This window comes from Parambassis ranga, chromosome 9 (genome assembly GCF_900634625.1).
Source record: "Parambassis ranga chromosome 9, fParRan2.1, whole genome shotgun sequence".
NCBI lineage: Eukaryota > Metazoa > Chordata > Actinopteri > Ambassidae > Parambassis > Parambassis ranga.
The window spans coordinates 18,070,590-18,283,413 of NC_041030.1; the positions used below are offsets into that span (position 1 = coordinate 18,070,590).

The 212,824-nt window shown below is 42.3% G+C and overlaps 19 protein-coding genes across 31 annotated transcripts; 9 read left to right on the forward strand and 10 right to left on the reverse strand.

The window, feature by feature from the left end:
• Positions 1-17,666: 17,666 nt before the first annotated feature.
• psat1 (phosphoserine aminotransferase 1) lies at positions 17,667-21,824 on the reverse strand. Its single transcript, XM_028414630.1, has 9 exons — positions 21,478-21,824; positions 20,862-20,922; positions 20,595-20,664; positions 19,900-20,105; positions 19,328-19,500; positions 19,078-19,247; positions 18,681-18,809; positions 18,163-18,300; positions 17,667-18,044 (listed from the first exon to the last, which is right to left on the reverse strand). The coding sequence occupies exons 1-9, from the start codon at positions 21,532-21,534 to the stop codon at positions 17,942-17,944; spliced, it is 1,107 nt and encodes a 368-aa protein (XP_028270431.1). The 5' UTR covers positions 21,535-21,824; the 3' UTR covers positions 17,667-17,941.
• Positions 21,825-22,758: 934 nt separating this feature from the next.
• On the reverse strand, positions 22,759-24,561 carry kiss1rb (KISS1 receptor b). Its single transcript, XM_028414071.1, has 6 exons — positions 24,342-24,561; positions 23,858-23,982; positions 23,610-23,745; positions 23,290-23,528; positions 23,070-23,222; positions 22,759-22,995 (listed from the first exon to the last, which is right to left on the reverse strand). The coding sequence occupies exons 1-6, from the start codon at positions 24,559-24,561 to the stop codon at positions 22,759-22,761; spliced, it is 1,110 nt and encodes a 369-aa protein (XP_028269872.1).
• A 2,403-nt stretch (positions 24,562-26,964) lies between these two features.
• On the reverse strand, positions 26,965-30,710 carry isca1 (iron-sulfur cluster assembly 1). Its single transcript, XM_028414496.1, has 4 exons — positions 30,603-30,710; positions 28,601-28,654; positions 28,152-28,257; positions 26,965-27,938 (listed from the first exon to the last, which is right to left on the reverse strand). Exons 1-4 carry the CDS (start codon positions 30,681-30,683, stop codon positions 27,790-27,792), a joined length of 390 nt encoding a protein of 129 aa, XP_028270297.1. The 5' UTR covers positions 30,684-30,710; the 3' UTR covers positions 26,965-27,789.
• A 305-nt stretch (positions 30,711-31,015) lies between these two features.
• Positions 31,016-41,270, reverse strand: tut7 (terminal uridylyl transferase 7). The gene is made up of 29 exons (XM_028414394.1): positions 41,178-41,270; positions 39,885-40,329; positions 39,552-39,706; positions 39,338-39,454; positions 39,028-39,205; positions 38,819-38,907; positions 38,573-38,624; positions 38,418-38,487; positions 38,110-38,236; positions 37,882-38,001; positions 37,617-37,751; positions 37,221-37,398; positions 36,327-37,039; positions 36,075-36,225; positions 35,493-35,579; positions 35,314-35,414; positions 35,063-35,120; positions 34,863-34,966; positions 34,690-34,779; positions 34,446-34,559; positions 34,287-34,364; positions 34,025-34,202; positions 33,865-33,912; positions 33,687-33,778; positions 33,493-33,608; positions 33,212-33,399; positions 33,053-33,126; positions 32,896-32,962; positions 31,016-32,400 (listed from the first exon to the last, which is right to left on the reverse strand). Exons 2-29 carry the CDS (start codon positions 40,309-40,311, stop codon positions 32,342-32,344), a joined length of 3,966 nt encoding a protein of 1,321 aa, XP_028270195.1. The 5' UTR covers positions 40,312-40,329; positions 41,178-41,270; the 3' UTR covers positions 31,016-32,341.
• Positions 41,271-41,815: 545 nt separating this feature from the next.
• Positions 41,816-43,997, forward strand: ccno (cyclin O). The gene is made up of 3 exons (XM_028413996.1): positions 41,816-42,190; positions 43,170-43,355; positions 43,440-43,997. Exons 1-3 carry the CDS (start codon positions 41,816-41,818, stop codon positions 43,995-43,997), a joined length of 1,119 nt encoding a protein of 372 aa, XP_028269797.1.
• Positions 43,998-45,290: 1,293 nt separating this feature from the next.
• Positions 45,291-47,615, forward strand: mcidas (multiciliate differentiation and DNA synthesis associated cell cycle protein). The gene is made up of 8 exons (XM_028413997.1): positions 45,291-45,303; positions 45,561-45,655; positions 45,733-45,805; positions 45,880-45,962; positions 46,359-46,419; positions 46,507-46,733; positions 46,988-47,098; positions 47,193-47,615. The coding sequence occupies exons 1-8, from the start codon at positions 45,291-45,293 to the stop codon at positions 47,613-47,615; spliced, it is 1,086 nt and encodes a 361-aa protein (XP_028269798.1).
• A 4,065-nt stretch (positions 47,616-51,680) lies between these two features.
• On the reverse strand, positions 51,681-53,574 carry gpx8 (glutathione peroxidase 8 (putative)). Its single transcript, XM_028414477.1, has 3 exons — positions 53,286-53,574; positions 52,870-53,131; positions 51,681-52,109 (listed from the first exon to the last, which is right to left on the reverse strand). The coding sequence occupies exons 1-3, from the start codon at positions 53,490-53,492 to the stop codon at positions 51,946-51,948; spliced, it is 633 nt and encodes a 210-aa protein (XP_028270278.1). The 5' UTR covers positions 53,493-53,574; the 3' UTR covers positions 51,681-51,945.
• A 446-nt stretch (positions 53,575-54,020) lies between these two features.
• Positions 54,021-58,346, forward strand: LOC114441196 (cell division cycle protein 20 homolog B-like; the record flags this gene model as incomplete). Its single annotated transcript, XM_028413998.1, has 8 exons — positions 54,021-54,252; positions 55,954-56,058; positions 56,167-56,378; positions 56,498-56,592; positions 56,714-56,942; positions 57,236-57,361; positions 57,433-57,556; positions 58,053-58,346. Coding segments are annotated over 8 exons (1,221 nt in total), but the record flags the coding sequence as incomplete, so codon positions are not given.
• A 1,843-nt stretch (positions 58,347-60,189) lies between these two features.
• LOC114442003 (uncharacterized) lies at positions 60,190-62,418 on the forward strand. The gene is made up of 5 exons (XM_028415235.1): positions 60,190-60,372; positions 61,064-61,432; positions 61,638-61,946; positions 62,040-62,144; positions 62,238-62,418. Exons 1-5 carry the CDS (start codon positions 60,327-60,329, stop codon positions 62,279-62,281), a joined length of 873 nt encoding a protein of 290 aa, XP_028271036.1. The 5' UTR covers positions 60,190-60,326; the 3' UTR covers positions 62,282-62,418.
• Positions 62,419-65,352: 2,934 nt separating this feature from the next.
• LOC114442004 (granzyme A-like) lies at positions 65,353-67,481 on the forward strand. Its single transcript, XM_028415236.1, has 5 exons — positions 65,353-65,485; positions 65,574-65,715; positions 66,299-66,437; positions 66,570-66,836; positions 66,911-67,481. The coding sequence occupies exons 1-5, from the start codon at positions 65,422-65,424 to the stop codon at positions 67,067-67,069; spliced, it is 771 nt and encodes a 256-aa protein (XP_028271037.1). The 5' UTR covers positions 65,353-65,421; the 3' UTR covers positions 67,070-67,481.
• A 3,291-nt stretch (positions 67,482-70,772) lies between these two features.
• areg (amphiregulin) lies at positions 70,773-74,398 on the reverse strand. The gene is made up of 6 exons (XM_028414536.1): positions 74,267-74,398; positions 73,582-73,749; positions 73,239-73,467; positions 72,974-73,144; positions 72,143-72,241; positions 70,773-71,090 (listed from the first exon to the last, which is right to left on the reverse strand). Exons 1-5 carry the CDS (start codon positions 74,301-74,303, stop codon positions 72,148-72,150), a joined length of 699 nt encoding a protein of 232 aa, XP_028270337.1. The 5' UTR covers positions 74,304-74,398; the 3' UTR covers positions 70,773-71,090; positions 72,143-72,147.
• Positions 74,399-79,403: 5,005 nt separating this feature from the next.
• On the reverse strand, positions 79,404-83,860 carry LOC114442094 (proepiregulin-like). The gene is made up of 5 exons (XM_028415379.1): positions 83,655-83,860; positions 81,202-81,279; positions 80,628-80,754; positions 80,373-80,519; positions 79,404-79,662 (listed from the first exon to the last, which is right to left on the reverse strand). Exons 1-5 carry the CDS (start codon positions 83,692-83,694, stop codon positions 79,596-79,598), a joined length of 459 nt encoding a protein of 152 aa, XP_028271180.1. The 5' UTR covers positions 83,695-83,860; the 3' UTR covers positions 79,404-79,595.
• Positions 83,861-84,755: 895 nt separating this feature from the next.
• On the reverse strand, positions 84,756-86,250 carry epgn (epithelial mitogen homolog (mouse)). The gene is made up of 5 exons (XM_028414476.1): positions 86,009-86,250; positions 85,673-85,780; positions 85,364-85,484; positions 85,085-85,237; positions 84,756-84,993 (listed from the first exon to the last, which is right to left on the reverse strand). Exons 1-5 carry the CDS (start codon positions 86,040-86,042, stop codon positions 84,939-84,941), a joined length of 471 nt encoding a protein of 156 aa, XP_028270277.1. The 5' UTR covers positions 86,043-86,250; the 3' UTR covers positions 84,756-84,938.
• Positions 86,251-86,953: 703 nt separating this feature from the next.
• mthfd2l (methylenetetrahydrofolate dehydrogenase (NADP+ dependent) 2 like) lies at positions 86,954-97,522 on the reverse strand. Of its 3 annotated transcripts, none has more exons than XM_028414358.1 (8): positions 97,365-97,522; positions 96,009-96,193; positions 95,712-95,834; positions 95,423-95,575; positions 94,125-94,232; positions 92,150-92,242; positions 87,550-87,675; positions 86,954-87,411 (listed from the first exon to the last, which is right to left on the reverse strand). In XM_028414358.1, exons 1-8 carry the CDS (start codon positions 97,505-97,507, stop codon positions 87,296-87,298), a joined length of 1,047 nt encoding a protein of 348 aa, XP_028270159.1. In that variant the 5' UTR covers positions 97,508-97,522; the 3' UTR covers positions 86,954-87,295. The 3 variants fall into 3 exon arrangements, with proteins under 3 accessions (XP_028270159.1, XP_028270158.1, XP_028270157.1); XM_028414357.1 differs by having other exon boundaries at positions 97,355-97,493; XM_028414356.1 differs by having other exon boundaries at positions 97,185-97,423.
• A 3,637-nt stretch (positions 97,523-101,159) lies between these two features.
• On the forward strand, positions 101,160-136,398 carry slc20a2 (solute carrier family 20 member 2). 9 transcript variants are annotated; one of them, XM_028415081.1, is made up of 12 exons: positions 101,160-101,297; positions 101,514-101,859; positions 122,182-122,743; positions 124,378-124,518; positions 124,932-125,017; positions 125,509-125,605; positions 125,805-125,924; positions 126,675-126,908; positions 127,001-127,637; positions 127,721-127,906; positions 130,520-130,604; positions 133,866-136,398. In XM_028415081.1, the coding sequence occupies exons 3-12, from the start codon at positions 122,455-122,457 to the stop codon at positions 134,028-134,030; spliced, it is 2,040 nt and encodes a 679-aa protein (XP_028270882.1). In that variant the 5' UTR covers positions 101,160-101,297; positions 101,514-101,859; positions 122,182-122,454; the 3' UTR covers positions 134,031-136,398. The 9 variants fall into 9 exon arrangements, with proteins under 9 accessions (XP_028270882.1, XP_028270886.1, XP_028270884.1 ...); XM_028415085.1 differs by lacking the exon at positions 101,160-101,297 and adding an exon at positions 104,005-104,084 and having other exon boundaries at positions 101,447-101,859; XM_028415083.1 differs by lacking the exon at positions 101,160-101,297 and adding an exon at positions 115,434-115,499 and having other exon boundaries at positions 101,447-101,859.
• Positions 136,399-140,763: 4,365 nt separating this feature from the next.
• Positions 140,764-148,973, reverse strand: LOC114441808 (E3 ubiquitin-protein ligase KCMF1-like). The gene is made up of 7 exons (XM_028414904.1): positions 148,818-148,973; positions 147,116-147,283; positions 145,625-145,764; positions 144,778-144,879; positions 143,600-143,780; positions 142,643-142,961; positions 140,764-142,495 (listed from the first exon to the last, which is right to left on the reverse strand). Exons 1-7 carry the CDS (start codon positions 148,831-148,833, stop codon positions 142,168-142,170), a joined length of 1,254 nt encoding a protein of 417 aa, XP_028270705.1. The 5' UTR covers positions 148,834-148,973; the 3' UTR covers positions 140,764-142,167.
• A 2,243-nt stretch (positions 148,974-151,216) lies between these two features.
• On the forward strand, positions 151,217-156,566 carry lipg (lipase, endothelial). The gene is made up of 10 exons (XM_028414074.1): positions 151,217-152,158; positions 153,071-153,261; positions 153,358-153,537; positions 154,269-154,380; positions 154,464-154,682; positions 154,760-155,002; positions 155,163-155,283; positions 155,464-155,691; positions 155,769-155,873; positions 155,961-156,566. The coding sequence occupies exons 1-10, from the start codon at positions 152,080-152,082 to the stop codon at positions 155,971-155,973; spliced, it is 1,491 nt and encodes a 496-aa protein (XP_028269875.1). The 5' UTR covers positions 151,217-152,079; the 3' UTR covers positions 155,974-156,566.
• Positions 156,567-185,178: 28,612 nt separating this feature from the next.
• Positions 185,179-188,367, forward strand: LOC114441519 (probable isoprenylcysteine alpha-carbonyl methylesterase ICME). 3 transcript variants are annotated; one of them, XM_028414488.1, is made up of 10 exons: positions 185,184-185,233; positions 185,703-185,738; positions 185,835-185,862; positions 185,947-186,096; positions 186,191-186,311; positions 186,392-186,607; positions 186,693-186,776; positions 186,909-187,050; positions 187,194-187,356; positions 187,431-188,367. In XM_028414488.1, the coding sequence occupies exons 3-10, from the start codon at positions 185,849-185,851 to the stop codon at positions 187,663-187,665; spliced, it is 1,125 nt and encodes a 374-aa protein (XP_028270289.1). In that variant the 5' UTR covers positions 185,184-185,233; positions 185,703-185,738; positions 185,835-185,848; the 3' UTR covers positions 187,666-188,367. The 3 variants fall into 3 exon arrangements, with proteins under 3 accessions (XP_028270288.1, XP_028270289.1, XP_028270290.1); XM_028414487.1 differs by lacking the exon at positions 185,703-185,738 and having other exon boundaries at positions 185,179-185,233; XM_028414489.1 differs by lacking the exon at positions 185,703-185,738 and having other exon boundaries at positions 185,229-185,320.
• A 719-nt stretch (positions 188,368-189,086) lies between these two features.
• Positions 189,087-210,465, forward strand: cspg4ba (chondroitin sulfate proteoglycan 4ba). Its single transcript, XM_028414785.1, has 10 exons — positions 189,087-189,350; positions 192,491-192,654; positions 194,408-197,977; positions 198,338-198,811; positions 199,196-199,372; positions 203,277-203,475; positions 204,464-204,595; positions 206,257-206,429; positions 206,798-206,981; positions 207,222-210,465. Exons 1-10 carry the CDS (start codon positions 189,278-189,280, stop codon positions 209,270-209,272), a joined length of 7,197 nt encoding a protein of 2,398 aa, XP_028270586.1. The 5' UTR covers positions 189,087-189,277; the 3' UTR covers positions 209,273-210,465.
• The last annotated feature ends 2,359 nt before the right edge of the window (positions 210,466-212,824 follow it).

Genomic DNA, 212,824 nt, shown 5'->3' on the forward strand with positions numbered 1-212,824 from the left:
TTACAGACTTATATTAACTGCGAGACAAGCTCGCTGTCCTCTCGCCATCTCATCATCCTATGGATATATACAATATTAATAATAATCTGCCTGTCACTGGTGCATGGAGGGCAAAGGGGGGTTCAGTGTCTAACTAATCATACTTCAATGAGCACTAACCACTGGTCCGTGTACTTAAATCTCCTGTCCTTACAGCAAGCTGTGTCTAAATCCCCTATGGTTGCCCCTTTAACACGTCATTAATCCCCGGCGGCCGCCCCTTTGAACAGGGATCTTGTGTGAAGGGATAACCAGGATTCCTCAGACACAGAGACAGAGAGGCGGAGGCAGCGAGGTGCTGGATTTACTCCACTACCAGCAGGTTAATCCTGCCTCCACACTGAGTGAACGAGCTGAGGCAGTGTGTGTGTGTGTCTGTGTGTGTGTGTGTGTGTCTTTATTGGAGACAGTTAAGGATCGGCTCCATCTCAGTAACGACTCTGGGGGAACATCAGCATCTGGTGCTCAAAGTCATCCAGTCCCCCTCCCGAAAGGAACATACAGATTGCTGCCATTTCTTTATTAGATTACAAATGGATGGATGCAAGTGTTTGTGCTGATAAAAACCGAAATAGCACACAGCGAACAGATGACAAACAGACCGAGACGCAGGAAGAAAAAAAAAAAGACAGACCTAGAAGAAGAACAATTAATTACCAGGGAAGCGGTGACATCGAGAACATCTGAAAACACAAATCCTGAGGGCCCAAACATTGCAAAGAGCCAATCAGAGCTACAGTCTAGCAAAACGTACATGACACACGTTTGTGGCAGATGCTGCAGAAGTCAGTTTTACGGGTAAATTTACTCCTATTAAGCATTTTACTAAATGTGTGCGCCATACTATTTCAAGGAGCCGTAATTTCCGCATATACATCATAAATATTTCAGCCTCCTACATCTTGATGGCTATAGAGGGACAAATACACATATAATATTCAAAAAACTGTCACATCCATCAAGTTTATATACTGCATTAATGTCTCAGCTCATCAACAAATGCCAAATTCCTAAACAGACATTTTTGTGTGTGTATCATTTTCATAAGGCGACAGGGCGGCTGCTAACTTTTCTTTTTAATATAAAAAGTCCTTGCCTTTGTCTGCTCTGCAGAAGGGTCTCAGATAGGCAGTCGGACTTTTAACATTCTGTCTCCTCTTCAGTCTAAAAGACTAATCAGCCACTCGGCAGGGCTCTGGCTGCTAACCAGGACTAATTCTGCCTCCTGCTGGCTGGTGACACACACTGGGACAGCCATGATTGGCTGTTTAGCACCAGGGGGTACACCTCTGATTGTCTGCTTAGCATATTTTCTACCCTCATTCTGATGGCACACACTCGCTCTTATCCTCATTGCACAGTGCTATGCAGAAGGAAACTAGGGGAAGCTATAGACGGCGGTGAGCATCTGCTTGTGTGTGTGTGCGCACCACAAGGGTGCGTTTGTGAAAAACAAAAAGGCAAAAAAAATTCCACCTCCCTCCCTTCTATTCCTGCCCCCCCACCCCCATCCCTCCACTTCCCTTTTTACCGCAGCACAGATCAGATAGAATGTCACCTCTACAAACTGCCGCGAGCTAATTAGCTGTTAGCCATGTTTGTGTTCTTGACTGATGACAGGATCATTTACTCTGGTCTCCAGCTGGCTCTGTTTGTCGGAGCCATCTCATTAGCATGGCAAATTAGTCCCACTCAGTCAGGGTTCTGCCTCGCCCAATGAGAAGTGATTGGAATGCAAATCAATCAAGAGGGCGGGGAAATGGAAATCACTAAAAATCGTGGTGGAGAGGAGGCGATGAGAATACTGTGTAAACTTTTATTTTGGAGGAGATCAAAAATTGAAGTCTGTTTGAGTTCGAGCTTTTATGGACAGTATCTGTTAGCTTCCTGTGAGAGGAGAGAAAACACTGAAGGGTGATGTGTTGCTGTGTTACTGTGATTCATTAGTCTGAGGAAAATCACCCTGAATTTGTGAGTTTAATTCCCCTAAAAGCTTAGCTTCATCCCAGATTTAATAAACAGCAACCGTTCATCAAATCAGTGCCTGGACAACATCTCTGAGTTCAATGGTTCAAAAGAAAAAAATATTATCAATAAATAAACAAGAGCCAACATAATAAAAAGCAGCAATGCCTGGCAAAGGAACCTTGTTTGTCATCATTGCTTGGTAATTCTGCTAAGTGAGCTGTTAATACATTCCCAGCGTAAAACAATCTCTTTAATTTAATATTCTGTCATCAGGTTTTTCTCCTCATCAGCAGGAAGTTATTGATCATGCTCTGGGCGGCTTTCACAACAAGACAGCTGCAGTTTTTTTTCTTCGTGTCACTCATATCAGCAGGTGTATATAGACATCACCGCACTTGTATGATTTGATTGTGAAAATGTGCGATATAAGAATGCTCCTTCTTCTTGTCCAGCACAGAACAATAGATGACCTAACCACCGGGGCTTTCATGGAACATTTATGTTGTTAGGGGTGCAGGAGGTCTCTGCCTCGCTCTGTCTGTTCTGTGTGTGTGTGTTTTACTCCTTCAAGTCAATCTCTGTGAAGCTGCCGCTGTCTCCTGTTTCATTTGTCGACAGGCCTGGCAGCATGGAGGGAGGGAGGGAGGGAGGAGAGGACGGAGGTGGAGAGGAGGAGGGGGAGCAGTAATGTAAGAAAATTGGAGGATTAGACGGCGAGCCCTCTTCCTGTCTGCTGCAACTCCCCCACTACCACCACCACCACCTCCTCCTCCTCCTCCTCCACTCTTCCTCCTTCTCATGCCTCCATCCAGCCCTCAGACTATAATAACACAGTCTGACATACTGCCAAGCAGCTCCCCTCCTTTATCCCTAACAGATCTGTCATACCTCTTCATTCTACTGAGCTTCATTTTCCTTTGGCACGTATTTCCTCTTACTTAATCGTTTTCAGTTAAAAGCAACACATTCTATTCCATTTGTGTCTCCTCCAAATTACAGAGTTAAAAGCATCTCTAGTCTTTGTGAAGGCCTGTGTTTGAGTCACTTTCTTATTGCATGTGAGTATGAGATCTGGTGCTGACACCAGAGGTAGAAGCAGTAGTGGTGGAGGAGGAGGAGGAGGACGGGGGGGTTGAGCTACGAGCAAGAGTTCCAGAGTGTACGTGGAGGGGTCTGAAAGGGCCTAAATGGATCTGCGATTGGACTCTCTGAGGTCGTCATCAGCCCAGATTGGAGGCCATTAGGGCCTGTTTAAAAGAATTACTTCCAGGATGCAATCAAAAACCCTGATAGGTAATCAATGGCAACTAGATCAGGGCACAAAGGCAGTCCATGTGTCTCAATCAGCCACCATTCAGCAGGACAGGGAGATCAGTCCAGGCCACATACTGCATTCAGCTCTAGAACATGCGTGCACGCACGAACTGCACAATCACGAATACCTGAGACACACACACACACACAAAAACAAGTGTACAGTCTCTGGGACAATGGCATGAATTTACCAGAATATCCACATGCACACAGTTGATCTGCAGATGGCCATGTTACTCCGCTCTGTTCGCAGACAGTGATTTATCAGGAAGCACATAATGCCTCCAACACCACCCTCTGAGCTTTAAAAAAAGAATTACAGGACATGAAGGAGAGAGCGAGGGAGGTGGAGAGAAAGAGAAAGGGCAAAAAGATGGAGAGAAAGGGAGGAGTAATGGAAGAATAGGTAAGAGAGGAGAAGGAGAAGGGCAGGAGAGGGAGGAGGAAGAGGAGGCTGTGGACAGACAGGTTGATTTATTAGACCTTCTAGTTAACAGGGTGCTCTACACGGACACACACACACACCTGCAGCATTCAGCGAGAGTGATGAGTCGGGAGAGGTTGGTAATGCTGCTCAATGATGCGTGTGCCGTTTAGTTCAGACTGAGCGCGCCCATCTCTCCAACCACGCAGGCTCACAATATGCCCCGACAGGCGGACAAAAGAAAGAGAGGGAGAGAGGAAGAGAGAGAGAGAAGGAGGGAGGGAAAGGGGGAGAGAAAGAGAAGGAGGGAGGGAGAGAGGGAGAGAGAGACGGAGGGAGAGAGAGAGAGAGAGAGAGAGAGAAGGAGGGAGGGAAAGGGGGAGAGAAAGAGAAGGAGGGAGGCAGAGAGGAAGAGGGAGAGAGAAAAGGAGAGAGGGAGAGGAAGAGAGGGATCGAGGGAGAGAGAGAAAGGGAGGGAGAGAGAGAGGAAGAAGGAGAGAGAGGGAGAGAGCGAGCACCAAGGCCACAAATTGGGTCAATATGCCTGGTTCATAAACAGAGCAGAACCCTCAGAGCAGCCCTGAGCATGCTGAGGGGCGAAATTAGCACCCACACTGGAGTGGGAAGGGACTTCAGGGTGCACGCAAACATGCACACATACATATGCAAACAGAGATGGATGCTGAAGAATGTGCAATAACTTGATTTATTAGGTTATATACACCAGCGCATATAAATGGAGAGACACATATACCAATAGGAACAATAATAGTCCTGACATGATAAAACACCATCAAGAAGGGGATATGAAAGACGCCTCGCTCCCTGCAATAAGATTACAGCCTATCAGACCTCAGTAGATTTGCCAGCGGGAGTCCCCAGTATAATAAAATCAGATTAAAGGACAATCATATTTATTTCTAGTATATACAATATATCAAGGTTGCTCAGTATCTCTTATTGTGATAGGCTGTGAAAAGGCGAGCCTCTGTGTACTCTCCTTCTTCTAAGTTGACATTAGGCTGTGTTTAATGAGCTTCAGGTGTCAAGGAGTCGCGATTGTAACAGGATGTGTTGGCAAGGCTTATTGATTTATTGTTTTTCAAAGAAGTTTTTGTACTTTTGTTATTGCCTGGCTGTCACCAGTAATGTCATTTCAGAAGCATTCCAGGTGAATAAAACTTGAGTGAGTGTGAGCCCGAAAAAAAATATTAGAAAGTTAGATGACGGAGGGTTAATATGGCTCCTGACTCATAAATAACAACACATGCAAAGATTCTAATTTACAGCATAGGAGTGTAAAGACGGGAAAGAAGGGGGAATTTTGACTAAATATGTTTCACCAGCTCTATTATATGCAAACAAATTATACCATATCAAAATAAAATAAAAATAATGAAACAAGTTGTCACATCTGTCACAAATAAGCTGATTTAGGAGCCCACACTTTTATACTGCATATAAATGGATTTTTGGCCCAGATGCTCTTCAGTAGGTGGTCAAACAGTCCACGCAGGTGTCCTTCCTTCCTCATTAATTAAACGCTCTGAAGGTTACCAAACCAAAGTAAGCAACACTGGCAGGAGATGCACACGAAGCAAAGGGATTGTTTACTTAAAGTTCATCTGCATGGACAAAGCTATGGATAATAAGCTGTGCAGCTCCCTCTTATTATTAGCTGCTGGCTAACTCCAACTTCACCGCTATAGTGTGATACACAGAGTGTTACATGAAGCTGGTTCTTATGTCCAGGCTGTATAAGCTGTAGAAGACAGAAAGAGCTCCACTAGGCCTCTGCACTTCCAATCCTCAGTCAGACATACACAAAAATCAGCAACTAGCTCATGAGCATATGAAACGATAGCTTCAACGGTAGGGTAGGAGATTTCATTCTGATGCACTTTTTGTTAAATTAGTGTAACTTCTCTTTACAAACCGATAGTAACCAATTAGTTTCGCTTTAAAACGAAGAATATGAATCATCTGTGGAAGCTATAAAACGCTAAAAACATCAGCCAATCCTCCGGGTGGACCCTGCGCAGAGTATTGGCTGGTTTATGCAATTTCCCCATTGTGGGACCAATAAAGGTTTCTTAATCCTAATCTTAATCTTAGTCACTCTCTTCCTGCTCTGCGTGCACCAGAGAGGTACGTGCATGATGGCCGAAGTCACAGACCGCAGCTCGTCTTCAGGTAATGCGCGTCCATGTGATTGGGAGGCGTGGCTTCGGGGTGAGCTCCGAGAGAAAGGGGCGTGTGTTTACTTTCGAAATCTGGCTGACTCTCACTGAGTTTTCAAAATCTCCAACCCTATATTTAATAGACATGCATTTCCCCAAAGGAGGCTAAATCGAAGAAGAGTTAGAGTCTAATATGTAAAATTGTTCCATATATTCAGGATGTGTACGTAAGAAGCCAAATTTACATGAAGGAAACAACATTTAAATCAGTTTTGTTAAGTTTTGCAGCCATTTTGTATGTAAGTTTTTCAGTACTAACCTGATTTCTGCTGCGATCCACAGAAATTGAACACATTTTATATTAATGCATGTTAACACCTGCTCCAGCTAGCACACAGTCAAAACTAGCATAAACGCAAATGTGCATTTGTGTCATGGTTGGCTTCATGTCGGAACTTTCTGGTGAAGCAGAACAGGAACATTTTAGGGGAACCTTCCCTTAGAAGCCTCACATGTCAGGGTCAGGTTCTTACTGATGCCCCCAAGTGGCCTAAAATCTGTTAATGCACCGTTAAAGGTTCAATTTTCCCATCTTAAGTTAAGTGAGAGCTTTTCCCTCCATGCTCTTCATTTGCCTCCACTGAATAAAAGAGGCTTGATGCATCTGCTCCCAGCCTGCTTTATGCAACCAGCTGTTTGTCTGCTTTGCTCGTCCTGCCCAGGGAAAGCAACTGTTTAAACAGCACCTGTATCACTGGATGGGACCGCCTATTATCAGAGCCTGAAACTACAAAGAGTGTTTTAATAAATAACGAGATGTGGCTCACATTTTTTTTTGACTCATCTCTTTAAGATATTTTCAAGAACAAACCGTATTGATCTCTAAAAAGCTTCATTCATGTTTGCATTAACATTTATAATGCACATTTTCCAGCTCAGGAAATGTGAAACTGTGCTTAATCATTCTCAAATAGCAGCCTCATTTGCGACAAACAAAGCGGGCGCCTCAGATTTTTCAGTGGCCCAGTCGCCCACACACGACTGCATGTCCCCATCCTCCGCCTAAATGCCACACAATTATGAGTGGCTCCAGGTTTGGCAGGCCAAGATAGGTTGTTGAGGAGCGAGATTGCATGTGCGAGTGCATAAGCGTTTGTGTGTGTTTGTGCGTGTGTACATTGTGTGAACAGAGAAGTCATCTTATTTACCCACCTTGGTGTTAGGGGTGGCCATCGCCCGCCCAGCTAAATGCCATGCAAATGCTGCTGCTGCCGTCAAGCTGCCAATCACGCCGGTGTTGGCATTCACGGCATGCCGCCGGAGCATTTACAGCGTCTGTGATCTTTACTAAATGAGAAATAACCCTAGACCGTCCAAGCTGGCCACGACGTTTAAACAGCGCTATCCCCGAACTCCCACTGGAAAATGCTTTGAAGCGAAGACATCGTCTCGTGTCAGAGGAATGATAAAGAAAACAAAAAGGGGGGAGAGGTGGGTGGATGTGTGGGTGGTAAGGGAGGTGTCTTACTCCCATAGAACAGCCTCATTATGATGATGTGATTTGCTGGAATGGCAGCGGTGGCTCTCGTCACTAATACCAGCTCCCCTGAGCCACGAAACAGCGCTTTATTAAACTTTATGAAAGGCTTAGCTGCCCAATTTATGAGCCAGCCTGCTGAGGACATCAGTGTGCAGAGACAGAGGAAACACTGCAGCACTACATCAGATGAGATTACACGGAACAAAAAGTTTTACCCCTGACAGTACTTTTTCTCTTCGCTTTATTCAGAAACGCAAACACAGCACACCGTGTGGAACTGTTCACACAAGAAGCAGAGGAACTGTATCAAAAATAAAATCACTTCACATATATATATCACAGCCAGATGATGCAAGCTCGTGCTTAGATGTCAATCGATTCTCGAGCTCTTGCAAAATAAAACAGTGACCTTTGACTACGTAATCAGTTCATGCTGGAGTCTAAGCAAAAAAAACCTCAAGGTGTTCCTACCATATTTCATGTTTTATAACGTTTGCAGGCATTGAAACAAGAAATACCTTTATGATCGATATGGAAGAGACCTCTCCAAAATTTGGAGAAAGAACACCGAGAATCAATTTGCAGATAAGAAAAATGGTAAAAACATAACTTTGAATTTGACTTGAGATTTTTCACACACACAGTGTGTTACTGCACATACAATCGTTCCCATTTAGGAGCAAAATGTAGATAAAAAAGTTTTGTGTGTGTGTGTGACAGGAACTTAAGGTTGTCAAAAATGACGAGCACAGACGCAAATGGTTTCCAATTTATAACCATTTCCAAGTTTTTAATGCCTAACCATAACCAGTAGTTTTTAAAGCTATATCCAACTAGATTATAAACGAAACCTAACAGTGGGTAAAAACAAAACAGCTCTCATTGTCAGGGGGACCTGAACCTTAGACCCCTGAGTGAAAGGCCACCTAACCACCTCCAGCCTATCTCCTAACACTTTTTATGGCTGTATCTGTCCTATGTCAGGCAATACAGAACACAGTAAATGTAACACAGTGATATATGTCGGGCAATACGTCCATATGTTCTGTAAGAATAAAAACAACCATGTGTCCTATCTGGGGGAGGTACTATGAACCAAATGTGGCTTTGCTTTATGAAGATGTCTTCGTACTGCTATATAGTAGACAGAACATGCCCGAAGCTTTGTGTTCAATACAAAAACATTGTGTACATACACATATACACACTAAAGGTAGGGTAGGAGATTTTGAAAACTCAGTGAGAGTCTGCCAGATTTCAAAAGTAAACACACACCCCTTCCTCTCGGCGCTCACCCCGAAGCCACGCCTCCCAATCACATGGACATGCATTACCTGAAGACGAGCTGCGGTCTGTGACTTCGGCCATAATGCACGTACCTCTCTGGTGCGCGCAGAGCAGGAAGAGAGTGACAACCAGCCAATACTCTGCGCAGGGTCCACCCGGAGGATTGGCTGATGTTTTTAGCGTTTTATAGCTTCCACAGATGATTCATATTCTTCGTAGAGAAGATTGAAGCAAGGCGTCTGGACTTGTAGAGTTTTCTAGAAGACGTTTCGCTGCTCATCCAAGCAGCTTCATCAGTTCTAACTGTTTGGTGGGGAAACATGGTTTATATGTGGTTACAGACCTATGTGGGTGGGTCTGGGTAAAACTTTAAAAAAAAACTTACAAACAATAGCACTAAATGTTTCCATACTTACCTGTGATGTTCTGGCTGACTGGGCCAGGTGTGTCTAACGACTGGCTAACGACTATGAAACTGCCGGAGGGGGACTGATTGACAGCCCTTTGTTCTTAAGTTCTAGAAAACTCTACAAGTCCAGACGCCTTGCTTCAATCTTCTCTACGTATGATGACCTGGATGACTGAGAATCTTCATCAACATTATTATTCTTCGTTTTAATGCGAAACTGCCGAACTAATTGGTTGCGACTGTAAAGAGAAGTTAAACTAATTTAACATAAGGTGCATCAGAATGAAATCTCCTACCCTACCTTTAATAAATAACAGACACTAGAAGGTGAATATGATCCTCATCTTTCTGGTCTGCTTGAATGGTCAGCATGGTTGCCAGATTCACATGATTTCTAATGTTTTTGTGATGTTTATGTGGAAGTTAGTAATAATTCTTATAACCTGGGTCACTCTGGCTACTGTGCCCAACATAGAAGCAAACCATATAACCTGTTAGGCAGCCTGATATACAGCCTGTTATTTATAACTATGGCAAAGACACTTACTATTCTTACACCTTTCAATTACAGCTGTAATGTTTTGTTTTGTTTTGTTTTGAATCCAGGGTGTGTTGGGATTGCACAATCATCCAACATGATCATCATTGTTATTTTTGGCGAGTGGACTGATGGTTTATCACACTGATGATGAATTTGAGTTAGTATTCTAACACCCCATGCTACGCCTGAACAGACAGGAACAGTGTTCACAGAGCTGTGTGCTCCTGAGTCAATCCACTCCTCATGGCAAAAAAAGGCCTCATTAACTCCTCTGTCTTTGCTGACATTTTGTTATCACACACTGACAGGCACACACAGATAAACACGTGCATTAAATATTCACTAAACTGTTTATATTGGCACAGAGACAGCCAGAAACACACACACACACACACACACACAGATCCCCAGGCAGCAATTAGCTGTGCCCCATAAGAGTTCCCTCCCTCATCTCACTTAGCTGTAGGTGCAAATTAAATTTGTCTTAATGCACTGTCACTGGTCTCTCATCATACGAGAACATGTCAGGGTCACACAGAGACAAAGACAGGTGCTCTCATTCATGCTCAACACACACGCCAGCACACACACACACAGACAGATTTTATTTCCTGCTGTGAGAGGCTGAATCTCACAAAGAGTGGTGCAGAATTTTAATTCACTTCCAACAACGAAACTGTTTTTTCAGAGTTTAAATAATGGGTCAGGAGATATTCCGCAGCAACACACATATATTTTACTTGAAAAGATCTATAGACATTTAGAATTTGCATCATCGTGTGATCTTTTAATCACACACGAATCCAGCTGCTTTGCAAGGTAAATAATACGGCCGACTGTCTCCAGAAATAAGACCCGAGGGTAAATTCTGTGCTACTGAACCCCTCTCTCACACGGGCTAATGTTAATGTTCAAGAATCCACCATGGCAAAGCAGAAAGTCACTGCTCTACAACAAGAACGTCTGCAGTTTGCTAAACATCATGTGGACAAGCCAGAGGGCTGCTGGGAAGATAGAGATAGATATAAACTTTATTGATCCGGATGGAGAGGTAAAGGAAAAGCTGCACTCCACCATATGAACCTTATTCTATCTGAGGAGCACGGTGGTGGTAGTATCATGGTTTGGGCTTGTTTTTGCTGCGTTTGAGCCTGGAATGTTTGTCATCACCTGTGGAGCAATGAATTCTCCATGAAAGCGAAAATGTCAGGACATCACGCAGCAAGAAAACAAGCACACGAGCCCTTCAACAAAGGTTTCAGAAGGGCCGAGTCATCGTTCTGATCTTATTCTAATTACAATGTGGAAGCCGGTCCATCCTATGTGTGTGTGTCCTGTCCCTGTTACAGACGATGTCTCTTTTTTATTGTACATTTTGTGCTTTATGATGGGTTAAAGTGTGTAAAGATAGCAATTGAATACAGAAATCTGCCTGTTTTCTGATGCCTTGTTAATAATGTGAAAAAAACAACACAACTATCGCACACTATAAAAACAGCATCTGACTAATGGACAGTAATCTAGGCTTATGTTAGGGTTGTTTTAGCCTTTCACTTCTTTTGCATATTTGGGAAATGGCGAGCGGTTTTATCACACGTTAGCTACTGAGGTCATTAAGGGTTAATCCCATTTCTTCATCTCATTTATTTTTCCTCTGTTTAGCGACAAGGTGTCAGCTGCGTATTTCACACTTTTAGCTTGTAACTTTAAATGATGATCTGCAGACGGAATAACGGCTGGAACAAAAATAATGAGACGACCAAACATATATGAAAAAAAAAACGGTGGTTGTTAGTTCAGAATGTATAATATCACAATGAGTCCATGCTACGACTTCCTCACATCAAGCAGCACACTTAAACCACAATGATGCTGAATGAATGAATGGCAAAATGACAACGTAACACTCAAATGAATGGCACTCGGCTGCTAATGAATGACAAGGCTAATTGCGGGAACGGCTTGTTGCTCTTTGGATTAGATAAATACTCCGACAAGTGAAGTGCTTTAATTATCCCAAGTGTGTTTGTGCCTGAGCGCCGTCGCCACCGCTTCACTGGAGATGCCTGCAGAATGAGACAAGCTAATTAAGAGTGATTTCCCCGCTCCCCACTCATTAATAACACAACGGCAATTAAGAGGAGCTGGCGGAACATGGTGCATTTGGTGCTAACAAGATTAGCCTCATGGAGCAATGAGTTTACGAGAGAGAGAGAGCAAGAGAGACAGGCAGAAAGAGGAAGCTTGGGTGGAGCTTCACTTGAGAGAAAAATGTATTAGAAGGTGTTAGAAGGAAGGAGAGAGATTGTGTGGATATAAGGAAGTGAAGAGTGAAGGGAAATAAGACAAGAGGGGGAAAAAATGTGCAAAAGCAACTGAGGAAGAGGAGAGTGCACCGAATGAGGAAGAACTGAAAAATAAAGAGCTAATTTGAGCATATTCTCTGTTTTTTTTTCTTCTTTTCATCACCAGAGTGGCCTTTAAATGAACTGTGGCATAAAGGACATTCTGTTTCATGAGCCTACTGAATAATAACAGGGGAGCAGGGAGGGGGGCGGTGCAGCCCTGATCATAACTCTTCTATTACCAACAGTACTTCAGTCTGCATAGGCGAGGTCATAAATAAAAGGCAGAGAGTAGACGAGGGAAGTGTATAAGTTATGTTTACACTCAGTCTCCAGTTTGCTGCATGCAGGTAGAGCGATCAATACACAGAATTAAATCACTCAGAGTCACATGGCTCAGGCTGACGGGCTGTAAGGGATTCCTTTCCTGCTAAACTGAGTAATGGAATAAGCTCAAATTAGAGACCCGAGTGACTGAAGTGATGTTTGAGAGTTTTATGAGAAGCCTGCTGCCACATGACAGTGTTTACCTGAAGTGATGCTTACCACGTTCCCAGCTTCGCATGGGAAGGATTTCTCATTTATTGTGCAGGGAGGCCATGGAGTCCAATTTAACCTAAAGATCCCAGTGCAAGACTAATAAATCTCATTTATTTAAACTCATTAATCATCATACCTACGCTCCTCTCCAGGTTTTCCTTTCTATCTGTGGCGTCCATTTCAATCAGTGTCACACCAGTCATCTGCTGCCTTAGGCTTTCCATGTAACCCAATTAAAGGACATGTAGACGTGCATTCCTCGCCTTATGGTTGTTTTCACGATTCCCATCCTTTGTCTATGTGAAACATCATGCAATGCATTCTGGGAGCATTCCAATTTGAAAGACAGGATGTTAAACAGGATTGGCTACTAACTATTTGCAAATGAGAAGCGACTCAACTGAACGCAACTCAATTTACTTAATTTCCCCACAGGGATTAATTAAGTAAATCTTAATCTTAATCTTAACTGCACATGGCCAAAAGGTTACAAACTGATGTTTTGCTGAACAAAAAAGAATAAAAGAATGTTTCAAAACAAGCCATCGTGTTGCTAGCCTCCCCTTCACAGCCAGTTCCACATTATAACATTATAACCATTTATCTAAAAGGGGGCGGGTTTTATGTGTTGACTTGTTGTTGACCTCATTCAGTCTGGTTGTCACTCTGCCTACGTTACATGCTTTGTTTCTCTGATTGGTTGCATGTCTATCCAAATCCATCCAGAGGGAGTTTATTCTATCGTTACCGCACCTCAAAATCCAACTCTAATCCACAGAGACCAGACTAATAGCAACAGAAGAAGGATGGCTGGCCAGGCTAACATCTTGCAGCTTCCTGTGTAAGCAAACTGAAGAACAGCAAAGCACTAAAATAAATAATATCTCTGCTATATACCATGGCAAAAAAGGATGGTTAGTTATAATAATATACAGAGAGAATTTGTAAAAACCTTGAAAGGCACCCCCTGGTGTCACATTTCTGTCACTGCTGATCAGAGCTGGATCTGAAGCTTAATGTTAGTGGATGTTAGAGGTATCCAGTGTTAAAAGGACATGCTCAACATGTGTCTGTTTGATGTGTCAATCATACACTAAATAATAAATCCTAAACATATTTGATATTGATCATGTTAATCAGAACAAACTTGAGTTTTGATTGGTGCTTAGGAGAAACCCATCTTTATACATTCATATATTCAGAGTCCAGTGTGCCTTGAAGTATATACAGTATGTATAGAAAACAGATTCTGAGGCAATGCAAACTGTGTGTGCGTAACTTTTTTTATGCTGCAAGCATGGAGCTCTTGACATGAGACTCAATCAGCAGCACCAAAGCCTGCCTCTGCCTCCTCCGCCTCCCCTGCCTCCGCCACCCTACTTTTTGTGTCGACTAATCTCCACTGTAGGATGTAGAGGAGCCATTTGATATTGTCTTCCCCGGTGTTTTTCATTATCACCGTCTTACTGCAGCCTGCCGGTGGCATTACCTCGACATTAGTGGGCTTCACAGGATGAGAATCACTACACAATCCTGTCACAACCTCCCATCTCTGCTGTAACCCTACTCGCATTTCAAAGCCCCCCCCCCCCCCCCCCCTTCTCTGCTTATCTTTCGCTTGCTTTTTTTTCTTGCTTTGAGGTGGATCTGCAGCGGGGTCATGGACAATATTTTTGGGGAAAATTACTGAGAGGTTAGGCGTTTTGTCATGCTCTAACTGGCACTGAGGCAGACGGTAAAAAGTCACTGTAGATAGGACAGAGATCAGGAAGATTAAAAAATAGATTGGATAAAATTAACCATTTTTCCTCAAACAGCCACAACTGCAATCAACACAATTAGCCTCTTTGCTATATGCTTTAGCTACATACTGTGCTTTCTCCCCCTTTCAACCCTTCTTCTACACATCTCCTGATTTGTTCCAGTTCTTTCTCATGTTTTAGTTTCAAGTTGAGCTTTTCCTTCCTGAAACATAAGTCATTATCTCACACTGATCCCTTTGCATCATTTAACACACCTCGCCCGCCTCAGGCAACAGTCGATCTTGTGCTCCAACCTGAACTGGAGGTTCCCACCCAACCACATGGACTTCACTGGAGGATTGCATAAGAGTTCAGATTTCCAGATTTTATTTTCACTGCTAAATAAGTGCTTGAACTTTATTTACTTGCAACCTCCTATTCTGCTGTTACATATATTATCACTCTTGTACAGTGGTGGAGAGGGTACTGAAGCTTGGTACTTAAGTAAAAGTACAAATACCCAGCAAAATATATACTCAAGTAAAGGTAGAAGTGCTACATCTGTGTGTCATGAGGCAGGCTGTGGGCATCAAGTGAATTGAGAGGCTGCTGATAAAAAACAGGCATTCAGCATTTTTACTGTGTCAGTATTCCTGCTGTAGATTCATGTTATGATTCATGTTAATCAGACATTAATGGATGGACCTGTGTTAGCAGACAGCAGCTAACTAGTTAGCTAACTGAGCACCGGCATCATGACTTAGGCTCATTATAGAAACACAGCTGGCAGCGTGACACCGCCTCCATGCAGAGTCTGAGCTCACATCAGTCCAGCACTGTGTTCATCAAATGTAACAACTACAAACATTGTAGAAATGTAGTGGAGTAGAAAGTACAGATAACAGCTGCACAATGTAATGGAGTACAAGTATAAAGTATGCACTATTATTTTTACTTAAGTACAGTACAATGAAGTACAAATACTTAGTTACTTTCCACCACTGGTCTCGTGAGAGCATTTTTAGCCACCTGCATGATGGATGCAATGATGGTTCAACCATGCTGCTTTTGACTGAAGCATGCCACAAGAAAAACAGACAGTTAATCACATCATACCTCACAAATGTATAGATTATTTAATATCGTTCTATGTTTGATTGATCACATGTCAAAAGTGATAATTATAATAATCATGATGCTAAATGTTAGCACGTTAGCACTGGTATTGGTATTTACAACACTGTGGCAAAGTGCTTCACTGAGCCTGAGATGGAGCTTCTCGTCAGTTTCCAGGTCAACAATAAAAAGCAATTTTGAGTCTTGGCGCACTAAATACTGTCCGAGCCAACAATTCAAACTACACAAAGATAAAAGAATCTCAGATGTTAAGGATGCTACAAAAGCCAAAAGAGACAAATTAACTGAAAGACTGAACACAAGCATGAGCGCTTTAAAAGCTTCAATGTTAATGCAAAGAAAATGTAATTATAAGACTGTTCTGGCTTTAAAGCAATACCTTACTGAGGTAGAACATTTTCCTTTTTTCTTTTTTTTTTCTTTTTTATACCAGCACACAAACACAACACACCTCTGAAGCAGGTCCAACATCTGCGACCCTGGAGAGCCACAGTCAACAGCGGTTATACAGACTTTCTCCCCTGCTTTTGGTATTGATATTTGCTAACAGCCAAAATTACTTTTTGGAAAGAATCATCTGGGATGTTATATAAAATAATAACTCCTGGATCAACTTTGCCTTGTGTTTCATTACATTTCAAAATGAAAGTAAGAAAATGGAAAGTTGCTTTTTTTGTTGTTTTTTCCTGTGGTCACCAGCTGGACTCGGACTGCACAGGCGGCACCTTTCAAGTGTGGTTTTAGTGAGAAAGCCTTCATAATAACGTCCTATATAGCTTTAATGTATAAATCAGGTTTTTACTATGTGAAGAAAACAGAAAAAAATTAATAAATATGTGAAATTGCACTGTATTCAGCCTCCCAGGCGTTGAAACAGCAGGAGAAACATGCTGCACAACTCACATCCTACATCTGGACATCTATTGAAAGGCTACCTGTCTAACTGCCATTTATTCCACCCATACAACCATTCATGTACTAACAGAGGAGCAGCATGAATAATAACATTATGCCTTCACCTCGCACTAATAACCATTTTTACACAGGTCTACATGTCAGATGACACTCAGCTGGAGAGGCATCCTCCTGCTTTTCACCTAAAGTGTCCATCTTCAGCCATTTTTCTAACATACTACGAACTAAGCAGAGGATTGTATTTCTTTCCTCGGTAGAGAACTCTCTGCCTGAGGTGTTGCGTTGACCTTATCAGAGGAAACCACACCGATCTGTGTGCAAGTGTGTGTGAAAAATGAATATGTGTGTGAGCAGGCATGAGAGGCAAGAATAATACAAGCCTCCTCTCCTTTTCTGAAGTGTGTAATTAGCAATAATTACCAGTCATTCTGTGTCATTTTATTATATATTATTTACTCTGCAGTGTCACCGCTTTTCACAATGTGATTTCATCAAAATATAATGTCAGGAAAGGCTGATTAAATGGGATGGGCAGCACCCGACATCACCGTGAAAGGAGACATACTCGTTTGTTCCTGCTGAAGGTTTGACAAAAGCAGGTTTCTTGATGAACACCTCCACCTAGTGGTCATGTGGCAGAAGTAGCACCGTGCTAAAGGCTCTACATATCTGGGAAAACTAGTGATTGACAAACTGGAGCTGAGGGGGAGCTGTTGACAACTAGGAAGACAGGAAAACACAACAAACCCACAGCACACACTCACATGCTGTATAAAAAGCTGTGCTTCAGCAGGGTATGCTGCGGCCACGTCACTAATCACTGTAATAAAACTCATTTTCCCACCTCCTGCCTCGGTTGCGTCTCCTCAGAGGAGGTCAAAGGTCAAACCCACTGCAGTGCTGATGAACAGCCTCGGGGGGGGAGGCGCATGCAGCAGTGAACTGGGGAACTGCCTGGTGGACATCCAGATGGAGGGCAGTCTCTCCCACCATGAGGCCATCCTGCCGCCCCGCTGATGTTATGCAGCCTTGCACACTCCTACATACTGAGCTGTTTCTGCTGTCAGCGGGCAGTGGGAGGTGACTGCTTAACCTCACAGACAGAAAAAAAAAGTTTTACCGCTGATTGTGAGTTGCATGTTAATAATAAACAGGCTGAAAATATATTGTTATAAGTGAGCTCTGCAGATTAAAGTTGTAGGTCTGTTGCATCAGATGCAGGCTTGCAGCCAGGTGAGACCCTCACAGCCAGTTCATTGTACAGCAAAAATGACACTGCAAAAGGTGAGTATTGCCAAGTTAGATTTACTGGAATGTCAATATGATTTCAACAAGAAACACCTAAAATAGTTTATGTACATCACAGCACTGTTAGTCAACATATCTACGAAAGGCGCGTCATTAAGGCATTAAAGGCAACGGCAGTGGTTTAACAGGAACAGCAGGAGGATTAATAACAAAACCGGAGCCTCGAGAGGCACCTTCCACATCTGACAGCTCATCTACAGGCAAACCAGAAGTTTTAAAAACAGTACTAAAGGCCGCTGTGCGACTCTACATTTATTGGTGCTCTTTGAGGAACTCTTTCATGTAGGTTGCCAGGGCCTGAGTGTCCTCCAGCGTCACAGCGTTGTACAGAGATGCACGGATTCCTCCGACTGACCTGCAGGGGGAGGTAAACAGTCATTAGCTTTAGGTGTACAAATTCCACTAACAAAAGGGCGCCTCTGTGCTCTTTACCAACCATGACATTCATCAGTGATGGATTGATGCAAACTAACCTGTGCCCCTTCAATGATATCATCCCGCGTTTGGCTGCACCATCCAGAAACTCCTTTTCCAGGGCTTCATCTCCTTCTTTCTTCCCCACACGAAATGGTACGTTCATGCGGCTTCGACAAGCCGTGTCTACGGGACACCTGAAAGCCGGTTCCAAGTCATACAATAAAATAAAATAATAGGAGGAAGTTCTGTGAATGCTGGCGATTTGGTATAAATCACCTTTAGTGTGATCAAGTAGCATTTGTCATTAATTGTGCATTAAATGTGAATAATAATAATACACACTTATTGACAAATGCTAAATTTTAGTTGTTTGTCTTTTGCTACTTTTATATTGATTAAAGCGACCATTTCAGAGTCGTTTACACTTTGGATGTTGAAGGGTTTTCTTATTAAATATATAAAAAGCATCATTTATCAACCTGAATCATCATCAGGATCTTACAGATTTCACGGTGACACGGCGGAGACTTTATTTTTTTTTTTTTTTTTTTAAGCAAATAAAAGAACTACTTACACGTAGAAACCATTGGAGGCACTGATGATGTCATAAATCATGGAGGACTTCTGCTTGTTGAGCGTCTCCATGGCAGCGCTGCCGCCATTATTTTTAATCCACTCCAGAACCAGACCCATGACGTAGATGCTGATGATGAAACGGGATTAACAACCATCACACACAGCCGAAAAAGGTTACAGTGAAACTCAAGACACACAAACACATGTTTTACAGTGTATAATTTACTGTAAACTTGATGTGTAAGAGTGCAGAACAAATAATGCTAAGCTAATCAGCTACTGCCTCATCCAAGCCAATATGTTGAACTGTTCCTTTAAAACTTGCCTGGTGACATGTAGGCAGACAGAAATCAGTACAAAGTTTGTTGTGTTGTTTCACACAGGTCAGTGCGTACCTGAAACATGGTGGCGTGTTGTAGAGCGAGTTCATCTCAGCCTGCACCTTGTAGTCCAGGACGATGGGACACTCTTTCAGAGCGTGGCCCAACAAGTCCTCTCGCACAATAACCACCGTCACCCCGGCACAGCCCACGTTCTTCTGAGCGCCGGCGAATATGAGACCAAACTACACAATCCAAGACGGCACAGTTAAGCAAAGTGATCTTAGCGTGCTAATAAGCTAGTAAGCTTGTCTTCGCTCCTTACCTTAGACACATCCACAGGCCGGGACAGGAAGTTAGAGGACATGTCGCTGACGAGAACCACCCCGTTTGTTTCGGGTGTGAAGTTGTATTCCACACCGTGGACCGTCTCGTTGCAGCAGTAGTACACATAGGAGGCGGAGGGGTTCAGGGTCCAGCTGCTGGGGTCGGGGATTTCTGGAGAGGACAGAACCCAAGTGTTGGAAAACAGTAATCAGATACAACAATGATGCTGAAACAGCAGTGTTTCCTGTATGATTTGCCTTTGATGATTTGCAGGTTTGTAAAAACTTGTCAAAACTAAGGATATAGGCGTTACAAGAAAAAAAATGGCCGAAAGATATCAGGATAAAGAAAAGCCGTACTGAAAACATTCAGACACAACCATGTGGAAAACACTGCCTGCATACCAGAGTCCTACACCGGTCATCGGTTCTATTGTCTGTTTACGTAACAGCCTGGACACAGTGCCAGATTCTGCGAGGGGGGGGGGTATGGCTATCCAAACGCAGCATGAATGACAACGACCGACTAAAGACAAAGCAAAGAATTATCCATCGGTCATCACACACTCACTCGTGTAGCTGTCCAGCTTTGGATGGACAATGTTGACTTTGCCGTATTTTTCTGCTTCTTTCGCAGCCTTCGCCGACCACGTGCCGGTCACCAGGTAATCGGCACACCTGTCCTCTTTCAGGCCAATCAGGTTGAGGGGAACCCCGCTGAACTGTCCGGATCCGCCGCCCTGCAGAAACATCACCTTATAGTTGTCTGGGATGTTTCTGTGGAGACAAACATCACGTGTGTGTTAATATCACTAAGCACCACCATCTCTACAGGAGCCCATAAGGGACAAACTAAACCCCACAAAGTGGAAAAACAGTCTTCTCTATAGCTAATGGCACCTGAACACCAATTTAAGTTCTCTACTAGTCTTAGAGGAGTGTTTATTGGGTTTGTTGCAATTTAAACCTTCGCCACTAGGTGGCTCTGTATCTTTAACTCAGAGAAAGAGCGAGGGAGAGAGAGGGAGGGTGAATAAGAGAGAGAGAGAGAGAAAACACAACCACTCGTTGTAGCAGTTGGCATCAACACCACCACAACACAGAGTGTGACAAAGAGTGTAGACACAAATTAGGTTATTTAACACACTTTGGAAACATTTATAAAGACACACCAGTTTGTGTATTTTTACCACATTAATACAACAGTTTGTGATTTTAGCATTAACCCCTAAAACGTGGTGCAGCAGTGATGGTAAAAACACTTACAGCAACTCTCGCAGGAGACTCTCTGTCTTGTTGAGGATCTTAGAGAAGTCTGATGATCGGTGACTCATCTCTAAAGACACAAACATCAGAATTTAGCCTCACTTTTACTCAGTGAATTATTGTATACTATGAATCTGTTCTTTCAGCAACTTTCTTAATCATGCTCTAGATCAATCAAACATTATAAATGTACATTATTTTATGACAAAAACACCCACAACTGTGTCCACACCAGAAGACGAGACAAATATCTGTAGGTCTACTTACCGAGAACACTGATACCGAGCCCGCTGTAGTTAAGGAGCTCCTTCTGTGCTTGAAGCAGCACCTGCAATACGTCACATAAAAAAAAACAGTTTAAAATGACTAAAATGCTACAAATCTCAGAGTACTAGGTACTAGCTGGATTGCACCATCCTGCAATACCACTTTCTACCAAAAGAGGGGACAGTGAGTCAACAAAGCATGTAGTTAGCCTGTATTTCAAGAAGGAAGAAGAAAAAGTAGCACTTGACAGTTTGGAGTTAGTGGGAACATTTAGTGATGTTAGAGCAGTGATTTATTCTTCAAGCTGTTTTTTTCTGCCACCTAGAGGCTTTATCTGCTGCTGCTGCTGCTGCTTCCACTGCTTCCACATGAATGAATGAGGCTGACGCAACACAACTGTGTGTTTTCAGCCGCAGATAAATGACAAACCGACAACTGGAACTGCTGGTCCATTTCAACTTATGAAAGGAAGTCCGCTGTGAGTGTGGGACTGCTGACATTTGAGTATTGATCGTGACTTTCAAGAAAACAGAAACGCGACCGAAAACCTGGCGCGCATCTACACAAACAGTGCCAAAAAACAAATACACGTAAAAAAATGGAGATCCACACTTACAGATTGTGGGAGTTTTGCAGGTCCGGCGCCGAAGTTGATGGTTTGTTTCTGCTCCATGATGTAAGATGACTTGTTTCTGGGTGTTGTGTGGCTGATTGTCTCTCTCTGCCTCGGCTGAGCTCCTGCTCTCCTCCTGCACTCGTCGGCGTGGATGCCAATTATCAGTGTCTGATTTGATGCGTTCGATGTTCCTCGTAAACCGGAAACTTCTACTTACAAAATCAGCTCGAAGTCGTTTTTCAGTGGTAAACTAAATACTTTATGGACTGACTACAGATACATTCACCGTTATTCAGTCTTAAATTATTCTTTTATTCAGTCTTAAATTAAAATTTCAAACATACAAACAGCTACAGTGTGCACTCCGTGGAACATTTCACAAAAAACACAGCACCAGCACACAACGCTCTCAGCCAACCACCCCATTGTCCAGTGTCACGTGTCTGCTGAGTAAACAGCTCTGATTGGTTAATATCGACTAGACAGACTCGTCTCAAAAAGAAAAATAATAAAAGAACTTTGACTTTTGTATTTTGTAACGTCATGATTAATAATTAATCAGCATTTCTTGGATGGATGATTTCTAAACTATTGATTTAAATAAATCTACAGTCAAATTGATCAAATGGTAATCAATCACCTATAAATCAGTGCTGCTGGAATAGGCTATGCATGAAATGAAAACTTGTTTGTTTTCATCTAACTCTTAATTTGTGCAGATGTAACACCGCCTCCTATTGCACACACAGCATCAAATACATGTCAGAAAAACATGATGAAGCATTTTTGAAGCATCTCTCCCTCATGCATAGGATATATGCAGGTAAGCAGAAACTAGATTAGAATATCTTAATCTACCACACTGCAGAGGGATTACACAAAAGAAATAAGTGTGGAAAATCACTGTAAATAATTATATTCAATGATGCTGCTGTTTATAGAAGGTCCGCATTTGCAGTTGATGTCCTTTACCAGCCAGGAGACTTAAACGGTCCAATTAATGGCAACAGTCCTCCCAGAAAAATGTAACAAGATAATTGTATTTCTGGAGCACGTGAAGGTCACAAGAGGCACCTGACTGGTTTGTCCTTGTTAGGAGATCGCAGCAGGAGTTGCCCCTCTGTGTGTGTGTTGTGTGTGTGTATATTGTGCCAGGGTGATCTATCTTCAGACCATTTTTGTGTGTTCGATTTTATAACACAGTGAGCGGGCTGCTCTCATCTCCAGGACAAGCTATAAATAAAGAATGAGTACACAGTGTCAGAGTGCCCAGCGTGCCCTTTAGGAGCCAGTTGATAGAAAGTGCATCTCTGCATCTCCTTTGGGTCCCTGGCGATCCATCATTCCGCCCTCCTCTGTGTCGATGTTTCCCACCCTGACTCTGCCTCTGGTGCGCCACAGAAAACCGGCGGGGAAGGCGTGCTTGAAGGCCTTTCTGAAGTTGTTCCCCATGAAAGCGTAAACGAGCGGGTTGACAGAAGAGTTGGAGTAAGACATGCAGTGACCCCAGATCTTCAGCTGTGGATGCAAAATGACAGTTAGATGACTTACAAGCTCATTTCATCAGCTATATATCACTGAGACTGAGTCACCTTGTACAAAATGTAACCACGAAGGCCAAAAGCTTGCAGCAAGATGCAGATCTGGATGGGCCCCCAGCAGATGAGGAACAGGGCCACCATCACCACCACCATGCGAGAGACTCGTGCCCGCACTGCTGACGCTCGCTCAGCCTGAGCCTGGATCTGGAGAGACGATCAGATCAGTACTCAGTGGATTCAAAACGTGCACTTTGCACAGTGAATTTCTCACCTGGTAGCTGCTGTCGATGGGATTGACGCTGGGCTGGCCCATGCGTTTGAGCATGAAGGCGTAGCAGGCAGTGATGGTGAACAGGGGCAGCAGGTAGACAGCCAGGAAGCTGTAGATGATGAAGGCTCTCTGGAGGTGGGGAGAAGGGAAAACCTCGCTGCAGTACGTCTGAGGGCCAAACCAGTATCCTGCCTCCAGACGCTGGTACATGGCCACAGGGATGGAGAGAAGCAAGGAGCCTGGAGGGGACCGAGGGGAGGTGTGAGGCTCCTACAGCTGACGGCTGCATGCAGAGTGACTGGATGTGAGTGTGTGTTTACCGATCCAGATGGACACAGAGATGGCCAGAGCCAAGCGAGGCGTGCGGTGTCGCAGTGACTGCAGGGGATAGACGGTCACGTAGCAGCGGTCCACGCTCATAGCTGACAGAGTGATGCATGTTGCCTGTGCGGTCACCTGAAAGGCACACAAGATAGGTGTGTTTCTGAGTGCCACTTCATACTGTTAGGAGAGTATTGTGGTATTTACTAAATAAATGTATAAAGATGTCCATAATAAAATGCCTCACTTGCTGTAGGTAGTTCACCAGACGGCACATGAACTCTCCAAAGATCCAGCTGGGCAGTGGGTACAGTGTGGCGGTGAAGGGCACACAGCAGACCAGAAACAAGATGTCTGTTGTAGCCAGGTTCACTGAGAACACAACATTCATAGACACAGACATGTCAAACATGAGGGGCATTCAGTGACACAACCTGATCTAAAGACCTGTGGCTGCAGGTTGGATATTAAAAGAGGGAGTCATGTTGTTGTTGGGGGCAACAGTGGCTCAGTGATAAAGCAGGGTTGTCCAATAAATGGAAGGTTGGTGGTTCAATCCCAACTCCTCCCTAGTCATTGTTGTGTGTCCTTTGGCAAGGCACTTTACCCTCATTGTACGCTCACTGGTGTGTGGTGCCTTAAGCAATTTCCCTGATTATTAAAGTATTTTTTCAAAATCAAAAAAGCAAACCAAACATGAAAGAGACACACACAAAAACAACAGCTGTTACCGATGTAAAAGTTGGTGACGGTCTTCATCTGCTGGTGTTTAGTGACCACATGGATGACCAGCGAGTTCCCCACCAGACCGACCAGCATGATGAGGCCGAAGAAGGTGGGGACCAGCCAGGCGTCGATCAGCACCGGTGGCCCCTGGCCCTCCAGGGCTGCAGACTGGTTGCACAAAGATCCACAATCTTGACCCTGATTAGCTGCTGATTCATCCATCATCTTTTTTTAATTAAAGCAGGTGTGACACATACAGAACATATAAGTCCCTGTACATTTTAATATAATCTATTGATTAGACAAAGCTAAATGAGCTTTATTCTGTTATTCTCACCTGTCTCGTGCCTCTGTCCTCGCTGTAAAGTGTGGTTTTAGTCCTGTGTTTGGCAGCTGCTTGTTCAGCTCTCAGCAGGTCTGAGATGAAAGCACTGTTATAGACCAGGAGAAGTGGAGGGGTGGGGGTAGAGGAGCGTGTGTTGTGAGGTCAGAAACGTTTGGCTTTCTGTGTATGAGAGAGAGAGAGGCTGAAAGCTTTAAGAAAAATCTCTATCATTCCCTGTAATTACACAGGACTGCCTGTGTCTGTAAAACGGCTACAGCTGGATATAATAAAGTCGCCTTCGTCATGCTAATGTGAGGAAGTGGTTGTCAGAACGACACTCCAAATTTTTCTATCATCTGTTTGCGGTTCACAGTGGTGGATGTATTTTACGAGCACTTTGCAGTTACAGGTGATGCACTCGTTGGTCGGATCAAAACAAACATGAAGCCATTGTGGAGGCAGCTGTGGGTCATGGTGACAGTACACCCTGATCTCCTTCCTCCTGCACAAACACAGAGTTTATAAAGCTGTCATCACATCTTCTGCGACCTGGGCTGACAAAGAGCAAGTGATGAAGCCAGTTTTATGAAAACAGTGTTTGAGTGAACATATCATGTTTGTACAAATTTAAAATCTACACACAAAACAAAACAAAAGCAAACAGGATGTGAATAATATTTCTAAACATATTTCTGTAAAAGAAGAAGCTGCTGCACCTGCGACCTGAGCCCAGATAGGTGGAAGAAAATTGACGGGTGATGGGAGAAAAGGAACTTTCTTTATAAGCACATTTAAAAAACACAAACTACTCTTGCTGGCTTCAGTTGGATTTTGGATTCTGATTGGTGGTTTTGTGACATTTGACTCCAGATTTCTATGAAGCATCTAAGAACAGCTTCCTCTGGAGGTCTGCCCAGTCCTAGAAGAACACTAGTTGGACCTTAATCAGGTTTTAAGTCGGTGAAACACTCAATAAATCTAGAACAAAAGGAGCTACTTTAATGTCCCATTGACCAGTTTTAAGAAAACTGCCTCGGCAGCATCCGCCGTAGTTCACGTTGCTGTTTGGGTCAAGCATGCACACCCAGGATGTATGGATAACTCTCTCCATTTTTCAATAGAGCAGATTGAATCAGAGGGCAGCATCCTTTTCACCAGGTGTGCCAGGATGATGGTATCTGAGGGGCTGCCGGACAGGTGGACTATGTTTTCAGGGATGATGGCTCTGGATCTAAGGGAGCCAGGGGAGAAGGAAGGGCGTGTCTTCTTTAGGATGCGAAGGGCGGCAGTGACGTTTCTTGGGTCAGTGGGTATGGTGTCACAAGGCGGTGATTTCCACTCAGCCAAAGCATGCAATAAGTCTGAAACCTAAGAGCACAACCACAAGCAATAAAACAATAATACAGCTTTTATTAGATCATTTTAATAATAAAACAATTAAACAGTAATATATGTGGTCTTTTAGTGACAAGAAACTGCCATTAAGAGTCATTTATAAGGAGCAGAAATTGCTGAGTTTGAAGGCAGAGCTGCAGCTTCTTATTACTGTTACATCTGCCTGTGCATTCTTACTGAAGCATCCTCCATCCCTGCGACTTCAGAACAGGAAACAGTAAAAAGCAATCTTGACCTTGACCTGAGCTGTGTAGGAAGGTTTAGCTGACACAGGAGTGGTGATGCAACATCATTACCTGCTGGCAAAAGTCAAGCTTCTGAAGGCTGCAAAGCAACATAAGGGGTTTAAAAATATGACTTTCCCACAGTGCTAAATGTAAAGCTGCCAACATCAGTCAGTATTTAATATGAGCAATGAATCAGTTCATCACCAGGCTCTGCAATCTCACTTAATTACAGTTTGATCTGTGGCTCAAAAATTGCCAATCAAAACTAAATAAAAGTGGTTTTGATGGGTGGTTTAGTTAGTAAAAATCACAATAAATACATTTCCAAACATGAATAGAAAAGATAATACTGCACATCTTTCCTGTCTGTCTGTTGGTCAGTCGTCTACACACCCACAACACTGACATAAATCCTGCTTCCTTTAGTCCAGAAGACTCTCTGCTGTCAGAGTGTTTCTTGTTTTGACTCTCCATGACCCCAGGAAACCTAAAACCACATAATCACATAAAATGCAGAAATGGTAAAATATTATTTTTTTCAGAATTCTCTCCAGAGGTGACAGTTACGCCTCTTCCTGTGGTAAACTGCACATCTTGAACTGACCAATGAGCCGTCTCCATGACAACTGAGATAAAGATACTAATGACTGGTCAAAATCTTAAAACACCAAACAGGCTACATCACTGGACTTATCTATTTTATTTATTACTTCATATGTACACAGACGTATTGCACAGGTTACAAATCTTAAAGAGCACACCATCTGTACAAACACAAAGTCCTGTCTTTGATCAAGCAGAAACAAACAGCAGAAACCTTGTGGACTCTCACGTGAGGGAGACATGTTTTGTGCGTTTTTTGGGATTTTGTTTTGTGCGTATATGTATTGTTGGAGGGATTTACATTCTTTATATTTACACACAGAGATAAATATATACGTTTCAAAAAAGACTTTACAAACTGATACAGTTTCAAGACACTCAAACTCTTCTCTATTTGCATACTGCTGGTACAGGACGCTGGATGATAGCACACTGATTTTGGCCTTTTGAGGACTGACATCACATCAGCTCACAGCTTCATTGAGCATTTTTTGGGGCCTCCTTGTACCATTTCCTCCTGCAGACAAGACACGGTGGGATTCCACTGACTTTCTTAAAATAATGTGCGTACATGTGTAATATGGCAACCAGTGGCTAGATGAAAAAAAAAACTTTGTTCTCTGTAACCCTTTAAGGTCCTAATATTTTTAATCGCAGAGCTGAGACTAAAAACAATATCAGAGACATCTGGATGAGTAATTGTTTTGTCTACACAAATTGTATTAAAATCTTCCTCTTCACGCGTAGTGTGTATGAGTGGTAAGCAGGAAGAAGCAGTGGTAGGAACTCAAGGGTGTCCACATCTCCTTATGTCCAACTTCCTCATCAAGCGTCTCTCAGTCTTTAAAGATGAGACAGGGTTTGGAGTAGAGAGGGTGCGGGAGAACGGAGATGCTGTGACGCTCACATGTTGAAGCTTTCTCCACAACCACATGTGCCCTTGATGTTGGGATTGTTGAACACAAATTCGCTGGACAACTTTGACTCCACAAAGTCCATCTCAGTTCCCAGGAGGGTCAGCTGAGCCTTCTTCTCTATAAACACCCTCACACCTGAAAAGGTATCAGAGCAGAAACATTACTAACCTAGTGACTATAAGCCTGATGTGCTACAAACACATAGTTTGAATCCTGTCAGGATGGATTTGTGATCATTCATTAGGTTGTTGACTTGTTTTAAAACCCAAAAGAAATTGCAAACACACCATCCTTTAGCACCTTCTAGTGGTGGAACAGTGTGTAAACAGCATACATGACACAGCTTACCATCCTGCAGCACTTCCTCATCAGATTTCTCTTTCTCCTTGGTGTAGTCCAGTGTGTAAGTCAGCCCATTACAGCCACGTGTTCTCACTCCAACCTTTAAACCAATCTGATGAGAAACAAAGAGCAGGTTAATATCCACTTAGTTCACTTTAACACAATAATGTAAGAAGAATCAGAATCAGAAATAGAATCATGTTTATTGCCATGTAAGTAAAGAGGTTTCACCTTACCAGGAATTTGCCTTAGTGATTGGTGCATATATAAAATGTATAATATTTAACATGAAAGGAATGCCTAACCTGCCTTAACACACAAATGACTGTTTTTACAATATTACTGTAGGATTATTAATACAGAAGACTAAAGAAAAGACAGTAGTACCATTACAAAAGAAGGAGAGAAGCTGTATTTTGATGTTTCAGTGAACGACGGTTGCATCAGTTACTCACATATTCTGGTTTGTCCTGCAACAACCACCTGATCTTGTTCACAGCTGCAGGAGTCTAAAGCAAAGACAACAGAGAGTGAAAAGTTAGAACTGATGTAAACAGTTAACAGAGAAAGACACTGTGCTCTGTTGGGCTGGTTTAAGTTTCTAGCCCTGTTTTCCCTCATATAATAAGTTTCAGAATTTAGCACACACCTGTAAAATAATGAAATAACTTGCCATTTCACAAGTTGTACTGGAATTGAGTGTATGAAAGTGAAACATGTATGATTCTCATGTGGAGGCATTCAGGAGATTGAGGTGAACCACGGTGGCCACACAGTGCTAATCTCTTAAACCCTTAAAAGTCTGTGTGTGCAGCAGATTCCAAATGTACAGTACATCCCCAACTGTGTCACAGCCTGGACTAGTTCCATAACTATACCAGCATTTATTCATCCTTGTTTATAAAGGCATTTCTAAACATGTATGTTTATTGTGGTTTCTGAAAGGTGACAAACAAACAACATCTTATGAAACACCATCTGCCACTGCTTCAGTGTCCGATTACATGACTGCCTTTATCAACACAAACCACCATACAAACACATTATCTTGCAGCAACACAGTTAGCAGACAGGATCAGCTGACACCCATAACAACTAGCTGCACTGACGGCTTGCTACACATTTGGGTGACTGTAAAATTGAGCGGTCAGAAAAAAATTACCTTGACATGATTCATACCCCTCAAAAGTTTAGTCACCTCAACAACACAGAACTAAATTAGGCTAAATGCAACAATATAAAACAAGTGACAGGCAACTTTCAGCAAAAACAAAACCGGCAAATAAAAGGATATATATGTAAAATATAAAAGTTTAAATATATCTTGTCATCCCATTTAAACATGTTAACTAAAAACTCTAAACAACTGACACGAGATACAATCTAGATACAATGTAAACAAACAAAAACTGCTATATTTAGCAACAGCTTGTTTAGTTTAAAGTCTACTGTCCAATAGCTGGAATGTCCTATGCAAGCAGAAGCGGAAAGAGAAACTCACGGGACTTGCACCAACTAAGTTTTTCAAACTTCAGGTACTTCTTGGTCCCTACTTCAGCCCCTCTCTTAATAAAGTTATAAATTAACCCATTATAGTGCATTCACATACTAGTTAGCATTCAGACTGTATGTATTGTCCTGGGTTTTTAATCTCTTGAGACCTGGTGTTTGCACTTGAATTTATGCATTTTTTTTTTATTTCTGACCCACGTATTAAATACTCCAATATTAAACACGTGGGTCAGTTCATTAGTCACGATCTGGACGGTTGCAGTATGTGTATCATGAGATTCATGTAGCATTCTGGTAATTAACGTACTAAAATTCAGTTTTTCTGCTGTCAGATTCTCTACTTTACAAAAACGGACACGTAATTTAAGTATTTATTTTGTAAATATAAACCATTTGACCAAACCAAACAGACCAAACATTGAAACCTTTAGCATATTCTAGAAGAAGCTAGCATGTATGGCTTGACAATAGCCTGTATATGCGTGTGTTGCATAACTGGCTGTATTCTTAATTATCCACCATTGTCTCAATGTAAATAATAAAACATGTTTTATAGGTATAAAGTAGTTGCTTCTTTTATTTCGCTGCTATTGCGCAGTTTAAAGAACACCAAAGTCGATGGTGGCATGTTACCAAACAGCCGCTTAGTTAGCTAGTAATGTTAACATTAGCTCAGCCTTACGTCACATTTGTAGAACATCCCTAATGTACACATCAGCTAAGATGCACTCCCTTAATGTGCTGTGTGGGTATATTACGACAAAACTCACCGGAAGTTTTACACAGGGATGTTCTTAGTGTAACTTTGAAGTCGCAGATAGCTAGCTTAGCCAACTTACACAACAACAAAACGGTCACACTTCCAAGCGTGACACTTTTAATTGTAACATACTGAACGGACAAAAACTTATCAGCGCCAGTTTAGAATTTAAATAAGTGACTTACCAGTGTCAGTGCGGCTCTTGTTGGTATTATTTTTCTTTTGCTGACCGCTCGGACGGTCGCTCGCACTATGGAGGCAGACATGTTGCTATAGTTAAAATCACAACACAGGAGTGCGCAAGCGCGTAAAGAAATGGCACACGCCCCCAAGGGCGCACTTCACGCGATGATTGGCTGTTAGCCTGACAGATCGACACTTCAGCCAATGGCGTTACGGATAAAGGTCTCACCTTCTGTTGCGTAACCTACTTGCGATACTATATTAAAAAAGTCTGCCTGTTCCATGTGAAAATGTTTTTAATGCGTTACTCTTAAGGTTTCTTTTGAGTTCATCTGTATTATTTACTTATTTACTTACTCTATGTCCCATGAAGAAACTCTGCACTGTTCTACAATGTTTAAAAAACAAACACATATTCCAGAGAGATCTATCTTTAGTTTAATCAATCTTTTGAGACACAAAATGGATCATAAGCCAACCTTTCCTGGCAGGATCAGGGTTCCTTAATACCAAAGTAACTCTTCCATTTTAGTCCATTAAAAGAAATACATTAAGGCTGGCGTTAAAACAAATCTAATTTAAAAACATAATTCTGATTACAACACCCACAACAAATAGTTTTTTTTTGTTATAAAATTCTGCAATGTTGAGATTACAATAAAGCAGTCTTATAATCAAATTTGAATGAAAAGCAGGTTGTCGAGACATAACTAGCAGCAACAAAATTTAAGGGTGCTCACCCTCACAGTGCAGCTACCATTCTGTGGCACCATTATGAAGGGAAGCCTTTGTGGCAAATAAAATACATTTATCTCTCCAATGAACCGATTGAGATTTCTTCTAGTTTGAGAAGTACATGAGTGCAATGTTAGCAGCTGCATATGCCATAAACTGGAGCAGGAACATTTTTACCCAGCTCTCACACACTTACTAATATGGGGGGGGGTCATAAAATACATGTGGACCTGCAGATCCTGAAAAAAAAAACACTACAGATATTTCTTTAAACAAAAACACATATCACAGACACAGTGCAGGTGATGAAGCTGCTTTCAGGGTTGAAGGGGAGAGATATATATTGATGTCAGTGCAGAAAACAGGGCAGAATTTAAGAAATACAATTAAAACATAGGATCCTGGCCATTGCAAAAAGTACACTGCCTTCAAAACTGTAATTTTTTTTCCTTAAATCTCAAGAAATATTTTTACAACCACTATTACTGGGAGTAGGTAGGAAGTATTAGTAAACCAGCTGACTTTAAAATGGTCTGGATTTTCTAACTAGCTTAAAGAAAGAGACAACATACCATCAGCGACTGTAGCAGCGTTCAGCCAACACCTAAATCTTACCTGACCGCAAAGACAGCCAAAACAGTCAATTTGAGTCAAGTAAAAGCCAAATACATAGTATGTTGTTATCAAATCTGCAAAGACGTTGCTTGAAATATGGGTTTGGAAAAACCTGGCAGCGTAGGTAAACAAAGACATGAGGTGCATGTATAATGGCTTGTCTTGTTAAAAAGAAACCTTTAAAAATCTCCTCTGAGGAGGAGAACATCAGGGGAAAAAACACACATAAAAAGGCCCTATTTGGCTTCAAGTCAAGGCGTCCTGGCTTTGGCTTTTAATGGGCTCTTATTTGCCCAACTGTACCATTCAAATTTAAGGGTTTCTGGACTTGGGTTTGCTTTCTGCCTGGACAACAGTAGAGTCTTATGGTCTGTGCATCCACAGCTGCGCCTTATTCCACTGGGCTCTTCCTGTGACCCGAACGACCCAGATTTCGACAGGCTAAGCTACCTGAAACACAACAAATATATAAACTGTCAGCATTTATTCCAAACTTGTTTTATACCTCAGTGGTTACTTTATTATGAGTCATTTCATACGCATGAATTAAAAAATTGTGTCATTCTGATAAACTGACATTTGTATTTGCTTTATTTGCAAAAAACACAAGTATGGTCATTCATGTAATGTGTTGTTTTACGTTATAAACAAAAAGATAAAAAAAGACCAAAACACTACACATTAGACAAAACAACAAACAGTGTGCACTCCAGGATCCAGGAAAAGATGGGAGAGTCTGAGCCCATTTCAAAAACAGCATGGTCTTATTACCACCCACCAGCCCTAAACAGACCCAGACCCAGAATACAAAAAAACATCATCATGGGCTAATCCTTCTATTCTGAGATGGCACAAGTCTACTGACTGATTCATTTCCGTAATTAATTAGCTCTAAACTGATCAATGCTTCAGTGTCCCTATAAAAAGTATAGTGCATTAAAATACCTGCTTGTGGACTTAGTATCACATTTTGTTGTTTTCGCTTCTTCTTCTCTTCCGGTATAGGTAAACCCTACAAAAAAAGAAAACAAAAATAATGTTAAATGGGGCAGAGGGGGTTTAAATAATATTTTAAAACACTATTTGCGGATGGAAAACAAACCTGCTTCTCCTTCTCTCTCAAATTTCTCAAGTGGACCGAAGAAGAATAAGAAAAGTTTTCCATCTTCACATTACCTGTCAAACAATTATGTTGTTTAATCACAGTGAAAATGTCATTTTACAAGTGCTTACTAATGGAAAAAACAAAGTGTGTGCAGACCTGCAGGGTTTCTGTAGAGCTGACAGTCCTTCTTGATGTGGGCACTAGATCCACACAGGAAGCAGCAGCGTGTCTCCAGTGCATCTCTTTTCCTCCAGTGTTCACTCTTGTATCTGAAGTGGTCCTTGGCATTATCCCCTGCGTCCATTTTGTCTTGCAGGTGCTCTGAATCCCTCCTGTGCCTGGACCTGAAAAAAAAAACACAATGTAAGTGATGCAGACAGATATTGAAGCAAACACATACAGTGAGAGATCAAGACATGTACTGTGGTTACACCTACCTGTTTCGCATGGGACAGTCTTTCATGAAGTGGCCAATCTTGCCACAGATGCGGCAGCAGCGATCATTAGGAGCCACTTCCCCCTCAGTGAGAACCCCAGGGTCAAAGAAATACTCCTGCAGGCCATGAAGACAAATCAAAGTCAGTGCTGTGACACCTGCAGCAGATGCAGTGTCTGAGGAGTGAATACTCACCATCTGACTGGGATACACAGAAGGGAAGACTTTGACTGGTGTGCCAAACAGTGTTCTGCCATTAATGAAAGCCTTCATGATGAAGTTTGTCACTGTTTTGAGGACAAGAAATGACATTTGAGAACAAAACAAACACATGTCAGGCCACAAATAAGAACATATAAGGAAATAATCATACTTTTCCTGGACAGCCCAGCGCCCAAATTATGATTCAGGTCAAATGGATCTGTAATATTATCAGGATAGAAAGAAGACAAGTTAATGACCAGATATTTCGAACAGCTAAGACACACAGAGAGGTTTTCTTGGGCCTTTTTGAAAACGTCACAGAAGCTGACCTTCAATGACGATGTATTTGGATGTCCACTGCTTGTTGAAGGTGGTGAGGCGAGCATGCTGTCGGACACAAACCACATGCTCCCTGAAGTCGAAATCTTCGGTGTAAAACCGGAGCAGGCCGAGCCACAGCTCCCCCACTGTCTCAGTGTTCTGTCCATACTGCTGCCAGCGGCTGGGCTGCAAGGGGAAGAGGATAACAGCGACGTCATTAGGAGACAGTGTGATGTGCATATTCACCATAATGTTTGACAAAATGCTCACCAGTGTTTTTAAGTCATCAAAGAAGTACACATTCCAGCCATCGACCAGCACTTCAGGCTTTTTCTTTCCATCATAGATCTACAAATAAGCCAAACGATAATGTTAGTTGCATACTTGCAAATGTAATACTGTCAGATTATTTAGACATGTACTTGGTACCTCTTGCAGCACAGGGATAACTGGTGGGTTTCTTTGCTGTAGGAAGAACAGCACCATGAGGGTATAAGCATAGGATGAAAGGCTGCCGCGAGACGCATCCCCAATGTCGCACATCTGTGATGGGATGGCAATAAACATGGTGGAGGTTATGGAGACGAAAACAAAAAAAAAACAAAAAAAACAACACAAGAGTATAAACACTTAACAAAGACGCCTTGGCTGGGAGTTTGTAAAGCAAGCCCACCTTGGCAAAAACCTTCATGACGTAACAGAGAATCTTCACTCTTCGGTCAATGGCAGCGTATGAGGCTAGTAGGTGGGTGTTGTGCAAGGCCTGAAAGGAAACAAGATTTGCCTGAGATATTTTACACTTGCACTGGATAAGATGACGATGAGGAAGAAAGAGCCCTTAGTTACCAGTGTGTTGTAGAGACTGATGTCTCCCTCCAGGCCGGTGCGAACATGGTAGAACTTCACTATGGGTACTTTTGCTGTAGTGATGGGGAGGATGTTCTTCAGTCCTGGTGTGGAAACAGTTTCATGACTTATGGTGTCACATTGATGGAAAATATACCTAAAATAACCACTGGTATCTTGTGCTCATTTGACCAGCTTACCTGGATGTTTCTTTAGCAACCTCGCCAGGCTTTCAATTATATTAATGCAGTCAACATCCTGTGGTGAAAAAAAAGACCAGATCAAAATACACCTCACAATTTAAACATTTAAATATTTATCCATTAATCACAATTTGTTTTCAACTTGTCAATCATGAACAACAACCTAAGAGAAGTACACCAAAACATATACACACACATGTACTAAGTGGTGCATTCAAGTAAACACTGAAATGAAATAAATAACTTACATCTATGGATTCCTGCCCCTCCAGCACCATGCAGATGTCCAGGTCACTCTGTCTAAAGCCAAAGCCATTTTTGGATGATCCGAATAGTTGTAGCCGAGCCCCTGTGTATCAAAAAAAGATTACAATTAGATTACAAAAGATGACAATTTAACGGATGCTACAAAGACGGTTTACCTTACCAGCAAACTGTCTTCTGACAAACGTCTCCAGGTCTTGAAGAATATGATCTCTCACACCCACTTCTAGTTCATCAGGGGCGAAATCACCTGACAAAACAAAACTCCTTTGATTGATGCAGATGCTCAACAGAATCACTTGATTCGATGGGCACATCAGATGAACATCATTGGTTTTAACAGTAAACTAACAGCCAGCAAATCAAGCGTAAATAAAGAACAGCTCTTGTAAACCAATTCCAAAACAACTGTATTATTAAACACTACACAGAAATTTGAGTGTGTCCTCCGTGCTAATGATTTAACTTCACACATCTAATCACGATCAGGTGACACTCATCAAGTTGAGCAAGCACAAGCACGAGTTGGGCACATTAGTTAAATCCGACTCCAAATTTAAGATGAACATATTCCTGCATTAGGAGCCACTGGTTAATCCTGAAAAAATATATATATATAGTAATCACAGGCCTGGAAATTGTCATCCATTTACTATCTTGTGATTTAACAAATCTCAAAATGTATAATGCCATAAAATAAAAAGAAGGTATGTAGGATGCCAAAGTATAATGCCAGAATACTCACTGTAGCACTGCTCACAGACTTTGTCAAGAACACCGAGAAACTCTGGTGTTACTGGAGGCAACGGATCCAGCTGAACTTTCTTGAAATCCTCTGGACAATCTTTCTTCAGATGACCATCACGCTTGCACAACACACACACGGCCATGTGGGACTGTGAAGTGGCATCAATAAGAGGTTAACTCCAAGTTAAGTGACCACAAAATCACTTAAATGTTGTAGGAAGAGTGAAATGAAATGTGGAGCTGGGTGTACCTTTCCTCTGGTAAAAGCTTTCCGGGTGAACTCGTATGACAATCTGCTCTGGTTCTGGACTTTATTTTCTGAGCTCTCATCTTTAAGTGTACTCTCTGAAGTTGGAGGTGAAAGCCTGACAGGTGCCATCTCCCCCTCTTCTTCCTCTTCCTCATCCATTGAGCCAGGTGTGTCCAAATCTGGCCCCTCCTCATCAGACAAGAGCTCCTCCCCCGAGATCTCGTCCACTTGGAAAATCTCTTCATCCTCTGTGGTGAAGCTGTCCAAATGTTGTCGGATATGTGCTTCAACATCAATATCTACATCCTCGTCTTGTTCTTCCTCGTCCTCCTCATCCTCCGAGAGACTACTTTTCCCCAAGTCGACTTTCTCTTTCTCTCTCTCTCTATCTTCATCTGAGTCACTGTACTCTTCAACTTCCTCCTCTTCCTCGATAATGCAATCAGAGTCTTCAGGACCGTTTTCTACATCTTTGGACTGTGACTGAACACGGAGTCGACTTAGATCTGACAAGCATGCATTCTCTTCACTCAAGTTCTTAGCATTCGCTCCTTGGACAGGACCCCGCTTTGCCTCTTTCTTGTGATTAGCAGCTTGCGTGCTGAGTGGCAGTGCAAAGTACTTGAAGGTAGTTTTGAGGCAGTGCAGGATGTACTCATACATCTGCTGGCTGTTCACGGTACGAGCCACATTTCTCTTCGCTGCAAAAGGGTCTGAAAACAGAGCCAAACAAGAGCACGGAAACTTTTTACTGAATGAGCTCAACAGGAAATGTTAATCATGGATTTTTCATCCACAGAATGTCAAGGCAGCAACATTTTTAAATCCATCAGAGCAAAAAAACAGCATTAACAGTTTTTTTAAATGACAAGAATTGATCGAGAAAGTTCTGACCCTCAACAGCAATGCGTTTTTTTGGCCAATCCTTCATCTCTCTGGAAAGGACAGCACTGGTCCGCACACTGATTACGTTGTCAGCCATATTGAATTCCAGTGAGTAGAAGCGAAGCATTTCAACCCAGAGTAGCCCTACTTCCACTGTGGGTTGAGGGCTCTGAAACACCAGTGGAACCTGCAAAAAAACAGACCACATCCAAATGCGTCACCGTCACTTACAACACATACATGTACCCTAATGTGAATACTAAGCACAAATATTCATGTTCACAGCAAGGTACAATATAGTTTTTCATGTTCAATGCAACGCTATAGTTTAATGTGATGCTGAAGTGCAAACTCACAGAAGCTAAGAATGAAGCCATTACACTATATTTATATTTTGATGCTTACCTTCCCCTTAACAGAGCCACCCTCCACCTGCTGCGATGCTTCTTTGGAGGAAGGAGTGTAGGCCCAGTGCATATATCCATCTTCCACATGTGTGAGATTGAAGTCTGTCAGCCTGCCCAGTGAGAACATCTTTACCTAAAGACCATCAGATACTAAGGTTAGTTTTCCATTTAAAACAACAAGCAAGAGCAGGATTACAACTTCAAATACCTTCTTACTTATATATTTCAAGTTTTAAATGACACAAAAACACACACACACACACCTCTTGGTTTAGGTAGGTCGGCAAGAGAAACTCTTTGCGCTTTTGTAAGAAAAAGATAACCATGAGGGCAAAGACGTACGGTGGCAGCCCACCTTCTTCTGCACGGTCGATCTCACAGATCTAAAAAAAGAAGAAAAAAAAGGAAAAACATTTCAAAACTGTTTGTACTACGGCCATGCTTACTAGTTGCCTGTTTTATGTGAGAAATTGGTCAAAGTGGAAACATACTTGGGCCCAGCGTCTGAAGCCCACCACTAGTGGGTGGAGGAGAGGCTCCCTACTGGCTAGAGCAGACAGATAGGACGTAGTCTGGAACGCATTTTCATTCCCCGCGCTCACTTTGCATATCAGGCCGCTGCGGAGGACAATGACAGTGTCAGATTTCAAAGTTCTTGATGCAATTTGATAACAGTAACTGTGTTTTTGCATGAAAGCAAATAAACCTTAGTTGCTTCATAGTCACCCTTACTGCCTCAACAGTTACAGCTACTCAAAATCCCAGCATCTGTTTCTGAACAACCAGTGTAGATACACACCTCTTCTTCTCTGTGCAGATGACCACAGGTACCCTGGCATGAAAATCTGCTTCCAGATCGACGAAGAGAGCTGAGAACAGGACAAGAGAGGTTTTTTTCTATATACATTTTGTAAAAAAAAAAACACTTAGTTAAATAAATAAAGTGTGACTCACGGCTCACTGAGAGGCTCTCTTTAACCAGCAACAAGACATCTGGCTGATGCATCTGTGAATACATTCCATTTCAAAGCCTTTACACAACATAAATACAATATAAAAAAGAACATGTGAATGTGAATGTGATGTGCAGCACGTGCAACATCCACAAATCAAACATTGTGTATGTAATGTGTCACTTTTTGCCCATGACACTGTAATAAAACAATATTCACATTATCAAACTTGCACTGAGCTACTCACATGAGGCGGATACTGAATATCAATGTTCACATCAGAACCCTTAAATCCAAATTTAGTGCAAGATGATCCATATAGCCTGAGCCTTATTTCTATAAAATCAAAAAAGGAGAGTTGTGTTATTTTGAAACATTAAAAAACAGAATAAAAACAACAATGTGCAGATACATTTAAATTCACCAAACAAATATTTCCTTTTTTATGTGTCTTACCAGGCAGGACGGACAAAAGGAGGTCTTGCATGAGAGAGACAACATTTTTTCGGCTCTCCACATCCTGGTCATTCAGTCCATGTTCCTCGACAACAGCCTTTAATGCTGCACCGACTTCACTGGCCTGCTCTGGTCCAGGTAGCAGAATCTCTGTTAACATTACCTGCTCCTGCCTTTCCTGTGAATACAAACAACAAGCCAAGAGGTTCAGGATTTCCATGCATTAAGAGTACCACTGGCCCTAATGATGATTGTCAGATGATGGTCAGAGTAATTACATAACCGGCGACTGACTAAGACCATTACTGACCTTGGCCCTTTTCTTGTGCCGCTTGTCTCTGATATGCCTGTAAGCATCAGACAAAGATTCCAGGAGAACATCACACAGAGTGCAGGAGTAAAGTGCATCTGGGTTGTTATGGGGCTTCTGAAACAGATGTTATCAAACAAAAATCATTTTATTTTTTAACTAAAACAAGTCAGTGTAAGAAATATGGAAACTATATGGTAACCAGAGTCTGTACCTTCTTCAGAGGGTAGATCCCCTCCTTGTTAAGCCGCCTTTCAGGCTGCCGTACACCTTGGAGCTCTTTGGCAGAGACTGCAGATTCTTCAATAACAAGACCTCTGGTCTCTTCAGCAAAAGGTTTCTTTTTGTTTCGATTTCTCCGTCTTCTCCCTTTAAAAATAACAAAAAAATAATAAGTGTCACAGATGATGCAGAACAGTAGGTACTTACAGTCAAAGTATCACTGCTTCACACAAGTTTACAGGAGCACAAAAGTGATGAAAAAATCACTTTCTGAAAAATGACTAGGATGACATCAACATACTTAATTAATATCCAGTATCCTCACCGGCTTTTTGACCACCATCATCCATGTTCTCTCTTCTCCCCTGCTCCCTGTCCTCCTTTGGACCTTCTCCCTGGGTAGTCCTCCTCCAGTGCTGCTGCTGCGGCTGTGAGCGCTCTCTCCAGTTATCATCTCGATTCCAGCTACTCTTCTCAGGACCGGGGAACCATCGGAGGTCATCCTTCTGAGAGGGGCTGTGGCCACCTCTGAATCCACCACCAGGGGAGTGGCTCAGTGGCCCCAGTCCCCCCTTCTTAGGGCTTGCCCAGTATTGCCCACCCTGGTTCTTTCTGCCCTGCTGACCTCCCTCTGGTCTTGAGTTTTGTCCCCGAACATGGTCATGCGTCCTCCAGGTTTCCGCCTTGTCTGCACCTGATGCTCCTTTCTCTCTGCTTTGCCTAGCCCGATAAGGCCTGCCCGAGTTTTCCATGTTTCACTTATGTTACAACTGCAAGATGGAATGTTTAGTTAGTGTAGAGGCAGACATTATATTACCAAAACCAAAAAGATTATCTGCCTGGCTGCTTTGTTTTGTTTGTAAAAGTAGCGTTTGCCATTTGGTTGTGACTGCAACAGCTCACACTTTTACTACTTGTCATGTAAACCAGACCAGACTGTGGTTGGACTTTGCAGCTGAGTGAATGAGTCATATTTAAACTCTGCGCCTGCTTTATTTTCTTGACCCAACATATATCTCCCTGAGAAATGAGTAATTTTTAGAACCATAACACAGTCTACAAACTCATATATACACAATATTAATCTGATCGCGTAGGAAACGGACGCTAACGCTGACGCTTTACATGTCATTAAACAATATCACTGTTCAGGTGACTGATGTAAATTTAACAAATGTAACATTAGCCGACGACTGAAGGTGCTCACATAACGGGAACAGCAGTCGTTTAACCCGACTACCTGAGTTCACAAGCTTGTTATGGCATGGTGTTAGCGAAGCTAGCTTATTAGCTTCTGCTTGCCACGGTTCTTCTTCCTCTTTCTGTGTGTATTATGGCGTCACGTTTGTAGTTAACAAGTCAACATATCAGTGCTAGCAGTAGCCACATTTACCATTAGCAATTGCTGCCTCGTTGTTACAGCGATGCTAATGTTAGCAACTCAATATTTTAGCTTGCTAGCTAAAACATCAAGCTACATAACAACCAACAGCTAGCGTTGCTGTTGTTTTACAGTTTTCTTTTATTAAGCTGTCCAACCTGCAACTGCGTTCAAGGCAGCCACCAGTTAGATGACAACCACGACTACCCACGAAGGAAATAAAAGTCATTTAAATACCTCTTGTGCGTGTGTAGAGGGCATGTTTGAAACCTTGTTCAGGTCTGACTTGGCATGATTCCTTGTCCTGAACTGGAGGAGTTTGAAAGGTGACGTACGTGCTGACAGGCTGCCGCTTAGTTCCGCCCCTTAAAAATAAAATAAAATAAAATAAAATAAAATAAAATAAAATAAAATAAAATAAAATAAATTAAATTAAATTGGCCGGCATTCGTGATTTGAAATACCGGGCAAAGCATCAACATATTATTATTTTAATTACTATGCTATTTTTAAGTAGTAGGGAACACACATAACATGTGCTAATAATAATAATAATCTGTTATTTTATAGTTAGTATTTTACATATATAGGCCTAATATAGCACATAAACCACAGAGAGCAGCAGAAGCAATAACATATGGTTAATTTGTGGGCTTATTAATTCCTGCATGGAATTAATGATTGTTTAGCCTCGGTTGCCCGGAGCTACAAGAGAAAGGTGAGGCAGTCAGGTGACGTCAGTTGCCCGGTGAAGACCCCGGGAAACTGACGTCGCCCCTGACGTCGCCGCCCCCCCCCCCCCCTCCAACTCAACATCCCTGCCGCTGCTACTGCTCAAGGACCTGATGTCAGTGATGCACAGCCCGTGTGGACTGATGGTCTACTGCGCTGAGATGGTGTCATATGCTGTGAACGGTGAACGTTCTCAAAGTGTTCACAAACGGAAACGCATGGACGGAGCCGCGTCCCCCTCGGTAGAAGCGCTGACACCGGCTCAACAAAGACAGGCAGCCCGGCACAGAAAACAGAAACTCATGTCCAAACTGAGTGACTCTGGTTTCGAGGAGGATTTGATGTCCTCGCCGATTCCATCCCCATTTCGGACAGACGTGCCTCCTCTCCATCCAGACCAACAGAAGCCAGGACAGCTGTCCTGCTGGTACCTGCAGTATGGGGACATCGGTTTCAAGATCCAGAGAGAGAAAGAGGCGCAGTTTCATCCCTGCAAAAGCCTAGTACGCCAACCACAAGTAAGACTTGTAGAGTAACTCACAGCACTTCTCAAAATATTCAGGTTGTCATTTAACATGTTTCAATTAAACAAATCTTTTTTGTAAATGTAAGATTTTAAAAATGTTCATATAAATGTAAACTACCCACAACATTCCGCTGAATAACACCACAGCAATATGAACAAAAAATGATTTATTTTGTGTTTGTGTGTATTTTATGCAGCAAAAATAACTTTGTTTTTTTTTCAAAGATCAAAGGTATACCTTTGATGACGTCATTGTTATTTATTTTTGTATCCTGAAGTGTTGCTGGATACATTTTGAGGGTTACAGGCTGGAATTATTAAATCTGATTCCAGAATAGGAAAATAAGCGTTTACTTCTGTATGTAAAATAGGTGTTTAACAACCTCCTAAAATCCACCAGAATGCAGGAAATGAAACATTTTCTGGGGGATCACCCCCAGACCCCCACCTCTCCTATATTAATAGTAATCATAATAATAATAATAACACTTAGATTGTATTTCAATTGAAAACTGAACACCACTGATGATTGTATACAATTCTATACAGCCAATGGGTTAATAATCACATGCAGAATAATCAGCTTTGTAAATGTTTAATTTGAATATGTAATATGAACATATCAAGTTATTGTTGCATTATTATGTGAGTCAGTGAAGAATATTTATTTTGTAACATTATAAATGTATCCTAAAGTCAATATTTTTAGAGACACTTAATGAGCATTATGCCATTGTGAGCATTTTAATTTGAAGACTATTAGATTTTTGCATGACTTGACTTGGGACTTGCTTGAGTCTCATCACATTGACATTGACATTGAAATTTGCTTGAGACTTGAAGGTTATGACTTGAGACTTGCTTGAGACTTGCACATGAGTGACTTACTCCCACCTCTGTGTGGAACTCATGGATCATATGTAAAATCTTTGTACCAGTGCTGTACTGATGGTTCAGTGTTTGTCCTGCAGCTGACAGAAGAAGCTCGGTGTACGCTGGTCAGCTGGCTCATCCAGGTCCACAGACACTTCCGTCTGTCCTTTGAATGCTGCTGCCTGGCGGTGAACATCACGGACCGCTTCCTGGCATCCACACCTGTCGCCGCTGACTGTTTCCAGCTCCTGGGTGTCAGTGCACTTCTCCTCGCCAGTAAGCAGGTGCGTCTTTGACTGTACTGTTGTAAGAGCAGATGTTGTGTTTCCTTCACCAACCATAACCAAAATCCTCCTGTTTTTCTGCAGGTGGAGATGTGCTCACCACAAATCAGCCATCTCTTGTCGCTGTGCTGTGATGCTTTCACAAAGGAGCAGCTCTGCAATCTGGAGTGTCTCATCCTGCGCCGTCTTAACTTCCGCCTCGACGCACCCACCCTGGCCTTTTTCCTGGACTATTACACCAACTGCATTGAGGCTGCCCAGCTTGTGCCTGAGAGCACATGTGGTGACAGGTTTCAAAGGCCCAGGCGGTGCAGCCACCTGGCACAAAAAGTGTGCGAGTTGACTTTGGCAGACTATGCTTTCAACAAATACCCACCATCTCTGACTGCTGGCTGTGCACTGAGAATAGCCAGCAAGTTACTGAAAACTGAACAAGGCCTTGCTGCTGTCCAGTCACAGGAAGACCAGTGGGACAGTTTTGTGAATGATCTATGCACAAAAGCTGCCCAACCTCCTGACAGCCCTTTGGCAATGAAGGATCACTCCTTTGCTGAAGATCAAGCAAATCTGGCCGCCGAATGCAAAGACAACCTGAGGCTGCTGGTGTCACTAAACCAGGAGGCACTGGCACAAATTGAGTGATAGAAAAACGCTAAACTGTAGATATTATTTAAGGTTTCCTGTTTAGGGTGGAGATGAAGGAGAATCTCATGTATACCTCATTTACAGTCAGTTGTTTGCAGCCAATGAATGTTTTAAAACTTAGTGTTATTGTTTTTATTTATCTTACTGTATCAATAAAGCATATAATAATATTTTTCATAATTTTAATACAGAGGCATTATTTTGTGTATATGACTGAAAGTGACACCTTTGCAACCAGTCAGAAAAAATTTGCTTTGACGTTTATTATAAAATAAAGTGTCTCCAATGAAATATGACATGATCATTTAATTTGGATTGACCTTTTATGGTCACATGCCCTTTGAAATAAATCTGTGAGGATCCCCTTTTCACATATAGAATATAGGCAGCTTCACTGGATACAGATCTGACAAATAGCACTAAATGATTGCTCTGAACTGCTGAAATGTGTCAACTACATCCATCTAATGAACCACTCCACATTAATGAATAGATAGATAGATAGATAGATAGATAGATAGATAGATAGATAGATAGATAGATAGATAGATAGATAGATAGATAGATAGATCTATCAACAAAAACAATAAATACAATAAACAAGCAAAAACTCTTTTAAACACATACACGCACATGGCAGCAACAAAAGAAGAAGAAAATGTACATACACACACATAAAGCAGATCAAAGAAGATAAGAAGCATAAAAACACAGTTAATGTAACTGAGCAGTTTGCAATGCACCTGTGATGATGCTTTAGTCCGAGCACAGCTCTGACAGCTCTGTGAGGCTATAACAGCAGAAATAAACTGTTTGCCTGAAGGTCAGTAACATTTGTTTTCACCTTTGGCTGCTTTATTTGAACCAGAACTGTGCCAACAGCAGTCTGGTCAATTGAGCGGGGGCTTTATCTGATAATCCATTACGCGTGGCAGCTCGACCTGCTGACACAGTGTCGACCACACAGCTGCATTCAGCGTTAAGAACCAAGTAGCCTTACTTTTGTTTGTTTACCAACGGAGGCATGTGTCACAAGTGTTTACTGAGCCTTCTGCTGTAATTGCCCCTTTTTCTTTTCCACTTCGTGTTAAATGGGGCAACAAGCCAACTTTAAGCAGCCCAAGGTTGGATATTTTACGCACAATGAACAGAAATTACGCACCGATGTGTCTTTATCTATTACACTCATCCTAATAAAACATTTTTTAATAATTAATAAACACATAAATGGGCTTTACATTTAGCCAGCCTACCTAACAACATTGAATAAATCGTGGAAAGGTTGGGAATATGTGGCCCCCAGGCAGGCAGGTCTGCAGCAGGGAGCACCTGCTGTAATGGCGCCGTTAATGCGCGCTCCCACTTTTTACACTTCAGACCAGAAAACCGTTAGCCTGCACCACTCTAATCTCCGAGGACGCTGCCACTCCCTGGAGACCGAATAAGTGCGATTTGATTGGGTTGAAGTATGAAACCGCGGCACAGAGAGTCACAGACCGGGAGAATGTCGACTATATCAGCTTCAAATCAAATCATGTCCCCTCAGTGCTTCAGACTGAGCTGAACTCATCATGGACATGCACAGAAAAGCTTTTGGTGCTTTTTGTCCAAATCAAATGGGCCAGCGGGGACGGAGGGCTGCAGTCAGCAATAAGGTATGACATGTTTCTCTTTGCTGTGATGCACAATAAACCTATTTGCACTTATGACTTAAACATGTTTTCACCTGTAGGATCATCTGCGTGTGCCAAGAAGCAGCAGTCCCGTCACAGTGTACGTCGAGCTTCCCTGCATCATTGAACAAGGTGTGCGCATCTCTGACCTAGAATTTGCCTGCTTACAAATCCAAAGTCTCATGCTGTTTATATCTGTGTTGCAGCTTTTTCAGCTATTGCATGGAATGATTTGGAAGACTGTGCGTCTGCTGCTGTGAGACGGGAACAAGACTCCTTTGGATCTCAGGTGAGAAAATTCTGTCCTATCTCTGTGCCACCTGAGTGTGCGTCACGCCTTTCTGGTGCAGTAGAACTGCAGCGCTACTTCACTCCCCTGCGCTGTTAATGTTTGACACGATGTGCTGGAATTCTCCACGAATGGCGTTGTAGTGCGCTTATGACACGCAGACTACAAATTGGTCAGATCACACAAGTTTTGTCCGCGCACTGCCTCTTTGGCACAGATCACTGTGCGCTCATTACGCGCTGGAAATGAGCACTAAGACATATTCGCCTGTAAAGACACATTTCCCCGATTGGTGCAGGTGGGATTTTCAGGTAGATCTGAATGATGGATTTATGGACAAATTATTGCATAAATGCATAAATAAATGTGCTAATGTTTAGTTTTACTTGTACACAGGTGAATGAATCTGATGCAGATGATCAAGACTTTGGAGATTATGCCCTGGATTTCATTGCAGGTGAGAGATGCTGCCACTGTTCATCATCCACTGAGTAGAACGTGAAGATTCCAACAATATCCCTGGTTGTTTTTCTCCCCCTGCCAGACTCTCCTGCCACATTGGAGAGTAGTCTGTCTTCAACTGAACTGGTACCTTTTCAGGGATATGTCATTCCTCCCCTCACCCCTCAGCGGGACTTCTGTCCAGAGGACAATCTGGTTAACTCATCCACAGAAATGGACAAGACTCCTGCCCAGGATGAAGCTTCCTGGCAGGGCATGGCTGAGTGTCAACGAAGGGCACTAGGATGTTCCGTAACAGTCAACAAACAGGTAAAGCCTTACTTCTTCTATAACCTAGCATTGATGACAGTGATCGACACCACACAATAAAAGGCCATGTTAACATGTAATAATGTTGTATTTGATTTGACCACATTCTGGTTTCAAAATTCAGTAAATTGTAAATTTTATTGGGGTTTAAACTACAAAAAACATCTTATTATTCCACTTATAGGTGTATACATACTGTATGAATTGGTTGTACAACTGCATGACTGAGCAGCCTTTGCTTTGTGTGTCTGCAGCTTCATGAGACTCTTCACAGACAACAGGACAAGATCGACTCCCTGCAGGAGAGAAACCTTCACCTGAGGCAGCTGGCCAGTCGGGCAAAGCACCTGGCATCTGTGCTTGAAGTAAGTGACATGAAGACACAGCTCTATCATGTGTGAAAAAATAAACCCTCTTGCAGCCATAAGTTATGTCTAATATTCACTTTACATATTTCAGAAATTGATGACAGTCAAAGACCCAAATATGAAAGAAGCAGTGATGCCTTGTGGAGGGAAACCCTCACTGAGTCCCTGTAAGCGGCAGCGGCTGGATGAAGGATATGAAACAGAGTCCTCGGACTCAGTGGAGGACATGCTGAGGGACGTCAGCACACGTTGCAACGCTGTGCTGCACACAACGAGACCGCAACAAGAACCAGAGACTATACGCATGCACGGTGCATTCTCAGGCCTGCAGACATCTGTATCCAAGGAGAGCAGCTTGACTGCTGATGCAGCTGCAGAGAGCATCACTTCTTTCAGAACCCCCATAAGAGAACACTGCACCATAAAGACTCAGGCACTTCCCCACGGTCATGCATTCACCTCAAGGACTCAGCAAGGTGGATACCGCTTTCGCTGGGTACCCAACCACAGCTGAGACGCATCCAAGGTGCCATAAATCTGTGCAAGACTGGGAGGAACTGTCAATGCTTAACTGATAGTGGTATCTGTAAATGATTGAATGATGTCTACCTCAGGTAGCTTGGAAGCTAATCAGACAGAGGTGGTGCTCAACAAAGACATAATACTGCCCAAAGTGTTGTTTACATTGTGTCAATGTATATATGTTCATTTTGGAAAATGTGAAAATTCTTACAAGACTGCAAATAAAAAAAATTTAATAGTGTCAAATGGTGTACAATGTTTTATATTGCTAACTTGAAGGGATAATTACATCTGAAGGTGACAGTTGTCAGTGTGAACATTGCTTATCTATCTATCTATCTATCTATCTATCTATCTATCTATCTATCTATCTATCTATCTATCTATCTATCTATCTATCTATCTATCTATCTATCTATCTATCTATCTATCTATCTATCTATGTTACCAAAAGTATATGGACACCATGTGCAACTTGAATACATGGGTGTGCTTTTACTTCAAAAGATGGGAGTCATACGTCTCCTAGTGTTTGCTTTATTGATTGATTGTCCATAATTGATTAGTCAGTTTTGTGGACTAACCAGTGGAAGATGTCCTGTAAATTTCCAAGAGTTTAAATCGAGGCAACTGGACTTATAGATCTTGGAAATGACTATGACCTGGATGAATGAGAGCATCCACAGATATATATATATCCTGAAAATGTTCTTGTTTCCAGACTAAATGTTCCAGACATGGTGGAGCATATGGGGTTTTTAACATTGTGGAACTTTGTGTTTGAATATGGCACAAACAATGTCAAAGAAATGATCTTCTTGTCTCAATGTACAATGTCAAAAATACCCAAATTTCCCTGAGGGACCTTCCCAAAGGGATTAATAAAGTATATTCAATTCAATTCAATTCAATTCTATTCTATTCTATTCTATTCTATTCTATTCTATTCTATTCTATTCTATTCTATTCTATTCTATTCTATGTCTGACCTCATCTCAACACATGCTAAATGGGCTAAAGGCCAGCATCAAGTACATTGGCTGGCTGTCCACATACTTTTGTTCATGTGTTTCCTCAATGACCTGATCACCGTTAACCATTAAAATTCCTGCTGCCAACGTCAATCAAACACTCCTCTTCACCTTCTGTAACAACACAAACCTTCACGTCAGCTTAGCTCGACATCCAGGAGTCTGCTTGAGCCACTTTTACTGCAAATGCACGTCATGACCTCATGCAGCAGCAGCAGCAGCAGCAGTGCTGGAGGAGGGGGAGGGAGGGGGAGGGAGGGGGTAGCTTTGTTTAAGCTGGTAGTGACACATTTGACCGGTTAAGCTGCCGCGAAACTGCAGGGGGAATAAAACTGGAGGGGAAAGGAAAATACAGACACACAATGAGTTTCTAAGGTGACTGAAGCCAAACCAGGAGGGAGGCTGCAAAGCAGACGGAGTGCAGCGGGAAAGAAAATACATGCATTTACTTTTTCATGTTGAATGGTGGAGGTTTAAAGCATTCTGCAGTTAATGAGGAAATTATATACTATATATCTGATGCAAGACGTTTTAATAAAGGAATAAAAATCATTAATTGAGGCCTGATTAAGCAACATTATGGTTTAACGAACCAATAGTGTTGTTTTGTGGAGTAAATTGGCCTAAATTAGGATTCTATAATTAAGAATGTGTTTGTTTATGTGTGGCTAAATTAAATGGATAAATTCAACAATAACAACAATTAACCCTCACTGCTCTGTGTCATTGAGAGCACGCACCTGTCGCACAGTTCCAGGCTCGAGCTCGGGCTGTGAGCGCATATGGAAGTGGCAGGTGGCGAGAACGTGCGCCTGCTCGCGCCGTTCAGCCCACTTAGCGCCATGGAGCTCGTGATTAAATGGTGTGGCCCGCGGAATGCACGCACTTTACCCGCAAATACACCGCGGTTACTGTAACCTGGCCATCCACAGTGTTTATTAACACAAACTGATATTCTTCTTCTTCTTCTTCTTCTTTTCTTTTATTATTATTATTATTGTTATTATTATTATTATTATTATTATTATTATTATTATTATTATTATTATTATTATTATTATTATTATTAATAATAATAATAATAATAAGAAGAAGAAGAAGAAGAAGAAGAAGAAAGTTTATTTTATTTTACTGCAAATACAAATAAAACATTTAATTTAATTAATTCAATGACAAATAGTGTCTTATTACGTTTATCTAGCCAGTTTTTATTTTAGAGTTAGAGCTATATAATTGCAAACACTAATGTTTATTATGTTTTTTTCTGCCTATTAACTTATTATTATTACTTATTAATTAAATAATAATAACATTTTTTTATCAACATTTTTGTTTCTTGTAAGTGATTTAACACATTTTAATTGCTTTAAATTGACAGGTTTTAAAGGTTAAATACCTGTCTTTGTAATTTACGTTTTTTCTCATTTTTTTAAATCGTATTTTCGTCAGTCAAACGTCATATAGGCTGAAAAATGGCCGGAAACGTGATAAACTGTGTAAACTGACACCATCCTAATTGAATAAAGTGAAGTTTGTCTGTGTTTAGGTCATTAAGTAATAAGACGCTTTTAAACATGAACGCGATGCATTTTTGTTTGTTTGTTTCAAGTGGAAACCAGGACGCGGAGGGAATCCCTAAGCAGTCATTGAACCGCCAATAGCAGAGCAGAGGACGGTGCTTCCCGCTCCGCTGTCCGCCCAGGGGAGAGTATTTAGGAGCGGAGCCCGAGCAGCACAGGACACGACAGGTGCAGCCGGCATGACCCGGCCAGTCCTGCAGCCTCAGGATGGGGTTTTTACTTGGGTAATGGGAGGTGAAGACGCAGCCGGAGCTGAGGAGAAAAGCCTGGCGCAACACTTTGGTGAGTGAATGATAAAATAATTATTATTGGCAGGTTGTGTTTCACTTTTTGACCTGTTGCTGTTGCAGCTGCTACCAAGCAACGACTCCAAACTCTAAACACAGGACTTCAGAACATGTAACCACGACACATTCACCTAAAATAACCTGTTTCTGTGTCTGTTCATGATCAGGAGGATGCAGAGGGATTGTATAGGAAAGAGGAGACACTGGCCCTTCAAGGTAAGACCAGAGAAAACTCTGTTAATCTGCATTAACACTCAAATACAGGGTTAAGTGGCAGCTCAACCCAAATTGATACAAATATTTCTATTATTATTGCACATATTAATTTTAATTCAACAAGTTCTTTAAGATAACAGCAGAACAAAATGCCTTAAGCAGAGAAAGAAAAAGTGCAGGACTAAAATAGTGCCTACATGAAGTTTGCTCAGGATTTTCTTGAAACAAATATATAATATATATATATATACATATATCTTAAATATCACAAGCTAAATGTCATTTTATTCCAGAATAGAGAAGAGAGAGCTGAGCATTTAGACAGCAGGTGTTTTTTGGGGGGAGGGGGTCCCTGTCCCTTTAATTGCTTGCAGCGCTGGTGGTGACAGTGTGGCAGTGTACTGCTGCTGGCTGTGCTCTCTGATTGACAGCTGTCAGCTGCACTCCTCACTGCTGCTAACCTCACACACATCCAAAAAAAACATCACACATGTGAAAGATGAAACAAAAATAAAAGAAAAAAAGGTAAAAATCCACATTTTGCATATAGTGATAAAGCCTCAGCTGCACATCAGTTTAACAGTTAAGTAGATTTGCATGCAAGCTGTGACTGGCTGGGAGGCAGTGTAATGTTAGCTGACGTTTGTGCTGCCAGCTCACGCTGCTCTGCTACCCTAACAGTTACGTTTAACACCGAGGCCAAAGATCAGGTCAGGCGTCAGTGACTGTGTTTTTTCCCATGTTTCTTTACCGTGGCTGGCTGGTAGGCAGTGTCTTGTTAGCTGGTTGGGTCTGAATGTGCCAGCTTACCTGCTGCTGCCCTCCTGCTGTCCATTTATGCAACATCAGCAGAATAAACGTGCAGAATATCAACAACCAACACACATTTCTATATCAATATTTGATGGGTTTGGTCAAATAAGTCAAAAAGGGGCTAACATGGTGTGCTTAATCTTATTTTAATGTAAACATGTAGATGGTACAATGGCTGCACGGTCCTTCAGCTGCAGCAGTGGTTATTCAGGGGAATGTTTTTACATTACACAATATCCACACACACACACACACAAATGCACTGACTGACACTCACCCTGTGCTGACACTCATCCCATACACACACTATGTTAGTTAACAGTTCAGTCCTTCCTGGCTGTCAAAGACACAGGAAGCTGTGACATAACGTCCAGTTACTGTATCAGTCGGCACCATCATAGCTCCACCCGCTTCTTCAGGATGATTTCTCGCACCAGCGACGTGGCCTCTTGTCGGATGCTCTCCGTGGACTCGTCCGTTCGCCAGAACTGGAGCACTTTACCCTCTGGACTCACTAGAAACTTCCAGAAGGTCCATTTGGGTATTTTCTGTACAGAATCTGTAAAAGATACACATAAACGTATGTTAAAGAAGCCAGGTGACACAGATATATATATATATATATACAGGCAACACAAGAAGATCCCTTAAAGCATCACAAACTAAATGAGCTAAAAGGCATGACCTAAACAACCCCAAACACAGGCAGTCAGTTCATTAGTATAACCTGCTGTTAACCACCGTGTTGAATATTCTGATCACATGTGCTGCTTTCAGATAACCAGACTGAAGCGAATCAATGTTTTTCTGGCCTTAATGGACAGAATCAAGACTCGAATCGCCTCAGGATGAGGTCCTAAATCAAATATATGTCTGATCCATGGCTATGCAACATGAATGAGAATACTCATGTTAAAATAAGCGTGGCTTTTAGCAGATACACTGACCTGCACCGACCTGTGAGGCAGTGTGATCTTACAAATATGATGGTTTTTGTTGATGGCGATACAAATGACATGTGTAAAAGTATCCCTGCTGTTACATATAGTGAACAAAACCAAAGCATGTCCATATCTCTACAGACCACTACAGACTTAAAGTAAGTAGGATGAAAGATTCTGTGCCAAAATCTCCCCAATCAGAAGTCAGAAGATCAGACCAAACAGGCATGTATGTAAAAGCACTGTAACAATTAATGTTTACAAACTGTTTATTCTTTAATGTGCATGTTTATGACGTGACAGAAAACCCTACAGTGACTGGGTTTATTCTGTAGAACAGAATCTTGGATGTGGATTACATGGTGTGTGTCTGTTCACCTGTGAGGAACTTGAAGGCAGGCTCAGACTCTGAGCCCATTATTTTGATCTTGCTGAAGAAGGGGAAGGTGACGCCATAGGTTGATTTGGCGTAGGCCTCGATCTCCCGGCTGTTCCCGGGCTCCGTGTCCCCAAACTGTCCGCAGGGAAAGGCCAGGACGTTGAAGTGAGAGGTGCCCAGCTCCCGGTGCAGCTCCTGCAGGAACCTGTAGTTCGCCTCCGTCTGCTCGCTGTAACTCGCCACGTTTACAACCAAAGACGCCTGTGAAGGAGGGAGAGCAGCAGGCTGTGAAGTTAGTGCTAGAATGCGTAAAAAGGATGAGAATCACACCCAACACTGACACAGGGTGACTTTTATAGAGTTTGCACAGATTTCCTGTCTCAGACTGAACCGATATGTGATGATGTGGACATACTTTTCCTCGGTACTTCTCCAGGGAAACCGTCCTCCCCTTCGCGTCTTTCACCTCGAAAGCGTAAAAATCCTTCGGTTTTCTGGGTTTCACCAGCTGCGTCTGCAGGAGGAACAAACAGCCCACACCGACTGTCATGCTCAGCAGCACCGTCAACTTTTTCGCTTTTGGGCTGGAGGACTTGGTAGGGTAGCCCCCTAAGGCCTCCATCTTGGAGGGGGAAGAACGAACCGTGGCTCAAAGTAGGGAGTCCTGCCAGACGTCCCGGGGCGGACCCGGACCGGAGCAGGGGAGCTGCTGCGTCAAGCCGGCAGAAGGAAGACGAGACCGGAAGCTCGGTGCTTTCAAAATAAAACAAAAGCTGCACATTTGATCTTGAGATTAATAATAAAAGTTGTTGGTATCTGAAGTGTAATTTGAGCCCAACGGAAGAAAGTGTGTACACAAAAGTAACCAGCAGCAACCAGTTATACTCAGCAACCACCGGACAAACACACAGGACCCAGTGAACTCCTTATAGTTTTCTTATTCCAGTATCTTTTTAACCATATCATCTACAAATATATCAACTGTAACATCTTAGCGACTAGTTTTAAAAATGTATATGAAAGAAAGAAATAATAATGTTGTATCTGCTTTTATTTTGAAATTCTACAACCGGAAGTCCAGCTCTTCATTTTTTTTTTTTAATTTAAACAAGTGTGTTTACATCTTTATCTATTTATTCATCAGGGACAATTCGACGCCCCTCAAGTGACCTATAAGCGCTTCAGGAGACGGATCATCCAGAGGAGCTGGATCACAGAGGGGCCTGCCGCTGCAAGCACGCCGCTGGCCGCTGGGTGTCAGTGTGGGTCAAACTTTGAGCTGGACTCTGTCTGTCAGAGGCTGGACCTCGATTCTCCACCGAGACGCAGTGAGGAAGCCCCAGCAGCAGCAGCACAGGGAGACCTGCAGGGAAACCCCCAATGTAAGAGACAAGATAGGAGTCACCACAGAGGCATGTGGAGCACTCATCACCTCATGTGAACTGTGATCCAGCAAATTTAAGATGACCCATATCACTGCCGTGGAGCACTTTGTGGAGGTTCTGACAAAGATAAATCTGCTAGCTTCTTGGCCCCTTTTTAAGAAACACTTATTTTTTCACTGGATTATAATAATCCCAACAAAATATGTCCAACACTTTTTCACATTCTTTACTGACACTACAACCTTGAGTAGCCATTACCATACAGTCTATAACATAACATATAACAACTGTAATAGTTTTCATTTGTCCAGATGAGCTACTTTCTATGACACAAATTACATGATCTCTGTTTTCCTCCTCCTTCCTTGAGCTTAAAATAACTCATGAGGACATGATGACGGCACCTATAACAACCAGTAACTGTATGTGTTTTGTTGTTTTTTTAACACACAGACGCGTTGTGTGATGATCCTTCATCGGAGGAGACATTGTTGGGAGGTGTGTCCACCTGTGAGGCTGTTACAATATCAATCACACCACCTGCTGTCACTGCCAGAGGACGGCCTCTCACAGGAAGTGCCCCACAACAGGTTTGTTTAAGCCACTTGTGTTGTGTGTGTGTGCAGAGAGATTACATTCACTTTGTCCGTTTTCCTTCCTAACATCTGTAGTTTAGGTAAATGAGCTAGAAGAGTATATCGTATCAATAAAAGCATTTTAGTCAAGTCAAGTTTGTTTATAAAGCACATTTAAAAACAACTTTCGTTGACCAAAGTGCTGTACACAGAAGTCGTCATGAGCCTGGTGCTGAGGACTGTCAGGAGGAGCTGGTCTGCTGATCTTAATCCTCTGGCAGGGGCATAAAGGTGCAGCATGTCTGGCCACAGTACAGCGAGTTGCAATAGTCCAGCCGTGCAGTTACAAAGGCATGGACTGCTCTCTCCAGTTCCCTCTTAGGGAGATAGGGCTTAATTTTTGCTAAAAGTCGTAGGTGATAAAAAACGCTTTTCACTACTGCACTGATCTACTTGTCAAATTTAAAACCAGAGTCAAGAAGCACTCCTAGGTTTTTGTCATGTGGGCGAGAGAAGGAAGCTAAAGGGCCGATGGCACTGTCCCAGCCCTCCAGACAGTTTGTTTGCCCAAAGACAACAACCTCTGTTTTTGTTTTGTTCAAGTTTAAAAAGTTTGAGTTCATCTAGGACACCACCTGTTTGAGTTTTAATTGCGGAATGATCATGGGTGCTCAATGGGAGGTAGACTTGAATGTCATCTGCAAAGCAATGAAATGCCACATTGTGCTTTTTACAAGCATTTCAGCATCATTGTGCTAATAAAAACATAAAACAGTGAGTAAAAATGATGTTAAATCTATAATCAGTAATTCATTTTTGCAGGGATGGGTTTGGAGAGAAACTGCTCAAGAACAAGGAAACCCACAACAGGCTGGTAAAGCAGGTTTCTGTTCTTATGATCATCCGATAGTTGTGTATGAAAATGCTGCATGATGTCATAACAGGAAACCAGAAATGTTGCCTCATCACTGTTCACAGATGTAAGAGACAGAATGCACTAGAAGGAGAGATGAGGGTGTAATACAGAAAGTCAGAGTAAATTTGATGGAGTCATGTTTACTCTTCAGAGTGGAGCCATGAGTGCATCCACAGAGACGGTGTTTTTGTGTTCATATGTTTGCAGCTGGTGATCATTTGCAGCCGTTTGCTGTTCTGAACGCAGCTTCTGTGGATCTGCAGGGAAAGTCAGTGATGACACTTGGAGCACCGTCACTGATGAATGACTACTGTAAGAGAAGAGAAGAGTCCAGTGTCATGTTTACACAATACATAAGTAATAACTCCCATTAAGAGAGCAGAAGAGATGAACTGGAGTCCATCTCTCTCTCTTTTTCAGACGCTAATCTCCTTGACTGCAGTTGTGATGGTGTGATCGCATTAGCACTGGGCTCTTCTGTCTACCTTTGGAATTCAGAAAGTCATGCTCTGCTGGGACATTTGGACCCGAGTCCACAGCCAGGACGACCGTGCAGTCAGTCCATCTCATCTCTGTGCTGGAGCCGAGACGGCAGAGCGCTCTGCATCGGCACCAGACGAGGGGACCTGCAGGTAAAAAAGCACAAAGAGGTTGGAAACTGATGTGGTGTGTGTGTGAGGGGAAGTGTAACACCTAGTTGAATCAGCAGGATGACAGTTTGTGGTGTCTGTGTCTCTCTCTGACTCTTCAGTTGTGGGATGTTGAGCATCGGCAGATAATGACATGTCTGCAATCACACCTGTCTGTGGTTGGAGCTCTTTCCTGGAAGCAGCAGTTACTCAGCAGGTACTGGTGTGTGTGTATGTGTGTGTGTGGGGTGTGTGTGGTGTCAGTATACCACATATGACAGGATGGAATCTGTTAATATGAAGTGTCCAGTGACGTGACAGTGTCCATGATCTAACAGCGGCTCTGTTCTCGGACATATCCACCACCATGACCCTCGGACTCCCACGCCTCTGGTGGGTGCAGCCTTCCAGGAAGAGGCGGTGTGCAGCCTGCAGTGGTCACCGGGAGAGGAGTGGCTGGCCAGCGGCTCCACAGGAGGCCTTCTCCATATCTGGGATAGTGACATCACAGGGGTCAAAAGGTCACGCCAGCCGGTCATGAAAATGAAACAGCCGAGCGCTGTTAAGGTTAGTTGGCCTGCATATTTAAAGCAGTCTATCTGTGACCAGAACAGTTTTAAAACACTTGGTTGTCAAACTTCTACCTAGCATGCTACTCACTTAGCTCAACTGCCCACTGACTACAAGCCAACCTGTTAGCATAGCAGCCATATACATACATACAACCTGCCATTAGTTCAGTTGAGTGACTCAGTGCTGACTAATCCTACCTGGTACAGACTTGACTAGCACGCTGCTGGTCTTTGGAGTTAATGGTTTAGCTGTTATCTTAAAGAGGTGACTGTGCTTTGTGCGTTTAGGCAATGGGCTGGTGTCCATGGCAGAGAAATGTCATTGCTACAGGAGGAGGATGGAAAGATGGAGAGCTGAGACTCTGGGACACACAATCAGGGTCTTGTTTGACCTCCATCGACACAAACTCACAGGTATTTATTAGCATTTCATCTTTATGGTGTATAAACGGTGGGTTTACTGCTAATAATGACTCTATGTGCAGATCTGCTCTCTGCGTTGGGCTGACAGGAAGAGATGTCTCATAACAGGACACGGCATTCCTCATCACCAGGTCACCTGCTGGTCCTGGGAATTCTGCCGCCTGAGCCGGATCCACCAGCTCACAGGTTAGAGATACAGAGTTCATTTACCATGACCTCAGAGCTCAACAATTTCTGTTTAACACATTGACAACACCCTCAGAGGAATACTGCAGTATCACACTCACCCTGAGTAATATTGATATTTCCCATTTGCTACCCTGACATATAATATTTTTCACTGATTCATTCAAGCCGTCCACTGAATGTGAAACTAGGAACACAAAGTTGGTGTGTTTGATATGAGATGTCACAGTTTCCCGTGAGTTATTAGAGGCTTACAAGTCAACCTGCTGCTGCCTTTTGCTTCATAACACATTTTGACTCAGATCATTGTTTTAACTGACAGTATGTGTGTTGTTCATTGTGGAACTGTGGGTTATTTTGTTCTATCCTCTTCTTCTGAGTGGCACATCCACCCCTCTCTGACAACTGTGGGTGCTATGAAAAGCTGAGAAGCTGTTTCTCTGAGATGATCCATTGTGTCCATACTCTTTATTTATTTATTTATTTTTGTTTTTAGGTCACGCTCATCGAGTCCTGCACTTGGCCATAAACCCTAACAACACTCAGGTCTTCTCTGCTGGAGCAGACCAACGCTTTCTGATCTGGGATTTGTAGACCACAGACTGTAAATACAGCGGTTCCATCTCGGCCAATTGTACAAAAGTAAGGCCAAAATATCTAGTTCTAGGTAAGTGCCATGTTGGAATAAAGAAACCATATTGGAACCAGAGTGGGCACTGTAGAAGTTGATGTTTTGCCTTAAGCTTATAGTTGCTGCATACAAATGGTTAGGACACATACTGCAGCCGGCCACCAGGGGGCATTTAAATCGTTTTTTGGCCTCACTTTGGGGTCCATCTTTAAACACAGTCTCTGGTATGAACTGTGTTTTGTATGTGTAAAAATGTCTTGGTAGTGTCTTTGTGGGATGGTCATTTCCTGGCCAGAACTCTGCCGTGACTACCGCCTTATCAAGACATGCCTTATTGTAACCAATATGTTTCTATGTGACAGAAATAGAAACAAGTGAAAGATTTCAGGCAACAGTGATACTGAAAACACCTCAAATATCCATATCCAAGTATGTTCCACTTTAATGTAAGTTACATTTTTTGCACAATAAAGAAAACTCTATGAAAAACATTTTTGTTTGGTGTGTCTTTTTTCTAATGAAATTAGCCTGGAGCTTTTAATCATGAGTTGTTTTGTAATTTGTGTTCAGAATAAGGTGCCCGTGACAAGGACCTGTGTGTTAAAAAGCTCTGAGTTGCAAATGTGGGACCAGACAGGACTGAAGAGAACATGTTGTGCACAGGCCCTGTGGTCATAACATCCTTTGAATTTACAAAAAAAAAAACCTCTTTCTAATGCAACAACTCTTATGGCTAACACGTTTACAGACATCAAAGTGCACAAGCATCGTTGAAGTGTGTGAGGTTTACCCCTGAAGACCTGCACAGATGGTGGTGCAACACTTCAGACTGTTGTGCAATTGTTTCAGCATCATAGAATAGAATAGAGTAGAATCACAAGACAGAAGAGAAAGTGTGCAAGTACACACTTTAATGCTTTGTGTGTCCTTGTGTGGTTCACAAACTTATCTTTAAGGATGTACCAACAAGACAAAGAGAGTATTCAGCTCAGATCAAGTTAAACTGGTAATTCTAGTGATTAGAGTTGACAGTGATATGTGATTAGATTAGAGATTGTGATACAGATGACAGCAGTAAGAAAAAAACTGGATCTTGTTTTGCAGTCTGACTCCTGAACTTTCGTTTGTCAGAGGGAAGATGAGGTGAAAGTGGAGTGTTCTCCTGTCAAATATGTCAAAAAAGAAACACAGCATGTTGGTGGCAGTTGTCCTACTCTGCAGCAAATGAAGCCACAAAAGTGCCACCAACCTGCAGAGTTAACCACACCAGAGAACGGAGCATTAGTTAAGCATTAGTTAAATTCCTTCATTCCTACCTGTGTGTAGGTACCAAACAATATCTAAGCGTTCTCAGCCAGTTATTCTGTAATCTGACAATACTCATGACCTCACTGACAATAAGTGAGGCCATGTTTTTCTAAAAGATAATCATCTATCAGTTTCAAATTTCAAGATTACAAAGTATGCTCAAACAAACTTTATTCACAGTTAGATCTAAAAATAGACTGGTGGGTGGAGCTATGGCTGTATTTTAAGCCAGTGTATAAAAGCTCAGCTGCTCTCTCTCAGTCTGGCGGTCACACAAACAAGTTTTTACTCTCGCACAATTTAAAAAGTTTACTGCTGTAAAGATAAAATGAGGTTCAAAGCTCAACAGTCAGTTATAACTCAAGTGATAAAATGAAGCTTCCACATTATTACATGACATATGACATATGCCTAGTTTCAGGTACACTTTTTTTTCTTTTGAAATACTTTAATAATCCCATCAGGGAAATTGCTTAAGGCTGCCCAGCAAGGAGCACCTTGACCAAGGACACATAACAATGACTAGGGAGGAGTTGGGATCGAACCACCAACCTTTCGGTTATTGGATAACCCTGCTCTACCACTGAGCCACTGCTGCAGAGAACAATCACCTCCAGACACTCCCACTTTTCTCCCTCTCCTGCATCACCCCATGTTGCAAGTATATATCTTCCCCTAAGCAGAGGACATTTGACAGGCACAGAGGATGGGTTGTGTATCACAAACTTCAGCACAGTGTGGACAATAGAATACAGCAAACGTTGAGCTATTTGTTGGAATGTGAAGGTAAAATCTGCACCAGATTCCAGGAAAACACTCGGATTCATCTGAATGGTTGCACCACAGACGCAGATTCTGCAGCGACTGGCTGTTCTGGGTAACTAAACTTTTTAAAGTCGTCATGTCGTCATGTTCGACCATTTAGACAAACAGAAATGTGACAGAATATGCAACAGCTCACAGGTGATGCAGTGTGGTGGACTTTAACACACCGCACTGAGGAGTCTGAGAGCTAATGTTAATGTTTACTAAACACAGAATCACATGTGTGCAGAGACAAAACACACACAAACTTTCTGATCATACTGCATCATTTTGTCATCATGTTATATACATATGTGTTTGTTTTCCTTTTTGTGAAATCCCTGTTCGTCTGGGTCTCTGTGTGGTGTTTGTGCATCTATTTTAGTTGGTTATTTGTATATTTTTGTGGTCCTTTTTTGTGCTTCTTTGAAATGTTTTGTGGTCTTTTCACATCTGTTTGGTTGTTTTATATCTCTTTGTGGTTGTTTTGTGTTGTTTTTAGGTGTTTTGCATTCTTTGGTTGTTTTGTGTGTCTTTGTGGTGGTTTTGTCTCTTTGCAGTTGTTTTGTGTCTCTTTGTGGTTGTTTTGTGTTGTTTTGAGGTGTTTTGCATTCGTTGGTTGTTTTGTGTCTCTACTTGTTCCCACATCTGTTGCCACGAGGTCTCTTGATAGCACTTTTGGTCTCTGTAGTAATTGTGTTCCTGTTTGTACTCAGTTTTGTGTCTCTGCTTTCATTTTCCTCTCTGTTTTTTTCCTTACTCAGTGGTGTGCCATGGCTTAGCAACAGGCCAAGTCTCCTCGCATTACGTTCTGGTCCAAAGACCTATGTCCTGGGTCAAAGCCCGGGAGTTCTGTCAGAGGCACTATGTGGACCTTGCTGTCCTGAGCTCAGAAGAGCAATACTTCAGTTTTCTCAATGACAATTCTGCGAGGACAACCAGCTTCTGGCTCGGTCTGCGGCGCAAGGACAGCTCCAGAGTCTGGAAATGGGTCGACGGAGAGGAGCTGAGCTATGAACACTGGTACAGGATTAACTACGAAGGCCGCTGTGCAAGTTTGGAGGCCATGTTGAAGAACGGCAAAAAGCTGCTGGCTCGCTACTGTGACGAACCTCACATGATTCTCTGTCAGGGTAAGGCTGAAAACCTGTCCTACCTGAGCTCCATGCATGTCACCGTGACACTGTTCCCTCATTCTCCAGCTGTTCTGTCAGGCTACACTATACTTTGTTTTGATCTGGTTTCTACCTGTCCGTCATTATGTATTCTGTCCTTTCACAAATATGACAATTAAAACTTATGCATAATAAAAGTGTTTCCCTCTTTAATCTCTTATAGGCCCCATTTCCCCACAGTCAGTGGCAGTGGACTCAGTGGGTGAACAACATGTCAGTCTTAGCTGGAACGTCTCCGCTTTTATGCAGATGACACCGCACAGTTACAATGTGACCGTGTGTTCCAGCACATGTCGGAGCCTCCTGTATACCTACACTGGTGACTCCGCCCTCATGCACATCAACATCTCCAACCTGACCTCAGCCACGGAGTACTTCATACAAGTTTCTACTTTTGTTGTTCGACCTGACGGTGTCTCTAGTGGAAAAAGGACCCTCCAAAGTAAACCGCTGATTTTAAAAGTCAAAACAGGTAAGAAGGACTTCAGTTTAATAAATACATGCATATTATTAGTAAACGTCTGATCGCCTGTGTGTGTTTTTTGTGTGTCTTTTCCCATCATAGTGGAGTCCTGGCAGCCATATATAGTTGCCATCATCAGTTTGAATTCACTTAAACTTGTGTTTCTGGCTCCTACACTGTGGATTATTTATCGCACTCTGAAAAAAGGCAAGCACTGTTTTTTGTTTGTTAGATAATGTATAATCTAAAATACCCTTAAAGTACTCCTATAACACGCATATGTTCTGCTTATGTCCACAGATGCAGACTCAGAGAAGGACAACTGCTTTAGACACCAGATTTAGACACCAAAACTACCTTGTTATATAAGTATTAAAATACTACAGATGTCTATAGATATAGGCATCTAAACTAGTTAGGGTTAGGCATTAAGACTACTTGGTTAGGTGTGCAAATATAACTTGTTATAACAGCAACAAATAATTTAAGCGTTCCAGAAGCCAAAGTAAAACAAGCTATAATACAAATCCTGAAATAAGATGTGAAAATAATGCAGTTTACTCTAAACTGTGAAATAGTTCTTAAGTCATCAGACTATGTTTTATGTCATATTTATTCATTTTTTGACCTAATGTTTTTTATTATTTTGTTATTTCTGACAAAGTGTCACACACGTCCCAGTCAGAATGTTAGTTGTTAGTTGTTCACATGGCTGGTTAGATTGTAGAAGGTTTACTTCAAGATCATTCAGCATATTATAATATTCAATTTCACAATGCAGCAGCTTAGCAACATCTTAACAAATGTAGCTTTAAATGTAGTATTATTGTTAACTGTGGGAGAATGAAATTGCCGTTGGTAAAAGAAGCATCCAGATTCTTCAGCCTAAAGTCTCACATGGTAAATTTATTAGCCTAAAATGTGGTTAAAGTATTAACACGCTGGTTTGAGCGCTTGTTTATATGTCATGTATAAAAATGATGGATGACAACCAAGCGGCAACCCTTCAGGGCTCAAAGTTGAAGCCCATGCGGAAGTGTCAAAACTAATAATTCATGCCGCAACAGCTGGGGGTTGGCTCCAAAAGCGTGTAATTTCCCATAGACTCCCATGTTAAAATGGGCGACTTCACAGCAGAAAAGAACATGTTTACAGCCTGGTACAAAAAAACCACTCTGGTCTTAGATGGTAGGTTCTCTTCTAGTGTCAATTGTACGGGGGGGTGAATTTTTTTACAACTCACTCGTTTCAATTGTATTCGGACTTAAATTTATGCATAATTATGGGCGTTGCCGCTTGAGTGACAGACAGTTGACGTATCACAGCGTAAGTTTCCTGCTTCCACGATCGCCCGCCCCCCTAAACCCCGCTCGTGCTCCCCCTCTTTGTCCATATTTGGAGTTTTGGTGGACTGCCAACATGGCAGTGGTCATCACGTCTCGGAACCTCCCACCGAGCCTCAAAACGGCTCTTTAGAAACAAACGGGTGATGTCACGGAAGCTCTGTCCATAGTTTTTACTGTCAATGATGACAACACAAGTCAAATTTAGTGACTTTAAACTTGTAGGTCCATGATTGATTATGATAAATTAAGTAAGAGACTGAATTAGCAGCAAGAAGAAGCTGCAAGATGTTCACTGCAATGTTATTTAGTTTCACACAGATTCTACTGTTAGCAAGTTTATTTCAAAAGTTGACGTGAAGTGGTCCAGATTTAGTGTTAGTGTAAATTTAATCTGGTGTCCTAGACTACAGAGTAGAACACATAAAAGCATTATTCAGTTACATGAGAGTATTATGAAAATACAGCAATTTGGAGTATTTAGAATTGCTTTATTTTGTTTGTTTATTTTTTTGGACAGTATTTTAAGTTTTTCACCAAAGCATGCTGACTACAGGGAGTCAGTTTTTTTTTTTATTTTATGAAACATAATATTTAGGACTGTTGATACCTGAAGTGTCAAACAGTCAGCACTCAGATTGACATCAGTTTAAAACCAGACCAGCTTTAAACAGAGCAGAAATGATTTAGACAGACTGCTGATCCTCAGGCTGATACCTTTAGTTTTTAAACTCTGTGGTGCCTTTAATAGATTATAAAACATTCTGCTTTCTGTCCTAAACTACTATAAAATTGTACTGTAAGCATCTCTTTGGTGGCTGGTTGTGCAACAGAAAGTCATATGAATAAAAATCTATTACTAAATTGTGTTTTTTGTTATTGTTTTCCTTTAATTTAAGGAAAAGTTACATTAGAAGATTAAGGCCACTCTCGTCTTGTTCAGTAATGATCAGTCATAAAAGTCTACTGCCTTAGTCTGAATGATAAGGAGAAGTGTTCCCTCTGATGGCGTGGTGGATGGAGTGCAGCAGGAATGAGTCTGTACAACCAGAAAAGCAGCACTTCTGCTTTCTTCAGCCCAACTTTAAGGAAAGGGTTTTTGATGGGTTATGATGGCTAAAATATATCTGTGGGGATGGTTGAAGAGGGAAGAGTTGTGAATTATCCTACTGAACAAAAATGTATGTGTGTAAATGTAAAACAGCTTCTGTACATCCATCCATCCATCATCTGCTTCTTCCTGCAGTGCAGGGGCACACAGGGCTGGAGCCTATCCCAGCTATCTACCGGTGAGAGGCGGGGTACACCCTGGACAGGTCATCAGTCCATCACAATGTCTGTACATTTTCTGCCATTATCTGAAAGCTAATATCAAATTTCCACTGTCTTTTTGTCAAAGAAATGACACCCATGAGATGCTAACTTCTGTGTTGGCTGGTGAATTCAAATGTGACCCCCTGTCCTGGAAGACTGGTCACCACCCTTGACACCATCATGTTGGAAAAGGGCATGGTTTTATAGGTCAAGAGGTGAAGTCTCATCGTTGCTGTTCCACCCTAACATCCACCCACTTATGCATCAGGCCCACCACTACTTCTTCCTTGTACAGCTAACAAATACTTGCATCCGATTTACTAACATCGACACACATTTATGATCTATACTCCTGCCAGTCACCAAGGGGCAGTCGAAATGTTTTTGCCTCATGTTGTCCATCTTTATATCCAGTCTCTGATTCTGACAGATGGATAAAACTGACTTTCACTGGGTCCTGAAACATCTTTGAGTTCTTCACCGACATGAAAAAACCTGCTTTGTTGCATTTTCTCACGGTTCTGACTCATTCCATGACTTCATTAGAAACCTTAATTGGTCTCACTGGCCCAACAATACCTGCATGTGTTCACCCAGTGGTGATGTGAAGAGGTCAGACCACTCAGAATAAAAACTAAGTGTAATCATGGGGAAATGTTACCACAGGCTTCAAGATACTAACAGCATGCATTGAGTGGTGTCAGTTTGCTGACTCATGTGTTTCCATGCTCAGACCACATCCTCCTAAAGCTTAAGCCTAAAAAGACCCGGCTGTGCGTTGAGGTGGGTTTCAGTCCGCTCACCATCAGATCAAAGAAGAAGAAGAGATGCTCTGGCTGCCGAGTTTCACAGCTTTTATCTCATGTGGGCTTCTCCTCACTGCCCAGTCAAGTGAGTATTTCAAGGTAAATCGGGTTTATTAACTAAAAAAATCGAATAATTTAATAAAACTAATATCTGGATATTGCCTGTCTTGCAGGTCTTGGCTCTGAGATCATTGGAGGGAATGAAGTTGTGCCGCACTCGCTGCCATTCATGGCGCTGCTGGAAGGCGACAAACCAAGCTGTGGAGGGGTACTGATCAGTCCAAAATGGGTCCTGACCGCCGCCCACTGTGCAAAGTAGGACCATGAAGCATTCACTACTGAAAGTGCAAAACCTCAAACTGGCACAAAGTTTTAACTGACCATATGAAAAGTCCTGCATGTTACACATGCACAAATAATGTGCTAATTAAAAGCTAACTAACAGCTATTAGTGCTATCATGTTTTGCCTATGTAAAAATCTAGGCTCTCATTATGCAAAGGTATGGATTTATATATGCACTGATGTTTTTAGGGTTGTTTATGTCAATAACCAGTGGTTTCCTCTGATTTTTTTTATAGAAAGTGTCGAGATTTATTAGGAGGGAAAAACAAGTGAATAATGATGTTTGCAAAGAAATTCAAATTCAAGTAAATTCAGGAAATGTACCTTTAAATATTTATGTCTGATCTTCTGTATACAAGAGGTGTGCAAGCCACTGGTATACTTTCTTTAGTGGTCTGCACTACTTTGCGTTAGCTGATTTAAGTGCATTAATAAGAATGTTTTTATAGTTTCACTGTAGTGTCATATCAGCAGTCAAACCAGCAATCAGACCTCAGTTTATCACACAGTAGTGTGCTCAGTGCAGGTTTCTTATCCTGACCTCATATTCCCAGGATTAAGAAAGTGCTGCTGGGGGTACACTCCATTGATCAACAGGAAAAAGATTCCAGGCAGGTCCGAAAAGTGAAGAGTCTCATTCCTCATTCCTGCTACGACGGCGCTGAAAAGATCAACGACCTGATGTTGCTCAAGGTATGGTCAACTCTAAGCACTAGCTGGTGATGAAATAATGCAACACATGGACAATGATATTCTAATATTGATAAGAATTCTGAAGACAGCTGGCAGGATTTGGTCTATTGGTTGATACTTGTATCCTTTCAGCTTGACAAAGCAGTGAAGCAAACAAAGACGGTGAAATGTCTCCCGCTGAGTAAAACCATAAAGGACCCGGCAGCTGGCACCAAGTGTCTGGTGGCTGGGTGGGGAAAAACCAACAACATTGCCAAGAAAATGTCAAATGTCCTGATGTCAGTCAACGTGACTGTGGTGGACAGAGTGAAGTGCAACTCTCCTGAATTCTACAACTTCAACCCTGTTATCACCAAGAGCATGATATGTGCTGGGTTGAACAGCGCCGATACTTGTCAAGTAAGTCACACCCTTTCAGTGCTGTTCTGATTGCCACCCAGTGGCGGTGAGGTGACTGTTTCCTTTTCCTGCAGGGGGACTCAGGAGGGCCGCTGCTGTGCAACGGCGTTCTGGTCGGAATCACCTCGTTTGGGCGGAGGTGTGGTGAGAAAAAACACCCTGGAGTTTATTCTTTTCTCACAGAAAAACAACTCAGCTGGATCAAACAGAAAATCGGGTCATCTGAAATATAACCAGCCGATCTTTGACTTATATATATATATAAACTATATATATATATATATAATTGCTCAAATCTGCTGCTTCTTCTGTGCAACATTCATTTTATCTTGAGATTTATTTAGAGATTTGTAGCTCATTTTTTACCTGTTTTTATTTTTCTAAAGAGTATATGTGTTGCTCAATGTTATGTGCAATTTATCACATTCTATATATCTTTTATTGTCTTTTATTATCTGTGTTTTACACCAGTGGCCTACTCTGAATCAAATGATCACCAGGCCTGTACCAGCTAAGAAGCTAATGTTAGCTTAGCATCATCATCAGAGTGCATCACTGCATCGTTATGGTTTTAAAAATGTTCATATCTGCCTATTTTTGAGTGTTTATTTAAGAGGGTTGAGGGTGTTGCAGGCAATAAACATGAAAACAAAGCATTGAAGTGAGATTATTTCATGTCGACCACACACGTTCACCACTTCCTGTGTTGGAATCTTACACTAAAACAGAGACTCTGGCTCAAATCTTGTAAAAAAGACAAATGGCTGCTGAGTTAGCCTTAATATTCTTTTAATCAAATCTGCTGCCACACTTACTGTCATAACAAGAGATGAATGGTTTCTTTCTTCTTTTGTTGGTATATTACTGTCATTGTTTCAAACACTTACAGCAGCTCTGGTTATGTCTTTCCTCCCCGAGCAGATCAGATTATTATAACAGCAGAGGCTGTGAGAATTACAGTAAATTCATATAGGCCAACCACAAATGATTCACATTCACATAAGACCCTGTACAGGAAGTGTGCAAATGTTGCACAAGAGGCTCAGATACTATAAGAGACATGAACACATGTCATAAAATGAGAATATGTTTGACACAGGATCATTTATGAACCCTTATCTTTAATTCCTGTGTCTGTCATGGTGTGCAGGACCTGCGTTTTCATGTTGCACCACTAGGTGGTGCTCTCTTCTATAGTTATAGTGGTGCAGTAAGACCGATTCCAAGTCCTGACTAGATTCCAAGTACTAAACTGTGGTAGAAGGTATTAGACTTGTTGATTTAGAAGGAGGAAAGGATCACAATGTCCTGAAACGTGCCTGCTTGACAACCTGTATTAAAAGCGTCTGTGTATAAAATTAAAATTAAACACAAAAGAAAATATAAATACTTTTCTTGGCAACTGGCCTGCACTTGTGTAAAGATGAAGAGGAAAAAAAACCACACCCATGAAATTCCAGCATGCCTTTTTATTTGAGCTCTTAAGTGAATTATCACTGACCAGCATCTGCCTGGGTGTTTACCCTGTTTCCATGGCCACCCACAAAGGCTCACAGGCCCACCTCAGTGCCACCGAAACCATCAATGCTCACCGCGCCCATATTCACTTATATAGTGGAATGGATGAGTGCATAAATCTTTCTGAATGTTTTTGCTGTGTTTAGATCCTGGTGATCTCTAACTCTCTCACACACACAGAAAAGTCAATGTTTACCTGGCCTTGCATCACCTGTGTGTGTGTGTGTGTGTTTGTGTTGGATGAGCTGCCCACCTCGCCTCGCCTTTCCCTCACTAGTGACGCACCGCCGTACACACAGACTAAGTGAAACTGTGTTTTATGAAGGTAACTGGAAGCCGCTGTATCCGGCAGGTGAGTCAGTCTTTATGTGCCAAATGATGTACAAATACACACCATGTGGCCTAATAGCCAATGTTATAAATGCATTAGTTATACTAAATATTAAATGTATTCAATATAGTTTAATAAAAGTTTAAAACACTCAACTTAATCTATCCTATCCTGCCTCAGACCTCTGTGTGTTGTGCTGCAGAGATTCTTTCCTCAAGTTTAGCTTTAGCCAATACATTCTGCCACAAAATGCTCTAGAGTGAGTCAATATCAGGAAATCCCTGGAGCTATATTGTGACACAACTAAGGGAAGTGTTAATTTCTACAATGTAAAGTTGTGACCATATCTTTACTTTACACCAAGATAACAGACACTGCTTTTAGGATGAATGGGGGAGGTTAGACAATGTGAAAACAATTCCAGGTAAAAGGTTCCTAGCAGTCAGACTTCTGAGAATAAAGTCTGAGTTCACAGAAGAAGAAAGAAAAACACCAACACATGAGTATTTTTGGAGACATTACTACAGTTCAGTGGATTTAGATGGTCTGAAGATACATATATGTATGTATGTTTGGACTTGTTTACAGAGTGCATCTGATTGTTTTTGTGTGACAGAGGATCTAAAGTACAGCCTGATGTTTAGTGATGCCTGGCAACCGTCTTTAGAAAAAAAAATCTGTTTCTTTGCTAATCCCATCGTTACTAATCCAGAAACCGAGTCAAATGAAACCTCATACCGCCATTGTTTGAATTGTTTGAATTGCTGCCAGTGCAAAAATCTAACGGCATCAGACAAGAATAAAACACACAATCCTGGGTAAAAACATCCTATCCATAGACTGTGAGGTCACCCATAGGTTTCTGAAGCATCATATTTCAATGCAACCCCTGAGAATTCCAACTACAGGCAAAGAGATGAGGTACTAGGGGAGCTGAGGTGGGTGTAAGAACCCTGAAAAAGTGCTTTAATTATGCAGAATTCTTCTTAAATGGTAAGAATGCACACCTATGCAGTCATAGTAATTAAAGGTAGGGTAGGAGATTTCATTCTGATGCACTTTTGGTTAAATTAGTGTAACTTCTCTTTGCAATGCGATAGCAACCAATTAGTTTCGCATTAAAACGAAGAATATGAATCATCTGTGGAAGCTATAAAAAGCTAAAAACATCAGCCAATCCTCCGGGTGGACCATGTGCGGAGTATTGGCTGGTTGTCACTCTCTTCCTGCTCTGCCCGCGGCAGAGAGGTACGTGCATGATGGCCGAAGTCACAGCTCGTCTTCAGGTAATGCGCATCCATGTGATTGGGAGGCGTGGCTTCAGGGTGAGCGCCGAGAGAAAGGGGCGTGTGTTTACTTTCGAAATCTGGCTGACTCTAACTGAGTTTTCAAAATCTCCTACCCTACCTTTAATAGAGGCCAAAACTGCCTGTAAACGTGTTTGTTTCTGATGTGAAGTTGGGTATTTTGTATGGAAAAATAGGGGGTTGACTCACTTTTGGAGCCAGCCCCTAGAGGCCATGGGAAGAACTGTAGTTTTTGATTTTTGTGAATACATGTTTCTATCGCTAAGTTTATAGCTGCAGGTGCATCTCTAACAGTGACAATGACCTTCAGCATCACATAAGTAGCCATGCAACGACCGATACACAACTGAAATGTTTGGAGTTTAGGCACTTTTGTTGCACATCACCGGCTTAATAAGTTGAATGAGTGTGGTGGAAAAATCAAATACTTTGTGCCTGAGAAACTGTGTGACCTTCAGTCTATTCTGAGCTTCTTTGTGCTGAACCATCTAATTATATTCAAGTCTTAAATATCTCAGTCTGGTCACACCTCTACATTCTGTCCCAGTCTACCTGTGCAGCACAGTGCGTCTGTGACCCAGACAAGCCCCAGCAACACAATGACTGTAAAGTGTCTGAATGGTGTTAAATAACAGGGTTCATGTGAGTTTCTGTGAAGCATGTTCGGCAGTGCTTCTCACACACACCACACCTACCAACAGCCTTCCAGTCACATAGGTCTGTGTTGCTTTTGTGTGATTTAAGAGAGAGAAAATACAAATGAATGGTGTGCAAAACAAACACTTTTAACACTGAAAGACTTTATTGGTGATTCCATCACTTTTCCAGAGTGAGATGAAGAGCGCTTCCCTGACCTATAACAGTAGCAGTGCAATAAATAAAACCTACAGAACATCAAACGGCCAAATGCGCAGCATTCGCACATACGAGACAAAAATAATATTGGTCCAACATACACACACGTAGCAATAAATAATCACACTAAATAAATTACATTCTAACCAGTTCTTAGTAGTGTTTTTCACACAGCATCTATCAGCTCTACGTCTTTCTCTCAGACTCCTCAGTTCAGCTTCATCTTTTGAGTCGAGCAGCTGGCTGCAGAAAGACAGACAGAAATCAACAAGTCAACAAAAAATGTAAACACACACACACACTGGTATTCTAAAAAAACAAAGCCATGCAAGCACAGGTCCACAGTTTTATTCATGCAGCATCACGTCTTCTGTAAAAATGTGCTTTTTTCATCCTCATCCCTCACTCAGGTGACAGCCTGGCAGACTTATTCAACTTTGACCTACTGTGCTTGTTGTGGTGATAATGGGTGTGCTCCATTTTGGTTTCAGCTCAATTATCTGCTTTGTTTACATCCTGTCAAACTGATCTAATATTACATACTTTAAACTAAGGTTCAGACCAGGTGAACATGAGAAATTTTAAATCAGATGCATCCGGAAAACTTCTTAAAAGTTCTGTTTATGTAGCGCTTTCAGGCCTATTCAAAGGAACTGAAGGCACTTTATACCGCTGCACATTCACCCCAAGGACATATCAGCATCCAGCTCGTGCTGAGGATTGAACCATCAACCTTACAGTCAGTGGACAACCACTCCACAACTTGAGGTGGCCGCTGCACGGCCACATTATTTGTCTCGGGGCTAAACCTGTCTGCTATGTGTGTGTTTTGACCACCTAGCTATTACACAAAAGTCCTCACGTGCACACAGGCAGTGTGTCAGCACTGTTATAGTTTGGACACACGCAGGAGAATGTGTACGACGGAACCTGTGGTTTCTCTTTACGCTGGTATGCAGTGCAGTGATGGGACAGGTTGAGACAACCCCCATCCTCCCCCCTGGCTAATCCACACTAATTCCTCTAGTGGGGATTCCTCTTTGCATGATGCAACTTGATGTTCTCAACAACAACAACAACAGCAGCAGCAGCAGCACGGGCTCTTCCTTTGCCCACTCCTTCCTGTTTGGCTTAAAGCTCACGTGAGCATAGGATAGACGCACCCTCTGAGGGCTTAACACTACTGGAAGGAGTACATCACCGAAATACACCCCGGAAATCCAGCAAGGCATGATCACATGTGTACATAACTGCACTGTTGTCATCCATCAAAACTGAAACTGAGAAATACCCACCAGCCTCACACCACGATGTCTCCGATGGGTTTCTGTAGCTTCTCCTGCTCTGACGCAGATCCAAGAAAAGAGGCCAGGAAGTTCTTATGTGACCTGTAACTACAAAAGATATTCACATGAGCTGTGTTATCAGATGAAGCTTTGTCCCAGCCTTGTTCCCTTTGACGCAGCTTGTGTTTTGTGTGGCCAATAAACAGTGTATCTATGTATCAGATGAACCCTGTTCTGGTGAGGTGTTTTGATCACTTCCACTTTCTCTTCGTTTGCTGAGTGTATCTGCCTCCTCGTGGACTCTTGACTTCATCCAACGTTCAAGCCAAGGCTTTTATTTGGTTACATATTGATAAGAAATGTGATTATACGGTAATTGACTTGTCGACTTATCGTTACAGTAAGATTACAGCCGCATGAATCACACTACATTTCATTTAATACCATTAATGGTGTGAGCAATGTGGGTGTGTTTGGGTGTGTTGATGTGCTTTTTGATGTGTCAATGAGTTCATGGTGCCAAAAAAAATGTGTTTCTAAGCAGGATGTGTAAATGGTAATCTGTCTGGATTTGAAATTGAATGGATGACAGAATGAACTTCTCCTTTGGGGGACTAATAAAGGATTATCTTATCTCCTATCTTCTCTTACTTCTACGTCAGGACGAGTGAAAGTTTGTAATTTTTTCTGAATATTTGGACATGCGGGAAGCATGTCATTTTATTCTTAAATTAAATCTGTATATTAATATTTAATTTAATCCCTGCAAAAGTAGTAATTTAAATAAATATTGAGTTCCCTGGATGTAAAGTAAAATGTGTGTGTGTGTTTTAGACTTACTGAGCACAGGTCATGAGCAGGATGGCAGTACAGCTGATGACTGACAGGACCACAGCGATGATTACCAAAACAGTCTGCACCAGCTCCGTGTTGCTGCTCTGATCGGGCCGAGTTTTACCCGACTCCAGAGTCTGGATCCCACAGCGCTCACCATCGTAACCCTTCATACATCTGCAGAACCATCCAATCAGAAATCAATACAATGATTCTGTTTTAGAACCTTTACTCAATAATTCCTATTCACACACATAGAAGCTGCACTCACATGCACACTGGCTCCTGCAGGCCCTCTATGTACTTGCAGTAGCCGTGAATACAGTAGCCCAGGTGGGTGGAGGTGCAGGGATCCTCGGTGGTGATGAGTGTGGATGTGTATCCATTGGTGAAGAGCGTGTGCTCAGGGTTGAAAGGAGTCGTGCTTTTGTTCTTGTGTCTGTTCCTCCTTCCTTTGCCTTTCCTGTTCTTCTTCTTCTCATCTTTAGACGGATGCAGCTCTGCAGCAGGAGAAGACAAGAAACGGTGAAACTGGAGGCTGAAGACTCAAACGATTTTCTACAAAACACTTCAAAAATGTAATCATTCAAAAAGAAAGAATTCTGTTTTCATACCATGCAGACTAAACGTTTCATGGTCTCCTCCTGAAAGTTCTTCATCTGTTTCTAACTCGTCATCCTCTCTCAGGGAGATCCGGAGGCCATCCCCAGAGGCCGGACCCCCGGTCACTCTGGCTAATTCACTGGAGTATGTAGCATCAGATCCCGGAGCACCGCAGACTACTGTAAAACCAAAAAATGAGGTCACATTCGATTTACCCTGAGATAAGGAGGAGCAATAAACAGGTCAAAGTTTAAGATGCCTTATAGTGGCCTTATTTCACTCAATCAAATCTCTTGATATATATATATATATATATATATATATAACAAGAGTTCAATAATTACAGAAGATTTTTCCAATTGCTCTATGAAATCTGTTTCTGAAACATTATATTAAAATAACCAGTACAACCAGTCGCACTGATTATGATTAGGATCCAATCAAATGACAGAAAAGTATTTAGAGTATGTGACCCGTGTGCAGCGTTATTGTAGTAAACTGGGAAGGTCTAAAAGTGCTAATGACACAAATTCCTCTCTCTAAAAAACCTGAAAATCTCCCTCCAGCCGGACAAGTCCACACTTGGAGCTCTTCTCCCACTCAGCTGTCCTCACACACACACACACACACTATACACATTTCTCTTCTTTCCATTTCATTGATCTGCACATAATATAAGTACAAGTCCAGACTTACCGAAGCACAGGAGACAGGTGAAGACCAGAGTGTTCATATCCCAGGAAGAGCGAGTTTTGTGTATGACAGTCCTGCGCTAATCTGTATGTGTGTGTGATGTGTGTGATGTGTGTGTGTGTCTCTTGCTGATAGAGATTGTGCTTTGCTCTCTTTACCTCCACTGGGTGCAGCTTTTATAGACCAACGCCTGCCTCTAAACTGCAAGGAGAAAGAAGGGTGTGTGTGTGTGTGTGTGTGTGTGTGTGCATGTGTGTGTGTGTGTTTGTGTGTCTAATGATTAATCTGCCCCAGGCAACAAATTTTGCACCTCATGTTCTCACATATGATGAACAATAAGTCTGAACGGCACACAAACACTTTGATGTATTCTGACTTGACTCTCATCACCATTAGTGCACAGAAACAGCTGTTCCTGCTTCTCTAACTGCTTCCTCTATATGGGCATGAATAAGGTCTTAATTACAGCCTTGGTCCAGCAGTGGTGGTACACACACACATTCTGCACACAGCGTGACTGACTGTTGCAACTTTAAAGACACAATTCGGATTAAAGTGTTATAGTATGCTAGCCAGCTCGCTCTGCAATGTAATCTCATGGGCTACTGAGTCACTGTAGCATGAGAGTCCAATAAGAGTGGAAGAAGGAATTTTACATCAACCAGAGGTTGAACAAACAACCTTTATAAATATACATGGACAGGGCCTCCAGTCGTCAGCATCACCTATAGTGCCCTGACCACTATAAAACCCATGGCCTGTGTGTGCATCTGGTTTCAAATGTGAATTACATGAATAGGACATAGGTTTTTCCAATTTGGTTGTAAGATGTATCCAAGAAAGTGGAGGCACCAAGAGTCCAGGGGTCAGGGGATTCAGTGGTCAGTGCTATAAAAACATAGTCTGCTGGCTCTCCTGTCCAACCTGCTCTCCAATGTCTGCTCCCTGGACAATAAGTTGGACTGGAACCAGCCCCAGATATTGCAGCATAGTGGATCAGCATTGCAGGTGAAGAGATAATTAGCTAATTAAGTCTTGCATTGATTCTGCATTGATTTAAATACTATACTATTTGAATCACAAACTGTATATGGTCTATATACCTACTAGGGCTGTGTATTGGCAAGAATCTGGCGATACAATACATATCACAATACACATGTCAATACAATATACGATATATCCCGATACTGTAACAAAGACGATGTATTGTGATTATGTGTGTGTGTGTATGTATACAAACCTCTCGTATCTCGTTGTCGGTGTCAGCCATGTTCAGTGTCAATATTGAGCTGTGTAACAACAACCGCGAGAGTAGAGAATAACAGCTATCGCGTGGTGGCTTAAGCAGAGCTGCTTAAAGAGACAGTGTGCACCACAAAAGTAAGACACTGAAATTAATGTTTGCTCATAAATAATTAATAAAAAAATCGATTTGGTGACAACTTAAATCGTTTCCAGTATCCCCACATAAAATATCTCGATATTTCACAGATTCAATTTTTTCTTACACCCCTAATACCTACATCCGGTACATATGCATAAAACATTTATAACCACATCATTGTTTGATTTTCATGCTTTCTTGTGAATAAGAAATAATCCAGACAAATTGGGATGTGAGGTTCATCATAAAACACGTGTTTATTATTGTTTGTATCACATAGAGATATGGGTAGAAGGTGAGAAGTGACTGGAAATTATTTTGCTTCTTAAATTGCACCTGAAACTGAGACCTTAAGGCTTGGGTGGAGAAGCTGAGGGTGTGTTGCTCATGTTGTTTTGTCTGCAGAGAGAGGCCATCTCATCCAACAGAAAACCTGCTAGGAATGCTGGGAACTTCTACATGTCATTCATTCCTCAGCCTCGGCAACCACCATGGAGCTCCTCACACGTTTTGTTTATAATGGCCATGGGATGCCATTGTTTGGATTATGTGTAATGGCATTGGGGAAATGTGATATGAATGTGTGGAAAGTCTGACATAAGCCTGGAGAGAAGCACCTCATAACAGCCGCCCACTGTAAACACGCTGCTGCCTAGCTAACAGCAGGAAGGATGAAAACTTTCAGACACACAAATACTGACAACTCTCTGTGGATAAAACAGATGATTGATTATATCCCAATAAAAACAGGGATATAATCAAGACAGATTTCACTGCCTATAAGACACAACCACAGTCCAGGTTACAAGTGTGTAAACATTCAAGATAAGAGTATGCGATTTGCAGCTCTGTGGGGTGCAGCTAATCTCTGGGCATAGATGCCTTCTTAGCATCCATCTTATTTGTATTGATTGATTTCTTGGGTTCCTTCACATTTAGAGGAGCCAGCTGAGGGCACTTGGTTAGGTTTACAATGCACGAACATCTGGGGTGGAGACCACAAAGGTGACCCAGGAACCACCGGAGGGATTACCTCTCCTGACTCTGCTGGGAGTGTCGGGGGATTCCCCAGGAGGAACTGGAGGAAGTTATTGGATACACTGAGGTCTGAGCGTCTCTTTCACTCACTGTTGCTACCACAACCCTGATGGATGAAGTGGTTTGGAGGGTGGATGGACAGCTTTGGGCTTGGTCTCAAGCCTATTTTAGATGTTTAGATGTTTTTGGTGACCATCCAAACATCCCAAATGTCTAAAAAGAATATCTGAGGAACACCTTGAGGAGATTCCTATTAAATTGGATCAGATTTTGGTCATTAAAGGTTGCTGTGACCCCATTGAACATGTCTAGGATAATAAATCCAGAATCTGTCCACTAATTATGCCAAAACCTACAATAAATGAATGTAATCTGCAATGTGCTGTTGGATTTTGTGACCTGCTGCCAGCGCTGGAGGAGACGTCTAAGAAGCAACATCCGTATCCGTGCATGATCTCATGCCAATACAATCAGCTTTACCCTGTGTCATGCTGACTAAATGACAACAAATAACAATAATAACAATAAAAAAAACCTCCAGCAGCAAAACAAATGTGTATATGATGCACGTGGAAGTTTTTGTTTTGTTAAATGACACGCAAGTATGCAGCTTAACAGGGCTTCCACCAGCCACATTACTCACTGCATGAGCAACCTACTATTACTTATGCAATGAACAGGTATTAGGAGTTACATAGAATAGTGCGGAGATTAGTGCCACACTTCCTGAACTTCGGTTATGTTTATCCACAGGGTTTATATTTAGAACAAAATGGATGCCATTTTGAGTGGGTGTGTTTGTGGGTCTGTGTGTGTAAGTGCATGCTTATGTGTTTTTAAGTATGTCTTAAGAGAACAGTGTCTGCAGGTGAGTTAATGTTTATGTGTCATCATTGCTTTTCATTAGCATGCGGAGAATGTAAAGAGGCCTCAGACTCGTGTTAAAATGGCTCATTGATTCCCGCTGAGGGTAAAATGGAGCTACTGATTAACCTGACACCACAGACCGCACATAGAGGTCAGATAACAGCAGTAAATGTACATATTTATTGTCTCTATGTCCATCAGCAAACAGATCAAAACTGAGGAGTGAAAGCAAGACTTGTTCCATAAATGTTAAACATGCAGGACGTTGTTTAGCATTGCTGCTGACTACAGGAGGGAATCCTTGTAAATTGTGTTGAATTTGATTGATTATTGATTTGTTTTAAGACAAATCATTGTCTTTACCTAACCCCTGCTTACCCTGCTTTTAGCATCTTAGCTTGTTTGCTGTCCTGTGGCACCTTGTGATATACAGTGTTCGTTCAGGCCGTGTTTGCACATGCGTTTTTTTGATAGGTTTGATATGATAGGTACTATCATATGTTCCCCTTATTGGGGACCAAATGGGGTGTTTTTGAGAGGACATGTTGCAGATTTGTAGATAGCTAGAGATCCCGAAACACAGGAGGTCTCAAATAAACCGGCAAATTCCCTCTTCCTGGTGAACAAAGGTATCAAATACCAAAACCTATGAATCAATGAATGAGAATGCTACAGTTTAGTATTATTAACTCATGCCACCTCCTGTATCTATATAAACAGTGATTTATTGTCGCACTATGTTATTTACCTGGTAAAATCTGTAATAAACCATGGTGCCAGGCTCCATCTAAAATGGTCTCTTTCCAGAAACGTGCAGTAGTTGACAACATGACGTTTACTTCCTGTATGAACTTCTTTGTTCCTGCAGCACATTTAAAGTGACATGTCTGCATGTGTCACAGTGTAACAGGAAGTCATACATTTTTAAATAGTCAGCTCCACACCTTTTGTTAATGACTGTCCACAGTCAGTTGTTGTCTCGATGTCTTTGTTGTGACAACTTGACACCAACAAAACCATGGTTATGGTTAAATGGGGTTTAATGATTAATCCAAATTACTATTGTAGTTGAGGTCAGGTATAAATTTACACTGAGTTGACAAAAAAGCTCACATATGTTTATGGTGATGTAAAATATCCAAACAGCCTCTTTAAAGAAACAGTGAGGAAATTCTGTCTCCCCCTTCTGGCAGTAAGAATAATTACACAAAACCAATGCTGATGCATGTGTTAAACCTATGGTGAGGTGACCCCTCCATTGATGGGTAACACGGGATAAGAGCTGAGCTAACCCAGCTATAGGACCCAGTGAGAGTGAGTGAAAAGACAACGTCAACTGTGCGTTTAAGCACATTAATGGAGTAATACATTGGGAATGCAGACATGTTGAAATGTTTTTATTTAGTTATCATCGTAGGAATGTAACAGTCATTGTGCAGCAGGTTGTCACATGGAAGAAAAATGTGAGAACTGCATAAAGAATGTGAAGCCTGCTGAAATTCAAATGTATGAAATCAAGTTCTACAGACAAGAATCCAGTGTAAGTGTACACTTTAGTAATTAACAAAATAAATTATATAAAAAAAGTTTTTATATATTAAAACACAGCACAGATACACTCCAGGCTGTAATGTAATTAATTTATAGAAACAAATAGAAAAATAAAACAATAAATAAACCAGACAAAGTGGTGGAAATGTATCATGTTTTACAGACTGAGGCCTACAAGGATCTCTACAAGAATCTACAGTCACATTGGCTCCATCTTACTCCTCATGTGGGCGGTTTCCCCCACAGAAACTGTTTTTGTCTCTCTTACAATTCATCTTTTCAAACTGAGTATAACAGGTGTCGAAACTTTAGAAGCACTAAAGCGCCGCTGTTTTTTTTTGACCATTTTAATCTCTTTGTGGCAATCTCCACACTCAATAAAGCCATGTGACGTGCAGTACGGGAGTATGTGTGGGAGTAATAATAATAAAAACACACACAGAACGTGAGCCTTTTCAGGAAACATTGAGAATTGTGTTGAAAATCCTTTTAAATAGTCTGGACTCCTTTGTAACCCTGCCGCTTCTGATGACGTGCGAATCTGTTTCTCTTATACCTGCAACAACACACAACACATTAAAGTCGTCACTTTAGCGTCATTGTTCTGATATGTAGTTTAGAGATTATAATCTCTGGTTCAATGCTGGAGAAAGACGTTATGAACTAAAAAAGTAGACATCCAAATGCTGGCCCGAATTGTCAATGCCCTTGGTAGAGTACAAGAAATGATTTATAGGCTTTAAAAGGAATGAGATGAGTTACACTGCTCTGTCTTATTTAACTTAGAGGGAAGTCAAACAACTTTGTGGTCTGAGAAAATGGACAATATTGGCCTCTGAACATGGCTCAAGGTCTCATCACAAAGATATGGAGGCAACACTAGGCGAGAATACAAAAAAACTGCGTCATCTCATTTGATATTGATGAAAAGCAGGATCAGGACAACATTTCCAGGGACAATCTGTCTTTCTGCGAGAGATTTCTCCAGGGATTTGTAAAGGTGGAGAACATTCCCAACCTAGAGATGAGGCCTCTGCTTTAGGGCATGTGAAAGGGACTACTGCTACCTGGAAAAGAGTCACACCTGTTCCGGGGCCTCCTGTTCCGATCTGAGGCAGCTATGGTAGAAAACCAAGGGCCAGGTCCAAAATCACCCTCTACCTCCCACGACCCTTATATGATGGACTGGACAAACACCCTCTACCTCAGGCCACAGTTTTAATTCTACCTTATTATTACACACACACACACAAACGACAGCCTTACCATTTGCAGAAGAAGTACAGCGCTCCAGCCAGGCCTATTATCAGCAGGCTCACAAAGAAAATGGCGACAATTATTTGCTCTTCACTCATTGGCTGAACAACAAGCTCAGGAGTGCCACACCTGGGGCCGTAGAAGCCCTGCTTGCACCTGCAACCCAAAGAGGGGTCCTGCTTAATTATACATGAGGACGGACACACACACACACACACACCTGTACACACACATGTACACACACACACATGTGGAGGATCATACTTGCAGTGGTGTTCACTGATGTCCACCAGCAGCATGCACTGGCCGTTGTTCAGGCAGTAGTTGTCAAACGTGCTGTCACAGCTTTGAGTCGACCGCTTGGCCACATGAGGGCGCTCTGCTCCCAGTCCTGAAACAAGCAGCAACAAGAGGCGTGACTGGAAACTCTGCTCATGAACTAAGCTGCAAATTAAAACATAGAGCAGCTGTTGCTGTTGTCATTTAGTCCTTCTACTGTGTTATATTTTATACTTGCAAGAATAAAACATATTTAACCCTTAAATACTCAAATAACACCGCTTACAACAAAACAGATCATTTTGTTTTGACATCTAATCCAACACATTTGGTGTGATATTATGTTTTTTTTCAGGTTTTAAAACCTTTACATGAATGTGTTTCTATAAAGTGCCAGAAAAAATGCACAATGCCCAAGTGACACCTTTACGTCAGACTAAAATACTTTTAGTTTAAAATTGCAAAAAGAGAAAAAGCTAATCAATGCCTGAAGCAGCTACAATTTTTAAGTGTCATAACCTAATTTAATAGCACAATATTTCAATCATCTGCTGCATACCTGCAGTCAGAGAGGCGCTGTCCTGCAGTCGGAGTGAAACACTCTTGGTGAGAACATATGGCCAGATCAGCGTGACACCTGTTGAACAGAGGAACAACAAACATGTTTCATTATTATACTATGTAAGAGTGTAGGGAGTCCTGTGTAGCCATATTTTAATTTTTATAAGCACCGGTAGATATGCAGCCCGCTCAGAATGCACTGCATTTAATTTCATTTGAATAATTTTAGGTGCTCAAAATGATCCAAATAGGCTTATTAAAAAGGGTATTTATATTTATATGTAATATTATCCTATTCAGACATTCATTAACCCTTTGACCTAATTTCACTAGTCATCACAGACGACTGCAGCATGATGCACAGACCTGTGCAGGGTGTACCCCGCCTCTCATTGGATGGATGGATGGATGGATGGATGGACAATGTGAGGAATGAGGTTGCGAATAATTAGCTCCTCTGCCAGTTTTAGGCGGAGCGGCGTGGTTCAACTTGTGTTGTCTGGCCCACATGCCTGTACCAGCCTGCACAACCTTATATTGCACAGCATCTGCAGACGCCCACATTCCAGATAAAAAAAACACACAAATCTGGGTGCAAGATGTGTCTGGATATGACTCGCTATGAACCTGGTTAAACTTGCTGTAAAAGCTGCCAGTTTCTGTTTCCATGTGTTGTTATGGCTGCAGAGGGATGTTTCTCTGTTTTTAAGTATCGCAGTTGAGGCTGGTTGTTGGGTGTTTCTGATGTGGATGGTTGGTGTATAAAATACACACCATGCTGGACGTAGTGACAAAGTAACTGTTAGGGCCAGATTATATGTTTGATGTATGTATGTTATATTTAAGACCTGTTCTAATTTAAAATATACAAAAACTGTATAGTTGATCCTGTATTGTGCATGTACATTTTAGAAGGATCGGAACGAAGGAGAGCCGACGTGCTTGCAGCTGGAAGGTATATAGCTTTTTGATGTGGTCTGTGTACTATTGTAGACAGTGTGGATAATTGAGCTACATAGATATGAGTCAGAAAACCTAGGCTGCCTACACGAGGAAGTGACTGAATTTATTGGACGTATGACAGAAAATTTGCCACAACGGTAACTTTTATTTATATCGTAGGCAGTGACCCGCATGCTTTTAATACCAGTTTTATCTCATCACATGAGAACTGTGAAAGGCTCGGGCTGTTTTACTCTGTAAACATCACAGCTGCACGTAACTCTTTATCAAATGTAGTCAAGGGAGGAAAGGCTATCAGCTCAGACGGAGTCCCACAGACAGCCTGTTAATCACAACCCTCAGTCAAAATAAACCAAGGAATAAACCAACAAACACCAATCATCTTGGTATAATACACCTGCTTGATCATCAATAAGGGTAAATAACTGCACATTTAAAAATGCATGTCAGGACCTCTCACCTGTATGTTGTGACCCTCTGGAGGGACCTGACCCTTAGGTCGCATACCTTTGCCCTTATTAACTACACTAAGAGCAGTTTAAACTAAATCCACAATTAACAGCCATGATCTTTACAGCAGAATAATGAACCATATCTGATCTGTATTTTAAGTCATCAGGGTGATATTGCAGTGTAGTATGCTGCTTTTAATGCTAATAGGCTGCTGCTGCTGGCCACACCCCCTCACTGATATAGGCTAAATGTCATGGCTGAAAATGAGTCAATAGAACTAATATTGCTGTAATGAAAGCACGGTTCAACTGTGAAAGACTTTACCCAATTGTGACATCATAAGGGGCTACAAACAATAAATGGCTCGTTCAGACAGAGGAAGGAGACAAGAGTCTGATGTCATCAGATTTTAAGATTGACACATGATAAAAAATAATTTGTTTTTTTGATCAATATGTCTCCTTAAAATCCTTCTGAGCACTGAGGACGGTATTTATTAATTTCCTCTTAGTTTGTATTGGGACTTTAGAAGAATGATTCTGAACTAGGAAATGACAGAGCTGACCTGACCGCACATATTTGAAGTCATAAAGCTGCATTCATCATTTAATTGTCAACATCCTGCAGCATCCCTCAGGCTCTGGGCGTCAGCTCATTAAAATCCTGCATCTGTCTCAAAAACTTCCACCCTGGTTAGTTTCATGTGAAGAAACAGGCAGGTGACTTAGTTCTTACAGATTTTTAGATACTTTCACACACATTGAATTCAATACTCAGTTCTGAAATAAGACATTTTCATGCTTTAAGTTCACATAAAGAATGTAAAGCTACTGTGTCCATAAGTCAGTACTTTAAAGTAATAAATCAGGCTTACATTATATCATAATCTTGAAGCATTTTAACAGAGCAGATCACCTAAGCTACAACTTTGTTTGTGTTGCAACTGACCTGAGTTAAACTCCACACCTGAATTCTGCTATTTATTGTCTCTAAACGTCAAAATCATCCTGTGAAATGTAACAAAAAGTGTCTTACCGATCAGTGAGAGCAGTGCTGACGCTTTACTGTTTCCCATTTCAGAGTCGCTGACAGGGAGGCTCGGTCGTCTGACTTGTTGAGATAAGTGTTAGGTAAAGGAGCAGGCAGGAAGGCAGGCGATGCCTCTGCTGACAATGACGAGCAGTGGGCTTAGCGCTGCGGTCTGGGTGTGGTGACAGACTGCTGTAATTTATATAATTTCACCCTTCAAAGGTCCAAACACAAAGGCAGACCCTGCAGGCACGGGATAGTAAATGCTTGTACCCTGAGCCATCACTTTATCACTGAGACATCTCTTTACATGGAGGTCAGATCTTCATTTTGTTCAGATACAGGAATGAGTTGCACAAACACTCAGACACTCTAAATCCCTAATCCCTAATCCTGTAGGTGTTATCAGCAAATTATATAAGAATTATTAAGTAAGTATGATGGTTATGATTTCCCACTGCAGGAAATAAGACCATATAAATAATATTTAGGCTCATAGACTGTATACACAAAACAAATATTTACACAACATAAACGTAAATTGTCAAAATTCCACTGTGCTACTGGCATTAAAAGGATGGATCCACAGTGGGCGAGCTACTCGGCTAAAAAAGGTTTTTCAGCACTCTGACTAGAAACTGTTCAACTTCAAATTTACATGAAATAATCCAAAAAAAGTGTTAAGTAAAGTTAACCCTTTCTGTATCTTTTAAAACCTGTAAAAGCATTAGCATGTTAGCACTACCAGTTCCACATCATGGTTTAATAATAAAAATGACATTCTGCATGCAGTTAGTCCACGTTTAAAGCATTTGGTGACACTTTAGCTGAAGTCGCTCGACAGACACGATGATTTTTATAATCCACTGTTTCATGGCATCCAGTCACAGGGTGTCACCCAATGATAATGACTCATTTTTTCAAGTTCAGTTTGTCTGTGGATCAATGGGGATAATCCCTTCAAAGCAACAGGTTTAATTTATATTATTTATTCATATATTTATGTTTGTTCCAATGTAACCGGAGGAGCCTTAAAAATAATAAAACTATACGTTTTGTGTGTGTTTTTCAGCGTTCAGTTACACAAAACTCAAACAATGTGCAGAATCTTTTTCACACATTTATTACAAAACCTTAAATAAATTGAAAACTACAATAACTTAAATATTACAATAAATATTTGTTCTCTGCACTTAGACTTAAAGCATTTTCTTTTTCCAGTGAGTGACAGTGGTGGCAACAGTAATGAAGATGATGAAGAGGAGGATGAAGAGCAGCGAGCTGCAGTATTCACACCGAAGTCTCAGAAGGTACAGATTTAATGAGCGGGGCCGATTTTTTACATCTGAAAACAAACAAACATGTTAACTGTCAATCTAAATGTTATTATAACATTAAACTGTGTTTTTCCATAGTTCATGCAGAGAGCATCTCACCTCTTGTAGGCACAGCAGTAAATCAGAATGGCCAGGAGGATGATGACCATGATGACCCCGAAGCTGATGCCGATCAGCTCCTCCCACTCAGGCTGGGTGCGCGTGGATTCAGTGAAGAACATGCAGCGCTGCCCGCTGTATGAAGCAGCACAGCTGCAGAGCAGAGAGGGGAGGAATGCATTACAAACACGAGCCAACATGGAGAATATTTTTCATTGACACCATCCAGGTTCTTTTATAAACAGACATAATGTGTTTATGGCTCATAAAAAAACTTACATGCAGAAAGGTTTTTCACTGTCTTGAGGATATATGCACTTGCCACCGTTTTGACAGAAATTTTCATGTTCGCTTTCACAGGATCTGTGCACACGCTGGACTTGAGGTTCCGCCACGCTGCCTGCACAAAGAGAGAGAGAGAGAGAGGCGGATTAGTGCTGCAGAAATGTAATGAGAAAATAATCAAACACAATAACATGAAGTTTTTCTGCCTAAGATTAATTCTCATCAATACATCGGTTAGTTATTGAGTGACAAAACTAGGTGGTAATGACAAATGACATTATAAGAACTATATGGAACCCTTACTGTTGCTGAGCTGCGTGGTCAGAGTTGCATTGGGAGCTGCTGTGGTGAGAAGTACAGATTGTCCTGTTTGTGTCAGGAGAAGCAGCACAGCAGCTGCTGAGAAGAAGGCTGGAAGGAAAGAACAGAAAAAAATATGATGATGAGCTGCTACTGTGATACTTAAAGAGTCAAAACCAGCTTTATTGTCAATACTGCCCCACAACATATAACTTAAATATAAGGTATAAAAAGAATATGGCACAGTGTATAAGGTACAAGTTAACAGTGCAAAACTGTGCAGTTATGTCACAGATGTAAACAGTCCAGAGTGAGATGCTTATTAATAAGAAATGTTACCTCTCTGCAGGTACGTCTGTCCCTGGGTAAACATCCTGTCGTCTGATAGTGATGATGATGTGGTGATGTGCTCAGCTCCTTCTGTCTTCACAGTGTAACCCACAACAGGCTTCCACTGAGCTTTTATACACTTTCACCTGAAGAATTTGTTTGGAAAAAAATGAAAGGTATTTCCTTCTCCACCTGCATCATTTCCTTCATTTGCAGTGACTCTCTACATGCAGAGACAAAGTCTGGAGCGTAATGGGGGCACGTGATCGCCTAAAAGCGAGCTTATTCTTTGGAAGTGCCCAAACAAGCCCTTTCACTCAGCTGCATGCCTGCGCTTCCCTTCCAGCTTTCAGAAGTTGCTTCACTGCTGATTAAAGGCGTTGGGTAACTCTTTTCACAGCGACGGAAATCACTTTTTGGCAGACAATCACTTTTTTGGCACAACACCGGTCCATCAGGAATCATCCCGAATCTCCAGATGAGCCTCTCCGGGCCTGGGATGTTTCATTCAATGAAAAATGCATGAAAATACATCCATGGTTGATTCATTTGTAAATTGAAATAACTGTCACTTGTGGACTTCCTGGAACATGTTGTGAAACATGTCACCTTGGCAACCCTGTGATGTTTTAGTGCAGCGCAGTTTGACCTGAATCTGAAACTTTATTTAACTCCATCAGCCCAACAGTGACGTCTATTCCCTGTCCTTAAACCCTTATATTAAAGCATTTATTTTAATGCTATAAACAGCGCACCAACAATAACAGATTAAATGACACACAATATTAAATATATTTTATCACAGATGCTTTCATTTTTTATGATGACTGCAGTTTTTAGTTCTATAGAAAGTCTATATATATAAAGGTTTCTTAATCTTAATCTTAATAACCTTAAACCAGCTCATAGTACACTGTAAAAACATTTAAATAAACACCCTGAGAAGCAAATGCCCCCATGAATGTCAAAGATCAAATGAGAAATTGAAGTATTGGCACAGAATCATTTTGCATTTATTATTCCTTTTTTTATCCTCCAATGAACCAAACCAACCTCAGTAGAAAAAATAGTAAATTTAAACTCTTAAAAAGTGAAATCTGAAACAAATAACTTGAATAAATAAATAAATATAAACACAGTACATGTCAAGTAGTTTTTGTCCAGCAGGTATGCAGCTTGATTATGGTGTATAAATAAAAGTGTCCCACATGTTGGCATGGTTTGCTCATAAATAAATACATGTATGTCTGTATGCTCTGCAGCATTCATTAAGAAAATGGCTTTTTTTTACTGTGTTTAATGCATCAGTGCATTTCTGGCAGCAGTCACAGTGTTCCTCATCAGCATGGCGACCGTCATTGGGCCCACACCTCCGGGAACAGGAGTGATAAAAGCTGCTTTCTGCTTCACTCCTATAACACATCGAATAAGCCGTTGAGCAACTTATTTCGTTTCCAGAGAACTGCAGCAAACAGGAAAAGCTTCATCTTGAATCTAGTTTCGGTAGAAACTAAATCCATTCATAAAAACAAATACGACATTTAATTTACCCTCAAAATCCACATCGCCGATGAGCCGCAGCTTCCCTGTTTTAGGGTCAGGGATGCGATTTATGCCCACGTCGATGACTGCTGCACCTTCTTTGACCATATCAGCTGTGATGAGCCCAGGAACGCCTGGAGACAGAGGAGAACTACTTTGTGTATAGTGTTGGCTATTGAACTCTGTCAGTACCACAGAGCACCAGTGCACCATGTCTGGTTCTATTTATCCAGGTAACATTATACCCAAATGTTCAAAGACACTCGCCACTGGCAGAACTGATGCAGTGAATCAAAGAAGACATCTTAGGGAAAAATGCTTTATATAGATTTGTTGGGGGGTCTTGTTTTTGTGGCTTTGATGAGTGCCCACTTCGGGTAGCCACACGGGTAGGGCCACATGAAGGCCCTGCAAACATGTGGCTACCCGAAGTGGACACTCATCAAAGCCACAAAAACAAGACCCCCCAACAACAAGAAGAAGGACAACACCAGGCGGAGAAAGAACATCTCCATTCCATATGTGTCAGGAGTATCAGAGAAACTCCGCAGGATCTTCAACAACCATGACATCCCGGTCCATTTCAAACCTATGACAACACTGAGACAGAGACTGGTTCAACCGAAGGATAAGATTCCCAGGGAGAAACACAGCAATGTGATATATGCAGTCCAGTGCAGTGAGGAATGCTCTGATCTGTACATTGGAGAAACTAAACAACCACTCCACAGAAGAATGGCTCAGCACAGGAGAGCCACCTCTTCAGGACAAGACTCAGCTGTTCACCTCCACCTCAAAGACAAAGGACACTCCTTTGAGGACAACAACGTTCACATTTTAGACAGGGAGGAAAGGTGGTATGAAAGAGGAGTTAAGGAAGCCATCTATGTTAAGCTGGAAAAACCTTCCCTTAACAGAGGTGGTGGCCTCAGACATCATCTTTCTACCACATACAATGCAGTGATTCCATCCATTCCCAGGAAGTTTGCACATACTCACAGCAAGAACAAAGGGCTGTCAACCAGTCCCCCTCCGGCAGTTTCATAGTCGTTAGCCAGTCGTTAGACACACCTGGCCCAGTCAGCCAGAACATCACAGGTAAGTATGGAAACATTTAGTGCTATTGTTTTTAATTTTTTTTTTAAGTTTTACCCAGACCCACCCACATAGGTCTGTAACCACATATAAACCATGTTTCCCCACCAAACAGTTAGAACTGATGAAGCTGCTTGGATGAGCAGCGAAACGTCTTCTAGAAAACTCTACAAGTCCAGACGCCTTGCTTCAATCTTCTCTACGTTTCCCCAACCATTTGATGATTTTATTATTTTCTCAAGAGAAGCAAAATCTTGGTTTTTAGAAAACCAGAGTTGTACACACTGACATTATTATTTCAATATTGCTAGTACCTGTGTACGTTTTATTAATCAGGTATTGAACACGTACTCAGGATGCATAACCACTTGCACTTTACTGTATACAAGTTGGTGAATGATTATTATGACTAATAAATAGAAATATGTTTTAGCTGTTTTTTTATGTATATAAAATATATATATATATATATATATATATATATATATATATATATATATATACACACACACAGATGTTCTTAAATTTCCTCCTATGATTATAAGTATGATGTCTGATGTGGTTGTTGTAGTGGGACTACAGATGGAAATTAGCTTGTGAGCTACAATCTGGTATAAGCATCTCTGTTCTTTTGAGCTTAATGTTATTGTACATTGTCCCAATAAATAAACTCAAACTCCAAAAAAAAAAATTGCACGGTTGCTTGGTTAAAAGGCATCTGCAGCCACCCTGATGCTTCTCTTCAAAGTTCTAAACAAAAACAGAGAGATCTCAGTTCTGGAGGTTCCCTTAAGTTATGATAACAAAATCACTGAACTGCAGAGCACCTTCTCCTTTCTGCAGCAATCTGTGAACACCATGAAAAAACACACTCCAACCATGACTTGTTGCATATCTAAGCTAACCCCCTGAGCTTACTGAGTGTACAAGGCAGGAAGTTAGTTGAGTTATACAACTGCTCCCCAAATTCACCTTTGCATCCCTACAGCATTATGTTACCACAGAGTCTTTCGACAGAGCTGCTGCCCTGTGGTGATTAATGGCCTCACATTCCAACTGCCACAGATCGCTATTGTTCTTGAAGGAAGCTGTAATCCGTGACTGTGATGAGGCAGAGTAACAGATAAATATACGGAAGCAGTGATGTTGATTATTTTCACAATCCCTATCTGGTTTTTGCAATACCAAGCCACACACACTTATTCCTTTTATGCCAGTTAAAGCACAAGGAAACCATCTGAAAATGTAAAACAATAAGAATGGAGACAATGCAGTGATTTGAAAGTCAAAATGATGATTACTCAGATTACATTTGATCTAATGTGTTTATACTGGCTGTGCTATTTACACACACTGAAAATTAGAACGCAGTATTTTACTCTAAATGAGAAATTGCACAGTTTTCTGTGATTAATTTACGATGAATAACCACTTTTCCTTCTCAAAACCTTTGTACAGTATCTGGAATGGTTCCACATGTTGTGATGTCATAGGTTATTATGCAAAGCCACACAGGAAGGACCGCTCTGGTAATTTTTTAAATATTTATAAATGATGTAGAGAAGATTGAAGCAAGGCGTCTGGACTTGTAGAGTTTCAAGTCCAGACGCGGAGAGTGAAGAGAGAGTGAATATCTCATTGTATCTTACATACAGTGGGGAAAAAAAGTATTTAGTCAGCCACCAATTGTGCAAGTTCTCCCACTTAAAAAGATGAGAGAGGCCTGTAATTTTCATCATATGTATACCTGAACTATGAGAGACAAAATAAGAAAAGAAAATGTAGAAAATCACATTGTAGGATTTTTAATGAATTAATTGGTAAATTCCTCAGTAAAAGAAGTATTTGGTCACCTACAAACAAGCAAGATTTCTGGCTCTCACAGACCTGTAACTTTTTCTTTAAGAGGCTCCTCTGTCCTCCACTCGTTACCTGTATTAATGGCATCTGTTTGGAGTCGTTATCAGTATAAAAGACACCTGTCCACAACCTCAAACAGTCACACCCCAAACTCCACTATGGCCAAGACCAAAGAGCTGTCAAAGGACACCAGAAACAAAATTGTAGACCTGCACCAGGCTGGGAAGACTGAATCTGCAATAGGTAAGCAGCTTGGTGTGAAGAAATCAACTGTGGGAGCAATTATTAGAAAATGGAAGACATACAAGACCACTGATAATCTCCCTCGATCTGGGGCTCCACGCAAGATCTCACCCCGTGGGGTCAAAATGATCACCAGAACTGTGAGCAAAAATCCCAAAACCACACGGGGGGACCTAGTGAATGACCTCCGGAGAGCTGGGACCAAAGTAACAAAAGCTACCATCAGTAACACACTGCGCCGCCAGGGACTCAAATCCTGCAGTGCCAGACGTGTCCCCCTGCTTAAACCAGTACATATCCAGGCCCGTTTGAAGTTTGCTAGAGAGCATTTGGATGATCCAGAAGAGGATTGGGAGAATGTCATATGGTCAAATGAAACCAAAATAGAACTTTTTGGTAAAAACTCAACTTGTCGTGTTTGGAGGAGAAAGAATGCTGAGTTGCATCCGAAGAACACCATACCTACTGTGAAGCATGGGGGTGGAAACATCATGCTTTGGGGCTGTTTTTCTGCAAAGGGACCTGGACGACTGATCCGTGTAAATGAAAGAATGAATGGGGCCATGTATCGTGAGATTTTGAGTGAAAACCTCCTTCCATCAGCAAGGGCATTGAAGATGAAACGTGGCTGGGTCTTTCAACATGACAATGATCCCAAACACACCGCCCGGGCAACAACGGAGTGGCTTCGTAAGAAGCATTTCAAGGTCCTGGAGTGGCCTAGCCAGTCTCCAGATCTCAACCCCATAGAAAATCTTTGGAGGGAGTTGAAAGTCCGTGTTACCCAGCGTCAGCCCCAAAACATTACTGCTCTAGAGGAGATCTGCATGGAGGAATGGGCCAAAATACCAGCAAAAGTGTGTGAAAACCTTGTGAAGACTTACAGAAAACGTTTGACCTCTGTCATTGCCAACAAAGGGTATATAACAAAGTATTGAGATGACATTTTGTTATTGACCAAATACTTATTTTCCACCATAATTTGCAAATAAATTCTTTAAAAATCCTACAATGTGATTTTCTGGATTTTTGTTTCTCATTTTGTCTCTCATAGTTGAGGTATACCTGTGATGAAAATTACAGGGCTCTCTCATCTTTTTAAATAGGAGAACTTGCACAATTGGTGGCTGACTAAATACTTTTTTCCCCCACTGTATAATGACAATAAAGATATTCAATTCTATGCCAAATTTCATAGGTCAATTATTAATTTAAAACTAGATAATATAATTTAATATAAGCTGAGGAAACATGGTTTGACCGCTGGTTGGGAGTTTCAATTGTATGACACTAATTGTGCAAATGACGACTGATGAGTACTGCACCCTTAAGCTGACAGATGTGCTACAAAACCCTCAGCTTGGTTTTTACCATTTTTTTAAATGACATGTCCCTCGTTGGGTTAAATACCTGCAGCTGCGATGATGATATCAGCCAGACTGGTCAGCTCTTTCAGCTGCTCCCTCGGTGTACACCTGTGGGCAATGGTCACTGTGGCATCCCCTGAAAGGAACAAAAATGTTCAGTCGTCACGAATAAATGTCTGTTTGGAACATAACTACCAGTGAATGTCATCAATGTCTACTTTTGACATTGATGGTTTTATTAAGAGTGGATGTTTCAAAGATCTCCTAAGGCGTAAAGGCCTGCATTCCATCGATTTCTGTCCAGGTGCAAGTAGGTTTAAAAAAAACACAGTTTGGTCAAATTGTGGGCAGAAAACATATGTTTCAATTAATTTGATTGCATCTATCTATTTAATTTAACATAAGATGTGACAGAATTATTATTACAGTCAACAAATTCATGTATTTTGAGTGTGCCGGTGTTGCAGTGAAGATGACTGATGTTGTCGGTTATTACACAATGAGGAAAACCCAGCATGATACAAACTCCAATGTTGATCTGAAATGTGTGAGGACACCCTGCATAGTCACGGATCAACTGGGAACAGAAATGCTGATGTGGAGCAAGATTGAAAAAAAAAACAAAGTGTCAGGGATTCTGAGAAGAAGCAGAAGAAGGAAAAGGCGAGTCACAGCATGTCAGCCTTGCAGGTTGAATACCTGATGAAATCTGTGCTCACTTGTATTAGGTGTGCTGTGGGTCACAGTGTGGGGGTTTGACTTCCTCTTGGGGCCAGCAAAAGGGGGGCTGTTCAGAGAATAACGACCTTTTTTGATGTTAAGGATCTGTCTCAGGACCTGTTCTCTAGATCAGTGGTCCCCAACCACCGGGCCGGGGACCGGTACCGGTCCGTGGGTCATTTGGTACCGGGCCGCACAGAAAGACTGAGCAAAACATATATTATTCATTATCTGAGTCTGAAAGCTGTTTCATTTATAAATCGATCAGATTCATCCGCCTGTGCCTTTAAGCACCTGCCCAGACGCTTGTCTCGGTCACGGGATACGGAACCCCAAAATTAAGCCCACAAGCAGCAAAAATGAATAAAAAACAAACGTCTTTGGAGAGCTTCTTCGGAAAGGGGAAAAGGCCTAACGAGGAGACAGAAGAAGAGGAGCCTACCCCTTCAAAGAAAAAGAAACCCGCATTTAAAAGACTATATCAGGAGTCCTATTTAAAATACGGATTTATTGCAACAGGTGATTCTCACACACCAAGTCCGCTCTGAGTGATGTGGCGACAGACTCGCAAATGAGGCAACGAAGCCTTCAAAACTGCGAGACCGAGCACCCTGCATTAAAAGACAAGCCATGGAAGAAAACATGAACAAGAACGACTGAAGCAATTAATGACGGCCAAAACAAAATTACGGAGTGGACTGGACATAAGAAACACACTTCGGGTGTCATGTCTCCCATTATCCCTAGATGGGACCGCCTCATTGCTGGGAAAGTGAGAATTTTTTTTTTTCTGTGCCGGTCCGTGAAAGTATTGTTTTACATGATACCGGTCCGTGGTGCAAAAAAGGTTGGGGACCGCTGCTCTAGATAGTGTGGCAGAACAGGACCAGACCAGACCAGACCAGACCACTTGATATTGGGATTTTCATGGCGTGCAAGTGTGAGTGAGTTAGTTACACCTTGCTGTACTTAGACAAGTCAAGCATATCTTATTGCTTCATCTACACATGCAATGCCATTCCCAATCCTATCCCTTCTTCCTGAAGCCTTATAAGGACTTCCAGTGCCTGTATTCTTCCCTCCACACGCCCTCTTTTCTTCTTTCTTTCCAGCAGGGTGTGCAGCAGCATTTTTCTTTTGTTTGATTAAAAAGTCATTAAAGCCTTAATTTATTGGTTATGACTGGACAAAAGAAAAAATTCCTTCAGGGAAACCAAGATGGTGCAATATTACTTTCCTACATCCAACCATCTGCCAAGCATAATGCAATGCTGACACATGCACACACACATTCTTACCCCCAGGTCGTTCATGGTTGCGATCGGTGTGCAGCAACATTGCGATTGGCATTCCAACATTTTTGGAGCGACCTGCGACAAGGACATTCTTTCCCACAGTCTCAATACCTGCATAAACATAGTTCCAGGAGAAAACGTTTGATTTGAATGTACTGCAGGTAGCCAAACTGTCAGCTTAACTCGGACTTAACTGGAAAAAACAGCTATCAAATGATCAGCCTGACAGCTTGGCTCCACTGTGTCTGTGTGAATGTTGACGTCGATAAACAGTTTTACTTTTTGGAATAAATACACATGGAAGGTGTCAGCTCATGTTGTCAGCTAATAGCTCAGAGCTTTAATTGTTGTACGGCTGTGAACAATAAAGGTGCTTCAAGCCGAAAAGCAAAGTGGATGGTGACCACAGTTTGAAAAGATGAACACACAGCAGTATATTTAGGGAAGTTAGGTGGAAACAAAGCTGCTGGATGTGCAAAGAAAAAGTTAACTAAACAATCAAATTGGATCAAATTGACCTGGCCCCCAAATGTTTTTTGGAATTCAGAAGAAGCAGCTCATGCTGTTCAAGGAGAGTGGACGGAAATTCCACTGAAACCATGTCAGAGCTGACAGCTAATCAGTTTGAGGAGGGGTATTTCAAATATTTTCTGAGGGCTGACAGTGAAAGGAGCAACAATGCCGTTTAAAAAGCAGAGCAATCATGACCTCCATAAATGCTACATCCAAAAAATGAAAGGTAGATATTGTCAAGGTCCATCACATCCATCACTGACAGCATCTCCAGTATGCAATAATAACCAAAGGCAAGTAAATCTCTACAGGTGTAGAGCCAGATTTGAATAAAAGCTCAGTTTATGAATAACAGCACCCTCCTCTGGAAATGACCAACAAGATATATGCCATGACAGCAAGTTTCCATTTTTTTTTGGCATCTCAGTCGTGCCAAAATTAAGTCATCTTGCAGGAACTAGTCCCAGTATTTTATTTTAATTTAACACTATCTGCTCAACTGAAAGAAACATGTGTTATTAGACTTCCACATATTTCATGGGAATACAAAATTAAGGCCTGGTGCATTAGCACAGTGGACATAGTTTAGGTGGAAGAAGGATTTAAAGCACCATCTAGTGGCCCAGGCCCGTAAGGATTGGGCATATAGAGGGTGCCCATCTCTTGTTTTTTTCTTAAGGGTTAACTACTGTATAAACTATACACATTTCACAGCTAGGGTGTATTAAGACAACAATTAATTCAGCTCATGTTAGGTAAATGAGGTGATGAAGATTGTGGTAGCTTGCCTGCTCTTTTGATGATCTCCCATACAGCTGCGGGTGTGGCAGGTACCATGGATCTCTGGTCAAGGCAAAGCTTCCCGATATTCACGATGTGGAAGCCATCTACATCCTTCTCTGGAGCGATGGCGTTACACACTGCACGCTCATTGATGTGCTCTGAAGATTGGGAACAACAGCTGCTCAGTGTTTATTCTAGCATAGGCCAGGAACTTATCAATCACCCAACAGACTGCACTGTACAGCCCAGTTAACATTGGTTTAGTCTGATGTCAGCTGTGGCACCTTTGTTTACCTGGAAGTGGCAGCTGCACCAAGAGGCCACTGACCCTCCAATCACGGTTCATCTTGTCAATGAGCTCCAGTAACTCCTCCTGGGACACCGAGCTAGGCTTCATCACAGTGTCACTGGAAATACCTGGAGAGCACATCATAATGTCATAATGTAGCATGACTTTACACCACATTACACTCAGAATGTGTTCATTCATGTGTATCAGTATTTACATGCATGCTACAAAAAATGTCAGGTACATGTTTGTTTGTTGATCAGCATGATGCACGTTATGCATAGAGTGCGCTCATATCTGACCCAGAATGCTGGCTGCCCGGGTCTTGTTCTTGACGTAGGTACGACTCGCTGGGTCGTCCCCTACTAAGACCACTCCTAGATGAGGTCGCATGTTGCCCTGAGCTACCAGGTCTTCCACATCACGCTGGATTTCTCTGTGGATCTGACGAGCCAGTTCAGTCCCCGAAATCACCACAGCAGCATGTCTGAACAGGGGTAAAGACAAAAATGAATGCACATTAGTTCAACATAATTTCTTGTATATATGTACTGTTATTTCAATATATAATTTTGAGATTAGGATTCTTCTCTGCCCTTTATTTGGTTTCCCATTAAAAGGTAGCATGTTAAAAGTAACTTCTTACCCAGCAGTATGTCATTTACAGTTGCCAGTAGCAATTTCATTACCCATCAATGTGCTGATCAGTAAAGTTTACTTTGTCCTACACTGATTATTCTTCTAAAGAAAAAAAAACAAACATTTATTTATAACTACTGGATTATGGAAACTGAATTACTTAGCTGCAATAAATATATATTATATTATATATTATAATTTTTATATTTTAAGGTTATTCAATTGAAATTGGCTTGACTTTTGCACTTTGCCGCATTACGACCAATCCTCCCGATTTACGGTAAAAAAAACATCTGTTTACGTTGAAACCCGTGATGTCATTACGTAAAAAAACAGTAGCGCGTTATACTTTGCTGAGGTTAGTACAAACAAAATACCTTTAATTAAAGTGGCCGTTAGAGAATAATGAAAGGCTGAAAGCTAATTATTAAAAAAAGGTTAAAATTATATGAAACCAGCACAGTTTGAGGGTCTGGTTAGACACACCCACCGGAAACATGAATACCAAACTACGTTAGCTAAAGTAATTAACTCAAGTAACGGATTGACGTTACTTTACGCACCGGAACACAGGTGTACAGATGTATTTGTGTTTATGAAATGTTGTGATTATATGACAGACCCACGTGTTAACGTTCTTAGTTGATTAACGGCCATATAAAGTCAATATTAGCTACTAAGTGTAGCTAACCGTCCTCCTTACAGATGCAGCAGCTAGCATCACAGATGCACTCTGTTCAGCTACAACCGGCAAAAACTGCACCGCGGTGAATTATGTAATTCAGACACATCTGTTTACAACATTGACGGTTTCAGTACATCTGCAAACGGCATCCTACCTAAAGGTACGTCCGCTAAACCTGCCCTCTCTGCCATGACCGGTGAAAACTGCTGTCAATCACCATCCTCGGACACGTGACGGTACACACACACACGCCTTCACCGGTCCTGGAGCGTCGCTCAAAGTGTATTTAAAAAGAAAAAAAAACAGCTCGCTTTTTAAACGTACTGCCGTTTACCTCGTCGCCGACTGATGTACGTGCCTCCTCTGACTCTCGCATTTTCTGTGCATCCGCAGTTTGGCCCTGCAGCAGCGATGGTGTAACGTTAGAGGGCTATAAATCCTGAAGGAGGAGCGTAGCGGTGAAACAGAGGCCGCCATGTTTGTGTGCGTGTGGCGTTAGTGCGTGCGTGTGCGCAGATAGTATGCGCGTGCACAATAAGAGGGGGACGGGGACGGGAAGCAGCATGGCAGCGTGTATAATCTGATGAATGATAAACTGCACGTTTTGACCTCTGTGGAAGAAATTGCTTGTTTAGTATCAGATTTAATCTGTTGTGTAAACACTTTGAATCAGAATGAATTCATAAAAATAGAAGAGAGAACACAATTACTCATGTATTTGCTGCTGTATTTAGATGAGTATTTACCAGAACCAATCATAGACACTAAGGAAATGTCTGTTTTGGCTATGTAGCAAAAATAACCAAATCTGCCTTCGGCATCTTGAAGTCTCACTAATTAAGCCTGGAAGTCCAGCTGAGACATTGTGGCGCACATACGACAAAAAAACAACACAGATTCATTGATGTGATTTTTAAACATGCACACATTTAAGCATATATATATATATATATATATATGTTTTTATTTTAATTAAAGTCCATGCTTGTGCATGAAGTATGATTTGAGTTAATATTAACTCCATTCCAAGTAGAAATCAAGATAAAGCCCTGTGATAGACTGGTTGATCTGTCCAGGTTGTTCCCTACTTTGGGAATTGATTGATAAATAAAAAGGAATCTGTAAAAGGGCAAGTTATAAGTCAGATCCTCCAGCCTTACATAATGTCATGAACCAGTAAATGCCTGGGATGCAATCTATGTACTGTGCTCCTATAATGAATACTATAATTGCAGCTATGTCAGTAACTGTAGTGGTAGTTTTGCAGCTGTACCACCACTTTGCCACTAGATGGCAGCAAATATTTTATAACTGAACTGTGTTCACAATACAGTAAAATGATTAAAGTAAAAAAAAAGAATTTTCATTAATAATTTTACAATTAGGCTGTATTATGGAATATGCAATATATATGTGGGAATATATAACATATATATATATAATAATGTATGTATATTTCTTCTTACTTGTGCATCAACAAAAAGTTAAAAAGAAAATTGGACTTATATTTATTGTGTGTAAGACTCTTTCCCCAGTGAGATAATACAGCATGTAAGGGAAGCAACACTATGCTAACTATTCCGGTAAAGACCAAACAATCCAGTTCACAGTAGTGTCCATTATGCAACTGAATTCCAACATGTTGGTGCTGAAAATAAAAAATGACAGACAGGAGCACAAAAAGAGAAAATAATAATAACACAGATTTGATAATACAAAGAAACCCTTTAAACCCATGCCTGTATCACAACCTTCAGAATCACACTGTTTAGTTTGAGCTGTTCATGTCACCGCAGTATAAAAACAAACTGTTGAATTTAAGGAGCACATAATGACACATTTACAGTTGAGTAAAGGTTTGTTTGAGTGTTGGGAGAGTATTCAGAAAATCTGGTAAACACCGCACCCAACCAGGCCTGCCCTGACACGAGACCAGCAGAGAATGTACGTATTATCCACAGTGACAAAGGCTAAGCTGCAGCGTGCTTAATTAATGGCTTTTTCTGTTTGCATTGTGTAGGTTAATCACATAACACCACAAGCATTCGACTGCAAAACAACACTATTGCTATGTTTTCAGTTTTCAGTGTAAAAGCACAGACTGCACTGTGCACCCAGAACTTAATGTGAAGTGAGACGACTCCAGGAAAGCAGGAACAAAGATCAATTTCCTGTAAGTGGGATGTAGATGTGGTATTTGTTGTCTGGCTGTTAGAGAGCGGACAGTACATCTGAGGGTACATCTGAGGCACAAGGTGCTGACCCTTGAACATAATTTACGCTGTAAAAGCAAACAAACAGTTAAACATGAATTTAAATTAGCGTTCTAAGAAAATGTAGGATGACTATTGAGATCGAGTCGAAACGTGAGGTCATTTAAATGTTTTTAATATAATAATTTACAATATTTCTTTGATTAAAACTGTCCTTATAAAATGTTCCTTCCCATCTTTATCTCTGTCAGTGTCACCAAGTTCTATCAATTTGTAAAAAGACCTGAACCAGAACTCTTATAAGGCCTCGTTCACACTAAAGAAAGTCAATCCAGCTAGAGTAGGATTGAATCCGGATAGCCTTTAAACTGGATATGTTCAGACCTGTTTCAAACATGCATGTCTGCGCTCAGTCCAGTTTAATCTGGGTTAGTTCGTTGTCCTCCAAACTGCTAGGGTTAGGGTTAGGGTTCTAATAGCCAGTCTGGCTAGATCCACCTCCGAGAGGTGTATAGAGATCTATCCGGATATATCCAGATTTGGCCCGAATCCTGCTCTAGACAGATTGATTTCCCCAGTGTGAACGGGGTCTATTAGAGTTGAACCACTGCTGACGAGAACTAACTTGGAGTAAAAACACATGGAGCTGCATTTCTGTCTGCACAAAACATGGCGACCCTGTCAGGCTAAATGGCTGTGATTGTGTTTTGAATGGCCACGTCTCAAAAATGCAGCAGAACTCTGAACTCCCACCATGTAGCCTGTCAGAGTTGGATGGAATTCAAAGATTTTGTCAAACATTTTTGAGAGCTGGATGGACAGGAGAACTAGGCCTGACCTTCTTTGAACACCACCAGTTACTGGCATCAGATGGAGGCCTGGCTCCCACCACAAGCTGAGATCAAGAAGCTCCAGTCAGTCACCATGCAGGTGGGTTGTTGGATGATTTCTATGCTCTGATTTTCATTTTCAGAGAGCATTGAAACAGGATTTTTATGTTTTTATGTTGGACTGACTCACTCATCCATCAAGTCTTATTGTGTGTGTGTGAATGAATATGTGCAACTAGTAGCAGGTTAGCGTTCCAAAGCTGCCTCTGCAAAATAATAGAAGACATTATCAGTATAACCTTGTAGCTGTTATTTCTGTTCATTTTATTCTAACACAGGTTAACAGCTTTTTATTATTCTCAAGCCCCAGCTGACCTTGTGACTCATAGTTAAACATGCACAGCTCTCCATCTGAGGCCTCCCAAACAGGAAAAATAACGTGGATCGCATGAGAACAGAGGTCTGAAGACAAACGTTGCTCTCATAAATAGAAAAAACTGGATTAAAATGACAAGAAAAGTGCTCTGGTAATATGTTATATAGCTGCAGCTTTATGTAGGCTGAGAACAAAAACATAATATATGAGAGTTTAGTCCAGCCCAGTGTGGAATAACAAGGTTTGTCCAGGTCAAAAGCGTGGGTGAAAGTCAGTGAGAGTCAGTTGTTCCACCCATAACACACTGGCTGAATGGAGAGGAGTCATGTTTCAACAAGAGGCTGCATTTCTACAAATCAAAAGAAGAAGATCTGTGCTGATTCTTCCTCCTTAAACCCAAGGAGCATTTCAAACTTTTCCACTGTGAAGTCAAAAACATTTGGAACAAGAGGTTTCAGCGTAGGACGCATTTCCTAATCAATGTTTCTGAGAAAGCAGCAAATCTCTGCATCGAGGTTTTGGTTTAATTACCCTCCGAGCGACCCCTCCTTCTCCTCCTCCTCCTCCTCCTCCTCCCTCTCCTCCACCCACTGTTGTTGACTGGCTCGGCCGGTTATGTAACACACATCTATGCCTTGCGCACGTGGTGGCGCGCAGTCATAATAGACAGATCCATCCAAACATTCACCTTTAAATAAAACACAAAGTCTGATCAGATCACCGAGGATGACGCGTAAAGACGCATTCCTGCGCTCTGAGGCACAAGTCCTCCCCGCGTCTCCACCATGAAAGAAAGCAGGCAAAGGGAAGAGAGCGTGAATTAATGTGTGCGTGCTCTTAATCTGAAGGTATAATCTGCGTCTTCTCTCATCTTTTCCAGCTGTTTATATATTTCCCCGCGCCTCCCCGGGGTAAAGAACATTTGTCGGACGTGTGAGCCACACAGATTTAAAAGCCTCCACATTCATTCATTGCACTGTGTCCTCCTCGTTATTGTGTCACCTTGCCCTCGCCAGATTGACCACCACTCTCTCCCTCTCTCTCTCTCTCCCTCTCCTTCCCAGTCTCACGCTATCGCCCCCCTCCTTCATCCCAAAGCTGTCATCCAGCGTTGAGACGACGGTTCAATCCCTAAACGCCCGGATGAGAGCAGCAGCAGCAGCAGCGGGAGCAGCAGCAGGAGGCAACACTCAGTGCAACATGGTCGCATGAGTCTTCCGAGTGGAGGGCAACCATTCTAGTGGTGGTGGTGGGGGGGTGTACGACGACAACAGCCACTGCTGGAATCTGACATTTTCGACGCAACCCACGTAGAACGGTTCTGGGAAAATACAGCCAGGCAAGAGGGATAGAGGCGTGGAGGCGAAGAGGAACGGCACATTTCACCCCTGGCGGTGTCCTATTTCGTTGGTAAGTGCATTTTGTCTTGGCTTTAAAACGCTGCCCGTGTGTCTTTTCCCCTTTCGACAGGCGTTTCTGTCTCGTTTGGCCACTTTCCGTGCGCATTTCTTTGTGGCGATCAGCGTCCGTGTGAGGAAGAGCGGGGGGGGGCCTGGTAAGTGTGAAGTAGACATGTCAGTGTGTAAATCAGCTGCTGCGGCGCTCTCACGTGTTTTTATATGTATGTGTGGCTTTGGGCTTTGGGAGACAGCGGCTGTTGCGCTGGCTACAATTTATTTCAGAGTGACCCTCATATTGTTGCCACTGGCCGCAAACGACTGAATGGAGCAGCTACACGTGTGTGAGTTCACATCCGATATCACAAAAGCAGCAGTCCGTCGTGTCCGCTGCGTGGCGGCGGCCTCTGCGTGGGTCTAAAAGCGGCGTGGGGAGCTGGAAAAGCGAAGCGCAGCCTCGCAGAGCCGCTTTTAATCATTCGGCTGTTAATCACGCGAGTTCATTTCCCTCTGTTGAGCTTTTCGTGCACTGTTTGACGACAAGGCGGGTCGACGTCTGAGCATGCGCAGTATACGCGACGCCAATGCTGCTTTTATTGCCCAACAATTACAATAGTTAAATTGAGTCTGTCCCACTCCAAACATCTCAGAGCTATGAATCATTTCTCTGAGCGTCACTGCAGCGCTGATGTGTCCCGGTGAACACGGGAAATCAGCAGAACCCGTTCACATGCGCGCATCTGGGAGGTTTGATATTTATTATAACACAGAATATGTTCCTGCTGCTCCACGCAAGCCTGACACTCACTGATTAATGTATTTATGTATATAAAACAGTGGAACACAGGGAACATATAGGAGTAAAGTAATACTCGAAAATTCCTTATAAATATTTATTTATTAGGGTTATTAGATCACCAGTGTTTAAAGCTGGAGCTAATTTTGTATTTTTTTGTACATTCTGTATCTATATAACTACCTGTACTTTTTTATGACTTAGCAGCTTAAAATGGCTTTTAAAGTATCCAAAATTACAAAGATTCACCCCTAAATTTATAAACATTTATCGAGTTTTCCAGTCATATTTCTTCGGGACACGTTGGCACCAATAGCTGAGAGAAGACATAAATCTGTACAGCCAATAACCTGCAGCCCTGATCATGAATTGTATTATAGTTATATTGCTGTTGTGTGTTTTTAATCATTATTATTATTATTGAACATTTCCCATTAACTTGTATCCTATTGCAGCGGCAGTACGTTCAAGCAGCCAGAGTTAATGATTACTCTGCATACTATGATAAGAAATAGTGAGAAAGAAGAAGAACACTACAGTCTGCTGTCGTGTCACATGTTATCCTTGACATGCTTTTTTTCTCCCCTCATCAATTCTTTGCTGAGAAAATGTATAACAGCAGAGGCTGGTAAACTGGGAACGCTATCTTGTCTGGCCTAAAAGGGTATAACAGAGATATAGAAGCATCATAATGATAAAGAGATGGATAAATGACTTCCATGTTTTTACACACCTTCATTACTTGGCAGTGCTGTCTTCCATTGAGTGAAACATCTACCGAATTAAGTTTTCACTGCAGCCCTGGCTGAGCCATAATTAAAAGACGTTCATCACTATCTTGTAAAAAAAAAAAAAAAGGTGAGCTCATAGAAGCGTGATGGATTGATTGAGTTTGAGTGACTGTACTTTGACCTGCCTTTTGTGAGTGTAATCCTTTTGGGGGAAAGAAAAAAAAAAGAAAATAACAATTGAGACAGAGTGATTCACATTAAATTGCCGGCTCTGTGACGACAGGGTGCAGCCACAGCTTAAACCACCGCCACACAGTCAATAGACTGCTAGCCCATAAATCCAAAAGGCTTCGTAACAGAAACACAACACTGCATCTTTGAAGTGCAGTCTGTGTTTTGGAATCTCTGTGTTGGAAGCGGTGTCAGTGCAGTATGGTGGAGGTGGGGGGTTGGGGGTGGGGGGGGGTTGTTTGTATGTAGAGGAGAGGTATGTGTACATTGTGTAATGTTTTCATGTTCAACAGCATGCTGAGAGAGCAGACTGGTTTTCATAAGGGTGCACGTTCTCAGTACACGTTGGCTGGAAGTTTGCAGTTTCTAAGAACCTCCTGTCATCTATGACCACCTTCAGTTCCAGGTCAGTGTGGAGTTCACTTTGTGACAAGAATGCCCTCCAGGAGCAGACGCGACTTCGCCGTCGTCTCTGCACAGGTTGTACTTTTTCTCTCAGACATCTCCTCCTGTTGTGCTTTGTATAGTAGACACTCGGTGCATAATGATGATACATAGAGTCCGGAGCATAACGGTGAGCGTGCAAAAAGCTAGAGCTGAACTAAACATGGGTATTTCAGAGATGATAATGAAATTAGCTAAGACCTTTTATGTCTAATGATCCATTTTCAATAATCTTCATAGTGACAAGTTGCAGAGTAGACTACAGTAAACCGGTGAAGCCCCAAATATTTCTTTATCCTCAGCTACTTTTTATGAAACATTTCCCCTCCTTCCCTTCTATCCTATTGCAATGGCAGTACATTCAAACAGCCAGAGTTAATGACTAAGCTGCATCCTGTGATAAGAAATAGTGAGAAAGAAGAAGAATACTGATACGTTATCCTGGAATGTCGAAATATTGGTTTATCTTCAGTTACTTCTCTGCTTTCAGCAACAACACGGTGTAAACAAGTGAGCATAACATCATTTTTAAGGAAGTAGGTAACCCTTATTTAGCCTGAAATTATCAATGATGGGACGGGCTTTATGTGATGTCATGTTGCAGAAAAAAATGCGGAAATGCATTTTGAATTTTGGTTGTTGCTCTGCCTCCATCATAGCTTTTTGTCTCTGTTTATATGTCTATCCTAATGCATCCAGAGGGAGTTTATTTTTGCATTTGTTGGTGCTGCCTCCAACATGATTCCACAGACGCCAGGCCAGTGCTTTGTATTGACATGAAAAAGGATGCCTGACCAGGTTAAACTGTTACTCGGTGTCTCGGATTATTCAAAAACCCAAACCACAACTGTGGGATGTGGGTCCTTTTTAAGCTAGATTAGTGTAGTTAATTCAGTTGTTTGTGTAATTGCTTTCATTGTTTCTGCCCCCCCCCCCACCCCCCACAAGTTGTAAAATAAAAAATCAGATTATATTGAAACACGAGTTATTTGAAGTTCAGATGGTCTCATTCGCTTTGACCTTGTGGGTTAGCGTGAGTGGGAAGAAGAAAAAGAGACGTATGGGAAAAGCTGCTCTGGTTTTCCATGATGGCAGGGCCCCCGTGCAGGCCGGCCCTTCTGCCAGTGGGTGTGTCTGCGTCTCTGTGGGCGGAAGGGCAGTTGGCACCGGGGCTGGCAGTGTCACAGTCAGAGAACAGTCTGTCTCTCTGATCAACCCACCTCGCCCTCGGAGCACAATCACCCTGTTATGTCTGAGCCCTGCTTTGCCATGGCAACATCACATGATAGCACAGAACCAGTGTGAATCTTCATGCTGTGTCTGCTTGTTCTACTGTCGCTTAATACATGTGCTGGAAACTGGGTTAAACATGTCATCGATCATATGGAGCTGATTATTATTATTTATATTTATTATTATAAACAAGCATGTTGGGAGAGTGGAGAGCAGCAAAGGCCGGCATATGATTGGTGGTGGTGTTGTTGTAAGACGAAAGTGAGACAAGTACACACTAAATAAGCTGCTATCCATCAGTGATGGAGCTAAAAAAAAAAAAAAAAAAAGAGGCCATTTTGGATCATTTAATTTGAGTAGTGCTTCGGGGTTGGGAAAATTTCAGCTACTTTACAACCAGCTTTACCTCAGCATTTAATCAGATCAAAGCCCTCTGCACACAAAAATACTTGCAGCTGCATTTATGCACTTAAATATTTGCGGTTTGTACATATGTATGCAGCTGATTGGAGGGAACTCCTGAGCCTCCTGACATCCCATAATGCTCCCCCGTCCCCCTGTTACCGCTCTCATGTAGGCCTGCATTCTTCTTCGACCTCTAAGTGAGCCTTAATGGCTCATAATGTGGAAGATTTTTTACTGACATGTCCTCACCGAAGGATTGTGGTAGTTTTGAAGGTTTCTTCTATCTTCTTGACAAATATTCAGTTATTTAATCACGCTGCACTGCCGTAGGTTTCCTACTTTTTTTCCCTGTCTTGGTTGCTTTGAAGCAGGAGAGAGCGTCATTTAAATTCTCAGTGATTAAAGAGAAAACCTCTGGAGTCTTCCCATGAAAAAGAAAAACCATCATACAATGAAACGATTAGCCGCTTATTACCGTAGTTAACCCGTTCCAGGGCATGCTGCTTAGTCTGTCTGACCCGTTTTTTTGGCCCTGTTCATGCACTCCACTCGGGCGATGAGAGCCGTTTTGTAGTCTTTCTGGTGGCCTTCTGTAAGCGGCAGGGTCCGTATCAAAGCGCTGTCACACAGAGCGCCTCTTGTTTGGGTGCCGGCCTGGTGTTAACTATGCTAATGGCAGGCTTACTGCTGAACTGTGAGGCATTGTGGTTTTATTTATGGAAGGTAGAATGGACATTATTTTCCCTGTTTTTTTCCTCACTCATGTCGATTTTTCAGGAGCACTGAGAGTTTGTGTGACGTTAATGAGTCATAATTTTGCCACTCTAAGGCCTGAGGTCAGTTTGGAGGTTCTGGAAAAAGTTTGATGGCAGAGCAGTAAAGGAAATAATGAGGGAAGCATGAAAGGGCTTTTCTTGGCTCTAATAATGACAAAGTTTTCTTTATTTGTGTCTGTTTTACCTACAAATTCCCTTTGCACGCAGAGAATCATCAGCCAGACTGTGTGGTCTGCACAATATTCACATAATGACAAATATTACAGCCTGGATTTGGTGTTGGAACCGATGTGACCTCAGTTATACTCTGTAACTGTAGTAAAACCGTGTGTCAGAACTCAGATGTGAATGACTGACGCATCTGCACCGCTTCGGTAATGTTACCGCCTATTTGCATTTGACTGCAGGGATGGGGCAGTGCTCCATGTAAGGATGAGCAGCTGGCTGACTGGTCACTGCATGCACTCATGTGACACTGCTATTTCTAGCCAAATCATTCCTCCTCCCTTCTGCCTTTAGCAACAAGAGCAAGTGGTGGATATGTGACACCTCAGAAAGCAGCGAGACCGGAGGACGCAGGAGGGTGGGAAAGGGGTGGGCAGTTGTCAGATCTCGTCCCATGATGTCTGTCCAGAGGCCACCTTGTGGGCTCAGGATAAACAGAACAATGGCATGCTGTGCAGCTGAATGTAAACAATTCTGTTCGAGATGAGGCAAATGAAGGTATTTTTGTTAGAGCAGATTGTTGCCATAAAGCTTCCATTGCTGTTGAGCTTATGTCCATTTTTTTTGTACAGGACATGTGTAGGACTGGTTTCAAAGGTAGTTAAGAAAATGTCAGCGAAGTTTGTTAAAAAAGTTGGCCCATAAACTAAGCAGTCTTAGTCCTTAAACCCAATCAAGCTGTGATAAAAATCTAAATCATTGTGATCTTTGAGGATGTGTTCTTAAAAAATCAGGGTGCACTTTTGTCAAATCAAAGCCCACTTAAGGTTTCTGCATTCATTTATGAAGTAATATAAGACCCACAGCATGAAAGGGATGTAATTGTACAGGGTATGAGAAAATAATATTGTGATTACCCTGCGTCATAGCATTGAGCTCTAACCCGCTGCCTAATACAATAATTTTTTACAGAGGAATTAATCAGCATGTTCATACTGAACAGATGATATGATTAGTGGCCTGATACAGGTCTCAGTGCCCTCCTTTTAATAACAGTAAATTGTTTAATTGGTTCCCTCTTTTTAGATCTATGATAGAAATGAGAACCGTTTTGGAACCGAGCCTGGAAAGTGCAGTGGCAACATAAATACTTCTGTACTACAACAAACCCGAACAGTGAAAGTGGTGCGTGTGCACACAGTAAACAGGTCCTATCCTTACACAAAAGTGCTTTTCCAGGGTAATGTCAGAGCAGTTAGCCATGGGAGACAGGCGTTAAATATCCTCCAAAATCTCCAGGGTTCCCTGCACTGAACAGGTGATGACATCTTCATAATGTTTAACACATTCCAGCACCGTTATGGTTTTGCTGTCATTGACCCCCCCCCTTCCCAATACTGAGAAGGCTTACCCAGCTTCAGTCTAAAGCAGTCAACAAACCTGTCAGCTTAATCTTTACACATAAACACTTCTGTTTGTGGCGTGCAAAATAAACGATATGGTACATTTTTTCCATGTAGTGTCAGTGAATTGTTAATCATTTCAGATGATATATTTTTGGGCTGTGAACTTAAAGTCTAATGTATTTATCTAGGTGCTTTTTTCTAGTTTTCTGTCCTGTTAACTGGATATTTGTCACTGTATCCCCCCCAGATACTTAACCATGCACATCATGTAAGTGTTTTATGATCAACAAACACCTTAAAGTGATTTGTGGCCTCCAGGATTTGAGGCAGTGATGCAGCCTGTCCTGTTAACATTAGCTCATGCAGCTAACGGGCAGAGCCGTCCACTCTAGTTATTGTCAGATGTGAGTTACCAGCACTTTGTTACCAGTCCTTTAACCCTTCCAACCTGACAGATGCACCATGCATCCAGACGGACACCTCCTTGACACCTCCTTGACTACTTAATTGCCATCTCATGCAAGATGTGGCTTCCTTTCAGGGACACCTGCATGTTTTTAGGAATGGATTTTTTTCTCTCTCTCTTTTTTTTTCAGATTTTTGTCTCTTTGCTCCAAATCGGATTGCTCCGATTAAATGTCTCTCTCTCTCTCCATCGATGGTCCCCACGTGCATCTGTTTGTCCTTAATATCTAGGTTGGAGCACAGAGGTGACAGACACCCAGACAGGTTTACTTTCTCCTGCCTTTAATTCTATGGGAGATGCTGACCTGATTTGTTACCGCAGTCTGAAACTCTTACTTGTCGTACTCCTGATGTTAGGCAGTGAGGAGGATAATTAAAACTTGGAAAGGAGAAGAAGCATCTAGCTGAAGCCACACAGTCATCTCATCATATTTGGTATCAGTGACTACAATATTATACTATATTCAAAATGGTGGATTGCTTCGGCCGCATGACCCTACAGTTTTAACTCGCAAATTAAAAGTCTCAGCAAAAACTTGACTAAATCTGAATGTCCAAGAAAAACAAGGGGATTTGCGCCTCATTGTGCCCCCTCCTGGTCAGGCAAGATGATGTTCTGATTTGAGGCGATGGGTGGAAAAAGTCCTAAGGAAATGATTTACCCCAACAGGATTAGAAGTGACCCGTACACAACTCCACCCTCCTCCCTGTCCTTCCCCTCATTCACCGGAACACCAGCAGACCACTTGTCACATCGACTTTCCTTCAGCATCGGGCATGCTGCGACAGTGTTCAGACACAGAGAAAGCAGCACACTTGCCACACACAGCCTCAAAGGATGCTGTTCCCAAAAATACGAATCTCCCTCCAGTCATTAAAAACAGCTGCTTTCAAATGGCAATCAAACATTGAAGCACAGACTCAGAGCAGTAATACAGAAGTTTTGTCTGGCTTATCAGTTCAAGCAGGCAGAAATTGCCTGATATAGTTGTTGTATAAAGAGCGTGTGGGTGTAACCTGTTTTGCAAACCTGCCGCACAAATGCAAAAAATGGGAACCACTCCTTAAAGCTGAAACATACACACTCCCTGTGTGCGCTGTAGACGTGCATCCTGGAAACACATGACAGATGACACTGGTCATGTGTTTGCTGTGTAATTTTGTAGATTAAACAATTCATTCTTGAGTGAAAGCAGCAACATTTCCTGTTGTTGAACGTCTTTTACACCATCAACACTCCTGTTGTAGAAACATTATACCCATGACGACAGGATGCTTTGGTAAACTCAACAAAAGTTTCACACCAGCGTACATTTTATTTCCACAACACACTGTGCGTACTTGTTATTTTTATAAGTATGGAAATAAACATGTGTGAGACCCCTTGATGCGATTTAAGTCGTCATGTGAACCTCCCCTCCCTCTTGTGACTGCTCTAAGTGCTGTTCTTGCAGCCCGTCGTGCAGCCACGGCTAATGCTAGCAGCACGTTTCTCAGCATTACTCTTTAGTTTTCGACTATAATAACAGTGGTGGGGGTAATCCGCTGACTCAATGACTTGCAGGCCTGTAATCCCACCCGTCTCGTGTCTTTTCTTGTGCTGTTTTTAAATGTTCAACCTCTCAGAGGTTGAACATGTGCTTCATGCTCGGTGTGCGTGTTTGTGTAGGTGTTCGCTGTGTGTCTGTCCAGAGGCCTGGCATTCCTGTAAAGTGGTGGCAGTGCACAGGACCCCGTGTCCCCCCCACCCGGCCACCTCCCGCTGCAGACTCCCACTACGTGCGCACAGCAGCAGGTCTAATCAAAGCACTCCATAATACTGTTAGCTGGGTCATGTGCTGGAAGCCAGGATTAAGAGCAAGAGGGCACAGGCCACTAGATCCAGCTTAGGAGGGGCCGTTCTTGCTCATTCCAACCACCCCCCCCCCTTTCTCTCTCCCATTTTTATACTCATCTTTTAACGTGTGGTGATCCAAGGACACACAACAAATGAAGTGTCATGCTATCTACTTTAAAAGCATCCACATGGATCCTCCACACTGTTTATGGCTCTAACAGTGTCCCGTGGTAACCTTTTACCACACACTGTTCCACTGGCAGGACACAAGCACCATGTAAAACTTTCCCAGAGACTCTGGAAGCTGAAAGAAGGGCCAGTTTTTGATGGTCCTTGAATGCATCATCTATGATTGTGCTATGTGTCCTTCATTTATCAAAAATATTGTGCCTGAACTAAAGTTATTCTGTAAATTCTGCACTCATCGATCCAACAAATAAGTTATGGTTAACTACTTACGTATGTTGTTTTTCTCAATTTCTATTGCTTGTGTTACAGTTATGTAATTATTTTACTTTACAAAAGACATGTTTGACTTTTCTCTACTTTTAGCCATGATTGTACTGCTTCCATAGAAGTGCATGAGCCCAAGAATACTAAAGATGAAGTAAACAAAGTTCTGATAACTTCGTGTGTTTGGGAAAAAATGACATTATAACACTTACGGGCAAGAAATTTACAGTCTGACTTGGATGCTTGGATATCTTAGACATTTTGGAAGCCTGAAACTGAGACAACATTATTCACATTAGTGTGCGGGCAGCCCAAAACATTATAAATCATGTTGTTGCGTCTCTGTCCTCGCAGAGTTTCCCTTTTTTGCGCTGCATTTTCAGCACTCGCTAATACCGGCACCCACTTTGCCCCAGTAACACAGTTTAAAACAGCAAAGCATGCCAACAGTAGATTACCAGTCTCAGCAGCAGTTCGAGAAAGAGCTAGGTAGGCTGGCAGTCCTGGCTGGCAGTGTGTGTACACTGCGAGTGCACAGCCAGTGCAACGCTGTTGTTTCCACACCTAAGTGGAGGAGAGAGAGAGAGAGAGAGAGAGAGAGTGAGGGGTGAAAAACTGTCAGGGCTCAGTTGTACTGCTGGGTTCCTGTGCTGTTTCGAGGAAGAGAACTGGAACTGTCCGGCCAGAGCTAAAGGTGGGAGGTGGGAGGTGGGAGGTGGGGGGAGGAGAGGAAAACAGAGCTTGAGAGGGTCAAGGGTAAGATGACTCCTTCACTCAGGACACAGATGGGAGAAAGAGAGAAAGCCAGACCGCGACCTCAAAAAGACAGAACTCTCGGTAGGTACCGAGCCTAATTGTGTCAGTCATACGATATGAAGCCTGGCAAGAAAGCTGGCCTCCTTACAGCTGATAATAAAATGGTTGGCTCTATATTTGTCTTTGTGGCACATTTTGCATGGTCTATTAGAACCCTTGTTGTGAGCATGGGTTATTCTAAGAGGTGACTAATAGTCTCTGCTGGACTAAAAGCATTATTCTGAGCACTCCATCCTTTGTGTTGCTGCTATTTTAGCACTTGTGTGCATGTGGTCAGCTGACTCTAGCAAATCAGTTAAATCTAAATTGGTTTTCCTTTTTTAAGACCTCCTTAGAAACCAACACAAACAGCGCTGAGGACAGTACAGTGTGTCTGTCTCAGTTATTTAAAACAGTCGTACGGACGCTCACATAGGGAGGAGTTGCTTCAGTCACTTTGCCTTTTCAGGGTGAGGGAGTCAAACCCATGCACAGTCTCCAGTGAAACCAGAGAGAGCTGACCTTAAAGAGTATTTCAACATAAGGCTTACACAACGCTGGAAGCCACAGGGGGGCTCAATTGTTTGCTGTTGTACCGAAGCTTGGTTTAGTGTCGCTAAAGGCTCAGATATTTGTTCAGTCTGCAGCGTGTGAGGCGGTTATTTCTGGTTTTGTCATCCCTTCTGATGGCTTGCTGTATAAATCGACAGAAGTAGAGCTGGACAGGATTAAATGGATTTCATTTCACATACAACAACGTGATGTAGGCAGAGGTCTGGTTAGAAATGAAAATTTCAAAGTAAATTGGTAATATGGTAAAGAATTCGGTACTTAAAGGGGGAAGCTATAAATTATAAGAAGGCTTTTGAGACTCCAGACGTCTGAAGTCCAATAATCTGAATTCACATAGCCTGACTGTTCCGTCCTTTGATTTCCATGGGAAATGCACAGAAATGGTTCGGTATGGTGTTGTTGCTCCACCAGAGATATTCTTGTCTACACACAAGCCACTGATGCGACAGCAGGGCGTTTTTCTGCATCATTATTGTACATTTTCTGAAAGGAAACCAATCGGCATTCTGTTTGAGACTCACTAGGGACAATGATGATGATGAAGACGTTTCGCCACTCCCCAAAGTGGCTTCTTCAGTTCTGCTACTATTCTGGTTGGGAATCTGAGTTTTATGTGTTCAGGACCTCACATGACTAAGATCCCTATAGTTGGTTAATGGTCAGTTAATGACCAGAACTGATCATTGACCATTAACCAACTATAGGGATCTTAGTCATGTGAGGTCCTGAACACATAAAACTCAGATTCCCAACCAGAATAGTAGCAGAACTGAAGAAGCCACTTTGGGGAGTGGCGAAACGTCTTCAAAAAAACAATCCTTGACTCCAGTTGCCTCGATTTAAACTCTTGGAAATGACTATGACCTGGATTTATGAGAGAATCCACAGATAAATAGTGTTTATAGTATTTTTCCTTTCTGCTAACATGCTAACAGCATGAACAAGCAATAGCAGCATAAAGAGACAGCAAGGTTTTTACAAAAGTGGGGAGGTCACAGATCCATCCATCCAGCTTCAAGCTATGTGGTAGTGGTTGAACCATGATGTGCTCCAACCAATCAGCATCTTGTTAGTGAACCTGGCCATTACGGGCGTGCCTTAGGTGCACCGAGATCCTGACAGTTCGTTCACACTTTCTCTGTCATTTTTGGTAGAAGTGCTTTTAAAACACCTCTGTTCACACCTAAGCGGAGCTTGCTGGATTTCAAAGGTTCTCAGCAGCTTGTGTTTTCTTTTCTGGTAGGTGAAAGTTACCTTGTGACAGACAGTGACTGACAGATTGTCTGTCCAGTGACCTGTGATGAACTTTTTTTTAAGTGTATACTCTTTCCTAGAAGGCGACCTCTCAGATCTGAAAAACAATGTGGTGTTTCAGGTTGGTCTGACTGTCTGCAACAACAGGCTTATGTCTGCTTGGAGCTTGTGGTGCGTTATATCTGTAAAGTTACAGGCTCTGTTTTGGTTTATAATGTGTTTTCTCATTGATTCTCATCTGTCTTCCTATTGCCAGCATATTGAAGTCTTCACTACTTAAAACATTTTAACCCAGATTTGTTAAACATTCACCTAAGATACCCTGAATTACATTTGAGGCTAAAATAGTCACCTCAGGCTGGCAAATCTTCTGTCAAGTCTTAATAAGCCATGAAGAGAAAATAAATATATATGTGGAGGAAAGCATCAAGTTAAGAGGCGGTTTAGTTTCAAGGGAGGACTTGTGCTGTGAGAAGCTTCACTTCTGCCTCGAGATGTGAGACAGTAGATTTATTAGGAGAGTAAATCAGCCAAAAAAGAGCTGTGTTGATTTAGCTGCAGGCCCACATGAATTTTTGACAGACAGCCTGTGTGCTTGTAATGCCTTCAGAAGCAAACTGAAAGGATTACTAGAGTTACTTGCTTCACAATAACCTGACTTAGTGCTGCAATGCAGGAAAGAAAATGCAATGGCTGAGAGGATTTATGGATCTGTGTGTGTGTGTGAGAGAGACCTTTGAAGATAGTGTTGAGAGCGGCATGCACCGTTGTTGTCATTCTTAAGCGACCCCCCTCCTGCCCAGTTGAGGCTGACTGATCATAGGACTGTACAGTGTGTGTGTGTTTGGGTTCTAAGAGACAGCGCCTCCCTGCTGTGCAGTACAGAGTCAGAGGCAGCAGGTGCAGCTGACGCAGATAGGCTTTTAGCAGGCAGGGCCAGTTGGGGGACAGAAAGGGAGAGAATGATAGAAGAGGACGCCACAGGAACTCAAACAATCACAAGACCAGACCTCTGAACAGAGCCGGATGAATGCATGGTTAGACAGCATGTGAGATCCAAGCCGACCGGACCTGAACTGCGCCAGTGGTACCAGTGGTAATGCATTTTTATATGGTTTAAGACAAGAATGTGTGGCAGTTGTGTAAGGAGCAGGTAGCTGTGATGCAGTCAGATCATATTTGCTCATTTTACTTTATCTCTCTGACAAGTTTGTACACGGTCCGTTACCATGGGATCTCTCCTGTCATTGTTGTGTTGTCAATGAATTGTTGAGGAACGGACTCTGGTTGTTCTCTGTATTTCGTCGCCTTCAGCAACTCTTCATTGTGTTGACGGGAACCCCTATCTCGGTGGCATAAAGGCATACTGTTCAGCACGTCTTTGAAAGGCACAATTGTGGCAGCGAGAGTGAAACTGACAGATGGATTGCAGCCAAGTAATGGTGCTGAGAGGGGTTTGGTGTGTGTTAGTGTGTTACCATAGGTCTTGTCATTTCATCGTACTGAATCCTCTGCAGCATCATGCGTGATGGTGCAACAGTTGAGTCAAATCATTTGAATGTGTCTGCTTCTTGCCTGCTGTTGTAACCAGAGTAACTGACGTTACTGCTCTGAATGCCCTTGATCCATCGCTGCATGCTTTTCTCTCGCTATACACACATCCACGCAGGTTCGCCTCCCCTCTTCTCTCTGCCACCCTGCTGTCATTGGCTGCCTCCCCTCCATCAGTCCATCCTCTCTGCACACACGCGACCAGTCAGCGCTTCTCCTCGGCGTCTCCGACATTTGTCATTGGCTGGCGTGTGCTGTGAATGCAGATACATTCCTTTAAGAAGCAGTCTAGACTCTCTCTCTCACTCTCTGGCTTATTCTCCTCCTGCTACATCACCACAACCTGCTGATATCCCGTCACTTCTACCTGTCATCAGTTATCTTACATGATTTTATATCCCATCACTGACATTCTCACTCCCCTCTCTCATCTCTCATTCCAAGTCCTCTTTCTCCCCCTTTTCTTTTCCAGCCTACCATTTCCCTGTGTCTGTCTTTCATTTTGTCTCATCCCCCACCACTTTGAGGAGACATGAAGGTGAGTGGAGTTGACTTCTTTACTTTTCTTTCTCTGTCTTTTAACTTAATAAACCATCTGTTAGGTGTGAGCGTGCTGTGTCCTTGGAGGAACAGGACTGCAGTGCTTCAGGTGTAACAGTTAGCCGGCACTGGTAGGACTCTACTCTGAGTCATCATCTGACACAGCATGCACGCTCTTCTCCTTTCAGCATGTCTCTAGAGAAGAAGGGTTAGTTGCTGAAAGGAGACGGGAGGGGGGGGGGGCTGAGTTGAATCAGTGCGTGGATAGTGCAGCCGCGTGTCAATGCAGACTGTAGCTCGTGACACAGTGTTTTGCACCAGCTGTGGCGGTGCTGCAGTGGCATCTCAGGCAGATTAATGAGCGCCGTACAGCAGCGGCTGCAAACAGTTAGAGCGGTGATGATCACAGTAAGCAGTTTGCACACACACAGGTTTCTCCTCACAAATGCCAGCCAGCAGAGGTTGATGCTGTAACAGGTTAAATGCTGTTTTCAGGCTGTGACGAATACAGAGGTCAACTCCTGCCCCCCAAATTAACCACTTGGTGCTTTACTGCCATCAGTTTTTTTAACTTCAATCCTGTTATTCATGAAGTTAACTTATGATGTGTATTAATGCGTGGCATTTTGTCATACAGATGGCTGCCATCTTGGCATATTTTTGGCTCTGAAAAGAGCTACAGGTATGTTGAGAAGGTGAGGTCATTCAAGACTTGGTTGATGGTGTCGATTTTGCATATCTGAAGTCTCATAATCTAGAACAACCAGATGACGAGGCCCATACACAAAATGTTCTACCTGACAAGGAAACTTTCAGCTGTATGAACTGTGCTCATGGAAACTTGTAAAAAAGACGGAAAGAAGATAGACACTCTGACCCGAGTCTGTCCTGTCAAAGCGGAGCTGTCAGTTGTGATGACATCACTTATTTATGCTTGGCTGTGTAGTCTTCCAGCAGCTTTAGGACAAACTGTAACTTTCTTCACTAGTTGTCTCTCACTGCATACAGTGCCATGTCTGGAAAAACAGGATTTCATTTACAAAAATCAATAAGTAGCTGGTGAAGATAATGATGCATTTATTGCTTGGTGGAGACCAAACACAGCACTAAAAGAGAGTAGGCTGGATACAGGTTTTGGCTTAAATAACCCTGAACCAACAACTCAATGACCCATTTTAGTCTTGTTTGCCCATGTTGTAGTTGTGTGTCTGTGCACTAATTACGTGTACTGTTCGACCACCTGACACCTATTACAAGACAACGGGTCTGCCAGAAATAATCCCAAAGAGCGTGTTGCTTTACAGAGTGTGTCACATTCCATTGTTTTTTTTTTTATTTGAGGAAGCTTCCTCAGGGTCTATTCAAGGCTCTGGCCCACTCACTGGAAACAAGGTTGAGGTCAGTGTCGTATTTAAAAGGTGCTACGAGGTGTAGACAGGCAGAGTTGGGGCATAAGGACGTTAACAGAATTTATTTTAATTTCACATTTCTTCTAAATATTTCCCATCTGCAGGAGTTCAGGGGGATTTAAACAGACCTGAAACATTTGTATTATTTTAACAATACACTTGTATCCAGTTGCTGGATTTCTCCTGCCGTCATGAAGTGTGTGACGATGACAACAAAACCTCAGACCCCCCTCGGTGGTCTCAGGTTCAGCACCTTGGACAGTGGTTGTGACACGGTTTTGTACAGAACATCATAAATGATTCACCTGAGCTGAATCAGAAAGCAGGATGTTACTCGCCGTGCTGTGGGCGGACGAGTCGACACTGTGCAACAAGCCTCGATACAGCTTTCTGTGTTTTCTGTTTTCCAGAAGCCTCCAGACAAAAGTCATCAGAGCAGCTGCCCTTCCTTTAAAAAGGGAAAAACATGGCGGTATATCATATTTATAAAGATGGTCCGACTGGAGAATGAATTCCACAGTGGCTATTTAAATAAACGCTGTTTTATTGTGTGCTAGAAATGATAATTACCCGTGAAATTCCTTCTGCTGGCTTGTTGCAATATGTGCAGGTCGAAATTACATTCCCTAACCGATCCGAGCGGCGCTGCTCCCTGTTAGTGTGAGCATCATGTACACATTACCTCAAAACATCCCTGCTAGGTTGTCATGTCATTCCGTCTCTTCGGCTTATGAACTCCTGCTGCCAAAAATAAAATGTACAGGGTTATTTTCCTGCATCCTAAAGAGCAGCAGAACTGAAACATCATCATCATGTAGCTTATTATTATACAGGCAGCATGATGGGGCTGCTGCCTCCTGCCTCTGTGATGTGTGTTTAATTCTTCACACTGTTCTCTGAATTGTATTTTGCCTCTAATATTCTGTGCACACAGCATTCTCTGAATGCTGTTTTGTGTTCAAATCGATGAATACTGCAAGTGCAGAATGTTGGTTTGAAGGACAGAAGGTCATACACCTCCTCACTTGTCAGATAAAGACATGGCTTCATTTTGTGAGCATATGCCTCCTTTAAAGCAGCGGCTGAAGGGCTGTGACTGATGCTGTCTGACAGTTTGGACATGATGTTGTTGATCTGAACAAGAAAAAGCTCAAAACAGAAGCTGCATTATCTCTTTGCTTTAATTGGTCGGTGTCTGTTTGGGAACGAGAAAAACTCCCATCCATTAGTTTTTAACCATTTTCCTGGTTACCATGGTGACGGCCCCTGTGTTGTTGATGTATACTTTTTCAGACACTTGTCATTTCATTCACCACTATTAGTGAGGATTGGTGGTTTTGGGACTCCAAGAATAAATAGATTTTTCTTTTTTAGCCACAGATAATTTATTCCGTGTTCTAAAAAACAGTAATCGTTATCTTTTTCATGCTGGTAATCGCTCTAATTCCAAAATGTTATGCTTGGCGGCTGGAAATTTCTTGCAGTGATGATCTAACCAACCAGTTTCATACTCATCAAGCTGTTAAAGTACTTGAACTGTCAGTCATGTAACATTTTCTGTGGGAACAATAAATGGGATTTGTCTGGACCTAAAAATATCTCCTCCTCCTACTTGAAGCTGCTCTCCTTCACATTATTTGGATGATCACATGTAGCTGCACATGCAGCACAGCAGTTCTCTTAACATTTTTCACAGACTATGAAAAAAAAAAAGTTTTTATGTGCACCGCTAGGAGTGGCGGTATGTGAACTGCTGTCCGTGTGTTTACCGGCAGGCCGAGGTCTCGGCGTGTCAGGTGCAGCCGTCATGTCGAGTGATTAAAAAACACCTCACCCACACTCAGAGATACACTCACCCTGCCTTTGACGCACGGTCGAAGGACGCTCTGTCTGCAGGGACAGAACATCTCCTTTGTGAAACACGTGGCTCTGCTCGGCGGACGGTCGTGTTTGACTGAGGAGTGTGATGTGGTTCTTCTGCGGCGGCGGCGTTCCCCGGGTCAAACATTTACACAGAGTCTCAAACTCTGCTACTGTCAATACACTGACTGTGAAGTATGCTGTTTATAGAGTGCGTCTTCACACTGTTGAAGGAGTTGACAAATAGAGAAAACCTCTTTTCTACAGTTAATTTGCAGCCAAAAGCTGTTTGTAGAGTTAACTAAAAAATAGCCATAACTGTGCCATAATGATAGAAGCCTTTATCTCACGTTTAAAAATGAGATGAGAGTAAATACTGCCCATAAACTGATTGAAGTTCACATGGTTAATAAACAGCTTCCCCAAATTTTTTGAAGAGCCGGTTTAGTTGCAACTATGTCACACGAAACACTCACCGAACCACGTTTTACAGCTTTAAAAGGGATTTGGTGTGTTGGAGTGTAATTTATTAACTTGGTAGGCCTTTTTTCTTTTTAGCAATTAAAAGTTAAGTGTGTATTGACACGTCAGCCACAGAGTGCCAGACCTCGGTGTCTGCAGAGGCTCAAGGGCTGTATTCACAAAGCTCCTTAGTGCTGAGAGTTTCCCTTAGTGGTGAAATTCTAAGAAAATTCTCAGAATTATGGCATTTTCTAAGAATTTCCCCTAGTAAAGATTAAGGTGATTCACAAAACATCTTAGCCCTTAAAAGTGAAAAACTGTTAGAGTTGAGGAGGACTTTTAAGAGGCTTAAGAGTTTCTTAAACAGAGAACAGAGAGGAGAAACGTTCTCCCAACTTTGAGCTATTAAAACGCTATAGGTTACATGGAGTGGGTCTAATGTTTGTGGTTGACCTCATCTTAGATTGAAGACATACCATCGCTTTTCGCACTCCTCACTTAAACCAGGAGAAAAGGAAGTGTTGACCTGCTGCGCTCTGTCCTCTCATGTCTGTCTCTTAGATTGTACTTTAATAACTGTATCGTGATAATTGTACCATAATAAGTGGGCTGAATTTTACTCGTAGAATATTTTTTCTTTCGTCAGCTAACTGTGCTCAGAGTGAGCATTGCTCCTCTGTCCACAGAGAGTTGATGACAGCTGAGCAAGTATTCCTGTGTTTGTAGGTTGAATGTAGTCTCATGTTTTTCTTGTCAACCAAAAGTTCAAACTAAGTCTGTTTCTTCTCTTAAATCACTAAAATTAACTTAAGGACTAAAGAGTCCTTAAGATTTTTTTTTTAGACTAAGAGCTCTTTGAGGGGATTCTTGGCATTTCTGCGAACACGGCCCCTGATCCTCAGTGCTGATAGGGGTCTTTCAGGAGAAAGAAAGGTGAAAAAAGAATTTCCCCTCAGGGACTGAGTGAAGTGTCTGATCACTTTCACTCAGTGTTTCAGAGCTTTCCTTCACTTTATATGAAAATGGAATCTGCTACTTTAGCTGGAAATGAAAAATAGTTACAATATTGTTACATGTGTGTTTGCTGTGGTTCAACGAAGGATAAAAGATGGGAGCGTGTGACCTCAACCGTTCCAGATGGAGCTCTTGGTTGGAGGGAGGGAGTCATACCTGACCACAGGCTATTTAGAAAGGAGCTGCCTGCCCCCACGCGATGAGGAGTCACTTCATGTCGAGAGAATGGACTAGGTTGGCCTTCAAGCTGTTTACATTTTAATGCTCCCCATTAACAACTGCCTTAACCATAGAAGGAAATAGTTGTATGAAATGACTTTGATTATGTGGCATAGGCAAAAACAGAAAGAAAGAATCCAGGCGCAGTCATTAGTGGCGTGGAGGTTTCTGAAGGGACCACCGGAGGCTTCATTGTTGGTGGGCTCATCATCTGTTTTTAAAAGTGTGTTGTCATTGTTGTGGTGTAAATAAGCCCAGTGGAAATCTACTATCTATGATCAGATAAATGGAGAATACTACACATCTAAAGCCTTTACTTTAGCATGGAAACAAACACAATTATTTTCTTTATTGACCAAAGGGACACTTTCTACCAGACTACATCTCCAAAACTTGTACCTTGTGTTGGAAAAAGACACCATAGTGGAACCAGATTAACCAGATTAATTTAGGATAAGTTGTGGGTTTTACTTGGGTCCGTGTCCCTTCCATTAACATGGAGGGAGGCAGGGTTTATGACCTTTACTGCAGCCAACCGCAAAGGGGGCAATGCTGATCTTTTGGCCTGTTGTGTTGTCCATCTTTATATACAGTGTACATAAAGATTATATTGTATATACAGTGTACAGTGTATTTATTTACAGACAGCTGAAATAATCTGCAAATAATCTTGCCAACAAGCATAAAATAAAAGAAGAAAATCACATTTTAAAATGTGATGTTTGAAATCTTGAAGGCCCCAGAAGAATTATTGTGTTTGTGTAGATCAGATATATTTTGGGCTGTGGTGACCTTATCACAGGAACATCATGCTTTACCACCAGAGATTATAGTTGCCACGTTGGTTAATATATATATATGTATATATATCTTAGGTCTCTAATCTCCCCCAACCCAACACAAGAATTGCAGTTTTGTGAACTCGAGCAGCAGTAAAACACCACTGCTGATGATCTTACTGCATTGCAGTTAAGTCCAGGTGTGTCTCTCCTGGGCTGCACCACCAAAGCTTCCCATTTTTCCTGTTTTAGGTCCAGAGCTTGTTACAAAACCTCGTGTATTGTTTGACCCGTCACTCAGAGAGCGCATTGGGCAGTCACACTAACAGTGCTGTGAGGATCTGCCATGCAAACATCCACAAGGTGTTAACATGTACAGTAATGAGATAAAAGACAACAAGTGCTCTGTTATGTCTTTTTTTTGGCATCTCTGCCATTTGAAATGACGTATCCGAATGTGTGGCAAAGGTAAAAGCAGCAGGTTTAGCAGACACATCAGCTGCCCGTTTAAGAGGTGTTACAAGCGAACTCGGATGTTTGGAGCGTTGCCCTCATGTCAGTCTGGTTGCTGTGGTCTTTTTATAGCGCCAGCGCTGACAGCTAAGCCCTCTGGGAGATCTGATTTGATTTCTTTGAAGTGTGCAGACTGCGATTTCCTATTGTGGCAATATGAGATGTCCTCACTGGAGTACGCTCAAGTGCTCTCTGTGTTTTCATCAAAGACAGATCTGCATCATCATCTTCTCCCATCCATCCTGGATGCTCCTCCTCCTCCTCCTCCTCCTCCTGTCTTAGCTCCTCCCCTCTGCTTTGTTTTAGGTTTTCTGAGGAAGTCACAGGGAGGTGTTGTCAGATGGTAGCTGCTGTTGAAAAAGGGTAATCATGGCTTATGACACTAATCTGTTTCTGTGTGTCCTCTCTGTCTTTTCTCTGGCAGGTGAAAGAACGTGCAGACAGGCAGTCTCACACTAAGCTATGGAATGCTCTCTGCTCCCACCATCACTAGTCTCCAATCTTTGGACTGAGCTCCAAACGCTTAGTTAGCGGCTGTGCTTCTCCCCTCGAACTCTTTAAAACCAGGGGACGAAGAAAAGGAGCGGGCTTACCAAGTCCTCCTCTCAAACAAAACGCACGGAGCACTTCTTTCTTTTTTTAGAATATTTTATTGATTTTTCTTCAGATTTTTTTCTTTTTAAAAAAACATATCAAGATGGATTTGGAGGGGTATCTGTGGATGGTGATTGTTGGCTTCATCATTGCCTTCATCCTGGCGTTCTCAGTCGGAGCCAATGATGTAGCCAATTCGTTCGGCACTGCGGTGGGGTCCGGAGTGGTCACCCTGAAGCAGGCCTGCATCCTGGCGTCCATCTTCGAGACGCTGGGTTCGATGCTGCTCGGTGCCAAAGTAGGAGAGACGATTCGGAAGGGCATCATAGACGTCAACCTCTACAATGAAACGGTGCCTGTGCTCATGGCAGGCGAGGTCAGCGCCATGGTTGGTAAGTTGGACCTGCAGTGAGTCATGTGGTGTTGGTGCACATACCTTTGGTTTCTTGTTGATGGTTAAAAAATAATTGCAACATGTCTGAATGACGTTTTAAAGAACATTTAACATGCATGGATTGTGATTGTGTCACTTTTTTTCTACCCTACAAATAGATTAATCTGTTAGTTATGGTGTCATTTACTGCAGCCAGAAATGAGTGACTCCCTGTTGTAACAACAGGGAGTCACAGAGAACAAGGAGTCCTGCAACTGGAAACATTAGTCAGTCAGTCTGGGATCACTTGTAGCAACAGAAACTGTTTACTCTGTATAAAGTTTGTGAATTCAGAAGCTCTGTAAGTAGCAGCTTCTTATTTTTATCAACAAAAAAATATCACTTCAAGCTTTCTGCATATTCAAAGATGAGAGCTGTATAAATGCCTGAATCCCCTTCCTATAGGTGTAGTAGCTTTATCACTCATGTTTTGAAGGCGTCCTCACATGTTTGTTTGCACAGTAGTTTATTTTGCAGTGACAAGTGTATCTGTCCAATGAGGAAAGCAAAGATCTGGATGTTTCAGATGCTATGGAAGCAGCAGGTTGTGCATAAGAGGCAAAGATCAGCATGTTTGAACTTTAACCTGACCCAAAATCTTCTGTACCTCTTTATCTCCTGTTTACATGACTCTGTCTAAGATTACATAACTCCCAGCAGCTATTTTGGATCTGCAGTAAAAGTTTGCAGTTGTTAATTTGAGGAACATCTGCTGCTGTTTTTCTTTTCAGAACCACTTTTCTTTATTGACTTGAGAAATGCTGTAAAAGATGTTTTGTCCTTGCCAAAAGTTTCAAAACAAACAGTGTGAAAAATCTGTTCACAGATAAACCTTTTTGTAAAGGTTTCAGTGTCCTCACATTTACAGTGAGCAGCTCCACACACCAGCCTTTCAGTGAATGAACACAATAAAAAAAAACAATGGGCCTCCCGGTGAGACAATGTCTTTTTAATGACAGACAGACTGCTGGGAAATGGTGATAAATACAGCGTTATTAAGCACACGGGGATTCCCGTGTCAGGTGTGGCAGGCTGCTGTAAGTGAATGTTGGGGAAACATAGGACAGGAAACATTCGTCAACCGTGTATTGTTTATACAGAATAAGGAGAGAGGTTTTGACTTCACGATTTGAATTGATAAAAGCAGGAAAATGCTTCTATTGTGTTGAGAGGGTTTTGATGTTTTGACGGAGCTGCGGACTGTCAGTGGCTAATATTAGTCCTTATGAGCAAATAACGGTTACTAGAATAATAAAAAACAAGTAAAAACAATATAGTGTTAACAGATCTGCTCATTTTTCACCGCACCTCTGTGGAAACGGCAGCCTGCACATCAGCAGAAAACCAGATTGTTTTGTCGCTTGACTGTTGCTGCAATCACTTTCTGTACAATAGAGTAGTTTATATTAAATATTACAGCTTAGATTTGGTTTTATTTTCTAAATGAACCACACATGATGCATTCATGGACCATTGGAAAGATGGATGTCAAGCTATTTCTTCTTTTCTTTAGTTCCAGAGTGACTTTTCTGATGTAAATTCGTTGCCTTGTCAATAAGGTGTTAAGTTTTGTGTCTCTGTTTTCGGTCACAGGGTCGGCAGTCTGGCAGCTAATCGCCTCTTTCCTCAAACTGCCCATCTCTGGGACTCACTGCATTGTTGGCGCCACCATCGGCTTCTCCATGGTGGCCATCGGCACAAAGGGTGTACAGTGGATGCAGCTCGTCAAGATCGGTAATGGCTAAAAAAAAAAAGAGTGATCGTATGTGCATGTTTCTAGAGACACCGATATATTTCCTGCACAGCTGTTTGACATCCAGAAGGGCTTTCAGCTCCGTGAAACATAAACAGTAATCATCAGATTTTGCTGTCGGCTAGGATTACTCCCTCAGCCATTTTTGCACAGCGAGTAATTTATTTTGGAGGACACAGAGAAGCAATTTCTTCTCCCATTAAGAGCCTCAACAGACCGGCATACAGCAATAACACATTTTTTCATGTACTTTACCTCAGCTAAGAAAGAAAGAAAGAAGCTGGTGATGCTTCTCCTACTGATAAAACTTGCTCTGGTCAAAGTAGGGGCTCACTGTTGCAGCTGTAACTCTTTCCTGTCCTGTTCTGATCAACATGTTTCTCTCCTCCTTCAGTGTCATCATGGTTCATCTCCCCCCTGCTCTCTGGACTCATGTCAGGACTCCTCTTCATGCTCATCAGACACTTCATCCTCAGCAAGGTAGACCTCCTGTCTATAGTTTCATCACTCTGAACTGCATAAAGCTGTTAGCCATGTCCTGAATTGACATAAAACTTCTGCAGGTCTGTGAGTTTTTAACACAAGCGCTTGGACACGGACACACACATGTGCACATTAGTCGTCCGAGGAACTCCAGCGCAGATAAAAATCCTTTTGATTTGGCAACACCCGCAGGTCTGTGGTTACATAACGGGCAGTCTCTGGCAGACGAGCGAGAGAAAAGTGTTGTAGGTCATCCTAAGGTCACGACTGCGGGATTATGTATGAATGAGTCACAGGACGGTTTGTCATGTGGAAGGGAGTTACTGCGAAAAATGGGTCACACTCAGGATCATTTCAGTCTCCGCAGGCTGTTTGCATCAGATTATTTTATCTGTTGCTTCAGATGGGAATCCACTCGATCGAAAACTCTGAATTATTTCACCATCATGTCAGAATTCATGACACGTCTGTGTGTCTCCCCCACGTAGGATGATTCTGTCCCAAACGGCCTGCGAGCGCTGCCCCTCTTCTACGCCTGCACCATCGGCATCAACACGTTCTCCATCATGTACACTGGAGCCCCGTGTAAGTGCCGCCTGGCAGTCCATCCAAACACAGAACTGTTTAATAACACCAGTGTACGATCAAATTATCACCCCTGGCTTAAAGGGGGTGACTGTGTCACTGTTGTTGTGCATGCTCAAAATTCCTTCAGAAGGTGTGACATGAGTATAAGCAAGTTGTAAGATGTTGTTTTCTTAACATGTGTGTTGATTAATTGCAGTGCTCGGGTTAGAGATGCTACCAGTGTGGGCCATCTTTCTCATCACTTTAGCCGGGTCGATAGTCTGCGCAGCTCTGGTCTGGATATTTGTCTGTCCCTGGATGAGGAGGAAAATAGCAAGTAGGTATCTCTGGGTGTGTGTGTGTTTCTCATGCCATTAACCCAGACCTAACAACACTCCAAACAACAGTGATGTGTGTGTTTTCTTGTATAAAAAAAACATGAACTCTGATTTTTTTTGTGTATAGCAGCATGGTCAGATGAAAGGGGTTAAGATTATAGCCTGCAGTGTAGAAAGCTTTCAGACTGAGGTTAAGAGTTGTTTTTCCTAATAGGAAATCCACCCTGCAGGAGAGCAGGCAAAGTTATAAAAGTCATGACACAGAAAATTAGAACGGTGGAACGAGAAGACAGCCCGTCTGAAAATCTGTCTGAAATTCTGCTTATTGCGACAAAAAGTGTGTTTACTCGCGCTGAAGATTTAAATAGATTTCTCTCCTTCGACTCCACACACGAGTGATTCAGATTTGACCTGTTGCTTAACCTGTCCCGACCTCTGAATGCCTGCAGGGATTATAGGTGATATTATCAGCCCTAATCTGGATATTACCGGATCCGTCAAAGTGAAACAGCTGATGGCTGAGATTGTTTATGTATTTGGTGCTGCCGTGTTTGAGGAGTTAGAGGGGGCATCAAGTCTGTCAGTGCCTGGGATTAGTTTGGATCAGCTGACGGCTGTGCTGTGTGTGTGTGTGTGTGTTTGTGCAATGTTCTTGCATAGTTTTTCCATGGTCTCACAGCAGGGTTTTTATTATCAAAGTCTGGTTCTCAGGCCCTGCAAAACACTGCGTTGTTAACCGTTTCCTGCAGGTCGATTAAAGAAGGAGCAGGCTCTGTCCAGGATTTCTGACGAGAGTCTGGACAAGATCCCTGAGGAAGAAGAAGAGAGCCCTGTCTTCAAAGAGCTGCCGGGGGCCAAGGGGACTGACGAGGCTGTGGTGCCGCTCACGGGTGGTAGCAGCGATCGCAGCACCCGCGACTCCAGTGGGGAGCTCACCAACCTGGCCAATGGAGGCACCGTCCTGCCAAACGGCAGGGTGTATGGTAAGACAGAATTAAAAAAAAAAAAAAAAAAAACAACAAAAAGTGTGTTCCCGAGACAAAACGCTTTATTCTCCGTATTTTTCTTTTTCTAGGTCGGACCCACTCAATGACTAACGGCTGCCTCAAGTCCCCTGTCTCTAATGGCAGCTTCAGTTTTGATGGCCACATGCGCAGTGACGGACAGGTGTACCACACAGTGCACAAAGACTCTGGTCTCTACAAAGACCTGCTCCACAAAATCCACCTGGGCCGCATGGAAGACAACGACCGCTCAGGCACCAACGCCGGCCCTCCTGAAAACAATTACCGCCTGCTGCGCCGCAACAACAGCTACACCTGCTACACGGCGGCGATATGCGGCATGCCTGTCCAGCCGCTCATGCGCACAGAATCACGCGACGACAGTGAAAAGCTGGTCGGCGAGGGAGGCGGACGAAGCAACAGCGTGTCCTACTCTAAGAAGCGCGTACGCTACGACAGCTACTCGTCGTACTGTAACGCTGTGGCTGAAGCTGAGATCGAGGCAGAGGAGGGTGGGGTGGAGATGAAGTTGGCCACGGAGATGGAGGGGGTGGATGTGGAAGGAGCGCCGGCACCGGTGCCTCTGGATGACTTGGCAGAGGAGGATCATGAGGAAAAGGACAAGTCGGAGGTGTTCTTGCTGTTCCACTTCCTGCAGATCCTCACCGCCTGCTTTGGCTCCTTCGCACACGGAGGCAATGACGTCAGGTGCTGCTGCTCACATTTCCACAATCCTAAAACATCAAATCAACTAGTGGCTGAATGCCTATCTTTTTTTTTTCTTTTTGCAGTAATGCCATCGGGCCCTTGGTGGCGCTGTGGATGATCTATGACCAGGGAGGTGTGATGCAGGATGCTGCCACTCCCATCTGGCTGCTGTTTTATGGTGGTGTGGGCATCTGTGCTGGCCTGTGGGTGTGGGGCCGGCGTGTCATCCAGACCATGGGGAAGGACCTGACTCCCATCACCCCTTCCAGGTGAGAAAGCCGCCTCACAGGAGTGTGTGTCTGCGTGTGTGTGTGTTTAAAGAGAGAAGAAAAGATATTTGTGGCAGAAAAGACCTTCGACACGCAGACACATCCAGCAGTACAGCCTCCTGGGTGAGTACATACATGGAGACACATACACTCACAGTAAACATTCAAAGGATGAAGGTGCAGGTTTCCAGGTACAGTAAACTTGTCTGGATCCCCTTTCACACTGGAGATAAAAATAAATAAGACCCACTAACATCTGGCTTTTGTCTGCAAAGGGCGAGTCGGCTTTCACCAAGGTCAAATGGCTCCTCGGTAGTCACGGGTGTATTGAACAGCTCTTTAGCTAGCTTCGTTTATGTAGAGATTATGTGACTAATTTGAGGTTTTTGACGGTGCATCCAGGATGTCTGATGAGTTTATGTTACAGCTATTTAGAAAACCCTGTATATACAGTGTATAAAATGAGTGATGAAGGGCATTTGTCCTGAGCATGCTCTCATTTCCTGCTGCGTTCCTGCCAGAACTCTGACTGCAGGCAACATTTATTTTACTACATGACCTGCACACATAATGTGTTTGTGTCTGTGTGTTCTGAATACAGAGTGTGAGCTGATGTGAACATTTCTTCTCTGAATTACTGAATACATTTCACATTACTTTAATGAAAAATGTACATATTAGAAACTACTTTATGATGTTGGCATTCATCCTGTGCCCCTACAGAAACCTTAGAATAAACAATACTAAATAATTCTTTGGAACGTGTTCAGAGCAGTGCAGTGAAAAAGCTCCATAGATTCTCTCTCCTGCCCTTTGACTTGTTACATAATAATTATGAATAAATAAGTAGGCCTTTGCACCACAACAAATAAAGCCCAAGGGTTTACTTTGCCCTACATCACCACTAGCTGCTCCTCTGTCCTTGACTCCGATCTGTCTCTGTCTGTCTTTCTCTCTCTTACTCGTCTTCCTACGCATTAGCTGAAGATTGTGTGTGTGTGCGTGTGTGTGTGTGTGTGTGTGTCTGCATAACTCTGGGATGTTTGTTGGTTAAGGAATCCAAGCTTCATGCCTGCAGGTCGCTGTGTGGTGAATGTGCTGTATCTGTGCATGCTTGGACATTAAATTGTAATTGTTCCAGCAGTTTGTGTGTGTGTGTGTGTGTTGTTTGTGTGTGTGTGTTGTTGCCTGGCAGGAACATCACACAGGGTTACAGGAAGTTGTTTGGCATTCTGGATGAAGAGCAGTAGAGCAGGAGGGGTGAGGGAGAGGGGCGAAGCCACAGTGGGAATCCGTAGCTTCTCTTCTCCAACCGCAGGGAGGGACGCCAGCCTGACTCCTTCTCTTCCCCTTTCTCCTCTCTCGTCCCAACCCTCTCCTGTAAATCCCTAATTTTGTGGTTAACCTTCTTCTTCTTCTTCTTCTTCTTCTCCTCCTCGCCTAACTTTTCCCCTCTCTTCATTCCTCTCTGCATCCTCTCACCTCTAAAACTTTCTGTCCCTCACTCTCACATTTCCCTTCTCCCCCCTCTTTCTCTTTCCCTCTCTTTGTGTGGCTCTTTTCTTTCCTAATCTCCTCTCTTCCATCACCAGCTCAGCTTGTTGGCAGAACCCAAAGACAAATTTGCACTGGTTCAGTGTTGTGAAGGCTCTCTCCTCCAGTGTCTGTTTCCATGCATCAACCTAACAAAGAAGTTTGTTTAGGAGACTGGGTATAGGGACAAGGACAGGGAAGTCTGTGTGTGTGTGTGTGCTTTGGAGTACCTCAGATTAACATCATGTTTGATATTTGATATCATGTCAGTACTTTCACAATAGCCAGAACAAGAGAGGCAGAGGAGAAGGAGCAGCAAACATTAGATAGCTTGGTGCTGTTGATGATGATATAAAAAATAGATTTCATTCTATTATATATCAGCTTTTTATTGTCTTTTAACAGAAAGGATTTGGGCAAACCCCCCTTTTGATGGCTGGTCTAGAGAGAAGGAGGTAGATGAGACAGAAGTTGGAGTGCGTGCTGTTTATTGCCATTATTTTATTCGCTGTGAGAGATTAGAGAAAACTTTGGTTTTAGGTTGCTGTGACCTCACCTCTCATTTGTTTGAGCACGATCGATATGTCGGGAGCACCTCACAGGGGATGATGTCTTCATATTTGGCTCAAATGTCCACTATTATTCAAGGATGGACTGGATACATACTCTAATTATAACACAGTTTCACACACAACTTCACTCTAATATAAAAGCTTAAGCTCTGTGTGTGTGTGTGTGTGTGTAATGATTTTCTCTTCCAGCTGTGTGAAAGTTGAATAAAGTTAAGAGGAGATAATGTCTCCCTGTAGACGCTGCATAAACATACAACACAAACTTTAACTGGAACCTGTTAGAAATACTGTGTGTGTGTGTGTGTGAGCTGATATGGTTACCTCATTTTTCATGTTTTCTTCGATTGTATCTGCTTACTGTTGTGCTGTGGTCGATGTGGTTGCTGGTGAGGCCGTGCCATCAGCAGCAGCAGCAGCAGCAGCGTCCCAGACATTACAATGAAGAATGTCTCTTTGCTCCCCTCCTCCCTCCCTCCCTCCTCCTCCTCTTCTTCTTCCTCCTCCACAGTGGATTCACTATTGAACTGGCTTCTGCACTCACAGTCGTGTTCGCTTCCAATATCGGAATCCCTGTCAGTACCACACACTGCAAGGTATGACTGAGTGGCCCTCCAGCTGGCCTCTCGACTGCCCTCCAGGCATCTCCAGGGGACCGGGGAGCTCACACTGCTGCCCGGGGGCACCGGGCTGGAGCCTCTCTGACACACAGACACACACACACCACTTCAACCCACATCAGTGGTTGGATAAGGGACATTTTTTTCTAATCTGTTGAAAGTGATAAAACAGATTCTTCACATACAAAAAGGATAATTCCGGTTTATATATCAGTTTTTTTTGTTAGTTTTGGTGCTTCATTGATTTATTTGGAGCACTTGCTGTGTTGTTTTTCTCCACTGGCAATCACAGAGAAGTGATATTGATGCTGTGTGCTTGCTAACACATCAGCTTGTTTGCTCCCAAAAGCAGGACAGTACGTCTTGGCCGACTGAGGAGTCTGAACTCCCAGGAGTGATCTGGTAGCAAAACTGGCAAGCTCACCGATAGCATTTAGTTTATCAGCTAAAGTTACAAAGTTATAACTTAATCTGAAATAATTAATGAAGGTCCTAGCTTGCCATATAAAACCGAGAGCCAAATTTTTTTTTTAGTAGTGGTATGAAGCCAGGATGTAGGCTTTCTAGGCACAGGCCTATTTAGGTAAGAGCAGTACTTCTGTGTGTCACTGCTTTCCCAGAATCCTGTAGTAATAATAGCTTCATTGAAATTATAGAAATGTTGCCAAAACTATATAAATAACAACAAGCAGTTTGTTAGAAACTAGAATTATCCTTTTGTTTGTCTCAATCTGACAATCAACACTTCATTAAAAGACAATCAAACAGTTGGACCAGCCCGCTGCAGAACTCCTTGGGCAGCAGTGTGCGGCCCCCCTCCTCCCCCTGTTCTTTACAGGAACACCAGGTCCGGAGCTGGAAGACATCGTGAACCCCCTCCCCCCCAGTCCCAATCCTTCCCATCAACATGCGTCTCAATCTGTGTTTCATTCCCACCGACTCTCTTCCATTTTGCCCTCTCAGCACTAGAGCATGGTTTGGTGTGTGTGGGTCCTCCGCCCTCCTGTGCTTGGCTGCAAACGACCTCCACCTACCTCAACCCCCACCACTACAACAGCCTCCTCCTCCTCCCCCTCCGACCCCACCTGTCACAGTGGTTTTCCACTTTTGTTTTACCTCCCTCTCCATCTTTCTCTCTCTCTCTCTCTCTCTCCTCATCTGTCTTCACAGCGGATTTTGCATTGAAGTAATGAGTGCGCTAACAGTGCTTGTTGCATCAAATGTGGGCATCCCAATAAGCTCCACCCACTGCAAGGTATTGGAGTCATTGGTAGTGAAGCCGTGCTAGAGAGCCGTCCCAGAGCTCCACTTCATCGCTTCACCTGTAGCTGTCAATCGCTGAAGCCAATCACAACTCCTGAAGTTGAAGTTTTGACTTCTCGTGCAGTTTTACTCCAGCAGCAAGTTCACCTCCAACAGGAGCATTAAGAAAATAAAATGCTTTTATTAGATCCTTATTTGATTTGTGTGTAGCTCAGAATTTAGCAATGGGAGATGCTTTATCAGCTATTGTATTTGTTAAAGTATCAGTAAACATGTGAAACTTTTTTATAATAATTCAGATTTTAAATAAGTCAGACTTTATGAATAGACAGACATATTAGGAAGTCATTGTTCAGCAGATAAGACTGATACCATACTGTGTATGTATGGTCTGTACACTGAAGCTACATTCTGTAGCTGCTTAGCTTAGCATAGCATAAAGATGGCAAAGGGGACACTGTCTAGCAGCAAGTTCTTTCTGTCCACTTTTTTTTTTTGCTTACAAATAGGAAGATTGTACCATCAAGGACCTTTGGACAAACCTAAAGTCAAAAACTGTCACACATGCTGAAGGGAAACTGCACAAGATTCAAAATGGGTTTTTACAATTTACTGATGATCTATTTGTCTAAACATCAACATCGCCATCCATACCTTATTTCTCATTTCTCACATCCAAATGCCCTCCTCCTCCCTAAAACCTTTGGATAATCAGCTGCTATGGCAGAATGGGACCTTCCACTGATGGGTAGAGGGATGTAATTGTGGTGGTGATTTGACTGGTTGTGTGTGGAGATCGACAGATGTTGTTGCTGCAAAAAAAAAAAAAGATGCTAAAACTCAGAAAGCTAACAACATCTGTCTCAAAGATGGCTGAAAGAGAGAGAGAGTGGAATGGACATCCATTTGTTTGCAGATTGATGCCCAGCTCTGGTGTGTGTGTGTGTGTGGCAGTGGTTTGATTATGTACAGTGACTCGTTTCAGGCTCACCTCCTCACGGGTGCAGCAGCAGTAGTGTTTCTTTAAAGTAAGACTGACCTGTTAACTTCAAACAGGACGGCCTTCTGTTGCCCTGACCCTCCACATGCAGTCAGAGTGTGACAGAAGGCGTCTCATGTTTCTCTGGCCGTTTAGGAGCAGGCACCCGCCCACCTGTAAGCATCACAACCTGAAGCAGTCACTGTACATGTTACTCCAACACACGGAAATAAATCTCTTTAAAGTGAGAGCTATTTCATAAAGAATGTAAAAGTGGAAGTCTGATATGCACAGGGACAAGGGTCTATTTACAGCCTAATGAAGAGGTGAGTTGCTGATTTTTTTTTTTTTTTTTTTTTTTTGAAACTCTGGACCTGCTAATGTCAGACTTCCACGTGTAAAAGGTTAATTCATGTAGGGACAACCTGTGTGATCTGCTTGCTGTCACTAACATTTGAAACTGTATGTTTCTTGAAGAGCTGAAGGCCACACAGGCTTTTCTGTTCACCTGCTTTTGAGCTTTATCATGGTTGGTTGTGGTCTTATTTCCACTCTGACTTAAATCTAGAGTGCAGAACAATTTCAAAAATACTTTTAAGTTCACAAAGTGCTGATAAAACATGTCGGAAACTACTTTTAATGTTTTACATTTTAGAGTTTTAAATGATTTTCAGACTAATAGGAAAGGATAAAGTAGGAAGCAGCTGTTGCCATGGAGATGAGTCAGTTCTAGCTCATAGTCGAGAGCTACCATTGATGAATATGGTGGTAAATGAGAGCCACAGACATATTGTGTCATCTCCACTGGTCACAGTTGAATTCATTACTTTGGCTTTTAGGTCCATTAGAGGTAGACTTAACTTATGTACTCATGGAAAATCTTCTGTCACGTGGAAAGCCTGGTCAGCCCGCAGCTCTTCAGTGTCTCTGCATACTTTGAAGATTTGGTTCTGTGCTGCTGCTGATTGTTTTTCTCGTCTGGCTGTGGCCTCCAGGTGGGCTCAGTTGTGGCTGTGGGATGGATCCGCTCCCAGAAAGCGGTGGACTGGCGTCTCTTCAGGAACATCTTCCTGGCGTGGTTCGTCACGGTGCCCGTGGCCGGCTTGTTCAGCGCCGCCGTCATGGCTGTCCTCGTCTACGGCATCCTGCCCTATGTGTGAGGGCTCACAGCTTGGGAGGGAGAGGCAGGAAAGAGAGAGTCAGAGAGGGAGAGTCAGAGAGGGTGGAAGTCACAGCTCAAATGTCAGGATGGGGGGCAGATAAAGAGAAAAAGGGTGAAGGAGAAGCACGGAGCTGCAGAGGTTTACAGATGGACTTGGTTGTACTGTGGATGTGAGGAGGGTTGGTTCACATGCTGCCTGGCTGCGTAGTCCAGAGATCTTTTTGACTTTTTTTTTATTTATTCTCTCTTGTTTTGGGGTGCATAAGAAAAGTGTGTAACCTTTCGATCTGCTGTACATAAGACAATAATGAGGGGGGGGGGGGGGGACTTAAGAGTAAACTTTTAACAAGAATTATGTGTTAAAAAAAAACAGACAGCACACCACTTTAAAAAAATTATTATTATTATTATTCCAAAATGCCAGGAAAAAAAACATGTACATATCTGTGTACTGGATTGAGTGTGATTCGTTGTATTGCGGCTTGCTTTAAAAAAAAAAAAAAAAACAATAGAAGAAAAGATGTGCGTGCGGTCAACCAACCCATCCGTCATCTCACTCTCAACATGCTAGCCAGGTACAACTGGGGCCAAACAGAAAGGACGCCTCAGAGAGGGGTGGTGGGACTGTCACTCTTTGTTTTTTTGTTTTTTTCCACATGATACCATAGAAACCTAATTTACTAAAGAGTTTTTTTTTTGGTCAAGAGCTCCTATATGTTTTTAGAGATGGATCTCATATTTTTTAATGATGTATTATACTGTAATTTGTACTGTAAATATGCAGGATGGGGGTTTGTTTTTATTGTTGTAGTGTTTGGGGGGAGGGAGGGGGGGGATCTTTATTTCATCATGATGTCATCATAACTTACACTATGTTTCATCCTGTGGCTCATAAGCAAAAAAAAAAAAAAGAAAAACCACCCATGAACACACACACACACAATTGGGAAAACAGTATTTTTCTCTCTTTAAAGTAATCGAACCTTAAAAAAAAAGTGTATATCAGCAGTATTGAGATAATGTGTAGACACATATTAGGAGGTCGCTCTGCTCGGAGCACAGTCATGCCAAAGTAAAGCTGTCTGCATGCTGAAATTAGTCGCAGCAGACATCAACGAGTCCAGACAAATGTTCACATATCTTCATCTGAATGCCTTTATTTTCATACGTTCTCATATCAGAGGCTCCGCGCCAACGATGGACCTCGCAGCTCTTTCAGTACCTGTAGCCTGAGTCTCAGTCTCACGACCCTCCAAGTGACAAATCTTAAGATGAGACGCCTCAAAAGCCTTGTCATGTTTCATATCAGACATTTTGTGTTATAACTCCGCCAGTTATGCAGAAAGGAGAAGAAGGGGGATGGGGTGGGGGTGGGGGGGATGTAGTCTGCCCCAGCCACATGTGTAGCTCCTTTAAAAAAAAAAAAACGGGCTCGTGGTTGTTTGGAGCGTGGGTCTAAGTGCTAAAGGTTGGAGAGATAGCAAAAGGTCAAGAGAAGGGCCGGATCGAAGCCCGCTGTAATGAAAATATCACAAGACCTTTGTCTTTGGATCTCTTAAAGAGGCAGTTCACCCCAAAACCCATCATGCACACTTCTCCCCGTGGCTTGTTTTGACTGGAAGTTATCAGCTGAAGAGAGGCGGCACTCAACCATAAAAATACAGTTCAAACGTGAGAAATGTTATCTGCAGAGGATGGTTATAACAGCATGGGTGGATGCAGGGATGCATGCCACCTTTGGTGCAGTGACACGGCCGCTGCGGATGCTTCAATCAAACAATATCTTTGCATATCAGCTGATTTGATATTATTTGCTTTGCAGCTGTTGAACTTAAAATAGCTCCATACAGCTGACTGTTTATCTCACAGCAGGCGAGCTGCACGCACTGCTGACACAGAATGACTTGTGTAGCAACCAAAGTGAATAGATCTGCACCGTCATCTGATACCTAATCAGTTTTTTTGTGTGTCAATATCAGAGCCAGTATCCAGACCGGTGCATCACTTGGCGTGAACTGTCCCTTTAAATTCCAGAAAGAGACAAAAGTACTGATCATCACCAGCTCTTTCTGGGTCACCTGAGACCCTGAGTGTAGATGAACAAAACTCTAAAGCTTTTTTTATTCTTATTATTTCAACAAACTTTTGTTTTTTTTCTTTGTTCTTGTGGTGTGCTTCCAATTATTTCTTTTTTTTTTCTTCTCATGAACAAATCTATGCTTAAGTAGCCACTTGCCTTGTAACTTTGTGTTTTATTTTGTGCAGATACAGTAAAAAAAAAAAATAATTAAGTACTGTGGTGTTTACATCGTAACCATATTGTAGAGTATCTGTAAAAAAAAATACCTAATGATGCCAATGAAAGACAAACTATTAACCATGAATTTTTAAAGTGCAAGTTAAAAAAAAGAAAAAATAACCAGAAGTGTCTAGAGAGAGCAAGAGCAAGTGTGTGCGCGCTGACTTGTGTTTCTCTTTCTGTTGTCGTAGTAGTAGTGCTAATCCTGATCCCTGTCACTTTACACTGCTACTACTACACTGTGTTAACACTACATGTATGGGTGCAATTCAGCAACGAGAATAACTAGATAAATTTCATCAAAACTATATATTTTTCTACCATATCTGAGTTTTAACCTGAGTGAGCATCCGGACACTGTGGAGGACACGCTGATGGAGGGGAGGGGATGGGATGGGATGGGCAGCAAAAATCCTTCCTCTAAGCCCACCGCTGTGTTCTCCTAACATGTAGATTGATGTGTCGGTTGCCGGTAGTAGATCAGATTTTTAAATTACCATTTTTATTTTTTTGTGAATTTTAGATGAAAACACTTTGTAATTTTGTTTCCCTGCTGCTTGGATCATGAGCTGCCAGAGCAGGACAGCCGCTTGTTTAAAAACCAGGACGACCGCTGGCTGAAAACGCCGAAATTAGAAGCAAAGCTGTTTGTAGTCAAGAATCTTAAGAGAAAACTGGACTGTGAGGACATTTGTTTCCTTGTTTTTGGCAGGTAACCACTCTTGAAGCTCATGTCCCTTTTTACCTCTTCATGGTGTGTGTGTGTGTGTGTTACACAGGGTGGCTCCAGCCTGGAGGTCACGATGTATCAAAGAGCCAAAAGCCACTAGTTTGCAGCTCATCCAGATTTTGGATCATCAGATTTTTCTGTTTCTAAAAACACTAAACCAGCTGACTGACACCTACAAAGTAACTAAGAGTAGATAGAAACATGCAGGAGAACAAAATATTTGCCATTTTTGCCACATTTGTTGGCATAAGTAAACATTTTCCACCAGTAACGCAGGCCATCAGCAGCAATAGTGTGTTCCTTGTGAACGTTTTTCTTTCTTGAACTGTACAATAGTTCAAACCTCTTACTGACTTGATGCATGCTGGTGTTTGTTTGGACAACACACACAAAGGTGCTCCTAGTGGTTGCACCAGTGGTGTACATGCTTGAAAGAACTGAAGAGTGCCAACAGCCCTCATGCTGCTCTCCCAGGTTAACATTGTATCTGCTAGCTTTAATAATCCGGCCATCTCATGGCCTGGATGGATCGATGGACAGTAGCCAGATGGCTGCTGCAGTTAAGACCTCACTACCTGTTAGTGTTGCTAACTACATATCATTTCTGCAGATGGTCAGGAGTAAAAGGCCATTTCATTCAGAGTATAAACAGAAACACCAGTTTTCATGCTGCTCATAAAGAATCTCTCTTTGCCAAATGCTACAGGCTGACAGCATCCCAGTGCCCTGCAGGCCCTCTGTGTAACACACACTGTCATAACTTTTTGTTTATTTTTATGCATTCTCAGTCCTGATAGGCCAAAAGGGATGCACTGCTCAAGATGGGGAGGGAACGTGAATGCCGCACAGCATTTAGCATCTCATGACGAAAAACAAGAAAGGCTGGAAAAAAATGCTGTTTTAGATGCTGAATGTTCCAATAAGTCACAACTTGGAGAAGCGTTATTGTGAACTCTTAGCTTAAGACTTGAAACATGTTTGCCAGCAGATGGCGCAGTCTGACACTTTCCCTCCCCCATAGAGAGGGACAGCATTTTAGACCAGACCATTTCAGCTGATCAGTATAAATCAATGTATGATGTCATTGCCATTGAGGGAGTTTCTGTGCTACTACTGCATTATAACTGTTCAATAACCTTTTTATGTTATTTTTGTAGAAACAAACTAAACAGAATGTGCCATTTTTATCCTCCCTGAATGTGCAATACAAGCTGTTTCTTGTGAAGGTGCAACTACATTGCTGTCACTTTGTGGTTGTGTAGCTCCACCTGCCCCCCAGGTGTAATAGCGCCCTCTCCTGTTAGCGTGGGATCTAGCACCGCCTCACAGAGGTGGAGGGATGGGAGAGGGTGAGGGGGCGAGGGCCTCGGTTCAGACCTTCATCTGGATGTTGGCGTGCTGTCTCTAGTTCTCTGGTCTGTTTTGTAATAGAATGTGCTCCTTGGCCGGCCTGCAGGCTTTTACAGCTCTGTGTCGTCTTTTTACTGTTTACTGCTACTTAACTGTCCAGTCCTTCAAAAGTTTAAAAAAAAAATAATAATAATAATAAAAGTTACAAAAAAGAATTGAAAAGAAACCGTAGCCTGCTTCTACAAAATCTTAAAGCTCTTCTGATTTGCATATATCGTACTGTAATGTTTTATTTAAGATTTTAGTGAGAAAAAAAATGTCTGCATTTAAACTAAATTATGGGAATTAAAATTACAAAGAATACCTAAAAAAAACACTGAGTTGTGTCTTATTTTTCTGGGACAATGTGTGTTATTATGAAAATGGCGTATAATCATATCATTTAAAAAGTGATTATTAATATACTGCTATAATATACTTTTACTCCTTATTTATAAGGACTAAGCCGAGTCATCTTTTTTATTAAACTGGTAGATGTATGTATGTAGTGTAATATACTTTAACCTGATTTATAACCTGAACAGTCTTTAATATCAAACATTTCATCCTGCAGCTGTGTTTCTTCCCATTTCCTCCCACTTTGCGTGCATTTGGCTTCCTGCAGCAACCGACCTCTTTAAAGACTGAATGAATCTGCCAGCTCTTTTCAGGGCTGCTCTTATTTAGAGGTTCTGCGTTCAGATAATAATTCAGTGGACTTGGCACAGATTGCACTATAAGTTCCCAGCAGTGTCTCTCTCTCTCTCTCTCTCTCTCTCTCTCTCTCTCTCTGTGCTGGCTTTAATTTAAGATGTCTCTACAGTAACGCAGCAAAAATGCTGCTGGCACACAGCAAGTGACACCACTTATGTTCAATAGGATAATGGTTTCCATTTCTTCTTGGCCCACTGATTTAACCAACATGAAATGGGAGCCATATAGTCTCCCTGTAGTCAGGGGTTTTCAATGACATTGTTGGGGCTTTGTGAAAGGGTTTTGTTCATTTGTTTGTGGCTCTTAATTGACGACAGAAAAGCCCTTCAGCTGTGATAGAATGTGGCTCCTGCACAGTCATAAACATCTCATCAGGGATCAGGCGGGGCGTCCTCGTAGCCTGTGGTTCGGAGGGACATGGAGGGGGAAAAAAACATATTGTCAGCTGTCCTGTTTGTGATCTCTGCTTCAAATAATAAACATAAAGTGTATTTTGTCGCATGTAGCTGTAGAATTAAATCAAGACTATTAATGCCAAAACTACTACATGTGCATCTATTTGACTCTTACATGTATGACGATGGTAAAGTCTGAAAATCAAAGCATATAACCCTGAAATGTACCCAGGAGAGGGAGAAAAGTGCTTTTTTTAATCCCTTTAATTCCTCATTCCTCTTAGTTTTGCTTCTGTAATAGATGCAGGGCCTGTTTTGGGCTCTTTGGCGACATCTGTGGTGGTAACTGGTAACTGCAGGTACGTTTGTGTACACATTTACTTAAATATTTAAATACTGCCACTTTAATCCTGTATAAAACAAATATAGCACCAATCCTTAATGTGCAGTAACTCTTTATCTGAGTGTGTAGACTGCCGACAACATCATTTTTTTCCTATGAGACACTTGTTTTTAACCGCACATCATCAAAAGAAGTTAGGTTTTAAGCCCTAGAAAGCATCAAGTTGACCCTTTTATCTTCATTGTGTTTAAATATATAGACCCCAAAGGTCGAGAATTTCCGGGCTTATCATGTGTTTTTTGTTGTTCTTTGGCCCTACATGGTCAGTTCTCATGACCTCATCATAAAGCAGATGGGGTGAACACACAGCTACTGGCTCTTAGTGGTCAGTGGTGGCATCAATGTGGTCAGATTAGGATAAATAAATGTTCAAAAACCAAACATTTCTCCATTTTTTTTATGTGTTAGTGTACCAGTGGGGAACAACAAAGCTGTGCTCATGTCATGGAAACACATCCTCCATAATAGTAGCAGCAAGATCATGTTTGATACATACAATGGCAGGTTTTCTCCACGTCTTAAAACTCCAGTGCAGCCTGTGAGGCAAAACCCAGGGTAAATCTAACCCTGTGAATTATCTCCCAGCACTTCTAATTATTTAAGCTGATCGTTTAAAGCTCAAAGTGATAAAAGAGAATATCTCATTAATGGCGGTGTGACTTTAAATGAGCCAGAACTCGAGGTCAGTCTGTAATATACCTTCATTATAAACATGACAAACACCTGTGCTTAATTTAGTCCAGTGTGTCAATCACTGCTGCTGTGAATGAGGACACGCATCAGGAGATGACAAACCCGACCTGTAGGATAGGCGTTTATTTTCTTTTCTTTTTAAAACCATATTCTGTACATGTTCGCCAAGAAGTAAGTAGCAACTGAGGAAATAAAAAGTAAAAACACAAACCAGAGAGCAGGATTGGGTTAGTTCATTTCCATCCAAAAACATTGTTTATTGTCCTCCGAACTGAAAGGTTTACCCTGTGATTCTGACTTGTCTGGCTGAGCCAAAATAACATACATTGCATTTCTTCAGGTAGCAGTGGAGGCATACAAAGATCATTTTTAATGGAGAGAAATTAATGGAAAGAGCAAATACAGGGTTCTCTCCTTCAAGTCACATTATGAGTAATCTTTGCATTTGTGAGTAATGGAGAGAAGATTAATTTCATGGGATCATGGGAAGCTTGAGAAAGTATCATCTGGTCTTTAGTAAGAGAGAGAGAAGAAGAAAAAAAAAAAACAACCGTATGAAGACCAGTGTTGTGTTTCTTCCATGTTAGAAAAGGCCTGGAAATGGTCACGCTGAACTGAGACACCGTGTTGTCTCCGCTTGCTTCCAAGTTGTGTATCGTTTCCATGTAGAGCGTCTGTAGTGTACACATATGGACACCGGATATGCAATTCAAAAAACCAAAGTGCCCACAGTCGATATAAAGCGAGGTCACATGACCTAAAACAGGTGATGTCACACAAGAGGAGGATGCTGGGAGGGGACATGAAGGTAACCAAACGCAGCCATCAGTCTGTTTCTGTGTGTTTTTGTGTATGTGGTGGAGAAGTGCCAGTGATGTGGCACTCAGCACCTTTTCTTTACAGTTACTCAGGTGTCCGAACAAAAAAAAAAAACAAAAAAAAAAGAGAGAAGACGCCTCCCCGTCTGGTGACTGTGCAGTTAAAAATGGGCACATGGTGATTTAAGCTCATGCTTAAGTTGTGGTAAACCATCCAAGCACTTCTTTTAATTTATAACTATAAATACACAGCAGCGTTTTTTTTACCCGGAGGGGTTTCAGTCTGCTTCCTCTCCGTCGGTGAGTGTGTGACGAGTTTGTCTCTTAAAACGGCTAACTATGCTCATCTGCTAGAGGAAACGTGGGTTATGTGGAATTGATTATCAACTCTCATATAGATTTTTCTATTATATATTTATATAGTTATTTTTTTCCCCCTTTCTCTCACGCACCCACCACGCTTGCTTGCTTGCTCTCAACATTCTCTCGTCTCACTACTTTTATTCAATGTACACAACGTAAAACATGGGGAGGAGTAGGGAGCGACAGAGCTGAAATGACAATCACTGAGGAAAAAAAAAAAAAAAAAGCCAAAAAGAACTGCAGTCATTTTTTTTGTCATCCATTGGCAGTTGGACCGACTCACAGTCGGCCATTTACAATGGTGGTTTTAGGGGAGGAAGCGGCCATGTCATCAAAGGGGCGGCGCGGGAGGCTCTTTCTTCGTTGGTGCCGGTTTAGCCGTCGTTTTTGTCGTCTTGGTAGTGGGGGTCGTCTCCTTGAGGTTGAGGTTCTCCAGTGCCACGTCTAAGGTCATGACCTCAACACAACCCATGGCCTCGAAGTCAGCGAAATTCCGCAACGGGCCGTGACAGTCATCCTCGTCCTCGGAGGAGGAGGCTGAGGCGTCCTCGTCAGGCAGCAGCGTGGATAGCAGTAGCTCCGTCACAAACAGGCTCCTGTCGGCCCATTGGGCCTCACACACCTGCCGCTCGGCCTCAGACAGCCGCGGTTCGCTCAGCCTGCAGACGGAGAGACGGAGAGGCAGACATAATTTAGATGTTGATACCTTCAGACACAGCACTTTACTTGAGATTCCTTCTTTTAGAGGGGGAGTGTCTAATCACTGCAGCTGATCCAAGCTCACAGGATTCTTCCTTCATTCTTACCTGCTGAGTAGAAACTGGGAGCTATGTGCAGTATGCTGTGTGTTGGGCTCGGGCGGACCCGGGTTGGGACTGGGATTGGTGTTGTGATTGGCGCTGGGGTTGGGGTTTGCAGCGGCTGAATTGGTGTTAAGGATTGCATTGGCTCGGCCGCCACCTCGGGTGGCGTTTCGGGCGGTCTCCAGCTGCTGGCGTGCCGCTTGGGCCTGCTGGCGCTCCAACTGGAGTTGCATCTGAAGCTGCTGGAGCTGGGAGGCTGAGGGTCCAGAGCTGAGCTGGCCTCCTGCCGAACGCCGCACCCCAGACAACTGAGACAGAAGCTCTGGAGGAAAAATATGACAGGGTGATAATCAGAAGTGATGACAATGATGAATCATAACCTGCATATTACTGACAACACTGGTTTCACTAAAGAGTAGCAGAAAAACTTAACCCTTTGATGAACTTCTTTTGTAGAGTTTATATAAAGTAAATATATATTTTAAAAAGTCCCTGTGCCACACAGTCAAAGTACAGTGCTGTAAATCAAAAGAACTGTTCGGTGATGATTGGGGGTGGAGGGGGCTGAAACTCTAGCGGCTGGATCAAAGGCTTAGCAGGTACGGCGGGTCATTAGAGAGGAGGCTGCGGCCCTGTTTGTGAGCCACAGTGAACAGGGACCCTCATTATGGCACAGCTGGAGCTGACATGGCAAATGCCAAGCACTGAACCAGATGAAAATTGAGAACAGGATAAACAAGGAGTTGCCACTGCAACAACCCTGCCCACACATCACTGCATCGCCTACATTTAAATTCACTGAGGAGTTGGAATATCTAAGCGACTGCATCTGTAAGAAACCATATTTAGGTGGTCATGAGTTTGACCTCCTCTGCAGGGTAAAAAAATAATTGCCCCCTGTCTTACACCAGGCGCCGCAGCTTCTTACTGTGTAGTTCTGAGTGTTTGTGTGTGACTGACCTGCTATTGGGTCCATGGTCTCTCTACTGTAGTTGGAGCTCTGTGAAGAACTCTGACTGGTGGAGAGCCCCCCTGTGGTGCTGCTGGTGAAATGCATGTTAGACCTGCGGGCTCGTGGACCCCCTAACCCACGGCCAGGGTGGAACATCCTTCTCACGTGCCGCACCCCACTGGACTCATCGTGAGGCTCATTGTTAAGGAACACACACACACAGCAGTGCAACGACAACAAACATCCACGTGTTGTAACAATTCTGCTGCCGCTCCTTAAAATACTCCCATCTGCTATCCACATATTTGCATGATGATCTCATGTCACCCTGCACCTATGCGTCAGAGGACATCAAACAAAAGCTACAGCCCTGTTTTATTCTCAATGCACTTGTTCTCTCTGCGTTCCATTTACAGTATATGTGCATCTTTTGTTTTCTCCACAGCCAAAGCACTCTATAAATAGACTGTCAGACTGCTGTCGTCAGTCCTCCAAGTAAAACCTAGAGTGCAACTGTGCATTTCAGCTCCTCACTGACAGACAAAAGCAGACATAATTAGGCCTTTTTAACCCCTCAAAGTATCTGATTGTCTACTTAATTCTGTGATTACTACTCTAGATATTCATTTAAATTCCATATCTGTGCTTGTAACCTGTAAATTAAAGAGAAACTCAATTATCAAACACAATTTAGCTCCAATTCTGGTGAGATTTCATAGCAAATAAAAAACAGATAAGACCTCTCCCTCTGTCGACCAACTGGTCTGGTTTAACCTCAGAACTTCTAACAGTGCTGATCTTTTTTTCTTCATCGTTTATGCAAATCACAGAAGATCTGATCTGTTGTCTAAAAGCACATTTCTTAAGAGTAGTTGTACGTTCATGCCAGCACTTCTGGCATAAAAACATGAAGCTGACGATGTACTGCCAACACATTAGGATGGTGGCAAGCCTGAGACACATCATTTAGTTTAAAAAACAGCCCTGAATTCATTACCTTGATGTTTATGTTCATCTCCGCTATGGTGATTTGGGGAAAACAACCACAGGGGGCTTTGAAGTTATTAGCAAAATGTCAGATTCTGTAAACAGATGCAGATGGTGAGCTAATCATTAAAAAGACAATGCAATCTGGAGGGGTAGCAAAAACAAACATATTCAACCCGTTTAAAGTTGGAAAGGATATCAAGTCTCTGGGTGCTCTGTGTTCAAGTGTGAGATGAGCAGCAAAGTCATCTGTCACATGATTGGGGTCTCCACCTGGCAGCGCTGCACATATAGGACATATCTGGGGGGAAAATAAAAAAAGCATGTCGACAACAATATCAGAGACGCAGAACAGGTAGGATCAAGACTCTGGAAAACATGCCGTTTCATTTGAAGTGCCATCCTCCCTGAAGCCACCGCAACATGGTGACTGTCTCATTTTTGTCTGCTGTACTAACAGACGTTATTTATTATTTAAAGTCGTTGCTGAAAAATTATGCAAACCTGGGCCTTGCAGCCGTACAGACACACACACACACACACGCTGGTTATAGCCATGGACCAGCGTGTTCACATGGAGATCAGATGCAGATTGAAAAACGGATGAAAACTGAGCTGCTTTAAATAAAGAGCAGGCAACCACTCCTTCACACTGGCATAAGATTTAAGAATCTGTAACATGTTGTTCTGAAATGAGCAGACTCAACAAACAAGAGAAGGCTGGCAGTATTGTAAAGTGTGCGCTGCATGGGCTGATGTTCTTTTAAGTGTTTCTCAACAGTGTTTCCTTGTTGTCAGAACAAGAACTGATCATCTATAAATAGAGCCGCACAGTCTACCTAACATCACTCGCACTTTAGATTTTCTAGCAGAGACAGACCCTGACACCAGAGCGAGGCTTCGACTGTAGCATTAACAAAGACAATGAATGAGAAACTGCAGCAACATCAGGCAGCGATTCTGTTTAAGTCTACATAACATCATCAAGCAAATCAATCCAAATCTAAACACACTTAGTAATGGTTAATAGCGGAGTGCCAGCTTACCACTTCTGTGGAGGTTTCTGTGTGCTCTGCAGCCACATGCTCCTGCAGGGAGATCTCCGTGTAGCCCATCCTGCCACAGTAAGGACATGTGAAGGCCTGGGGCTGCTCGACCGAGAAGGCTTCGCCACCATAGTACAAATCTGTGAGGGAAAATAGAAGGACACTGCAATCAGTGTCAAAGGTTTGGTGAGTTCTACCTGCAAGCACAGATACTGGTCCTCTAGCAGAGGTTGAAGTTTTATGTATGAAACAAACAGATTTGATCAGGGGTTGAAGTTTAACTATGACAATGGACAGCTTTTGTAGGTGTCTCACATCACATTAAAATACATTAAGCATAGCATAGCATTTAAACAAGAAAAAGAAAGCAATGCAGCCGGAGCAAAACATCAGAAGAAAATATGGAAAAGTAGAGAATCTCCTGAGAAGGCTGTGGATGAAGTGGAGAATTATTGATCTGTTATGAGCTCAGTGGCACCGCAATGAAAGCATAAAACCTGAAGGAGCTGATTATGGGGGCGTTTCTGTAAACAATCCTGGATAATTGCCACTCGCCCAGATCTTACGGAGGAAAAACACCTACGGCCACTATTGCCCAGGTATGGTGGATTTATCTGCAGTTAGTGTTGACCACCAAAACACTACGAATTAGCTATCCAGAGCTATCTGCAGAGTGCAGACTATTCCTCTTATATTGCATATACAAATCATACCCGATATAAATCCATCTACAGCAAGCTCAATCAATCCTAACAATAATCCAGGGTATGTCTGTACATACTAAGATCTAGATCAGCTTGTGAAGAACCAAGAGGCACACTCGAGGATTTCTCTCTAAGCTTGCACCTTCTGCTGTGTTTTCAGCAACAGTTGTTGTTGTTTTCTTTTCACACAGGTTGCAAATGAGCATTTCCAACGTGTGAAAGGGTGAATATCAACATATTTCACAGCATCAATACATGAAATAATAGCAGAAGCAGTGTCCAAAACCAAGAGAGATGACTCACCAAGTCAAAGAAAAACATTTGACATAAACTATTATTACACTGCCAAATAACTCATTATATTTCTGTAGAAAGTACAGTCCATTCTGTATTAGTGCCACGACAAAATGTTCCAGTTGTGTAGAGATAAATCACACACGGAGGCCCAATGACACACACTCCTAAAAACTCCTCAGACTGGGTCAAATAATCCATCACTGCCAGCCAGGGCTGTTAGTTTACTTGTGCAAGCTTATTAAATCTACTCAATGTATGTTTACACATACAAACAGCCAATATCAGAGCTTTATCCTAACTATGACTCTTACAAGCAAATGAATGAATGAATGTATTCATTAAGTTTTCTCCACCTTCTGTCAACACAGGCTGAAAACTGGATTATCACCCATCACACCACTTGTTTTCTTACCTTCTCGTGTGTCTTTCATTTTCTGTGGGTGCTCATAACAATAACAGAAAGCAGCTTGTATAGCTACAGTCAACTTACCAAAATCCACCCGGGTTAATATACATTGCATGGGATGCTCTGTGGTGTGTCTGGTTGTGGTCGCACCGCTCTCGTAGCACGATGCGCACAGATCGTAATCGTAGCAAATTAAACATTTGTATCGCCGACCTCTGAAGTTGCCTTTTAAACACGCATCGCAGCTCACGCCTGAGGGAAGAAAGGGTAAGGACACACACACACACACAGAAAGGAGGGGTCAGAAAACATGTTTACAGTCCATCAGTATTTTTTTACTTGATATTATGTTCTAACAAATCATCTTTTGTGGTCTCATTTAGCCTCAGAGTAGCTGCACTTGTCAATAATTTCCCCTCAACTTCGTAGTCAATGAATATATGTAAGCTTAAGTTCCTCAATTGCTCACTGTGGCAAACAGAACAGACGTTACTCAATTACCAGCCTCAAAACAACCCTGATGAAAACATGTCTTTGACACAGTCCAGACAAAACTGGACATTAAGTGTATGGTGGTGTATATTTGTGTATATAAGTTTAAGTTTCCACCTCTGTCTCCATCAACCAGGAGCAACTATAACATACTTTCAGACTGTCCAATCACCTTTTTCCTCAAAACTATGTTCCCCAGCACGCAACTCATCACAATAGCCATGCAAAAGTTTTAACCTTGTGTGTCACATGAGATAAATGTCTGTATGGGGGGGGTGCAAGCGATTTTTGACTGACGAGGACAGTCGTGCAGCCCTTATGTATTGTATGACAGCAGACTGTCTAAACTCCCTCATATCTCCATTCATAGCAGTGAGGCTGTAAGACCTCAGTGCAAACATGATCCTGCTGTTCAGAGGTTACTACCACGTTAATGACTATAACAAGGGTATCCCACTCTATGTTACATGACAGATAACTACTGACAGCAAAGTTGACAACAACAACAACACATGCATGGAAAAGTAAAGGCCCACCAGGCCTGACTAACCTTCGCAGCTGGCTAAACATTTCACTAATAAACCAGCTACCGCTAGCTCAACTGTTAGCTGACAAGCTACTCAACTATGGTGGACATTACCTAACTCTACTTTCACCTAAGTGGTAAGTTAAAACATGTGTTGACAATGTTAGAAGACGTCTAACTTGACACCTACAACGAACTCCCAGCCCAACAAGGTTGGCCACAAGGACGAGGTGAGTGTTAGTTTGCTCTACACGTTAGCTCGCCAAACTGGCACCAACGGGCCAACTTTCACCAGGAAGAAAGCTAAATCTAAGCTAACATTAACGGTACACAAGCCTCGACCCCGCAAGGCCGTCTGGGATTTGCTACCCACTTGTGCTTCCTATTCTCGGCACTCCCCTTGCTCCCCAGCTCGTCACTGTTAACCTACATAACTACCATCAGATAGCTGGCAGGCTAGCTAGCACCCTGAACTACCATTAACTAGCGTCTTCCGCCTGTGTCTCTAGTGCTATTGTCAATTTTTTTTAACATATTTCTCCAGTCGTTAACATGAACCCCAAGGTCCGACAGACTGGATACACGTTTTAATGCGTCCTCGCTAAAATTTCACTGCTACCTTAGGGCTAACAGTAGCCAACGTTAGCTAGGATGAGCTGCAAAATAAGAAATTCTTGGCTAGCTTGCGTTAGCTAGCGCTGCACTGTCAACGTTTTTAAATCACAAATACCGACTCACTCACACGGCTGCGCTGAAGCGTTTTCTTACCTTCATGACGGGACATCCTACGGACACTAACGCAGCCCCCTGCTCGGGCTCCTTGGCTTGCAATGCGGGGATAATATGGGTGAAGAGAAGAGAAGCCGGGGCTGGCTGGCTGTCCCTGGCCTCTTCCCTCATGAAGGATCCGGTCTGGCTCGCTCCCCCTCTCCGCCTCCTGCTGTGTCACCGTGCGGTGCGATGCCGCTCTGGCCGCACGATGGCGCTGCTGTCTCATTAGTGGCGCCAATGCCGGCTCAGCTGGCAGGCTGATGAACCATAGTGACCCCTGCCCAGGTAAACCATGTAATTTAAGCGTTATAAAATTACGGAAACGCTGTTTAACTTATTGGCACATATCTCTAAGACTCATAGACGTAATACATTTAAATTAAATGTAACAAAAAAGATATATAGATACACAGGACTGATTGAAATTCAATTACATGTTTGTGTTTTGATGTAAATGTGAATTGTGTTCATCTTAAAGCTCCTTTGTTGACCTTCTCCTTTCTCTGAACCTGCAGTAGATTTGAGTAAAAGTTATCTTTACTTGATGTATAGCAGTGGGAACAGATTTCGCTTTTTAGGCATATTAACAGTTGGAAGTGAGCCTGTGTTTCCCAAAAGGAAACAAACCTCAAAACACAAATCCAGTAAGAACATAGATCTACGAGCGTTGTGTGAGATGCTGCTGCTGCTGCCAGACCAGTGGTTTGAGTGTACACCGCAGGCTTCTGGTCAGTCTTCATCATAACTGAGCTTTTGGACAATAACTTCAGGAATAAGTCAAGGCTACATCAGATAAAGATGTTTAAATTATACTCTGTCTTCCTCTGTGTCTGAGGTCTGCATGCTGCATGCTCGGGTTGTTTTAGTACCTCTCTGCAGTTTTTCGCTTCTCGCCAGGACGACCTTGTAGAGCATAATCAGGACAGGTCAGCATGAATTAAACTTGGTGGCTTATTGAAGTATATGTGGATGGAAAGAATAACAATAATCCTGCATTTGGAAGCTTTACTGCAACTCTGAGGCCAGTGTCTGACATCAGAGGAATTCTGGGAAATCTGTGCTGGAAGAATAGACTTTTTGTCACTCTTATTCTCAGATAAAAGTCTCCCACTCTTGGGAACACTAACATGGTTTCTCTAGAAAACATTGATACTTTAAATGTCATTTTAATCATTTAAATGCGGGCAGTAGTGGCACAGTGGTATAGCAGGGTTGTCCCATAACCGGAAGGTTGGTGGCTCGATCCCAACTCCTCCCTAGTCACTGTTGTGTGTCCTTGGGCAAGACACTTTACCTGCATAGCCTCCAGTGTACTCACTGGTGTATGGCGCTCTTTGCTGGGCTGCCCTAAGCAATTTCCCCATTGTGGGACTAATAAAGTTTTCAATTAAATAGATTAGTAAAAGAATGCAAATCCTAAACATTGATAATTGATTTTGTATGGAAGCAATAGGCTCTTAAATTGTATGCAGCTTTCTATTCAAGCCACTGTCTCATGACAATAGTTCATCAACATGCAAATCAATGAAGTCACTAAACGATGATGTAATGAACAATCATATTTCTACATATCTTACTTTGCATGAAGAAGCTCCGATCATCTGGAATTCTGTAGAGAAAAAGAAATTGATAAAGTGATATTGTCATGACAGAAGCAATAACCTATAATTAGTAAATGTGCATCAGGCCCCTGCATCTGTCACAACTTTCCCTCATCACATGCAGGCACGTGCCAACAACTATGTGAGAGTCATTCTGTCACAAACCAGACTGTTGAGTGTTGAAATTATAAGTTCATTATGTATATTTGTGTGTCATCATCTTCTCAAAGACCTTCAAGCGTTTCAAAACACACACGCTGTGGAGCAAAAGCCATCGGTGTCCATGAATGTTCCATATTAATAAGTGTGAATATTATGGGTTGCATCATTTTATCAGCACCCTCCTGAGATGGAAGCACCTTCTGCTGTGTTCACGTGGCTAATAATACATGGGGATTTTCTTGGAAGTTTCTGTGTCATACACTCTTACTGTCTCTCCTCAACAAATATTCAGGGATCTTATTTATAAGCATATCTTGGGTTAATTATTAATATTCCTTCAGTGACTCATTTTCATGTCCAAGATAAGCTGTAAAATTATATTGAAGGTACCATCATCTATCCACATCCAAATTGTGACGCAATTCACAGGTGGTGTGACACTGTTGGTGCTGGATGTGGAGTGCTTATCCACCTGATGTCCCCTAATATAATTCTAATCACATGATTAGAAGTGAAAACACTGATCACTTTATTAGTCTATAAACTCCTTTAACTCTGTGTGCGTAGATGCGCAAGCTTTTACGCATATGTGCACCTTAAGGATGCCAGGTACTGGGGTGGTGACTGGAGTGGCAGGTGGCGCTTCCTACTGGTCGGGCGCTGATGTATGCACAAAACAGTGGAGTTATTGTAGCGGAGAAGCCTTGCGTGAGTGCGCCCATTCTTCGCCTTATCAATTGAAACTAGTTGGTGAGCTAAGCTGATGGTATGGCTGCGCGCCAGACAGAGGGAATGACGCGGTCAGGGGAGAGCCAGGGTGCCATCATCTCCCACAACACGCACACACACACACAACCAAACACCAGTCATTTAAATACTCATTTTTTCAACAAAGGACTGTGGTTTACTATATTTAACGGGAAGTGTTATTGTTGTGTTGCCGTTGGGGAAACACTCCTCCTCTCCACGCCTCCTGTACTGACACATATTTTTTACTGACTATATACTCACACATTGTCTAAATCCGGTTAGACAAGGCAGGTGTGTGTTATATGACCTTCATACATTAGTATCAGCCGCAAATGGCGTGTTGCGTCAGTCACACACACACACACACGCACAAACACACACACAAGGGTTAAATGCGCAACACGAGACGCCTACTACGAGTTCATTGAGCTTTGAGCCACGCCTTCAACGTAAACAAATGGGGGCTTGACCAATAAGATGTGCGATAGATCAGCCGATGATCACATGACTGAAAGGGGGAAACTATTTAAAACTCTAATGACACGCTTGATGAAAGTTTACACATTTCCCGAGCAGCACTTTCACACGCGCGCACCAAAGAACGCACCGGCGGCTCTGTAACCCTCTGGACCCAGAACTCATTCATCTGACGTACCCGCGCTGCCACAGCAGCAGCAGCAGCACAATAGACATTTTATATTCTCCGGGGAGCTTTTAATTCCTTTACACCCGCCTGTGTCTGAGAAATGAATCATAAAGCGCTGTTGCTGTGGATTTTCCTACAGTTTGGCGCATCTGCTGTTGGAGAAAACGCTGTTCTTAAAGGTAAGAAATGTCTTTGTGTCTATTGTTCATTCACTTCTATTATTTCTCCCCCAGCCTCAAGACGGAAGAGTCAAAATTTAAACACTACAGGAGGGGGATTTAATTAGCTTGGACCCTTTTATAAATAATAAAAAGGCTTATTTTCCCCACATGTACGCGCTTGATTAATAATTTTTTTAGCCTGATTTAGAATTAAGAACAAGTGTGACGGGCGGAGCGAACCAGAAAAGCGGGGATGGATTTTTTTAAAAGGCTGCGACGTGTCCTTTTTGGGAGACCAGCAGGAGTCTTGAGGGGAAAGCTTTAAGTGGAGGAGGAGGACGCACAGCGCCACGTCTATGTGAAGCGTTTGGAGTGATGTTCTGCTGATGCCGCGTTTTACCACAGACCGCTCAGCAGCTCCTTTTTACTACCCGGCTCAGCTGAAGTCATTTGGTCTCATTAGCAGCAGAGTGCGTTGAGTTCGTGCTCAAGACCAATGAGGCAAATTTGAAATATAATCCAGCCCCCTTGCTGTGAGATTAATCCGGAATGCCTTTAATCCATTCAGAATCAATAATGACAAACAGAGTTTTTATTCTTTTTTGAACATATTACACATTGTGGCCTGGTTATGCAGTTTGAACGTCTTGATTCGAGCTGTGGCTGCAGCTGTGTGAAGGAAAGAATGAAAGGAAAGGAGGGTGGCGGAGATCTTCTGGCTCTGCGCCCAAGTCCTCAGGCCAAAGTGGCATTATTGTTGGCTGCAAAAGCAGGTTGATTGGCTGCTATCAACCGCTCCCTGTGTCTTTTTTAATTTTTAATTAGGCTCAGATGTGTGTTTTGAAACGGGATCATTGAGGCATATCAGGCTCTCTGATGAGTCCATTAGTGTTATTTGTTTAACTTGTTCTCATTTCCTCTCCTCTGCAGGTGAAGAGGGTGGACTGGATGAACTGTCAGCAGACCAAAAGGCTCTAAATGGCGTCATCAAGTACAACATGAGGAAGAGTTTAGATCTGGAACAGGAGGGCTGCTACCTGCAAACTGGCAAGAAGGAGTGTCTGGAGGATTGTGGCTTCAATGGCACAGCCAAGACCATCTTCATCATCCACGGCTGGACGGTAATAATTCCTTAAATCTCCCAGGTCGAGCTGCTGCTGTTGTCTGGAAGCGTTTCTCATGCTGACTCTCTCTCTCTCTCTCTCTCTCTCTCTCAGATGAGTGGGATGTTTGAAAGCTGGATGCACAAGCTGGTCTCTGCAGTGATGCAGCGTGAGAGTGGAGCCAATGTGGTGGTTGTTGATTGGATACCGATGGCTCACCAGCTCTATCCTGATGCAGTCAACCACACCCACAGTGTTGGCCAGGATATCGCAACCATGCTCAACTGGCTTCAGGTGTGTAACATTTTATTTTATCATGTCTGGGAACACCGGTGGGGGAAACCATCACCACTGCACACTTTAAGGCATGCTGTCTGCAGTATGTAGGGCAGATGTATTTCTAAATCAGTTACAGCACAACATGTGATCTGAGCATTCTTAGCAGGTAAGGAGTGGTTGAAGGAGCAGCTGAGTCTAAACCCATAAAATCTGGCCCCCTCCTGTCTTTCAGTGCAGTGATTTAAGGCATCAAAGCCTATGGGAGCATAACAAAGGTGTGATTGCGTGAGAAAATGGCACGTTAAATGTCTCATAATGTTTATTTTTGGAACGCTCTAAACTCCCACCCAGTATCTCAGTTTCTTTACCGGTGTGGTATACTATTTTTAAGTAGCTTTTTTAGATCAATGCAAAGGTTGTCCAACCAGGATCAGTCTGTTTAGCACATTTGAGGCGAAGTCAGTTCCTATTCAACAGGACTGTCACATGATTGGAGCAGATTCAAGCATCCTGCCACATGGTTGTAAATGCAGACAAAGAGTGCTTCACAGACACAGATGGTGGAGGTGCTGTAGCATGGAGGGCACTGTCAGTAGGTTCTGTTCGGGTTAGTGGAGCTTGGCTCAGCAGCAGGCACGACACTTTATCACTGGCTGAAATCCAGCATTGGTCCACTGTGTCAGTGTGGGTTTGTGTTCAGTGACAGCTGCTGAAATTAACCTCCCCCCCCTTCCCCTATTAAACAGGATGAGCAGCAGCTGCCTCTGGAGAAAGTGCACCTGATTGGCTACAGCTTAGGTGCTCATGTTGCTGGATACGCTGGAATGTACGTACACGGGACCATCGGCCGGATCACTGGTAGGTTGGATGCAGCATGGGTCTGTACTCTGAAAGATAAAGCTGCGTCATGTTCTGACCTCTAAATGTTTTATTTCCGACAGGTTTGGACCCAGCAGGACCCATGTTTGAAGGCGTCGAGGAAGCAAAGCGCCTCTCCCCAGATGACGCCGACTTTGTGGATGTTTTGCACACATACACTCGAGAGGCTTTGGGTGTGAGCATTGGAATCCAGCAGCCAATTGGAGACGTTGACATCTACCCTAATGGCGGCGATGTGCAGCCTGGATGTGCACTTGGTGACGTACTGGCTGTGGCAGGAAGTAAGTTAAAATATACTTCCACCTGCACTCCATGATGCATATTTGCAAAACTAATTTGCTGCCCTCATTTTCCTCAGACTTCATGGAGGTGATGAAGTGTGAACACGAGCGAGCCGTGCACTTGTTTGTGGACTCCTTGATGAACAAGGACCACATGAGCTTTGCCTTCCAGTGCACCGGCCCGGACCGCTTCAAGAAGGGAATCTGCCTCAGCTGCCGCAAAAACCGCTGCAACAACATCGGCTACAATGCTAGAAAGATGCGTAAGAGGCGCAACAGTAAAATGTACCTGAAGACCCGTGCGGACACTCCCTTTGGAGGTGAGGCACCTATGACTGTTATCTGTTACTACAATGTGTACTTCCTTGTGTAAAGGCGATAAGCAGCGCTATCTTATAACGACTTTCTCTGATGTTTTATGACTTTAGTGTAAACTACTACTGTACACACAAAGGCTCACCGTTTGTTTTTCCTTTTAAGGTTATCACTACCAGATGAAGATGCACGTCTTCAACAGGCAGCAGTCCGACAATGCAGATCCCACCTTCTACGTCAAACTATATGGAGCCCACAATGACACAGCAAACAAATTTGTCGACGTGTAAGTTTGAAATCGTCCTTCCTGTAAAACCGGTCTGTGGTATTTGGAATTTGATCTTAAATATACTGAACTTTTTCACACATTTACACTGAGGGAAGAACTTGTAAATTACATGTCAGCAATCGGACGTTTCTGTCTTTCTGCTATTTAACCTTAGTTTGACTTCTTTTTTTTTTCTAGCTATGATAACTCCATCGGCTTGAACCTGACCAATACCTTCTTGGTGTTCACCGAGGAGGACATTGGTGACCTGCTGAAGATCCAACTGAGCTGGGAAGGAGACTCTGAATCCTGGAACTCTGTCTGGAAAAACATCAAGAAAACATTCTGGGCCTGGAACACCAAGCCTCCCAAATCTGTGCTGGAAGTGCGTCGGATTCGAGTGAAATCTGGAGAGACTCAGAAGAAGTAAGCTTATTACTTGCTGTAAAAATGCGCTTGGTTGCTTTGAACATGTGTTTATATGGGTTTGTGTGCTGTTCCAGGTATACTTTCTGCGCTCAAGACCCTTCAAAAACTGAAATCTCACCAGGAGAGTCTATAACCTTTGTAAAATGTCGTGATGGCTGGGAAGTAAAACCAAGGAAACGGTACGAAACATAACATTTTCCGCTATTGTTAGTCAAATAAATAACATCTGTAACAATGTGTGATCCTTTTTGTTTTCTGACCAACAGGCTGCCCATGTAACAAGCTGAGCTCCTGCAACAACCAATGCACCGTCACCATGGGGGACCCAACATGCATCAGAGAAGCACCGCCTTCTCTATGCGTTTGAGCACTTTTCGGATAGGAGGATGGATCAGCGCACGGTGGAAAGGGGCTTCAGGTCTAGGACTCTGGAAGGTTTCCATTGGTTTCTAAGAAATGAGGACAATAGGGGGGGGGTGTCTGTCCTGCATTCGACATGGCTGCAAAATGCTGCGCAGGCTGGAAGCGTCCGCACTCGTGAAAGATCGCCCGCGGGAGTTACAGAACGTTCCTTTGTTTTTGTGTGGACTAGTGAAGTAGAATATGAATCTGTGCCAGTGGAGACACACCAGCAATTCTAGTCGCTGTACTGTACGTTTTAAAATATTTTTTTATTTATGAAAAAACAAAATGGAAGCACTGCAAGACCAACTTTATTTATCAGAACACATCCCATAATGAAGCATATGATGAATGAATTTCTTCCAGATGCAGTATTTGTTTGTATGGCTTTGTGTGTCTGTTGTGACCAATAAGTGTGCCTTTCTGCTGAGAGATTAGTGATACACTGAATAAATGAAGGATGTCTGGTCTTTCTGAGGTTTTGTGCGTAGTGTTACGTATGTGGTGCTTTTTTGGGGTGTGTCTGTCTGTACATTATGTACATATGTTTTTGGAAAAATAAATTCACTTGTTTGTAAAAACTTATTGCACTGCCTTTCATTTTGAATTGAGACTTCTAGCGAGGCAATCTCTGGAAACCAACATCATGCTCAAGTCACAATATGCAGTGCCACTGGGTTTCAAGCACATTAGCTTGGGTCCTAATAAACTGGGTTGTGCCTGCATGGACGTGTTACGCTTTGGTCTGTCCTCAGCACGACTTTCAAGCACTGCCCATTAGACCAGACTCTGGAAGTTTCAAAATCATGTAAGGATCATAAGATTGCACATTAATCTGGGTGTGATTAATATATGAAGCCATATTGGGGTTTTTTTGGTGGCTTTCCTAGGAGTTATGACATGATGTTGATGTAGTCATGTGGCGTGCGAGCTGGAGTCTGCACATGGTTCTTTATTTTTACAATCAACCAGATTCTCTTTTCTTGGTTCTGACTTCCTGCCTGTTTATAATGTGCTCAGTGGGATTTTCTCCAACTTGGTACAAATGAAATGATCCCCATCAAAAATCATGCACGTCATGGATCCTGTAAAGTGTCCTGTCTTTCAGGATATAAGAGGAAGCATCTTCCCTTTGTGTTGCCTCTGTCTCCTTGCGGACCTCCTTAGACCTTGAAACTGAGGTTATCTTCAGCATCTTCTGCATTGTCTTACGTTCACACAGCTTCAGCTGGTTTCACTTTCTGTTCTGCTTGACTCAGGGACAAGTTCGTAAATGGAAAAGTCTATCAATCCAAGGACTTGCAAAGTAGAAGAATCGGCATTCCGATGTGTTTCCACCATTTACTCATGGACTCACTGTGGTTATTTGTAATCCAGTCTTTCAACATCGCCCCTCTCTACTGTTCTGGTTGCACTGTATTGTAATAATACGACAGACATTCCTTGCAACATCCTGTTCTTACCTCACGAATTTCATGTCATTTCACCCGATGTTCTGTCATGTTTCCCTGAAAGGTCTGGAAGGTTAGTGAGACAAGGAATGTCTTTGTGATACTCCACCTAATTTCACAGAGCTGTCTATTCAGTTTTGTTTTTAATCCCTGTTGTATTTGCCTGTGGATGTTTTCTGGTTGTGATTATCTTTACTGCTGTTTTGTTCTTGCGTGAATCTGCTGACCCATTTTATTTCTCAAAGACAGATGACCTTCTGTGCACGAACCGAACAAGTCAGTCTGTTTCTGACTGGGAACACAGATCTGCAGTGCCCACACATATTAACCCACATACCACCCACCGTTGCTTTGGTGACTCACTTTAGTTTCGTAGTGATGAAATATTTTAATGCCCTTTAATGCCATCTGCTTCCTATAACAAACCACGTCTTCTTTAGTCACCGTCTGGCTGTGCAGTGAAGAATCCTTTTTTTTGTCTTTAGTCAGACATACTGTGAGAAAAAAAAATCACACAAACACATCGCTCTTTAATTGGGTCATCTGACCTCAAGGCAATTTGATGGTGATTGAAATAACCCACGTTTATGTAGCTCCAACTATTGTAGGATGTAAAAGTGTATGTAAAATCTTCTTCCAGTCACAGTAGGACTTGGAGCCAAGAAAACTACAGACAAATTTGTTGCACATGAGAGAGGAGTGTAAACTGTTCTTAAACCTAACCATGTCATTCTATGGCCAGTTAAAACCAAAACATGCCGCAGAATTTTGGCAACTTTTATATCTGGCTACAGCCAAATTTGTCATTCTTAGCAGCGAATATGTCATTTTTGAAGCAGGTGAAAATCAGCCTAATGTGGCATTTGTGTATAAAGACATGTTGGCTGTCATTTTTAACCATGATCTCACTGACGTTAGTTCAGGATTCATGTGTACACTTGATACAATTTCCAGAAGGAAAAAACAAACTGATCCCCTGGACCTCAGTTTTTCGGAGTAGTTTGATCAGTAAACATCACATGATTTAAAAGGGAAATGGACAATCAACTATGGGGGAGGGGGGGACAGATTGTGGTTTTTCACTCAGCCACCGTCTTATCTTTTGTCACCAATCCACTGGCAGTTACTGGTGCTTGCAGGCAGCTGATATGTGCTTCTGGTGTTATTTCAGTTTATTGTCCAGAGTGATGTTCTGTTCATTTAAACAGCTTTTGAAGAACATATTCATCTCTTTGGCAGACAAGGGAGAACTCAGACTCTATGGGGTTAATACTTATATGACACAATCAAAACAAAATGTACTATGGAACAAAGGTCTGTTCCAGGAGGTGGGATTACTGAAGTCTCTGGGAACCACAGAGACCACAGGTCTTTTGCGCATCAGTCCGCATTCCAAATTTTATGGGGTCTTGTGTTCAGTTGGGCAGTTTTTCAAATAACACAATGAACCTGCTGCTTTTAACCTGGCACTGCTAAACTTTAAAGACACAAGACAAGATTGAACTGATCAGATTTTTATAGAGAGGGTGCAGAATTTCCAATACACCATTTTTGTGACAAACAGTTTGCACTAACGCTGTTTTTGACCACTATTTTTATGAAGGTTCCTTCAGTCAAAAGATGTTTGAGATTCAAGTACATCATTCCAGAGCACGCCATTTCTTTTCTGGTTGCACTGGTGTGCTTTGAATCATCATCCTAATAAAAGGTCTTCTTCTGACTCAGCTTCACACTTGGCCTCAGATGATCACCTTTTGATATGATGCAGCATTCAGAGTGAAAGCTGCCCAAATCCTGTGAGGCAGTCAAGTAGCTCTAAACCATAACATTTTCATCACATGTCTTCACAGCTGGTGTGATGTTCTGCAGGTTGTTCCTGGCAGAGAGTCCACACAGGTCTTATTTGTGCAATCCTTTGCTCACCTAGGAGGTCTCAGATTTGGACTTACTTGTAGATACTGTGAGGAATAGTTTGTTGTTGTTTCTTGGAGACTCTGCTCTTAGGCTGATCTTGGCCTGGTGACACCACACAGTTCCACATTTCCCTTTTAAATTACTTGAACCTAATACAGAACGCTTGTTTCTAAGTTTATGGCAATAAAGTTGTGATCAGTGCAGGATCGCTGAAGCATTTTTTTAATTCAGTAATCTTAACATGTCCTCCTTCCTTAACTTTATCACCTTGACCTTACAATAGCTAACAAGACTTGACTTGTCCAGATATATTAAAAAGGTTAAGCGTTTGAGTATGATGCAGTTTGACACATATAAACATATTGCTTATACATAAATCCAGGGGAATTCCACTAACAGTGCAAGTGAAACCACAGCTTTCTGTTTAAAAGGAACAAAGAATTCAGATGTAATCTGTGCTAATAAGTGATTTTAAGCAAACTAATGCACCACTGTTAAGAAGAACTTAAGATTATCTGACAGCATCATATGACTACATAAGAGATACAGTACAGGTCGTTTGTGCACAGAGTGAGATGAACTTAAATAACATTACAAATGCAGTGTCTCCATCACTGCCTCTGCCACAATGCCATGAGAAATCTGTGTCGCTGAACACTCTGGAGCCACGTGCCTGACAGATTAAAGGGTTGTGGTGCACACGTTGCCACATGTTGGGATGTTGGCTCAAACACCGCACCAGCCCGCTGCCCTGCAGATCAACAGAGCCGAGTTAGAAAGGGGGTAGGGTGGAGGGGGGGGGAAAGGGGGTTCACCTCACATGATCCCGGCGGTCTTTGCGCGCACTGATGTCAGTCAGAGAGACGAACCACTTGAAGGATGCTTCATGACCTCACAGTGGTCACAGTGGAAACACTCTCAGCAGAGATGGTTGTTAACCTTCCAACACTTTCTGTGATGATTACTGTACCGACTGTGAAGCCAGCTGAGTGGTTTTTGGCTTGCCAGTCAGAGCCTGGCAGGAGATGAAAGCTACGAGATCACATGGGCCCTCTGCGTTTCCAAGTAAGACGTCGAATTAATTTTCTAGCAATGTAACAGGCTAGAATAACAGAGGGGGACCTGACTTTTGTTTTCATGGAATATGTTCTTACATGTGTTTATTTGATCAAACAATCACTCAGATATTCTATCTGACCATTGTGTTTTCATTGAAGATTTGTTTCGATAAGAAAAGGCTCGGAGTGCTTCAGCCATATGACACGCTTGGTGCAGAAAAGAAGCCAATTAAAACAGCATCTTAAATGTCAAACACTTCCCTTTATATTCCAGCAAACAGGAAAATAAAGAAGTAAGACAAAAATGTGGCTCTGTGAGGCGGCATGTAACACACCAACAACACAACAACTTCAGATCACACAGCGGACCATTTCTTCTCCATAAAATATAAAGATTTTATGGGCATTTTTGACTCAACAGCCGACTATGCAGAGTCATAACACCAGCAAAGGGCCGCCACAGTATGTGGGGGGCCCACTCTTCCTCAGCTACCTGACCTGTTTCTGTAATGATATGAAAGTGACAGTTTGAGATAATCACATCCACTTGAGCACGAATAAGTATAGCTGAAGGTAAAAAAGTCAGTGTATTTGAAACTTCCCACTACAAAAGCTGCACTTTTTACCCAAAACTTGAGGATCTTTACAACAAACTACAACTTTATGGACTTGCAGAATCATCTTTTAATCATCTGGTACAAGAAATAAGATGCTATTTAAAACGTCTCCTCCATTTTCACATGGTAGCATACCATCATGCTAAGCAGGGTTAACATCTAACATCTAGTCGGTCTTTCACCAAATTAAAAACAATTCATCCTGAAGAGAGGCTGGGTGTTTCTTTCAGTTTCCATGATGATCCTTTCACAGACCTGCTGCTGGTGCTAGAGGTCAGGTCAGTACCAAATGCCATGGCAGCCTATAATAAACTTACAGAGCTACCTGTTCCTACCTCCTCCTCATATTTTATTGTTATGCCCTTGTACACTTTGTTATGTATATGAAGGCTGCACTGACATCAAAGAACAGCCTTCACATGCAGACGTTCCCTATTCTTATTAACCTTTCACAGTCAAAATAATCATCCAATCAACTGCTGCATGCCTCGAGGTCCATGTTTACAATTTGAACACAGTGAACCATGTTTGTATACAGGAGGCTATTATTACACAGTGTAGGTATGTTTGCGGCCGTGTGAAGGCAGGAGATTTTCCACAGTCCCCCTCAGCTCCTCTCCGTGTACCGTGTGAACACTTGATACCACTGCTGGTGTCACATTTGTTTCCTTTGCGCTCACCTTAACTGTGTGAGTTCAGTGCTGTGTTGTGACTGGCTGTGGCGTCGCGTGAGGGCTTCAGCTGCTGTTTGAGTTGTTTAAGTTGTCAACAGAGCAGGAAATACTCAAGTTCATAATTACAAGCCTTAACATGACAGACCTTGCCATTTAACCCTCTGAATGCTGAAGAGGTTGGGACATTTTTGACTATAACACAGTTACAAAGCACATTTACTTATTCACACCTCTCCTTGATCCGACACCTTATCGTGGTAGAGAGGGGTTTGAGATGATCTAAGGAGCTATGTTGTCAGGGGCTTTCTGCCCCTAGCAGGGTCTCCCAAGATCCTGGGTGACGGGTCAGGCTAAGAGCGTTTCAACAACCCCTATCGAAAATTGTCAAGCAAGGTCTATTACGTCGCCCGGCATGGCGCAGATATAGTCGGACTCTCTTCTATTCTAGAGTTGCTCATGGTGAGAGGCGGTGGGCCGGGGTGGGCATGCTTATAGCCCCCCAGCTCAGCTGCCTTGTGTTGGAGTTTTTCCCAGTAAGTGAGAGGGTTGCCTCCCTGCGCCTTTGGGTTGGGGAGAGGTCTCTCACTGTGGTGTTGGCCTATATGGGCTTCCAGTTATTTGTGATAAAGCTCTGATTTATAACACAAAGCAGCAGATTTTGGACACAATTTTGCTTGACTCATCTTTAATCTTTAAACAATGATTATATGGATAGACTTTTTGGGAAAATGAGTCAAGCCCCTCAGTATAAGGTTCCTTTATCAGGTCAGGGTCAGGTCCGGTCATCTTATCACATTCATTTCCTGGAATGTTCCGTCATTAAAAAGAGTAGGAAGAAGGTCAGGGTAGGTCAGAGGGTTGTTGTCCCGACGTGGGCTTACCGCTCCTACACATCTGGACCTCTGCCTGGTTCTGAGCTGCCTACTCCTCGCTGTCCTCAGAGGCCCCTCTGTCCAGACGGAGAGTTACAGTATCACGCCATGTCCAACTATGACCACACACTTACTGCTAACTGCCAACTAAAGCAACTAACTGGAGAGGTAATAGTGGAGAAACTGGCCATAGTAAACCCTACTGACCCCAGCCGAGCAGCTGTGAGCCTGAATGAGAGTCAGTTCTCATCACTCATGGAAGGTCCCACTAATAAGACATGAACCACTGGCTATGTGTGAATGTCACATATTTACCACAACCTCTGCAGAAATGATGGTGTTTACATGAAAAGCTCAGCATCCACTTCCAAAGACTTATTGTGTCTAAGAACAAGTGTAGCACAAATAAGAATCTTTTTTTTTCTCTGAAGACAAAGAGAAAACACTGACTCTTTATATTGTCGTGACCTTCCCTGGTCACCCCGGATTGTCAGATTCCGTCTCCTGTATTCAGAACATTGAGTGAAAGAAAATACCCTGGGTTTTGTAGTTTCACCTTTTGCAAAAGGGAGAACACCTAGTGAACACAGGCCTTTCAGTCTGCTTCACTCCCGTCCATAAGTGTTCTGCCCCTCCCCTGGACACAGGCTTGTTTTATTGAAAGTTGAGGTACATTTGCATAATAGATAAACAGTTCTTCAAGACCCTCGTAGGTATTCCCATATTGGGACATGTTGCCCCTTTATCTCCACCTACTAATTATCATAATTGGTCTAACATATTTATGACTATGAAATACTTTGCCCCTTCTATGTTGGATGAATTATGTTACATCCGTACCTCCTAGTGCTTCGGCCTTCACCGCATCAGAGAGTTCCTCCCTAACTCTCTATAAGAGTTATAGATGTGTTTTTCTCTAAGTGTAAGCTTATATAATCAAATACATACATGGTCTGTATCATGTCATTGCGTAAATAACCTTGTATACTTCACAATATCAACAGCTGAACTTATTTAAGTCACAAACAGATGTGTAAAAACAATATTTGTAGTTCATCAATCGCCAGACATCTGTCATATGTGACAGTTATAACAGGAAATCGCCAATGCAAAGAATCACAGTTCCAGTTTAATGCACTGACATGAGACTAACCTGACCCCAACTGCAATCCTTCAGACTTCCTGTCAGGGTCAGAGGTCAAAAGATGAGCAGGTGTGACAGCCACCTCTCACTCAGGTGACTCTGTACCTCAGTAAAAGTTTGGCATGAACAAAACTTCCACATGGTGTCAAACCAACCTGTGAAAACAGGTAGATACAGTATGTCACCTACCAACATGCTACATGCAACCATTCATTGTGGCAGTGGGTTACACAGGAATTTAAAGGCAACCTAATGCCATCCGTTTACATGTGTACATTAGCCTACAAATAAGTCATGATCTGCTTAAACTAAGAATAATTAATTCTCTTTATTGAACACACCCAGTGAGTGAAGAATTGCAGTATGTGTTAACTTGTCTCTAGAATAACAAGTATTTCAGTGAACAGACAACACAGAAGTGACCTTTACTGTGTTTCTGATTGGTGTATTTCTGATGGTGTTAGAAGCCTATATTTTGCCATATTGCTAAGCCACACAAAGTTCCATCATCATGGTTACGATAGCTCCAGATTCAACACAATCTCTTATGTATGATTATGAAATAAATTGCCGACTTTTTATTCAACCGGTTGCCTAAATATAACTATTTTAAAGCCCGCTGAAGCTGTTCAACGGTTTCACAGAGAATACTGGATTGAGTTACACCACTCACACATAAACACACACACACACATAAACACACACACACATTGTGATGCACATTTCTTCTGTGCCCATTTTTTTTCAGTCTCAGAAGCATAGGCTGAGACTTTCTCATGGGAATGAGCCAGACGAGTGTGAGGAATCCAGAGAAATGCCCTTCAAGCTGAAAGAAAGTGAAAAAAACTGTAATCTGCTGACAATAGGATTTATGTAATTCTTACATATTACAAAAGGATATTTTCAAGGTCTCCGTCTAGGGTTGAAATTTCACAGCAGGCATGTTGTTTTAGCTGCTGTTTTAAATTTGCTCTGAAATCAGATTATATGCCATTAGTGTAGTCTGGACAGAGTAGGTCAGTGGATATATCAATACATTCATTCATTTGCCTGGTTGGTAATGCAAAATAAATAACATCAGTGAAGCTACAAGATTTTATGTAGCTTCCCTAACTGTTTGTTTTGTACACATTCACATCACAATGTGCCACTAGTTTGTGCAATTTGTGCATAAAGGCCAGTCACTTCTTCAAACAGCGTCTTTGTCCCATCATAATTGCACCTATTTTGCCTGCATAACACTGTAATCAGCTTTATTATGAGGGCTTAAACTAAAAAACACTTAGTATTTCTAATTCAGTCTAATCTGTGCATGGATTTTGGTCAACACATTAAACACACATACTGTACTGTAAAAAAAAAAGGTCTTTAATGGCAGGAATTCAGGTCATTCTTCTGCCTGCAGTGTATATGAAGACTTTAATATCACATGGTTTGATTCACATGACCTGATGATTGATGTGTACAGTAGATCAAACACTCACAGCAACAGACAGACAGATCCTACCTCAAAGGAAACTTCACTTTTCATCAGAGCTACGCTGCCGTGGTATGAGGATTTACAGTTAATCTTTTAATACCAATACCATGGTGCAAACACAATCTTTTCTTCTATCTTGCAGAGGGCAGAGAGGAGCGGCAGTGAGTCCTTCTACACATTTATGTTCTTTTCCAATAATCTATCTATCTATCTATCTATCTATCTATCTATCTATCTATCTATCTATCTATCTATCTATCTATCTATCTATCTATCTATCTATCTATCTATCTATCTATCTATCTATGTGTGTGTGTGTGTGTGTGGAGACTCATTATGATGTTAGCTGGAAATGGCTACTACACAGATACACAATGGAGCATGTGTTACACTGGGTGAAAACAGAACCGCTTGCGGTGTGAGGGGGATTTAAACTTTGAACTCCAAAGTGAAAGTTCACCTCGATACATAGACCGGCCTTCAGCATCTGTTCTGATCATGTTCCATTGATGTGTATTTTTGTTGTTTTTTCTACTTTTTCTTCTTCTTTCTTTCTCTCTGGGTGTGTGTGTGTGTGGCTCTGTGTTGGTGTGTTTTTTAGGTTGTCGCTTGCCTTTGGCAGCTCCTCCATCTTCCGCTCCTCTTCCCTGGCCGATTGCGTACACCTGGCCACCATCAGCTCATCAAGCTGTGTGACAACCTCTCTGCTGTCTTTTCTTGCTACTTTGCTGCCCTACCCCGTTGCCTCAGCTAATTGCCGTGTACTCTACCTGCAGTTCTCATGTGGTGTACCTCGTGGCTCAGATAATCCACTCTTCATCTCATTCATCTGCCGCCCAGGAATCCCGACGACTTTTCTATCTCCTTCTTGCACCTGTTTCACTTTGTAACTTACTGTTTAAAACTGGGTTTGCTCAGTTTGGTCCAGGCCAAGTCAGGTGGACAAACCTGTGACCTCTGTCAGAAGAAGCTACTGCCATCTCCCAAGCCTTCTCTCTTCAAGAAGTGATATCATAACTAGTATGTGTGTGTGTTCCTAGTAGTAGTAATGTTCTGATGAGCAATGATGAAACAGCCAAGGACAAGAATAAACAAAAGATGAACATTTCATGGACAGACAGAAAAAGATAACAATATACATCTGCTCTAAATTACAGAGATAAAAAACACCTTACATTCACTTTGTTTTGGACCAGTTTTGCATGTTTTAATCAGAAGCAGCAGCTCATTTTGTTCATATGATGCACTAGTCTAGGTTATTAAAACCAGCATTTGACAGCGTAATCTAGAGTAAATGCTCCCTGTCTGTGGAGCGCCGTTTAAAAGCTCCCTTGCTTGTCTGTATTTACTGTCTGTCTGTTTAAGCTGAGATTAATGTGCTGTCTAAATGTGAGGAGATTCCACCCTGTGTTGCTGCTTCATTAGGATGAGTCAGCAGACCTCTGTGGAAGCGCAGCAGGTAATGAGTTCTGGCACATTAAGCACGGGAATGTATGAGATGAGGCAGCATTTTGTGGAGCTGCAGAGGCTGTAATACAGAAGCTGTATCAATGACTGCACAAATATTTGGGCACTTGAACAGTGTATTAAACGCCAGAGACAAAACTATAAGTAAGAAGTGTTAGTATTACCTGTGGTGTGCCACAAGGTTCAATTTTAGGTCTCATTTTATTTTCTGTTTACGTGGTTCCACTTGGACACATCATCACAACATGTCTTTTCACTGCTATGCAGATGACACACAAATAATTTTTAGGGCTGCAACAAACGAGTATTCGGATACTCAGTGATTATTTTTGCGATTATTTTACTCGAGTACTCGGATCACACGTAAATGTCATAGTTTTTCCATAGATACGGCTGCATCTGGCAGCAGGTGGATACCTGCTTTGGACCGGTGCAGTGTCATTGCTTCAGCCCACGACCGCCTCCATGCCCGGCGCCAAAATGTGTGCATGTGTGTGTGTGTATGTACGGCTCACCCGTGTTTCGAACCCGGGGTCACCCAAAACACTGATCATCCCGCTAAGCCAAGAGAGAATCATCCCGAGTCATTGAGTACTAAATTAGTTGTCGATGCATTTTGCCCTCGAATATTACTTGAGTACTCGATTAATCATTGCAGCCCTAATATTTTTTTTCCACTAAGACTCAAGAAGCTAAAAGTTGTCCAGTCCGGCTTCTTTCAGTGATGTACCATTGTCAAAAATCAAACCAATACTTTCCTAATCTGATGTCAGTGAAGTATCCACTCCTTTATCTTTTTCAGATTAGATTGCTGTGACTCCACCCTCGCTGTAAAGCCTTTCTGGTAATACCACTGCAAATTTCATACGAAATGTCATCACATTAAATAAAGCCACTGACTGTGCATTGAGGTTAGATTTTACAGTATTTTGTTGCACATAACTGCATCATCACTGCATCATCACTGCATCATCGTGGTCTTTCTCCGTACTCAGACTGTTTGTCCTGTAATGTGGCGTTCTGATTCAGACGTCCAGTAAAAAAAATGTTTCTTTGAATAGATTTGTTGTTCATCTGCTATTTTTCCCCCCCAGCAGATTTGTATTAATTCACCTCAAGAGCTCCTTTTAAACATAACAATCCAGTTATTATGAAGAGGATCCTCGTGGCCACCTGGGCCTTCCCACGTGTTATGGTATACTGTGAGAATTCATGTTGAGCAAGAAAAACAAACAGCTGTGTCTTAGCTTGACATTGATTATGCAACGCCATGATGTCAAATGACAGGTCTCACACCTCAAATTACACTAGTGGTGGTGGGACATCTAACCAACTGTCTAACAGAGAAAGTCTGAGGGGACCTGAAACTCCTGTCCAAACACAGACAGAGCCATGCGCGAAACAGACTTGGATGGATGAGGGATTTCCTACAGTATTGTGTATTTTGTGAATGAATGAGTTGCATACAATAGTGTGGCAGACAAGCTCAAGAGACACAGGGACAAGAGCTTTAGGAGGAGAGAAAAAAAAAAAAGCAGACCAGGGCACACCAACAAATGGAAACCACTTCCGCCTGTGGGGGTAGAGGCTGTTACTCATGAAATAGTATTTCAGAAAGAATGAAAGGAACTGGGGGGGAATGAAAGAGAGCTGGAGGGAGAAAAGAGTACAAACATAATGATTGGCTGTGAGTAGGGTGCCTGATTCCAGGCCCAATTGTGATTGGCTGAGAGGTATGGCCTCACCTTAACAGAGGGTTACTCCAGTTCAGTGACATTGAGACTTCCATGTGCGTGTTGGCGTGGCCCTTCTTAGAAGCAGTAGTCATTATGACATGTGCAGGCATCAGTCTGTGCATTCCTGATTCTTTGGTAACTGTTTCACAGCTGCTCTCAATCACGCATTGTGCTTTATTTACTGTTAAAAAATATCATAACATTTAGTGAGAGAACATGAGCAAAAAAAGACCTCATTAATAAAACAACAAACTACTTCCCCTCAGCAGCACCATTCAGCTGTTTAAACCTGACAGGCCGTGTGTCAGCATGATTATCAATGGCTCAGAAAGCAGCACTAAAGAAGCATAAAATCAGCATTCAAGTTAAATTCATTTGTAGGCATGTACACATTTCTGCTCTGTGTTGTGCAGCCATCCCCCTCTTGCCAATTCTAACCTTAACCCTGACCCCCTTCCTCTCTTGCCTTCACCAAACCTTTAAACTGACCCTAATCCGCGGGCCGTGACACTGTGCTCTCTTTGAATGTTAGCCATTCAATGTGTGACACTTTGCCAAACAAAGGGACTTTGTGTCAAATCCAGCTCCAGCGCTCGGTGGGAAAGTGTTTGTGATGAGTTATTTACCCACCAAACTTACTCTTCATCTTAGTTGCACAAAGAAATCATACTTAAAATGTTTTATGGCTGCGGGAAGGAGCCAAAGCTTTTGTTTTTTTGGGCTGCTATTGTGCACAGAGCAACGCAAGAATCCAGCAGCTCCTCAGACCTACAGCAAACATCATTCTTTTGAGTGGTTTGTGATGCTAAATGTTTACTTCCTGTGCTGTCAGAAGCCAATCAGAACAGACCATTCTAAAACCAGGAAGATGACGATGTAGGATGTTAGTGGAGCAGCTGCACTGCAGATGCAGCTGCTCACAAACTGTGTGACAATAATATTTCTCTTTTCATCTCAGCTGTACAGTATAAATAGTCTGATGGAAGCATCAGGTTGAGAAATAAAGTCAACATGGAAGTACTAAAAAAACACATGGAGTCGACCTCCGTGTGTTTTGTGTGTAACTGCACAGCAGAAATAAACATGGGAATTATTAATATCGTGGTGTGATGTCACCATTTTTAAAATGATTTAAACAAATCTAAACAAAAAAAACATAAAAATAAGAATAAATAATTAATAGTAATAATTTTCCAGAAATATGAACATTATAACCTGTGCATCTTTGGCCTCCATATGACCCCATTGATTTATTTTGTTTTTCTATTTGTGTACTGCAAAGTAATGGGACAGTGTCTGGTTCTATAACATCGGAGGAAAAAACAGTTTAAAGGTTGTGTTGGCGTTTGATACTTCAGACGTACGTTCATGATCCTGTCGTCATGTGCAAACAAAACATTCACTTAAAAAAAACCTGGGTGTTACTAAAGGTCAGTTGTTTTTTTTATGGGGAAGATCTTTGTTTATTTAAAAAGAAAACAGGCTCTTTATTTATAGATTACATCTTTCAGCCATGTTTCTCCAGAATCCCCTGCTCCAGTCCGTGCAGGAAGCCAGGAGGCTACTTGTAAACTGAGTCTGAAACAACTGGTTTGCCTCTGCTGTGTTCTCAGTACAGGTTGGATGACGCCAACACTAGCAGAGAAAAGATTGATTTTCTTGCCTGCAGTCATGATCTCAAACATCGCTGTTTGCTGTCAAAGCTGAAAGTGAGCACAGTTGTGCTTGTTTGAAGACGCACGCATGGACTTCAGTTTACGTTAGAAGGTGTGTTTATTTTGTTGCATCACAAACATAAACTGATCAACAAGGATTAATTATTTTATATATTCTCAATTCTTTTGAGTTCAGAGGACGAGACAGTGTGTGTGTGTGTGTTGACATGGGCCCGGAGAGAAGCACACATGCGTGCCTCCTGACTCACAACACACCCATGTGTGAAGATGAGACGTTTGATGTCCATGAACGGATGTACATACTGAGCTGTAGGATTTTTTTACAGCTTCCACAGCTGGAGAGCACATGAGGCTGCAGCCATGCATCATACACACACACACACCTCACTTCAGGACACTTCTGGACTCAGCTCGGCAGATAGATGAAGCTAGCAGAAACACATGTGTGAACTGTTTATGTTCTTCTGTGTGGCCTGCCAGCAACCGCCAAAGAACCCAAACTTCATTCCACTGTGACAAAGAGTTCACCGTGTTCATTCACATGTAATCAGAGTTACAGAAGCACATTAAGGCGTGGGATCCCTACCTGTTGCTACATGCAATCTTAAGCTGGATCCATACTCCGCGAGACAAAGAGCGGAGAACGCGCTCCACGGGTGGTAAGAGATACAAAAAAAAGGTCTTTTCCGCACTGAGGTACCATACTCCGCGAGACGCGTGTGTGCAGAACTCCTCATACGGCCCGCCCACTAAACTATAAGGAAAGACTTTACTGAGTTTTTTTACACACCACAAGGACTTGTGCCATGGCAAGAGGGCATTATACAGAGAGGGTGCCTGCAACAGCGTGAGATGTCCGGCGATGAGTTGTGAAAATGCGACATTAAAAGTAACAATAGCAAAGATTCAGTGTTTGTGCCTTTATGACCACATTTGCACATCTACTGTGTTCCAATGTGCCTGCGATACTTCAAACTGTCCGGTGATGAGCTGTGAAGATGCGACAGTAAAAGTAACAATAGCAAAGATATACAGACATTGTAAACGAGCCTGTTATGCCCGGGTATGTAGGAGTATATAGAATGGTAATAACAGTCACCATCTGGTATGTGTGAATGGCTGTCTGGAGTTATTGGTGACAAATCACCCTGACTTGCCTTTCTTTCTTTCTTTTATTGCTCATCATGCAAACCAGTATGGTCTTATCTAAATCTGTTGAATCAGCGCTGTTTATACACCTACCTATATACCTGGAGAGGCTCTTGCGCTTCTCCACTTTCATCACGCCCACAATAAATTCCGACCAATCGCAGCATGGTTGCCGCACAGCCTTGAAAGACAAAGTTCGGCCCGGACCCTGTGCACAGGAGTGCGGATCAGCGGGCGGTCAGAGACAAAAAATGACGTCATTTTGTGGGCGTAACGTCTGCAGGGGGGGAAAATGTCTTTGTCTCGCGGAGTATGGATCCAGCTTTACAGGTGCAGCCAGTAAGATGCACACACACACACACACACAAAGCAGACCTAACTGAGAATAATGATTGAGCTCCTCGTGTCTTCCTCTGCATTATAATGAGAAGAATTGGCATTTCACAGTAATTACATGGTAAACACAGCCTGTCTGCTTTTGACTTGACATTTTAAAAGTCGTTGGCTTTATCTGAGAGACTTGATCCAGGTCTTTGTACCAGAAAGCGGCAGTGTCCCCTAAAGCTGGGCGTATAAAGAGTGATTAAAAAAAAAGTGAGGATGTTCAGTCTGACCCCAACCTGGTGTAGTGGATGCATAAAACTTCCCAATCACTTGGTCATTTGTTAATAAAGTTTGACAGCTCCTAGGCCGGTAGGTGATTGCTGTGTGATAAGGCAGAGAGTGTGGTTAGCATCTTTAGTAGCTTGGTCATGGTTTTACAGCTAGTAATGCTAATAATCCTAACAAGGCAGTGTCCACATGACATATCTAGTGTACACACAAAAAGCAATAAGCCAATATGTCTTAATTGACGTGGCTTCAACTTGACTGTCCTTATTGATGTTTCATGGCATGTCCTCACAAATCAGATCTGACCCTCAGGATTAATGATTATCGGAGTCACATCACCCGACAAAATAAATCAGATTCGAGTCACTTCAGTCTGGTAGCTGGAACATGGCACGAGCTGATGGCAATTTTTCGAAATAATCAGAGAATGATCCAAGCATCAGATGGCTGTTTGGAAACGAGGCTAAAAGTCGACTACTTTATATCTGTCATGCAGCTCAAAAACTGGCACAGAAAGGGCCTGAAGTCGCACAGTGTATGCGCATCTTCAGTACTAATTGCACCCAAAAGCACAAGCACACTGAACCTGAGCGGGCATGGAATGTGTTTTTGGAAATGTGTATTGATTGCAGCAGAATGTTTTTAGAAAGTGACAGATGATCTGGAGAGAGAGCGTGGGTCAGCCAAGTGATAAAAACTGTGTAATTGTGGCAGGCGAACAGGTTGGACTATTGAAAAAGAGGATGTTTATGATCTTTTAAAAAATAAAGAACCTCATGATTGAAATCAATGCTTCCCTCAGATAAGACTGTTCCTCCCACAAGAGTCAACGTTTGCTGACTTGAACCTCTAAATTGATAAACAAAACATTTGGTCCTTGATAATACAACGAAAGGCAAATATGAACAGCGGAAAGGAATGCGCTCCTCAGATCAGAGTGTTCAGAAAAGACTGGCGTGCGCACAACTTTGTCCCCGGTGACAAAACGTTTGGCTGCAGACGAGGGTTCCCAGGAGACCCGTTATCCCAGTGTGTGTGTGTGTGTGTGTGTGCAGCCATCTGAAAGATACACTTGATATCACACCACTCCGTCTGTCTATCTTGTCATTTGCAACACAAAGCCCCCAAAAGCACACACGCACACAGACTGCAGTCAACTCATACACATCACACCACATCACGCCACTTCTCACCAATTGGGTGCTAGGGTGGCTCCACAGACAGGTGTTCAGTGACTATTATAGAGCATGTGCGCTTAAACATGAACAAAAAAACATTACAAATCATTTTTCATTCTCATATGTTGTACAAAACTACTCATTTGGGTTATTTTAGTTTTTTAATCAGGTGGTTCTCATTGTTACGGTGGCTGAAATTGACCTCCTGCACCACATTCACAGACGACAGTGTGTCCTTTGTCATTAAGTGGTTGCAGACCATGCTGCTTAGTGTCACAAACACTTACGTATGTGGATGCATTATGTTGCCTGGAGGAAGATTTCTCTGATTCCTGCAGAAAAGTGGCAGCCTGGAGTCTCAACTATGTGATAAAATGAAATGTGATAACACAGATGACAGGCCTACATCATAAAACAAACCACAACTGGAATGCAGAGTGGCAGTCAACATATAATCAACGTTTGGCCAAGGATGATTCCATAAAAAAGGTAAAGAGCAGTCTGAAGCAGTGCAGAAAGGTTGGATAGATATGATTTCTGTGTGAAAACTCAAAATGTTTTGATGACCTTAGATTCCACAGCCGGGACAACCAGCTGGAAATCGGTTAGCATCAAACAACCTGGAAGAAAAGAAAGGAGCGAATGAGCAGCAGGTGTGCAGGGAGGAGTGGGATCAGGTGATGGGCTCTGGGGTGGTGTGGGCAGATGAGGTGTAGTTTACACATGATGCAACATGTGTGTTAATGGGATCGGGTGACACGGGCAAGAAAAATGCATGTATGTTCCAATCAGCAGGCGGCATGGACGGGGCAACAAACAGGTGGTTACCTTCATGCTGACAGAACATATGGACATATTACACAACCCCGTCCACTCACACACACCTCTTGCGTTGGGAGGTGTTGGAGTCTGGGGCCAGTGGAGGTGCAGGCAGTGTGGACTGTCTCTCAAGAGTCTGGGGTTTGAGTCCTTCTGAAGTTTTGTCTTGACTTGCAGTTGGAGTTAGGCATTAAAAACTACTATTTCCTGCCCACATCAACACATAGAGTTGTGGTGTTTGAGTGACACATGTGCTAAGATAAAGGACATTCTAGCACATAAATGACAAAATAGATTGTAAGGAATCACTCTAGTGCTTTTACACCTACACAGACAGAAGTCTCTGAAGGCATGTTCAAGGTCTTCTCTGAGCCTTCGTCACGAGCAGGTTATTTCAGCCACAGGAGTCATCCCTTTAGGATCAGGTCAAAAAGGTCACATATCATCCATGAGCACATTTCACTTAAGCACATGACAGGAAATACGCTGCATAGGTCCCAGACAAAGGCCTTCACTGAGAACATACAGAGCACATGTACGCAGCAATCAATAAATCACATGTAGCAGGGACTCCCAGTAATGTTCCACAACATGCACAGGGGACTTTCTGGAATTCTCCAACATAGATCAAGCTCAGTGTTGGTTTTGTTCCTGCTTTTAATCATGTAATTTATGAAGCCACCCTGCTGTACCGGATGTCCCTACAAGGACACTGAAGTTTAATGTAACTAAGAATCGGTGCTTGGTACGGCTTGGTGGTGTTTTCCTAAAGGGATGTGAAATCTCTCTGAGTGATTCTTTCCTCTTATGGCCTGTTAAAAAGAAATGGAAACTTACTGTGGTGTCATATCTTTATTTGTCTGAAATGCCAGCTTTAGCCTCCAGTACTGTTTTTCTGTCTGTCTGTCTGTCCGTCCGCCCCCCTACATGCACCTTCTTGGTGATGTGATATGCTTGTGCTGTACAGACATCAGACACCGGTGACACCCCGCAGTGTCTCCTCTCAGTTTCCGCCACCCACCCTTTGACACTGGTTTTGGTCTTAAAATATGCATTCACTGGTTTTTTAAAGGTGGGGTCAGTTCTGCTTTATTACAGTGGTCATCCTGCTGACTGTCTGAGAGCAGTTTGTCACAGTTGTGTGTGTGTGTGTGTGTGTGTGCTTTTAAAGCTGTATTTTGGGATGTGTCACATTCTGGTCACATTAGCAGTCATATGGTCCTTTAATTATTTAATTGTGATACTATCAATAGAGTCGTACAGTAGTTCTCATTTTACATTTACTTTTTAGGTCTTTAGCTGACGCACATCCAGAACAGCTTAAGTGACCGCAAGAGGTCAGTGAGCACACACTCTGATACGATGTTTGATCATGTGCTTCAAACTGTCAGGATGTGAGGGACCTAGCAGCTCATGTTAGCTGGTGTGACACTGGAATTTTGACACTGGAAAGCAAAGATGGACACTCTTCTCATCACTATTACAGATGGCGGTAATGGGTGAGAGGTCAGGAACAGGACACAGCAGCCACATTCACACAGAGATTACAGTATAAACCTGCCAAGATGCCTTATCTTTATCCAACCTTTTGCTTGTTCACAAACAAAGCCGCCTCCCTGACATTGCGACACCTTGTCTGGTTTGGCGCTTCACACGGTTGATGTGTGTTCAATGTGTGATAGTGATAGCAGTCAGAGGGGCATTTTTTTTTCTTAACGTAAGTTCAATCAGGAAGACTCTCTTTCCCACCATTCACCATTTATCCCTATCCGCTTCCTAATCTCTCTCCTTCTACCCCTCACTCCACTGCTCCCCCTCTCTTCCGCTCACTTAGTCAGACACTTAATAGAAAGCACGTCCCTCTCCAATCAGCTGTTGCTTTCCGTCCCTCTCCTGACCAATCACAGCGTAGCACGAAATTTAAAAGTCTCCATCTCCTCTCCAGCTGTCTTCTGATCGAACCCGGCAACCCTCCTCCAACCCCAAGCACCACCAGATCCACGCTGGTTCAGGCCTCCTGTCTCCTGCCCGCCAGCTCTCCACCACCATCAGGTCTAGACCCCGGGGGGTCTCCTCTTGCGTTGTCCCCCCCTTTTTGGATGTGGTCTTCACAACGCCGGGGGTCTAGAACGCCAATGCACATTCAAACTTTGTACTTAGTAAATCTTTCTCATTCAGTTCGCTGAGTCTCTCATGATTGAAATGTGGTTTATTTTCACTTTGTCTGGCAGTTTTTTTGCTCTGTATTCAGATAGCAATAGATAGAAATACTGTATGCCCTGTCTTAATGGTTAGTGGTTACCATGGTTACAGATCCCATCCCTGAAAAGCATCGTCATGCACTACTATTCAAATTGAAAACATACACCACAGCTTGGCATGGAGACCAAGGCTTCGGCTTCCTTTGCAGACAACAAAAACAAAAGGCAAAAAATGAAAGCAAGATTTTAATTTGGACTCTCTGGATCTGTGTTTCTACTTGTCCATGACTCTGAGATAACGTGTAGCAGCTAAAAGAGCAGATGTTTCAGTATCAGTGACCATGACATGGAGCTACAGTTTATGTAATGGGAAATGAAGCTTTCTGGCACCTCTTCAGTCCACTGTTGATACTTCCAGAGAAAATGTTTCATTAAGGTGAAACTATGCCTTTAATTCTTCAGCTCAGGGTCAACCGTGGGACACATGAACTTAGATGCTCTCACTCTGTTTACACTGCACATACACTACTCATTTTTGTGGCTCACCTGTTAAGCTGGAAATCCACATATTGTCTCACATTCTCATAACTCCTCACTGTACAGCCTGAGGCAGCTCCGTAACAGTTTGAAGGAATTACCACACACAAGACTGTGAAATATTTTTGAGGCACTTGGCGAAGAACACTCAGTGTAATGTCAGGTGTGATGTGGCTAAAGATTAGCAAAGTGCACAATGATACTCAGTGTGCGCGGCCTTGTGTAAATGTGCAAAATTCCATCTCCGTGAGGAACCTCTAGAAAATGTGTCACAGTGAGTTTACTTCTCAGACTAAATAGGTACTTGTGTTTTAAGGTTTTGCAACGTTATTATGCAAGATTAGGATGTTAATCTCTATTTACCAGTTGAAATACCAGCCAGCTTCTTTAAAAACACGTCTTGCAAAACAGATTAGAAAGATTCTTTCTGTATCTGTTACACAGACAGAACCCGTCTTCTCTAAAAATCACAGGAATGATTAATTTGTTCAATATGGGAATGCAGCGCTAAGAGGGAATTCTCAGCCTTATATTGAGTATTTCATGAATAGATCTGAACTGTATTAATATTAGGAATGTATGTTTTACAAAAACAATACATCTGCTGCATTATATAATAACCATAACAGATTGTGGAGCATAATCTGAGCTTTACATGAGCTTTTACACAGAGGTAAACAGATCTTTTACTTAAGTAAAACTACTTAATTACTTAATTACAAGTAAAAATCATGCATTCCAAGGCATTCATTACTTTGTATAATTAGTTTGATTGCCGTTGCTAGGCAAATTATTGTTCTTCACCCTCTTTCTTCTTTTTTATTCCTCCATACCTTTTTTGGCGCAGTGTATCTTCAGCATACATTGACCGATTTCAGCCATTCAACTATCAAAATGTTAATCTCAAAGAGGACATTCCGGGTCAACTTCAAGTTATTTTCAAAAAATTATAATTTTTCAAATATTAAGCAATTTCGGTGTGATTTTTTAAACGTGGGAGTCTATGAGAGAGCCCTTCAACGAGGGTCATCTACCAAATGTATCTCCTCCTACAAATTTCACGCTACAGACTCCATTAGTCTTAAAACGCTCATTAGATGCTGCTCTATCAAACTTGTATTCAGAATTTTTTAATTCCGGATTGTTTCCGCATGCCAGGATCTCAAAGAGTGGTTTTTGAGGTCTCCTCTGCTGTTACCATGGTGACAGGCTGACACACAGAGGCATACAAAGCTCTGAATTGCTCTGATTCTCCAGCAATTCAGAGCAATCATTCACATCAGCATTCAAAGCAATGCTTCAGCTGCAGCAATCAAACTTGCATTTTCTTCTAGTTACTTTTATCATCATAGGGTTGTCTGACCTTAAATAAGTGTAAAAAAGTACAAAAACATACCACAAAATATAAAAAATCAAACACTGAAACTTGGACTAATTAATGAACTAAACTCACATTATTATTTCTACTTCTATATTATGCTGAACCTTTTATGCATATCAAATATTTAACCACTGTGAAGGACAGTTTTGCATAACTCCCGTTCCTGTAACCTGAAAGCAGAAGTAAATAACCACGTTTCCGTCTCAATATTTACTTAACCACATCATATCGCCCTGTTCCTTCCAGACCATCAGCGCTTCGTGCGGCATTACATTCTTTTTTTAGGGCCTCATGCTGGTAAATGTTGCATATGTACAGCTTGTTGACAGCAGCCTGACACAGACCTCCACACACAGCTTTGCATACACACCAAAGACAAAATGTAGGTCACTCAAACTATAGTGGCAGCTCAGTGAATCCAGGAAGTATAGCCTAGGTCTGCACCCACACAGCCTCCAGGATCTTTTATCATTGTGGATTAGTGAATAAGGAGATACAGGACTCACTATTGTCTAAATAACCTGCCTGTTGGAGGTCAAGACATTTGGTTTGATTTGAGTTCCTCCCTTTTTCCAAACATCACCTAAACTCCACATCCACCCATGCACCGTCAGCCCACACCTGTGTGTTTATCAGTTCATACACCTGCCTACAATCACCATGTTTAGCTCCTCCTTTACTAGTTTTCCCCTTATTGAACTGAACACCCGAATACTAGATTTCCTGAAACATTAAAGGTGAGAAAATTGAACTGCATCAGTCTCTAGTTCGTTGATTAACTCCTCTTCTAATCAGTGTGATCCTTCACTTTGCTTAAAGCAGACAAAGTGAGGCCCCTGTCTGCTCTGAGGGGGATTTTATGCCCCTAAATGTCAGCATGCCTCAGACAGAGCTCAGTGTGTGAAGTGTCACAGTGCTGTCTCTCACTGTTAGCCTGCCTGTGCCATGACACTGTAGATCAAAGAGTGCAGTACAGTCATTAACTGTACACTTTCATTCCCATGTTTTTTCCTTCTTCTTTTTTTTATATAAGAATCCAGTTGATGAACATAATGTTCAGTGTGAACGAATTGCACATGAGGCAGATTTAAGGGCCAAGTCAGAATAGTTTAGCTGCAAGTAAAAGCAGTATTTATACTGGAATACAAAGTACATTAGCTAACCTCAGTTTGAGAAGGAATGCTTATGTATCCATTCCCATAGTATTTGATACTGGTACAGGTTGTGGAAAGAATTATCTTAGCTGGACACTGCACGCAAAGAAGTGGAAAGCAAACAGAAGGTGCTGAATTAAAGCATAGCAGGCTCTGTTACTCTTAAAGCCAGTGTGTGGGAGAGTGCGTGCTGAGGAAGAGGATTGGATCCAAAGCCAGCATGATGAAGCAGAAAAAGACGGGGTCACCTTCGCCAAACCTATACCTCTGAAACACACAGTCAGACAGTCTGACGTTTGCACTGAGACTGAACATTAGTGTCCAGTTCTGTCTATAAGATTGTTTTCAATACTGCAAATATACCGGACACATATATATAGCAGTGGTGGATTGTAACTAAGTATTTGTACTTCGTTACTGTACCTAAGTAAATTTTTATGTATTTATACTTTTAGTAAAAATAATAGTGTGTACTTATACTTTTACTCCATTACATTTTGCAGCTATTATCTGAACTTTCTACTCCACTACAAATTTCTACAATGTCTGTAGTTACAAGTACATTTATGAATACAGTTGTGTTCATACAGCTGTGCTGGACTGATTGGAGGTCAGACTCTGCATGGAGGTGGCGTCACGCTGCCAGCTGTGTTTCTATAATGAGCCTCAGTCATGATGCAGGTGCTCTGGCTCAGTTAGCTAACTAGTTAGCTACTGTCTGCTAACACAGGTCCATCCATTAATGTCTGATTAACATGAATCATAACATGAATCTACAGCAGGAACACTGACACAGTGAACATAATGAATGCCTGTTTGTTATCAGCAGCCTCTCTGTTCACTTGATGCCCACAGCCTGCCTCATGACACACAGACCTGTCCATAGCTGCTTCTGGACTGAACATGTACATTAACTACACAATGTGAAATTTAATTTTAAGATGATTTCTTTGATTATTTTAACCTGTTCAGATCCTTTGCAATGGAAATCAATAATATATATTCGGTGCATGAGATACTTCCAATACTAAGTACATTTAAAAGTACTTAAGACTTTTACTTAAGTAGGATTGTTGAAGTAGCACTTCTGCTTTCACTTAAGTATATATTTTGCTGGGTATTTGTACTTTTACTTAAGTACTAAGCTTCTGTACTTCCTCCACCACTGTATATAAGGGTAATCGCCCCAGTCCTCCTTCATCCTGGGAGAAAAAGTAAAAGTTCTAAAGTGTCAAATCGGGTAAATAAGGTTGACAGCCATCATTATTGTCCTAGTGGAAAAGGTCTCTCGTCAGCTTCCTGTTGTTCCCCAGGATCTTCCACAAGAAAATAGACCAATACTTGATTTTGCTGTCTGCTGGATGTTTTCCCCGATGCAGCGGTGGCGGACCAAGTCTCTTTAATGTTTACAAATGACTTGATACATCTGCCAATAAGCACCTCCAACATGGCAGATTATCTTTTGACATGTTGTGGCACATTCATGTGTCATTGTGCTGAAGGGTTGCAGCTGTTGTGAGTAATTGGTTGGCTGTGTTCCTGAGAGATATAAAGTTTTGTGGAAATGCACCGCTGTGTCAATAGGTAGCGATAGCAGAAGGTCAATGAAGCACCACTTTCCCTAAGACCCAGTAGAACACAATGTAATGCAGCTGTGAGACATGTTGCAGTTTGAGAACACAGCTGCGTTCTTGGGCATGTCACACACGTACAGCTGAACTGTTAAAGTCTATTTATAATGCCGTTCCTGTAGGTTAACATTTGATTTAAAGCAGTTTGTGGGTGGAGCATCTCATCACACGCTGCTAAAGGTTGAGTGTCAGGCTGGATTTTCCCCTCGCAGGCGTCAAGTCAAGATGCTGCAGTCAGGTTATATACCAAAAACAGAACACCATCTGTAAGTCTTAGTAGTGACATGAGCGCACTGTACATATCACCGGTGCATGGTGTCTTGCACCACTCACAGACCTGTAGGTCTTGTCAGGGTCTGAATGTTTTTGGAGGGCAGCTCCTACCTTCTGTTGACTCAGTTAGTGCTGGAAACAGACATGACGCACTGAAACACGACCCCTTGCCTTCTGCATGGACTATATAAAGACCAAACTGTTGTAGGGAGGGTATCTCTGAACCCCGTCAACCTGTGCACGCACGCACACGTGCACACGTACTTAGCATTTATTTGCTGGCTCAGTTTCCCCATCAACTGCCTTATCTTGCTAAACCGCTCCGTTCTTTTTCTTTTTTTCTAAAGAATGCACTCTTGAGCATCCTCACAGACTTGTTAACATTCATCTAGTGCATTGCACAAGAATGGCCACTCTGTTTCTTTCCTATCAATCAGAGGGCCCCAATAAACTGCATTGCCCCCCCTTAAAACGGCAACACCTCTGTCTTTGCTGCTTTTCTGGCGTCTGTGGGACTCCGGGTGTGATTCCGGGCACTGGGATACCTAGAAACTGAACCCTGTGGTCAGTGCCAGTTTCCATGGTCCCCGCCCTGTCAAAGGGATGTTCTTTCTGTAGCCTGGTGTGTTTGTGAAATCTCCCTGAAAAGATGGCTCTGTGTCTGAAGGTCCCGAGCCCACCGAGAGCAGGATTCCTCTGTGACTCCGGCTTGAGTTAGAAGTTGTGCAGCTCAGCCGGATAGAAGGGGGGGGGGGAAAGTAGGGGGAGAAAACACAGAAGCAGCATGTTTGGGTGCTGGCTCGGTGCCATGTATCAGTTAGGAGCTTGGCGGGACTGGGTCACACTGCATGGGGGTTCACAGGAGGGAAGTAAACACGCCAGTGTGTACACAATTAACCCCAGCAAACATGTGGAAAACATACACACACACAAGTAGACATCTGTACAAGCATACATTCAATATTCTGGCGGCCATTTTGAGCATCAATTTTGATTTGCATAAAATAAAACATCCTATTCCCTAAGAATTCCACAAAAAATGTACATTTCAGAAATAATACAAGACATGTGGAGATGCATCTATTAATGTAACACACATATCTGGGCTGATCCCTCGTGACTCAGCTCCTGACAATCCTGTTGACACTCCCTCTGTTAAGTACACACAGAGTAGGAAGCTTCTGTTTGATGTGAAACACCCACAATGACTTGCCAGGAGAGGAGCACGGGCATGAATGACACAAGGAAACTGGATTGTCGAGAGTGGACTTCAACAATCCAGTGTGTGAGAATGGTTCAACTGAAACCAGATAGGCTGAATCATACTTCGTTACTCATGCCATGTTAAAAAAATAACATGGACCCTGGTATAGAGGCACAAAGTGACTTAGATTCTTGAGACATATTTTAGACCTAAGAAGCAGAATTGTCCAATTGTGTACTGAACAATTTGTATTCTAAGATACAACCGGCCTTTCTGGTTGGCGAGTCCTCTGACTCATTGCAATTATGTGGCCTGAGATTTGTGCATTGTTGTAGAGTAAATAATGCGGTGATGTGTGACACGCTGATACAGAGCTCGCCACGTCAGAAAGCTCAGGTGGTAGCTGTGATAACGGACTTAAGACACGGAACTTAGCAAGATATCTGTGTCGATCACATTCTGTCTCTAGATTTCATGTCTTCATGTTGCACCTCAGTTATGTGGAAACACATTGTTATCATTCCTCAAGAACTCCATCGTGAAAAGAATGTTTTCCCACATCCACAAACAAACAACTCAGTAACAACGCTTCTTCCTAGAAATTACAAGCCAGTACTCACAACAAAGCGTGTGAAAGAGTCTGGATGAGTAAATCTCCATACGCCACAGTAAAAGCGTGAGCATCTAATGAAAAGGAGCAGACTGTTGGCATCCTCTGCTGATGCTGCTGCTGCTACAGAGCAGCATCACTGCTTCAGCATCTGGCTCCAGGACATGTCAGAGGGACAGTTGATCTTTGCCACAATGACTCGAGGTCGTGCCCCCCTCCCCCCTGTTGAAGGACATGCAGGGTGATGGTTCATTTTGCTTCCTTGCAGCAACCAAAAGAATCTGAGCTGATCCGATCTGAAAGGCTCAGAGGAATAAAATAAGATGGCTGTGACATGTTGTCGCTGGTTTTCAGGATTTGTACACTCTCTACGAATTCATGCCGACAGCTGCTGACCCTAGCTGTTTTACACTTGCCATATTGTTTCAAAAAAGAAAAAGAAAAGAATGACACAGACCTGCGTACCACTGTGCATAACTTAATTCTCTTCAGAATAATATAATAGTATAATATCCATGCTGTGAATTGTGACCGCAGCGTTGTAAAATGGGCTGACTCTGCTCATACTGCCAGCCGAATGCCTGACTTTAACTCAGTGGCTCCATTTCCACCTGGGACTCCCCACATCGTGGCAGATGGAGGAGCAACCGCACACTCCCACTCAGGGATGGAGGCTCCGCTCTGTGGGGCCAAACATAACAATAACCCTCAGACTGGTCAGCACTCGTACGCTACTCTGCTTTCCATGAATCTGCAGTGCTGAATCCATGGTTTTCCATGGTCAAGGCCAATGAAACCTTATGCACTCCCCCTCTTTGTCCATTTACAGAGAATGCTTCAGATTTGCTGAGTGGGCATTAATGAAACACAGAGGTGTAATAATTCGATATGTGTGGGTCCATCTTTGCAGCTAAATGTCTTAAAAAGTCATTTTACATATTTGATTTTGCAGATCATTTTACAAAGCTTCCAATAATTTTCCAATTTTTAATGGTTCCCACTAGTTTTGCATGAAATCTGAATATATATATTGGTCTATGTTTGTCCCAAGGGTCACTATTGTCAGCTGAATCACTGCCTGCAATTAAAATTGTAATTCAAAGTGTGACGGAATTCTGGCTCCCTCTGCTGGACACATACTGACAGTGCTCTCACTTAAATACTGTAATATTTCTGGGCAGTGGAAATTAGTTGGCTAATATGGGAAGATTATTTTGATACCAATCATTTCTTTGATTACAATGGTTAACAGTGAAGGCTCCCAAATTAATTATATCCTTTCATATCGATTTGGCAGCAGCAGGTTTAACAATAACAGCTCAAATCACTAGTTGGCCTTTGAACCTGTTTTATGGTCTTTTGAAATAAACAAACAGTTCAAAATGAGTCAGGCCACAAGTGATCCACAGACGTTTATGTTTTTATGGAGCTGTGAGAGTCATGTGAAGGGTCATGTGGATGTAGTATTCATAGTAATAAATTACTTTAAAGGATCGTAGTAAAATATAGTAGTGTATTGACGTTTTTACATGTGTTTGGTAACAGTTAGTAAATAAAGAGAGGAAATGAAAGACAGTAAAGTAAAATTTCCTTTTAAATATAAAAATTGGTTTATATATTTTAAGGATATCCAAAGCCACCTGCAACAATCTGGAATAATAATCACAGTGGCTAAGAATAAAAGCTAAGATAAAAATACAGTCATGAAATATACATAAATGTTTTTTTTATTAAATAATAATAACGTAGATAAAACGGAGAATAAATCAAGCACAAACAAAGTTTCACCTCTTACTGTAAAAAGTAAACAAAACAAAATAATCCCCATATACCTTATATTATTTGTTTTTTTTAACATTGTTAAATTATAATTTACAAAACATGATGTGTGGTCCTGTAGTGAAGATTATTTTATGCTAAATGAACCGGGATTTGTGTGATTATCATTTCTTAGTATGTATTTCCGGAGTGTTGAAGCAGAGACGTTCAAAAGCACAAGATAGAAATCCGCCCATTCTGTCCGATCGATAACTATTTTATCAAAATATCCAATTATTACCTAAATGAATAAACAGCAATGAATATCCTGTGAAGCCAGTCATGTGACTTTATTTTAGCTACGCTTGTGTTTTCTCGCCCGGACATGATTTAACGTTACCAAACGCTAAATCAATACCGGAAGTTGTTAAAGATATTTTACCAAAGCGGAAGTAGATGAGAGTGTTGCTCCCGCTCAGCCTTGTTTTTATCTTTGGCAGGCTGACACCAGCGTTTGGAGGGCAGACATTCAGGAAGTCAGGTTTGTGCTCACAATATGTTGTTTAATTTTACATTTTTCTAGCCCGTGACATAAACTTTGACAGTGCTGTGTAGGACGGTGTTTTCGGTATGTTTATGTTTACTTCCATGTTTTTTTTTTCATGTGTTTTACATTGTTTATCGAAGCAAATAACAAGCTAGCTAACATTTAACGTAACGGAAACTGACTTTGCGTTAAGATCAGTTACTCTTTTAGTTGTTTATTCAAATTATCCTGCTAACTTTGCTCATAAATTATAAAACTAGTCGATAGTGTAGAGTATATTTCTTTCATGCTAGCCCTGCTGGTTGTTTGTTTATTCGACGCATGAAAGTTTTGTCTCTTAAAGGTTTTGTGATTTTTTAGGTTGCTCTGAAGTAAATTAGCACTAATGAAGCTTTTAACACAAAACAAATGCAGTTTCTGCTTCCTTGTAATATCTTGTGTTATTGTATAAAACCCCCACTAGAGGGCGCAGTACTACACAGGTAAGGAAAACTGTCAGGTCAGAATAGTTTTTTGTTGCCATTGAATGGCTTCAGTAATGATTTTAAAAAATATTTACCTCTTATTTGTTATTTATAAGTATGCTCTGTTGCAGGTAAAACACTCTGCATGGGGCACAACATGTAAGAATGTCTCAATATAATATTCAAACATCTTAATTGTTTGTTAATTGTCAGATAATGTATTTAATATGTTCTCTTGTGAAGGTCTGGGTTAAAATACCACATGTCGCTGCCTGTGACAGTAGGAGTCCTGCTGGTGGGCCTCCCTTACTCCATCTCTCTAGCTGCTCAGTGGCTTTATGGCTGGCCCGACAAACCTGGATATAAAAAGTACATAGAAGCTCTAAAACCAAGGTAACATTTGAAGTTATTTAAATCTGTTTTTGTTGTCCCAGACTTGGTTACTTATAAAGAGGAGTTTCTTTTTCATGTCTGGCCTCTCAAACAGGCGGATTTACTATTTAACCAAAGCTGTGCTGGAATCGCTCAGATACCTGCAGTATGGGAAGCTTTACTGTCAGTGCACGTCGTGGTATGAAAACCAGGAAAATCACAAGCATTATGAAAAGGTGTGTGAATAAAACTTTGCATGTGTTATTATTTCCAGTAAATACACCCACTTCTTCTTTGTCTGCACTCTCAAAAAAAGGGCATAACATTTGGCCGCAGAGGCAACAAGCTGGACTTGTACTACCCTCCAAATAATGAGAAGTCTGAAGATGTGTCAGCAGCACCGCTGGTGGTTTTCATCTACGGAGGTGCGTGGGGCTCCGGAGAACGATACGTTTACTGTTTACTGGCCAGGCAGATGGCTGAAGAACTAAGTGCAACAGTTATTTGTCCTGATTACTGCACCTACCCGAAGGTAGGAGCTTCTGAGCAACACAAAATACAAAGTGATAAGACATTTGACCACACTGATGACTAACCTGCTTTACTCTGCTTGTCAGGGGAATGTTTTAGCAATGGTCCAAGACGTTGCTGACTGTTTAGTTTGGGCCCAAGAGAGCGCACAGAAATTCAACTTTAATAAAGTAAGAACACAAATTTGCTGCATCCATTCCAGTTTAGTGAAATATTGATAGAACAGCCCATGGAGCATTATTTTCTGGAAACCTTAATTCCACCCCCACAGTCGGTGTACTGATGATTTCTGTCTTTTGTAGGACAACATTGTGTTGATTGGGCATTCAGCTGGAGCACATTTGTGTGCACTCACCACACTCTTTCTCATTGATGGAAGGGAGGAGCTGTTCATTGAATCAAGCAAGCAGCAAGATGTCACGCTGTCAATAAAAGGAATTATCGGTAAGGATTGTACTGCATCACAGTGCACACAGAAACATATTTCTGCTAAAGAATGCTCATCTTTCAGGATGTCCCAGGACGTGTGGCCTCTGATTTATTGATTATTTCTAGATGATGTTCATGGATTTGTATTCCTTGCACAGGTCTGAGTGGGGTCTACAATATCATGGACCATTATGAGCATGAACAGAAGCGAGCAGTTGAATATGTCTCCACCATGCACAAAGCCATGAACGGAGTGGGAAACTTCGCATACTACTCGCCAACACACTTCCTGAAGAAGCTCAGCCAGGAAAAACTCAACAGGTGAGAGGAAAAGACAGAAAAATCAGTGATAACTGTGGAAATTTGAACTGACAGTCTTTCCTCTGTTCTGCCAGAGTGCCTCAGTTCACTCTGCTCCATGGAACCAGCGACTTCATTGTTCCTGTTGAGTCTTCCATAAACTTTTCCGAGCTGCTCACCTCGCTGTCTGTGAAAGTGACGCTCTACCTGCTTCCTGGGGTCGACCACACTGAAATCGCCACCGACCTTATGGCATCAAACAGGCGCTTCTACCATCTCATCTACAGCTGTGTCAAACAGGAGTTCAGAAGATTTGTGGGTACCTGCTGACTTCATCCGTCAGAGAGACACCCATTCATCAGTGTTCTTTAGTGACTGTGCCATACACTTACTTTCTTTGCAGTAAGAAAGTAATGATTCATATTTAATCCTGAAGTTAACTTAAAGTTTCCCTAGTGGTCTGCAGTGTTAAATGAAGGACACGTATACACAGTATTAAAAAGGATTCAATCTGTACCTCAGATGTTAGACCAACTGCAGTTAACAGCACAGTATTTGTCATTGTTTTTGTCTATTTCAACATGTAATCTGAGTAAATTTACTAGCCCTAAATACAAAGATACTGTATTAAACCTGACTGAATCATATCACCATCAGCCATTCAGCATTTAATGATTCATTTAGTGCCTCAGAGCTCTCTTTATTTCCTTACTACTTTCTACTACAAAGGGGATTCTTGGAGAGCTTTAGCCTAATGTTTGACCCTCAGTAAGGGGCATGTTGGTCCCTGGTGATGTTATAAAAATAACAATTTATCAATCCACTCACTTAATCCACTTCGTCCTGCACAGGGTCACTGGAGGTTAGAGCAGATCTCAGCTGTCCTTGGGCCTGGATAGGTCCCCAGTCTATCACATGCACTGTACTAAAACCATCTGGATTCATATCAGACAGCTCCAAAGACATATAAATATACATTGAATCTATAGGTTATACGTTTACCAAGAGAATAAATGTACATTTTTACACTCATCAGTGAGCCATGTTTTTGTTTGCTGCAGGGATTGAAGGACAGTTGGAAAATCCTAATATCCATTATTTTTACTTTGCAGATTATAATGTGTAATTGTGGTGTCCCAGTTTATACCGTGCTAAACCCCTGGCAAAAAAATAAATAAATAAATGTAAAATGTAGTGTTGTAGCCCCGTGTTGATACAGCAATAATTTTGGGGCAGTGGTAGAGCAGGGTTGTCCTATAACCGGAAGGTTGGTGGTTCAATCTCAACTCCTTCCTAGTCATTGTTGTGTGTCCTTGGGCAAGGCACTTTACCCGCACTGCCTCCAGTGCACTCACTGGTGTGGTGCTCCTTGCTGGTCATTGTATGACACTGCTTGGCAGCAGCTTTAAGCAATTTCCCTCTGGGATTATTAAAGTATCCAAAAAAAATAAAAATAACAATTGATAAAAGATTATGTTATAATGTGACAGTATAAACTCACAGTTTATTTATGATATATATATATACATTATTTTTGACTTTATGTGCTTGTAATGAAAGTTAAAGTAACATTTCATTCTTTATTCTCTTATAATCTTTAAATAATCCGGCAGCAGTTTCTTCTTTCATTCCGCAGCTTTTATTTTGAAAATTGGGATTAACCGCGCACGCTCACACGCACGAGGCGGAGTTTGGTTGGTTGGTGGGGGGGCTCGTGTCGGTCGGTCGCTCAGTTCGGGCTCCGCCGCCGCGGCTGCACTCACTGACACAGCTCCACTCTCTGCTGCTTCTCACTGTTTGGACTGGTACCTGAACCGGACCGGGGGTGTTGTTGTTGTTGTTCTGAACGTTACCGGGAACGTGAAAACGCAACATGTTTGTAAATATGTAACCGAACAACCGGCTAAACATTTGCGTGTTTCCACCACCGAGGCAAGAAAAGATGGAGTCCGTGAAGAAGTTGTGGCTCCGCGGTCTGCTTTGGTGGTCGCTGCTGGTCCAGTTGGCTTCGGGAGGTAACAACTTTCTTTTTTAGGACTTTTCTTGTGAATGAAAACCTCATGTTGACGTTTCATTCAAGTGTGAATCTTGCATGCCTGTGAATGAGAGCCTTATATTGTCTTTAAGGAGTTTTCCACTGTTTACAGTGTTGCAGTGAAAGCTAATAGCCCCCACCAACAAAATGAAACAACCACCCAGATAGTGTCAAACTCCACCAGTGTCAAGCACATTGTGCGTGTGTGTGTCTCTAAAAGCAAGCTTAGTGGATTGTTAATGTTTTCTGTACGTGCTTCACAGGTCTTTTAAATGTTGACCTCAGTGTAACAGGATTAAATCAGATGTGAATGAGGACAGGCTGGTCACGATGCTTTTAAAACTGCACGTCCCGTCTCTGTAATTTCTCATGTTAATTTAGCTGATAAACCTCAGGGTCCCACTCATACATATGATTTGCTGTGTAGACTTTTGACAATGCGTGCATGCATGGCTGGATAACCCCTCACAGTGCTCTCACCTTATCATCAGCAGCAACAGCAGAAATGGGACTGTGATGCCCATTGCACTGGAAGAACTATCTGACTGTGACAATAGCGCACTCAAATGAAGTAATGGAAGGAGAAATGAATGGACAGTTGTTGTCGTGTTGAAAGACCTAAGAGGCGGAGAAGGCAAACATGTTTTTATTAAGCTCAGATGTACATTATTTACATCCATATGGGCATTCCTTATCCTGTCTGGTTGATTTGATCCTGGACATGTGTCATACAGTCTGTGGCCCCCTGGGGGATAATCAGGAATTATTTCACAGTGACTCACTCTCACCATTGAAAATAACTACAGCATAGACATTTATTTTACTTCAGTGAGTTTCTGTGTGTGTGTGCGTTCATCCTCTGCATTTGTAAAAACAATCACAGGATGACACGTCACTAAAAACCAAAGAGGAACTTCAGTCAAGTTGCATCTCCGATGTGTTGTGCAAAATGAGCACACAGGCGGTGACAAGCACTGGTCTTGCCCTTCAAAGGAACTCTATGCCAGTGTTTAGTAAAAGGTCACCCGCTTTGAAATTCTTTAAAAAAAAAATGCATTGTACCTGGCCCTGCAGACACGCAGATTACAGAACAACCCTTAAAACACCTCCTGTTCTTTTTCTTTTGAACAGTCAGATGGGTATTGTCTTCTCACCGTGCTCTTTCATTTACATACCCACCCCTCAAAATATCCACATTTCACGACTTGCAGTTGTTCCAAATTTTCCAGGAATCCATAACCTCAACGGCAGGTTGTGTTGGGAGATCCTTTAGTTTTGCCCTAAAATGACGTTCGATCATATGACTCTAACGTCGGTGTGGTGACGACAAAACACAATTGAGCATGTATGTCCATCCTTGTGAACTTAAGGGAGAAATGTTGTTGCGTTCCTCTTGACCAGTTCTGCAAATGCCTAATCCTTGTTATGTACACAGAGCCAGGCAGATGGATAAAAACAATGTGAAAAGTGAAAAGTACGATAATTGTTGTCAGTCGGAATCAGTGAGGAATAACAATGCTGGGTGCTGGCTGCATTCTACTTGGTCTCAATTGTCTTTATTTTACATGTGCATTTAGTTGTACCATGGATTGAGTTTTCTGCTCATATCTTTGCATACCTTTAGCAGAATTTGTGAAATACGGACCCTTCTTTTGAAAAATACAATTATGATCATGCACTCCGACAGTCGCCATGTTTGCAGCGTGACAGTCCGTCTAAACTTCAAATATAGACAACGAGATGGAAGCTATAACTCAACCCCTGCCTGTCATTTTGGGTCATTACGCTTCTGGATGGGCTTGATGTAGCAGCGTCGGAGGTTTATCTGCAGTCAGCTCCCATGGATTGACCACTGTTTATTGATATGCCTGAAGGGTGCATTTGCATGCTTTACTAGTTAAATTGGATTGATTTAAACTGCACAATCTACACCGATTGGAGCACACTAAACTTTAGTTCATTAACCTCTTTAAAAACAATGCATGAACTCACATTAACTTTATCTAGCTTCCACTGTGAGTCACTGTCACCCATTAGTAGTAAGCTGTGCATCCCCCCAGGTCATGAACTACAAATAAACCAAACGTGGAGCAGACACGTTTCTTTATAGAGGTGAAGATGTTTGTTAACCTTTGAATGTGCATGGGACTCATGCAGCTCATTAAAACCTGTGCTGGTGGTGCCCGGGCACAGAGGCTCAGATGACAGTGCTTCAGAGCACGTTAGCCCAGATTACAGGGTGATGTGAAATGGCAGGGAGGTGAGGTAGAAGAAACAGCTGGGTCCGTCCGCTACGGTGTTTCTGGAACATGAGGCCACAGACAATGTGGGGACGTCAGAGCCTTTCATGTTCAGGTTGAAGGTTCCTGTCAGGGCAGGGCAGGCCCAAACATGTCTGACTCCCTCCGAGCCACCTCTGCATCCACTGCCTCGGTTTGTACACTGCTGTTATGGCATTAAAGTCAAATACCTTTAAAATTCACATATGTCATTCCTACAGTTTTGGACAGTCCATGAACAACTTTCTCCCAAAGCTACAAACGAGCAGGGACATAAACCTGCAATTCTGCCGCAGTGCATGGGCTCTGGCTTTGTTTCATCCTAAAGGTTGTTATTATTCTATAGGCAAAGCTTTAAAGCTCTAAAAAATTACACACTTGTCTTACTTGGCTGCATGTAAATCATTATGACTGAACACACAACTGGCCCACCATGGAGCAGATCCAAAGAATCTTACAAGCATTCTTTAAAATCAGGTGAGGTATAATTTGTGGACACCGTCTGTTAAGTTAAAATATGTGTGTGTGTGTGTGAAAGCACACTTGCTACTTGCATAGAATCTGCTCCACTTGTAAAGAACAAACAGGATGATAATTAGCCTGGCTTTTATATCTAAATGTCACATGTTGGCTATATTAAGCCCACAACGCTTGACTTGACTTGTTCTGTGTTTTCTGTAGTTGTTGCTACTGTACTTTCTGTTCCAGTTCTCTCTCACACTCAGCTCTGTTTGAATAATTGTTGTAGCTTGCGAAAGACAGTGAACATGAAAGGCATTTAGACGTGTACACGCTCCTTCTAATTCCTATTCTATCACTCCCTGTAATGTCTCTCTTACAGCTTCCTTCTATGGTGACGGCTTTGTACAGCTCAAGGCAGCAGAGTCATCTGACCATAACATGCTCCGCGTTCGCTTCCGAACCTCCAGCACCAACGGCCTGCTGTTTCTAGCTGCCGGCCAGACCAACTACTTTCTACTAGAGCTCCATGCCGGTCGCCTGCAGGTGGGTACATCCATGGCCTCCACACATCAGCATATGTGTTGAAGCATATATGATCTCACGCTTGCATGCACACATGCGCCTATATGTACATGCATGCAGAACTCACCGTGCTCGACTGCATGCATAAGCCCAGTAGACACACAAACACTAGATACCGTGAGCTATGGCTCCATCTCTGTTGACAGTGTCAGTCTCTCAACACAGTAACACAAGCAGACAAGCATGAATGGTGTGAACTGAGTGTTAACTTCATACTAGTCACTTCTTGTCACAGGGGAAAATAGGAAATCGGGAATTCAGTCAGATCTGTTTTTATTCTGAACGATGACGTTGAGGGATTATTGTTTCTGACGAGAGGATGGAGGCTCAGTTGCATCTGCCTTTTATCTGATAAACTATGAACCCTATCAGTCTGCATTTCCCTCCGTGTGCTGCAACCACTATTTAATGATACGGGGCTGTGACTAATGACGAATAGCATAGTCATAACCATAATATGCTAGAGATTAATTTGAGATTAATTGTTACAAAATATGTTTTAAGCACACTTCAGAAATTTTGGATAAGCCATGTGTCCTAAGCTGGCCACACTATTTTTAGCCCAAGCCTTGCTGGGAGGATTTATGGGTACATTTGCTCCTTTAAGACTGCCTCTAGTCCATCCTGTAAGGAGCTCTGCCAGGCTAAATCATCAAACAGAATGGACAGATGTACTGTCGGAAGCCCTTTTTTATATATGCAGACAAATTCTTAAGAAGTTCTCTGATATCCATTATAGAGTTTCAAACCCGAGAAATCCCTGTGACTAAGCTTCTATTTGTGTTAGCCTTTTGCTGCTGGGAATGAATCACACTGACAACTGTGCTGAATTGTCGTACTTCACTGAGCACAAGGAGCGAACTGCGCCTCCCTGTTCCTTAAACCGGCACTAGTCACGATTTAATTTTTTTTTTTTTTTTGTTCGCCGACACAACTTTTCCTCAGGCTTGGGGGTCTTATTCCATGTGAGTCAGATATGAGCGTCGCTTCCTGGAAGCCTGAGCATGGATAGCAGGGACTCCAGGCAGCAAGCCTTGACAAGCATGTCATCTAAATGCAGCATTAGGTTGAGATGGTGACATGATGCTCCAAGGACATGCATAGCTCCAGGCAAAAAAAGATAATAGTGTTCTTCCTGCTTTCAATCACAAAGCTTTCTGTTTGTTTTAACAACAGGTGACGTCATCTCATATTCACAGCCAAAATCCTGTGTTTACCTTTCCAGGTGTTAACCATTTAATTATCACATGTCATCATATCAAAGCAATTGTCGGAAGAAAAATATTTTTAGAAACGGCATTTGTAATTTTGCCCAGAACTACAAATGTCAGCCTCATGACAATGCTAGAGGAAATGTCAAATCCTCACCAGAGGATCAGGATTTAGCTACAAAACCCAACAACTAGATACTGATACATTTTGAAGGATAACTGAAAAGTTTTAATTCTTTACTACACAAAATGAAGGTTTGCGGCAATACTATATCTGATGTCAAATTATTGTCACAAAATACAAAACCTTGGTGGTGGTACAGGAAAGCTCATGGGGTAACCAAAGTCAGTAGACCTCAAGGTTGGGAGACCAGGAATGATTTACTAAACGTTCATCAAACAGTTCTTGAAGTACATCAGTACATCAGACCTGAAATGTTGCTTAGATCATTACGTGTTTTTCCTTCTACTTTTGTAATATGTTATCTTAATTCTTATCTTAGCTAAAACTGGATCTTGGATCGGGGGAGCAAGTACTAGAATCTGAGCGAGGCACCCAGCTCAATGATCTGGCCTGGCACTCTGTGGAGGTCCACCATGTGAAGCGCAACGCCACTATGACGGTCGACAAAAACTCTCACACAAGTGTGAAGATGCCAGTTTCACATCACAGCCTCAACATCAATGATCTCTATGTTGGAGGCTCAGGAAGTCTGGACAGACTTTATCTGCCCAGAGACCCAATCAGCTTCAGAGGCTGCATGGAGGAGGTGGTCTACAATGAACATGATTTGCTGTCATCACTGAGGCCATATACTGGATTCAAGAATGTCCATGAAGTGTCTTTAGGCTGCAGTCCTCAGTTCTTTGCCACTGAGGAGGACCCTATCAGCTTCTTCAGCTCCAAGGCATACGTCTCTCTTCCAAGATGGAGTGCTCAGCAGGAAGCAGTGTTTGAGTGTGTTGTGCACAGTTCAGCTACGGAGGGAATTATTCTCTATAGTTCGGCCAGAGCGGGGGATTTTGTGGCGGTGGAAATTCAGGAAGGCTTACCAGTAGCCATTGTTGGGAAAGGTGGAACCAAAACTGAGCTGCGGTCGCTTACATTCATCAATGACAGGAAATGGCATTCTATCAAAGTACATTTCAATTCCAAGAGCCTCGAGCTGACAGTAGATGGAGAGATTGTGAAAAGCAGCCTTAGCTCTCGCTCAAAGGGACTTCAGCTTAAAGGCAATCTATTTATTGGAGGTATTGATGATAGCACCAGATCAGAAGTCAGAAAGGTGGGGCTCATCTCTGTGTCTGGAAAACGTGTCAGAGGAGGTTCCTTCAAAGGATGTGTAAAGAATATTGAAGTCAACAGTGTTAGGATGGGTCTCTCTAATGCTGTAGTCACTAAGGATATCTCAGTGGGCTGTGAGCCAGAGAAAGAACCAGAACCATCCACCACTGTGACTCCAACAAGTGTTCCTGGATCTCTTTTCCACTTAGTGACACCAACACCATCACTTCACATGTCCACTTTAGCAATAGGCTTAGACAGAAGGCATGGCACAAATTTTGTGCAGGTTAAAAACCTTGTTGTGCCAGAGGGTGGTCGAGGATCTCTTGAGGCGAAACACATTAAGGTTCTTTTAGACTTCAAGAAGCTTGGTATCCGTCAGTCTCAAATAATGTTTCGCATTCGGGAACAGCCAGTCCGAGGTCAGATTAGGCTTGATGTTGATCAGGACCAAGAGGAGAACACATTCAGCATGCTGGACCTTTGGCACGGGCGAGCGATGTACATCCATGGAGGGTCTGAGGAACCAGACGACTTCTTTATATTTTCAATTTTTTCTAGCAGCAGAAAGGCAGCTCCTGATTATCTGAACGGCAGTAAATTGTACCGCTACAACATTACTGTGACACCTACCAACGATGCACCTGAATTGAGCCTCCCTGAAGGAAATCTCTTTGTCCTGTTGGAGAACTCAAAGAAACGCCTCACTACGGATGTCCTGAAGGCCACGGACATTGACAGCAACTCCACTGACCTCGTCTTCTCTGTGCTTGGTAACCTAAATGCTGATGCAGGATATCTGGAAATTGAAAGTAACCCTGGCAATGCAGTGACCTCATTCTCATATGTAGACATGGAGGAACTGAGGGTGTATTATGTTCACACAGGAGTCCGAAATTCAAGGATCGTTTTTAGAGTCGGCGATGGGGAGAAAGTAAGCAACACTGTTGTCTTAAGAGTCATGGCTGTAGCACTGGAGTATAAGGTTGTAAATAACACAGGGCTTGAGATCACACAGGGAGACACGGCTATAATTGGTTCAAAGCAACTGGGTGTGCAAACCAATGCTGTGAAACAAGTTGTGGACATCCGATATGATATCACTGAAGCCCCACAATATGGAGAACTCCAGAGACTTCACTCAAGTGGTGAGTGGAGGTACACTGACTCATTTTCACAAAGGCTTCTGGATAAAGAACGCCTGAGGTATGTTAGCACCTATCAAGACATCCAGACCTCCAATGCCACAGATTACATTAAATGCAAAGTTAATGTGGCTGCAAGAGCAACCACTGAAATACTCTTCCCAATTACTGTGAAGTGGGTTACCTACCACCTGGTGAGGAATGTTATGATAAATTTGGATAAAGCTAGGAGAGTGACACTGAACTCAGATTATCTCTTTGCCAGAGCTGACGGTGTGACCCTCTCAGAGGCTGACCTTTATTTTCGCGTTCTCACCATACCAAAGAAAGGGAAGCTCCTTCTTGACACCACAGTCTTGAATAAGAACTCCACCTTTAGCCAAAAAGATGTAACGGATAAGAGGGTGCACTATGAGCTTGTTGACAGACCTCATGAAGATACAACTGATCGGTTCAAATTTCAGCTTGTGTCCAAGCATGCTCAGTCACAAAACTCTGACTTCCAGTTTTCTATTAAAGCTGATGTCAACAGTGTGTTCATGAGAAATGAAGGACTCTCACTTCAGGAGGGAGAAAGTAAACTTATCACTAAAGATGAACTGTTTTCAGAGACTTTGAGTACAAAGGACATGTTCTACACCGTGATTAGCAGCCCCAAACATGGAAAGTTAGCCCGTATTAGTCAGTCAAATTCCAATGCGAGCTATGACAACATCCTAACCTTTAGTAATCAGGATATATCAGAGGAACGCATTATGTATGTGCATGATGACAGTGAAACGACTCATGACGACTTCACTTTTATAGCCTCCACCAGCCAGGAGTTCAAATCTGTAATCGCAGAGGATGAAATTGGCTCCAAAAAAGGAACATTTAACATTTCTATTCAGCTAGTCAATGACCACAAGCCGGTGCGGGTCATTGACAAAGTCTTCCATGTAGTGAGGGACAGTCAGAAGTTACTCACTATTGATGATTTACGTTATCATGATGCAGACTCAGATTTTGATGACAGCCAGTTAATTTACACACGACGTGGGATCCCAATGGGAGACCTTGTGCTTGTTAATGACACCACTCATCGACTGTTCCAGTTTCGGCAGAAGGATTTGGAAGAGAAACGAGTGCTGTTCATTCACAAAGGAGTGAGCACTGGCAGGTTTGTGCTCTTTGTCTCAGATGGAAAACATTTTGTATCAAGCCTTCTAGACATCAGTGCACATGACCCTTTCTTAAAGGTTGGCAATAACACTGGCCTGTTGGTTCAGAAGGGACAATCGGTGACCTTTTCGAGCGGCAATTTTAGTGTCATATCAAATTTGGACATCAGAAATGACCAGGAGGTCACCTTCATGTTGGCTGAACCTCCCAAGTACGGAGGTCTTTATCGCAATGACACAAAGGTGGAGACGTTCACGCAGTTGGACTTAAAGCTTGGACTGATCTCCTATTGGCACAATGACAGCAAACATTTGGGAGACAGTTTTAACTTGACAGTGAAGGCTAAAAGTCTTCAGCTTACAGAGAGAGTCAGTGTGAAGGTTTATCTGGAAAGTCATCAGAGGCCACCCATCGTGCAACATCATGATACTGTAGTGGTGGAGGAAGGGAAACCGGGGAAAATCGACGAGGCTAAACTAGAGGTGAGTGTGTCAGAGAGATTTGAAAATGAAAAAACTAATACGGATGTATTTTTCCATATTATGTATATGCTTCCGCTACTTCCTAAGTTTTAGTAAGACGAATGATTAATAACATTTCCCATTAAGGGATTTCTAACCTGAAAATGGCTAGAATTATCACTGTTTGTATTGGGCAGAGGGGGAAGCTCTTTAATGTCTTTGCTCTAAATTCTACTGAAAGGATAAAAACTGAATGCTGACCCATGTTTGTTTACATTTGACAGTGATGTCAAGTTAAATTGAGAAATGAATAAAATCTAAACTATTGGGACACTTAAGACATTTCAAATTTAACCAGTGGAGGTTTTCTGATGGTTGCAGGTCACACACGAGGACAACCTGCCATCTGAGATTGTGTTCACAGTGAAGGTAGCCCCGTCTCATGGCTTTCTCCGGCGTTTTGTTGAAGCGGAGGAGCGCTATGTCGGAACCAAACAGTCACCTGTCAAGACGTTTACCCAAAATGATGTTAACGGTGGGAACATTCAGTACGTGCAGGTGGAGCAAAACAAAGCCAACGACACCTTCATCCTTGATGCCACCAACGGAGTCACTGACGTCAGTGACATTAGCATGACTGTTGACATTATTCCACTCCACATCCCACTTCAAGTCACCAATTTCACACTGAACGAGGGCGCCTCCAAGGCACTAACCCAGGATATGCTCAAAGTCACCAACCGGCACTTTTCTGGAATCAACTTCTTTTACAGTTTAACCCAGCCCCCGCATCATGGTCACATCGAGCACTCTAGACATCCTGGTGTGCCCATAACCACTTTCACCAGGAGACAGGTGAGATATTCGTGATGACACTCAGACACCCACACTTGCACCATTGGATAAACAGTCTGATTTAGTGTGGCAGTAAAATCTTTCATGTCTCTAACTCGTAGTGAAGGCTCTTAGAGGATACAGTGATTTAAAAAGAATTGGTAATTTAATTATTTTAGCAGTGATCAAGTTAATTAGTGACATTTTGCACGTATGTTTTTTTACTTTCACGATACACAGTATTGCAGTATAAAATCACCAGGTTAAAATGAAAGAACAGGGCTTCTTCATCATGTTTTCATCTCACTCTGGCCCACATAGTTTCTCCACACCTTCTATTTTTGTTGCATGTCATGTAGTGCTATGTTTTGCAGCTACCTGACATTTTTTCTAATCTTTCACCAGGTGGAACATGAGTTTATTTACTACGTCCATGACAGCAGCGAAACCTTAGCTGATAATTTCACTGTGGTGGCTAACGACACAAGCCTAAGGAAGCAGAGTGCAGCCCAGACGGTGTACATCCAGGTTACAGCTGTCAACGATGAGCCTCCTGTTATTACAGCCAACAGGGTCCTCAGGGTGAGTCTGCACTGCTGCTCTATATTTAAACCCTGGACACTTTTTTTTTACTAGCAGGTCTGGCACTGAGGCTTACTGTCAGACAATTTTCATGTGGGCAGTTTTGCAAGTTGCCATGGCTGGCAGGAGGAGGGAAACTATGATTGCTATGTGGAGGAGGGTCCAGGGGGGCCTGGCAGTGCCAAACATACACTGACATATATATGCCTGAAACCTGTAGGAAAGTTTGTGATGGTGCTTAGGTGTTATATGCTCAAAGATATTTCTCTAGTAATAGAATATACCCATACCTCTTTAGTGAATTAAAGAGCGAGCTGCCATAATGTGCCATCTGAGCTGACCATGCTCCTTGTGAATACAGAACTGTGAAACAACCCACAGGCACTGAGCAGAGGCAAACATTAATTGAATTCATTCCAGAGCATCTTTAGGGACATGATGCCATGACCTAGAAATAACAACCACTGTGACCACATGGCCTCAGCACAGTCCAGCTTCCGCTGCTTCACATCTCGCTTCACTGTTTTCTTACCCAGAGAAACTTTGCTAGTTAATCACTACCATTTTACATGTATTCTGAATATGTGTGCACATAGATTAGGTGAGTTTGTCAATCCACTTTAGTAGCTGAACCTGGGAGAGCACAGGTCGAAGTGTAGGTCTGTATTGTCTGTGTGACTTTGACCCAAATACCTCAGATTTTTCTGGAATCTTGTAGAGAAGAGTGACTTTAAGTCAGAGGCCAGTTAATAGTTTTCTTAAGGAAGAGGTATCTGCATATATGCATCTCTGTTATAAATTCTAATTCCAAGTTAAATCATCATCATCACTCATTATTTCCTGTTTTTCTAGATGTAAGATTTGGATTTGTGACATTCACAGTGGCCACCAGGTGGCTCTCTGCCGCTTCTCATCAGTTTGGGGCTCAAATGAGATTTACATCTTTAGAGTGTTTAAGTGTTTATACGTCTTGGTTTTCAGGAAGTTTTAGATAAAAATGTGTTGTTTAGTTTTTGTTGTGGCCCTGGGTTTATAATTAATGTTACAAACTTGGTAAAGCTTTACCTTGTATAAGTGCAAATGAAATGGATTTCATTTTTAAAAACATAAAATGTTCAGTGGTCTAAAATTAGACCAAAAGAATGTGGATCAAAGACACACATCTTCCACATTTAAAATGAAGCCAACATTGGCGCATAGAGTTATGAGCAGCATCTCCTGTGGGAGATTCTCAGGTAGCGCCAACACATGATGTAATAAATAGAAATGGGATTATATTCTGCATCAGGTGCAGCCTGAGCAGTGTGTTTGAGGAATTGATCTTGACTCCAAGAGGCTATTTGCACAAATTGATCTCATGTGTCTGTGTTCTTTGAGTCTAGTGAGTCACCCTGCTGCCTTTCATCAGTCTTGCTGTGACTTCCTGTTAAATGTGGGATTAGTGGAGGTTTAGTTCCCACAAACTCACATACCAGTGTTCTCATTTGTGGGGATGTGTCACTGCAGGGGCGACTGTTAAGAAAGTACTAATTGAAAAACGTACCTCAGGCCTCTGTACCAGTAAGTAACACTTAAAGGTCAGCTCAGTCCCAGTAACACTGGAGCCTTTAATGTTGTATTTTCTGTCCATTTAGACTCTTCTTTGATCCACTATTGACATCATTTGTATGGTTAAACCCACCCTCAGTCTTGCGCCTTGCAACCTTTCTGCAGCAGTTTCTCACATCATGTTTGGGGGGGTTTTAGTGTGTATGTGTGTGCCATCCACTTCCTGTCACCGTGTGACTAACTTCAACCAACTTCTAGCAGAAAGCAGCAGTAGGAAGTTACCAATAAATCCGCAGCTTGTTTGCTAATGTGTGAACGCTAAGATGGAACTGTGATCACACTCTTTGTACAGACTGCCACCATCTTATTTTTAAACTGTAGTTTAATGTGATACCAAAAAAAAATGTACAAGACGTTTGTAAATTCAGATTTAAAGTGTTTATTGTCAGTAAGGAAACTGGTTTCCCTGTATAATGAAATTCTTATTTTGCTGTCCACACGGAATACCATAAACGATTTAAGGTACAATAAGAAAATAGAAGAATATACAAAAAGGGCAATTGGAAAGAGTTTGTATAAAAATGACTGAATATCGTCATTTCCATAATGGGTCAGATGATTTTGTGTGAACAGTCAATCTAGCCATTGTCATCAGCACTGTAAAGCTGATTAAAAATAAGTCCCTTTTTCAACCACAGGAAAGGAGATGGCATTTGTTTTTCTATTGCATTTGGAGGTGATCAGTATCTTTCAACAGCTTTTAATCTGCGTTGTTTCCTTTTGTTTATGTTTAAGTTAAACCTGAAGGTAAATGTCTAGTTGTATGGGTTGCTATCATGTGAGTTTTTTTAAACACTGCCCTGTGAAGTTTTAGTTTTAATGGTGAACACATGAATGTGTGGGTCGTCGTGTAACAGTCTGTTAGTTCCTGTGGTGGAAAAACACCTGTAGTACGGCACTTAGAAGCTAAATGCTCAATGGGGAACATCACAGAGGCCACATTTTCCTGGTGGTCAGAAAATATGACTCAAACACAAAGTAAAAGATGTCTCTATCTGTGGAGTGTAGGAACTTTTGAGACATTTCTTCTAAGTTAGTTCTTTGGTGATGTTTACAGACTCACCAAACATTTGAGAAAATCTAAAATGGCATATTTCTGCATTTATCAGTTCAAATAATAGACCTAGACCAGACCAGTATGATGAGTCACACTCACACCTATGACCAATTCAGAGTCCCCAGTCTTAGGTATGTGGGAGGAAGCCGGAGTACCTCTAGAGAATTCACACAGGCATCGTGAGAATGTGCCCACTCCACACAGAAAGCCCCCAGCCAGGTTCGAACCAGTGAGGCAGCAGTGCTAACAGGGCAGAATCATTGTCAAAGTCATTACTAGTAACACGTGTGCTTTTCTTACATTAGTAAAAATGTCTCCTGTGAAAAGGGTCGTCAGATGGTGGAGGCCATGTATTGCTATAGAGAATTGCACTAATTTCTGTGGAATGACAACCTGACCAAGCGGCAATGGTTTGTTATGCAATAGTTCCCCTGGCTGGGAGTGTAGACGTTCATCCTTTGTTGTCAAGTGTCTGCACGGTTCAGTAGTTGTGTGTCAATGAGTTCCTCTGTTCCTTCACGTTAGCTTGAAGCATTTGAATTTATATAGAAGCCGGACTTAACTGTGCCAATCTAACTGTGTTTACAGTCTGCATGGCTATATTTAGTCTCGAGATGTCCTTGATTTGAGCGATGCTGAAGTGTTTTCCTACAGTTTGTTGTTTGATCGGTCTATAGGTGCCTGACTTAGAGATGATTCTTTCATCTTCTGCCTCAGTGGGTGATATACTGTCCCGTGGAAATGACAGAGGATAACATGTGAAACAGCCTTGGAGCAAGACTCACATCCACTGCATCCTCACTCCATTGTGTGAAGTGTTGAATGACAAGGACGCATCAGCTGTTTGTGTTGATCTTTTCATTTGTATGCCATCTTTGCAGAGAGCCTGTGTTACTCATAACAGCTGTGTGAGTGCATTAAATTCATACAAAATGGAGCAAGACTTAGTGCATACATATTTTGGAAATAGAGGAATTTATTTGAAAGACTGACATACTAAAACAGAAAAAAGTTTATCTCAGTTTAACTCCAACCCATTTTGCCTCAGTTTAAAACCAAATATAGAAGTTTGTCATTTCATTTATCAGAATGAATGTCATGCTTGGTTTTAGCTGTCAAATACTGTTAGCCCCTACATCATGAGCCATGTCAAACTGAATGTCCAAAGTGCCAGCAGGTCTTTATTTCCAAGTAGATGACAGATGGCACCTGTTGTGTCCTCATCTGTGCTCTGTTCAGGTCTGGGTGTCTTCAGTGACAGAAATCAGGGGAGAGGATCTGAGAGCACAGGATCTGGATACCCCCCCGGAGGAGCTGCACTTTATGGTCACTCTACCCAGCAATGGACACCTTGCTCTGAAGAACGCCCCCATGAGGCCAGTGCTCAACTTTACCCAAGCAAACATAGACCAGGGACAGCTGCTGTTTGTGCACAAAGGTAATTTCATTTTTTCAACTGATTTGCTGAATTTGATTTAGTTTAACCCCGTGAAAGCAGTTTCTGAACATTAGTCACTCCATTTTTAGTTGCCGTTGATGCATTTTTTTGTGACTGCAGTCCTGCAGCTGTGTGGAAATAGCTTGCAATTTGCACTAATTAATAGGGACGTGGCTACATACAGATCGCTTAGCAATTAGCATGTGCAAAGGTAAGGTAGGTTCATGAGAAACTGTCGCAATGAGTGCAACTATTCCTTCTGTTGTCTATAGTGTGATTATTCTGTGTAAGTAAATTATCTAAAAACTATAATTCTGTACTAACAAAATGATATTTGATGTTTTTACATGTGTGGAAATACTTGCTGTAATATGACCAGCATCATTTTGTGTTGTTCCCTGTCTGCCCACTAGAAGATGCTGTTGGCAGCTACTTCATGGTTTGATTTGCTTTCTTCTCATGTCGACTCTGAGTTATACTCACCAGCAGGAACTGTGTCCAACTTTTATTCATTAGCTGTAAACTCTCATGTAGATAGACTGCTCTGAAGGACAGATTGGATGTGATAACACTCAGTAGTCTGGAGTCTGGTGTGTTATGCTGAGAAAAAGGTCGGTCAGAGTTTGATGGTGACTGGTCATGTTTCTGCTTACTGTTCTGATTCCTATCTACCTTTATTTCCAGGAAAGGTTGTAATAATAATGTGTCAGGGACTCCACCCAATATGCCTGCTTCTTGTTGTACACACAGACCCACAGTCACATATTGAATAAGGACTTTTTGGTTGTGTTGCATACAGGAATGCTGAGCAGGTTGTTTTTATTGTTTTTTTTTGCAGAACAAACACCCCGCTTACTTGCAAATATGTTTTAGTCTAGAACAACATGAGAACATGTGTCCAAAAGACAAACAAACACAGAACATATGCTTTGATCTGTTGATCCATTTTTTTCCTTGTTGTTTTATGTTTTATGTTTTTATTTAATAGGTGCCATGTCTGGAGGATTCAACTTTCAGGTCAATGATGGTGTGAACTTCACTCCCAGGCAGATCTTCAGCATCACCGCCAAAGCTTTAGTGCTCAGTTTGGAGAAGAACCGCCCACTCATGGTGTTTCCAGGTAAATCTTTTGTTATCATTGAAAGAAATCCCGATGTTTTGGCCTTCTGAAAAGATGAGCTCATCTGCCTTTTTCATAGGCTTAGGTTTTCTGAGCACAGCTGCTTCCTCAAAACAGACTGAAACAGCATATTTTTGTGTCTCAGTCATCGACTCACACACTTCTTCTCTTTAGTACCTTCACCCTCCATCAGCACACTATTGATTTCCTCTCTGTTTTGTGATGAATGTGAGAATTGAAGTTGTATCAGTGTGTTTGTGACTTCCTCATCTGCTGTATGTAGCTTATATGTTTTAGCTTTACTCCTACTAAACTGCCCAAAAATCCTGTTAGTTGAATAATTCAGTGTCTTTCCAACAGCCAGGCACAAAAAGCAGATTGGTAAATCAGCTCCAGCTGTCCTAATGTTGGAATATTTACTACTTCTCAATATTCAGGAGCTAAAAATAGGCTGGCTGGGTGTCGTCTGTGTCTGCAAACACATTTCAAGGGTTTTCAGTGGTCTGCTGTGTGAATAAAAAAAAAAAAAAAAAGGGGATGAATATCGTGAGGGCAGCAAACAGCCAACTGGCACGCTCTGCTGAGCTTCCCAGCCACGGGGTGAGTGGGTACTTGAAAAGCTGTGCCACTGTCTGTCTGAGGCAGCCCTGTTTGTGCTTTGTGCCAGGCAGGGCAGAGAGGGGAAGGGAGAGGGCGGGGAGGGAGGCTTTAACTGACAATGAATGGTTTTGATGAGGGAAAGGGGAGACATGAAACACTTTCACACTGTGGGGGGAAGATAAATGTTTATTCCTTTTCCTCACAAAATGAAAAAAAAAAAAAGATCTCAAAAGTCTGGCTGCTTTCTATAAAATTGTGCAAAGACAAATGGTTGCACATGGCTCATTAAGAAATAAGTGTTTACCTGACACTGTTTTATGGCAAATACCTTAAAAATAAATAAAATTTCCATTCAACAGTGCTGTTAAAAAGGCAGCTTTCAGGGTAATAGAAAATACGGCACAGCCCATTTCATACAGATTTTGTGCATGATAGGATTTCACCGTAAGAAAGACTAGAAAGCCCACATCTTCCTCATCCTCCTCTTCCTCGCAGCAAGAAATTTCCCATGAGAGCCCAGGATGTTGGCTGCTTTCAACAAGTGATGAATGAATGTCACTGTGCCTCATGCCCTTCTTTCCCTCTATCATTGCCTTCCATCATTTATCAGCAGTCTCTTTTTAGGATCTTCATGATATTCACAGCGGCATTGGGTCTGCGGTGATTTAATGCATTTCATCTTTAGAATAAAAATCCTCCTCCTCTGTAGAGGTTCCTTTTTTTTTATGTTTTCCCCAAGTGGAAGATTTGCGCCTGCAAGGAGCTGATCTACTTTTAATGTCTTGTTTGGATTTTTATGTAACAGCCCGCACTGCAGTTGGACACAGTGCTGTAAAAAGTCTCTGATGTCTGCAGTGTAGCTTTAATTTGACACATCAAAGGAGTCTCATTGGTCTATTCCAGACCTTGCTTTGCATAATTTGGATGTGAAACGTTTGATGCAACATTTTCATGGCACCACACAAAAGTTTTACCACCGTGATCACAGTCCAGACAGAAGCACTGACTCTTTGGTTAATCAAGGCATTTATGCAGCAATTCTCTTATTTCAATCTCTCCAGGTTCTTCTAAAGCAATTACCAATGAGCATCTGCAAGCTGTGACCAATGATATCAGTAACACTTCAAACCGCACTATTACATTCAGTGTGATTCGCCATCCTAAATTGGGACGTCTGGTGAGGAAGCTGCCCGATAATTCAACTGTAGATATTTCCACTTTTACACAAGACATGGTGAGTAAAGAGCTGGAGGTCATATCAACACATGTACTCTTCTAAAATAGAAGAATACTGATCTTTATTCATGTGGAAAGATTTCCACTGCATGAATAATACATCCTCTGCATCCTCATTCAGGAAATTGACTTTGTGCTTCTGTAGCTGAATGGAACATGTTTCGCTTTTATGTAATCAATTATTTCTGAAGGATTACAGTGTGGCACGCTTAAAGCTGTGAGGCTCGTACTGTATTTACTGCTGAGTGAAGCAGATTTAAATAATGATGAAATATGTTACACGTCCTGGAGAATGATTGAGGCCACAGAACGGTTGATTACTGTTACTTTTAGGCCAATTTATTCTGGAACATTTCCGTACCACAGGTGGACAGGAAGGAGGTTGTGTACATCCAAACCCCCATTGAGTCAGTGGGCTGGGAAGCCATGGACTCCATGACCTTCTCTGTGGCCTCACCGCCTGCTTCAGTGGACAGTCAGACCTTCAAAATAGACATCTCCTATGAAAATACTGGACCTGAACACAGCTCAGTGCTGCTGGCAAACACAGGTATGGACAAAATTCTGCCACCGTTCTAGCAGCTGTTTTCAAGGTTACGAGGGGTCATTGATAAGTCTGTGGCCTTAGATAGAAGGACATGTCATAAGTGGTTCTAGGTAAATTAACATTTTAAGACAAATTTGGACACATGTATGTGCTACATATATGATTTTCTAACAGGTTAGCATGCTAATGTTTTCCATATTAGGCACCAAAACGCAGTAACACACGTGCTTTTCTTGGTGACAGGTGCTGAGGTGAAAGAAGGCGAGAGTGTCGTCATTGATGAATCCAAACTTGATGCCACAAACTTGATGTCTAAGCTGCCGACACCTCAGCGGAGCTCCCATGAGGTGTGGTTTCAGGTGACATCACTGCCTCAGCATGGCGTCATTGTGGTGGGTGAAAGGAACCTTACTGTGGAGAAACCGAACTTCTCCCAGTTCATTGTCAACAAGTACGGTATCATCTACAAACACGACAACTCAGAGACAGCTCATGATTCCTTTGTGTTCAGTGCATGGCTAAATCCTAAGGGAAAAACTGCACAGCGCCCAGAAGACGTTAGCGATGTTGTGGTGGAGCGTTTTAACATTACAGTCACACCGGTGAATGATCAGCCTCCTCTTCTGAAAACCAAAGCTCCAAGTCTGAGTGTGGTACAAGGGGACACAGTGGTTCTTGGACCTGAGAATCTCAAAGTGGAAGACATAGACAATCCTCCTGAAGACATAAGATTCGCTGTGATTAGCAAGCCTAGTAACGGTTACCTCGCTCTTAAAGGAAGTTTGAATGAGTCCATAGAAGTTTTCAGTCAGGCCCAGATTAATAACAGAAGCGTCTACTTCATCCATGACGGCAGCGCTGCCTCGGGGGTGTTCTACTTCAGCGTCACAGATGGCCATCATAAGCCAATATATAAACTCTTTAACCTAGAAGTGACAGAAATCACCATTTCTCTGGTGAACTACACTACGCTGACACTACAGCAAGGCCAGACTTCAGTACCTCTGACCCAGGATAACCTGGCCGCTGAGACCAATGGGAAAAATGTCACCATTCACTACCTGATTACAAGACCTCCCAGATTTGGCAAACTTCTGAAGGACAACCAAGAGGTTACACAATTCAGTCAGCAGGATCTGCAAGCAGGGACGCTGTCCTACCATATGATCTCCCTGTCTTCCGCAGAAGACAGCTTTGAGTTCACTGCCTTCACTTCAGAGGCTAATCTGACTGGCCAAGTACTTAACGTTACCGCCAAACCTTTAATCCAGATCGGCAGAGGTTTGAAGATTTCCAACGGGATTACTGTCAAACTCACCTCTGGCTTTCTTAATGCTTCTGAACTGGCTAATATAAGCAGCAGCGACCCCGTCTTTGAAATCATATCCCATCCTAAGTATGGGAAGGTAGTTCAAACAAAAGCTAAAAGTAGAGTTGTGCCAGCTGAGACCTTCACCTTCCAGGACGTGATGCAGGAGAAAGTAGCCTTGGAGCTGAACGCCAACCTGACTGGGGTTCAGGAGCTGAATGACTCACTGGTATTTTTATTGAAAGCTGATAACATCCAACCTGCTAAAGGGGAATTCCACTTTACAATTGTGCCATATGAGCCAGCACTTGTCCCAACCACAAAGAGTCCAGTTCCGACCACGACGTCTGCTCCTCAGACGCCTCTAAAGACATCCAGAAATGAGAGTGCGTCACCGGTTCTGTCGACAGTTTTCCTCTCCACCCCACAGCCAAGCAAAAACCAGCAAAAATTCAGAGGACGTAACCGCTGGGGGAACTCCAACAGAACTGGTATTTTCAGTACCACTCTTGGAAAACCATCACAAACGGAGGAGTTCCCCTTTATGAACACACCAGTTCGTGTAGAGTCCTACCCTCAAAAAACCTCCAGTCCCCTCCTGGTCATTTTACCGCTGCTGGCTCTGCTGCTGCTTGTAATCATCTTCGTGGTCCTGGTGGTCTACCTTCGACACCACAGGCGGAGGAAACAGAGCACCACCGCACAGGAGGAGCAGACCTCAGCCGGTCTTCCAAGCAGTCAGTCTTATCAAGACCAATCTCAGAGGAGCACAACAGTTCCCACAGTGACCGTCACTCCTTTAAACCCCACCTGCCCGGGTAGTCCTGTTCTCGATCGTTTATTGACGCCCAGTCAGGGCTCCGCTTATAACACGGTTGATTCAAACATGCTTGTAAGCTCTTGGAGTAATGGTTCCCTAGGTACGTCTTCCCAAATCATTAGAACGGCTACTCCAACTCTGCAGAAGAATCAGTATTGGGTATGATGATTGATTTGAAGAATGCTGTTACAGATTGTGTACTTCAGAGGCTACAGTTATTACTTTATTCGTAGGTACTGACATTTAAAGGCTTCACAGAATGGACAAACTCAGTATTGTCACCCACCACTGCATAATTACGGAGCTCTTCGTCCTCTTTTAGGCCATTGATTTTTTGTTTTTTTTTATGGCACAGTTCTGTTTTTCTCTCATCCAACAGGTACACAAAGTGTTTGGCAGGCTTTTTGTCAAGAGATAGTAGAGGCTGACTCTTGAGTGAGGGCTGTGACTACTTTTTGAAAATATAACTACATCATGCGGTTGCACACCACAACAAATGTAATTAGTCCACTTGATTGCATTGCATTTCCTCCTTTGTATTTCCAGCTGCTAAACAAATAGAGTCATATTTTTTATTTGAGCTGGTAATACACAAATAATGGTCAAACGTACTCTTTACAGCTTTAAGAATAAAAAAAGAAGAACCACTGTAATTAAAACCAGGACCACTTGAGATTTAATTTAAGTTGCACAAGTAATTAAAACTCTTGAGCATTTACAACCTCGTAGTAAATGTACATGTTGTTAACTGGTCCTCATGCATGTCGAAGTTTCTCCTACTGAGCCTGAAACTGTGAAATACTGACAGACTGACTCTGGCACACTGATCTGAGCATTTCGATTGATTGTGCAGTTTTTATATTGTTTTTATGTATTATATATTATCGCAATTAGCAACTTTTTGTACACTCAGGTATTTTGTTAACGGTCATTTACTCCAAGGGTTGCATGTACGCTCAGTAATTGAGGTCTTTGTTTTATATTAGATGAATTGGCAGTTGTATTACAAAGTCCTTAATCGGTATGGCTGTATATGGACATGGGATGTGGAGGTTTTGTACCACTATTAGAACCACTTTGAGATGATTTTACATATGATTTTATTTTACTGTGCACAGTATTTTTTATATTTTAAAGATGCACAAGGCACTGATCCTGAATTATTATGCAAGTCAACACTGTACTCTTCCCACCGTCATCGTGAGAATAGTGGGGCCATAGATTTAAGATGATTGGGCTGCTAAGACGAGTGCTGGTGTTTATATTATGAATTATTTATCACTGATACTGATCTGCTGTAGGCTGACGCTGTAATGATGCATCTGCTGTAAATGAATGGTACTGCTCTGACAATGAAAGAACACCTCTGTAAACTTACTGTATATGTTATGAAATAATTTTGTACTTGAGAACTGTGTATCAGTGTATTCCAGTCTCATCTGAATGACGTAACTTACTATGTAACAGAAGTGTCATATTTATTTATACCATATTTTTAATAAACCGCTTTAAAAAGGTTTTTTTTTGACTCCTGCACATTTCTTCTCTAACGTATCATGGAGCAAGCCGTCCCTTATTTCTTACACTTAAATCAGTTTCTGGCAGTTTTCTCCTGCACTGTAATTTAAACTGTCTCACCCTCCTTTTAATGTGCCATTGTAACAAAAGACACATTACAGCAGAGGACCAATTAGAAGAAGATGAATTAGCATCATCACCTCTACCAGTTTCCTGCAATTACCTTAATTGTGGATTCATTGCATCCAAAAAAACCAAATCGGATCTGCAGGACGTCTCATGTGATCTAAACCAAGATGTCTTCTGTCTCATCAGGAAATAAAGAGTATGTCCTCGGCGGATGCCCACGAGTTGAGAATGTAATGTGATTTAAAGGACAAAGATGTTTTTCTGCAGCTGTGACTCACTCCGCGTGGCTGATGGCATCATCATGCGAAGAACCCAATTACTTTGTTGACCTGACCCAAAACACATAAACACTGAGGACATCACGGGTGTTAATTAACAGTGAGCTTATAAAGAAAGGAATGCAAGCGTTTCGCCCAGAAACGCAGCCACGTAGCACTGCGCTTGTTGACAGTAAAAGGAGCTAATTGAAAGCAGCGAGCAATGGCATCACATGTGAGCTGCAAACCTGGCACAGTCATGTCGGGACACAGTCAACGAGAAGGAGCAGCACTGGAAAATGGGTGTTAACCACAATATGGGTGTTTACTTAATCTAAATCGTTTTACTTTTTAAACTAGAAGACAGTTCAGGATCAGGTGCAGACTTTCTCCAAGTGGGGCAGGATTCAGAAGACACAGACTTAAGACTTATCATTGTTCTGGACGTCCAAACCCAACCTGTCACACTGGTGTCGTTTCCTGTGGTTTCTTTCATGGAGTTCCTTTACCGTGAAGTGAAATCACAGAAACACACAGTGAGACCACCGTTTACATTTTGAATGCTGACGACCTGAGAGCCTGAACAGAGCTCTCTGCAGAGACACAGGGTTTGTTTTGGGACTCATGTCAGGATTTATAGACTTCTTTTTGTCTGGTGGAGCACAACAGGCTGTGGAAAAAAAGGGTGGAAGCAGACAGAGGCAAATGTTAAATGAATCAGACACAAATGCACATCTGCTGGTTAACTGCCATGCTATACAGTGATGTGAGGCTTCTTCTTGTTGCCTTCACCTTCTGAGGTTAAACGAGTTTGAATGCACAGTGTTGCTACAGTCTCGCGGGTGTTTTGACTGTCCTTTAATTTCTGCTTTGAACTGATGGACCCGAGTCCCCTTTGTGGGTTCACACTGATGCAGAAATCTTAAAGGATCCTGCTCAAAGTGGCAGATTTTCTGTTGTTTCAGGACCCAGTTGTGCTGCATGTTAATGAGCTCTGTAGAATATAAGAACCATTCTTTTATTGTGGACATTACAATACATGAAGAAGTATGTGTTTATGAGGCCGAACCTCCATAAACAAAAGTCGGATTATAGCCCGAAAAAAGAGGAAACAGGTGCAGAGAAAACGCTGACGTTGTTCTGTGCAGAGTTCAAAATGTGAACGTCTGGATGGCAGGAAATGGTCACAAGTTTGGTGCTCGGAGCAGTCATTAAGCTGGCTGTTGGTTTTCATTTCAGTGTAATAGTGCAGGTCATGATGTATTCTCCCTTTGTGCATACATGTGAAACAAAGCTTGAGGCAGTGAGATGAGTTTGTGGGCTCAGATATTAGATCTCAGAGTAATCATTGTAATTTAAGGGTTGGAAATTGTGGGGCTGTGTGTTAAAGAACAATAGCAGCCTGTAAGACAAAGAGAAGGGCGACACAGGAGTCCTGACTCCTTGGTTTAATTCAGTTCCACACAGACAAACCCAGATGGTTAATTGAATCACTTCCACCTCCAGTTTGGATTTTACAAAGACTGCTCCAGTCTTTTAAACGACTGTAAAAACTGCTGCACAAATATATCATCCACAAAGTCTCACTTCATAAAAGCTAATCATTGCACGTTAAATACTGCAAAGGCTTTCAGAATCTAACGCGCTGCTGCCAAAAGCCCCGACGCCCGCCTATTAGGAGAAAGCACTGTTGCACAAATAGCTGCAATCTGGCTAATTTTCTCTTCTCTCTGAGCTCTTTAAGTGGCATCAGTAGCACGCACCATTTTTTTTTTATATCCGAGACTAAACTGGCTGCTTGTGCAGTTCTGCT

What these genes read in the sequence shown, in the direction of transcription:
- kiss1rb (XM_028414071.1), bottom strand. Translation starts at nt 24,561, where the DNA reads ATGATGGATGAATCAGCAGCTAATCAGGGTCAAGATTGTGGATCTTTG. An exon ending in CGTCACCAACTTTTACATCG is followed by an intron (nt 23,983 to 24,341) that starts GTAACAGCTGTT and finishes TTGTGTTCTCAG; the next exon opens with TGAACCTGGCTACAACAGAC. An exon ending in CCATCGACAGCAGCTACCAG is followed by an intron (nt 23,223 to 23,289) that starts GTGAGAAATTCA and finishes TCGTCTCTCCAG; the next exon opens with ATCCAGGCTCAGGCTGAGCG.
- lipg (XM_028414074.1), top strand. Translation starts at nt 152,080, where the DNA reads ATGAATCATAAAGCGCTGTTGCTGTGGATTTTCCTACAGTTTGGCGCA. An exon ending in AGAAAACGCTGTTCTTAAAG is followed by an intron (nt 152,159 to 153,070) that starts GTAAGAAATGTC and finishes TCTCCTCTGCAG; the next exon opens with GTGAAGAGGGTGGACTGGAT. An exon ending in GACCATCGGCCGGATCACTG is followed by an intron (nt 154,381 to 154,463) that starts GTAGGTTGGATG and finishes TATTTCCGACAG; the next exon opens with GTTTGGACCCAGCAGGACCC.
- gpx8 (XM_028414477.1), bottom strand. Translation starts at nt 53,492, where the DNA reads ATGGAGGCCTTAGGGGGCTACCCTACCAAGTCCTCCAGCCCAAAAGCG. An exon ending in TGGAGAAGTACCGAGGAAAA is followed by an intron (nt 53,132 to 53,285) that starts GTATGTCCACAT and finishes CCTCCTTCACAG; the next exon opens with GCGTCTTTGGTTGTAAACGT. An exon ending in TGCCTTCAAGTTCCTCACAG is followed by an intron (nt 52,110 to 52,869) that starts GTGAACAGACAC and finishes TATCTTTTACAG; the next exon opens with ATTCTGTACAGAAAATACCC.
- slc20a2 (XM_028415081.1), top strand. Translation starts at nt 122,455, where the DNA reads ATGGATTTGGAGGGGTATCTGTGGATGGTGATTGTTGGCTTCATCATT. An exon ending in GACACTTCATCCTCAGCAAG is followed by an intron (nt 125,018 to 125,508) that starts GTAGACCTCCTG and finishes TCCCCCACGTAG; the next exon opens with GATGATTCTGTCCCAAACGG. An exon ending in CACGGAGGCAATGACGTCAG is followed by an intron (nt 127,638 to 127,720) that starts GTGCTGCTGCTC and finishes TTCTTTTTGCAG; the next exon opens with TAATGCCATCGGGCCCTTGG.
- cspg4ba (XM_028414785.1), top strand. Translation starts at nt 189,278, where the DNA reads ATGGAGTCCGTGAAGAAGTTGTGGCTCCGCGGTCTGCTTTGGTGGTCG. An exon ending in CCACTTTCACCAGGAGACAG is followed by an intron (nt 198,812 to 199,195) that starts GTGAGATATTCG and finishes ATCTTTCACCAG; the next exon opens with GTGGAACATGAGTTTATTTA. An exon ending in CCACTTTTACACAAGACATG is followed by an intron (nt 206,430 to 206,797) that starts GTGAGTAAAGAG and finishes TCCGTACCACAG; the next exon opens with GTGGACAGGAAGGAGGTTGT.
- LOC114442004 (XM_028415236.1), top strand. Translation starts at nt 65,422, where the DNA reads ATGCTCTGGCTGCCGAGTTTCACAGCTTTTATCTCATGTGGGCTTCTC. An exon ending in TCTCCTCACTGCCCAGTCAA is followed by an intron (nt 65,486 to 65,573) that starts GTGAGTATTTCA and finishes CCTGTCTTGCAG; the next exon opens with GTCTTGGCTCTGAGATCATT. An exon ending in ACGACCTGATGTTGCTCAAG is followed by an intron (nt 66,438 to 66,569) that starts GTATGGTCAACT and finishes GTATCCTTTCAG; the next exon opens with CTTGACAAAGCAGTGAAGCA.
- epgn (XM_028414476.1), bottom strand. Translation starts at nt 86,042, where the DNA reads ATGTTTACCCAGGGACAGACGTACCTGCAGAGAG. An exon ending in GACCACGCAGCTCAGCAACA is followed by an intron (nt 85,485 to 85,672) that starts GTAAGGGTTCCA and finishes CTCTTTGTGCAG; the next exon opens with GCAGCGTGGCGGAACCTCAA. An exon ending in TACTGCTGTGCCTACAAGAG is followed by an intron (nt 84,994 to 85,084) that starts GTGAGATGCTCT and finishes GTTTGTTTTCAG; the next exon opens with ATGTAAAAAATCGGCCCCGC.
- mcidas (XM_028413997.1), top strand. An exon ending in GGGCTGCAGTCAGCAATAAG is followed by an intron (nt 45,656 to 45,732) that starts GTATGACATGTT and finishes TTTCACCTGTAG; the next exon opens with GATCATCTGCGTGTGCCAAG. An exon ending in AAGACTCCTTTGGATCTCAG is followed by an intron (nt 45,963 to 46,358) that starts GTGAGAAAATTC and finishes ACTTGTACACAG; the next exon opens with GTGAATGAATCTGATGCAGA.
- LOC114441519 (XM_028414487.1), top strand. An exon ending in ATCACAAGCATTATGAAAAG is followed by an intron (nt 186,312 to 186,391) that starts GTGTGTGAATAA and finishes TCTCAAAAAAAG; the next exon opens with GGCATAACATTTGGCCGCAG. An exon ending in ATTACTGCACCTACCCGAAG is followed by an intron (nt 186,608 to 186,692) that starts GTAGGAGCTTCT and finishes TCTGCTTGTCAG; the next exon opens with GGGAATGTTTTAGCAATGGT.
- mthfd2l (XM_028414358.1), bottom strand. Translation starts at nt 97,507, where the DNA reads ATGGCGGCCTCTGTTTCACCGCTACGCTCCTCCTTCAGGATTTATAGC. An exon ending in GGAGATCATCAAAAGAGCAG is followed by an intron (nt 94,233 to 95,422) that starts GCAAGCTACCAC and finishes ATGTTTATGCAG; the next exon opens with GTATTGAGACTGTGGGAAAG. An exon ending in CAACCATGAACGACCTGGGG is followed by an intron (nt 92,243 to 94,124) that starts GTAAGAATGTGT and finishes TGTTCCTTTCAG; the next exon opens with GGGATGCCACAGTGACCATT.
- LOC114441808 (XM_028414904.1), bottom strand. An exon ending in GACCATGGACCCAATAGCAG is followed by an intron (nt 142,962 to 143,599) that starts GTCAGTCACACA and finishes TTTTTCCTCCAG; the next exon opens with AGCTTCTGTCTCAGTTGTCT. An exon ending in TCCCAGTTTCTACTCAGCAG is followed by an intron (nt 142,496 to 142,642) that starts GTAAGAATGAAG and finishes CTCCGTCTGCAG; the next exon opens with GCTGAGCGAACCGCGGCTGT.
- isca1 (XM_028414496.1), bottom strand. Translation starts at nt 30,683, where the DNA reads ATGTCTGCCTCCATAGTGCGAGCGACCGTCCGAGCGGTCAGCAAAAGA. An exon ending in CAAGAGCCGCACTGACACTG is followed by an intron (nt 28,655 to 30,602) that starts GTAAGTCACTTA and finishes TCTTTGCTTTAG; the next exon opens with ACTCCTGCAGCTGTGAACAA. An exon ending in TGAGGAAGTGCTGCAGGATG is followed by an intron (nt 27,939 to 28,151) that starts GTAAGCTGTGTC and finishes ATACCTTTTCAG; the next exon opens with GTGTGAGGGTGTTTATAGAG.
- tut7 (XM_028414394.1), bottom strand. Translation starts at nt 40,311, where the DNA reads ATGGAAAACTCGGGCAGGCCTTATCGGGCTAGGCAAAGCAGAGAGAAA. An exon ending in TCAGTCTCTACAACACACTG is followed by an intron (nt 34,780 to 34,862) that starts GTAACTAAGGGC and finishes GTTTCCTTTCAG; the next exon opens with GCCTTGCACAACACCCACCT. An exon ending in TCATGAAGGTTTTTGCCAAG is followed by an intron (nt 34,560 to 34,689) that starts GTGGGCTTGCTT and finishes ATCCCATCACAG; the next exon opens with ATGTGCGACATTGGGGATGC.
- psat1 (XM_028414630.1), bottom strand. Translation starts at nt 21,534, where the DNA reads ATGGAGCAGAAACAAACCATCAACTTCGGCGCCGGACCTGCAAAACTC. An exon ending in GCTCGGTATCAGTGTTCTCG is followed by an intron (nt 20,665 to 20,861) that starts GTAAGTAGACCT and finishes TTGTGTCTTTAG; the next exon opens with AGATGAGTCACCGATCATCA. An exon ending in ATATCATTGAAGGGGCACAG is followed by an intron (nt 18,045 to 18,162) that starts GTTAGTTTGCAT and finishes CTCCCCCTGCAG; the next exon opens with GTCAGTCGGAGGAATCCGTG.
- LOC114442094 (XM_028415379.1), bottom strand. Translation starts at nt 83,694, where the DNA reads ATGGGAAACAGTAAAGCGTCAGCACTGCTCTCACTGATCG. An exon ending in AGCACTGCTCTCACTGATCG is followed by an intron (nt 81,280 to 83,654) that starts GTAAGACACTTT and finishes TCTGTTCAACAG; the next exon opens with GTGTCACGCTGATCTGGCCA. An exon ending in CTGTACTTCTTCTGCAAATG is followed by an intron (nt 79,663 to 80,372) that starts GTAAGGCTGTCG and finishes GTGTTGTTGCAG; the next exon opens with GTATAAGAGAAACAGATTCG.
- areg (XM_028414536.1), bottom strand. Translation starts at nt 74,303, where the DNA reads ATGAACACTCTGGTCTTCACCTGTCTCCTGTGCTTCG. An exon ending in CACCTGTCTCCTGTGCTTCG is followed by an intron (nt 73,750 to 74,266) that starts GTAAGTCTGGAC and finishes TTGGTTTTACAG; the next exon opens with TAGTCTGCGGTGCTCCGGGA. An exon ending in TGAAACGTTTAGTCTGCATG is followed by an intron (nt 73,468 to 73,581) that starts GTATGAAAACAG and finishes CTCCTGCTGCAG; the next exon opens with AGCTGCATCCGTCTAAAGAT.
- LOC114442003 (XM_028415235.1), top strand. Translation starts at nt 60,327, where the DNA reads ATGGTTGCACCACAGACGCAGATTCTGCAGCGACTGGCTGTTCTGG. An exon ending in GCAGCGACTGGCTGTTCTGG is followed by an intron (nt 60,373 to 61,063) that starts GTAACTAAACTT and finishes TTCCTTACTCAG; the next exon opens with TGGTGTGCCATGGCTTAGCA. An exon ending in TCACATGATTCTCTGTCAGG is followed by an intron (nt 61,433 to 61,637) that starts GTAAGGCTGAAA and finishes AATCTCTTATAG; the next exon opens with GCCCCATTTCCCCACAGTCA.
- ccno (XM_028413996.1), top strand. Translation starts at nt 41,816, where the DNA reads ATGGTCTACTGCGCTGAGATGGTGTCATATGCTGTGAACGGTGAACGT. An exon ending in GCCTAGTACGCCAACCACAA is followed by an intron (nt 42,191 to 43,169) that starts GTAAGACTTGTA and finishes TTTGTCCTGCAG; the next exon opens with CTGACAGAAGAAGCTCGGTG. An exon ending in TTCTCCTCGCCAGTAAGCAG is followed by an intron (nt 43,356 to 43,439) that starts GTGCGTCTTTGA and finishes GTTTTTCTGCAG; the next exon opens with GTGGAGATGTGCTCACCACA.